This window comes from Aotus nancymaae, unplaced genomic scaffold (genome assembly GCF_030222135.1).
Source record: "Aotus nancymaae isolate 86718 unplaced genomic scaffold, 86718_ANA_hifiasm-v0.15.2.pri h1tg000089l, whole genome shotgun sequence".
NCBI lineage: Eukaryota > Metazoa > Chordata > Mammalia > Primates > Aotidae > Aotus > Aotus nancymaae.
Genome location: NW_026988504.1, coordinates 10380350 through 10596580, shown reverse-complemented (window position 1 = coordinate 10596580; position 216231 = coordinate 10380350). Strand labels below are relative to the sequence as shown.

At 48.0% G+C, this 216231-nt stretch overlaps 1 long non-coding RNA gene across 1 annotated transcript; it reads right to left on the bottom strand.

Moving 5' to 3' along the window:
• Positions 1–18367: 18367 nt before the first annotated feature.
• Positions 18368–198133, bottom strand: LOC105718173 (uncharacterized). The gene is made up of 3 exons (XR_010339778.1): positions 197540–198133; positions 43891–43953; positions 18368–19866 (listed from the first exon to the last, which is right to left on the bottom strand). It is a non-coding gene; the product is annotated as an uncharacterized LOC105718173 (long non-coding RNA).
• Between the last annotated feature and the right edge of the window lie 18098 nt (positions 198134–216231).

Genomic DNA, 216231 nt, shown 5'->3' with positions numbered 1-216231 from the left:
TTCTCATTATGAGGAGAATTAAGTGGAATCGAGGGGAGGTAATTTTGAGCCTTTCACTGTTCTTAGAAAAGCCATTGTTACCGGGAAGCTCCTGCACACCTGGGTAATGACAGTGTCTTTCTGTGCAAAAATTTATTTCCTACAATTTAATATTCCATGGATTCACTGCATGCTAGTAAGTCAGTGGTTGCATATTAGAATCATCTGAGAAGTTTTTAAATCTCATTGCCCAGGCTGCAACCTAGACCAATTAAACCAGAAGTTCTGAGAGTAAGACACCCCCAGGCATCAATATAGTTTAAAGCTCCCTAGATGATTCCAATGTGAAGCCCAACTTGAGACCCACTGGGCTACATAGCTGAAAAGAACAGGGGCGAGTTCTCTTGTTCCTTACTACTCAAGGGGGGGTCCAGGGACCAGCACCATCAGCATCGCCTGTGAGTTTGTGAGACGTGCAGAATGTCAGCCCCACCCCCTACCCCAGACCTGCTGAATGTGAATCTGCCTTTTGACAGAATTCCCAGGGACTGGTGTGCATACCTAGTTTGAGGAATATAATAGGTGCTGAACTTGGCTCATGAGCAGAATCACATGCAAAGTTTAAAAAATTTCCAGACTTCAGGCCAGGCACAGTGGCTCACATCTGTAATCCTGGCATTTTGGGAGGCCAAGGCCAGCAGATCACTTGAGCCCAGGAGTTCAAGACCAGCCAGGGCAATATGGTGAAATCTAGTCTCCAAAAAAAACTTTTTTTAATTAGCCAGGTGTAGTGGCGCATGCCTGTGGTCCCAGCTACTGGGGAGGCTGAGGTGGGAGGATTGCTAGAGCCCAAGAAGTTGAGGCTGCAGCGAGCTGTGATCATGCCACTGCACTCCAGCCTGGGTGACAGAGCAAGATGCTGTCTCAAAAAATAAATAAGACAAAAGAAAAAGTAAAATAAGACAAAATAACTTCTAGACTTCATCACCCAACTCAGTGAATCAAAATGCTTGTTGGGTAGCCCAGGGATTGGTACATTTCCCCAACATTTTATTTGAAAAATTTCAGACATAGAGAAATGTTCTACCCACATACTTACCACCCAGATCCTGACAATCACAGGATTTGCATGTGCTTTATCACATATCTATGCGTTTATCCTCCATTTATCTATCCATCAATCCAACTCATTTTTTCAAGGCATGTCAAGGTAAATTGCAGGCATTAGCACACTTCACCTCTAAACACGTCAGTATGCACATCATTAATTTTTAACAAGGTCTCTAATTGATTCCTGGGCTGTGAACCCAACATCCTACCTTGGGCATTCAGGAGTTATTAATCTAGTGACATTCTCTCTATCCTGAGGGGACAGTAGCTAAGACATAAGAGAACAGTCACTCACCACTCTCTGTGTTCTATTTAGTATTTAGTTAACAATGGCATTAGGTGTCTTTAGCCATGAGTCCAAAACCTTCCCTGGTGTTTTCCCTCCAAAAAATATCTCCAGGCAAAACACTCTGCTGTCTTTCCACATTCCATTTGTAGAGACTAAGCTGAGTCTCCCACCGCTGTCATCAATTCTGCAGTCAACAATCTTAGAGGGGCCTGAGAGATAAGATGCTAGATGTCTTTGCTTTTGGATGTTAGTATATCATTGGTCAGAGTGCAGCAATTTCACCTACACACCTGGTTTTCCCTTCATCTTGGGTTTTCTTTGACAAGCACCTGCCAAATACAAAACTCCAAGCCCTGTCAGGGCTGATGTGAACTCAAAACTAATGAGAGATATTTTTCTGGCTAGGTCAACCCAAAAAGGGGGCTGGCCCTGTGACACAAAGTAGGATCACTCATTCTGATCAACAAGTCAAGATCTCTTGGGAAAGAGGCTTACCCTTCCACTACTGCACCCAGTTTTTTTTTTTTTTTTTTTTGAGAAAGGTTCTTGCTCTGTCTCCCAGGCTGGACTGCAGTGATACAATCATAACTCACTGAAGCCTCAGCCTCCTGAGTAGCTAAGCCTACAGGTGCACACCACCATGCCCAACTAATTTGTTTTCTTAGAGATGGGGTCTCGCTATGTTGCCCAGGCTGGTCACAAACTCCTGGAGTCAAGCGATCCTTCCTCCCTGGCTTCCCAAAGTGCTGGGATTACAGGCCTGAGCCACTGTGCCCAGCCTGCACCCAGCCTTTTAGGAATATTCCAGAATCCCTGAGGTAGGGCTGCCATTAGTACCAATTCAGTCTGTATTCTTCTGCTAGTCCCCAAGGTACCTGGAGAGCCGCTAAGGCTCACGGGATAAATTAATAGGAGTTGCTGCCCCTAAAGAATTGCCTAACCGCTTTCAAATGCTCTCTTCCAACAGTCTAGGAGAGGGCTGTTTCAGAGTCTGAACACACACAAGTGCCAAGTTGCTCTATGTCACAGATAGACATAGCTGGGTCACAAATAGTGTCATATGTCAGCATTTCCACCTACAAACATGAAAGGCACATGGGCTCCTCACTCCCAACGTAGCTCACTGTTTTGCGGACCACCCACTCTCTGTTTGCATGGATCCTCAAACCTTGAAACCTGACACCCTCCTTTCAGAAGCCACCCATGTTTAAACAAATAAATACCCCCAAAGTGACCCACTCCCTGGTGGTATTCAAATAAATGTCCCAGGAAAGAGGATGGGGGGAGGGGGGACCCAGGCCTCCTATGCCACTGGCCTGCCACAGAGCATCCTCAGGCCACTGCTATGTACAGGGTCATGTAGAGGGAGGGCATAGGTGAAGGAAGTGGTTGCTGTCACTGGAATTCAGGAAAGAGGAGGCAGAGAGATGGGTGGTGTCCAACCAAAGATGAAGATCTGTAATCACGCCTGTAATCCCAGCACTTTGGGAGACCGAGGCCGGTGGATCGCTTGAGGTCAGGAGTTTGAGACCACCAGCCTGGCTAACGTGGTGAAACCCTGTCTCTACCAAAAATACAAAAATTAGCCAGGCATGGTGGTAGGCGCCTGTAATCCCAGTTACTCTAGAGGCTGAGGCAGGAGAATTGCTTGAGCCTGGGAGGCAGAGGTTGCAGTGAGCCGAGATTGCACCACTGCACTCCAGCCTGGGTGACAGAGTGAGACTCTGTCTCAAAAAAAAAAAAAAAAAAAAAAATGAAAATCTTTGAAACATGTGCAGAGATTCCCTCTAATTCCCAGTTACTCAACCATAAGCCTTTAAATTCTTCTGGCCAGGGAGGGAGAGCTAAGAACCATTTGGGTGGGTGGAGAGAAATAGGGATCCATTATTTGATGAGTCAGAAATACTTAAACGTAGTTCCGAGACTTGCCTGCAGTGAGAAGGGGAGGGGTGGGGCGCAGTAGGAGAGGAACCCACCAGTCCAACAATCTCCATGTCTCTGACTCAGTGGTGAGAACTGCTGAAATGTCTCGGTTTCATGGAACGTGGACAGCTGGGAATAAAGTCGCTGCTTTGTCGCGAGTCACTTGCTCAATGGGGTTGCTACTATATTATTTAGGATATTCTAAAATCCTAAAAAGGATTTTGAAGCATAAGGAAGAAGATGACAATTGCCTGCTTAAGAGCTGTGGATAGCTTCCTACGAGGCAAGGAGAAGTGTTCTCAGGGGTTGGCCTAGTTGGTTCACAGATGAACTAGATTGTACCAGAAAGCTGGCCCCACTCCCCTAGTGCGTAAGGAAGTGAGGAGGCAAAAGGAGACCACGTTTCAAAAATAAACACAAACCCCAAAATAAACACTGTTAATGGAAGTGACTAATCAAGGGTGTGCTGAACTTGGTGGTTCTTGATAAGATACAGGAAGAAATGCAATTGGAAAAAATAACAGATCCCCCCCTTTTGGTAAATAAAGTGTTGGGGAGAAGGTGGGTTTAAGACACAATTTCTCAACCTTGGCACTACCGACTTGTGGGGCTGGATCCCGACTTTGTTGTGCATTGTAAGATTTTTCTTTTTTTTTTGAGACACGGTCTCACTCTGTCATCCAGCCTGGAGTACAGTGGCATGATCAGAGTTCACTGCAGCCTCAACCTCCCAGGCTCAAGCCATCCTCCCACCTCAACCTTCCAAGTAGCTGAGACTACAGGTACAAGCCACCACACCCAGCTAATTTTTTGTATTTTACATAGAGATGGGGTCTTGCCATGTTGCCCAGGTTGATTTTGAACTCGTGGGCTCAAGTGATTCACCTGCCACAGCCTCCCAAAGCGCTGGGATTACAGGCATGAGCCACTGCACCCAGCTAGTGTAGGAGTTTTAATAGCATCCCTGCCCTTTACCTACTAGATGCCAGTAGGACCCTTGCCCCTAGCTGTGACAAACAAAAATGTCCCCAGACATGCAAACAACCCCTGGATGGGAGTAGGGGGACAAAATCACCCCTGGGTGAGAACCACTGGTTTACAATAGGGGGCACAGCTCCTCTCAGTGAGAGATGGCTTAACATGACTTAGGGCTTGGCCTAAGCAAAATTTGAGGCTAATTCAGCATCTGCGCTGCAGGCCTAGAATTTGTCTTTCTGCAGCACTTCTCACTGTAGCCAGTTTTCCCTCTCCAGGGTCTCTGGCCACTCTGCACTCTTGGCAGTCAGGGAGCAAGCAATGGAAGGATGCCAGAGCCCCCATGCCCATCTCCTGCATGTATGGGTGTGTGGGACAGACCCAGCTCTGTGGGTGCAGGAAGGGTGAATAGAGGTGCCTTCCTGCAGGGATAGTGGAAACAGAGCAGGAAACACTGCCTCATGTGAGGCCACGAGTCTAATATCGTGACCCCTGGGGATGGATTTCAGTCCCCATTCACCCCATCTGGCCTGGCACCTGTGGGCATTACGTAAACCGCAGCCCCGACTGTACGAGGACTCAGCTAGAGTGCACCCTGTGCCGCTGTCCTCATCCTCTCTCTTCATGTCACTAAAGAACAGAAAGCCAGAGAGGCAAAGACAAAGCCTATGGTGTCCAGCTGTTAGGGTCGGGATGGGCTTCCTCTTACTGATGTTAACAAATGGGCATAAACTTAGCAGCTTAAATCAGGACAAACCTGTTATCTTACAATTCTGGAGGTTAGAATTTCAAAATGGCTCTCACTGAGTCGAAATCAAGCCATCAGCAGGGCTGCACTCCTACACAGGTTCTAGAGGACAATCCACGTCCCTGCCTCTTCCAGAGTCTTCTAAAGGCTGCCTGCATTCCTGGCCTCATGGCCCCTTCCACCATCTTCAAAGCCAAGACTGTAGCATCTTCATATCTCTGACTCTCCTGCCTCCCTCTTAAAAGGACTGTTGAAGGGCTTAACTCAGAATGATCTCCCTATCTCAAGAACCTTAACTTGATCACAAGTTCACGGATTCCAGGGAGCAGGCAGGACATGGGTATCTTTGGGGACCATTATTCTGTCTACCACGTGGACAAAGCCAATCCTCAGCTCAGGTTTCCAATACCAAGTCCAGTGGGTTTTCTGCTTGGGATTGAACCAAGAGCGAGACCATATGTACAGGATTGCATAGAAAAGCTGGTATTTTGGGTTTTATGGGAGGGGTCTTCTCAATGGTCCTCCTTAAACCACTCCTATAAGAATCAGAAATAAATACGAGAGCCTTTTTCTCTTTTTTGCAGGGGGTGGGGGGAAGAGTCTCACTCTGTTGCCCAGGCTGGAGTTCAATGTTGCCATCTCAGCTCACTGCAAACCCAACCTCCTGGGCTCAAACAATCATCCCACCTCAGGGTCCCAAGTAGCCTAGACTACAGGCATATGCCACCAAGGCCAGCTAATTTTTGTATTTTTTTTTTTTTTAGTAGAGACGGGTTTTGCTATGTTGCCTGGGCTGGTCTTGAACTCCTGAGCTCAAACGATCCACCTGCCTCAGCCTCCCAAATTACTGTGATTATAGGCCTGAGCCACCATGCCTGGCCCTGAGCCTTCTTACCCCGAAGTCAGAGGCCAAAACCAGGAGACATTTACTAAGCCCGTTGGTCAGTAAAGCAATTGTTGCCAGTCAAGAAGGCCTTTAAGACCCACTGTAATCCAGATGGACTAGCGAAGAACCTCCATGGAGTGAGCTGTAACATGATGGGGTTTTATTCAATGGAGGATTTGTCTGCTGAAAGAGGGAGGAACACTTGACTGAGTCAACTCAATACTTCAACAAATATTCTTTCACACTCTAACGTAGGCACAGGACGCCAGGGAGAAGTAAGACACAGCCCTGGGCCTCACAACCTGGGGCAGTGGGTGTGGCTCTCATTGTCTTCACTTTACAAGAAACAGACTTCAATCACAAGGGCAAGAGCAACAGAGTCAGAATTAAACTCAGACCTGTCTAACCCTACAATCTGACTCTTAACTGCGTCACTATTTGGGATTCCATGGGGCCTATATAAGTGCGTTCTCATGCTGCTGTGAACAAAGATCTGAGACTGGGTAATTTATGAAGAAAAGAGGTTTCATTGACTCGCAGTTCCACATGGCTGGGGAGGCCTCAAGAAACTTACTTCCATAGCAGAGGGCACCTTTTCACAGGGTGGCAGGAGAGAGAATGAGAGCCAGCACGGGAAATCCCAGAGGCTTATAAAACCATCAGATTTCACTAGCACAAGAACAGCATGCGGGAAACCACCCCCATGAACCAATCACTTCCCACCGGGTCCCTCCCATGGGAACTACAATTCAAGATGAGATTTGGGTGGGGACACAACCAAACAATACCAAGACCCATTCTATAAAAGATACGTAGGAAGTGCCTCCCCAGGAGTAGGGGTGATGACTGCTCCCTGGAGAAGGTTAGGGGAGAGTTTATCAGGGAGATAAACACTAGCAATAGCTAACACATGAGCTGGATGTGTGAATCAGGCCCTGTGCGCTGAGAGCTACATGTATTAATGCATACCTCCATCTCACACAGAAAAGAAAACCAGTGAGGTCAGTACTACAATTTTCAAATTATACAGGAGGATGCTGAGAGGCAGAGAGATGAAGTAACCGTCTTAAATCACACAGCCAACACAAGGTGGGGCTGGAATTGAGATGCTATCCCATCTCCTTCCTCTGAGTATTAGAAAGGCATCTAGGAAGGGTCTAATCCCGAGCTGGAAAGGCATCCATGGACCCTCTGTAGGGGCTCAGAAGGGATAGACAGCTGGCCAGCTGGAAAGCAATGTGGTATCTCATGCATTTGAGCATGTACAGGTCACTAACAGCTGTGCACAAAAAGGACCCCAGCAGGAAGCCATCCACTGGCCCCTGGGTCAACACGAGCAGGATCTTATCTGTTAGGAAGGCCATAAAAACAGAGCTTGTTAATGTGCAAGTGCACAGCTCTCTGGCTTCTTCCATTGGTCTCAAAGTTGCCTTGGCCGGGGGGCGGGGGAGGTCACTGACTGTGGTCCATTTTAAGAAGAGACACGCAGGATGCCAACTGGGGTCCGGGAGACAGAACCACCTGTCCCACTGGCTCCAGAGTAAGCCTGACCTAGGGCCAGTGGAAGCCACTCCTCAGACATCAAATTTCTCTTGCAAGACAAAGACTAAAGCAATGAAGAATTTTAAGACACTGTTTCCAGAAATCCTCTGACCACCCACAACTATCTTGGCTTCTAGAGTTTGCAGTGACCTAGTCTGTGTTTAGCAAAGCTATCCCTTTGGTAGAGGAGGGTGAAGATGACCCAAATCCTGTAAGCAAAGCATCAGCCACATCCTATGCTGTCTCCACTGACAAACGCCACTGTGCACCCATGAAGCCTGACCTGCTGTGTCCTGAGTCTCACTCAGCAATGCAGACTATAGTAGCCAGTGTTCACTACACCGGGGCTTTTTATTGGGTGGACTTGCAGAATTTAAAATCTCAGGGGCCTATCTCACCTTGGACAAAATAGTTTCAGATGCTGCTACTTTGCCCCGTTTAAGTTCTGTCCAGAGATGGGCTGCTGAGGAGAGCTGGTGGGGAGTGGGGGGTGGTTTTGTGCAGGGAGAGTCAGGGAAAGGTGAGACCATGAGATCAGCCCACCTGGATCTGTCCTGGTCAAAGCCCTTTCCTTTCCCTCTCTGTCTCCCCAACCCACAATTCAGAAAGCTTCCCCCAGCTGGCCTGGTGAGTTCCTCCCCAGCAATCTGCTTTCTACAAAAAAAAAAAAAAAAGTGTTCTAAATAGAGCGTAACTGAGCATGGGACCGCAGCCCGGATGAGGTCTTCCCCTCCCTGGAGAGCCCAGCGTCCCACATGGAGGCTGGTCCACCCCTAATGCCTCTTACTAAAAGCATTTTTGACCCGGGAGCACCCAACCTTGACTGAGTGCACAAAGCTACCACAATTGAATTTTGCTTCTGCAGCATTTTGCCTGGGCTGCAGCCTTCCTCCCTCCCAGGCATCCCAGATGCCTTTTCTGGCCTCCTCTCCTTGCATCTGCCCTTAGAGGCATCTAGGGGATCCTATTCCAGGTGAGGACTCAGAGCCCTGCTGCAGTCAGAGTTCCCTAATAACGGTCGAGTGAGATTGGTGCTCAGTTAACCTACCGGGACCTCAGCATTGCTAAGACCGAAGTCTGAGAACTAGGGCCGCCAGCTCTCTCTCACGGCATTAGAGTGTTGAGTTATAATTTTTAAGTTAGAGTCTCCTATTGCTCTCAAGGGGGGCTGAGCACCAGTCTGGGGATCGATCCCTAGATATTCCTCCTTGCTTCTGGAAAAGTCTACCCACCAGGTGCAGAGCCAGCAGCAGCTTTTTGAAACCAGCCATGGCACACACATGGTTCTGTGCATTTCACCCATTAACACGCACATCAAGAATCATTCCAATGCCAGCTGGGTTTCTTAATGAGGTTCTTGCAGCCTCTGGAATAAGCATCCTGTCCTTCAGTCCTCAAAAGACAGGGCTCCCAAAGGGGAGAGTGACTGGTTTCTTTTACCACCATGACACCAACTCATAACCTAGGTACCAAGCCTAGGCCAGGTGACAGCCCTGGACCATCTTTGGAAGAAGGGTGGAGGGGTGGCAATCTGGAAGGGAAGAGGTGGGCAAGCAGAGGTGGGGGGACTCAAGGGGAAGTCATGGGTCCCCCCCTCCATCCCTGCTTCCTGGGGCTTCTACTGAGTTAAAGCATAAGGAATCTGAAGCCCTACTGATTCTCTGACCAGTCAATAAGTCAGTACCACCCCGCACTTCATGGCCTCTCTGAGGTCAGCACCTCCAGGAACATCCATTGGCCCAACCATGCAGAGGCAAGGCGTTTAAAAAGTGAAATTAACCGTGGGGTGTACCTCCCTCCTCCACCATCCCAACACAGAAAGAAAACAGAGGGAAGAGAGGAAGGAGGGGACCAAAGGGATAGCTGAAAGTGTGTAAATAGGAATCCTGGATTAGACAACGCATTCATAAACAAGAATGACACTTGTTCAAAGGCGGTTTTCAGGGTTTCATTTTTTGCCTCCTGTCATGCATTTCTGAGCTAGGCAATTCAGTTCCCCTCCATTCCCTTCCTCTCCAGTCTGGTCCAGAGCAAAAAGAAAAATTAAAATGCTGAAAGAAGGTATTTTTCCCCCTCTGGATGAACTGTTTTACAATAAGCTACCTGCTGGGGCCAGGAAACATTAGATCAGTGGCTTTCTGCTCACACGAAACCTCACAAATGGGGTCATGCTGAAGACCACCCCCCACCACAGAGAGATGGTCCCCCGAACACAACCCCTTGGGATCTGCCCCACCTTTTATTGGAAAGCATTTCTCCCTTCTGCTTCACCCGTTTGCCCCTTGGTTCTCAGTCAACCAATGCCCTGAGCTCGCCTGCGTGCTGGAGGGGAGCAGCCCCCAGCCCAGGGCACCTGGGGCACGGTGTCCACAGGCTCATGAGAAGTTGGAAGTGAGGGGTAGTGGGGAAAAGATGAGGGAGGGAAGGAAAGAGCTGTGCCCCGTGCCCCAGTAGGAAACATGTTTCCTTTACTATTAGGTGTGTGATACTCAGAAGAGAGAGGAATGATCAAAATCAAAATAAATAGCCAGCGGAAATAGGCAGCCCCTCCCTGGGAATGGTAATTACACAGGATGGAAGTTTATCCAAACACATGAGGAAAAATGGTTCACGTTGGAGGACAGGGAAAGGAACGTTCCTTACCGGAAAGGAAATTTGTTTATGACATTTTATTTGCTCCTTATTTTTTAATGCGCTTCTGGCCCCACGTCCTGTAAACAGACCAGCTTTTCCATTCTCTGGCAGTGCCAGGACAGCCAAAGACCAAACAGGCGGAGCTGGTGCCAGGATCCCGGTCACTGAGGTCCTACAGTCACAAGAGCCCAGGCCCAGGCCGGCGGGGGAGGGGGATGGGGTCTGAGAGGGGGGCCCTGCTGGCCTCTTCAGTACGCAGGGAAGTGGGTGATTTGAAATCTAGGTGTGGAAATGGGGAGACGGTTCTCTGCCTCGTGGCTCCCCCAAGGCTTGGAAATCAGCCCTCTCTCTGCCCCAGTGGAGGGAGAAACAGGAAGGGCTTCATGAACCCAATGTATATGTCTATGAGTGTTTTGCAGGGTCTCTGCCGTGGGTAGACGAAACTGACAGATCCCGGATAGAACTTGGCTTTTAGGAAAAACGCCTGACTGATGTTAGAGTCACGTGAGACTGATGTGGTGTGCAGAATGGCCAGAAGGAGAGACCACTGAGCGCCTGTGTGTGCAGCTGAGCCCTGTCTCCAGTACTAAACAAAACCACCACAGCCAGCGAGAGTCAGCGACACTTTCCCGCAGCCAGACAAAACAGACACAATGCAGAAGTTCACGTTTGACGTTTCCTCTTCCCATCTGGGCAGAGAGGTCATCTGAGGCAGAGTTACGGCAGAAGGGCCCCGATGGCACCACATTCAGAGTACAGAGAGAGCTCCGATACCACAATGGTTAGGTGTTGTGCTCCTGGCGTCGCCCCAAGAGCTGCACCTGCAATAGCTCAGCCAAACTTTGCAGCCACCCAAGGAGGCAGTTTAAAAGAAGGAAACTGAAGCACAGTGGGGCTAGGTCACTCATTGGAGGTCACACGGCTAGGGGTCAGTGAGGAAGCTCAGGCCCAGGGACTCTGGACTGGAGCCTTTGTCCTCCACCATGACTCCGTCCTGCTTCTCTTTGAGATCCAGTAAGCCTGGGTGGGAATCCTCAAGTCTCTGAGCCTCGTAGTAGAAAAGCTCTAAGCCTGCACACTCAGGCTTGTGACAATGAGGCATCCAGAAGGCCAGACTCACGAGCCTCAATGGCCACCAAAACAGAGGCCAATAAGCTGCACCTCAGCAGCCCCAGGGGATTCAGTTTGCATGGCAGGAGCTGCAACTGCTCCCCAACACTCCTGTTCTCCACCCCATCCTTCCACGGAGCTGGACATTTCCCAGCTCTCTTGCTTCCAGTGAGAGCCTTGGGATCAATTCCTGCCAGTGGAAGGGGAGCAGAAGTGATGGGTGTCCCTTCCAGGCCAAGACAGTCAAATAGGTGCATGTCCTCTCACTGCATTTTCTCTGTGTTCATTGGTAGAAGAGGACGCCTCTGAAGGTAGTGATATTCTAAAACAGAAGGAACCTGAGTCCCTGAATTTCTGCATGAAAAAGAGCCTCCAGACCCCATGACTGCCAAGTCACATTTGACTAATGTGTAAATGAGAAAAACTCATCAGGTGAAGGGACTGATATATGGGGGTGTTTTGTTACAGCAGCCTATGGTGACTGATACTTAGAGAACCACAACACTGCCCTTAGGAACAGAGGCCTGTGGCATACCTCCCTCAGCCTACAAAACCAGGTCTCTATCCTTCTCCCAAAGCCACTGCAAGATTCCAGTGAGAAGCTTTACAAAGAGCTTGAAAACTGGAAAGCTGCATGAAACCACTGAACATCATGATTTCCTGAATGGCCTGATCTTGGCTCATGTCTGAAGCTGTGCCTAGTGACTGCGGTTCACAGATGACATCCTCTTGGTCCAAACTCCTGTTTTACTGGTGAACTAAGAATAGTGCAAACTCTTATGTTACTGGCGTGTATGAATTAAGAATGGGGTGACCTTTCAGTGCCTCTCTTCTCCAAAACAGGAGGCCAAAGCAGGAGGATTGCTTGAGCCCAGGAGTTCAAGATCAGGCTGGGCAAGATGGTGGGACTTACATTTCTGTTCTCTTCTATCCTCCTTTATCCCCTCCCCACCCCCACCCCCGGCAACCCCCCAGGAGGAGAACTCAGGAGTCAAGGGAGACAGACTCTTCCTCCCAGGGCCTGCTTGCCCCTGAGCAGTCCCTTTTCTCCCTTGGCCTTTGGTCCCCAGGTGGTAAGCCCCTTGAACCTACTACATCCAGTTCTTATGGCAAGGGATCTGCCTATCAATATCCAACTTCTCCACCTGTGAGGTTGGCTATTAATGAGCAGGTCCCTTTTGTTTGTATTTTCTGTAGTTCTCACTATCAGACAGAGTGAAATTATTTGGATATTAATGGGCAGATCCATTTTTCTTTCGAAGTTCTCCCTAGTAGACAGGGTGAACGAAACTCTTTAGAAGTTTTCTTTTTTTGTTTCTTTTGTTACGGTTTCTTTTTTTTTTTTTTTTCTTTGCTTCAGGTAAGTGCTCAGTGTGAGAAACTCGTTAAAAATTTTGATCTAAACTTTTGAGTTGATATTTTTATTTTCCACCTTAAAAATGAAACTAGCTCTCGGGGTAACTGGCAAAAATCAGATACACGTCTGTTTTCAAGAAGAGTTTCTACATGGAAAGCAACCAACCAGGCAACAAACCAAATTTCTCTGATGTTCATAAAACACTTTCTTTCTTTATTGATTTTTTGAGTCAGGATTTTGCTCTGTCACCCAGGCTGGAGTGCAGTGACTCAGTCACAGCTCACTGCAGCCTCGACCTCCTCCCAGGCTCAACTGAGTCTCCTGCCTCAGCCTCCCAAGTAGCTGGGACTACAGGCATGCACCACCACACTTGAAGCTATGTTTGTTTTTTTGTTTTGTTTTTTAGTTTTGTTTTGTTTTGAATTTTGTAGGGATAGGGTCTCCCTGTGTTGCTCAGGCTGGTCTGAAACTCCTAGGCTCAAGTGATGCTCCTGTCTTGGCCTCCCAAAGTGGAAAACGCTTTATTGATAACTCCTGAGCAAGTGAAAAACACAAATTTGGTGGTACACACAACAACAGGTTCGTAATAGGAAAAGTCAGCTTAACGTCGTTCTTGTACATCCGACCATGTAAAAGCCACCGTGCTGCAACTTCACGAGCTCTGAATTTGAGCTTGTCTGTGCCCCTGGTTTTGAATCCCAAAGTTCACATAAAAGACGTGGTCAAAGCAATTGATTCCTGTAAAGTCTCTGTTTGCCGATGATTAAATGAGAAGTTCATGACATGCCCATCACAGTGCTTGCCATGTGATCCTGGACATTTGGGAGCATTTCAGGGATAATGTTCAATGAGTAAGGAATGACTCAGTTCCTGTTGTTATAAAAGAGAGAAAAAGAGAGTTGGGAGAGAAGAGGGTATCAAAGTAAGTCCATTATAAGCGCAGTAAATGAGACACTAAAGTGCTGTGGTCAAGAAAGGAAGATTGGCATTTTTTTGAGTACCTATAAGATGTCAGAATATGTGAAGGAGAGGTCACAACTGGTTGAGAGGGAAGGAGAAATCCAGGAAGGCTTCTGAGAGAAGGAAGCATTTGAGATGCACCTCGAAGCATTCGTAGGATTTCAGTAGCCTGGGTGCCCAACGTCTATCCTTTACAAAATAGACTCTTTTTGAAGAATTGCCAAAGGATTAACAATCATGCTGAATTCAATCAAAAACCATTCGTGGGCCAGGCATGGTGGCTCACACCTGTAATCCCACTTTGGGAGGCTGAGGTGGGAGGACTGCTTGAGTGGAGGAGCTCAAGACCAGCCTGGGCAACATAGTGAGACCCCATCTCGAAAAAGAAAAAATCATGACTGGAATGTGCAAGAAACCAAGAAACTTTCTGAAGCAAGCAGTTCTAGAACGTGGGTGGTGAGTGGGAAGTAGTACCCAGGTAGATGAGTAAGATACATCCTGGACAGTCACTAGGGTGGACCAGGAAACGGGCACTTAAGGGTCTGGCATGGAGGAGTGTGTCCTGCTGTGCTGTACCCAACAGTGGTGGCTGTTAGCAAGCACCACCCATGAGACCTTAGCACCCACAAACTGCAGGGCTTTAGAACAGCCTAGATTGTGCTGGGGATGTTTGAAGCCAAGGATAAACAATGCTACATCTAATTTAGTTTCACTGCAGCTCCTACTTGAAAACTGAATAGACTCAGTGTCCATCCAGCCCCTCTTGTGCCAGTATTTCACTCCATAGTGAGTCGCAAGGCCCGCTCAGACCCTAACGGGCACAGCCCCACCTCGAGCACTTCCTCTTTCAGGCTGAAGTCATCTACCATGGGTGGGTATGGAGACTCACATGGGATAGGAAGGTTAAAATTTAGAAATAGGCCTACTCTGTTACTTTCCAGTGCTTGTCATTACGCTCATTTTCATGAGGGACAAGGCCTTTGCTTTACACCTGGGACCTAACATTAAGAGCCCAGGACAGAGGACGGAAGGGACCCACGAGGACCACCTGTTGGGCTCACTCCCCTGAGCCACCACATCCCAGAGATGGTTCTACGAGCAGGATATGTTTTTCACCCTTGCTCTTCTCACCCCTCCAAAACCCAGACCTAAGTTACCGAAAAAGGCGGGACACACTGGGAAGGGGCAGGTGAAAGAGGAAGAAAAGACGGAGACGGAAAACAATTTAAAAAAAAACTAGTAAAACTCGATAACCCCAGGGCCTAGTGATCGGCGCCGCACGGCATACAAAAGCCAAAAGGCAGGTCCCAGGACGGGTCAACTTAAGACTTAATATTTGCCTTTCACTAAGCAAACTAATAAATCCCCTACGGTTTTAGCCACGCAGAGCTCCCAGTTTTTATTTATTGGTCAAAACGGCAGGCAGGGTTTCTTTTTTATTTCCCTCCCAACCACCCTGGGGGTAAATAGCGGTCCCCCTTCCACCCCTTCCTGTCATCAGCCTGTATGTCTATTTACCTTCTCCCTCAACAAACTCACGTTCAGTGCAACTGACAATGCGTGCAAACAGCTTTGAAGTATTCTTTGGTAATGGACTTCCCGGACAGCCGTGTTTCTAACTTGGACAGCCAAAGAGAGAAGGGGTACTACTTGTCAGGAACCAGCGGGGCCAGGCAAGGCTGAGAAGTTGAGGCATGGCAGGAACCTCAGAGGATCAAGACCAATTCCTATCCCTTCTCTGCCCCTTTTATAGATGAGAAAACTAAGACCCAGAAAAAGGCCTGGATTGACTTACATGTGATCCAGACTTAGTTGAAGCGAGGCAGGGCCAGTGTCCAGGTGTCCAGACCCCTCAAATTCAGGGCTGTCTCCAGGCCTCCCTTCACCTGTTCTCCACCAGCCTGGCATATAAGGGTCTTACCCAAGGTCAGTGGCCACTTCCAAGGTCACCCTGAAGTCCTTTAAACGGGAGCCTCCTGAGCAGAGGGAACTGTTTCACCGCAAGAACCTCCTCTCTCTTGTCAACATGACTAATATTTTCCCACATGGGTTTCCAGGGCCATTTGAAGAGGATCAAAGTTCTCCTGTGGATCAAGTTCCAACGCCATGGAAAACCTCACAGGCAAGGCTGAACAAAATTGGGGTGGGGTGGGTGGCAGCGGGGAACTAATTTGAAATTAAGTTATGTTCATAATGAAATTAAGGCAAGATGAAATCACTTTATATTGGACCTTGGACAATGTCTACTGCACTATTCTCACATGAGACCTAAAACCCGAGAAAATCTTTAAGACATGGACTCCTAGAAGGCTGATAGCTTATCCATCAAATATGCCAGCATCGTGAATGTCAGAACTATTAATAGAAGAGGTCCCAGGAGTGTGGCCCGAACCCGTCATTTTATATGGAAGGAAATAAGATGATGAGGGACTTTCTGAGACAAAAACTTAGACCTCTCTGCCTCCCTGCACTGTATTTTCTTTTTTTAACCAGCATAAACATAACTATCTGGATCCAGAAATAGGAGACTGAGAGATATGGCGAGAGGGCAAAATGCATGTAGCACAAAATCTCATTAAGAAATTGACATCGGTGGCCACTCGGCAGTGCATAAACACTCTTTAAAACTCATCTGCTTCCCCATCAGGCTGGGCATCCCTCAGCCTCTCTCATAGTCCTCTCTCCCCTGGGCTGGCTGATCCCTTGCCAGATTTGAAAGGAGATTCCTGCATTAGTCAGAGATAAATCTAGAGAAGAGTGATGCTTTAGACCACTTCAGCCTCTCGAATTCTGTGATTGCATGTGGATGAGGAGGTAAAAAAAGAGAGGGCCAGGCACATTGGCTCACGTACTTCAGGAGGCCAAGGCAGGAGGATTGCTTGAGTCCAGGAGTTCAAGATCAGGCTGGGCAAGACGGTGAGACCCTGTCTGTACAAAAAATGCTGAGATCGTGCCACTGCACTCCAGCCTGGGTGGCAGAGTGAGCTAGAGAGAGAGAAGGTCGGGGGAGAGGGAGAGAGAGGAGATTGTTGCCTTTGACATAAGATCAGGATTTCTTTTGAAACCAAAGGTTGAAAGTGGAACATAAATGAAGGGATCATCTAAAATGCATTCATCTTTTCAAAAAGAAAAATGGCACCCGAGGAGGTGGTGAGCATCTCTCCAATGGTAGTGAGGTAGTGAGTGAGAATCGCTACGGGGGCAAACACCAAGGTGCATGGTACGCCTGCATGTTCATCCCTACCCTAGCGTGTAATTCCCTCCCTGTGGCCTTGCCATGCCGGATGAATGAAATGATCTGAAGGCCCCTATTCCAGCACTGCAAACACTCATGCCTGTCTTTCAGCAGAAAAGATGGAGGTAAGATGCCGTGACAAGCAGCAGCAACTTCAGGATGCCACACAATCCTGAAAACCTGGCTTTTTCCAGCCTGCAAAAGAACCTGTAATTTGCCTTCAAGTTGTTCTTACTTGTTATGAAGACCAAAAAAATTGGGCTGGTGCGACTCTTCCTTCACCCACTCCCCGCCCCCGTGATCACCACCTCCAAGTTCTGCCCCCTCATCCCAGATAAAGTCAGTGTCTAGAAAGGTAAGTATAACCTGGGAGGCCCCACTCCACACTGAGTTGAACTCAAAGGTTATCTAGGAGACTTTAGAGAGAATGTACATACTTAGCCCCAGTTTACACACCCTTGATATTTTAAAAGATTCTAGAGTTCAAAGGAATTTCAGGAAGTCCTCTAGCCAACTCCTTTGCTCCCCAGACAACACCATCCCAAAGATTTTAGTTCTTTATCTCTGTCTAGCAAAGATGCAGATTTGGAGTCTTGGCTCATTATCCTACAGAGAGCGTGCGCGTGTGTGTGTGTGTGTGTGTGCTTGCACATACATTACAGTCTGTCTTCCTCAGTTCCCAGGGGCTGTTGTATTAGTTTTGTTTCCTAATGAACTGTTTCGTTTGTCATGAGAAAGTTAGTTCTTCCTTTCTAAGTAAGGTTGTACTGGAGAGGAATCCCCGATATGTTGAAGGCCTGCCATGCCCACCATCCACAACACTCAGAAGGATGTGGTCTCAGCTGGTTCTTCATATAACCCTACTATCCTGGAAACAATTGATTTGGTTGGCATTGGTACCTGATCCAATGGCATCCGTCTGTGGTTGTCCGAGGGCCAAAGAAGTAACCAGAGGCAAGAGCTCTAAATGCAGATTGGCTAAACCAATCAACAGCATCAGTCTGTTATATAAGTAGCAAAGTAGAGGCTGGGTCGTTGAGTCACCCAGGTGGGTGACCAGTGGTCCTCGTTTGCCCAGGACTATCTCAGGTTTAGCACTGAATGTCCTTCATCCCAAGAAACCCTTTAGTTCTGGGCAAACTGGGACAGTAGGTCACCTTCAGCTCATCACAACAGCAGAGTTCTAGAGTCAGGGGCAGTGAACCCTGCTACTGAACAGAGGACCAAGATGACCATATGTGATTGCTCTTGTTATCCTTGGAAACCAACTAGTGCTACTGCGTCTGCTGAATGACCTTGGGCTTTCTGAAAAGGCTTAGCAAGGCAGTGGCTGGGACTGTTTCCTGTCTACCTTACCATCACTGCGACTCTGGAATAAACCAGCATTTATGATCTCTGTTCCTTGACACCTTTAAGAATCCAAGGAATACATTGCCTGTAACTGTGTGTCAAGGAAGGAAAGAAGGTGAAAGCCCATCAACAGTCTGTAAATTTCAATAGCTCTAAACATCTTCAAGAGATTCTCCTCAATCATTTTGTGATGAATCTGAGATGTCCACAAGCACCCCGTTGCTCTACTTAGAAGAAACCGACGTCACTCAATGGTCGTACAAGCACATCAACTGCAATATATAAAACCTTTAATTCTTTTTGCAAAAACCAAGCCATCTATTCCCCTTGGAGATAATAATAAAGTACAAACAGCTTTGACTCTGCATTTGGACTAGGGTGAACCATGACAGATATTTAGGAAGTGTTTTAAGTCATGCGTATGTTGGCTACAGGGTAAAAGGAACAGAGAAGACTCCAGCTATTGTCAGGCGTGTATGTGTCATCAGCACACACTGAGGAGGAGGGTCCTCAGTCCTCACTAAGCTCCACCACCCCTGGTAGCTGGTTAGTCTGTCATGAAGCATCATGATCTGGCATGGACCCCCAACTGCCACTTGAGAGAAGATCTTCACAGCAGACTGTACATCTGTGTCACAGAAGATGGCTGCAGTGAGCAACACTGTTCACTTTTTGCCTTTCCAAAAGTACACTTGTATGTGATCCAAGCAAAGAAAGCTGAGGATGGAGAACACCAGTCTTCTCCATCAGTTCCCCTGCTGAAGCCATCTCCAACAGCACTAAGGTCTGAGAGCCTGATGAACCTTTGCACTGATCTGTGTATTATTCTGGAAACTGGTGGCCAGATACCAAGCAAATGAGAAGAGTCACTACTCCAAGCCTGCTTGCAATGCACAAAACACTGGCCTCTTTAGATGGAGCAGGAACAAAGATTAAGATCCCATTTGACCTAAGTGTGGTTAACTATTCACTCTGTATCCGGCTGGAAGATAATGGAGAAAACAAGAAGAATTGCTAAGTACAAAGGCACAGCAGACGTGGGAGGCAGGGGGCAAGAAAGGGTGTAGTAGAAAGCCCTTTGGTTGCCTGGGACGGGGTGAGGGAAGAGTCTCATGAGCAGTAGCAGCAGAGGAAACATTTTCCACAAGGAAGAAGGACGAGGTCTGGCATGATGAGGCTTCTCCAACTGTAGGTCACCTCCAGCATTGCATCCCTCTGCTCCTTCAGGTCAGACTATTTCTCAGTGTCAGGGTCTTTGCTTTCTACCCAAATGGCTCCTCAAATACAGAGGTTTCTTTTAAGATTTTTTTTTTTTTTTTGAGACAGGGTCTCGCTCTGTCGCCCAGGCTGGAGTGCAGTGGGGTGATCACAGTTCATTGCAGCCTTGACTTCCCAGATATCAGTCATCCTCTTGCCTCAGCCTCTTGGGTAGCTGGGACTACAGGCACATGCCACCATGCCCTGCTAATTTTTTATTATATATATATTTTTTGAGATGGGGGTCTCCCCCTGTTGCCCAGGCTGGTCTTGAACTCCTGGGCTCAAGCGATCCTACCACTTCAGCCTCCAAGTGTTGGGATTATAGGCATGAGGCACCATGCCCAGCCAAGAATTCTTAATCAAATCTGGAGCTCTTGCCTCTCAAGAGATGGTCTAGCCTTAGCCAGGTCCTTCCAGGGGGTCCAGGTGGCATGCATGGGTTCCTCTAAGCTTCCTGGTGGGAATGTGGATGAGGGAGAGCAGCCCTTGATCAGTCCTCCTTCCCATCCTGTGGACCAAAAAACAGCATGAGAGTTAGATTCTAGCTTCTGCCCTTTCAGAAGCTAGCATCACGTTACTGTCTTTGGTTCATAAGGTTTTTAGCTGTTGAACAGAACATATACTTCAAAAAACAGTATTTTAGTTAAGTAGGGGGAAAAAAGCTTATTTATACCTCTCAAGGAACTATCCATCCACTGAATCATCACCAGGAACCCTCCTACACAAATCCCACCACGATACCCAGAGCTGATTTTTTTAAATGCCATTGAGCACAGCCAGTCCAGAGGAAGTGGAAAATTCTGTGATTTATGGGGCAGGGAGCTCAGGGGTGGTAGATCACCTACTTTATAGCGGAAAGCTGAGACATAGAGGGTGCCGGTGTTCTTGCTACAGAACATCAGGCTCTGGTTTCTAATCCTAATGTTTAGGATTTACTAGGAACTTCTCTCTGCTCCTGAAACACCCTTAACAATGAATTAGGAACTTACCCTGAGTTGATAGCTCAGAGGAAATGGGAAGACACCATTAGATATAATTATTTTTCCCTAATTCTGATAGCAAATAAATTAAGATGGACTTGGACTCACGACACTTTCCTTGATTTTCACCCCCCAACATTACCTTCCATCACTGAGAAGCAAATATATTGAATAGCACCAAAGGCCCTCAGGAGACTACCCTATTTTAAAACTGATGAGTCTCAGCAGTACAAGTGAGGGGCCTTGTATTAGTCTGTTTTCACACTGCTATAAAGAAATGCCTGAGACTGGGTAATTTACAAAGGAGAGAGATTTAATTGACTCTCAGTTCCACATGCAGTGGGAGGCCTCAGGAAAGTTACAATCATGGCAGAAGGCAAAGAGGAAGCAAAGACCTTCCTCACATGGCGGAAGGAGAAGGAAGAGCAAGCAGGGGAAATGCCGGACACATAAAATCATCAGATCTCGAGATAACTCACTCACTATCACGAGAACAGCATGGGGGAACTGCCCCCATGATCTAATCACCTCTCACCAGATTCCTCCCTGCACACCGAGGGATTATGGGGATTAAAACTCAAGATGAGATTTTGGTGGGGACACAAAGCCAAATCTTATCAGGCCCATTCACAGATATAGATAACACAGGCCTTACCAAAGAGGCTGCCCTCTGGGTCTCTGATTCCAGCCATCACTATCAACCTGGGCAACCACAAACCCATGCATTCACAAGTACCATATTGGATTAGATGCTGTGGATATAGAATTCCACCAGACAGGCAAACTACACCCTCACAGGCCATAATGGAGACATAACATGGATCAAAGGTTGCCTTAGGCAAGCATAGGGCCAGAGGACAGCAGGGCCTTGAGGGAAATGCACCAAGGATTCTGGAGGCATTCGGAAACCAACAGGCCCCTTCTGTCCCTCAAAAGACCTGGAGGCCCCGCTCAACCTGGTGCAAAGGGACTCTCCTTCATGAGGGCTCTAGCTGAGGCCCTGGTACGGATGTGTGCAGCGGCCATGAAACCCAGAAAGAAGGGCGCTAGTGGCCAGAGATGAGACAACGACACGGTGGTGTCATTACGTACACATGCGTGCATGCACACACGCACACGCGCACGCACACACACACACACACAGAGGTTTCCATCCAAAGTTCCTAGCTCATAACTCCCATAGCCCTTGTTATAGTCTTTTGCTATAATGTCAGGTGTATTGGACCTCGGGAAACAGAATCCCCCTCCTGCCCTCCTTTCACCTGCCCCAAGGCAGGACTCTAATCTTCCTCACCTTTCTGACTATGGGTCTTGAGCCCCTCCCCAGAGAGTGAACCTGCCCTATACTCTTATACTTTGGAGAAGGAATGCAGACGTCATGAAGCTTCCATAAAACCCCAAGAAGACAAGGTTCTTCAGGGTCCTTCCAGATAGCTGAGCACATGGAGGTTCCCGGAGGGTGAATCATCCAGGGAGAACAGGGAAGCCCTGTGCCCCTTCCCCCACACCTCACCCTATGCATTTCTTAACCTGTATCCTTTTAACAGCCTTTAGATTACACCACTAAATGAGTTTCCCTGAGTTCTGTGAGCTGCTCCAGCAAATTAATAGAACTCAAAGAGAGGAGTCATGGGAACCCCAACTTGAAGCTGGTCTGTGAGAAGTTCCAGAGGCCTGGAATGGCAACTGGCATCTGGGGAAGCGAGGGCAGTCTTGGATGCTGAGTCCTCAATCCATGGGACCTGATGCTATCTCCAGGTAGATGGTATCAGAATTGAATTGGTATCGAGGAGAAACCTGCACACATTCGGTCACCGACATATTCCATGTTGACTGTTGCAGTGTGAGAGCAGAGGAAAAGCATGGTTGGAAAGAGTTTTCCCCACACAGTCACGATGAGAGCCTGGGAGGGACTGACGAGGAGGAAGATGGCTCAAGACATTTCTCTGCAGAGAAACTGGGACAGGAGAGTCTGCATTTTAAAAGAATAAAAAAACAAAAAGACAACCAATGTGCAGACACAGAAGCATCTGTGTGCTCCGGGCAGCTCTCTGATTGGTGGCCGAGAAGGAAGCCAGGAGTCTCTGCCCAGGTGTTGCCAGGGCTCCCTGGACACGCCCTTTCATCTGGACCTGAAAACACCCACACAAACCCAAAGTTCTGCTAACCGTTCTCTGGTTTCCTTTCTCCACCTGGGTAGTAGCGGCCCTCTGAGCTGTCTCTGAGAGAGCCCTTTTCCCCTGGGAGATGCATGCAGTTCGCAAATTAATTGGCAACAGCCGGGTGAATCACACAGGGACTTCCTTCTTGTTGCTAGGCAATTGCATGCACTTGGCAGTGGGACATTAAACACAGAGGGGAATGCTGTGAGGCATTTGCAAAATAAAATAAAAAGCAAAACATACAACACCCCAGACTCTCGTCCCAACAGGGCTGGCCCAGCCAAGGGGGGTGTGGAAGGGGAATGAGGGAATCCACTCAGCGGAGGGAAACGAGGTTAGGCCATAAGCAGATCCTAACTCTCCCTCCTCCCCCCAAATCAAACTCTTCTAGATATGGCATTTGTATTCTACTCAAGACACACCACTATTAGCCCGGAGAAAGACCACGGGAGACACAGGAATTAGAAGGCATCTAGAGATCCTGTTCCCTAGAACTACAGTGAAGCTTTGCAAAGCTCGCTATGGAACCACCAAATCTACTGTTTATGCTTCTCCATCATACATCACTTCACAGGTTAAGTCACCTGACCAAGATGGCACAGACCCCTCTGGGGCAGGATACTTCCCTGCCTTTCCCTCCACCCCCAGGTCCCTTCCACTTGAATGTTTTCATGCCTGTTGCTATGGCCGCTGGGAGCTGATTAGACAAACCCTCCAACACGTCTCCTTGCCCTGCAGACCTTGTTTCTGGCCTCTTTTAAAATCCCCAGACAGAAGTGAAATCTATGTACATTCTGTGTTTGGAAAAAAAAGATGGGGTTAAGAAATGAAAGAACAGAGGCCAGACGCGGTGGCTCACACCTGTAATCCTAGCACTTTGGGAGGCCGAGGTGGGTGGATCACCTGAGGTCGGGAGTTCAAGAAATGAAAGAACAGTAGCAAGAGGGCTCCTGTGGAGGGCTGAATTTTAGCCCTCAAAGATATCCACATCCTGATCCCTGTAAGCTGTGAATGGCACCATCTGTCAAGAGGGCCTGTGCAGATGTGATGAAGGCAAGGAGCTTGAGAAGCCACCTGGACTATCCAGGCAGGCCCTAACTGTGATGACAAGTGTCCTTATAGGAGAGAGGTGGCTGGGCGCAGTGGCTCACGCCTGTAATTCCAGCACTTTGGGAGGCCGAGGCGGGTGGATGACAAGGTCAGGAGTTCGAAACCATCCTGGCCAATATGATGACACTCCATTTCTACAAAAAATACAAAAATTAGCCGGGTGTGGTGGCAGGCACCTGTAGTCCCAGCTACTCAGGCAGCTCAGGCAGGAGAATTGCTTGAACCTGGGAGGCAGAGGTTGCAGTGAGCTCAGATCATACCAGTGCACTCCATCCTGGGAGACAGAGCAAGACTCTGCCTAAAAAAAAAAAAACAGATTGAGGCAGAGGAAGATCTGGATCTGGTCCCAGAGAGATAGTGAGCAGTGTGATAATGGAAGTAACAGGTTGGAAGGATTCAAAAAAGGGGTCAAAAAAACAGATTCTCCCCTAGAACTTCCAGAAGGAAGCCCCGTAGATGCCTGGACTTTTGCTTAGTGAAGCTGGTCTCCAGAACTGCAAAATAATGAATTTGTGTTGTTTTAAGTCACTATGCTTCCCCAAGGCAGGACTAATCTTCCCCACTTTTCTCACTATGGGTCTTAGGACCTTCCCAGAGTGGGACCTGCCCTATACCCTGGGGGAAGGAATGCTGATGTCATGAAGCTTCCATAAAACCCCAAGAGGCCAGGGTTCTTTGGGGAGCTTCCAGACAGCTGAGCACATGGATGTTCCTAGGGAGTGGTGGATCCAGGAAGGGCATGGCAGCTCCGCGTCCCCTTCCCTCACACCTCACCCTGTGCATCTCGTCACCTGTAGCCTTTAGAATAAACCACTAAACGTGTTTCTCTGAGTTCTGTAAGCTGGAGAACCATCTTCTTCCCTGTCAGTCCCTCTGGGCCCTCATCACGACTGTGTAGGGAAAACTGTCTCCAACCACGCTTTTCCTCTGCTCTCACACCACAAGAATCAACACAGAAGTCATCAGTGACCAAATGTGTGGGGTTTTCTCCCCCAGACACCGACCTGCGGACACCTGCTGCGTGTCCTCCATTCAAATCTGATCACTAAGTTTGTGGTCATTTATCACACCAATAAGAAACGAATCCTGTCAATACAGTGTCTGTATTTTCCCAGAGACTTTTGCAGAGAGTATCACAGGAGGGATACGGGTAACAATTAAGGGGATCTGGGCAAAAGGGGTGGGATCTGGAATTTGGCATAGAAAGGTCAAACCAACACCCTGCAGCCTCGGCAAGAAAAGAGCAGGTCTCTGAGAGCATCTGAGGCAAAGTAGCCCCAGCTTTGAAGTGGGCTGTTAAATTAAACCATTTGCTGACTGTAACTTGGGCAGGTGGCTTCATCTCTGAAAGCCTCAGTTTCATCATTGCAAAATAGAGATATTATTAACCACCTTGCAAAGCTCTTAGGATTAAATGAGATAAAATCATGAAAAGCAGCTGTAATATGGTAGATGCCAAATACACCACAACCCTGAGGAAAGAGTAGGTGTGCACAGATGAGCATAAATCTGTTAGTTTCCCACTCCTGTATCTATTCTATCCTTTCCTCTTAGTAATAGAACTCTCATCTGGAGCTCACATATTGTAGCCCAGAGAAAAAAGACTACATTTCCCAGCCTTCCTCACAGTTAGATATGACTATGTGACGAAGATCTGGCCAAGGAGATGTAAGCAGAAGTGTTGCAGGACTTCTGGGGAGGCTGCTTCCAAAGGTGCTGGATGGAGCCCAGTTTTGACTTGCCTGCCTTTACTATCTTCTGCTTTCAATGAGGACATGATGGCTGGTGCTCCAGCAATCATCTTGGACTCTGAGGGACATGGAAAACGGAAGTCCTGCAGTCAGGTGGTCTAACGAGATGACAGGAGCCTGGATGGCTAATAACTCCACAGCTGTCATGTTAGCCTTCAGCGGCCTTCCTCTGGACTTCAATGTGAGAGATAAATGCTCGTCTGTCTTAGTTAGGTCATTGTTGTCTTGGATTTTTTTTTTTAAAAGACGGGAGTCTCGCCCAGGCTGGAGTGCAATGGTGTGATCTCAGCTCACTGCAACCTCTGCCTCCCAGGTTCAAGTGATTCTCCTGCCTCAGCCTCCTGAGTAGCTGGACTTACAGTTATGTGACACCACGCCCGGCTAATGTTTGTATTTTAGTGGAGATGGGGTTTCACCGTGTTGGCCAGGCTGATCTTGAACTCCTGGCCTCAAAGGATCCACCCGCCTCAGCCTCCCAAAGTGCTGGGATTACAGGGGTGAGTCACCGTGCCTGGCCCGTTGTCTTGGATTTTTAGTAATCATCATGGACACAATATATTGCAGATCTAGGCAAGCAGGATTCAGAGTCACTCAAAGACAAACTGCAGCCCTGATCAACAGGCTTGACATCACCTGGGAACTTGTTAGGCATGAGAGTTCCTGAGCTCCACTCCAGATTTACTGAATAAAAACCTCGGAGAGTGCAGCCCAGCAATTTGCTTTAATAAGCTTTCCAGGTGATTTTGATGCAAACTCAAATGTGAGAAGCACAAGTCTAGAGCAAGATTTCTCAACTAGGCACACTCAGGGCTGGAAAATTCTTGGTTGTGGGAGACCGTCCTGTGCACTGTGCAATGTTCGGTGCCATCCCCAGCCTCTACCCACTAGATGCCAGAGTTCCCACAACCTCATGCTAGGTGTGATCATCAAAAATGTCTCAGACATTGGGTATGTCTGGGATGGAGGGACCAGGCAGCAAAATTGTCCCCAGTGTAGAAACACTGTCCCAGAGGAATGGTTCTTTCTTGACCTTGGCTGCTCATTAGAATCACCTGGGAAGCTTTTCAAACTCCCACTCTCTCAGCCTCATCCAAGCCCAGTTAAGGCAGAATCTGTAAGGGCAGGACTGAGGCAGCAGTGAAAGCTCCCCGGCTGAGTCCAGTGATCAGCCAACATTAAGAATCGCTGCTGAGGGGCAGCCAGCCGGAAGAGCAACTGTGTGCTCCGAGCTGGTGAAGGTACTGAACCCAGATCATGAGCAGAATGTAAGAGGTTCCAGAGCAAAAACTGTAATAAGAGTGACTGGGGGAGACTTGGGAACCAATGTCATACCTGCCAGATGGGTGACTAGATGGGGTGGAATTCCTGGCAGCTGTGCCACCTCATTTCCCATAAGAACAGGGTGGACACCTTTCAGCCTCTCACATGAATAACCACACAAAGCCTCAGTTTCCTCCCCTAATAAACACAGCACCCGATAAGCCAGCTCCCACGAGGCGCTAAACACTAGCTCATCTGACAAAAAGAACTGTCTTAAAAAAGGCAACCATGTGACCGTGGACCTCTTTCAAGATCAACCCCATGGGCACAAGGATGCTCTCTGAGCAAGCACAGATTTCACGTACATTTAAGGTAGCCCTGACAATAAGCTTGGCAATGGGTCCATCATGGAGGTGGAGTATAGAAGGAAGAATTAAATGAGAATTAACTGAGAAACCAGCGACAAAGCATGAGGGAGGGATGAATAAGGAGATGCCCTCTCCTTAGGAAGAAAGATTAAGTCCCGTATAAATTCTTTCTCCTACCGGGACTGTCTTTTTTCTTCATTATTTCATTCCCAGCCTGCTCTGCTAAAACGCTGAGCAGAGCTTTTCCTTGTTTCCTTTGGCCTGAATCATTAAGTCCAGGATGTCGGGGAGGGAGGCAAGGGGAGGCGGAGAAGCAGAAGAGAAAAGGAGGAAGCTAACAGGCTCTCATTGTCTCAGGTGTACCAAGTCACTGCAGGACCAGAATCAGCGGCTTCCCTGCACTCCACGTTTTTCAGCCCCACCTGGCTAGCCCAGATGGAAAGATAAAGGAACAGGTACCAGTCTATAAAGCATACAAAAAAAGGCAACTCCCAGTGTGTCTCCCAGAGGCCTTAGGGCCAGCATGTCCATTCTTTCCCAAGGGATTTGCCTTCTATTCTTTGAGTCCTTTAAATGCAGCTGATTGGGACAAGGAAGAAGAAATCCAATTGCTCCATACCAGCAAGACCAGAAAGACAAGGAACTCAGGATTCTGTTCCAGCTTCCTTTTCTGTGCCTAAGGACTTCCAACAGGTCACTGTTTGCAACAAGCGAGTCTGGAGAATATAGGATCTTGTCGCTAACATTGGCCGCTTCCAGTGTCCCACCTTCCTTTTTCTACTTTTTCTTTTTTTGAGGCATCATTTTACTCTTGTCACCCAGGCTGGAGTGCAGTGGCGTGATCTCGGCTCACTGCAACCTCCGCCCCCTGGGTTTAAGTGATTCTCCTGCCTCAGCCTCCTGAATAGCTGGGATTACAGGCACGCACCACCACGCCTGGCTAATTTTTGTATTTTTAGTAGACATGGGGTTTCACCATGTTGGCCAGGCTGGTCTCGAACTCCTGACCTCAGGTGATCCACCCGCTTTAGCTTCCCAGAGTGCTGGGATTACAGCATGAGCCACTGCGCCCGGCCCACCTTCCTTTCTTTACCCTCACCACCCCCTCCTCACAAAGTCAAAGAGATCTCCCATTTGATTCAAGTCCCTGGGTTCCCTCCAGCCTGTAAAGCTCGTGTGCAAATGTCCTGACTCTTACAAACGTGTTAAAAAATAAACCTTAAAAAGCTTCCAGATGTTCTGTTTGTATTGTGGTGCTTCTCTGCACTGGTCTCCAGAGGCTAATACGCGGTGCACAGCATCCTGACTGCCCAGATAAAATATGAGGCAGCCAAGAGGCACAGCCTGGGGTGAGTGGGGATGACCTTCCCCAGGACCACAGCTCACCCAGTTCATCCATTAACTCTTCCATTGCCAAGGGACCACCTTCTACTTCCCCTTTATTCTCCCACTGTAATAGGTGGGACACACACATTCCTGGAGTTTATTGCATGTCGTGCAAAAACCTTCAAACGGCTGCAAAGGAACAAGTCTGATAAGCATTTAGGTTTGGCCTCCTCTGACTGTCCACCTCACCTCACCATTCAACTTCTCATGCCAGCTGCCTTTGGGATGTAGAGCCAGGGACACAACGACACAGGAGTGACCCTCCTACTTAAGATGTAAAGTTACCATTTTCAAGGACATCTTAGGAGCTGGACCAGCCAGAACGAGGGAACAGAGTTCATGAGATGTCGAGGCCCCTCTGGGGCTGGTGGCCTCTGATCTACAGAAAGGTAATTGCCAACGGGCCAGCTTGAACACACACAGCCACACAGGCAACCCAAGGTGCACGCACCTGAGGGCCCACGATTCTTTGCACAGGGTGACGCCTGCTCCCTTTGATGCTTGCCGGATGTGTTCCCATTGGGCAAAAACCAGACCTCAATAAAACCCGGCATTATCAAGAGGCTGGTGGTTTGTGATTGCACCAGCCTGTTATCTCCGAGGCCCTGGGTGGGGCTGCTTTGCGGTTCTCCATTGAAAAGCACTAACTTATAGGTAGATCAAAGAGACCCTCCCGAACCAGCCAACCTGGATCCCTTGTTTGTCCGGGTGGACTGTGCCAAAAGATGGACTTTAAAGATAATAGGTACTCCAGTCCCAGACTCCCTTCTGCCCTCTCCTTATCATGCGATATGTCCCTCAGGGGCCATCCAAAGCCGATCATAGGGCCCTTCCTTCTCTTTCTTCAGATGACCCATTTAACAACAGCAAGTGGGGGATCTGGCCAGACAGAGTCCTGCCCCTGCTGCAACAATGAGGGTCGAGGTCAGGGGAGAGAAACAGTGACTTTGAGACCAGGCAGGAGCTCTTCTCCCCTTTGGGAATCATGCCAGGAAAGATTCCAGACAGAAGGTCACTGATTCCACTCTCCCCTCATGAGGGACAAACTGCCAGGTCTTCCTACCTTGGTCCCTAAAGTTCCCTGTTGGCCTCTACTGTCCACCCAGATGTTTGAAAGCCACCGGTCAGTCTGCAGGGAGGACACAGTGGGACCTCTGAGTTGTTTGGATCTAGGTCACCGAGCAAGACAGCCCATTGATATGGGAGAGAAAGAGCATGCACCACCAGACTGTGGGTGCTGGAAGCCAGATTACCTCCTGATGTGTCCCTGCCCGGTAGCATAGGTTGACCTGGTCAGCTGCAGGCTGCAGTAGCAGCCACATTTTCCTTCCTGCACTGAGGGTACCAAGCTCACTATCTGGCACTTAAGAGGTGAATGAATGAATGAACAAATGGATGAATGAATGAATGAACACATGAATAGATCGCTAGCAACATAAGCTAGTCATCTTAAAGCATGGGAGGCCCTTAGAACATGAACACTCATTCCTACCAATGGGAAAACACTTCAGATAGCACTTCTCAGAGGTCCCACAGCTTAATGATACAAAGTCAGATCAGGGTTCCAGTCCAGGATTAGCCTCTTAGGAGTGGTAGGTTCCTGGGCAAGTTATCTCAATTCTCTTGAACTCATCTGTAAAACACAGATAACTCCTAGGCTCGTTGTGAGGACTGAGTTAAGTACTAAACGCTCAGTTAAGTAATATTTGTTATTACTCTATTTCCCTATGGCATTATGTCCATTTCAAAAATACAGTCAGCACATTTCTGAAGAGGAAGGACATTCAGCCACTTCCGTGGTTCTTTTCCTGCTATAAACCATTCCTAAGAAGTGTAAAATAAAGTCCAGATCCATCTTCCATTACTCCTTTTTTTTTCCATTTAAAATAAGTTAAATTGTTTGTAACATTTAGATTAACCCTTACCTTGCCTCCTTCCATATTCCCTCAACCACCCCTAAAAGTTCTGAGAACTTGTGCCCACGTGCAGGGAGGAGGTAATGAAGGCAGGAGTCATGAGCAGGGCGCTTAAGACACCCTTACCATGAATGATTTAGCTCAGCTACTGATAAAGTCTTGATTCCAAGATAGCTAAGACTAATCCAAACTCTAGCTTTGCTATTGTTTCATGCTTCCTTACACAGATCTCCAACTCCTGTATCTTTCCCTTGTATCTTTCATCTTTCTAATTTGTGTTCTTTCTTCCTTGAACCCCTGGTTTATCTGTCTCTGTCTCACTCTTATTAGAGACACTATACGGCCTTAGAGACGGGATAGTCCAACTCAGCTGCAAACGATGCTGATGGGGGCTCTGTCTGTTCTGCCTGGTCCTGGCCCCACATGGCCTGGCCAGCTTGTGGCACCCGTGCCAAGGTGAGGGGGGGAGCTGGGCCTCAGCACCCTCCCATCATGATGGGGCGAGGCTGTTGCCCAAGGCTGCAGCTGGACTCTCAGAGGCATGGGGAGGTCAGGCAGCAAGTTCACAGAACAGGCCACCCACACGGCACATCAGGGCTGCTGGACTGTCCCCAGGGCCAGAGCTGCGCTGGCCCTTGGCCCTGACTCGGAAGACTCCACCATATGGCCTCCCTCTGGGAGGGTAAGAGGAAGAAAAGAAGTAAACCAGGGGCCAGGAAGAGCCATGCTGCCCTCTGAATGCCAGAGACCCTTCTCGGGCATGGGGATGGGATTGGGTATTAGACTTGCTCCCAGCAGGTCTGAGACGAGAAAGGGGGTGTCCAGTAAATGAAATGGGTAACAGCTGATAGCAACACAAAAGATGAGCAGATGAGATTGGCTCTCCCTTTCTGCTCTTCTCGGGTTCTATCGCTCTCTCACTCTCTCTCCAGCCCCCAAATGTGTTTCCGGAGTTTGATCTGAACTTCAAAAACCCTAAAGTTTGGGAGACTTCACACTTTTCTAATTAAAGACCCAAACTGGATTTTCGTGTTTGCAGACAACTTTGACCAAAAGTGTAGGCAGCAGAGCAAAACAGGAAGAGAATGATCTCTCTCTTGTCTTTTTTTTTTTCTTTTCTCTCTCTGTCTTCCTCCTCCCGCTAAAAAGTACTGGGGGGTATGGGAAGGAAGGAAACAAAACCTCTCTGCAGCTTTGGCCCCTAAGTCCCCTGAGCCCGCCAGCATTCTGTTGACAGCCTTTCTCTTTCCTGCGGTCCTATAGGCACCAGTTCCATCCCTGTTGGGGCAGTGGTGGGGGTGGGGAAAGCTGGGCAAGGCTCTGGGAAAAAAGAGGAAGGAGGCAAAGAGTAGATTCTCTGGCACAGCTGCCAAGAACAGAGCCCGAATGCCTCGTCTCAGCGGAAGGCAACCCTCCCGGGCTCCCGGGCATGCTGGGGCTTGCTGAAAACCAGAGCCCCGGCTGGCAGAGGCAGTGGACAGGGAACCAGAATTCAAAGGGGCGGCCGAAGGAGGGGGGTGTGGGGGAAGAAGGGGAGGTTTCAGTGAATCATATAAATTAGAGACAGAAAGGATGTCAGGCCACCTTCATTTCCTTCCTCTCCTAATGGGAATTATCTCATTAGCCCCAAGCTTCCTACAGGCTAACTTTAAATGATTCCTCTAATGGGGGTTTCAGTGTACACCCTACCTCCCCATCCTATCTGACTCTTAGGAGAGCTAAGAAAGGCTCTTAAAGGAACAGCAACAATAAGATGCCAGTTTTATCTGCTGACCACTGAATATTTCATGCAACCTAAGGATCTACTTTTAGGAATTTATTGTGAGAAAATAGTCATGGATATGGTGATGAAGTGAATAATGGCACAAACTCTTGCTCCCCTCCCCTCCCCTCCCTGAAAAAGACAGCTATGTTCTAATCCCTGCTATGTATGAATGTTACCTTATGTTAGATGGTAAAAGGGACTTGGCAGATGGAATTCAGTTAAAGGTCTTGAGATGGGGAGATTATCTTGGATTATTCAGACAGACCCTAAATGTAGACACAGTGTTCATATAAGAAGGAGGCAGAGAGAGACTTGACTACAGAAAGGAGAACTCCACAAAGGCAGAGACTGAAGCGAAGTGGCTCCAAGCCAAGGAATGCCAGCAGTCATCAGAAGCAAAAAAACAATTCTTCCCTTAAGCCTCGAAAATAAACCTGCCCTGCTGACAATGACTTAGTTTTAGCTTCAGCAGTCTCATGTCAGACTTCCGGCCTCCAGAACTATGAGAGGAAAATCTGTGTTGCTTTAAAACACCAAGTTTGTGATAAGTTACTACATAAGCTCTGGAAAGCTAGTACAGATATAAAGATTTTGCTGCGAGGATTGTCATCAGAGCTTTATTTCACAGCAAAAGGAAAAAAGATGGCCGGGCGCGGTGGCTCATGCCTGTAATCCCAGCACTTTGGGAGGCCGAGGAGGGTGGATCCCGAGGTCAACAGATCGAGACCATCCTGGTCAACATGGTGAAACCCTGTATCTACTAAAAATACAAAAAAAATTAGCTGGGCATGGTGGCGCGTGCCTGTAATCCCAGCTACTCAGGAGGCTGAGGCAGGAGAATTGCCTGAACCCAAGAGGCGGAGGTTGCGGTGAGCCGAGATTGCGCCATTGCACTCCAGCCTGGGTAACAAGAGCGAAACTCCGTCTCAAAAAAAAAAAGGAAAAAAGATGTTGAAAACATAAAAAAAGCTATTCAAAAATAACCATGTCATGGTCCCACAATGAAATACTAAACAATCCTGAAAATACTGAACTATTACTTAATGATAAAAGATTAACATCCTATAACTAAGCATGGTTCCTAAATATTTCCTTTGCTATAATTTTTCTAATGGTAAGCATCTTATAATTATTTCTATCATTGTATAAGTTTCATGTTTGTTTGCAGAGTGGTATGAGTGTTAAGGATGGTTTGATCCCTTTCTACGAATAAAGATGCAGGAACTGGTGGAAATTTAGTAGAGAAGATCAAACAGAGCAGGGGATCCAGAGTTGGCATCCTTCTGGGCTCTGAAAACCCCCAAGGTTCCTGGCAAAAGACTCTCCTCTACACATACCTCATCCTGGTACCATGCAGCATCTGGCCTGCAGACCCTGCCTGTTAACAAATGAACGAGTCCAGTCTCCTTACCATGCAGCCCAATCCACCAACCCCCCACCCTCAAGTCTGTTTCTCCCAGGCTTGAGGTGGGGGGTTGGGGAATTGGGCTGCAAAAATAACCCTCAAAGCATGGTTATTTTTGCCTCTCTACTCTTATCTATCTCTCAAGGTTGGGTGATATAGTAGTTTACTAGGGCTGCCATAACAAGTTAGTACAAACTGATGCCTTAAAACAATAGGAATTTATTTTCTCACAGTTCAGGAGGCCAGAAGGTCAATATCAAGGTACAAAGAGGGTTGATTCCTTCTGGAGGCTCTAGAGGAGAATCTGCCCCCTGCCCCTCTCCTAGCTTCTCCAGGCAATCCTCAGCATTCCTTGACTTGTGGATATATCACTCCAATCTCTACTCCATCTTCATAGTGCCTTCCTCTGTCTTCTTCTCTTCGAAGGATGTGTCATTGGATTTAGGAACTGAATCCAGGATGATGTCATCTCAAGATCCTTAGCTAATTACACGTGCAAAGGCCCTATTTCCAAATAAGGTTAGATTCTGAGGTTCTAGATGGACATGAATTTTGGGAGATCACTACTCAGACTACTTCAGAAAGTCTTCAGTTTCTCTTTCTCTTTGGAGACAGGGTCTCTGTAGCCCTGGCTGGAGTAACATGGCACCATCTTGGCTCACTGCAACCTCCACCACCCAGGCTCCAGTGATCCTCCCACCACAATCCTATACAGAAAATACAAAAATTAGCCACCACACCTGGCTAATTTTTGTAGAGACAGAGTCTCCCTGTGTTACCCAGGCTGGTCTCCAACCCCTGGGCTCAAGTAGTCCACCCGCCTCTGCCTCCCAAAGTGCCAGGATTACAGGTATGAACCACCATAGCTAGCCTCCCCACTTTCTCTATGTCAGTCCATTTTTTTCTCTAAGTTTCAGTAATTCCACAAGGTCTTCTCTGATTCTTCCAGGTCCCATCCCTTCACAGAACTTTTCTGTAGTCTGCATCCCACAATCCAGCCATAATACCATACTCCCATCCCCTGTTCATTGCCTAGGAACTACAGATGGAAGTATCCAAAGGCAGATGGGCGCTCCCCAAATGAATGAACTTCCTATCAACTACAGTTGCCAATGTTAGAGTGAGTGGCCTCAGGAGAAACAAAATTCTCCATCATCCAAGGGTCCAAGCAGAAAGCACCTATCTGCACAGGCTGGGAGGATGCTGTGGGTCTGAATGGGAGATGGAATTAGGTGGTCAAAAAGAGTCTGATTTTATTAAATATGAGAGCAAAGACTGTACTCAAACAACTTAGCACAGTGCTGAGCACTGAAAAGGCACTAAGCAGATGGGTATTGCCCCCCCGGGGATGCTCCCTTAAATCTCAACCTTCCTCCTTTCAATAAATGCATGGAACTCTACAAAGCAAAATAAACCATGAGAAAGAAAATGCTAAGACTGAGACTATTTGTATATTCAACGGCCATTTGCAGACCACCTCTGTGGTATACTGCACTGTGGGACAGAATATGACACTCTTATGTGAGTCTCTCTTCTTTGATGGCAAGGTGACAAGCAGGACATGATGGCATGAGCTTGTAATCCCAGCTACTTAGGTGGCTGAAGTGGGAGGATCATTTGAGCTCAAGAGTTCAAGACCAGCCTGGGCAACATGGCAAAACCCCATCTTCAATTTTTTTAAATTTATTATTTATTTTTAATTCTAAAAAGCCTCCAATGATTTTTTTTTTAATTCTAAAAACCCATCTTCAATTTTAAAAAAAGCAGCAGCAGCAGCAGCAGCAGCAGCAGGTGACAAACCAGGGCAAAACCCATGGCAGGAAATACCTGAATCAGCACCCCCAATGGTTATGTGACCTGAGAAAGGAACTCAGTGCCACCAGAGTGTCTAGATGGGCAGTTGGAGGGTCCCTTGGCAAAACCTAAGAGATAGGGTTCTGGGATCTATTTTTGTGCCTGCCCAACACACCAAGAAAGGGAGAGAAGGCAGAGAGCTGCTGTACGCAGCAGCCAAGGGCAGGCTGTCTGCTCACACTGGAGCCCAGACAAAGCACACCCACCCGGTGGTGATTTATCAGCTGTGGGAGGCCCAAGAAGCTCTTAAGTAGCAGGTGGGTGTCTGTAAAGCCACCCTCCCTGGGGAGCGCAGACCTCAGGCCTTGCTCTGCTGCTAATCACTGTAAGCACCCCGGTGCCTCAACCCCGATCTGGGTGGCCCTTCACCACTCCCAAAGCCCTGTCACATGCTCGGTGATCTCAGCTGGCCTCACATAAACCCTGTCAATAAGCAGGACAGGTGTTGTTATTATTCCCACTTTACAGATGGGGAAACTCTGGGGGAGCAGTTTGACAGCTTGCTCAGGGCCACCCAGGGAGCGCATGTCCCAATTCCTCCCGTAGACTAGGTAGGCAAGTGGCATCCCCACTCCCTCTGTGTTGCCCGCCAGCACCTGAGGCCTTTACAAAGGTGGCAACAAATACCAGGGATGTCTCTTCCCCCTGGGCCATGGGTCCCTCTTTGGACATGGGAGCCCGACTCACTAAAACTCCTGTGTCTTTCTGTTCAATCATCCTCCCTCCTCCTGCTTGACAGTTTGGAAGTGGAGGGGCAGGGCCCTGGCAGGAGTAAGCACAGCTTGTGCCCAGGCTGGGCCTCCCCCAGGAGCAGTAAAACATGCCTTTTGGGATTTGGGAGGAGAAGCTGCCTATTCTGTACTTTTCCAGACGTGGAGAAAGAAAGGAGACTGGAGAGCTGATTTGAACCCCTGGCTCAACTCACAAGCCCCATAGACGTCCTCAGAGATGGGCTCTGTATTTCACTAAGCAGCCCCGGGAAGTGGCTTCAGGGACTTCAGACCAGAATAGAGCAAGAGGAACACTGCCCTTGTTGGGGGCCAGAGGTCAGTGGGGTGTGAGTTAGTGATTCTCAGGCCAAGGGCCTCCACGGGAGGTAGAGCCCTTGGACCCACATAACCCACACTTCCCAAAGGCCTTCCCTGCAGATCTGATGGAGCCGCAGGAACCAGGACTCAGGAGGTGGCACATGCAGAGCCGAGAGGAGAGGGACATGCGGGCGGGGCCAGCCCATCCACAGCCCACTCCTCCTGGAAGCCCAGATTCTGGCTGGCTCCTTGAACCTGATCTTCTAAGCAGGACAAAAAGAAAAAAAAATGTGGCTGTGATTTCTCCTGACCAACCCATTTCTTTTTCCCCCTTCCCCACCCCCTGTGAAATCTGCACCCTCAAGAGGCAGCTGGGGAGCTACAGTGCGACTGAGAGTCCAAGGGGCTCCTCTGCATTTGGGGCCAGACAGAAAGGAGCCCCAGCACGAAGAGGTGAGTGGACAGTTGCAAGCTGTGAAAAGCGAAGCTGCCTCCAGGCATCTAGGCCTGCATTTGGTTCCCATGACACTCTTACTGGCAGCGTTAATAACTAACCACGTCCCAGACAGGTGCTGGCGGCCTAGCCTTAGGAGTTCTTGTTCAGGGTTGGAAATGAGTCACTTCCCTTTTATAGTTTGCTAGCAGACTGAGTCACCCAGGGGCCGACCCTTTCACACAAGTTCTCACACCCTGGCCAACTAATACCCATGTTCATACCCGAGACCTACCCACCTACCAGGTCAGGTGGGCCCAGCAGAGCTGCCCCTCATGGTCTAGGTCAAACAGCACGCATCCCCAGGAGTGACCCAGTCTCTGCCTTCTCCTTTTGTCACCCCACTCTCTCAATGGGGATGGCCCACTCACTGTCCCAAGAGGCAGCTGCTGCCTGGACAGCTGTCTTAGAAGGACAGAGTCTGACAGGTGGGTGCCCATGCTCAAGGCCCAGTTATCCACCTCACCTTGACCTTACCCTAAACATTGCTCTCATACCTCCTCAACCCTCTGTTTGGAAACCAGAAATACCAGAAGTGGAAAGTTCCAGAGCTGATGAACTACAGGACAGAACTGCAATGCAGTAAGTCAGCTTTATCCATCTTGGGAAGAATAGAGGCTGAAGGCAGGTAAACTGAGGCCCATGACTGTTAATACACTTCCCTACTTCAGGTGGGAGGCAGGACAGGTCACCGAGGCCAAGGGTCCGGGCACCCACACTTGTCAGGTGGTTCTGGTGTCACTCTCTCAGGACTAATCTCCCAAAAGTCAACAAATAAATGGCATCGGAGAAAACAAGTGCATATGCATTTTTCAGTAACCCTTCCTTCCCCGATCTCATATGGCATCTCCTAAGTTTGCTAGGAGTGGGCATGCTTGCCCAGACCCAGTGACATCCACTTCACCTTTGACCTTTACCCTAAACCTTGCTCTCATAACTCCTCAACCCAGGGGGTATATTTGGTCCTTTTTAATTAAAAAAAAATAATTTTTCTTAATTAAAAAAGAGAGTGTACTTAAGAGAAAAAGAAATCATGAAACTAAAAAACAGGAGGTTAAAAAAAAAGAAAAACCTCCCCGAAATAGTTCGGGGATTTACTTTTTTTTTTTTTTAATCCTCAGAAAGTCCCTCTTGCTACCTGGTTTCTAAAACAGACAATCAACACAGATGACATCAGATTAAACAGCACTGGGTGTCTCACTGCCAGGGGCTCCAGGCAGGTGTGAGACTGACAGGTTGAGAAAAGATGACACTATTTCTTCCCTTAGAAGACGAAAACCAAGAAGGAGAAATGACAGCAGAGGCTGAGCCCCGGGCGCAGCGGGAAATGTGACACCCTGCCCGCTGTTGGCCTTTTGGGTGAACTCCGCTCGCTCCTCTCCATGGGATGACACTGCAACCAGGAGCTTGTGAGTTTCCCCATCTCTCAGGTATCACAGCCAAATTCAGCCCGGGGCTCAGAAAGTTCAGGCTGTGGCTGTCTCACCTCCATGGAGCCCCCTGGACTTTCCAAGCCTGCATTTTGAACTCTGATGGCTGCGGCCGTGGCTTTCACTTGACCTCTGCAGAGAGAGAGGGGGCTTTCCCTGGGACACACGTCTTGCACATAGCAGCTAAGGGCGCCAGCCAAGCTTCGTCGATAGCACCAAGGATCCAGATGCCAGGAGAGAGACTCCACCCCTAGAGGTGGCTCAAGAGTCCAAGTGAGTCATTAGGTCTGACCAGTGACCATCATGTCCCAGGGTGAAGTGGGAGGCCTGGGGATGGAGCTCGCTGCAGGGACAGGAACCACAGTGACTCACAGTTGGACCCTGAGGGGAAGTTCCATCTGCAAGTCCTCTAAATGGCTCTGGTCCCCGAGTGAGCTCATCCCCACCGCCGCTGACACTCAGAACCAGGACTGGCTTCTTTCTCCCAGGGCTCGGGTTTTTCACTCTCAATTATGGTTATGGCAGAAACCAACAATTGAGCCACAGCACCTCTCCTCTACCCACCACACACACACACATGATGGATGGACCTGGGGAGAGAGTGTGTCCTCCTGGAGCGTCAGAGTTTTCATCTTTAAAAATAGTCCTTCCTCCTAATGATCTCACGCAGGAGCTTTGGGGCTATGTGGTAGGGAATGTGTTCTTTAAAAGGAAGTCTGTGAAATCCACGTAAGGCAGTAACACTGTAATATCACTGTTTCTGACTGTGGCTCCAGGGACCCAGCCATGAGGCTACCCTCTTGCTCCATCTCCCTGGGCCATTGGGCTGGGAGTGGAAGAATGCAAGGCAGTGGGGAAGAAAGTGCCCGCGTTGCCCAGGAGCTTGGCAGGATCTCTCAGAAACACACTCAACCTTGGGAGAAACACCAGGGAAAGACCCTACCACTCCCACTGCCCTTTCCTTTCTCTAAGTGTTTCCAACAGACTGCCCCATGTACACCATTCTAAGGCTTCGTCAGGTAGAAAGGCGTTCTGGTGCAGTCCTCAGATAGCTCTCTGCCATGTGCATGAACAGCCAAGTCTCCCAACAAAGGGCACCAGGCATTCATTCCCTTAGAGGTTCTGTTTTCAGGTCACGTGCAATCACGGGACAGTTGCTAGTCACCACCAAGACGAGGCCGTCCCAGAAGCATTCTAAGAAAGACACGCTGGTTCTGTGAGCTCTGAAGCACCCTTAGCCTGACCTGCCCGGATGATCTTTGTGGCCACAGGACGAGAAAGACAAAAGAGGAAAGACGGCCGACCCATTCATTCCTGCCGTCATCAAGCTATCCTTTCTTGGAGGAAGGAGGAAGACGGGAGGGAACTAAGAGGCTGCAAGAAAACAAGGGGACCCCTCAAAGAGCTTTGGGGAGACCACGAAGAATGATCTCAAGCAGTATTAGCTGCTCCAGGGCACAATAATGTCCCCATCAGGTGTTCCCTGTACTCTGTACCCCTCATGCCCTAACACCATGCAACAGGAGGAAGGGTGCATTTGCTCTTTCTCCTCCTACTCATTTTCCCCATTCCCTTTCATTTCCAATTATTATTTTGCTGTTGAGCCTGCAATGTGCCAGTGCAATTCCTGGTAGCTCTGCAGGCAGTGGGATGAGGACAATGACCCTCAAATGAAGCTGTGACCCCCCAATGCGAGAGGCCATCCTGAATCCGGCCGTCACGGTTGTTAAGAATCGGTCCCTGAGATGAGGCAGATGGCTTTTCAGCTCATCACCACCATCAATGTCATTCTATGGTAGCGTGTGTGTGATATCACAGGGCACATTTGCACGGGACACAAATAGGCATATTCGATGCTCCTCCTGCTTGGATCCTTCCCCTGCCCTCCCTCCTCCTCCTACTGGCCGCCCTGTTGCTCTCAGCTTCCCTGTAAAAAGGCCTTTTTCACACTGAGTCAGATTACAGCATGCTTTGCTCCAAACCCTGCCTGGCTCCCAGGTCCCTCAGAGGGAAGGCCCAAGGCCTCCAGCCCGGACCTGGTCTGACAGTCTCCGCCCTCCTTGGCGTTTAGCTCTCAGTGAGCCCGATTCTCAAGCACACCATGCTGTACTCCCACCTGCTTTGGGCCTCGACGTACCTGCTTCCTCTGTCCCAGAGGCTCTTCCCCAAAACATCCTCCTGCAAGTCTGTGCTCAAACGTCACCTTCTCCATTCAGCCCTGCCACCTGCCCTCCACCGCCCTCCCTGCACTGCACACTGGAGCTGCCTTTCCTGCCTCTGGGTTTGTTTTCTTGCTGCTGTTTGTTTGTTTGTTTTTTGCATAACACTATCACCTCCTTACAGACTAGAAAATTTAGGTTCTTACTATTTTTTATTGTTTAGCCTGCCCCACCTTGACAGCCAATGTGGCTGCAGGACAGAAAAGAGGAATGATGGCTGACTCAACGCTTCTCGTCTTTCCTGGTCCCATGATACGGTTTGGCTGTGTCCCCACCCAAATCTCACCTTGAACTGCAGCTCCTGTAATTCCCACATGTTGTGGGAGAGACTCGGTGGGAGATAATTGAATCATGGGGTGCTTTCCCCCATACTGTTCTCATGGTAGTGTATAAGCCTCACGAGATCCGATGATTTTATCAGGGGAAACCCCTTTTGCTTGGCTCTGATTCTCCCTTGCCTGCCACCACGTAAGACACGCCTTTTGCCTTCCACCATGATTCTGAGGACTCCCCAGTCAAGTGGAACTAGGAGTCCATTAAACCTGTTTTTCTTTATAAATTACCCAGTCTCAGGTATGTCTGTATCAGCAGCATGAAAATGGATGGATAGACCCCACTAGAAGCCAAGCTCCAAGCCAGCAGGATGGAGCCTGTTTTGTCCAGTACCCCTTCTTTGCCCAGAGCAGTCCCAGCAAACAGTGAGTGTCCCATAAATATCTCTTCAGTGAGTGAATGAATGAATGAATGAACCGATGAACAAATGAAGGGTGGAATTCCTGCCACGCAGGGGGAAGGGGTTGTGCATCTCATGGAATGAGCTGGTCTTCAGGGTGGGGTTCCCTGGGAGTGGGGGAGAGGGCTGGCAAAGGCAGAAGGTGCTGCTTCCAGAAAGGCAGTACCTACAGTTTGCCTGGAAATCCCCTTGGCATCACTCATTAACCAACCCCCACCCCAATACACATCCAAACACAAACAGCAGCTGAAGAGTAACTTCAACCATAGACTCTCTTTCCAGGCCCAGGCTCCCACCATTGAGTGCATGTCATCATCTGGACACCTACTGCGTGTTCCTTGGATCCCAGGATGAGCAGTGAAGAAGGGATGGCGGGGGATGAAAGAGATCCCCTCCCCGCTTACCGCATTCTCAAGGCACTGGCTGGGAAGGCAGAGCCAGCACTTGCAGAAGTCCTGAAGGTGAGCTGGTGTGTAGATAAAGGAGCTGCCAGCCCCACAGTCTCATGGCTGTGTGTTTTTGTTTGTGTGTGTGTGTGTGTGTGTTCTTCTTTGAGATGGAATCTCACTCTGTCACCTAGGCTGGAGTGCAATGGCACAGTCTCGGTTCACTGCAACCTCTGCCTCCCAGGTTCAAGTGATTCTCCTGCCTCAGCCTCCTGAGGAGCTGGGACTACAGGCACCTGCCACCATGCCTGGCTAAATTTTTTTGTATTTTTAGTAGAGATGGGATCTCACTGTGTTAGCCAGAATGGTCTCGATCTCCTGACTTCGTGATCCACCTGCCTCGGCCTCCCAAAGTTCTGAGATTACAGGTGTGAGCCACTGCGCCCGGCTGGCTATGGGGTTTTAAACAGATGAGGTAGACAGGGAGGGCGTGTGCTGAGCACAGTGGCAGGGTGCAGTCACGTGCAGTCTTGGGGTGGGATGCGGAGGAGATGAGCTTGGCTGAAAGGATCCAAATGTGAGTGGGAAGTGTTGGGAAGTGAGATGGACCGCCCAGTGAGATCTGGCTATTGGGATAATAAACAGAGCGCCACGATGGGTTTTTTAAAAATAAGAAAATGCCATAGGCAGTGCTGGATTTAAGAAAGAGGCTTAGGGAAGACATGGATAGGATCACTTTGGGGAGAAAAGACTAGGAGTCCAAAGGCTGGGGCCCCTTGTGGGTATCCCAGTTTGTTTTACGAAAGCCAGCACCAGGGGGGTGGCTGGGAGAAGGGAGGGGAAGGATCCAGCAGAAAATTGCTGTGGCATCACTGTCAGGACTTAGTATTCTAGTGGCTGGGGGAGTTGAAACCCATGGCCGCCTTCCTTCAACTTGAGCTGTGCAGAATAAGACAAAGATAAATAAGGGAGGGAACTAACAGGGCATCTATTGTCACCTAGACTTTGGATTTGTGTTATTTCATTCAATTCTCAATCTCCCCTGAGGACAGCGTATTAGCATCTTACAGATGAGGAAACTGAGGCTTTGTACTTTACCCAAGATCGTATCTAGAGTTAGGAAGATCTTAAAACACAGGGAAAAAACCACTGACATTCATGGTGCGTGTAATACATCCCAGGCACTTCACTGCGTATTGTCTCCTTTTACTTCACAACATGGAAGAGATTACATTTATTATCTCCATTTTATAAATGTGGAAAACATAGTCCGGAAAAGTGAAGGTCACCAGCCCTAGGTCACAAAGCAGAGACGCAGTGGAAATGGGATTTGAACCCAGGGCAAGCGGGTCCACACTCTACCACTATACCAGACCAATAGTGACAAATTTACAACATAATCTGTCTAGTTGCAAAAATGTGTTTGCATTGTACAGCACTCCCTCTCCCAGGCTTCATACCAGTAGAGACGATCTGCTGCTTCCAATCAAATAGGACCATGCTCTGAGCTTCCAGCTTCGTACTTATGACTGAGACTTACAGTCAGTGCTGTACTTGCTGTGAATGGTGGAGTCTAGACAGCCCTGGGCAAACCCAGCCCTTGCAGTAGGGGAGCAGCCCCTTGTTCCACATCCTGTTTTATTGGGAGCAGACTTCAGTCGGCAGCATGCCAGAAAGCCCTGATATCCCCTTTAATCCCATGGACAGTCTCTGCGCTCCTGAAGGCCAGCAGGTGCAATCCACCTGTTTCTCTATCTCCAGGACCCTCAGGCTTTGAGTTACCTGCCTCCTGTTCTCCCTGCACACTGCAAGACCTCTGTGCCCTACAGTGGAGTCAGTGTGTTCAGGGCAGGTAGCAGGAGAAGTTGCATGGTGCCCTGGGGAGCTGAGAAAATTCCCTGTCACTCAGAAGAACAATAGATCCCAGCAACAGTCCAGGCCTGGCTCCCTCACTAGTTAACTGTGACCTTGGGCAAGTGACTATACTTCAGCCTCCCACAACAGGACCTCACTCTAGAGTGGGGACAGGTGAAAATAAGTTGATCCAAGTAAAAGCCAGGAGCAGACAGCCTGGCCTAAATTAATTGTGATGACTGTTTGTACGTACTGACCTGTGTCTCTGGGCCTCTCCGATGGCTCACTGAAAGGACCCTGCCTGCCAACTGCTGCTCTGAGCTGGGGGCATTAGGGATATCTGAGCAAAGCGTTGTACCAAAGGAGAATCAAAACCTTGAAGCAAAGAGCCACAGGGACGCAGCTGTACTGTGACTGCTAAGTGCAACTCACCTCTTTCTGGTCCTTTCCTGGTTCAAAGCACCCACCAAGTCAGCCAGAAATCTCTGATTCCACCTAGAAAAATAAGGGAAGGATTACACCAGGAAACAAGATAATGTAACTCATCTCGAAGCTTAAATGTAGACGAAGTGGTTCCTCAGTGCCAGACAGCCCCCAAGAAGCACACAGGAGTTTAATAGCTGTTTATTCTTCCATACAGACTAAAACTACATTCATCAGAAAAAGGGGAGTAATTCATTTCCTATGCTAGTTATGGATACGGCAAACTGAAGAATATTTTCAAAGACAAGCAGTTTATTATGATCACAAACTTGACCTAGAATAAACTAAGATGTAAATAGATATTTACACGGGGGAGTAATTTTTTTTCAAGTTATGAAAAAACTTAAGTTTACAACGGATATTTACTACAAAACAATCTTACACCACAGTGCCAACTTGTTCTGTTTTTATTGGGTCTTTTACTCCTATGATCCTATTTCTGAATTTTCATATGTTCTGATCTTATTATATGTCTGAATTCACCGAATGGGATGACATATGATGAGCATCTAGCCCCATGTCTGGTCCTTATTAAGCACTCAGTAAATATCAGCTATAATATTATTAATTATACATTCCTGTTGTGAGTTTCTCTTTCATTCCACCCATATCATTCCTGAGCAAATGTACACAGATATCAGCATAGTTGCTGTTGCTGCTGTTGCTAAAATAGACATTTAATCCTTAAACCCAACCTCTGTTCAATCTAATTCAGACACCAGGAAGAGTAGTATTTCAAAAGGTGTTTAAAGATAATAGCCCCATTCTAACTTTCCCCATCATTAGGCTCAAAGAAATCACCCTAGACCCTCAGGTTGGCAAATGAAAACAGAGAAGGAAAAAAGGGAAAAAGAATACCATCAGATTTGAAACAGAAAACTTGTAACCTTCACACACAAGAGAAAGGATTGTCTCTGGGTGGTGTTTCTTCTTTTGCTGGGTGCACATTATACATTATCACTCTGGAGGTTTTTGAGTTACTGAGGACAGGACTGGGCTGGTACCCTGAGGCCAATTCCATCAACGAGCACCTACCACCAGATCAGACTGGGGGTCCTCCTGGGCTCCAGCACCCCCACCCCCCACACCAGCAACACATGTGTGCTAGGCCTGGCTCCCACTTCCACGCCCATGAACGTATTCCAGGACCAACCTCAAATGCATAGGCTCTTGACTGCAGGGTAAAGGAGGCTGACAGTTTTAGCCCCAATGAATCATGCAACACTTGGGACCTAACTGGCCGATGCTGGACCTAACCCGAAAATGCTAGAAAACTCACCAAAACGGAGCAAGCAAAACTGCACAAGAGCCACCAAGGCCAACCCCAGCATCTGGAACGGGTTCCTGTTTCTACTTTATACAAAGCAACCCCCATGCACAACCCATTTTCAGTCTGTTATTAGGTGGAAAGCATCCAGTAAGCTCATTCCAGCTAAAGCCCAGCTGCATGGACATAGCTTCAGCGTCACCCCTCCATGGGAGATTTGCATTTTATGCTGACTTAGTCTTAACTCTTCAACCTGTCCCCATGAAGCCTCTGCCCATTTAATAACGGCAGAGATTGAGGAGAAGGGATTGTGGGACAGTGGAGAGCGATCTTCTTGAAATCCTATAGTGGGGACTAGGCCAAAGAGGGGAGGCAGAGGCTTACAGCTGAGGTTCTCAGACATGGTTATTCACGAAAATCCCTGCCCCCTCCCCTGGGCAGCTGGAAAATCATTCTGAAGCCTGACCCCCACCCCCAGAGGTTCTGATTCTTACAAGGTAAGGCCTGGGCACTAGGATTTTTTTTTTTTAAGTTCCCCAGGTAAGTTTAATAAGTAACAGACTCTGAGGATCATCTGGCGATCTTGCTGAAATTTACATTCGGTGGGTCTGGGGTGACAGCCTGAGATTCTGCCTTTCTGAAGTGCTCCTGGGTGAAGTCAGTGCTGGGGGTCCTCAGAACACTCTGAGTTACAAGAACTTAGGTATCCCCTCTTCCCCCTCCTATGCCCCTAAGGAACCTCAGGCAAGCTGACCGCATCCCTCTCTCCAGCCTCGGCTTTCTCCTCTGGAATGGAAAACACCACTTTTCCAGGAGGCCCCAGAGACGTGCCCAGTTGACTTCTAGAGTGCCAGCTGGGTAAGAGACATTACTCATGTCCCAAGAGACAGCTGCCCCCTTTCCCCTTTCCTGTAGTCCTGTTCTAAGCAGTCCTACTTGTAACCTGAAGTGCACCTGGGTCACTGCATCCAACAAAATGGTCTGTTTCTGCTCTGGTCCTTAAAGGGAGTAGGGGTCTCATGCCCACTGGCTTTTTGCACTGGCATGATGACCAGGGCCACCAAGACACAGGGCCGCCCAGGGAGCCTGACTCTGTCCAGGTCCCACTGGCCTTGGCAGCAGCCCTGTGAAGCCCTTCCGTGGCTTCACACACACCTCCCCACCACGTAGCACTGCCCTTACTGTCCTCACCGCGGATGGCGGTGGGACAGGGAGGGGATGGCACTCCCTCGGAAGGAGGCCAACAGCAGCACGCCACGCCCGACTCCAAACCTCTGAGGGAGGCCACAGACTGCAACTGGCTACCCACAGCTTGCCCCCAAGGGTCCCTCCCTACCTCCTGCACCCCCGGCCCCACCCCTCCTTCCTGACATTCCCGGGATGCCTGGAGCCATACACCACCTAGTGGTTCCCAGCTCAATACCAGCAACAAGACACCTCCAACCAAGAGAGAAGAGCCCGCTCCTCCGGGACACCTTGGACTGAGGAACCCAGAAGCAAAAGGCCCAGCAGGTGAGGCCACAAGGAGACATTAGGCTGGAACACGTCCAGTCCCACAAACTCACCACTTTCTCCAAAAAGTGCACCAGGAAGGCAGTAGGCCATGCTGGAAAATGCGGCCACACGCTACAGGAGCAGACCAGGGTGGAGAGGGAAGAATACCCGGAATGGGAAATGTGGATGGATGTCCACATTTTATGAGCTAGAGCGCCCTCTGTGGCCAGAATAAGAGTTGCAGGTTGGGGGAACGCGGACATTCTTGATGGGTCCAAAATCAAAGCAGAGTGATTTCAAGGAAACAGGCCAAGTAGTCAAGAAGCCAAACCACTGGGTCCAATTTCTAGAAACCTACCCAAGGTCAACACATCCACTGGGCCCCTAATACTTTTAGGGGGCCCAAGAAAATGTTCAAATTCCTTTTAAAATCAGAATGAATAAAATGATGGTAATAGGAATGCCTAGATAACAATGAATCCAGCCTGGATTCTAATCATCTGGATTCTATCACTATAGTTGTAAAATACATTTTTTTTTTGAGATGGATTCTCGCTCTGTCACCCAGGTTGGAGTGCAGTGGCATGATTTTGGCTCACTGCAACCTCTGCCTCCCAGGTTCAAGTGATTCTCCTGCCTCAGCCTCCCAAGCAGCTGGGATTATAAGTGTGCGCCACCATGTCTAGCTAATTTTTGTATTTTTAGTAGAGACAGGGTTTCACCACGTTGACGAGGCTGGTCTCGAACTCCTGACCTCATGTGATTCACCTGCCTTGGCCTCCCAAAGTGCAGGTATTACAGGCGTGAGCCACCATGCCCAACCATAAAATACAATTTTTAATGTTTTGTTTTTATGGAGGGAGAGGTCTAAGAACACAAAAGTGCCAAAGATTATGAACATCATCATTTGGTTCTGAATTCACCTTTTTTTTCCAGTTTCCAAATTTCTCAGTCTTTACTGAAACCCCTCGTTGAATGCTCTTTCTGTGAGACCCCCACTAGAGCCAGGGGACCCACCTCCACCTGCTTCCCATAGGTTCATCCTTTTTACTCTGGGTTCTATTGAAAGTTTTCTGTCCCATTCCAGGCAAGTTCATCCAAGGCCCTGGTACCCTGGGCCTGTTTCTGGCCAGGCAGACGCTCCAACAGCTGCCACCCCTGCCTGTGTGAAGTGCAGTCTGGCATGATGGAGCAGCAACTCTGAAGTCCAAACACACACACTCAGCCCCCTGCAGCATAAACACGGAGCATACATTACACCCAGGCCTATAAAGGATAATTATACAATCTGATCTGGCAAATTAGTGCCGCAGAATGTCTAATTCTCACAATGAATTCGAGGGTTGGATCAGCAGGAAAAATTAACCTGGATCTTTATTGGGATTTGCCCCAGGTCAGGATTAGGGTTTATTTATCTCCTTTATTTTCCTGTTGAAGGAGGGTAGACAGGCTTCTCTCCCGCCCGCCCCTCCCCACCGCATCCAGGCTTGGCTTTTAGACAAGCGAGCTGCCCGGTGATCTTTCCCACGCACTACCTAACTCAGCTCAGCTAAAATCAAAGAAAGCACCAACTAGGAGATATGTGTGCTTTTTTTTTTCATAAGGAAGAAAAGTTCAGGCATCCCATATCAAGGGATTCACTGGCTGGAACAGAGTCAATACAAGGTAAACAAAAGAATGAACATTTCCAGATGGCAATGTACCTCCTAATTATTCTGGCCCGGCTCTGAAATGTTTACTTGGAGAGCACTCACATATACACATTTCTCTAAACACCTTTTTCTTTCTTTCTTTCTTTCATTTGTTCTCGCTTTCCACGGAGTCTTTCCAGAGGAGATGGTGATTAACAGGAGTCGGTTCTCATCTCCTATGCTCATTAAACAGCTAGATCACCAAAGAATTGTTACCACAACGCCAAGACATGTTGACACCAAGCAAGGATTATCTTTCATCTAACAAAAACAAACCTGATGGCAGGCCGGCAAGTTTTCTCCTCTCTTTTTCTATCTTTCTGGGGTTTCCCCTGCGAAGATCATTCCCTACCCAAACTCCCAAGTCAGCCCTGCAGTGACCACACACCCAGAGCTTGAAAGACAAGGCCCCGGTCCATAGAGAGAGTTGGCATTCAGACTTTTAGCCTATAGAAAATGTGAGTCTGTCAGAGAACTAAGCCTGTGATGCGCTGAAAGAATAAGGCAAGCTTCCCTGCGTCTAATACCCACGTGATCTACCCACAAAATTCTTAAAAAGTGCCTCTCTAGGAGACTGACCTCCTGGCTGAAAGAGAAACTGTGCTTTTCTAGGCTTACCAGTGAAGGTTACAGTCTTTTGCCCTGGCATGGGCACTAAACTCTTCCACTTTGGGTTAAGGTTTATCATATGTGGGCAACCTCACCTAAAAAACATATATACATGGGTAGAGGTGTGTGTGTGTGTGTGTGCCCATATGCATGCATATGTATATTTTTTCAAGGACAATCACTTTATGGGAAAATAAACCAGTTCTAAACAACTGCCTCTGACTTAAAGCAATGAAAATGTTGTCTTGTGCCTCGCCCAGGGGATTCTAGGTGACCCAGTGAGAGGTGGTGGAGAGAGAGACTGGAACGTACAAACTTATCATCAGCTGGAGTGCAATCTTTGTAGAGTTCTAACCAAATCTCAAACTCCAGTTCCAAACTGGTCAAGACAAGCGTGTACTTTTTGGAAGGAGATGAACACTCACTCCATGCAGACTACATCAAGGAGTCTCGCAAGGAGCTGGGAGACAGCAAAGAAAAATATCCCTCTTCCTGGATGGTGAAGACAGTGATGCAAGCTTCATTCTGAACATCCATCCATTCTAGGTGTGAATAGTGGCCAGGGATGAAGAGTAAGAGAATGCCAAGGAGTCAGTAAAAATGCTGTAGACACGAGGAAAAAAAAATCTCATCATATTATTAAATGATTGAAATTGTATCACACATGTGTGGGTTCTAGAGGCTAAGAGTTGGAGACTAAAAGCTTAATCTAGACATTTTTCTTTTTTTTCAAGACAGAGTTTCGCTCTTGTTGCCCAGGCTGGAATGCAATGGTACAACCTCAGCTAACTGTAACCTCCGTCTCCCAGGTTCAAGTGATTGTCTTGCCTCAGCCACCCAAGTAGCTGGGATTACAGGCATGCACCACCATGCCCAGCTAATTTTTAGTATTTTTAGTAGAGATGGGGTTTCACCATGTTGGCCAAGCCGGTCTCGAACTCGTGATCTCAAGGGATCGACTCGCCTTGGCCTCCCAAAGTGCTGGGAATACAGGCGTGAGACACCACACCCGACTTAGTCTAGACACCTTTGGGGTGTCCGTTTTCTCAACCGAAAAATGGAGATAGCTGGAGTGACTACTTATTGTCCCTTGTAAACCCTCTACAACCATAACTGTTATTTTTTTTTTTGAGGACTATGCTTTTTTCTATATTGCTTATTTCTGTATATATAATTAATTCTAAATTAAACTGTGTATTCAACTGCTTTGCATATTTCCTGGACCATAGTAAGTAAACCATGAATGTTAGCTATTGCTACTACTGTAAAAAAATTAAAGAACTGCATGCTTTATAAAAACAAACTAGGAAGGAGGAAGCGAAAGGTTAATGTTAGTTATCTCTGGGTAGTAAGTTTAAGAGTGTTGTGTTTTCCTATTTTTTCATGTCTAAAGTAAACAGGCAGTGTTTGGTGAAGATAAAAATACCATGGTATTTAAAAGATAATAAAAATAAGATGGACGTTCATTGTTTTGAACTAGAAATAAAACTATTAAATGTACTTAAAAAAAAAACAGTAAAAATAGAAGCTACAGGCTTGTTTGCTAAATCAGAAATGGCTTAGCAGTCAAGGATAAAGAGGACCTCAAAAGGGTACTTATGGGACCAATGGCATGACCCAAAGTGAGACCAAGAGCCAGACACACCCAGATGGTAAGTGCTGCTGTCAATTACACCGATAGGAGGGCAGCTCTTTCCACTGAATGACATAGTCAATATTGGCTTGAACGTGAACCTGACTGAGAACCCTAACCCAGCTGACAGGCTACGTACGGGCCACAGGGTTGAACAGATCTGCTTTGTGGCATGTCCCAAATACCTATGCCATTATAGACAGATGGTTCTCACCACACCTGCCTTTCGGTTCAGTACCTACAGCCCCTTGCACTTCCCCACGCCTGTTACACAAGCCCAGCGGGGAGCAGAGGGCAAGTTCCATGACACAGCCTGCAGAGGCCATGCCAGAAATACGGGGTCTGAGGCTCCACATGAGCCCAGGAAACAAAGAGTAGACTTGATCCTCAGAATCCTTCTGCCAGCTCTCCAGGTCTCCCAGGAAGGTGGGAATGCAGGTGACAAGGGGACCTCATTCAGGTGCCCAGACCTCCAAAGCTCCCCCCTATTTTCTTGGCTCCCCTTCTTTCTCCTAGGTCCAGCACAAAGGGGAACCCAAGGCTCAGTCCTCAGCCCCCCCAATTCCTGTTGCTTCCCCTCTTCCTTGAAGATGTCCCAAACCCCTGTTCCGGACCTCTTTCCTAAGCCCATTTTGCTCCCAGCAACCTGTGCAGACGACCTCAGCAACAGCAGAGCTCTCAGGAGATTGCTAAACTAGAAGGGCTGGACTTTCTGCTCTTGGTGCCTCACCCATCCCTCCAGTCTTTCCCAAACCACCTCTACCTGGAGCTGCTAACAACTGTCCAGCTTTCAGCTCTCTCCCAGACCTTCCTAGAGCAGAGTCACTAACGTGAACTTAAAGATGGAGCCCAACCCACTGTGCTAAAAAAAAAAAAAAAAAAAAACAATCAAAAGTTTATAAGCCCATTGGGGTTTTCTCCTTTAAAACCACATCTTTGCCCCTAGGGATGGATACCCACTGAATACGGTGTCCATACCCATCAGCAAAACAGAGGCCACAGAGCCGGAGCATCCCCTGGCAGAGATCATGATGTCACTGTGGTCAAATGCTGCTCCCAGCCTGTGAAGGCGGAACCACAGAAGGTGTCCTAGGCCCAGGTCCACCAACATCACACCAAGCCTTAGCCCCTATGTCTCGGTTTCACCATGTTTAAATGGAAAATAAAATGCTCAACTCAAAAACACTTTTCCAATGATATTTTAAGGAAAAATGAGATCACAGAAAATTAGGGAGGTAAGTTTAAATGGTGTGACCCCAAGCAACTTTTTTTTTTTTCAAAGAATCTCGAGAGGCTTGTTCACCAGAATGACGGAAGGGGTTGGGGAGAACATTGGGGAGGCCATAAGCCCTAGAGACCACCTGCACAGCAGCAACACTTATGCTAACGTGAAATGCTCACAATATCATGAAAGCCCACACCGACTGCAGACAGCTCTGTCCTCCCTGGTCCTCACGCTCAACAGGACCCTGAGGTCCTTAGGTTTGTAAAGCTGCCGACCGGCAGGTCAACATCTGTCCCTGCCAGAGATACCAAATGTTTCCTAAACCCACCCCAAGCCCAGCTCACTGAGCTATGAATAGTTATTAATGTTAACTCACGGCATTAATTAAAAAACGTTCAGCCAGGCAAATTCTCATACTTTTAAAAAGTCATTTGGGTAATCGCCTTTCCATGCCGCAAACTTTCCAAACGACTGACAGGTTGACATTTCACAATGTTGTTTGTTTTAATCAAGAAGAGGGGAAGCCAGTGCGGTTCCCCAGTTCATTTTTCAGGTGCCTTGATTTATTGATTGGCAAATCCCCACTTAATAGCTGTGCTGCGAGGCTGGGGATGAAGGTGGCTCCCACCACTCTGGGTTAGTGTCTGGGCTGGGGAGGAGGGAAATGGCTGCAGGGGCTTCCTGCTTCTCTTGACTTTTAGCATCCAGCCCCAGGGACCAGGGCCACACTGCATGACTCCCAACCCTTATTTTAGAGGCTCACTCTCCCTACCAGACAAGGGCGATGGTGCCGGTTCAGCAAACTCAAGAATTGGGGGCAGAGTGGACTGAACCTCTGGTGGTTTTCCAGACCTAGTTCTTCAAAGCAGCAGAACCCAGAGTCAGGCCAGTTCTGTGAGTATGAATCCCATCTCCACTGTTTTATCATCTTTGGACAAATGCCTTAACTTCTCTGTGCCTAAGTCTACTCATCTGTCAAAAATGGATAGAATAATAGTATCTACCTATAAGTCCATTCTGAGGGTAAAATCGACTAAAATTTGTAATGCACTTGATATGGTTTGGCTGTGTCCCTGTCCCCACCCAAATCTCAACTTGAATTATATCTCCCGGAATCCCCATGTTGTGGGAGGGACCCAGGGAGAGGTAATTGAATCATGGGAGCCAGTCTTTCCCAAGCGATTCTCCTGATAGGGAATAGGTCTCACGAGATCTGATGGGTTTATCAGGGGTTTCCACTTTTGCTTCCTCCTCATTTTCTCTTGCCACCGCCATGTCAGAAGTGCCTTTCACCTCCATCCATGATTCTGAGGCCTCCCCAGCCATGTGGAACCGTAAGTCCAATTAAACCTCTTTTTCTTCCCAGTCTTGGATATGTCTTTAGCAGCAGCATGAAAACGGACCAATATAGCATTTCAAACAGTATCTGCAGTAAAGTAAATGCTATGTTTGTGTGGGTTTAAAAACCTCCCTCGTCCCTCCCAAACTCTAATCCAGGACCCCAACAGTCAACTGACAACATAGTTGGATGTGCCCTGGCTGATGTGAGCAGGATCAGGCTGGACCTCACCCATTGCTCTGGTGCCCTGCTTCTCCAGGGTGCCACTGACGCCTCTCCGAGGCCCAGTGTGGTCCCAGAGCACACCGCTTGAAAGCCACTGCTTATTCTAAGGACTGAACATCCTCAGCTTTCTACTGGACACACACGCCTGCCCATGGCAAGAAGTCTTTTATGGAAAGCCAAACGCATTCTCCTGGAAAGGCCACACGGGGCACTCCAGGCTCCCTCTCCAGGTATCCCCCAACCCCTTGTGTCTGGCAGCAAATGGCTAATGACAGATGGGCAGCTGGGGGTGGCCTGAGGTTTGCATTTCACTCAGCCCCCAGCGCATCACTGCCAGAAGCACACTGCAGCCAACCAGTCTAATGGAAACAGACAGCAGTGACCACACAGCCCTTAGGGAAGAAGGAGTTTTCTTAAGAAAAAAAAACATCATGAAGCCCTCAAGCAATGTTACAACAACAAAAGACATGACACTGGTGAGCAAAAACCTCACTCTGAAATCACCTGCTCACCATAAGGCATTGCGGTATTGATGGAAAACCTACTACGTGCCAGGTATTAGACCACGCACCAGAAATGCAAACAAGAGAAGGCGGGTCCCAGGCTTTCCAGTGTGGAAATCTACTAGGAAAGATGATACCAACTAGCACTTGTATTTTGTGATGTGGATTATGTATGTCTGTGTATATTATATATAATACAGACATTAATATGTAGAATATGCTCTATGTGCACAGTGAGGCTGGGGGAGAAGGTGGCTCCCACCCTTCTGGGTTATTGGGGCGGGGGCATCTGAGCTGGTGAGGAGGGAAATGGCCACAGGGTCATTTGCCAAAGGGTTAACTTGGAAAGAAAGCTGTTGGGTGTATCTGAGTATGAATGGCACCTCTGGTATTCTCTAGCTGTGCCAACTTGGACACCAAGGTTTTACAGCTTTTTAAGGCATGCACACCACCAGCCAGGCAGATAACAGGTGATCAGTTAATCGCCAAGGACAGGAAATGAGAACACTTGGCAGAGGTGGTATCTGAATGAGGCCATAGGGAGGTAACTTGACAGTGCTCAAAGTCAAAGGGGCAAGTGAGAGGACCTCACAGGAGTCCAGGAATAGTGTGACCTCAGGCCTACACCGACACTGCTTTATCGTCTCCATCGGGAAGATTTCAACCATCGTTCTTCATCCTTCCTGTCTCTCTGGGGTGACGGGAGACACAGGAGAATCCAGTTGGGGGTGTGGTCAAGGGACGGGGAGAGGTTGAAGATCTTCTATTTCAGAAGGAAGGCCAGCTAGGAGGTAAAGGGATGATTCTTGTCCTTGTGGAAGCCATGTATGGGCAATGGTTGAGGGTGTCTTTGGGTTTACCAGAAAATCCTAACAGAAAAGAAATGAAGTACCAGGTAAGAATGTGCAGATATTCTGAAATACTAAACTGAAATCCTAAAGCCCCATAAGCTAACACCTTCTTTGCCAGGCTTGGCTGATTTTGAAGCCTCGTGCTGTGACCAGGAACCTGATGGGAAGGTTGTTAAGCTGGGCTCTTGTAATCCCAAGGCCACCCCAGAACACAGGACCATGGGCCCCTCTTGGAACCAGGCAACCAGGGAACCTAGGCCTGCTCCTCGGGCCTTTCCACTGGCTTCCGTGCTATGGTGGGAATGTGGTTTTCAGAAAGTTACTTAAACCCGAAGTCTGAGATGAGGACAGCGATGGAAGCCTCCGTCATCCCATTCCAGGCTTCCGACAGGAGACCTGTTGGCAGTCCTGTACACGGGCTAGCCCAACAGACATGATTAACCAGGGAGGAAGGCAGGGAAGAAGAAGGTGGGGAGCAAAGCAACAGAGGTCTGACCCTCCTCCCAAACATGTGGTTAAACAGCCTCTAGCGGAGTATCAGTTTGCACACTATGGCGTGCATATAAAGGTGCAAAGAATCAACACATGCCTTGCCTCCAAGGGCTTATAGTCAGATGCAGAAACTCAACATAGCCCAACTCCACAGCACACACATACAGGCTGTAGAATCACGCATGAAACCAAGACACGTGCAAGCAAAGTTTTACCAATGCATGCAAGTCGAGGGTCAAGTTCATAACTGGGGATATGGAGACTGGGAGTGCCAATTGCCTTAAATGCTTCAGAAAAAAAAATAGGAAGAATTTCAAGTTAATGTAGGCATCAGTACAAGCATAGGACTATCGGTTTCCAGTATCATTTACTATACATTCAACTCTATCTGCCAAGCAGTTCAGAGCCCCACATCCTCTGCCTCCAACTCTCATGGCTTCTGGAACTTTCTAGCTGGGTTTGTTTGTTTCTGTTAAGATGGATGCCTCTTGAAGGCATGGTCCAGAACCAACTCATCTTTTTCTGTTGTGAAATGAAAGTAAAACATTTCAGAGTTTCACCTTAAGAAAACCCACTCTGGCCAGGCGCGGTGGCTCATGCCTGTAATCCCAGCACTTTGGGAGGCCAAGGAGGGTGGATCACCTGAGGTCAGGAGTTCAAGACAAGCCTGGCCAACATGGTGAAACCCTGTCTCTAATAAAAATACAAAAAAAAAAAAAAAACTAGTTGGATGTGGTGGTGGGCACCTGTAATCCCAGCTACTCAGGAGGCTGAGGCAGAGGAATCGCTTGAATCTGGGAGACAGAGATTACAGTGAACTGATATTGCACTGTTGCACTCCAGCCTGGGCAACAAGAGTGAAACTCTGTCTCAAGAAAAAAAAAAAAGAAAAGGAAGAAAGAAAGAAAGAAACCCCACTTCCTCAAACATCTTCCATTTAGTATAGGGATAGAGATTATTTCAGTATCTTGTGTGTAGAAAGATGTGGAGGAGTCCAATTCTGCCAGGTTGTTTCCAGTGAATAACAGGCAAAACTTCATATCATGTGGTCAAGAAATTATTGAGAGAACCGAAGCCTGTAACTTTGACAACTAAATGGCTTAGGAGCCTCGGACACACATTCTCCATATTTACATCTTTATACACTGTATACTTGCATAGTTATCTAGGATCAGTGAAATATGGTTGCCCAACTTTGGGGTAAAGGGAAGCCTTAGGGTGGAATCAAAGCCAAGCCTAAAACTCCCAGTCCACGCATTATTGTCTAGACCCCAGGGCCTGCAAGATTCATACTGTCCTCCCAAACAACATCCTGGGCCTCTTGTGGAGACATTCACACCAACTAGGCCCTTCAACCAGAAGACTTTGGCTATCAGAAGATACTCAGAGAAGGTTCCAAAGTTCCCAAACTTCCAGGGATTTGAGAATACATGACCAAAACCAAGCTCTCAGTTTAAAGGGATACTGTGATGGGTGACAAAACATGTGAGCCCTCTGAGCCTGTCTGCAGAAAGCGTCCACTTGACATGGCCACACAATGAGCAGCCTTTGAGGTATCAGGGCCACCTCTCGCCCAGGCAATGGCAGAAGGAACTGGGGACTTATACTAACACGAAACCAGAACCCACTACTTTTAGACACTTCCAAGAAGCAGAAGACTGCAATTTATTGGTTAAGAAAAATATTGCCATAATTATTCATCTCTGCAATAACAGTAACAACCAATAGTGAGAATGCACGATCCTTCTTGCATTTTTCTCTATCTAAAATAAATACACCAATGAAAAATTAAAAATAAATAATGTCAGCCACGGTGGCTCACGCCTGTAATCTCAGCACTTTGGGAGGCAGAGCCGGGGGGATTGCTTGAGGCCAGGAGTTCGAGACCAGCCTGGTCAACATAGAAAGACCCTGTCTCTAGCTTTTTATTTTTTTTTTATAGACAAAGTCTCACTCTGTTGCCAGGCAGAGTATAGTGGCACGATCTCAGCTCACTGCAATCTCCACCTCCCTGCAATCTCTGCCTCCCAGGCTGAAGCGATTCTCCTGACTCAGTCTCCTGAGGAGCTGGGATTACAGGCGCATGCCACCACACACAGCTAATTTTTGTATTTTTAGTAGAGATGGGTTTCACCATGTTAGTCAGGATTGTCTCAATCTCCTAACCTCATGATACGCCTACCTCAGCCTCCCAAAGTGTTGGGATTACAGGCGTGAGCCACTGCGCCTCTATCTTTTGTAAAAATAAAAAAATATATATTTTTAAATTTAAAAATAAAATTTTATTTAAAAATAAAAAATAAACAAATACTCCATAATCCCACAGCTCTGAGCATGCTTTAAGTTTGAGAAGTAAATAATCAGGTTTCAATGTAAAATGACAATCCTCTTTTATCCCCCTTTCCCTAGAAGCAGGCAAGTATAAACCAGAGTCACAGAGACGTAGGAATCTAAAATGCAGAAATACCCAACAGCAGTCGAGGTTGAATTTGCCACACATCTCCCATGCTGGAGGGATTAACTCAAATCCCAATGCTGCATCGATGGTGTGGCTGATGCTGTGCTGGGAGCTAGGGCTTCGCCTCTGCCTGTGCAGTGTGTATTCCAGAGGGACGCAGGTCAAAACAAGTAAACACAAACATTCAGTTATAAATCAGGAAGTTTCTGCAAAGCAGAATGATGGGGGTGGGAACAGCATCACAGCAACTGCGAAGGCCCCTCCAAGTAAATGACATGAAACAGATGCCTGACACAGATACAGTCAGCTGCAGGAATGAAACCCAGGGAGCTGCCTGCTGGCTGCATCCCAGGCAGAACTGGGGTGGACCCCAGCTCCAAAGCCACACTGTAGAGAGTGGAAATTCTGAAAATGTTTTAAAAAAAATAATTAGACTTGGGAGAACACAAGACCCATGAGGGTACAGGCTAGGGAACACTCCTTTTTACAAACTGCAGGCATGACCTTGAGGTAAGGTGAGAAACAGAGAGAACCCTGCAGACCTTGTTCTAGCACCTTCCACCGAGCTCAGTAGCGCAACAGTACATTTTGAAGCAATGGGAAAAATCATGAGATGTTGCCTTTACCGCGTAACTCATCTTGCTAAGGCACCTTTACCCCTGCGGTCTCGAGGGTTCTGGGAAGGCATTGATGAGGACCTCCAGTACGTCCACCCGGCATTTTATCATCCTAAGTGTGAAGCTTGGTTACAGTTTTACAAAATAAAATGAAGCCTTCCTGATTCCTAGTCCCTCGTAGGGATAACCTCCCCAAAGCAAGCCTGGAAAATTCTGGGCTGCCAGGTCACTGGGGTTCAAAGTCCACCTCCTCCCCGCCCCACCCACCCGTGGAAAAGTACTGGCATTTCAGCAGCTGGGTTTCTTCCAGGAGGCCCTGCTGGGGATGCGTCCGTGCCCCCAACCCAAAGCCCACAGGGAGATCTCACCCCACTGGGTTGAACCCCAACCTCCCTCCCTGGCCCCACTGATTTCACACCCTCGAACAATCCTGCCCAAATAACCCAGCAGTTAAGGGTGGCCAGGGGCCAGGAAAAAAGCCCTGAAAAGCAGTGAGCGCCTCAGATCCGAGAGCTCACAGCTTGGCTGGGACACTGCCCGCGGTGGAAAATGCAACGTGAGGCTGGTGCGGTGAGGGCGGTGGGGGAAGGAAGCCCTGACCCCACCCAGCCTGCATCAGAGCAGAGGGTCAAGTCCCAAGAATATCTGGAACGTTCTGGCAAGGGTGGGCAGAGATGGGGGGTGAGGGGGCCGGCGGACGCGCAGCCTCGTGCTTTCCCTGCGATGACATACCTGACTGGCCAGGCACACCTGGACGTCAGGGCAGGCCAAGCTTTCCAACAGTCGTCCACTGTTCCCTGAGTGGAGAGGCCTGGCAGCCATGCTCCTCACAGACAGGGGGGTTTTTCTCCTCCTTGGTGGGCCACGCCTCCCCCGGGCACATATTCCCTCTGTCCGAGGGTTTCGTCCAAGCCCCGGGCTCTGACCACAAAAAGCGCCCTTTTCTTTGGCGGGCTCACCTCAGACGTGAGGTACCAGAGAGCCAAACCGTCTGCTAAAAGGACATCCCCGGCACATTGCTCCCTAGGCAGAGGGTCCGTGGCTGGCGGCCACAAACAGCACATCCTCCCTCCATCCTGGGGCCTTACAGAATTGCCCCTTGGTTCCTGCTGTGTTCAGGGCAGAAGGACAGCAAACTAAAGGAGCTCTTGGCTTGCTCAGGGTGCTCCCGTCTGACCCAAAGCAAACTGGGTAATTCCCTGGTAAAAACCAAGTTGTTGAACACAGAGCTTCAGGTCTCGGCCCATTCAGTGCGGCCGTTCCCACTCTAATGTCTCTGTAAAAATGCAAAAAAAAAAAAAAAAAACCTTCGAAAAACAAAACAAAACAAAAACAAAAACAAATGACGACACCTTCCTCCAGCAGAGAGAGATTTCAGCCTCCACCAAAACACGCAATGTGCTCCTGTGTGTGTGGGGGGGTTCCACCCCAACTATGGATACTAGCTAGAGGGACGCTCTTCATGAGAGTTTAGAGAATTTCTTGTTTAAAAAAAAAAAAAAGTGGGTTTTTTTTTTGGCCATACAAAACCTAGTTGTGAAAGGAAAAGAAAATGCCAGCCCTGTTTGACAGACATCAGATTTATGATCATTTTTTAAGCCTCAAGTACGTCACCAGAATCGGCCCACCCACTGCACTGCCCCGATGGCAAACACGGCCAAGTGCCCATCCTCACTCTTCCCCTATCACACCCGGGCTCCTCCACTTCTGAACAGCCCTTGTTCCCCTCTCCTGGTCTCTGGTGGGTTAAAAAGATGCCTGGCTGTATATATATGGAGAGAGTACACCACGGAGCTCTCTGAGCTAAAACCTCCAAGACAAACACAGCCCGCTCACGCCTTCCCCGTCTGCAAGCGGGCCGCAGATGTTAATAAACATGGTTGGGGTTTACGGTTCGCCCATTGATTCCTCCATCCATTTTACACTCGACAAGTCAGGAGAGCATTTCTCCCACCTTCCCCTAATGTACAAACTCAGTAAAACTGTTGTAAGGCTTGGCAATAAACTTATGAATTTTGGCCTCCAGATGTGGCTGGAAATAAAAGTAAACATAGGGTGTGAGCAACTGTGTTTCAGGTTTGTGTCCTGTGAGGCTGAGTCTGCAAAAACCAGAGCTTGGAGAGACTCATTTGCCCTTTGCAATGAGACACCAGGAGATAGTTTTCCTAAAGGTAAGGATGCTGTTTGAGGCAGGAAAGAGATGTAGAGGTCCACTGGAAAATTTAGGCAAAGGATTGGAGTGTGGAGATTTGGACCCCTCTCCAGAGCACCATTCATAATCCATCCCTCTTGGCCAGGGGTGTCACATTGTATCCGCCAGCAGCTCTGGCTAAGACACAAGCCTATAGGAGGAAAGTGCTCAGATCAGAAAAAAACTGAAAAAAGTCCTATCATGAGATCCATTTCTGGGACCATTCCTACAGAAGCAGGATACAGAGAGATGTTCAGAAAAGAAAGCAAAGGGTCAAGTGTAAACTGATAGGTCTACTTCAAACGTGAACCAATAGGTTTTATTTGATTGTATACGCCAGCAGACTTGTGGGGCTTGAGGGCCTTTCAAATCAGAAGTCTAGCTTATCTATCCATAACAAGAGGAAGGACGGAAAATACCATGCACATCTGAGAAATGTCCTGTGTTATAAGTCGCAATTATAAGATCCATTTTTCATCACACAGATGAAAACTGGATCAGGTAAACTACTGAGCCAATGTCTAGAGACAAATCATTATTAATCTCTTTTCTGAGACTGAACAAAGATGTATTGTGAGGACTACTGTCCCCTTGTTAACACATATGCCCACACTGTCATTTTCCCCCTTGCTAAGAAGTCATTTCTGGGGGGGTGCAGGAATCATCTTCAGTATGTGCAGTTGGTCAAGGCTTCACAAATATTTCCTCTGAATTGTTACCAAGAAAACCTTCACTTTAGAAATTTTTGTTTTATTACTTTGCTAAAGCAAATGCACTCCAAAAAAACGTGGTATTCCACTTCAGTCAAACATGATGCCTAGAGCTCCATCTCTTTTTTTCTTCTAAAGAAAAATCACACACCCAAACTTATAACACAGTACACTTCTCAGATACCCATGGTATTTTCTGTCTTTCTTGCTATGGATAGGTAAGCTGGACATCTGATTTCAAAGGCCCTCAAGCCTCACAAGTCTTTTGACCCATACAATCAAATAAAACCTATTGGTTCACGTTTGAAGTAGACCTATCAGTTTACACTTGACTCTTTGCTTTCTTTTCTGAACATCTCTCTGTATCCTGCTTCTGTAGGAATGGTCCCAGAAATGGATCTCATGATAGGACTTTTTTCAGTTTTTTACTGAGCACTTTCCTCCTGTGGGCTTATGTCCTAGCCAGAGTTGCTGGAGGATACATTGTGACCCCGCCCCCGTCCCCGCCCCCCGACCCCAGCCAAGAGGGATGGATTATGAATGGTGCTCTGGAGAGGGATCCAAATCCATTTTCATGCAGATGAAAACCTGGAAAATTACTGGGAATTGTGGCTTTGGTGGGGGGGTGGGAGTTGTCTTTAGTTATATGCTTGGGACTTAACATGAAAATAAAATGGTTTGGGTTTTACATGTGTGGATTTTATATCTTATTTTGTGTTTTGAATGGAACTTTAAAGGGAATGTTAAACCCTTTCACTTCTAGATAAGAAATCACAGAATCATCAAATTCTGTCCTCAGAAAGATTCACGGAAGGTCAACTTTTAATTCTCTGACTCTGTACTTTGATGTAATTAGGGGCTGCAAGCCCTGCTGCAAGCTGGCTCGGCTTGTAGAACTGAAATGTGCTTTAATATTTTTGGAATTAGGCGATGAGAGGTAAAGACCAGAACATTTTAAGATGTTACATAAAAATCTGGATTTCTGGATGGTCTTGAAAAACGAGAAGATCTGGCAACCCTGCACCTGTGTTCCTACACAGAAACAAATAACTAAAGCTGAGAAGTGGCTGCCTCTTTAAGGAAAGGTATGTGCTCTCCAGTGTACGACAATCCACATCATGCTAAAGCATCAGCCTTATTCATTCATTTGGATCTGCTTCCTGAACCTTATAGACATCTGAGTTTAGAATTCCTGGTTAAAAGAAAAATCATCTCCAGTTGAGGATCCTTGTTTGATCATTCTCATGTGAATATCAAAGACAGACATTAATATGCAACACAGCTTGGTAAAAAGAGGCTCACAGATAAGAGAAAATCTACTATCAATGATTGATACTCTTAGAATTTCCCAGTGCAAATCAGTAGAACTTTCTGGTGCTTTGACATGCCAAAATTCCTAACCATGAAACAATCTGGGTAGATGTAGCTTAGATCTTTGCATTATAGATGTTACTTAAAAATAGCAAGAAGGAACACAAGAAAGTATCCAAGAAACACATCTTACCTCCCAACACATGCACCTTTGAGTTACTATCATATATATGGGTCACAATACTAATGTGTTCTCAAGAAGCTTATACTCTTTCAAGGGGCTTACAATAGAGCAAAGGTGTGCTTCTGTAACAGCATGGGAACCAGTTTGAATGGGTTCCCAGTGGCCAAATCTGGGACAATTTGAGCACAAAAATAATTAAGAAAAGTAGTGATATGTGAACCATTGACTAATTAGAAATTCATGAGCCCATACCAATAATGAACAGACATACAGACAAATAAATAGGGATACAGGAAGGTCTCTTGCTAACTGTGGAATGCTATGAGCCAAACAGTAAATATTGAGGGAGAAATGGAGTTGGAAAATCATTTACAACCATTATGGTGAAGACCTGATCAAGCAAGAATCATCACTGGATGCCACATCTAAAAGGCAATCTTTGAGAATAAGAATCTTTGCATATCCTTAAAGTGTCTCTCCACAGATTGCTTATTAGCTGCAAGGCAGGAAAAACACATTAATTGTACAGTGGAAAAATCGACAACATCTTACCTGGGTAATCAAAACTGACATCACCCATCAGAGAGAGAGGGACATTGGATACCTCCAAATGCAGCATGCTAAGAAAGATAGCACATCATCTACGCAGCATTGTAGCCAAGAATCCATAACTTCAATCTAATCAAAAGCAAACTTCAAATACAAATGGGAATTTTCCATTTAAAAAAAAAATGGAGGAGGGGGAACTACAGTCTTTAAAAATGTCGACGTCACCAAGATCAAAGAAAGGCTGTAGAAATGTTCCAGATTAAGGAGGCTAATGAGATATGACAATTTAAAGCAATATCTGACTCTAGATTGGATTTTTTGTTTTTACTTTAAGTTCTGGGATGAAAGTGCAGGTTTGTTACATAGGTATACATGTGCCATGGTGGTTTGCTGCACCTATCAACCCGTCATCTAGATTTTAAGCCCCACATGCATTAGGTGTTTGTCCTAATGCTGTCCCTCTCCTTGCTCCCCAATCCCTGACAGGCCCCAGTGTGTAACGTTCCCCTCCCTGTGTTCATGTGTTCTCATTGTTCAACTTCCACTTATGGGTGAGAACGTGCAGTGTATGGTTTTCTCTTCCTCTGTTAGTTTGCTGAGGGTGATGGTTTCCAGCTTCACCTATATCCCTGCAAAGGACATGAACTCATTCTTTTTTATGGTTGCATAGTATTCCATGGTGTGTATGTGCCACATTTTCCTTATCCAGTCTAGATTGGATTCTGTACTGAAGGGAAATTGTGTCATAAAGGACAGCATTAGATCAACTAAGAAAACTGGAACCCGGAAGGAGATCAGATAAAAGAATCGTATTAATGTAAATTTATAAAGGTGATAACAGAGTTACGGTTCTATAAGAGAATCTCTCTCTTCTAAGGAAATACACACTGATATGTTCAGGAGTAAAGGCCCATGTTGTATGAGCTTACCCTCAAATAGTTTAGGACAAAACTGCAGAAAGAAATAAAGAAAGAGAAATTGAAAAAGCCAATGGGGTACAATGTTGTTTTTTGTTTTTTATTTTATTTTTATTTTTTATTTTTTGAGACAGAGTATCTCTCTGTCACCCAGGCTGGAGTGCAATGGTGCGATCTCAACTCACTGCAACCTGCGTCTCCCAGGTTGAAGCTATTCTCCTGCCTCAGCCTCCTGAGTAGCTGGGATTACAGGCACACACCACTACACCCAGCTAAGTTTTGTATTTTCAGTAGAGTCAGGGTTTCGCCATGTTGGTCAGGTTGGCCTCGAACTCCTAACCTAGTGATCCACCCACCTCGCCTCCCAAAGGGGTACAATATTAAGAATAGGTAAATCCGGGTAAAGGGGATATGAATGTTCTTTGTGATATTTTGATAATGCTTAAAATTATTTCCAAATTAAAAAAAAAATTTTTTTAAACAAAGAGTGTGCACATGAACGTGTGTGTATAAAAGCAAGACAGCACACGAGCACACATTAAGTACAAATCTGTGGGACAAGCCACTCAGAGGTGAAGGAGGGAGTACCACTGATTGGAAAGGTCAGAAAGGTTGAACGTGGTTCTGAGAGACAGGGAGCTCTTAAGAGTTGAAAGGGTTGAGCTTTCAACTCTAACAACGGGAACCAGCATCCAGCAACTAGAGCCTCCCTGACTGCCGGGGGAGTGGGTGAAATGCACAGAATGGACTCTATATATCAAAAGGGAATTGATTTTAAGGCTGGAGAGATTGGGAGCTAGGGGTGGACCAAGGTGCCAGATCAAGGAGCTTACTTTAAAGATAGAATCCAGTGTGGAAGCAGAAAACCTCTTAGCAGGAGGTGACACAGATTTAATCTACTAGTTATGCATAACCTACAAGTATGCAGGCTAGACTGCAGTGACAGGCAATCGGGAACCACTGCAGAAGTCTGGGTGGGTGGTCACCAAATGTCAGCCATAAATTCCTGAGAGGCCACAGCCCTGACGTTAGGGTCCCACAAAACCTAAGACACACAAAACGTTATTGGAAGATTGAACACGTAATGCCTTACACAAACGTGTTGTGTTTTCCAACTCCTATAGACCACTATTTTCCAGATATCTACTAGATAAAATATTAAATCAACAGTCTATAGGAGCCTGTGAAACAATGGAGTACTAAATGGGTCTTCAGTGTTCAAAAGAGTGAGAAGCTCTGGAGACGAGGTCTCAGCCTCCCGGCCAGGGCATTGCCATGGAGATCTGTCCAGGTAGAACAAGGCGTTTGGTTCACTTAGAACACATCTAAAGATGGCAGCATGTAATATACTCCCAGAAAGTACAGAGAGGAACAAGGTATAGCTCTTATTTTTAAAAAGCCAGTCTTATGGCTCATGCCTGTAATCCCAGCACTTTGGGAGGCCGAGTTGTGCAGATCACTTGAGGCCAAGAGCTTGAGACCAGCCTGGCCAATGTGGTGAAACCCCGTCTCTACTAAAAATAAAAAAATTAGCCATGGATGCACACCTATAATCCCAGCTACCTGAAGGCTGAGACAGGAAAATCGCTTGAGCCCGGGAGGTGGAGATTGCAGTGAGCCAAGATCATGCTACTGAACTCCAGCCTAGGCAACACAATGAGACTCTGTCTCAATAAATAAATAAATAAATAAATAAAAGCTAGTGTTACCGTTCGGCATTTAAATCATGATGACCAGCTAAGAGCCAAAAGGTAAAGGAACAACATAGAGTTTAATGTTGATGTCCAGACACATTATTTTACCCTAACGAGAAACGCAGGAGCCTAGAACAAAGCCCAGCCTGGAAATGAGGACAGGGGTACGGGGATCACAGACTTGAAGTGGACAGACGGGGGGCCACGCAGAGCTGACACTTGGCGAACTCTCGAGGGCTCAGATGCAAGGCTGGGAGTGATTTTTATGAGGGGTGTGGTCAAACCACGGCAGCAGAGTGGACTTCAGAGCAGAGGCCGAGAGCCAAAGCTCATCCCTGTGTAGAGAGCAGGAGGTGGGATCTGCAGGAGCCTGTGGGTGGTCAGTACTAAACCGTCAGGAGCCGAGCAACCACAGCGAAGAAGGACCAAGGAAAGGCAACGAGATCTGACGAGGTTTGCAGGGAACCAAACCACAGGGTCATAAAAGCTGGACTTGGATTTCCAAGGAGGAGGAATGGGTGAGCTGTTAAAACAAGATAGAGGATTCCCAGAAATCCCAACCTCGCTGTATAAGGAAGGAAAATATTAAAGGGCAGTGTCCAAGATAAGTTTAAAGCTAATAAAGGCCCTTATACAGGATCACAGACAGAGTCAGAGGGAAGAGAGGGAGTCATGATTCACGTCGATTCTCAATTGCACCCACAGTTCTTGGGGCTCAGCCGGGGAGAGAATCACAACCCAGGACTTGGGCAAGAACCAAGCAGCAACTGCTTGGGATGCATGCGGTTGGGGAATGTGGACAAATTCAATGTCAGAAATTGCCTGAAAAGGGTCAAGGTGAGGATGAGGCACAAACAAACTGGAGAGGCTGTGCTCCTCAGTGACCTCATCTCTGTTTGTGATTTGGGGAGGAAGGGGTTAAAAGGGACAAGGAAAAGTCAGCACAGAAGTGAGAGGGAGGCAGAGGGAGGCAGGAAGAGCCTGCGCTTCATGGAGAAGGGCAGGGAGGAGGCTACCAGCCAGGTAATGTGCCCTGAGAGGGGTATTTTTATTCCAATCTGAGCCCCATCCCTTGTCCTCACCCCATTCTATCTGCATATCATTTACCTGCAATTAGTTAGAAACCATGGCAACCAGGAAGCCTGAAGAAATGACTGAAATATTAGGAGGATACCAGGCCACCACGAGGCCACACTTCTGTTTTCTGGGGAACTGGATCCCTTGGGAACAAAGGATGAGATGACAGGGAGTCCGCAGCAGTCTGTTCCAACAACCGGATTTGACCTTTATGGGACAAATGAGCTGCCTGTGGTCAAACAGGAGATTGGAGACAACAGAAGCCCAGATTCCCAATGCTGCACCGGCCCTGGGGCTCTTGGAGCCCCTCCCGCCAGCTCTCACAGTCCGTCTGCGCATCCTGCATGTAGGAAGCAATGAAGTTCACGATAAAGGCAGGAGGAACATGGCCTAGATTCTGCTGCTGCTCCTGGGTCTGTCCGAGGGGTTAATTGTTATGCATTCTTTTTCCCATCCATCCCTAGTGCTTTATTTTTTTTAAATTTTACCTTAAGCTCTAGGATACATGTGCAGAACGTGCAGGTTTGTTACATAGGTAGTATCCATGTGCCATGGTGGTTTGTAGCACCTGTCAACCTGTCATCTAGGTCTTAAGCCCGGCATGCATTCAGTATTTGTTCTAATGCTCTCCCTCCCCTTGCCCAACACCCCTCAGTGTGTGATGTTCCCCTCCCTGTGTCCATGTGTTCTCACTGTTCAAATCCCATGAGTGAGAACATGTAGTGTTTGGTTTTCTGTTCCTGTGTTAGTTTGCTGAGAATGATGGCTTCCAGCTTCATCCATGTCCTTGCAAAGGACATGAACTCATTATTTTTATGACTGTCATCCCCAGTGCTTTATAACCCCACCATTGTATCTATGATTGAGCAAGATCCCATAGAAAGGTGCTACAGGCTGAATGTTTGTGACTCTCCCAAAATTCATACATTGAAACCTTAATACCCCAATGTGATGATGTTTGGAGATAGTGCCTTTGGGAGGTAATCAGGTCATAAAGCCCCCATGACGGGATTAGTACCCCTATAAGAAGAGACAAGAGAGAGCTTCTTCTCACTCTCCCACTCTCTCATCCCCAACCCTGACCTTGTGAGTCAAGAAGAAAGCCATCTATAAACCAAGAAAGGGGCCTTCACCAAGAATCTGACCATGTTGGCACTCTGATCTTGGACTTCCCGCCCTCCAAAACTGTGAGACATAAGGATGCTTAACCTGCCCCATCTATGGTAATTTTATTATGGTAGCCCAAGCTATGACAAGAAAGTAGAGGCTTTAGGAAAACGCACGACTGTGAGCTGAGCGTCCACTTCTCCATGGACGAGATTTAGAGCAACTCGGAATGCCCCATGGCTGATGCCAGGCACACAGCGGTGCCACAGAAAATTGGCTCAACCCACACCGGTGGCGTAACCCAGGAGTCTCCAACCCCCCGGGCCACAGACTGATACCGGTCTGTGACCTGCTAGGAACTGGGCTGCACAATAGGTGAGCAGCTGGGGAGCAGTGAAGCCTCAGCTGTATTTCCAGCCACTCCCCAACACTGGCATTACTGCTTCCTGTCAGATCAGTGACGGCAAGAACTTCTCAAAGGCACGAGAACCCTATTGTAAACTACACATTTGAGGGATCGAGGTTGTGTGCCCCTTATGAGAATCTAACACCTGATGATCTGTCACTCTCTCCCATCATCCCCAGATAGGACCATCTAGGTGCAGGAAAACAAGCTCAGGGCTGTCATTGATTCTACATTACGATGAGTTGTATAATTATCTCACTATGTATTGCAATGTAATAGTAATAAAGTGCACAATAAGTGTAATGTGCCTGAATCATCCCCAAACCATCTCCCCAACCCCACCCTACCCCATCCCTGATCCATGAAAAAGCTGTCTTCCATGAAATGGGTCCCTGGTGCCAAAAAGGTTGGGAACCTCTGGTGAAACCAACATAAACAGAAACACACATTCAGGCCCATCTCCCAAGCTCCGGCTTTACGGACACTTTCTGCCTTGATTTACTCAATCCTGCAGTAGACAGCATATGAAAGGCCAGTGCCGAAGGACCCCACCTACTTCCAATGGGCTCAGCTCCCCTGAAGCCACAAGACCCAGAGACACATGGTGTTCCAGGAGCAGATTTAAATGTCGCTTGAATCCTGAGGATTTTACTTTATTATTTTTTTAGCCCCCGGAAAATTATATGAAATGGCTGCTGCCACCCTTGCAGCCTCTGTCTCCCAAGCCCACCACATGGGCTCTCCCCTGACACCTCCCCTTGGCTCCCCTCCTGGCCAAATTCAGAAGTATGATGGGCACAAAGGAAATGCCCCAGCGCCCACAGGCACCCAGAGGCTGAGTGCACCCTGGTGGTCCCGGTCGAAGTGGTCACGGCTCACGGCCAGACACCCTTGGTTCTTACAGCTCTGGCTCTGCCAACCACAGACATCTTCAAACAGAGCCCGTGAAAAGAAACACCGCTTCAGCTTTGCTCCCACCGCCATCCTGGGACCCAGGGTCCACAAGGAAAATATTTTCTTAAAGTAACTCCCTGGTTTGGGGGGGTCTACCTGCCATAGGGGAAATTTTTTAAAAAAAGAAAAGGAAAGCATTAGGACCTTCTGTAAGAGCAGCCCAAGGAGCGGAGGGGAAAAGAAATGTCACCCTTGCTCTCTCCAGACCCGCCTGAATTTGAGGTTTGGCATAAATACCAAGACAGGGCCGGCCAAGAGAAAGGTGTGGCCTGGTGAAGGACATGTCCAGGAGTCCAGCAACTGTAAACTTGAATCCCAACCCTAACCTCACCTCACTCCCAGCCGGGACTGCCAGTGACTCACTCATCTCTCTTGCCTTGGTGGCACCATCCAGTAAAAGACAGGACTTCTGACCTCACTGGGGAGCAGGAAGATTAGCTCATGTTTATAAAGCGCTTTGAAGATGAAAAAGCCTGCGCCTAAAGGGGGCTATTATTATTATAACTACCTGTGAGAAAAGAGAAAAAAGATTCCCATCTAGGTCTAATGATCAGCTCTCATGCAGAGCCAGAGGGGCAGGGAGGCGCTGACTCTTACTAGCAGCTCATACTTGTGCTTCCCAAAGTTTGGGATGGGGAACATCGCGGGGGTGCATGGATTGGTTTTAGGGGTGGACATAAAGCACGAAACAGTGTGTAATCACAGAAGGAGAAAGCAACTCCCTCTTCCATTCTTTTTTTTTTTGAGATGGAGTCTCATTCTGCTGCCCAGGCTAGAGGGCAGTGGCACGACCTCGCTCACTGTAACCTCCGCCTCCCCAGTTCAAGTGATTCTTCTCCCTCAGTCTCCTGAGTAGCTGGAATTACAGGAGCCCACCACCACACCCAGCTAACTTTAGTATTTTTAATAGAAACAGGGTTTCACCATGTCATCCAGGCTGGTCTCGAACTCCTGACCTCAAGTGATCCCCCCACCTCTCAATACTCTTTTAATCCTACGGATTCCATGTCAGGAGAAAGGCTCCATTTGGTGCTGCTAGGTCTGTAACATCTCTTTCTGGTCCAATTTCTCTTCATTATGGAGACAGCGATAACCTCCCTCAAACTCAAAGGCTCTGCAGACAACAGCAGCTACCTAGAAGTTATAAACATTATTTTGATTTCATGGTGCTCATTATTTGTATAATTACTTTGAATCCATGAGAAGTGATACTGATGCGCTACATTTCATTTTAAAATCATGTTTCTTTTTTTTTTTTTCCTAGGTTCAAGTGCTCTCTCCTGTCAACCTCCCAAGTAGCTGGGATTACAGGCACCTGCCACCATACCCAGCTAATTTTCATATTTTTAGTAGAGACGGGGTTTCACTGTGTTGGCCAGGCTGGTCTCGAACTCCTGACCTCGGGTGATCCATCTGTCTCAGCCTCCCAAAGTGCTGGGATTACAGGCATGAGCTACTGCGCCTGGCCAAAATCATGTTTCTTTAAATTATAGTTTCTCAACCTTAGCTCTATTGGCATTTGGAGCCAGATCATTCTTTGTGGTGAGGCTGTCCTGTACCTTACAGGATGCTAACCGCCCTGTCCTGTACCTTACAGGACGCTAAGCATCTCTGGCCTCCTTTTCTCATGAGATGACAGAGCATCCCTCCACCACCCAACTGGGACAATCAACAATGTCCCTAGACATTGCCCAATGCTGCCTGGGGGGTAACCTCCCCCTCACGCACACACACACCTCCTCTGTTAAGAAACACAGCTTTTAGATCAATTCACTTAAAAAATAAAAATAAAAATAAAAAGCTTACATGGGTTTAAATAGTAAGGTTGTACTAAAATGGCCCCAGTTTAGGAAAACCTCTAACAGAGAAGCCGTCCTTCTTGCCCATGCCTGCTCCAGCTCCCAAGTCATGGTCTAACGCCCTGAGGGCAGGAATGTGCTCCGGACCCCTCGCAGCCAAATACCATCATCCCAATGGCTCCATTCACAGTAGGGGTCTGATATGTGCTGACTGATGAGAAGAGTTTGAACCATTTCTGGAAGTCACAAACAAGGGTGTTTAGAAGCAATTTTCATTCCAGGCCCCTTCCCTGGTGTCAGGCCCTGCTTATCAGACCTTGAGATCTCAGTGGACACCTGCTTATCATGGCTGGAACAACTGCCTAGAGGCCAGAGAACAGAGGCTCACGGGGCATCAATGGGAAACAAGGGTGGGCCCATTCAGGAATGTTGTTAGGTCCCAGAAGGGCTTTACAAGAAAGATCTAGTCCTTTCTTCCCCCTTATCAAAGGAGAAACTGAGGCCCGGGAAGAAAGGCTCTATGATGTGTCCCAGGACAGGGTCAGCCTGTAATACAACACGGCCTAGAACTCAAGCCTTCCTTCAGTATTCGTGTTCTCCAACCCCACACTGTGCATGGCAATCCCCAGACTGAAGAGTGCCACTGCCCTAATACTCAAAATAGGAGGCAAAGGCTTATACATGCGCTGCTTTTGATGTTTAAAAATCAACAGCAGCAAAGCTACACAAGTGAAATAATTAAAACCTGCATTGGCAGCCACCCAGTGGGCAGAGGGAGAGCCTGCTCCATCACCTCCTAAAGCCCCCAGCACCCAACGGGTGATGCCTACGAGCAGCCACTATCAGAGGCTCCTTGGCGAGCGTATAGCTGGGTTTTCCATGGGATGTCTTCCTTCCATCTGCCTCTCCTATCTGGCTTTTTTTTTTTTTTTTTTTTCGAGATGGAGTCTTGCTCTGTCGCCCAGGCTGGAGTGCAGTGGCACTATCTCAGCTCACTGCAATCTCTGCCTACCAGGTTCAAGCAATTCTCCTGCCTCAGCCTCCTGAGTAGCTCAAATTACAGGTGTGCTCCACCACGCCTGGCTAATTTTTGTATTTTTAGTGGAGACAGAGTTTCACCATGTTGGTCAGGCTGATCTCGAACTCGCTTACCGTGGCCTCCCAAAGTGCTGGGATTACAGGTGTGAGTCACTGCACCTGGCCTTATCTGGCATTTTCATTCCTCACCTCCTTCTCCCGAGATCACAAGGAAGTTAAATTGCCCAACTTCCTGGTTCATGTAAAGTTAAGACTGTCAATTAAATAGATGCCAGAGAAAATAAAGTCTAGTTTTGAAGATTTGGTATCAGCACTGCTCAGAGTACCTCTCTCTCAGGGACCGGCATCAGGCATCTAAATGAAGTCACAATCACAAAAGGAGATTCTGGGACCTTCAGCAAAACATGCTCCCTGTCCTCCAGCCCTGTCCCCTGGGGTGCCCCTCTGGAGTGGGAGTAGAGGCCCTTTGTGCACTCTGCTCTGTGCACTTCCAAAGACACCCTGGGAATCAGCTTTTATTATTCCCAGGGTTCAGATGACAAACCTGAAGTTCACACATCCCATAAATGACAAGACAGTGGACTGAGACTTTAACCAGATTTGCCCGTTCCAAAGTCCACAGCACTGCCCCTCGACATGCTGCTTCCCTATAAGCAAAGCTAATGTTGCCTGGATATCCTTACTTTGTGAAGCCAAACCCAAGTAGGCTAGAAACAGATATTAACAAGGCAACTTATCATTGCTGTCCTATGGCCCATCAATCAATCAATCAATCAATCAATCCTCACTGAATCTGCCACATAAAATCCCAGAGTTAACCATGCAGGGACCAGCCAGGCATGGGAGCCACAGTCTAACCGAGAGCCCTGCATTCTCGCACAAGCTTAGAGAGATGGCACAGCGCAATGTGCAATTGATTGCCAATGAATGGCACAGTTACTAAATACTATGAAGTTCAGAGAAAAATCCCTGAGGGTTGAAGCTGCTTTGTGGAAGAGCTGAGACTTGGAGCTGGGCCTGGAATGGTGAGAAAGACCAGTCTGCACAGAGGATCCAAGACCACCAGGCGAGAACACAGAACTCTGGGCCCTTGTTCATGTCCTCTGCAGCCCAGACAGAAATGCTGGTCAGGTCTATGCCATCCAGCACGTCTGGGAAGCTCTCAACTGTCTATTCAGCATGACACGTTCCCTCTAAATGCACATATGCACAAAACAACACCAGCACTCATTTCTGCTCAGCTTTAGGACATAAATGGTTGTCTTTTTAATGAACAAATTTTTACTTTGCCCAGAAGAGCTTGACAGGAGGTGGCATTTCGTTACTTAAAAAGAATCCCCAACGTCTCTATTACGGGTCAGCGCTTTGCTGGGCCCTGGGAATAGAGGGAGGAATAAGAAGATCTTGCTCTTAGGAAGCTTCTGGGCTAGACTGGAGGACCTTGAAGGAAGATGAAAAATAAACAAAAATCCTAAAAATCTATACTACGGATAAGTTACAACATCGCAGTTCAGAACAGCACCACTCCCCTCCCCGCTCCTGACACTTTCCACGCCTTTCTGGTGTTCCCAGCGCTCCTGTAAACGTGGCCCCTGGTCACATACCCCTGGTTCATTCATTCACCACGTTTGATGACATAGGCAAACCCCTGAGAATGAATGAACCAAGGTATGACAGGCCCTAAACAAATCCAAGATGAGCCACGTTTGTCACTGAGAGAATCAACAGCCCCAGTGGGAAGAGTGCTTGCTGTACAGTGGGATGGGACGAGGCAGGTTTTATAATCTGATTAACATCGCCTGTCGGCAGATTTCCGCTCCCCTGCTCACCCTAAATCTACAAAGAAGCTCCACTCCTGGAATCCCACATAGGTAAACCCCATGACCCGGGAAGGATGTTTATCGAAGAGTTGTCTCTCATGGGGCCAAGGAGTTTAGGACAACATAGGTGTCCATCACCTGGGGGAATGGACCTGTAAAGACGGACACATGCACTCTGCTCCTGCCTGGATCAGAAGCTGGCAAACTTTCTCTGTCCAGGGCCAAATACTATTTAGGCTTTGTGGGTCAGGAGGCCCCAGTCACAATTCCTCAGCTCTGTCACAACAGTGAGAAAGCAGCCATGGATGACAGGGAAATGATGGGTGTGGCTGGATTCCAATCACACTCTACTTACAAAAGCAAGTGGCCAGCCAGATGTGGCTCAAGGGCTACAGTCTGCTGACCACTCGTCTACAACATTCTTCCACCAAGTATCTGTCCACTCTCTGTTCAAATGTTATCTCCTGAGAAAACCTTTCTTGGCCACACTCTTTATGTTTTTTTTTAAAGCAGGGTCTCACTCTGTTGCCCAGGCAGGAGTGCAGTGGTGCGTTCATGGTGCAGCCTCAACCTCCCCGGGCTCAGATGATCCTCCCACCTCAGCCTCCCAAGTAGCCGAGAGTACAGGCATGCACCACCATCCCTAGCTAATTTTTGTATTTTTTGCAAAGAAAGGGTTTCACCATGTTTGCCAAATTAGTCTCAAACTCTCAAGCTCAAGTGATCTACCCTCCTTGCCTCCCAAAGTGCTGGGATTACAGGTGTGAACCACCGTGCCCAGCCTGCCCACACTCTCAACAGCACCCTCCATCACTCTTTACCCCTCACCCTCTCTTTTATTCCACAGCATTTATCACTTCCAGATCGATTTGTCTACCAGCTTAGAGTTTGCCTTTACTTTAGCAAGGGAGGGCAAAAGTTTTCTTCTGTCTTGTTCAACACTAGTGCCCAGCACCTAGTACATGCTCGGTGAATATCTGTTGGGTGAATGGACAAGCAGCTGCCACATTCATCTGTACATGTCACCCAACAATGTATGTGCCTCATCTTTCAGGGCTAGAGACGTCCTGGAAAGGTCAGCTAGGTTGCCAGACCACCTCTCTGCCCCAAGGGAGGCTGTGGGCAAAACCACCCCACACATCTCAATCTTTCTTCCTTTCTCTCTCTTTCTTCCTTTCTTTTACTTTTTTTCTTTCTCCTTTCTTTCTCAATCTCTCTCCCCCTTTTTCTTCCTTTCTGTCCCTTTCTCCCCCTGCCTGTCTCTCTCTCCCCCCAGCAAAACAGGGCGGTGAGATGCTTATTAGTACCAAGTCCCAGGTCATCACCCTGTGCTGCCATTGAGACAACTCCAGGAGCCAACAGCATTTTCTTTTAGAATCTGCCAATCCCTTCAGAACATTCCACAGAGGACTTTAAAAGAGTATTTAAAAAGAGAGAGAGAGAAAGAGAAATTAAAAAAAAAGTGACTCCTGACAGCCCACCCTGCATCCACCAGAAGCCAGTCCCACTTCTCTCCAGGAGACTGATAAAAGAATTGTTTCTTTTTAGCAGAGAATAATATTCACCTCTCTTCTTCTAGCTATTGTGGGTTTTTCTTCCCTAAATTCCAAAACCAGTCTTTCAGTGCTGACATAGTAAAATCTGCCTTCCTAAAAAACCTCAGGGCTTTTCAAGCAGCCAAAACCCTCAACCACTGCACAGCCCACAAGATTTTGCAGAACAGATTATAATCCCCAGCCTCCCTCTCTTCCTTGTGAATCACAAACCAGCTAAACTCCAGTGACAGGTTATGGAGCTACTGCTCTGAACCCTCCATGGGTAGAAGGGGACCAGACAGGATGGCTGGCTGCAGAAAGAAAATCATCACACCTAATCCATGAAGGAACCAAACTGCAGCTTTTCTCTAAAGCACAAGCTGATGGAACTTTGATGTATGCTGTTCCCCTACCCCTAGGCCACTCTTTTTTTTTTTTTTATGAGACAGAGTTTTGCTCTTGTTACCCAGGCTGGAGTGCAATGGCGCGATCTCGGCTCACCACAACCTCCGCCTCCTGGGTTCAGACAATTCTCCTGCCTCAGCCTCCTGAGTAGCTGGGATTACAGGCACGCGCCACGATGCCCAGCTAATTTTTTTTGTATTTTTAGTAGAGACGGGGTTTCACTGTGTTGACCAGGATGGTCTCGATCTCTTGACCTCGTGATCCACCCGCCTTGGCCTCCCAAAGTGCCGGGATTACAGGTGTGAGCCACCGCGCCCGGCCTGGCCACTCATTTTTTAAAACCTCCTTGCTCTTGTGGACATGATCTATAGCAGGGGTCCCTAACCCCCAGGCCACAGACCCAGCACTGCTCCTTGGTCTGTTAAGAACCAGGCTGCACAGCAGGAGGTGAGTGATTGGTGAGTGAGCAAAGTTTCATCTGTATTTCCAGCCGCTCCCCATTGCTCACGTTACCACCTGAGCTCCGCCTCCTGTCAGATCAGTGACAGCATCAGATTCTCATAGGAGCACAAACCCCACTGTGAACTGCACATGATAGGAATCCAGGTTGTATGCTCCCTATGAGAATCTAATGTCTGATCCTTATGAGAATCTAATGTCTGATCCTTATGAGAGTCTAATGCCTGATGATCTGTCACTGTCTCCCATCACCCCCAGATGGGATGGTCTAGTTGCAGGAAAACAAGCTCAAGACTCCCACTGATTCTACATTATGGTGAACTGTATAATTATTTCATATTACAATGTAATAATAATAGAAATAAAATGCACAATAAATGTAATGTGCTTGAGTCATCTGGAAACTATCCCCACCCCACCCTACCACATCCATTCAAAAGTTATCTTCCAGAAAGCTGGCCCCTGGTGCCAAAAAGGTTGGGGATTACCACTGTATAGAGCCCCAGGTGGCCTCAAAGTCCGTCACCTCTCAGTGTCCCTGGAAGACTTTTCGGCTACACTTTCTGTCCAACCGGTTCTGCCCTTTATTTTTGTTTCAGGGAGGATTATTGCCATGGCAATGTCCAGGTGACAGAGGCAGGAGGGGGAAGAAACCCACCTGTATTCAACCCTTAATCCCTTAAAGCCTGTCAGAAAGCAGCAGCCTTGGAAAATAAGAAGGCTGGCCAGTGTTTCCTATCGATCACAAGACAGAATCAACCAGAAAACAGCTCTCCACGAAGAAACCTTGGTCAGTAAATTGTCCCTTGAGGCTCTGCCAATCTCCCTGCACAGGAGATCTGCCTGACACACATTTGCGTTTTCAGAAAGAGCAGAGCAGAAAGGAAACAGAAAGGGAAGTCTGTGGTGGGGAATAAGGAAAATGGTTTTCCTTTTTCAGGAAGCTCCCCAGGACCAAAGGATCAGCTGGGCACATGCACCTCCTATCTGGGCAGCGCTGGCTATTTCTGTTTGCTGTGCCCACAATGTGGCCATCCTATCGGCACCTCTGCCCAACGGTGGGTAGAGCAAACAACAAAATTCAGTTCCTGGATATTAGCTTAGCGCCCAGTCCACAAATCTCCTCTGCTTCTAAGGAAATGGGAGGCCCTTAAAGCTACGAGCATATACACACATACACACACATACACACACACACATACACATACACACATACACACACACACATACACACACATACACATACACACACACATATACACACATACATACACATACACACACACATACACACACGCAACAGGAGGAAATGAGGAATTCACTGGCAATTTTTGCCATTTATGCTAGGAGGAACATCCCAGATACCCACGGGGACTATCGACAAGTATCCACCCCAAAAAGTAGATTCAATAAAACAATAAGCTTACAAAGATGAACTTGTAACTGTGGTTTATTATTCTTAGAGAAGTCTGTTTTATTTCATTTTTTTGAGACAGGGTTTTCCTGTTTCCCAGGCTGGAGAGCAGTGGTGTGATCACGGCTCACAGCAGCCTCGACCTTCGTGGCTCAAGCGATCCTCCTGTTTCAGCCTCCCAAGTAGCTGGGACCACAGGTATGTGCCACCACATCTAGCTAATTTTCAAATTTTTTGTAGAGATGAGGTCTCACTACATTGCCCAGGCTGGTCTTGAACTCCTGGGCTCAAGTGATCCTCCCACTTCGGCCTTTGAAGTGCTGGGATTATAGGTGTGAGCTACCACACTCAGCCTGTTTTAAATAAGTGTTATATACTAGGTGTTTGCTAGAAAACAGCTATCTAGCAAACATCATGGATCGATGAGCTTCCCCAATTAAACCATGTTACCAGTTCATACGGTATCCACTGACCCTCATTTAAACCTGTTCTCAGCTCCCTGTGTTTTCATTTCATTGTTAAGGAGAATACTCTAGATTATTCCTCTTCTTGGCTCAGTGATCCGCAGAGATACAGTAATTTAAAGGTTTTCACGTCCTTGCCTGGCTTGTCAAGGAAGTAAGCGACAGGCCAAGGGCTTCCCAGGCGAGGAAAAATAATGGTTTTATAAAGCCATGGCTGGTAAGAGCAAAGGGAAAGGCTGTTTCACTTGTATATCTGGTGATTTGGTTTGCCGTGTGCCTATCGGGTTTATAAAACAAAATGCGGCCATGAGAGGCTGTGAGTAGCTCTCTTCCTTCCCCTATGAACTATCCATGTAGTAAGAAGGCCTGATGCACCCATTTAGCTGGGAAATGTTGCCAGAGCTTTAAGGCTGATGCCTGGGAGAAAGTTAGCAGGCGGCAGAGGGCTGGCCTCGCCTTTCTGAATTCAATCAGAGGTGGCCGGCCCCCTCTAACCACATGATCCGAAGGCACATGCCAGATGAGGAGACATCGTAGTGGAACAGGGAATGTTTCATGCAAATCGTGGGTTTGGAGCAGGATTTTGTGGAGGGCGCATCCTTGAGAAAAATGTTGGGATGGCTACGGACTGGTGGGCCATTAGTCACAGAGCCGCCGCCTCCCCCACAAACATGCAGATTAGAGTTCTTACCACCCTGGATGCACAGATCAGCAGTTAATAATGAGGTCTCAGCATGGAGGAGACACATTCTTTCACACACGTGCATACACGCATATGCACACCTGCGCACACATGCACACATACATACGAGCATGCACAAGAAGTCTCAGAGCCCCATCTCCTTTTGGCTGGGACTTTTCATCCTGAGAATCTTGGGTGTTACCCCTGGGAACAAGCTCCTCCGAAGCCACACATGGTTGAAACTCCTCTCCCAGTGACGACGACGTCACGTCTCCCAGGCACTGGCTCCCTTGGGAATGTGTGCATGGCTCCCCCTGGGGCAAAGAACAGCTGCTGGGGTGACTCATACCCTGTGCTCTCAGCCCTGTTGTCCACCGTGCCTCCCGTCCATTACTCAGTCTTCTCCCTGAGCTTGTTCCTACCGCCGCCCCGCAGCCCAGCTCACTACTGCTCCCAGCTTGCTGGGCACTTTGCAGGGATCGGCATTTGCTTAGGGCAGCCTCTTCTCTGTCCCTGCCTTCTCTCCTCCATTAGATCCAAGGCAACACAATTTGCTCTCTGAGGAACTGGGAGTGAGAGCAAAGATCAGGGTGACAGGGCATGGAGAGATAAAGGCAAGAAAAGAATGTTCCCTCCGTTGAAAAACAGCTAGTTCAACTCCAGGGGCACCTCTCTGAAATCATCAGTGAGACCTCACTCTGCTTACTCTCCTTGAAGACAGCCCCCAGGCACTGCTTCTTCTAGGATCTGGGGTTTTGGACACTGAAGGGCCCTGGCTGTCTGAAATCCTTTCTAGAACAAAGTGGAATGAGGCAGAGAATAAACAGACACATACACACGACAGGTGAAATAAAACTTGAGCTTCCTGAGCAATGCTCTGTTTCTTCAAGTGGGCTCCACTTGTGGAAAGGCAGAGGGATGAGGAGGGTGGACGTGTGCCATGCCTCCTCCTTCCACTCCCTACTCTGCACCCTGACCCATTCAACAGCCTAGGGGGTTCCCTGTTTAAGGGAATCTTAGAACACACACCCTCTGCAAATACCTGCAGCCTGTTGAACTGAAACTTAGAGTTACTTCTGAAAAAAATGACATCATCCTCACCACAGGATTCGCAAAAAATCAGCCCCTGTTTCCTTTTTACTTACCTTATTTTAAAATACCAAAGATACTTGCTTTTCCTTCTTTTCCAGCTGTTACTGGGCTGTATTCCAATCAGCATTAAGTCCAGTAATTTTTGTTCTAGGTACCTACTCCCACCCTCCCTGTTTAATAATCGGTCCTCTAGAATAGGGACTGGCAAGCTTTTTTCTGTAAAGGGCCAGAGAATAAACATTTTCAACTTTGTGAGCCATGACATCTCCATTGGAGCTACTCAACTCTGCCATTGCGGCATGAACCACCCAGAGACAATACGCCAATGAACGGGCGTGGCTGAGTCCCAGTAAAATTTATTTACGGACCTGGAAATTTACATTTCATGTAAGTTCCATGTGTCCCAATATATTCCTTTTTTTGATTTTAACTTTTAATGTGAAAACGATTCTTAGCTCACAAGAATCATGAAAATAGGTGGCAGGTTGGTTTTGGCCCATAGGCTGTAGTTAGCCAACCCCTGGTCTAGAATCAAATATTTAAACAGAAACCCTGAGAGAGCACTTTCTTTTGAAAAGAAATACGATAATCATGATAATAACTCCCATGCATTGAGGACTTGTTCCATGAAAGAACTTGACATGGAAAAATAGCTTTTCATTCTCATATTAACATATGAGATAGGTAAATATTTTCTCTTTTTTTTTCTGTAGAGGTAGACACTGAAACTGACGAGAAGACAATTAGCTCACCAAGTTCATTGTAGCAAGGGTTGAAATCTGAAGTGCAATTCCAAGCAGAGACACAGGATGCGCAGGCTCCGCATCCTTTAAAAACAGATTCCCGGCCGGGCGCGGTGGCTCACGCCTGTAATCCCAGCACTTTGGGAGGTGGGTGGATCACGAGGTCAAGAGATTGAGACCATCCTGGCCAACATGGTGAAACCCCGTCTCTACTAAAAAATACAAAAATTAGCTGGACGTGGTGGCGCATGCCTGTAATCCCAGCAACTCAGGAGGCTGAGGCAGGAGAATTGCTTGAACCCAGGAGGCGGAGATTGCAGTGAGCCAAGATTGTGCCACTGCACTGCAGCCTGGTGCCTGGTGACAGAGCAAGACTCTGTCTCAAAAAAAAAAAAAAAAAGATTCCCGTATGTTAAGGAGGTGATGAGAAGGAGGTGTCTGGGAAGCCACCCTTGGGATTTACATCGCTCATTCAGAAAAATCTTCTATCAAGGCTACTAGGAAGGGGTGGTCTTCCTGCACCTATTCCTCCTAAACATTTCACTCAAGTGAAACACAGCTCCGATGGACTCCAGAAACCCTTTAGAACCGGGGAGAGGGATGGGAGTGGATGCATGTGACAAATGGTTAAGGGCCACCTTGTACTGGGGGTCACAGAAGGAACTGTGATTAAGGGGCCAGCTGCAGGGATGTGAGTCTTGCCTCATAATTTTTGGCTCTGGCAGATTCCTGGGCCCTTGTCCCTGTGAGTTCTACCCCAGGACGCCCAGGGCAGGGTTCTGTCCCTACTACTACCTCCATCAGGAGGCCTCCACGTCCAGCAGCTTTCTCTTCCAAATATTCCTTGTTTTTGCCCTTCCTCTAGGCCCAGCCCTCCCCACTGTCAGCCTCCAAGGTCCAGGCTGGAGGCAAAAATGTTCCCAGAGCTGAGTCTGCTGCCACCCAGAGAGAATTCCATTCAAAATGGGGGCCCTGGGAAAGAGAACTGGGTGGCTGCTTTCAGTTCCTTTTAGGCCCGATGCCTGATTTCTTTTCCATTCCAGGCACCACGGCGCATCTGGGTAGAAGAGCACACTCCTTGGCTGCCTCTGGGCCCACCACACCCGGTGGAAAGGCACGGATCCTGGATAGAAACCGACTAAAGCAAGGCAAGGCCGTCTGCTGGAGCTGCCCTCCGCCCTCCAGACATGCACGCTGGAGGCTGAGACAGAGAGAGAGAGAGAGAAAGAGAGAGAGAGAGAGAGAGAGCAGTCCAGGCGGGAGGCAAGCTTCTCATTATGTAAAACACTTGGCTCATTCCGTTTCTTTGCATCCTGCTAGTGATTTTGTATCCGGTTTGGGAATTCCAGGAACATCTGCGATTGTCTTTTGCCCAGCCACACGTGTGCAAGCTGTGGGCTCGATCATGTTCCTACCTGCGGTGTTCTGTCATTAGCCCTGAACTGTGTGTGCTTTCTCTCCTCGGCAGCAAAACATATAAAACCCTGGCCGGTGACCACACCCACAGGACTCCACCTGCCTGCCTCCTCCCACTGAGACCAAAGGCACAGAGACCAAGTCACCTTTCCGACAGTGAGAAATCCAGGGCAAGCAGGGCTTGTCTGAACAGTCCAGGTCCTCTAACCAAACAGACGGCACATTTTTAACACAGCGCTCTCCCCCACCTCTCCCTGTTTGTGTGGCAAGCCCAGGGGAAAGCTGGATGGAAAAGGGGAGGTGCAATGAAGTTCAAGACTCCCAGAAGAGGTGCTCGCTTGCTTCGGTTCTATCTCAGCCAACGCTGATGACCTCCACCCAGATCAGAAAGGAACTCTTTGAACTGTGAGTCACCAAAGCATAAGAAACACTCCCCTCAGAAGCCAGCGACCACCTCTTCTGGGCACTCTGAGCCTCAATCTGCAAACTGGTATAAAAAAGAATGCCTACTTTTGCTGTCTTCTGAACTAAAATCAGCAACACATAGAATAAATTTGAAGACTGAATGGTACACAGTCGGCACTCAACCTGGGTGTTGTGAATATTCATGATCAGTCCTCATCCTCTTTGTAAAACTCTGTCCCTCCTCCCTCCTCCACCACGCTGCACACTCCTGACTTCCTTCCCCAGTCCCTGCTCCCCCAATTGGCCTCCACCCACCTTAGCACTGTAGCACTCTCCAGGACTCCATCTCTCCTTAGCCTCCCAGCTTTCCCACTATGGACCCAGCCCATGGCTCCATCTTTTGCTGAGTGTGGATACGCCCCCAGTCCCCTGGCACAAAGACTTTAGCCATCCCTGGGTCCAGCTTCACCCTTTGCTCCTACCTGTCTTGTAGCACCGCTGACATTGTCCCGTCATTTCTTCATATGCTTGTCTCCCACATGGCCGAGCAGCGAGACTCCACGCATGCATTTATCCCCACAACCTGGTATTACGGGATGTGCGGCAGGAACCTAGTCAACACTGTTTAAATACACAAAGCACCACCCCTGGCCTCTCTACCTCACTCCAAATCCCCTTCTCTAGAGGTCAAGTAGAAGATTTTGCAAGCACAAGACTTAGGCAATTCCAGGAACTCACCAGAACCCCTCCTGTGTTCTCCATCTCAGCTTATTCACTGCACCCAGATCTTAGCACAGGGGAGACACTCAAGAAGTCAGTGCTAAATAATTAGGGAAAGAATGACCACTTGCCTAGCTCAGGCTTACACTGCTGACATCATCCAGGGTGCACCGTCTCTTACCCCACAAGCATTCTGCCCCCATGCTGTCAACTCCACCTCCCCAGTGGCACCTGCTCTCATCCCCGCTTTGTCTCTGACACTGCTGAGGCCTGGACCCTTACTGCTGTCCCTCCAGTCCACCAGCCAGCCCTCACTCACCACCGTCTCTCCGTCCCTAACCTGCTGCGGGAGGACAGGGCCAGGTCAATTTCTAGCTCACAAGCTTCCCAAGCCTCCCACGCTCACAGGCCAGCTATTGAAACTCTGTCCCTTCTTGGCCCCACCCACCATTTCAACCCCATCTCCTCCTTCACCCCCATGGCTCCAGTCCCACCCAGCTACTTACTGGTCCAGAGCCACCTCCGGCCTTCAGCCCAAAGCAGGCTTCCTCCACCTGAACTGGCCATGTCTTCTTCCCCACTACAGCTCAGCCTTAAAAGCCAGCTAGCCAGCCGGGGGCAGTGGCACATGCCTGTAATCCCAGCACTTCAGGAGGCCGAGGCGGGCCGATCACGAGGTCAAGGGATCGAGAGCATCTTGGCCAACACAACGAAACCGCATCTCTGCTAAAAATACAAAAATTAGCTGGGCTTGGTGGTACGTGCCTGTAATCCCAGCTACTCAGGAGGGTGAGGCAGGAGAATCGCTTGAACCTTGGAGGTGTGGGTTGCAGTAACCCGAGATCACATCACATCACCGCACTCTAGCCTGGTGACAGCGAGACTCCATCTCAAAAAAACAAAACCAAAAAGCCAGTGAGCCTTCAGGGCCTCCTCAAAACTCCTCTCTGACAACTCTCCCCCAGACGCTCCAGCCACATTCTCACACTCAAGTTAGCAGGATCATGAGCCCAGAAGACACAAGGCAGATACCCTCCTTTGTGTTATGTTTGCTTGCCACCCCCCTGAAGATAGGGACCAGATCTTACACTTCTGGGCCTGGAAGAAACACCTTCCACAGAGCAGATGCTCATATATTACGAGCATCTATTCACGCATGAGTATATATCAGTGTGCTTTCCTTCTCCTCACACGGTCGCCACTGGAGTAAGCCCCGTGCAATTTACCAGCGACCACCTGGCAAGCCAGAGGGACCCCATTTTGCTCACATCAGGTAAGACTCATCGACCTTAGGGAGCATCTAGTTTGGTGGTTTACAGTGTGTCCTCCGGAGGCTTCCCCTTGGGGGCTTGCAGGAAGGGTAGCAAACCAGAGCATGCCTCTCAGGACCCTCCGTTTCCCTTCAGCTGCCCCATTCAAACATCCTGCATGTTCCATTTTCATGTAAAATTTTGTTGACACAAACGGATGGCTACAATTTGCCACCTCTTTGTGTCAACAAAATCTTACGTGACAATGGTTACGCAACTAGGGGGCTACATTTTTTTTAATTAAACTATTTTTTTTTTTTTTTTTTGAGACTGAGTTTCGCTCTTTGTTACCCAGGCTGGAGTGCAATGGCGCGACCTCGGCTCACCGCAACCTCCGCCTCCTGTGTTCAAGCAATTCTCCTGCCTCAGCCTCCCGAGTAGCTGGGACTACAGGCGTGTGCCACCATGCCCAGCTAATTTTTGTATTTTTAGTAGAGACGGGGTTTCACCATGTTGACCAGGATGGTCTTGATCTCTTGACCTCGTGATTCACCCATCTCGGCCTCCCAAAGTGCTGGGATTATAGGCGTGAGCCACCGCGCCAGGCCTTAAACTATTAATGTACTCCCACCAGTTCACCTTACACAAGAGATGAGAGAGGACCAAAGAGGGAAAACAACTTGTCCAAGGTCACACAGCTAGTAGGGGGCAGATCTCCCTTCAAACTGGCCGATGTACTTGTCCCTGCCAAATAAGGCCACATACCCAGGAGGGGCCCTGCAGCACACAGAAAGGAAGAAGCTGTACACACTGCTGGCTCCCCTCGTTGCAACCACAGGTTCCATCACCTCCCTCAGATCCCTTAATGGATCATTCATAGACCTCCTCGAAGGTAGAGGGGTCTCAAGCTCAGTGGTCCTTAGGAACCAGGAAGCAAACAGGAATGAATGAAGCTGGCTGGGCCTAAGAATTAACTAGAAGGTGAGAGAATCTGTGACGAACCCAAGGAGGTGCTGCTTTGCAGCCCACAAAGTCCACAGCCAAGGGAGAACACTGACGCAGTGTCCTCAACGGGCCCACTTTTTCAATCAAAGCCAGAGATCCAAAACTTCATAGGAAATATTCACCATTTCAAAATTGGCGGCTAACTCTAACCATTTTAGCGCCAGGTATCAGTAGAAAATAAACACACCCATATCCAGGCCTCTGGGCTGGTGGTTTGTGAATTCTGCCCCTGAGGAATGTCTTTCTGGTTGAGAGATCAGTTAACAAGACAGAGATGCAAGGTCTGAGATCCTGAGGTTACGATGACCCTTGGGTCTGAAAGAAGCTTTCTGGCATAAGGTGTCATTTTTTTCTTTTTTTTTGAGACAGAGTCTCACTCTGTCATCCAAGCTGGAGTGCAGCGGTGTGATCATCGCTCACCGCAACCTCCGCCTCCTGGGTTCAAGCGATTCTCCTGCCTCAGCCTCCCGAGTAGCTGGGATTACAGGCACGTGCTACCACGCCCGGTTAATGTTTCATATTTTTAGTAGAGATGGGGTTTCACCGTGTTAGCCAGGAAAGGTCTCGATCTCCTGACCTTGTGATCCACCTGCCACAGCCTCCCCAAGCGCTGGGATTATAGGTGTGAGCCACCGCACCCGGCCAATGTAACTTTTCTAAAACTGAGGTGATTTCAAACAATCTACCAAAATCCAGTTCTTGTATCTATAGTGCCCACGCAGCAGCTTGGGATATAGAGTGTTCTGGGGAGAACAGACAGCAGAAAGAAACCAGTCATGTTTTTCTAATAAAACTCTTAAAGTCCCCTCCTTAAGTAACTCCGGTTCTGATTTTAGAGTAATAATGACGACAATAAATTAAAGAGAGGAGTCCTAGCAGTTTCCAGCCCAAAGTTGTTCTCTGATGGAATATCCTAAAATTCAGACAGACATAAGTAGGAGAAATGACCCTAGTTATCAGGGCCAGCCCATCTCCCACTTCGCTTTGCATCCCGTCCATAAAACAAGATGATTTACAGATACAGAGGGAGGGACCTCTCGCTTCCCCTCTGCAAAATTTATTCCTTTTTAATGGGCTGCCATGCCCTCCTTTCCTTCTAATCTCTTCCTCCCCTTGTTTGCTCGCCCTCTCCTGCCTCTGCCTTCTCCTCCTCCAAGGGAGGAGTCAGCGTGTCCAGGTGGCAGGATGCTACTGGTAGAATAAAATGGTTTAAGAAAAAAAGAAAGAAGTAAAGTTGGCAGAGGGAAGGGAAGCTGCCTTCAGACTGAAGGGGTTGGATTGGCAGATGTGGGATTTCCTAGGCCCCACCTGGCTTTTGTTGAGGAAAGAAACTTATTAAAGTGAATTATCCCACCTCTGGTGAAGAATCAGAATGCAGTGCACAGTGGCTCACGGGGGATGGGAGGATGGTTTCCCAGAAGAAAGACACAAATGATTTCTGCTCCTTGTACACAGCTTTGGGACTAATGGGGACCGGGATCTATAATCAGACACCACTGCCATCACCCCATACGCTTACCCTTTCTTGCTCCCACCTCATCCTTATCTTCTCCAATAAGTGATCACCCTGAGCCCTGGAGGCAAGGGGTTAGAAAGTGAGAAAAGGGCTTGAAAGTTACATGCCTGCCGATGAAGACGCCCGCCTTGGACTGTGAGAAGGTCCCCTCTGGAAGACAGTAAAAAAAAATCCCTCAGAGCAAATAATAAAAAACACTTGTTTGACATATGAAAAAAATGCTCAACATCACTAATGATCAGGAAAATGCAAATCAAACCACAAAGTGATACCTTACTCCTACAAGAATGACCGTAATCAAAAAGCCAAATAATAATAGATGCTAGCACGGATGCAGTGAACAGGGAACACTTCTCCACTGCTGGTGGGAATGTAAGCTAGCACAACCACGATGGAAAACGGAGTGGAGAGTCCTTAAAGAACCAAAAGTAGATCTACCATTTGATCAGCAATCCCACTTCCGCATATCTATTCACAGGAAAAGAAGTCATTATACAAAAAGATACTCGCACATGCATGTTTGCAGCAGCACAATTTGCGATTGCAAAAGCGCAGAGACAACCCAAAGGTTTATCAGTCAACATGTGGATAAAGAAACTTGCCATATATATGTGTATATATGTACATGTGTATATATATGTGCGTATATATGTGTATATATGTGTATGTATATATATATAAAGAAACTTGCCATATATATGTGTATATATGTACACGTGTATATATGTGTGTATATATGTGTATATATGTGTATGTATATATATAAAGAAACTTGCCATATATATGTATATGTGTATGCATGTATATATATGTGCGTATATATGTGTATATATGTATGTGTGTATATATGTGTGCGTATATATGTGTATAGATGTATATGTGTATATATGTGTATGTACATATATACATGTATATATACACATACACATATATACACATATACACACATATATATACACACATACATATATACACATATATATGGCAAGTTTCTTTATATATATATACACATACATATATACATATATATGGCAAGTTTCTTTATATATATACACATATATATAAAGAATGTATATATGTATATAATATATATGTGTATATATGTGTGTATATATACACATATATATATGATGGAATACTACTTGGCCATAAAAAGGAATGAATTAAGGACATTCACAGCAACCTGGAGACCATTATTCAAGGTGAAGGAACTCACGAATGGAAAACCAAACATCGCATGTTCTCACTCATAAGCGGGAGCTAAGCTATGAGGATACAAAGGCATAAGAATGACACAGTGGACTTTGGGGACTCAGGGGAAAAGGGTGGGAAGGGGGTGAGGGATAAAAGACTACAAGTTGGGTGCAGTGTATACTGCTCAGGTGGGGGGTGCACCAAAATCTCACAGATCACCACTAAAGAATTTACCCATGTGACCAAACACTTGTTCCCCAATAACCTGTGGAAATAAAAAATTTAAAACACTTCTTTGTCATACTTCACAAAGCTCCTTCACTGCCATGAGCCCACATCCTTTTCACAGCCTCTTCTAGGGCAGTATGACTTCACTTTATGAATGAAGGACTAGGACCCAGGGAGGTTCAATGGCTTGGGCCAGGTCACATAGCTCTCTAGTGACAGGTCTTCTCGCTCTAAGTCTAGAATCATCCCTACTTGATGACACCTACCCAAATTGCTTGGGGTCAGGAGACCAGGTAAGCAGAGGAGGGGGCAAGAAAGCATAAAAGAGAAAAATGCAATACCCATGGTTAAAATAAAAGATGCAAAGGTCAAATGGAATTTTTGAAAGTCCTTCTCAAACAACATTGAGACAGAAACAGCCAAGCATGTATCCTGCTAAGTCACATTTTTCTTTTCAACAAGAAAGATTTTTTTTTCCCCTCAGAATCCCAAAATTATGTTCTCTCTTCCCTTCAGGCCCCAAAGGCCTTTTAATCTTTACAACAACTCCACAAGGAAGAGAGGGCTGGGGCGGAAGACTGTCAGGCGTGACGGACTCCAGATCGCCCAGAACTTCATCGGAGACCCCTCTGCACAAACTCCCCCGTGGCCAAGTAACCTAGATGGCTCCTCTGGGACTTTGCTCTGAGTGAGACAAGGCAAAGTCAAGATTGTGCAGTCGTCTTCAGGCTCCAGACCCCCAGATGCTCAGAAAGAAGGGTCTCTGTGGACGGGGTCTGTGTGTCACCCCATATGGACTCAGAACACACCCCCCCCACTGCCAGACAGATGCCCGGGGCCATTTGACTGAGTTGGCTGGATGTGAAATGAGGATTTCTCAAGAGTATAACCTGGTGTGAGCTGTGAGAATCTCACAGTACCCGTGAGAGCCTGTATGAAGATAGAATTGAGACCAGGTGGCCCAGCAAAAGGGCTCCACCCACCCTGAGTAAACTTCAAGGCCAACCCACACCTCAGACCTGGTAGACCAGCAGGCTGGTCTCTTTTTTTTTTTTCTATTTCTCCACGGAAACTTCCATGCAAATGTGCTGACTGGCTCTGACTCTACTAAGAGCAATGGGAAATTCCAAATTTTCACGTTTGCCTCTTGAAGTTGCAAGGCAACTAGCTTGCAACATCAGGAAAGGCTGTTTCATTAGACTAGCCTTAGAGATACAAGCACTGGGTCCTAAACTGGACTTTAACCCCAGCTTTGCTCACATAGAGGGGAAAGCTTTAGAGAACACGAAGTGAGACCTTTACTCGGGAAGCACAACCCCTTCCTTAAAAGACTTAAGTTGAGACATTTATCTTGGGAGCTCCCAGCTCCCCTTCCCTCCCTCCTGGGTTGCTCCACCCTCCCTCAGGTTCTCAGCCTGGATCCAGGCCTCAGCCTCAGCTGGCTGCCCACCAGGCCCTGGAAGGTGTTAGCTGATAATCAAGGCAGTCATTTAACCATCTATCTAAGTGTATACAACTTCTCCCAGGGACCTCTGCAGGCTAAGAGAAAGTTCTTTCCGAGAAAAAAAAAAAAAAAACTTGCAGATTCAAAGGAAAGACGCTCTGATGCAGGGTTTCCCCATCTTGGCACGACTGACACTTTAGGGTGGGTCATTCTTTGTTGAGGGGGCCGGCCCTGTGCACTATAGGATGGTGGGCAGCGTCCCTGGCCTCTACCTACTAGATGCCCAGAGCACCCCTCTCCCGGCAAAGCTGGCACAACCAAAAACGTTTCCAGACATTGCCAAACATTCTCTGCAGGCGAAATCACCCCTGGTTGAGACCACTGATCTAATGGCAGAAGTCGGTGCAGAGCTGAGAGCAGAAGGACCCATTTCTGAAGCCCCATCAGATACCACCCGGGCAGCTGCCTGGTCAGGTTTGCCTGCAGGACTCTGATCACAGAGCATTCTGGAAACCTCCAGGTGATGCAACAGAGGGAACAAAACGGCCCTTCTACCTCAGAAGCGAAAGTCAAGACAAAGTTAGGTTTCCAGAGTTCTCAATCCTTGGCGGGGTAGGGTAAGGAGACAGTAGAAGGGAAATCAGGACTCAAACGTTTCAGAGAAACTAAGGGCTACTTCCAAAGTCTTGCCTTTTTTTTTTTTTTTTTTTTTTTTAAGGCAGAGTTTCACTCTTGTTGCCCAGACTGGAGTGCAATGGCGTGATCTCGGCTCACTGCAACCTCCACCTCCCAGGTTCAAGTAATTCTCCTGCCTCAGCCTCCCGAGTAGCTGGGATTGCAGGCGTCCGCCACATGCCTGGCTAATTTTTTGTATTCTTTGTAGAGATGGGTTTTTGCTATATTGGCCAGGCTGATCTTGAACTCCTGACCTCAGGTGATCCACCCGCCTTGGCCTCCCAAAGTGCTGGGATTACAGGTGTGAGCCACCATGCCCAACCAGTCCTTGCCTTTGAAAGGAGATGGCTTGTCTCACTGCTGGTTTGTTTTCTAGTCTTTTATTCACCATGGTTAACTCCCCTTCCCCCAAGGCGTCCGTGGGAAAGAGAAACCTGGAAAGGCGTGGGCTGGTTTGAATTTACCTGGGCAGGTGTCTGTGCAGCCCCTGAAACCATCCTGAAGTTAGAGTCCTGCTGGGACCCTGATTAAGATGCAGAGAAAACCAGAGAGGAGAGGAGAGGAGTGAGGTGGGGGGCTGGGGTGGGCTGATTAATTGAGAAAAACGCAACGATGCCGTGTTTGAATAAGATTGCCCAGTGGAATGCAGAGCCCTTTTTTGTGTGCTCATTCGTTTGAAACAAAAGCGAATAGAGGGAACTACAAAGGGGTCAGCGGGAGGGGAGAGCGGCAGCCAATGGATTCCTGTGAACAGACCCTGTGTGGGGGCGGAGACACTACCTTGGCAGGCACTTGTCAGGGCAGTCACGGGCATTTGCGAATGAAATCTTTTCCACACAAGTCCTTAACTTCAGTTTTGATTCCTATTCTCCAATGAGGACTTCATCTCCAAAATTTAATCACTTCGACTTAAACTCTCCAGACCAGCACCACCCAGGGCAAGCCTCTGGGCAATGAGCCTTGGAAATGTGACTAGTCTAAAACTGAGACGTGCCGTTATGTGTAAAATATATGCCTGATTTTCAAGATAACGTATATTTTCTCGATAATGTGTATGATCTCCATAATACATTTTTTTATATCAATGGGCATGCTAGAATGATAAGATTGGGAATATACTGGGGTAGATATCAAATGTATTACTGAAATTGACTTCATCTGTTTCCTTTGTCCTCCTTTTTTTTTTTTTGAGATGGAGTCTTGCACTGTCCAGGCTGGTGTGCAGTGTTGTGATCTTGGCTCGCTGCAACCTTCGCCTCCCAGGTTCAAGTAATTCTCCTGCCTCAGCCTCCCAACTAGCTAGGATTACAGGCGCCTGCCACCATACCCAACTAATTTTTTGTATTTTTAGTAGAGACAGGGTTTCACTATGTTAGCCAGGCTGGTCTCGAACTCCTGACCTCATGATCTACCCGCCTCGGCCTCCCAAAGGGCTGAAATTACAAGCGTGAGCCACCGCACACGGCCTGTCTTCCTTTCAATGAGGCCACAAGAAAGTCTGAAATCACCTGCGTGGCTTGTGTTTTATTTCTCTTGGACAGCACTGCTGTAGGTGGATGATTCTGGGCAGCTGTTCTCTTCCTTCCGCCCTCCCTCCTGCCCTGCGTTGCAGACCCTCCTCAGATGGTCTGGATGCTTTCCATGAGTATATCCATCTTCATTCGCCAAAGACATTTTAGATGCCTTCTGCACACAAAGTACTACATTGACATCTGTAGGAGACCCCAGAATGAATTAGGCTCTTGGATAGGAGGCCAAGGCTCCGAACAACCTGACAAGACCCCTTAAGAAGCGAGGCTGACACAGCCGGCCCCAGGGCTCCCACCTACAGGGAAATAGCGAAGTCTTCTCCCAGGCCTGGGCTGCCATATTGGACTGGTTCCAACTGAGCAGCCGGGGAAGGTTAGTTTTCATTTCACCTTCCCCACAGAAGTGGCTTTTCTGGTTCTGCTTATCTTCCTGGTGACGCTAACCCTGCCACCTGTTGTCCTTCTACAGATCACAGCTGTCTTTTTCCCTTCTGACATAAGGATTGTATGGCTTTGAGAGCAGAGCCTGTGTTTGAGGAGATGGGGTGTCAGGCCCTGGCCCCCGACCCAGCACCTTCACTGGCCTTCAGCCTTGGTTTGTGGCAGGCCCGAAAGAGAGCAATGTGAAGTGGTTAAGAAGAGCATTCTCCCAGCACTGTGGGAGGCCGAAGCAGGTGGATCACCTGAGGTCCAGAGCTGGAGATCAGCCTGACCAACATAGTAAAACACCATCTCTACTAAAAATGGAATATTAGCTGGGTGTGGTGGTACGTGCCTGTAATCCCAGCTACTCGGGAGGCTGAGGCAGGAGAATTGCTTGAACCCGGGAGGCAGAGGTTGCAGTGAGCCGAGATCATGCCATTGCACTCCAGCCTGGGCAACAGAGCAAGACTCTGTCTGTCACAAAAAAAAAAAAAAAAAAAAGAAGAAGAAGAAAGGGCATTCATTGGCAGGTGCAGTGGCTCATGCCTGTAATCCCAACACTTTGGGAAGCCGAGGCAGGCAGATTGCTTGAGCTCAGGAGTTTGAGACCAGACTGGGACACATAGTGAAACCTCCTCTCTGCCAAAAATACATAAATTTGCTAGGTTTGGTGGCATGTGCCTATAGTCCTAGCTACTCGGGAAGCTGAGATGAGAGGATGGCTTGACCCTGGGAGGCGGAGGTTGCAGTGAGTCGAGATGGCATCATTGTACTCCAGCCTGGGTGACAGAACAACACACTGTCTCAAAAAAAAAAAAATAAAGAAAAAGAAGGGCATTCATCATCCCAACCCACTGCATGGACTTTGAAGAATATTTTTCATCCAAAATGTCCAGGTTAAATGTATCACTGGTTGCTATGATCTAGAAGAGGGGTTCTCAATGAAGCAATTTTGACCCTCCCCCAAGGGGCATTTGGAAGCATCTGGAGACATTTTTGGTTGTCACAATGTGGAGGGGGCATGCTACTGGTATCCAGTGAGTAGAGACCAGGGGTGCTGCTTCACATCCTACAACACACAGGACAGCCCCCCACCAAAGGGAATTATCCAGCACAAAATGTTCATAGTGCCGAGGCTGAGAAACTCCGATCTACAATACAGAGGAGAACAGTATCCTCACAACCCCCACCACCACCAAGCCAGAGCTTGCTCTAATCTCTGGCATCAGGAGTATCCATCCTCCTTCAACACTACCTTCCAACACACCTGGGAGTGGATCCAGGAAAACCTGAAGGATCAGGACAAGAAGAACAACCGGGAGAAGAAAAACAGCACAAACATGATTAAATCAATTAGTCCCGCTAATTACCAAGTGTCTAACTTAGCACCTGGAGCAACAGCTGGGGTTGCACAGAATTGAGCAAACATCATCCCCAACTCAGGCAGACTTTGGGCGTATTGACTTGCTCCTCCCTGCCTTCTTCTGGCAAAAGACTGAGTGAGAAAAGACTAAGCAATGAAGTCTTAGAGCACAATGACTGCCCTCTGGAGGCAGGTTCAAGGCCACAGCCACATCAGGCGCACCTGCCCACCCCACCAAGGACATTCCCAGAAGAGCCAACTGCTCAGGGCAGCAACACCTCCTCTTGAGCTGAGGTCCTGGCTTCCCAAGCTGCTGATGTCTACAAACAACCTCCATGAGGAAGTCCCAGGAGATCTCCCACCTCCATCAGTATTACTCACCCAATGCTTATGACATATCCAAGGAAAATGAGAGTGCCTCTTCTCCCCAGCCTCTGCTTGAACTCTTCTCTACCCTGTTCCTCTGAGTCTGTGTTTTCTCAATTATAAAAAACATGTTATTTGTTCTATGAGGTGCTCTCACAAAGACCCACAGCCCTACATCTTGATGCTATGATTTCCCTCCTGGGACATGACACTAAGGTTGAAGCCCGCTGAGCTGGTAGCCTCACCCAGCCACTCAGTGGCTCCATACCACTACAATGCAGTAACCAGACCCTGTGGCACCACGTGTCTCACAGCTGCTTACTCCGTGTCACCACTGAAATGCAGCTGTCCACAACCACATGGCTGCAGGTAAGGTCCTCCAGGACTCTGCTCAGGGACCATATTTAATTTTGATTTAATACCTGCTATTGAATTTATTCCCCCAGATTCCATATTTTTACCTGTAGCTACCAAAAGATACATCCATGTCCTAATCCCAAGAAACTTTGACTATCTCCTTATGGGAAAAACGGTCTTTGCAAATGAAATTACGGATCTCAAGATGAGATCATCCTGGATTGCCCAGGTAGGCCCTGAATCCAATAAGAGGTGTCCTTTATAAAAGACAGAGAGCAGAAGACATACAGTGGGAAAGGCCATGGGAAGATTGATGTAATGCGACCACAAGCTTAGGAATGCCTGGGGCCTCCAGATGCTGTAAGACGTGGTGGAGGATTCTTCCTTGGAGCCTTTGGCGGGAGCACAGCCTTGCCGACAACCTGATTTTGGACTTCCGGTCTCCAGAACTCTGAGAGAATAAATTCCTGTTTTAAACCATGCAGTTGGTGGTAATTTGTTCCAGCAGCCCTAGGAAGCTAATACACACATGTTCAATCCCACTCCTAGTCAATCACAAGCATTGCCCAGTACATAGCTTGCTTAGCAAAAAACACATGGAACTCGGTGCTTGAGTCAAACATTCATTCGTTCATTCATTCACACTTTCATTTGACATCTACTCTGCCCAAATGTCACTTCTCGCTGGACTCTCCACAACAACCCCACTGAAAATAGCCTTACTCAACCTCCCACATGTCCGTCTGCTGCCTCTTTATCTTGATTTTTTTCTTATCTTTATTGTTCCTCAAGTTATATATTTGTATACTTGGTTGTTCTCTATCTCTCCCATTTGAATATATGTTCCTTAAGGGCAGGGGTGTGTTTGCTTATTTACTGCTAAAACTCCAGCAAGGAGAATGCCTAGCACAGAGCCATTAAAAGTATCTGGTTGGGGGCCAGCCTCGGCAGTTCATGCCTGTAGTCCCAGAACTTTGGGAGGCCAAGGCGGGCAGATCACTGGAGGTCAGAAGTTCGAGACCAGCCTGGCCAACATGGCGAAACCTTGTCTCTACTAAAAATACAAAAACTACCAGGGCATGGTGGCAGGTGCCTGTAACCCCAGCAACTTGGGAGGCTGAGGCAGGAGAATTGCTTGAACCTGGGAAGCGGACATTAAAGTGAGCCAAGATCGTGCCGCTGCACTCCAGCCTGAGTGATAGAGTGAGACTCAGTCTCGATAAATAAATAAAGAAATATCTTGTTGGATGAAGTCATAGTCAGCAAAGATAGTCTAGAACATGCTACTATACCCTAATTCTGGAGCATTTCTGCAAATAAAAAAACCTCCCTGCATCTTTCCTTTGGGTTACCAAGGATTTTCACACTTATCACATTGACCCCCTGAGTGAGAAATCTACCCTGATTTGTGTTTTGGGAAAAAAAAAAAAATGGGAATTTTCTCTGAAGGGAAATTCCTATGCTCATGGTGGATAAATAAAGCACATCGTCTGAAATGCCCCTAAATTTTTAATAAGGGTTTTAACATCGTTGATTGCATCTCCCATTGCTAGCACTTTCTTAAAGAAACACAAATGGGCCGGGCGCAGCAGTTCATGCCTGTAATCCCAGCACTTTGGGAGGCTGAGGTGGGAGGATCATGAGGTCAAGAGATTGAGACCATCCTGGCCAACATGGTGAAACCCCGTCTCTACTAAAAATACAAAAAAATTAGCCGGGCGTGGTGGTACGTGCCTGTGGTTCCAGCTACTTGGGAGGCTGAGGCAGGAGAATTGCTTGAAACTGGAAAACGGAAGTTGCAGTGAGCTGGGATCGTGCCACTGCTCGCCAGCCTGGCAAATAGAGTGAGACTCTGTCTCAAGAAAAAAAAAAAAAACACAAATGAAGAGGCACAGTAGGTGATCATTTGGGGAAGGGGATGGTTCCTCAATATGCAGAGGTCATGCTAACAGAGGAGCAAACTGATGCTCCCCGTGTTGGCCAAGTGGATGGCCAACACCAAGATTTGTAACATCAGCGCCCCCGAGGGTATTCATAACGTTGACGTTACAAACCAGATACAGCAAGACCTCCTCTTTAGGGCCTCCAGATCAAAGAAACCTCTGTGTAAAGGAATGACATTCTTTGGTCAATGGGTAGCTCAGCCCAGATAACCTCAACAGGACCCCCAATAACTGGCTATAGAGCACACTCTGGTCTTTCCAGAAGGTGCACATGGGGCCCTCCCTCTTCACCCTTTCCCAAGCTTTAGATCTGCTAGTAATATCATGGAACTTTTTGAGGTTGGGATAATAAGTAAACAGAAGTCTTTTAAGATTTTGATGCAGGGGACATTAATAGGAGACATAATCCAGAATAACGGGAGAATTTGAAAATGTTAAAGAAACTTGGTCCTTCCAAAGAAAGCCAAAAATATTATTTGTACTTCAGTCTGCATTTGTCTGGAATGCTTAAAAAACTAATTACTATAGTGGCTTCTTCTTTTTTTTGAGCTTTCAGTTAAAAATTGCAGACTCACCATTTTGTTTTCTGGGCCTGGGGACAACATCTGAAAAAAAGCTCTTCCCTCCAGAGATAGAGAAGAGAACAAAGTGAGCCCCTCTCTGCCAGGGAAAGAGTGTTTCCTAAGTGGAGCAAATGAATTTTAACATCTTCTGCTTTAGGTTGAAATGGTACCGCACACACTGAAATCTACTATCTCCTATCACATTTCCCATGGAGAACTTGGCCAACAAAGGAAGTGACATCTCAGGTGTTGGTCTGACAGCCATCCCAATTATAAAAGCCATCTCGGTTATAAAAGACCTGTTATTTGTCCTACGGGGTGCCTTTTGCCCCAGCTGTACACAGAGGGCGACAATGGCATAACATGATGGTGCTGGAGTAGTGACAGCTGGAATGTTGCCATGACAGTCAGAAAAGGTTAAGATGACCAACTAGCATCCCTCCCTGGGCAGGCAGATGAAAAAGAAGAAACTCAGTAAAAACAGAAGTTGGGTCATGTGCTTCTTAACTCTTTACCAGTTCCCAAAAGAGATAGTGTGCCTCCCTTGCTAACAGCAAAAGGAAGAGTAGTAATAGCAGTCATAAAAGGCTTCCATGAAAGGGGCGCCTCCCCTGGACACTCTACAGGTGTCCTTTTACCTTCCCACTCACCAGCGCCAGACTCAGGAGGGGGCATCATAGTCCCTGTTCTTGAGATGAGGACTTTGAGGCTCAGACAAATGGAACAGCCATTTGCAATCAAATTAGTGTTTGGTACTGTTGGGTGTTGTATTCGTTTGTTCTAACATTGCTATAAAGAAATATCTGAGACTGGGTAATTTATAAAGAAAAGGGGTTTAGGCTGAGTGCTGTGGTTTAGGGCTGTAATCGTAACACTTTGGGAGGTAGAGATGAGTGGACCACTTGAGATCAGGAGATCGGGACTAGCCTGGCCAACACGGTGACACCCCATCTCTACTAAAAATGCTTAGCCAGGTGTGGTGGCACATGTCTGTAGCACAGCTAACTCAGGAGGCTGAGGCACAGGAGAATCTCCTGAATCCAGGAGGTGGAGGTTGCAGTGAGTCAAGATCATATCACTGCCTTCCATCCTGGGCAACAGATCGAGACTCCATCAGGGAAAAAGAAGAAGAGGAAGGAGGAGGATGACGAGGAGAAGAAAAAGAAAAAGAAAAAGAAGAGAGGTTTAATTGGCTCACGGTTTCACAGGCTGTACAGGATGCATGATGCTGGCATCTGCTCAGCTTCTGGAGAGGCCTCAGGAAACTTACCATCATGGCAGAAGGCAAAGGGGAAGCAGGCCTGTCTTTCTTACATGGACAGAGCAGAAGGAAGGAAGAGAGAGGAAGGGGGTGGGTGCTACACACTTTTAAACAACCAGATCTCGTGAGAACTATCACGAGAACAGCACTAGAGCAATGGTGTTAAGCCATAAGAAACCACCCCCATGATCCAATCATCTCCCACCAGGCCCCCTCTCCAGAATTGGGGATTATATTTCAACATGCGATTTGAGTGGGGACACAGATCCAAACCCTATCAAGTATCAACTTTGACATCCCAAGATTCTTCAAATATTTATCGTCCCCAGTTATTCTGAAGCTGAAGGCATTCATTCTCAAACATTTTAATCTCACAACCTCTTCTGAGGATCCCACTCATCACCCCACAATTCTCGGCATTGCCAGATCCCATCCCCAATCATGCCTATCCCCTGGAAAAGGACTGATGCAGCCAAATTCCATGCCTTCACCTCCCCCAAGGTTCTCCAAATCCCACACTTTGGCACGAAAATGGTCAATGTTTCTAACCGCCCCAGGGGTACCTCTCTTGCTATCATGATTATACAACCAGAACGTAGCCAAGACCACCATCCAGGAGCCTACCTTGCTGACCCAGGAGTTAGCACCGCTATTTTCATTCCTGGTCAGTGTGTCCAAATATGAAGCCAGGATCAGCAAACTTTTTCTGTGAAAAGCCAGAGAATAAACAGGTTTGGTCTGATCAGCCACATGATCTCCGTCGAAACTACTCAGCTTTGCTGCCGTAACTCAAAAGTAGCCACAGAGAGTATACAAATGAATGGAAGTGGCTGTGTTCTAATAAAAGTTTATTTACAAAAGGCGGCAGGCTGGATTTGGTTCGCGGGCTGTAGTTTGCCAACCCCTGTATTAGACTGTAAGCACTCTGAGGTGAGGAACTCTCATCCTTCAGTTCTCTGAATCTTAGACTTTGTCCAGAGTCCTGCTTAGACAAGGGACTTTGTGAATGTCTGCTGCCCACAAGGAAGTTCCCTGGGGATCCGCATGGGAATGGAGAGTAGTGGGAAGGACAGAGGCTTTAGAATCACGTACACCTGGATCCAAATCCCAGCTCTGCCACACAGCAGTCTTACGTTACGGTTTCATTGTCCTGAACTTGAGTTGTAAAATAAGAAGAGCACTATTAACCCCATAGAATTGTGAGATTCAAATTAGATTAAAGGTTGTTAAACTTAAAAATAAAACATACAAAGAGTGCTGGGAAAGTAGGCTCAAGGTTAACCTATGGCTGGGGAAATTTTGGATAACCTTTTTGAAGCCTGTCCATCTATCTATTTGGGGTATCATCGATCTCTATCAAGGACTATTGAAACAAACATCAAGGACTATTGAAACATACAAATTTCTCCTTATAAAAATTTGTTTCAACAAAATAATCATGGATATATGCATAGGTTTTATTATAAGGATAGCCATTGCAGCAACACTTTTAATTTTTGCTGCTTTCAACAACCCAACTGTCCAACAGCAGGGGATTAGTTAAATTAATTAAAGTACACCATGCAACAGAATATCAGGCAATTGAAAATGCTGTAAGACAGCAGTTCTTACGTATGGTCCCTGGACCCTGAGAGTTTCCTGCAACCTCTTCTGGCAGAAAGGTCAGTCTACAAGATAAACACTACTTTCAAAATAATATCAAGATGCTGAGATCGGGAGTTCGAGACCAGCCTGACCAACATGGCAAAACCCCATCTCTACTAAATTAGCAGGGCATGGTGACACATCACAGGCATTACACATGCCTGTAATCCCAGCTATTCGGGAAGCTGAGGCAAGAGAAGCGCTTGAACCCAGGAGGCAGAGGTTGTACTGAGCAGAGATCACGCACTGCACTCTAGCCTGGGCAACAAGAGTGAAACTCAAAAAAAAAAAAAAAAAAAAAAAAAAACCAGAAAAAGAAAGATGCTATTGTCTTTTTCACTGAGTACATCTGCACCAGTGGTGCAAAAGAAATGGCAGGTATAATTATCAACACTTTATCATAAATGAAGGCAGTGGTGCCAAATTGCTACCACACACTCACAATAAATATATATTTATGCAAATTTTACCTAAGAATATCTTTGGTGATGCAATAAAAATGGTCAATTTTATAAATCTTGACCATTGAGTATGTATCTTATTTCAATGCTCTGTATGACAAAATGGGAAGTGCGCATAAAACGTTCCTGGCACATAGTAGAATATAATGTTAGTCTCAAGAGAAAGCATTTAGGGGAGTGAGCTGCCAGCAAAACTAGCTGCATTTTTCACCGAACACCATTTTTACTTGCAAGAACTGACAGACAAATTCTGGGTATTCACACTTGGATATCTGGCAGACTTTTTCTCAAGATTGAATTAAGAAAGCCTGTCATTTCAAGAGAAATAATAACTGAAGGATGATACACTTTGAGCTTCAATAAAGAATTAGAATTTCTGAAAATCTGTCTTCATCACCAGGAACTTGACAGATTCCCAGTACTGACAGACCTTTCTAACATCAAGGGTGATGTTAAAGAATGTGATTCTTTGACATTGTAAGATGAAATGTGTTTATATTTGGAAGACCTACTAACTTACTGAAATCAACATTTTCCAAATAACTAATAAATGATGTTTCCAGATCTGGCATGGGTAAAAGATCCATTCGAAGTGCAAGGTTAACCAATAAATATTAATGTAACAGAAAAAGAAAGTTCATTAAAGTGGTTTTTTAAGTTTACATTGAAACCACCTTTAAAAAGACTACCACTTGTCAAATTTTTGTGAAATATTTTTGTGAAATGCATAATTATCTGAAAAGGCTATGAATATACTCCTCCTTCTTCCAAATACATGTCTGGTTGAGGCTGGATTTTCTTCACATACTTTACAACAACATATGTCCTTATAGAGTGAATACAGACACAGATTTGAGAATCCAGCTATTTTCTCTTAAACCAGACAGCACACAATTTAGCAAGAGTATAAAAAATCCTACTTTTCTCACTAATTTTTATTTTGGAAAACATAGCTATTTATCATAAAAATATGATAATGGATTTATGCAATGGGTTTATCATTATTTTTAAATAAACATTTTTTTTTAATTTTTCAATTTGAATTTGTAATACAGTAAAAATCAATAGTTCCGACCAACATTAAAAAAACCTCTCTGGGGCTCTCACTAATTTAAAAATGCAAATGAGTCCTGAGACCAAATGTTTCAGAATCACCATTGTAGAAGAATATTTAACAACTAGAGGAAATACCCACAGGATATTGGTAAGTAAGGGAAAGACAGACTGTAAAAGACTATGGCAAATATAGGTGGTTTTATTTTATGTTTTGGGGATGAGGCGTTCCTCTATTTCTAATTTTCTAGAATACACAATGCACAGGTGAATAGTAAAGAAATGCTTTAGAAATTGTTTTAGGTCTCACCCTACTTAGACTCTCTCACAAAGTCCATAGACAGTGCCTAACACATAGTAGGTGTTTATTAGCTCTTCCAGGTGGCCTAAAATAGTTTTTCACACACAGGCAGTGACTAATTGGCTTGGCATTACTGTTTTCTTCCCTGTCATGCTGCAGAGAGGTTTGTTTGCTTAATAAAAAGCCTCATACTTTAAAATATGCATGTATATATATTTTTGAGCATAAAATATGTATATCTTAAAGTATGTAATATATATATCACCTACACAAATATAGCATTTCATCAACCCTTATATTTAATATTATTTTCTGCCATGCAAAGAACAACATTTAGATTACACCTTAAGCTTCAATGTTGAATAACCTTGATCCTAAAATAGAATCTATTTTTTTCTGGGAAGTGGAGGAGCTACTAAATTCTCAAACAACAGCAACGTATGATGATTTAAATTGAAATATTTCTTTTTTAAGCCACAGGAGATGCTGGGAAAGTCATAAAACTCAACCCAGGTTGGTGAGGAGTCCTAACTTCCAAGAGAAGGTTGAGAACAGAAGCTTGGATTTGTTTACTTTCTGTGAACAGGAAAAATAATCACTAATAGCAATGCTCCCATATCATTAGAAGATGCTAAGAAAAGAATAACTTTAAAAAAAAAAAACCTGCCTGGTCTTTGTCACCTTGTTCGTGCTGGGTGGCCTTGAGTAACCAACTCAGATTTCTGTTTCTGCAGCCGTAAAAATAAGCTAATGAGCATTTCCAGGGGGCCAGTGAGCGCCAGAATGCTAAAGAGCAAGGCTGTTGGTTCTGAAGAATTTCTGGAATGGGCATCCTGGCTTTCAGAAGCTCCAGAGACCTCCAGCCTGGCACCTGGGAGGAGTGATTCTGAATCTCTGCTCCCTCCTGCATGGAGAACCTCCAGGAGGCCAGTTTTGAAAACCATTCTTGTTGACATACAGGGCAATCAGTCCTGCTTCCCCCACTTGCCCTGGGGCTCAGCATCACAGCCCCTGAGGCTATTTCCTGGTCAGACCCAAGGCACACACAAGACCCCTTCTGAGGTTTTCCATGCCACCTCTCCGGGCGGCTCTGGCAGGTCGACATTGCTCCCTTAGGCTGCATAATTAGCAGGCTTCGAGTCGCCATGTGGTTGTGGTTGCCCGCCCCAAACACAGCCCCGCAGCCCCCTCCTCACCGGCGCCACCTCCACCGTCAGTCCACATATGTCCCCACCCTTTCTCCCCCTGGGCCCCACTTCACCAATTGTGGGTCCCCACACAGCAGCTCCGGGGCTGCCACCATCCCTCACGCTGACACGTTTCCTAATCCACTGGCAAACACAGTGAGTCCACAGAACACTGCTGTCACCACCTCAGACCCAAACTTAGTCTCAACTCATTTAGAGACTTTGCAAGCTATGATGGGGAAAAGGAAAATGCGGAGAGCTCAAACTAATCCGTGTCTATCATCTAGATCCTGTCCTCTCCATCCCACGCCATCCCCCTGTCCCTCCAACAATCACAAATCCTCACCATTGGAAGGTGAAGTCTCAAGAGGTCATTTCTTATATCCCCCCATCTTTGAGTAGGGCTGTCCTCAAAATACACAAGAAAAATAGCTCTGTCTATGCCTACAGGGCTGATGCCACAGTCTCCTCCTTCATATAAGTGGATGGGCAGTTAACCTACAGGTGAATGCACAGTCAAGTTCATACCCACGCCTTCGACAAGCAACACTAAACATACAACAAAACCCTACGGGTACCTGCCTCCGTTCTAACTGGGGACACTCCCCTAGACCGCACTGACAGCCTCCTCCTCCCCACCCACACCATCACCGTGTCCTCTTCAAGTCGGCCTGGAAAGGGCAGGGGAACACACACAGGAGTTGATGACTTTTCCATTTTTAAAGAATAGGGACAAGTGAAGCACCCTCTTTCCTTGTGTTCGAAAGTATTTGCAGCTTCAGCAGGCAAAGGGATTTTTTTTAATACAGTAAAAAAAAAACTTATATGACTTTAATTAAATGCACTTATTAAAAGGGTGAAATATTTGGAGAGGCTGTTTTTGTGCTGGAGGCACATTTTCCAGCGTGCTGTAGAGCGTCTGCATCCGCCCGCTCTAGGCAATTTTTAATGCACAAATAAATCCGCACCTGACGTGCTGACAGATTATTATGCAGTGTGGCAGCCAACAAAAGTAAACACAGGGGCAAGTTTTAACCTCTTGCAGTCACAGAGCTTTCCCTGCTGGGCCAAGCTCAGGTGTACAGGACTGCTGGCAAAGCCTTTTCTCCCAGTTAGGCATCTTCCTGTCCAGGAGCCGGGCCTTGGAAACAGGAGGCTGCCCTCCCGCCGTCCTGTCTGGAGTGGGGCATAAGCCACAGGACAGGAGACGAAGGGAGGGGACAGGGAGGAACAGCAGCACCACGTCGCGTTCCCCAAGCACCCTGCCTTCCATCCTGTTTATACTGTGGCCATAAGATCCACAGGCTTCTCCCCGCCTTCCATCCTTTCAGCCTGCAGAGTGGGCTGTGCAGATGCAATGCCCAGCCAGGTGTTTCTCCCAGCTCTGCCCAATGTGAAAGAGTCAGGACAGTTACTAGAGAGCTAGAGGATTAGCATACGGTCAAGGCATTCACTGAAACCGAACTACAGAACTGCTCATCTGCTCATCTCCTGTTGCTCGGGTTAGGTAGCGCTTGCAAAGTGACACTCCTGGAAATGTACATATTGCAACAGTCAGAGGCTTTGGTTTTACTTGCCTGGCCTCTGTGACGTAGCTCAGTGGGTTCCTTATCTTGCATTTCATGTTTTAACTCCATGGCTACTAGATTTTTTAAAACCTAGGTTTCCTCATCTGTATAATATGCCTTTGGCTGGGGGAAGCAGAGTCTTGCAATGAAGGCATGTTCTCCTAGTCTATAGGGGTGGAAGTTTACTGATCCATTACTCTTTTACCCTGTTGTGAAGATCAGACAATTGTATTCCGCATCTGTGAATAATGATAGCTATTGTTATTCTAATTTATTTGGTGTTTACTACAATCCATACCTGGTGCTTTAACACATGCTCTCATTTTATCTTCAAATTCTCCAAGGCTCAGATCATTAATCTGTTTATTATCACCACTAATTTGAACACCCACCATGTTGCACAGTGCTCACAGTTATCCAAGCATCATCCATGTTCATTCTCTCAACAGTCCTATCATACTCGGTTTACAGAGGAGGAAAAGGATGCTTAGAGTGTGTTATTTTGCCCAAGGAATCCATTATATGAGCCAAAATAAAAGCACAAATACACACACACACAAACATACACACACACACACATCAACCTTTAACTCACTAGAACATAGATATTGCAAATACAGAGGAGATTAATTAGGATCAATGAAGAAATATTCTTGTTTTTTCTCTATAAATAGCATTGGGGGCCCATATATTTATTTTTAAAACAACAGGAAAAAGTTTGGCATGATGAAATGTTATAAAATAAACAGAAAATTCCTGCTGTGGGTAGAAGGCTGAGGGAGGTGAGCTTCAAGAACCCTGCCAACACATCTCTTCAGTGAACTGACTGCTTTGACACTGGAACCCACCCTCTGCCCCTAGAAGTTGGGGGAGAAGCTTTGGCTCAAGCTTTACATTAGCAGCATCTCCATTCACATTCTACCTCTTCACAACACTTGGATTGAATGTCCTCCTTCATACTGGCTGAGAATTTTGAGGCTGCGGCAAGGAAAGAAGTGAGTTTAGCCTACAGACTCTCTTTGCTGGCATGCTTTCCCTCTGGTCTAGGAAATACCAGCAAAATTCTGATCATCACACTGAATGCTTCTCCCACCAGCACCAAGGAGAACCAGTTAGCCATTACCAGGTAGATCATGTCTCTTGCAGACATTTGTCAGCCTCCTGAGTTTGGGGAATGCCCCACCTCAAGAAACATAGGCTGACACCTGCTACTAAGGCTGACAATGCCAGGTCCTTCCATTCCCAGCCTCCCTTGCATCTAAGGCAAGATCACCAGGCTTAGGTTTCCCAGCCAGTCACAACTACACCCAACTTTGAGCTGGAATCAGCAGAAGACCTGAAAGATCCACTCTAGTGAGGGTGGGGGTAACAGCAGAAAGTATTTGAGTACTTCCTGATTTGAGACTATTACAAAAAGTGCTACTATGAACATTCTAGCTCATAGAACACTGGTGGCAGGAGCTGTGGTGTACAGGAATGCTAGCAAAGCAGTGGTGTCTGTAAGACATGGCCTGCTTGGAGAGACAGTTGTTCCAGTGAAGCCTCCCGCACCCAGTGTCAGTGGTGCAGGCTAAGATGGGTGTGCCCAGCAGTAGGAATGATATCATCATCAGACCAGCTTTTCTGTGATTCAGTCATGTTTTTGGCAGCAGAACCTCCAAACCTGGTTTCCTTACCCTCATGGAGATGCTGAGCTATGCAATCTGCTTTTTTTTTTTTCTTTAAGAGATGGGTCTCACTGTGTTGACCAGGCTGGTCTTGAACTCCTGGCCTCAAGCGATCTTCCCATCTCAGTTTCCCAAAGTGCTGGGATTACAGGTACGAGCCACCACACCCAGCCACAAATCTGCTTTTAATAAACCCCCCTTTGCCTTAAATTAGCCAAAGGTGATTTCTGTTGCTTGCAAACAGGAACCCTGGTGGATATAGGATTCTGTACAAAAACCCTGGCACTGGTGCTTGGAAGTTATACAATACTATGCCTGTTAAGTTGGGTTTCTGTGTTGTTTTGCTTTTATTAATTTTAACTTTTTATTGTATATGTAATAACATATATAATAGAAAAATGCACATTTCATGAGAGTACAGGTCACTGAATTTTCATGAAATAGACACAACCATGTAACAGGTACTCACATCAAGAAACATATCATTACCAATCCACTAGGAAGCCCAACTCCTGCTCACTCTGTCTTCGTCACCAAACAAGGACACTCTCCCGACTTCTAACACCACATATTACCTTTACCTATTTTTTGAACTTTATGTAAATATAGTAATGCAAGTGCATAGTCTTTATGTGGTCTAGCTGTGATCTTTGTTGTCTATTTATCTGTCACTCAACATTATACTTGAGAGACTCCTCTACACTGCTGTGTGTAGTGTAGTTCATTCATTTTCATTGCTGTGTAATATTCTGTTAAAGGAACATACCACAGTTCATTTATCCATTCTACTGTTGGTGTCATTTGGGTACGCTCTAGTTTGGAGCTACCATAAAAAAGTGCTACTATAAACATTCTAGTACATATCTTTTGGTGAAATGTGAACACATTTTTGTTGGGTATACATCAATGCTCATAAAGTAAGCATATGTTCAACTTTGGCAGAGACTGCCATATATATTAGTATAATTTTTTTTTTCTTTGTTTGAGACAGGATCTCACTCTGCCACCCAGGCTGGAACACCGTGGCACCATTATGACTCACCATAGCCTCAACCTCCCAAGCTCAGGCCATCATCCCACCTCAGCCTGCCAAGTTGCTGGGACTCCAGGTGCACATCACCACATCTGGCTCTTTTTCTTTTTGGCAGAGAAAGGGTCTCACTATGTTGTCCCAGCTGGTCTCTAACTCCTGCTCTCAAGTGATCCTCCCACCTTGGCCTCCCGAAGTGCTGGGATTATAGGCATGCATCACTGCACTCGACAACAATTTTTAATTGCACTCTCAAAACAATTTTTACCCCAAAGGTATGACACTGGGAAAGAACGAGAAGTGTAGGGAGATGGATGTAGGTAAAACTTCATATGGAGGCATTTCCTCTTCACTGCAGATGTATTACCATGTATAAAGACCCCAGTGTTTGGCATTTTGCCACTTGGCTTGACCTGGGTTAAATAATTGCTGACGGGTCATTGTGAAAGTCAAGGGCACAGCTGGGACAAGGCATTTGAACTCTTGGCCTTCTGACCCAGCAGCAGAGAATCATACATTTTTGCCAGCACCACTGGCCCCAGGGAACCAGCAGCCAACACTAGCACCTCACCCAGTATCACCACTTTCCCCAGCATCTGAGAGAGGATGGCTTACATCTGGAGCCCAATCATGGGCCTGAATGCCTCCAGAATCAGCAGTCACTTAAATCAGGCCAAGAGGGCCAGGTGTGGAGGGGATGAGGTGGGGAGTGGTGGAGATTTGAATAAATTGAGAGCGAATGTCCAGTCTTAAGGAGACATTTATTACTCAGGTTGTTGATTTTTGCCATATGGGAGAAAAGAAGCCATTATTGCCAGATTTTCTGGCTTTTCAAAGGAAGCTAGAAAACTACTTTAAAAAAAAAAGAGATTGCAATTTGTGTTATTGGCAACAAATTTTAAGAAGTTAAACATGGACTACCATTAGCCAAGTGAAACACATCTATGGATCAGATCTTGCCCAGGAATCAATCACTGGTTGACCGTCTCCAGTCTAGAAGGACTCAGCATTTTAGGCTCAAAGGAGAGGTCTTCTATGACAGCACAGAGCACATATGAAAGAAAGCAACTGAACACCAACTCTGGAGAGCACAGACGCTTGGAGTCTATTCCAAAGCCCCTCTTTCTGACATGGAGAAACTCCCTCCATAACTATGACCCGTTTCCTCAATGATGTCATCATTAAATAAAGAGCCCTTCAGATCATGAACACCTCACACTTGAAGGAAACTGAGCCTTTTGTTTTGTTTTCTTTTGTTTTTCCTTTGCATCTGGCCATTATGTGTCCTATAATGACTGCGGGTCACCGGCTCTGCCCCCAACCCTCATTTCACATGGCAGAATCCATTTGAGTTGATGACACCTAGAGTGGTTAAGCAAAACTTTTAAAACAATTTACCTACCAAGAAGTCATCAATAAGAAGACACCCTCTTCAGCAAATCAGATCTTGTTTCCAATGAGCCCAGTCTCCACACTTGAGTTTTCAACATTCTACTCAGCTAAGCTGGCTGCAATCACATGAATGTCAATGGGCTACTTAGTTCTTCTTTTCTACTTCTTCCCTAACCAGTAACCACAAATACCATTCCTCTGCCTCTGCCCTCCTTCCCTCTACCTGACTGCCCTCAGAATATCACACACACATACACACTACACTACACTCACACATGCACATACACACATCCATTCATCAATTCCAAGATCGAGTCAGTGGGAACAAACATATATGGAAATAGTTTGCATTTACTCTCACTTGCCCTCACCACCCACTTTCTAGTTCCTAGTTGAGCATCAGGCATGTAGTGGGTGTTTGATAAATAGCTCTCCGATGTCGTACAGTTCCTCAGACACATTTGCAAGACCTCATGTGTGCTCTCAGAATCAAGCAGCTGTTCTGGAGTGACATGAGTGCTTACCAAGGATGTAGAGTCTCACCACGCCCTGCAGATAGGTTGAGACAGGTGTTCATCAGACAAGGAAACAGAGGCACAAAAAGTTGCTGGAGCCATCTGAGCAAAGGGCAGTTTGGAGAGGTAAGAGGAAGATCCTGTTGGAGATCCCAAGCCTCTGAAACCCTGGTGTGCCGACCTTTACTGTGGCTACGTCTCATCCAGTGATCATGGCAATTATTCAAAAAAAGTACTAGCCTTAGTGTTCAATAACCATTAGCTACATACCAGACACTTTACATCATGAACAAATTAATTCTTGCAGCAATTCTATAAGGTTCACTGAGGAATCTGAGGATAAAGAGCTTGCCCAAGGAACTTATCAAGTTAATCTCAGAGGTTCTTAAGGGAGGGCTTGGAGAAATAAGGTGAGGGGACATTTTGGGTTGTCATAACACACAAATGGCTGCTGAAATTTAGTAGGCAGAGGGCAGGGAAGCTGGAGAGCTGCACCATGCGGGCCTTTTCCCACCCAAATGCCATCAGCAGCCCCGTTAAGAAACACTGTTGTTTAAACAAGGGCAGAGCCAGAGTCTGCACCTGCCTACAAGCAAGTCTGCCTCAATGGCCCCTGTCCTTCCTTACCATTCCACTCTGAGGCTTCAAAGCCATTAATGTCACATAGGCTACTTCCTGTTAGAACGACTAACTGCCCTTTCAGTAACACCTTATGGAAACTTCAGAATGTAGAGAACTGATCCAGATCTAGAACGAAAATCTGTTCTCTCCCCAACAGAGCAAAATATACTTAAGATGTATCTTCCATATATAAAGCAAAGCACCGAACTTGGTGTTGTGAGAAAGAGCGTGTTTCTTTTTTAAGACAGAGGCATTGCTTCAAAGGCTGCAATTTCACAGAAGAAAGAGGAAAGGAAAAGAATAATGCAGACTGTGAGTAGCACCAGATGCCTAGTAAAGATCATACACGTGGCCAGGCACAGCAGCTCGCACCTGTAATCCCAACACTTTGGGAAGCAGAGGCGGGCGGATCACCTGAGGTCAGAAGTTCAAGACCATCCTGGCTACCATGGTGAAACCGCGCCTCTACTAAAATTACAAAAATTATCTGGGCATGGTGGAGTGTGCCTGTAGGCCCAGGTACTAGGGAGGTTGAGACAGGAGAATCGCTTGAACCCAGGAGGCGGAAGTTGCAGTGAGCCGAGATAGCACCAGCCTGGGCAACAGAGTGAGATTCTTTCTCAAAAAAAAAAAAAAAAAAAGGTCATACATGTTCAAAGATTTCAGCACCATGATGCAAGCGTTCAGAGCAGGCTTCATGCAGAAGGGAGGACTTCAACTGGTTTTCAGAAGATGGAACAGGAAAGGAGAGAAAGAGAGATGATAAAATCAGGTGTGCAGAGGTAAGAAATCAGCTTGCCAAGCTTGAGGGGCACTGAGGGGACCGCCCTGGATAAAACACAGAGTCTGTTTCAGAGCAGATGGGGGTAAACCTAAAAAGGCATTTGCATGGGATTGAGGAAGGATTTCATCTCTATCCAAGGAATTCCGATCTACCTTGTAGGAAGCAGGAATCCCTCATGGGTCGAGCGCAGGAGAAATGAAAGCAGTGTTTTCAGGAGTGAACACACTGCACAAGAGTGGGTGGGGGTGCGTGGTCAGTTAGAAGTTCTCTCAATAAATCCAGCATGAGTAAGAGCCTCCATGAGGTAGGAGCGATGGAAACAGCCACTGAACCCTGCCAATTCCTTCTCAATACCCTTTTTTGTGTTCGATTGGATAGGAACCGTTTTGGGGGCCCAAGAAAAGCGGAAGGGTTGAACCTTACTTCATAATGTAGAGGCTGATAACCAGAAGAATGACGGCCCAACTGCCAATTAAATATTGAGGACAGGGAGTTTAACCACAAAACCTTCAGGAAGAAATGCCCAGGAAATAGTAACTGCTCATGGGAAATCAGTGCCGTGGTCTGCAGACAACCTGGACATTCTCAGACACAAAATGAGACCTCTCCCATCAGCCAGGTTTCAGGAGATGCAACCGCAGCAATTTCATATGGTAATCTGCTATGTTGGTGGCTCCCAATGAAACTCACCTCCTGAGATCTGTACCTTCATTTAATCCCCTACCCTTGAATTTAGGCCAGCCCTTCAACATGCTTCAGTCAACAGAATGTGGCAGAAAGCAAGGATACACCAGCTCTAGGCCTGAGCCTAGTCTGTTCTTACACTGCTAATAAAGACATACCTAAGACTGGGCAATTTGTAAAGGAAATGTTTAATGGACTCACAGTTCCACATCACTGGAGAGGCCTCACAACGATGGCGGAAGATGAAGGAAGTGCCAAGGGGCGTCTTATATGGCGGCAGGCAAGAGAGAGAATGAAAACCAAGTGAAAGGGGTTTTTCCTTATAAAACCATCAGATCTCTGAGACTTATTCATTACCACGAGAACGGTATGGAGGAAGCCGCTCCCATGATTCAATTATTTCCCACTGGGTCCCTCCCATAACATGTGGGTGTTATGGGAGCTACAATTCAAGATGAGATTTGGGTGGGGACACAGCCAAACCGTATCGAGTCTGTCTAGCAGCTATCTAAGAAGTCAAGCTATCCTCTGGGGTAACTTGAGAGACCACGTGGAGAAAGAGAAGCCCAAATGACATGAAAAAAGAGAGAAAGGCCTAGTGTCCTAGCAGCTCAGCAGAGTCCAGTGCCCAACCAGTAGCCACTGACCAGACTAGCAAAATAACCACCCAGCCAGGCCTAGCCCAAATCCCAGAATCATGAACAAATACAACAGTTTCTGTTTTAAGCCACCATGTTTTGGGATGGTTTGTTACTCAGTAACAGATAACTGATACACTTCCAGGAGGCCATGGGTTGTGCTGGAGTGCCCTGGAGGTCCATACCAACAATCAGATCATGCAAAGCTCCTTGGTGACAGGAAGTGTGAACATAAAGAGAAGCCATACAAAGCCACGGCCATCTGCAAGTGCTCCCTCAAGCTACTGGTGCCCAGGCTTGGCACATAGTTGGCACCAAAATAAACATTTGTAAAAAGGATGCAATCGATCTGATTTTAATGGACTCTAGAGAAGCGTGTCCAAAACTTACTTATTCCTGCAAACCTTCCCAGAAACTTATAACCTTCAATGTCAGGAAATGTTCTCATAAATCTGACCATAATCCCTGAGGCTCCTGAAGCTCATTTCCTCTTGTCCAGTATGAATGGATAACAGCTGGTCACTATTCCAGTATTCACCGACACTGCACCTTCCTCAGCCTAGTTGAGCTCTCCTCTCAACGAGAAAGACTACTGCATTTGCCCCCTTGCAAACTTGATTCTTTTCAACCTTTTCTAGAGAAGCGCTATTTCTGTTTAACAAGAACCTCCTGGGGATCATGTTAAAATGCAGATTCTGACTCGGCAGGTCTGGCATGGAGCCAGACATTGGGCCTTCTAACAAGTTCCCAAATGATCCTGGGAAGGACTACACTTTGCACGGCTACCTCGTTTTACAGACGAGACTGAAGTTCAGAGCAAGGAAGCTTCTACCACCAACGTCAGAGCCCTAGGCCTGACTGCACAGACCCCTCTGAGTTATCTGACTGAAAGCAGCGTGGGAAATCATGGCAGGTCTTTCTCAGCTACAGTGGCTCCAGAGCTGCTGCTCCTTTGCCATCTAAAGTCAGGCTGGCTGCCTTGGAACCACCCAAGAAGCTTCTCAAAATGCAGATTCACAGGCTTTCCTGGTGGAGATTGACTCCATAGATCCGGCTTGGGGCCCTGGGAAATTGTGTTTTCAAAAGAGCACCACGGTGATTCTGATGCACAGTGGGTTTGAGATGATTCATCCAGAATACAAAGGAGGCAGTGACCCTATGAGGGGAAGACACAAAAATATTAGCTCACCAGTATTATTAAGGGGGGTCTATGCTCCAGGCACTATTCTGATTTAAATCCATATCATATGATTTAGATTTCACTACCACTCTATCTACTAAGTGCTATCATAAGTCCAAATTTATAAAGGAGAAACTGAGGCACAAAGCAGCTAAATAACGTGGCAAAAGTCACATCCCTACTAAGCGGCTGAGAAAGGGTCAGAAGCCAGTTCATTTAGCTCCAGAATCCACCTGTTAACCACTATGTTCTCGACCTCTTATCTAAAGTGAAGATAAGCTCCCTGGAAAATCCCAAGCGTAAACTGATTGACAGGAACAGTGTTTCTCAAAGCAGAAGCCACATACCAGTCCTGAAGAACACGAATGCACACTGCTTAGTGTGGGGAAAGGGTAGGAGATGATCTCAGCCAAATTTGAGAACAGAGAGCTAAAAACCTCACGTTCTCACTCATGTGGAAGCTAAAAAAGAGGATCTCACAGGAAGTAAAGAGTAGAGGCTAGTCATGGAGGCTCACGCCTGTAATCCCAGCACTTTGGGAGTCCAAAGTGGGTAGATCACGAGATCAGGAGTTCAAGACCATCCTAGCCAACATGGTGAAACCCGGTCTCTACTAAAAATACAAAAAACATAACTGGGCATGGTGGCGTGTGCCTGTAGTCGAAGTTACTCTGGAGGCTAAGGTAGGAGAATAGCTTGAACCTGGGAGGCGGAGGCTGCAGTGAGCCTAGATCGCGCCACTGCACTCCAGTCTGGCTGACAGTGTGAGACTCTGTCTCAAAAAAGAAAAAAAAGAGTAGAATTATTCAAGGCTGGGAAGGGTAGGGGAAAAGAAGGAAAGGGAGAGATTTGTTAAAGGCTACAAAATTACAGACCCATAGGAGAAATATGTTCCAGTGTTCTATAGTACTGCAGGAGGACTATAGTTAACAATGATATATATTTCCAAATAGCTACAAGAGAGGATATTAAATATTCACAACACAGAGAAAGGATAAGGGTTTGAGATGATGGATATGCTAATTACCCTGATCTGATCAATATATATTGTATATACCAAAACATCACTAGGTACTTCATACGTTTATGTACAATTAAGGGCCAGGTGCAGTGGCTCACACCTGCAATCCTAGCACTTTGGGAAGCTGAGGTGGGTGGATCACCTGAGGTCAGGAGTTCAAGAGCAGCCTGGCCAACATGGCAAAACCTCATCTGTACTAAAAATACAAGAAAAAAAAAAATTAGCTGGGTATGGTGGTGTGTACCTGTAATCCCAGCTACTTGGGAGGCTGAGGCAGGAGAATTACTTGAACCCAGGAGGTGGAGGTTGCAGTGAGCCGAGATCGTGCCACTGCACTCCAGCCTGGGTGACAGTGTGAGACTCTGTCTCAAAAAAAAAAAAAGAAAAAGAAAAATAAATAAATAATGTTAAAAGTGGGAAACACTGAGTTAAAGCAATCTAGATGGATTTCTTCCTGGGGCGCTTCTCACGGACTTCACCAGCAAGCATAAGCAAATCGATTTCCAAAGCCAGCGTGGGGGGTGGGGTACATTTTGTAACGTTCTCCAAACTTACTGGCCTGCAGAATCCCTTTGTCCAAAAGCATCTCAAGGCGTGAGGAGGATGCCAGGAAACTAACTGCCTGTAACGTGGGCCCAGCGCAGTGCTTCTCAAACTTTAACGTACACATACAATACCTGGGCCCCTTGTGAAAATGCAGATTCCGATGCCGTAGGTCTGGCTGGGGCCAGAGAGCCTGCGTGTCTAGCAAGCTCTCGAGAGATGCTGCTGTTGCCTCACCTTCAGCATGGCAGGACCCCACAGCACAGCTTGGCCAGCTGTGGCCCCGACACCCCCCCAGCCAAGCCTTCTCCCAGCTCACCACCCCCAGGAGAACAGCCCTTACGTAAACTTCCAGGGGGGTCTGGCCTCTGCTTACCTCCTCAACCCTGGAACTATTCCACAGAGTGTGAGTTTCATGGCAGGCCAGAATTCTTGCAGAGATCTCTCCCTGGGTCTCTACCCCAACCCTTCTCTCTCTGTCTTTCACGCGCCACACCCCTCCCTGCCCTTGCCTCGGAAAGCCCTCATTCTGAAGGTCAGGTCCACTTAGCGGTCAGCCTTGCTCCCCAGCTACCCAAGGTGGCCAGGATCAGCAGCGAGGAAGGGAGAGGAGGTGAAAGGAGGATAAGCAGAGAGCAAGGAGGCCCCGTGAGGTCTTGTGACCGACTGGGCCTCCTGGTGCCGCCGAGGTGGCAGTGCCAATGCGCAGTGCTGAAATACTTGGCCTGTCTCCGGAGCAAACACCCAATCCAAACAGGCCCTAGTGTGTCTCTGAACAGACTGTGTAAATAAGGGGGAGAGGAAAAAAAAACCCAACTGGCCACAGATCCCGCTTTCAAACACGTTGAAACAAAATAATCCCTCTCTCGCTCACTCGCTCACTCCCCACTGCTTGCTCATTTTTTTTTTTTTTTTTTTTTTAATTTCCACTGGTGCCGAGGCCTCAGTGGAGCCTGGCTGGCGGCTTGTTAGAGCCTGCAGCCTACCTGTCCTGCATAGGAATGAAGCCGGGAGGAGTTACATGATATGCCCTCATTGCAGGCCCGGGGACACAGCTACCGCATTCAGAGTCCAGGAAACAGAGCGAAATCTGTTCTCAGAGCGCGGCTGAGCAAGGAGCTACAGCGGGGAATGGATGGAGGGGGACGAAGCTGCATGGAAGACGGTCCAATTAACCTGGCTTTGATCAGGGGGGCCCTGTCCTTAACCCCTAAAAATCACGCCCTGCACCCAAACAGCAGCAACGCCAGAAAACAGGATAAGAACCCCCTTGAAACGGAGCTAGATCTAGAAAGCCCAGCGTTAAGTAGCCAAGTCTGAGTGTCCTCTCTCCAAGGATGGCTCTGAACACCACGTGTGTGTACAGACAAGGGGGTGACTTGCATGTGGTTTGTTTCTGGTTTTGTACTAGGTTCGGAATTTTCTAAGTCAGGGCAGGGCCGGGGCGGGGGGATTGCGCGCATGAGTCATGTGCAGATTGGAACCCATCTACCCCTCCGTCTGCAAGTTAAAACAATTGAGTTGTCCTTCTCAGCGTTTGCCAGTGTCTCTTACTCAATCTTGGATCAAAAGGGCATTGGGGGAGGAGGCTGGGAGAGAAATCCAGACAGTTCTCCGCCTCTGACATCAGGTCCAGCTGTTAGCATTGCGCTGTGGGTCCCTGAACAAGTAGGAAAGTTGGGACTGGTTTGGCCAGGTGGGTGAGGATCCAGTGTTGGGTGATTCTGATCTGAGGAGCCCTCAGAGGTGACACAAATATGAACTGGACATTCTAGGAAGAAAGAGCCGACTGCAGGGTGACCTTTCTGGTTCACATCCTTTTACCATTTCCCTCCTTGTTACTATTCTTAGAAATAAGACTCTGATGCTCTTCTTTATACAGGCTAGTCCCCCGTAGGCATTTCATAGTGATTATTTACAATCCTCCTGACTTTGCTAAGAAGAGATCAGACTTAGTGGGGTTAGTCCTCATAGCCCGAGGCTGGACAGGAAGAGAACTCCACATCCTACGTCCAAGAATATCATCAAATCCTCATGAAGCACCAGTTGTTGTAACATAATTTTAAAAGACTGGTAAGCGCCCGTCTGAGACTAACCAGATCCATGGGTCGAGCCAGTGCCACACCCATTGTGGTCTTTATGCTTCCTTTCCAAATTAAAAAAAAACACACACCTCTTACACATTAATCTCCATTTACCATGGAGTGTCCATGGGGTATACAGTCATGGACTTGGCACCGTATTCAGAGGAGAGCCTAGAAAAATCAGACAAAATGATCTTAGCTGTTAAGGATTTATACCTTTGCTGGAAAAAAAAAAATTTACTCACCAAAGTTCAATGGCTTTTGTTTCTTCAGATTGTACAAGCCTGTAACCAAAAGCTCCCCCTCCTTGAGTGGTCATTACATACCAGGCACCATGCTATGGGGTTTCTAGGCAGGGGCTCTCACTTCCACAACCACCTTGTATGGCGCAAACCACTACTATCCCATTGCACAGATGGGCACATGGAGGCCTAGGGGACAAGCAACATGACCAGGTCCTACAGCTGCCAAGTGACAGCATGCAGACCTTGATTCGGGGTGCACGTCATTCCCTCATGTCTCTTATAGCACTTACCACCTTCCTCCTACCCAGCAGTCAAGCTTGTCTTCACCTTCTGTCTCCATCAGAGCTCCCAAAGTGCTCTGAGCCCCTTCCTTAGCACTGTATGGCCTTGAGACAACGTTCCTTGAATAAATGAATAAATGACTTATAAGACAGAAAAAGGGCAACTCTACTTAACCCTTTGTTCAAGTATTTATTGAGTACCTACTGTATGTCTCTCACTCTGGTGGACATGGGACCCAGGTGATCAATCAGAGGTCATGGCCTCGTGGACCAAGTCTGGTGAGGCTGATCCCAGAGCCACAGAAACAAGCTGTGCCCATACAAATCCCTGCAGAGCACTCACGTGCTCCCTTCAGAACCCAGGGACTGGGGACATGACCGCAAAGTAGGCTCTGCGTGGAGGTGTTTATCCTCTGAGGGGAGAACAGATCCACGGGAGAGAGAAAAACATGGAGTTAAAAATCTCTAATAGTCTAAGGGAAAGGGAGGTTTCTAAAGTCCTCAAGAGGTCAAACTAGCTGGGCACAGTGGCTCACACCTGTAATCCCAGCACTTGGGGAAGCCAAACCTGGACAACATAGGGAAACTCCATCTCTACAAAAAAATAAAATAGCCAGGCATGGTGATGTACGTCTGTGGTCCCAGCTACTCATGAGGATGAGGCAGGAGGATCCTTTGAGCCTGGGAGGTCAGGGCTGCAGTGAGCTATGATTGTACCACTGCACTCCAGCCTGGGTGACAGAGCAAGACCCTGTCACAAAAAAAAAAAAAAGGTCAAACTGAGCTAACTTGGCACAGTACATCCTATTTTACGTGAGAATTCCTCTGCTGCCATTTTATGTGACTCTGGGTCTCAGCAGTGACAGAGGTAACACACATAAAATAAGGTAAAGACACAATGAGATACCACTACATACCCACCAGAATGACTACAATTTTACAAAGTGGCAGCACCTCCTGGAACTCTCAGACATTGCTGGTGAGAGTGTAAACAGGTACAGCCACTTTGGAAAAGGTCTGGCAGTTTCTTATAAAATTAAACATACACCTACTCTATGACCCAGCAATTCTGCTCCGAGTTATTTACCCAAAACACAATAAAACATGTGTCCACCAGAAGTTTTGTCCAAGAATGCTCACAGCAACTGTATTCAAAGCAGCCAGAACCTGGAAACAGGGCAGGCACCGAGCGAGAGGAGAAATGGACACACAGCTGTGGGAGAGTCACACAATGGGACACAGCTGTGCAGCCAGGAGCAGCAAATCTCTGATACAGGCAATACCACGGAGGAATCTCAAAAACAGCATGCTGAATGAAAGAGGAGGTACGCAGAAGAGCACATCATGTGCGACTCCACTTATATGAAGTTCTCCTAGAACAGCAAAATTAGACGAAGCGGAGAAACATCAGAAGAAAAGTTGCTGTGGAGATGTATTAGTCCATTCTCACATGGCTAATAAACACACACCTTAGACTGGGTAATTTATAGAGAAAAAGAGGTTTAATGGACTCATAGTTCCACGTGGCTGGGGAGGCCTCACAGTCATGGTGGAAGGCAAAGGAGGATAAAGGCACCTCTTACATGGCAGCAGGCAAGAAAAGAGCTTGTGCAGGGGAACTCCCATTTATAAAACCATCAGATCTCGTGCGACCTATTCACTACCATGAGAACAGTATGGGGGAAACTGTCTCCATCATTCAATTACCTCCCACAGGGTCCCTCCCACGACACATGGGAATTCTGGGAGCTATATTTCAAAATGAGACTTGGGTGGAGACACGGCCAAGTCACATCATTCTGCCATCACGGGAGGGTCTAAGGGTGAGGGAGGACTGGCAAAGACCACGTAGGTACTTTGTGGGGCGCTGGTATTATCCTGTACCTATGGTATACTTCAGATTTGTTGCAGGACAGTGCATGCAAATTTTACTTTAAAAGAAAAAATGTCTGCAACCAAATATTAAACTCTAGTGAATGCTCTGAACACTGCAGTGTTTGTAGAGAAGAATACTAATGCCTGCCACTTACTTGGAATGGATCAAAGAACATGGGATAGAAAGAGGCCTGAAGACAGGTAAGTGATAAAGCAGGTCAACTGTGGAATACAAAAGTCAACTGTGGGCCGGGCGCGGTGACTCACGTCTATAATCCCAGCACTTTGGGAGGCCAAGGCAGGTGGATCACCTGAGGTCAGGAGTTCGAGACCACCCTGACCAACATGGTGAAACCTCGGCTCTAGTAAAAATACAAAAATTAGCCAGGCATGGTGGCACATGCCTACAATCCCAGCTACTCGGGAGGCTGAGGCAGGAGAATGGCTTGAACCTGGGAGGTGGAGATAGTGAGATAGTGAGCCAAGATCGAACCATTGCACTCCAGCCTGTGGGATAAGAGCGAGACTCTGTCTCAAACCAAAAAAAAAAAAAAGGTCAACTGTAGAATTTACATGATGGGTATATGGGTGATGATGTCAAATTCTTTCCATTTTTCTGTGTATTTGTAAATGTCCATAATAAAATATTGGGGGCAGAAGGAGGAAAGATCATCCCAAGCAGCTTTGTGTGAAAAGAACATAGATGTGCTGAGTTTTCAGAGGGGTTTACACAAATCCTTGTTGTACAAATCAAGGAGAGTCGGGAGAGAGGAAGGGAACAGAGGGCCTTTGGGGTACTCAGGGCTGGATTTAGAGTCACCTGATGTAGAGATGTGCTTGGGGTCTGGGCTAAGACCAAAGTCGGAACAGCCTGGGTCTGCATTCAGTTACCCAGAGCAAGATGCAATTTCCTGCTCCACGAGATTAAGCGCCTCTCGGACTTGAAATACCTCTCACTAAATAGCATTTTGATGAGTTAAGTGTAAATGAATCAGAAACCAATGGATTAAGTTTCTCAGCATACACATGGAATTGACACACACACAAGAATAAAAGAAACAGGGAAGGAGACACCATGGGGCAGGAGGGAAAGGGTCTCTGCTTCAAACTGTGCATAAAACCAAGGTTTTAAAAAATACTTGATTGACTTGCGGATCTCCATCCCAGACACCGAGGGCTTCTGGGCCCAGCTCTTTAATATTCAAATGACTTTGAAAAATATTTCTCCTCCTGGAAAGCAGAAGGGAGAGGAAATGCTTTGAAGCCTTGCTAGTTATTTCATTATTTTTTTCAAAGGTAAGGCAGTATATTTTTATTCAATATTAAATAAACATTTTTTTAATGGTATGTTCAAAGCCTTTAGGCCTCTGCTGTTGGTTTGGGATTTTTTTGTTTTGTCTTATTTTGTGTTCGAAAGGGTGAACGAGGATGACGATTTTTCTTGCCAAATGTTCTGAAATCGCAGAACATTAGACCCAGAAAGAGCAGCCACTCTGCCATCATGGAGGAAGGAGGCTGAGACAGGCTCTAGTGATCTCTCTCAAGAGCTAAGCAGTGACCCAGCTGGGATCACAATGCAGGTGGCCTGGATTCTAAGTCCACGTGCAGAATGTTCTACTCTGTGCAGGAAAGCAACGGACTTTAGCTCTGAGTTAACGATTCCAGGGCTACCCTTCCTACACAAGAGAGCTTACAGAAACGTATTATATCTGTTGCCATCAGGGATGATGACAGTGGCCAACTCCCCAGGGACACTCACGAGACTTCTCAAGTACTCAGTGATTCAGAAGAGAAAGGACATGTGAGGTCAAAGCACCTCTATGTGAGGATGTGGGATGAGAAAACAAACAAGAACACAAACAAACAAAAACCTACGAAGGATTTTCTTTAACTGGCCTAATTTAGACACAACCTATGCAAACGCAATACGCCAAGATTATTTGGGCACAGGGCATGGAACAGTGGGGTGGGAATAGGAAGGGCATAACAATGATTCTCAAATACGCCATGTTTCAGTAACAGCCCATAACAACCCATAATTCAGTGCGTTAACAAACACATAGAATTCACATTCTCGTCTATCACAAAAGTGGTAACCGCTCGCATAAAAGTTGTCAGAAAAGATGTGTTCAGGGTGAGATACATGCTACACCAGAATCTGCTGGGGACAGAGTTCTCCAGGCTCTTCCCCTAAGTGACTGAAGCATTCATTGTTGGTAACACTGAATTGCTTCATTTAATTCTTGCAATGGCCTTATGAGATCAGGGTCATTAAACACATTTTACAGATTTTTTTTTTTTAATGGGCCACAGACAAAGTAACTACCCAAAATCACAGCTGGCAAGTGATGGATTCAAACCCAGGTCTCTTCAATTCCAAAGTCCCTGCTCTAATCATAACCTCTCTTCCATTCCTGACTGTACCCAGAAGGGCAGACTTCAACCCAGAGGCACCCGTGAAGTGTGATGGAGAGATGGGGTCTAGTTTCTTAACAACAAAATTAAGCTTATATGCTACTTTCTTTTTCCAGAACAAATGAGCTTTACTGGCTTTTGTTAAGAAAATTCTCACTGAAAACTACAAAATTAAGATTACCCATAATACCAGCATTCAGAAGTAACCTGCTAATCTTTTGTTTAAAATCCTTCCAAAAGCCTTAAATGTGTTTATATGCCGTTCTGAAAAATTTTTATTGTATAATCATTTTGGATTTACAGAAAATTGACAAAGATAGTACAAAGAGTTCTGTTACCCAGCTTCGCCTAATGTGAACAGTTTACATAACCACAGCACATCTGTCAAAACTAAGCAGTTAACATTGGTACATTACTTTTAACTAAACTACAGATTTTATTCAGAGTACCCCTATTTTTCCACCAATGTCTTTTTCCTGTTCTAGGATACCACACTGTAAGGCACTCATATGGTTTTAAAATTTATTGATTGTACTCAACTATACATCATGGAAAGATTTCTTTATCCACAAATATAAACCTCTAGCACCACTTTCAACTGCTCTCTAATATTCCACACTAGGGATGGAGATCCCCTGCTCTTGAAGGGTATTTCCACAGCTTGTATTTTGCACTATCTCATAAACACAGGATGGGCAAACTTATCAACGGTGTCCTCAGAATATATTTCTAGAAATTTCTAGAAATAAGTTTCTTTTCATTCATTTGGCTATTCTCCTCCAGAAAACCTGAACCCGTTTGCCTTATCACCAATAAATTAGTAGCTCTAAGTTAGATTCATTTTGGACAAGAAATGACTTCCCTGGTAAACTAACTTGTTCACTACCTTAGAAAGAAAAAACCACGGGACTGGAAAGAGTTAAAGGACTTCCAAGAAAGTCATTTTCCCCAAAACCAGACTGATCATTTAGAAGAACCCCCCAGAAGTTAAACTTCCATTCTCCTCAATTCAAGTTTGTCCCACTCTCCTCTCTGGGTCTAACAGCGAAGGAGGTCTTCGGGTTTTTGGCATTTCAATCCTGGAATTACTTTCGGGGTACGGGGAAACCCCCACCGAGTTTAATTTCCTTCTCATCTCTCTGTAGTGTCTATTGAAACTCCCTAAAGGAAAAGCTTTGAGCAGGCTCCTGCAGTAATGCATGCAACAGGAAGGACAAAGGATTTGATAGTCAGCAAAGTCATATGCCTTTTTTTTTTTTAATGGTAAAAGGAATAGGGGGAAGGAGAGAGATTATAAAACTGCTTGCATATCTAGAAATAGTTCAAATTGAGCTTGAACCAGGAACCTGCCCAGCATGCTAACTGTAGCCATGGTGCCTCATCCAAAGGAAGCCCATATTTTATTTTGAGACTCCTGTTCTTTGGTGCAAAACACTTTGTCCCCATGCTTAGAAACACTATAAAACTCTATATATTTAGGATAACTGGGGAAAAAAGGCGGCTTGGAAGTTTTTGCGAAATTGAGCCCTACCCCATGCTGGGGAATTCTTCAGCGCCATTCTGGCTTGCAAAAAGGAAAAAAAAAGAAAGAAAGAAAGAAAGAAAAAACAAGCTACTGGTCAGAGGGAATGCTCTTCCATGCCAGGCTCAGCTTGAATTAATACACAACACAGCCTCTTAAAGAGGGTACTGCTTTAAACTAAGAGTCTCTTCTGAAAATTTAACCAATTTTAAAAGCAACAGGAAGTTGAGAATATTCTGGAAGGAAAAAGGCTGCAACCTGAGACATTTTCTTCACCCCAGTGTTTGCAATCTTGTCGCTCTGATCAAGGCCACACCTTGAAGTCAGGAGGGACGAAGCCTTTGAAGCGAAAGATGCCAGGTTCACATCCCCAAGCAAAACAACACCCAGGATCCATCCCGAGCTTGCTGCCTCCCTGGGGCCTCTGTGGTCTAGCTGAGTGGCTGGTAGAACCCATTTCACTTTGAATTCTGCCCAGAAACCACAGGAGGATCAGTCCACGGAAGAGACAAATCTAATTGGTTACAGGGACTTAGCATCTGCCCAGAAGACATTCATGCCCTTTGTCCTACATGGTTTCCCGGCCACCAGGGAGGAGAGGACTTCAGTCCAGGGACCACATAGAGAACCTGATTACTTTCAGTTACAAGATGAATTTGTTCTGGGGATCTGAAGCACAGCATGGTGACAATAGCTAATAATACAATACGGCCTGCTTGAAATTTGCTGAGAGTAGATTTTAGGTGTCCTCACTCCCAACCCCACACGCACGGTAATTATGTGAGGTGGTGAATGCACTAATTAATTTGATTGTAAAACCCATTTCACAATGTGTATCAAATCATCATGTCACACGCCATGAATATATAAACACAATTTTTATTTGTCAGCTATACCTCAATAAAGCTGCAGAGAACAAAAAAAAAAAGAGAGAGAGAGAGAGAGACACTTTATCTCGTTAGCCGATGGAGTACTGCATTAAGTCCAGGAGGAGCAAGTTACTGCAAAGAGAAACTAAAGCTGAGAAACCAAAGCACTGTTATTTCCGTGTGTACCTTCCAGAGTGAAGCAAGCACATTTCTGCGAACAGGAGCCTTTTTAGGTCTATTTGGAGATCTCTGAAATTTAGGTGATTCAACCTACCAACCTTCAATTGAAACCCAAGCGATTTCAAGATCAGACCATAGGGTTCTGAGTGTGTAGGTGTACATAGCGGGGGCTTTGTCATGAAGCAGAATTTGAGAAACGGGACCACACTGATGTGGGGCTTTATCGAAGCCCCCCGTGCTGTAAGCAATATTCCAGCAGCGTTGTGTGTGTTTGTTTCTTTTCAATTGTGAATAGTTATGCAAGCTCTGTAAGCACAAACTGTAAAAGAAATAGGTTATACGGATAGACCTCCCTACTATAAATAAAACACCACACTGTTGAAATCAAGTAAAGCTCGCAACAAATTAAGCCTGACAGGAATAACCATAGTGTGATTGAGCTACATAGAAATCCAGCATAAAAGACAAACTTCTTAAGGAGGTGACTCAAGCTACACCTCTAGGGGCAGATAGTGGGAGGGGAGAGGGGACCAGGGAAAGTAGGGGAGTCCCTGGAAGTCACTCCACAGGCTGGATCACAGAGGCTTCAGCCAGGGTCCAGAGGCAGGCAGTGTGGATACAGAATGCCACTCTGTGCAGTGTCAGAGGATTAAACAGGATTAAACCTCTATTCTCAGGCCCAGAGGTGGCTTGGGAGCACCTGCTGGAAGGACAAGGTCAAGGTCCACCATGTCCCCTCCTCTTGGTCTCCAAGTCATTGAACTTAGAGGAGCCACTGAGGGACAGCCACACTTTTCCTCCTTTAAAACCCACAAGCTGCCTTGCTGCCTTCACATCACCTGTAACGCCCTCCAATTATATATTTATTTCATTTTAAAGAAAATATCACCCTGGCACAGTGGCTCATGCCTGTAATCCCAGCACTTTTGGGAGGCCAAGGCGGTCAGATCACTTGAAGTCTGGAGTTCGAGACCAGCCTGACCAACATAGTGAAATCCTGTCTCTACTAAAAATACAAAAATTAGCCGGGCATAGTGGTAGGAGCCTGTAATCCCAGCTACCTGGGAGGCTGAGGCAGGAGAATTGCTTGAACCTGGGAGGTGGAGGTCACAGTGAACCCAGACTGAGCCACTGCACTCCAGCCTGGGTGACACAGCAAGACTCCATCTCAATAACAACAACAAAAATATCTGTAAGAAAGCTGGAGTGCTTTCAGTTTCTCACAGCTTGATCGGGTTGGTTCGTCTGGTCTACTTTCCTAGCTGGGACCAATCACAGAAGCACACAGGGTTATTTACTTGAATACCAGCTTCCAGAAAACTCTGCCCCTCCTCCCTTAGGAGGCTCTCAGTTTCCCCTGATGCACAGGCCCGGGGCAGCCACCACATTTCCCATTCCCTAGAGAAGAAAGAACAAAGGGCCACTTTGCAACACAGGACACTTCAGGAGGGAAATCCAGAGGCGGTCTCAACCGCTAAAGTAACACGAGAGCTCGATGCTCCCTAAAGAGCCCAGCAGAGAGGGGCAAGGAGAGCCACCAAAGTGGGTGGGCACCCCATGCAAAGGTTGGTTCACGGTTTGCCCTGGCCCCTCCATCCTCCAACCAGAAGACAGGAGGATTGATTTCACCCCTGAGTCATTCCTGCCAGCCCTCCTTACTGTGCCTACCTGGAGGTAGGCAGTGAGAGGGACAGGATGGGAACGCCTTGGCCCCAGGAGACTCTGGGCAGCGCCCTGGATGGACCACGCAAGCCATCCCGCTGTAGCAAACAGATGGCGTGGGCCACCTGGGAACCACGAAGTGCACCGCTCAGCTCTTGTGCTATGTCTTCGGAGGGATGCCTGTGTTCACAGGGACTTATTCTATACACACCCAGCCTAGCGGCAGCTGGAACCTACCACATGGCAAAAAAGGTTAACCATAAGAGTTTAGAGACATTCATTCATTCACACCTTCAACAGTTTTTTTTTTTTTTTTTTTTGAGACAGGGTCTCATTCTGTCTCTCAGGCTGGAGTGCAATGGCACAATCTTGGTTCACTGCAGCCTTGACCTCCTGGGCTCAAAGAATCCTCCCACCTCGGTCTCTTAAACAGCTGGGACTACAGGTGTGCACCATCATGCTTGCCCAATTTTTTTTTTTTTTTTTTTTTTTTTTGTAGAGATGGAGTCTCCCTATATTTCCCAGGCTGGTCTCAAACTCCTAGGTTCAAGCAATCCTCCCACCTCAGGCTCCCAAAGTGTGGGGATTATAGGCATGAGCCACTATGCCTGGCCACATTCAACAATAAAGAGCCTAATCTGCCAAGTATTGGAGATAAAGTATGCAATAAAACCATCCAGCTCCCCAGTCCAGTAGAAGGGGACCTGATATGGTCTGGCTGTGTCCCCGCCCAAATCTCATCTTGAATTATAGCTCCCATAATCCCCACATGTCATGGGAGGGACCTGGTGGGAGGTAATTGAATCATGGGGACGAGTTTTTCCCATGCTGTTCTCATGATAGTGAGTCTCATGAGATCTGATGGTTTTATGAAGGGCAGTCCACCTGCATGCATTCTCTTGCCTGCCGCCATGTAAGATGTGCCTTTGCTTCTCCTTCACCTTCTGCCATGATTGTGAGGCCTCCCCAGCCAGTGGAATTGTGAGTCTATTAAGCCTCTTTTTCTTTATAAATTACCCAGTCTTGGGTATTTCTTCATAGCAGTATGATAATGGACTAACACAGGACCCACATGAATCAAGCACACACAGCAATGAGTCTATGATTTCAGATTGAGGTGGGCTCCTCCAGGCTTGGGAACCCCATTGTATGAGTCAGCTAACAAAGGATCTTGGCCTAGAAGGGTAGCGATACTTCCTGAAGAAGAAACATTCATCTGCTCTTGACTTTGGGTAGTTTCTTAATCCTTCTAAGCCTCTCTTTCTCATCTGTAAAGTGGGTCAATATATATGTGACTGTGGGTAGGCTTAAATGAGGGAAGGTGTTCAAGGACTTCAGCAAAGTGAAAACTCTCAATACATGTTAACTTGTGTCAGTAGAAGGACCCCTTGGATTGAAGGCATCATGCTTAAGCCCACAGAGCCAGCCCCTGGGCTTCCTTTAGCAATGCTCCAACGCCCACACCCATCTCTTCCCCGGCAGACAGGCCCAGCCTATCCCTGAATCTCAGTAGATTCTGATAGATTCTCTCATCTTTGCCATTCCCCCATTTAGCCTGATTCCAGCAAGAACCTCTAACCTCCCCTGTTATTTCAGTCCTGGGTCTCTTTAAGCAGCCACAGCCAAGCTGTGGGGGACTCATGGTGATTCAGCCCTGGCCCGAGCAAGCTGGATGTGCTATCACTCAGCCAGGATATGGCTAGGATCCCACAGGCTGCTGTGAAGAGACAAAGCTGTTGTCTCCAGCCTTCTAAATCTCCCTTCCTCCTACTGACAGGCACATCACGGGTCCAGCCACCATCCCCAAGGCGGTCACTCAGAGGCTGGCTTCAGTCTCTTAAACAGTTTGAAGTCAAGGCAATCGTCCACCTCGACCCCAGGAGGAAAATGAGGCAGCTGAGCAGTTTCTGCCTGCTCTATTGCTCTCCTGTACGGCAGCCACTGAACACAGACAGAGTATTTACTTGTTTTCTCTTTCTTAGGAGGCAGGACCAGGGAGAGACCCAACAAAGGGAAGGTCTCAAGCCTAGCTCAAATCTCCTGGTCCTGGAACATTCAGGAGCTGCCCCACTTAGATGGTAATTGGCCTATTTCCATTCGGTTTCCAAGCAACGTGACACAAAATCCCCAGGAACCTTATCACAGAGCCAGTGAACTGGAAGGGACTAGAGATCGCTCTGGCCCAAACTCCCTGCGCCAAAGCATGCGGGAGACTCAGACACAAAGGGGAGGAAGGCATAGTCTCTGCCCAGAGCCCACGGTGGCCCCAACAAACTCCTTTTACCACTGAAGAAGAAAAGGAGGTCCTGTCTTTTGGACACAAGACAAGGTCACCTACAGAGGGCCTGAGGCCGAGCAACTCACTCAAGGTTGTTTTCTGCATGACCACCTTCCCTGTGGATCCCTGAGGTGGGCGGTTGAGGGGCTTTCCAGGTAAGAGCCAGGGTCAGCACCAGGAAATGACGACAAGTCTGTCTGAACCTTTTCCTCAGACATACAACTGACCTCCTCCAGCTAAGTGCTGCTCCAGTTAACATCTTCCTAAAACTACAGAGGCAAATATCTAGCAATTGTCATTCCACTCCCACAAAGGAGGAGCAAAAATGTTCCCTTCACTACTTCGATTCTGCCTCCCTTGTACCACTTTCACAGTATGCCTGAATCCGTTTCATCTCAAGGTCCATACATCAAGCACTGACTTCTCAGGTACTCAATTCTGCATGTCTAGATGGAGTCACAACACTCCAAATCTGATTATGAGGCTATTTTAGGAAGAGAGCCTTGCAATAAAATTGAAATCGTAGCCGGGCATGGTGACTCATGCCTATAATCCCAGCACTCTGGGAGGCCAAGACGGGAGGATCACTTGAGGCCAGGAAGTCAAGACCACCATGGGCAACACAGTGAGACCTCTGTCTTTACAAAAAATAAAAAATGAAAAAATTAGCTGGGCATGGTATTACACGCCTGTGGTCTCAGCTACTCGGGGGGTTGAGGCAGGAGGATGGCTTAAACCTGGGAGATCAAGGCTGCAGTGAGCTATGATGGCACCAGTGTACTCCAGTCTAAATGACACAGCAAGACCCTGTCTCAAAAAAAAAAAAAAAAAAAAATGATGTCCATTGAATACTAAAAAAGGGTGAATTTTACTGTATGTAAATTATTCCTCAATTTACTGTATGTAATTTACTGTATGTAAATTAAACCTGACTTTAGGAAGAAAATCCACAGGCTCACCCTTCCTAAAGAAAAAATACCTGTACAATATCAGGGAGAAAAAAAAAAAGAGGAAGGAAATTGACATCCTTTAGCTTGATGGAAGTGTGGTGCTTGCTTTCTTAATTAAAAATAAAAGGCTGCTCCTCTAGGGAACAAAAGTGGGTTCAGCTCCAACAGCCAAGCAAAGCAATGGACTCACCCCACTGAGGATCCCACAGCTGGAAGGTCCCTGACCTACTTCCGTCCAGCTTGTCTGAAAGGCCCACAGGGCGCCAGCCAAGAGTGGGAAGCACAGCCGGGCAGCAGGCGCAGGGCGGTGAGCAGCCCACTCCCTCTCTCGCCCCACAAGACACACACAGGCTGAGGGCAAATGATTCCCAGACAGGGACCTGATGGACAAAGAGGTTACGCAACTCACTAATCACTCAAGACAGCCAAAAACAGAACCTGACATCATGTGCCCATGACCATCCCCACAGCCTGCCTGTGAACTCTGGGAGAAGGTATTCAACAGTGTGTGGAATTACACTGAGCTTGTGTCGGGCCACAAATAAAAATAAAGTCACTTTTTCTCTGACCCTATAAGAAACTGGGCACTCAGGGACACATTAACTCTTTCATGCTCTCTAGAGCCCATCTGGGTCACACTGGATTCATGGGCTGCCCTGTCCCCAAGGCTTGGTGGGACAGAAACATGAGCATGGTAGGAATCATCTTAGACTATAAGAAATTCCATTTTTGGCCAGGCACGGTGGTTCATGCCTGTAATCCCAGCCCTTTGGGAGGCTGAGGCGGGTGGATCACGAGGTTGACAGATCGAGACCATCCTGGCCAATGTGGTCAAACCCCGACTCTGCTACAAATACAAAAATTAGCTGGGCGTGGTGGCATGTCCCTGTAGTCCCAGACACTCAGGAGGCTGAGGCAGGAGAATCGCTTGAACCCGGGAGGCAGAGGTGGAGCAACAAAAAAGGAAAAAAGAAAATAAATGGAGAAATTCTGTTACTGCCTTGCATATAAGCAAGGCTCTCTCCCTATCACAGACCAAACCATGATCTGAGTTTGGAGCCTTCCAGAATCCTGAAAACTAGCAAATGCATCTAATGACAAGATGCACTAAAGCCCTGTGCAGTTCCTAGAAGTTGCCAAAAACTCTAGAATGGCAAAGGTTGATAGGGTGGCAGAAGGATGGGGTACTGCACTGATTACTTTTTGAACCTAGATTTTATTAACTATCACCAATTACCGTATACATCCTAAACATCACACACTACACAAAGTAACTTACAGTTATCAGCCCATTCAATCATGATAGTCCTAAAAGATGGGCACTGCCACTTCTATTTTACAGATGGAAGCACTGAGGACACACAGCTAGGTGATGGCAGAGCTGAGACTCAAACCCCTAACTTTGTCATCCTGACTCTCTGATTACAAGTGAGGAGCTTTTCTACCCAGTGTGCTGAGCCCAAGTGCCCAAAGACAAACTGTTTCCATGAGTTGTCAGATTTCTGACCCAGAGATGGCAGGACAGGAGAATCTGACTGGATCAGGGAGGTGGCAGAGGCCCAGAGAAGAGGGAAGGCCTGGTGGTTTCAGTGAAAGTCAAAATGACCTCCCCAAGTATGCAGCAGAAATTCTCCAGGTACCAGGCCACTGCTGGAGCCATCAGGGGCTCAAGGCTGCCAAGAACAAGGAATTGCTGCCAGAAATAAGTTAATCCCACCCCACAGGTCTCCAGCAGTCGCCCATCGTTCCTCAGATAAACAGTCTCAAAAGTGAAGACAAAAGTGGATCTCCAAAACCTTGAAACTATTATGCTCTGTGAAAGAAGCCAGACACGAAAGGCCACATATTGTGAGGTTCTGCTTATGTAGACTATTCAGAATAGGCAAATCCATAGAGTCAGAAAGTAGACTCGCGTTTGGCAGGGGCTGGAGGGAGGGGAGAACGGAGGATGACTGCCTAATGGGCACAGGCTTTCCTTTTGGGGTGGTGTATGCATACGTCCAGACTCTTCAAAATGTATATATTAAGTAATGTGCAATTTATGCACATCAATTGTCATTCAATAAAGATTTTTAGGCCAGGCACAGTGGCTCACACCTGTAATCCCAGCACTTTGGGAGACCGAGGTGGGTGGATCACAAGGTCAGGAGTTCAAGACCAGCCTGGCCAACATAGTGAAACCCTGTCTCTACTAAAAATACAAAAACTTAGCCGGGAGTGGTGGGGGGTGCCTGTAATCCCAGCTACTCTGAAGGCTGAGGCAGGAGAATCACTTGAACTCAGGAGGCGGAGGTTGCAGTGAGCTGAGGTGGTGTCATTGCACTCCAGCCGGGGCAACAATGCAAGACTCCATCTCAAAAAATATACATCTACTTTTAAAGCAGTTGGAAAAAAGTTCTGAATACAAATAGTGGTGATGGTTGCACAACACAGTACATCTTCATGTCACCAAACCGTATACTTTAAGTTGGTTAAAATGGTAAATTACGTTTTATTGTTATATGGATTTTACCACAGTTTTTTTTTTAAGGTGGAATCTCCAAAGAATCCTAGAACTCATTCAATCAAGCATGAATCCAAAATACAGAGGCGGGGCTCAGTCTCTAAGGACTGTGAGGGCTAGAACTGGACCCTAAGACCCTCAAATTCATAAACTCAGTGTTTAGAGAGAGGGTGGTGCCAGCAAAGAGGGAAGAAAGAAGGCCGGGCAGACAGAACACTGGCTCCTTCTGAAGCGACCTGGGGAGCGGGGTGCAGCCAGGGAGACAGGGCCCCCTCCCGTGCATCCTGCCCCAGCCCCCAGCCCCCCTCGCCTCTTCCCACCTGGCAGTCATCGTGCTTCCTTGAGGGGCTGGGAGCCCGGTGCCCTTGGTCTGCATCATAGAGTCAACAACAACTTATCTGAACTGAGCAAACAAGGCAGCCGTAAGTGGCGGAACTCTGACAATATTTAATGACTCCGGGGGTGGGGAAGCTTTGCAGGAGAAGGAGGGCAGGCCAGGAAAGGAACCAGAGAGCAGGCAGAAAACTCCAGGGGAAATTCCGTCGGGGGGAAGATAAAAGGGGGCTGTAAAGCAATTTTGACAGGTTAACAGACAGGTAATATTCCAACGGTGTTTACTTAACCAGGCTAGCGCTCCATGCAGGGCCGATTAAGCCGCAGCACGAGAGCCTCAGCAGCTAAGGGTTTCACAGAAACAAAGATCTAGTCAGAGAAAACCAAATAACAGCCAGTCAGATGCTGGCAGCCCGGCCTCCAGCTCCCCCAGCTCGGAAGCCACACGGAGATGCTTCCTGGAGACCGATCTGGAGAGATAACTTCCAGCGGGTACCTTGCTGGGCCTCCACCTGGGAATACAGGGCTAGTATCTGACAGCTAAAGAGTGGGGCACGGGCACCGAGGCAAAAAGCCCCCTCTTCCCTCCCACGTTGAGACAGACCAGTCCTGGGAAGACAGCCTTGCTGGTCCCACCCACTGGCCCAGGGGCTGCTGGCTCAGGATCTTTAGCCAGCAATGAAATTCACACCAGTTCCCAAACCCCAATCTACCCACCTAGATGCAAACCCAATGTGCTCTGCCATCCCCTAGCTCTCCTACACTGGGCAAAATTCCTAGCCTCTCTGGGTCTCAACTTCCTCATCTGTAAAATGGGGCAGTAAATTTCACAAGCTTGTTTAATTCATATATTACTGATTATGAATTATCTGTTAATGTAATTGATGTAAGTATTAAAAATGCAGATAGTCCCCGACATACAGTTTTCCTATTTTACGATGGCGTGAAAGCAAAACAAATTCAGCAGAAACCACAGTTCAAGTACCCATACAACCATTCTGTTTTCACTTTCAGGATACTAAAAAAAAAAAAAATTTCAATAAATTATGTGACATATTCAAGATTTTATCATAGGCTGGGCGGTGACTCATGCCTGTAATCCCAGCACTTTGGGAGGCCGAGGCGGGCGGATCACCTGAGGTGAGGAGTTTGAGACTACCCTGGCCAAAATGGTGAAACCCCATCTCTACTAAAAATACAAAAAAAAAAAAAATTACCTGGACATAGTGGCACATGCCTGTAGTCCCAGCTACCTGGGAGGCTGAGGTAGGAGAATCATTTGAACCCAGGACGGGGAGGTTGCAGTGAGCTGAGATCATGCCATTGCACTCCAGCCTGGGTGACAAAAGTGAAACTCTGTCTCAAAAAATAAATAAGATTTTATTATAAAATAGGCTTGTGTTACATGATTTGCCCAACTGTAGATTAAAGTCAGCATTCTGTTCATGTTTAAGGTACGTTAGGCTAAGCTACAGTGTTTGGTAGGTACAATGTCTTAAATGCATTTTTGACTTAAACGGTATTTTCATCTTATGATAGGTATATCAGGACATGATCCCATTGTAGGTGGAGAAGCATCTGTATTTAACAAATAATTATAAGGAATAAATAAAGGAGGGTTGAGCACGATGCCTGGATGCCAGTACGTGCTCATAAACTTTAATTTCCTTATGCAACTGTCTCTACCACTCACACGGCCAGATTCAGAATGCGATCTTCTGAATATAGCAGAACAACCTATTGACAGGAAGATGCTTATTTTTTTATTTTTTTATTTTTTTGAAACAGAGTCTCGCTCTATCTCCCAGGCTGGAGTGCAAATGGCTCATCTCGGCTCACTGCAACCTCCACCTCTCGGGTTCAAGCGATTGTCCTGCCTCAACCTCTTGAGCAGCTGGGATTACAGGGATTTGCCACCATGCCCAGCTAATTTTTGTGTTTTTTAGTAGAGATGGGGTTTTGCCATGTTGGCCAGGCTGGTCTCGAAATCCTGACCTCAGGTGATCCAACCGCCTCAGCCTCCCAAACTGCTGGGATTATAGGCGTGAGCCACCACGCCAGGCAATGCTTAATTTTTTAAATACACGATGGCTATTATAGCTCCACCCATGCTCTCATAGAATGAGAAGGAAACTCTGTTGGGACCAGAAGAGGTGTCAGGCTGGCTTAGGTATCAGGGGAAGCACCCGAGACACTCCAGCTCTCTGAGACCTTGGCGGCCTCGCTAAGCAACTTGATAGGGTTCCATGTTCCTGTATTGCTCGGAGGACGTAAATGTGTTCAAAGCCATGGAACCAGCACACAAGGGGTGCCAAGATTATGACTTCATTTCCTACAGGGTTCCCCGGCCTCTGTTACAGGACACTATTTTGAGGTTGGATTATATATTTTTAGGTTATCTGGAAAATAATTGTGGCTTTAAATAATAAAATTCTGAGTGACATCTGTCAGCCCTGATTACTCTGAGCCTGCTAAGCTGCATTTTCTTTCGTTTTCATTTTTAAAAGTCCAATGAAGTAAGTGTTACCCAGAGAGGTTTGTGAGAGTCTGCAGGGTTGTGTATTAAACACTCTCTTGAAACTGGTCCCAAAGGCTTGTACCAGGGACCTAGCAACAGGCCTGGGTTGGTACACCCAAGAGCTGAGCGGGAAAACACTGCTCAGAGCAGGAAGTGGGACTGAGGCTCCTGCAAGGAATCACAGGGGCATCTGGTCAACCTTCATTTCACCGATGGAGAAGCAGAGGCCCAAGGAGGCTGGAGACTCACCTCGGATGTACAGACAGCCACGGTGAAAGACGGCAAGAGGCAGGTCTCCCCACAGCTTCGTTCAGGATTCTCTGAGTTGCACTGTGAGGCCCATGTCTTCTCATTCTATGAGTAGCACACCAATAAGGTGCGCATCCTACTGACCCAGTCCAGAAATCATCTCACAAAGGGGTTTCTCTACATAAATCTCTGCTCTTCCTCTTTATTTTCAAGATTCAACCATTGTTCCTACTCAGAAAAGTGTGTCTTTTTTTTTTTTTTTTTAAGAGATGGGGTCTAGCCAGGCACGGTGGCTCCCGCCTGTAATCCCAAAACTTTGGAGGGCTAAGGTGGGTAGATTATCTGAGGTCAGGAGTTTGAGACCACCCTGGCCAACATGATGAAACCCCATCTCTACTAAAAATACAAAATTAGCTGGGCTAATTAGTGGTGGTGCATGCCTGTAATCGCAGCTACTCGGGAGGCTGAGGCAGAATTGCTTGAACATAGGAGGTCGAGGTTGCAGTGAGCCAAGATTGTGCCACTGCACTCCAGTCTGGCCAACAAAAGCAAAACTTCATCTCAAAAAAAAGAGAGAGAGAGAGAGAGAGATGGGATCTCACTATGTTGCCCAGGCTGGTCTTGAACTCCTGGCCTCAAGCGATCCTCCCACCTTGGCCTCCCAAAATGCTGGGATTATAGGCACGAGCCACCACACTCAGCCTCGAAATGGATCTTTTATGACTACCTGTCAGTTATCCATCATGTGAGTCTCACCTAGTACAGGACTGGTGGTTTAGGAAATACCTGTGGCTGTCGCAGTTTGGTCCTGCAGGGAAAGTGCCATCTGCAAAATGAACTTGGAATGTCTGGGTTCAGGCAGTCTCTTCCTCAGAAAGCAGGAGCCCCTGGACCATCTACCAAAGGCCATTCTCCCTCCACGCCCTGAGCATCAATAGCTTATTGACGCTCTTCTTCGATAGAGGAAAATATGGACACAAAGGAAGGTTATTTGTGTCCAACACCTTGAGGTCGATGCCTGTGACCTCAAAAACACACCAGAAATTCATCCAGGAGCAATGAAAAGTTGTTATGAATCAAACTCAACGTTTTTTTTCGTAGGTATGATTTACAGACTCCTCCTTTTTCCCACAAATAAGTTTGATCAGCATGCATTTCATGTCTGAATTAGGACCTTAATTCAGGGACCAGCACAGGGGAAGTAGTCAACAAGCACCTGATGAATAGAGGGATGAATCTGGAAGGTCAGCGTTTTAAAAGAAGCTATTCAATGGGTAAATGCATGTAATATAAGCACATACTTTGTTATGTGGGACAAGAGATGGGGGATGAGTTGGGAGTTCCATTCACACCGCTGAGAACCCCATTTTAAAAGTTTCCAGGTTTGGCCAAGGCCGAGCACAGTGTCTCATGCCTGTAAACCCAGCACTTTAGGAGGTCACGGTGGGCAGATCACTTTAGTTCAGGAGTTTGAGACCAGCCTGGGCAACATGGCAAACCCTACAGAAAAATATAAAAATTAGCCAGGCCTGCTGTCCCAGCTACTCAGGAGGCTGAAGTGGCAGGATGGCTTGAGCCCAGGAGGCAGAGGTTGCAATGAGCTGAGAGCGGGCCACTGCACTTCAGTCTGGGAAACAGAGTAAGACCTTGTCTCAAAAAAAATAAAAACAATAAAGATGTTAAAGTGTTTCCAGGCTTTGAACCATCTTTCCTGATAAAGACCTCTGTGATGTGGTGGTGGAGGTGGGGGCGGGTTCTCCACATGTTACCAAGCAGAAAACCAATGAAATGAGACAAGGAGACACTGTCCCAGGTCTGCAGTGAATGAATAGAAAAGCTGAGACTAGCACTCAGTCTGTTTCTCTTACTTGGTATTTTCTATTCTCTTCAGATGGTGTTTTAAAGCCTTAAATCTCTCAAAAAATACATCTTAACACATCACACCGAAAGCCTTCAGATTCTAAGTTAGGAGACAATGAAATCATCCCATATCCCCTCAGCCTTGCCAAGAACTGATGTCTAAACCACGTCACCATTTGTGGCCTTTAAGCTCTGGCTAAACAATCGTAATCACATTTCTGGAAATCTAGGAATGGTGGCTGCCAAAAAGCACTGCAGTATTAGACCACACCTCAAAGCTTTCTGGGCAGTGAACACTAGAAATAAGGAACTTTGCAAGATTATCTGCCTAAAGAATCCACCTTTACCCTGCAGGCTTCCAATTCCCCATCTAAAATACAAACTACACCTCGAAGCCCCCAGACAAGATAACAGCTCCCTGGTCAGGAATATAGGAGGTGCCCAATACAAGGGAAGTACAGAAGACTTAGGGTCTGTGATACACAGGCATTAAAAACTCTCTGCTCTACATGTGGTCCATCCATACAATGGAATATTATTCAGCCTTAAAAAGGATGGAGATTCCGATACATGCTACAATGTGGATGAACCTTGAGGATGTTAGACTAAGTGAAATAAGCCAGTCACAATATCTTTCCTATGAGGAACACAGAACAGTCAGATTCGTAGAGATGAAAAGCAGAATGATGGTTCCAAGGGCTGGGGAGAGAAGAGAATGGGAAATGACTGTTTCATGGGGTACAGTTTCAGTTTTGCAAGACAAAAAAAGTTTTGTGGATGGATGGTGGTGATGGTTGTACATTACAAATGTACTTAATGCCACTGAACTGTACACTTAGACATGGTTAACATGGGGGCCAGGCACGGTGACTCACATCCGTAATCCCAGCACTTGAGGAGGCCTAGGCAGGAGAACTATCTGAGCCCAGGAGTTCAAGACTAGCATGGGCAACATGGCAAGACCCTATCTCGAAAGAAAGAGAAAGAAAGAGAGAAAGAGAGAGAGATGGGGGAGTGAGGGAGGGAGGAAAGGAAGGAAGGAAAGAAGGAAGGAAGGGAAGGCAGGCCAGGTGCGGTGCTCACACCTGTAATCCCAGCACTTTGGAAGGCTGAGGTGAGTGGATCACGAGGTCGGGAGATCGAGACCATCTGGCCAACATGGTGAAACTCTGTCTCTACTAAAAATACAAAAATTAGCCAGGTGTAGTGGCAGCTTCCTGTAGTCTCAGCTACTCAGGAAGGCTGAGGCAGGAGAATCACTTGAACCCAGGAGGCAAAAGTTACAGGGAGCTAAGATCGCGCCACTGCACTCTAGCCTGGGCAATAATGCAAGACTCCATCTCAAAAAAAGAAAAAACAAAGGTTAAAATGGTAAATGTTACGTTATGTATATTTTGCCACAATTAAAAGTAAATAAATATATTTTTAATCCACCTTCTTTCCAATATGGTGAGAGGCAGGAGACTCCTTCAATCGCTATCATTTCAAAGCTATGCTGTCTCTCAAACCATATCCCTAGGAACCCAAACAAAAAGACAAGCAGCCAACATAAAGGGAATTCAGGGGTCCCTGGGGGGGCGCCCCAGCATCCTGGGACTGTACTCCCTCCCGGGGAAGGAAAATAAAATCAGTTCATCAACCAATCAGCTCACTGGAAAGCAGGAAACAGACTCTCTAAAATCAGCCCAGATTGCTACATAGGAATTGTCCAAAGTCCAAAAAGTTGCCACTCTTTAAAGGAGGCAGAGGAGAATACATAAAAACCGAGAAGGTAGAAACAAGCAAGGTGAGGTAGAGAAGGACTCCAGTGCAATCCAGAAGGAGACTTCTAGCCTGAGACCTGGCTACCAGGGGTGGAACTCAGGTAGGAGGTTCTCCAGCATTTTCTTTCCTGCTGAGCAGGTAGGAGCTCTCTCCAGAGGAACACATATCTTTAGCCCCTCTCTGTAAAATTTGCTCCAAGAAAAAGAAAACATGTTTAACCAGAGACACAGGATAGAAAGGGCAGCCGGCTCTTAAAACGTGGGCCATAAATGTGATTGGAGGTTGGTTTTGCCATTAAAGGAAGTAAAATTTATGGTTTGTCAGATAAGTAGAAAGAAAAGCCCTCAGAGTGGAAATCTGGCCAGATAAAAGTCTACAAATGAATAAGAAGTTTTCTTAAAATGCAGCAGTGAGAAAGAGATCTTAGGATCTATCAAGTTGCTTTTTTTTTCTTGAGACAGAGTCTCACTCTGTTGCCCAGGCTTGGAGTGCAGCAGTGCGATCTAGGCTCACTGCAACCTCCGTCTCCCATGTTGAAGCGATTCTCCTGCCTCAGCCTCCCAAGCAGCTTGGATTACAGGCATGTGCCACCACACCCAGCTAATTTTTCTATTTTAGTAGAGAGAGGGTTGGCCAGGTTGGTCTCGAACTCCTGGCCTCAAGTGATCCACCAGCCTCAGGCTCCCAAAGTGCTGGGATCACAGGCGGAAGCCACCATGCCCGCCCAGCATTTTTAACTCAAACCAAACCTTGAAACACCTCCACAAGCAGCTATCCATCCTTTTCTTTTCACGTGAGCTTGTCTTTGACTCTTAGCTGTGAGAGAGTAGACCTTCCCTTTCCTACGTTAACAATCTTTATGTTGTGGTTACCTGGGGGAGGAGGCAGGAGGCAACTACCTACTGACCGGTGAGACAAGATGGCACCTTCCAGACTGATGGCAATGTTCAGTTATATCCTGGTTTGGATGGTGGTTATATGGATGTATACATGTGTAAAAATTCATTGAGCTGTCCCTAAGATTTGTGTACTTCGTATATATGATTCTTCAGCAAAAAGCACGCACACACATACATAGAGAATTTCTCAATTGTCACAGGTTGATTTTGTGCCCAACTGGAGCCAAGATGGTTGTGAAAAGGGGCCGCGATCACAGTTGGCTCATTCGCCTGCACTCCCACCTCCCCTCTGAATCCGCCACAGTTATCTAAGCTGCCTCCACCAACGAACCCTCTGGAGAGAGAAGAATAATGGAAACTCAGTCCAAGGAGCTTATTTCCTGTTCGGAGGGGTTTCACAAGGCAGCAGATTGAAATTAATGACAAAAGTAACTGAGATTCTTGTCAATCAAGCTCTCCCTGAATCAGGCTGAAATCTGTCACTCAAGAGTTTCTTTGAGGGTGTCTCATTCCTACATTATAGAATAAAACGGAACAAACATTCTCTTAACATGGCAGCCTTTCAGACACCAAAACTGGTTGTCATTCTCAGTCACTTCTCATCAGGCTATTCACTCATTCAACATACAAGATTTATCAAAGCTGACAACTACTTCTACATAGTATGGTTCTCAGACCCTCTCACTGTCGTGGCTCCAAATCTGCTCTTTTCTATAAGGGCACTGTAGCATTCGTGAGGACACCACCCTCATGACCCAATCACCTCCCAAAGACCCACCTCCTAATGCCATCACATTAGGGATTAGGTTTTAATGCCTGAGTTTTGAGGGAGGCGATAGCATTCAGACCATAGCATTAAGCAACTGTAAATAACTATTAAAAGCATGAGCAGGCTGGGCACAGTGGCTCACGCCTATAATCCCAGCACTTGAGGAGGCCGAGGTGGACAAATCACGAGGTCAGGAGTTTGAGACCAGCCTGACCAACATGGCGAAAACCCATCTCTACTAAAAATGCAAAAATTAGCTGGGCACGCCTGTGTTTCCAGCTAATCAGGAGGCTGAGGCAGGAGAATCACTTGAACCCGGGAGGTGGAGGTTCCAGCGAGCTGAGATTGCACCACTGCACTCCAGCCCGGTCACATAGTGAGACTCCATCTCAACAACAACAAAAAAAAGTGTGAGCAAGGTAAGCGGATTCCCATTCTCCATCCCATGAATGTCACCGCCATCCCCCTGCCACTCAATTACAAAGTGTCTTCTCAGTCTCGCCCACTCTCCTCCCCTCTTCCCCTAGTCCCCACTGGTCCTGCTCCTTCTTCCTCTAAGGAATTCAACACTTTCATTTATGGCGTCATCATCCATGAGGTGGGTCGCCCCCAGCCCTTGGGTCATGGCAAACTTCTGTCTGACACAGATTCCCAGGTCTGGCTTATGACTGACAGGGTCAGAGTCTGGGATGAGGTTCGAGTTGGTGCTGTGAGTAAGCACTTCAGCCGAGTCTGGGATGAGGTTCAGAGTTGGTGCTGTGAGTAAGCACCTCAGCCGAGTCTGGGATGAGGTTCAGAGTTGGTGCTGTGAGTAAGCACCTCAGCCGCAAGGAGAGGAAACGTGGGCTAGGGCTGGCGCTGCTGTTACAGCCTGTCAGCTCTAACTGGTCAGCTTGACTCGCCATTCCAACCTGGGAGGTGCTCCCACCTCCTCATTCCTCCCACCCCATGCCCACCTCCATGGAAGACACCAGCCTCTTTGCATAATGGGACCACGACGCTGCAAGCTCAGTGCTCCAGGACTTGAGTTCCTACCAAGCTCTCCTCATGAGCACTCCATTTTCTCATCATCTCTGACTGCCCTTCACCACCTACAATGCTGTTCATTCATTCTGTGCCTCTTCAGCTCAGAGACGTTTATCTGGTCTTCTCTGCCGCCTCTTCCCTCCACGCCTCCCTGAATCTCAGCAAAGTTCTTAAATGCTCTCCTGGCTGGCACCATCCCAGACAACTCATGGAGATGCAGCCATCTCAAGTGGCCCCATCCCAGTCTCCTTCCTGTCACCTCCCCATGTTGTCCCTGGCCCTGTGGCTCACCCATATCATCCTTCCTCCCTGGAGACCTGATGCAGTCCACACCACTCACCCATCAGCTGGTGATGCCCTCCTTGTATGCCCATAGCATCCCCGGGGCCATTCCAACTCACACTGCGTGCTGTCTCTCCCAGCGCCACCTACAGGCTTCTACTCTGCCCGCATCGCAACCATCATCCCAATAATAGCTGATACACACTGCGCACACATAACTACCAGACACTGTTCCAAGCATCTAATAATTCTTAACTCATTTAATCCTCTCCAGTATATGTGCTCATTATTTTTAGTCTGCCCATTTTACAGATGAGGAAATTGAGGCACAGAGAGGTTCAATAACTTGCCTAAACTTATATAGCTAACTCTCAAGCCCAACCCCCAACATACACACACACACACCCCCCCCTTGAGGAGTACAGTATAAATGTGTGTGGGGTGTGGGTGTGTGGGTGTGTGGGGGAGGGTATGTGTGTATGTGTGTGTATATGTGTGGGTGTGGGTGTGTAGGTGTGTGTGTGGGTGTGTGGGTGTTTTTGGGTATGTGGGGGGGTGGGGGGTGGTGTAGGGGGTTGGGTGTGGGGGATATGGGGGGTATGGGTATGTGTGGGTGTGTGGGTATGTGTTGGGGCATGTGGATGTGTGTATGTATATGTGTGTGGGGGGTGTGTATCTGTGGGGGGGAGTGTATATGTGTATATGTGGGTATATGTGAGTGGGTGTTTGTGGGTGTTTGTGGGTATGTGGGGGGTGGGGTGCTGGGTGTGTATGGATATGTGTGGGTATGTAGGGAGCATGTGTGGGGGTATGTGTATGTGTGTGTGTGTACGTGTGTGTGGGGTTGTGTGTGTGTAGGTGTGTGTGTACGTATGTGTGGGGCTGTGTGTGTTGGTGTGTGTGTACGTGTGTGGGGGGTTGTGTATGTCTGTGGGGGGGCTGTGTGTGTAGGTGTGTGTACGTGTGTGGGGGCTGTGTGTGTAGGTGTGTGTGTACATGTGTATGGGGCTGTGTGTGTATAGTGTGTGTATGTGGGAGGGCTGTGTGTAGGTGTGTGTGTACGTGTGGGGGGCGGTGTGTGTAGGTGTGTGTAGGTGTGTGTGTACGTGTGTATGGGGCTGTGTGTGTGTAGTGTGTGTATGTGGGAGGGCTGTGTGTAGGTGTGTGTGTATGTGTGTGGGGCTGTGTGTATGTAGGTGTGTGTGTACGTGTGTGGGGGCTGTGTGTATGTGTGTGTAGGTGTGTGTGTACGTGTGTATGGGGCTGTGTGTGTGTAGTGTGTGTATGTGGGAGGGCTGTGTGTAGGTGTGTATGTGTGTGGGGCTGTGTGTATGTAGGTGTGTGTGTACGTGTGTGGGGGGCTGTGTCTGTGTATGTATGTGTGTGTGTGTATGTATGTGTGGGGCTGTGTGTGTGTACTGACTTTTCCAGGTATCTTCTATAATATTTCATTCACTCGATCGGCATTCATTCAGCTGCTCTTTCAGTAGCCACTCCTGTTTGAGGAAGGGAAAGTAACACTGGATAGATGTAGGCTTGCAGTGTGCCATCTTGGGTTATTACCCCCGGCTCTGTTTCAGTCTAGGTGACACTGATGACATTTTCTTTCTCCTGGAAGCATATTGTAACTGGTGATCATGTGACCTACCTCTCAGGTTGCCCTGGTATCACCATACCTGCTCACCAAGCCCACTCCCAAGTCCAACCCCCAACATACACACACACAGGCATTCCGGTAGCCTTAAACACCAACATCATCCATAAGGAAGCTACATAAAATGATCAAGAGTCTGTATTTGATGCCTATACCACATTACCTTGGAACATCAAAATCAGGGTCTATCCTTAAAGTGAGCACAAGGAAAAGACACCCCCTGGGGAAAGGGAAGCCCAGGGGTAGGCCTGGAGCTGGGAGGAGGATATCCCCAGGCCGAACGCCCCGTCTCCCCTGCTCACAAGATGGCATGGTGCAGAAACCCAGAGAGCAAAGGTGCCAGGCTCTTCCCGGAGCTGCTGTTTCTCCTAAAGAGAAACTTGGTCTCTGAAGATCCGCATGCCTCATTTGCTGCACAAAATAGAGTAGCCCTCATGTTTCAGTCTAAGGCATTCATTTGTGGTTTTTATTTATAGCTCTGCATATATTTGTGCACACATAGATACACTAGCCAGGAATTGCAGGTCCAGGTACACACACACACACACACACACACACACACACTCTCTCTCTCTCTCTCCCACTCTCTCTCTCACGGAAAATCAAGATTTATTTGTACATACATACTACCCAGTTAAAGATAAATCCATTCACAGTCCCTAAAAGAAAAAAACCTATTAAGCTTCATTTTCAATTCCAAACCCACTCTAAAAATAAACCGCTCCGTCAACTCAATCGACTTTCGAAGTCACACAAATCAGTGTGGATAGTAAAAATTCTACTCGCTCACTCCCTTTGCTCTTAATTAACCTAAGAATTTGGGAAATGGAAGGAAAACAAGAGAACATCCAGCCTCAAGCATTGGTTCCCAAAGCAGCCTGTCTCTAAAAGTATGAAACTAACTCCCTTGGTCTCTACTCTGTTATTTAGGAATCAGCTGTGGTCTGTGCAGCCTACTAAGAGAAAACTCAGCCACTTGTTAGGCCATGCATCTTGTTCAGGTAACCTCCAGGAGTGGGGATGAGGGACAGAGAAAATATTCCTAGTGACACGATTGATTGAGTGCTGTAGGCCCAGAGGCATAGGAATAGGCCAAGAGATGAACCAGGTTAGACGATCCTTTGTACTCCAAAATACCACCTCCCCACCAGCCAAAAGAAAATCCACAGAAGGCCGGGCGCGGTGGCTCACACTGGAATCCTAGCACTTTGGGAGGCCAAGGTGGGTAGATCATGAGGTCAAGAGATCAAGACCAGCCTGGCCAACATGGTGAAGCCCTGTCTCTACTACAAATACAAAAATTAGCCTGGCATGGTGGCAGGCGCCGGGAGTCCCAGCTACCAGGGAGGCTGAGGCAGGAGAGTCGCTTGAACCCATAAGGCGGAGGTTGCAGCAAGCCGAGATCGAGCCACTGCACTCCAGCCTGGGTGACAGAGAGACTCTGTCTCAAAAAAAAAAAAAAAAAAGAAAGAAAGAAAGAAAGAAAATCCCCATTGATGTGATACTTCAAGTAACTGTCTCTCCACATATTTGTTTCTTTCTTCGTTTGAATGAGCTTCCGGTGCATGCCTCCTGGCTTCTCCCCACTTCCCATCTGTCCTCACAAAAGAAATGCAAGTCCTCTCCTTCCGCCCACATACCCTCTTTATGAAAAAAAATAAAGTCCCTGGCTGGGGCCGTCTGGGGCACATGATCTAAGAACACAGCCTGCAATCCTGTTGCAGGTCGCGGCGCACGCATTATCCACAGGGTGGGAACATTTCTGTTGAGCACGCAGAGGCCAATGGGAGAAAGAGAAAATGGCGTCTGTCTGCCGAGGGCTGATGTCTGTAACCACAGCTTCACAGAGGCGCAGCCAACGCAAGAGCCGTACCCTTTGTAGATTTCTTGAGGGATATTTGGGTTTAGAACAAAAAGGCCGTAAAACGAGTCTGCAAGGCTGTCATTTCATGGTGGAGGAGGTTGCAGGATTCCCAGGAATTCTGAGTATTAATAAAGGAGACGTCCAAGAAATTTCCAGGCTGGGTCACCTCACTTCTGTGTCAAAACCATCCCCAGGCCGGACTTGGTGGCTCACGCCTGTAATCCCAGCACTCTGGGAGGCCGGGGTGGGCGGATCACAAGGTTCAAGACCAGCCTGAATGAAACCCCGTATCTACTGAAAATACAAAAATTAGCCAGGTGTGGTGGTACACATGTGTAGTCCCAGCTACTTGGGAGGCTGAGGCAGGAGAATCACTTGAATCCGGGAGGTGGAGGTTGCACTGAGCTGAGACCACACCATTGCACTCCTGGGTGACAGAGCAAGACTCCGTCTCAAAAAAAAATAAAAATAAAAATAAACTCATCCCCAGGGGGTCGTCTAAAAAAAAACAAAAAATAAAAAAAAACTCATCCCCGGGGGGTGTTTCATGTTAAAACTTGAAGAGCATTTAAAGGAAGACAGTGATGTAGCATCTTGGTTAGAAGTCTTACCCTCAGACTTCCCTTTAAGAATCACCCACCCTGGCCTCCCCGATCCTCAACACTATTGCCAATAAAGTAACCCCTACAGACTTCCATATATGTATACAAATTCCTTCTGAGGGGTCATTAGCCTAAACACAGCATACATAAAAAACACCCAAGGCATGCAAAGTAATTTTAAAAAAACAATGCCCTTCCAACACCAAACACATGGTTATCCATAATAATTCCATGTCTCCAAAACTCAAATTCCAGCCATCAGTTCAGTCCACACTAAATGACAAGCACTCTTGAAACTATCATCAGTTCAAAGTGACAATTATATATGTCCACAGTAATATCCAAACTCCCACCGAAACAATGTTGATGTCAAGTTTTCCTTTGACAATTGTCATCACAGAGTTTCTCATTTTATCATGAAGAAACACGGAATTAAAGATATGAAATGAAAAAAAAAAAACAAAAAGGAACATTCTGGTTGGGGAGAAGAGGGAAGTGACGTGATTGGTAATCAGAAAGATAGTAAGAGCTAACATTTTTTGAGTGCTGCTTCCCGACACTGAGCCATGCATTTTACATGCACTATCCCATATCCCCTTCCCCCATGGCCTGTGAGGGATGGATAAAGAGGCCCATCTTACAGATGAGGAAACTGAGGTTCTTAACAGTAAAGTAATCCCAGTGTCAGCATGGAAGGTGAAATAAAAATGAGACAAGAAACTAAGAGAGACTGATTGCAACAGCCTAAGAAATAAATCGTCTGATCAAAGCTAAGGAAATTGCAGATGATAGGCCTGAAGAGAATTTAAATGCAGGGGTAAGAGAAAGTGGAGAGTTAAGACAATTGTGTTTGGGTTTTTTTGTTTTGGGGGTTTGTTTTTTTTTTTGAGATGGGGTCTCACTCTGTCACCCAGGCTGGAGTGCAGTTTCATGATCTTGGCTCGCTGCAACCTCCACCTTCCAGGTTCAAGTGATTCTCCTGCCTCAGCCTCCAGAGTAGCTGGGATTACAGGTGTGTGTCACCATACCCAGCTAATTTTTGTATTTTTAATAGAGACGGGGTTTCACCACGTTGACCAGGCTGGTCTTGAACTCCTGACCTCAAGTCTTGAACTCCTGCCTTGGCCTTCCAAAGTACTGGGATTACAGGTGTGAGCCACCACGCCCAACCAAGATAATCATGTTTGGACTGCTGTATAGAAATTGGTAACAGGAACATAGGTTTGAAGAAGATGGGTAGTAATTTAGTTTCAGAACCGCTGAGCTTGAAGAATTATGGGCCTGCAGGCGGCGACACCTACAAGGCATTAAATGGTACCTACAAGCCTTTCCCAAACTCATGTACCAATACAGAGTTCATCACTTATCAAAACAACTCCACCTGTAACATTCAAGTTTTAAGCCTCTGGGGAAGTTTTCCTACCAACTGGCGTGAAAGCAAATCCAAAGCATACTTTTGCCTCTGAGATAGAGTGTGACAAAAGCAAGCCCTAAAGTCACCCCAAAACGCAACAGGCTTCTCACCCAATGTCCTGGGACACAGTGCTTAGTTAGGTTCCAATGTCAGGATTTCTCCAATCCCATTCGCATCCCAGACTTTAGCAAGCAGAAAACCTAAACAGCAGAGGCCCAAAACAGCCCTTCCTCCTCAGGAGTGGCCTGAAGGAGGCACTGGACAGGTCTCGCCTGACAAGGCCCAGGCAGCTTTCTCTTGCCTTTGGCCTGGAGAGAAGTGGCTGCAAAGTTATCTGCACAGGAAGAAAACGGTGGGGTCTAAATGCCAATTCAATTTGAATAATTCTACTTAAAGAACCAAAGTCCTCCACAGATACCCACCGTACGGTTTGCTACTGGGTTCTGCACGGAAGCTTTCTGTGGGACCATCTTGAAGCTACTTGTTACCCATCAAATATGTAGCTGGATAGCCCAGAAGAAAAGGGGTCTATTAAAATCCCCCATTTGGGGCCAGGTGCGGTGGCTCAGGCATGAAATCCCAGCACTTTGGGAGGCCGAGGCTGGTGGATCACGAAGTCAAGAGATCGAGACCACCCCGGCCAACATGGTGAAACCCCATCTCTACTAAAAGCACAAAAATTAGCTGGGTGTGGTAGCACTTGCCTGTAGTCCCAGCTCCTCAGGAGACTGAGGCAGGAGAATCACTTGAACCCAGGAGGCAGAGGTTGCAGTGAGCCAAGGTCGTGCCACGGCACTCCAGCCTGGGTGACAGAGTGAGGCTCCATCTCAAAAAAAAAAAAAAAAAATCCACAGTTTTGAAGGGCACTAAAACTCCACGTAGGATGCCTTTTTAGAGCACAAATTCAGTTACATCTCAGGTCAGTGCATGTCCTCACAATGTGCAAACGGTAGGCGGTACCTGCCTAAGACCAGCTGCTCCCGGCCACTCCTGGGAAGCACTGCACGGGGCTTCCCAACTACAGCTGCAGCTGCCCTAATAGAAAGAAGAAGATAAGCCGTTTAGACCCAGCTACCTAACTCTTTGTCTCTCTCCACATCCATCCCCTGCAAAAGTTTATCATGTTGCAAACAGGCAGACACAGCCATGCAGTCCACAGGAACACCTGTGCTTCCTGGCCCTCTTGCACGACAGGGCCACACACCCAGTTCGTTCTGGACAATGGGCTGTCAGCAGTTCTTCCGTCTCTCCCTGCTGCAATGACCCTGAATCACAGGTTCAGATGGAGGTGGCATAAGATGGTGGAGCCACCGTCATTCTAATTTCCCGAAGCACAGCCTCTCTCTCCCACCACCCATATTACGCATGCAACATCAATGAGGAAGCAATCTTTGTTGTAAGCCATTGACATCTGGGGATGTTTGTTACCACAGCATAGCTGAACCTATTCTGACTAATACATCTAAGTCCCTTGAGGGAGATTTCTTTTTTCATTCCTTCTCTCATTAAAATAAGGCTGAAATCTTTTAGCACTCTATTCAAGATCCTTCTTAATTTGTCCTTGACATAAAAAAGCCACAATTCCAGCAGACACCCAACTTCCAAGATTCCTATACAGATCCTTTCAAGCCTCTGTGCCTCTGCACATGCTGTTCCCTCTCCCCATGCTGTTCCCTCTCCCTGGGACGCCCTTCCCCACTCTCCCATCCTGCAACACTCTTTGAACCCTTCATCCTTTAATGGCCATTGAATGTCTCTCACGAAGCCTCCCTCCAAGCCTCAGACAGACTGAGTCACACACCCCTCCGGGTATCCCTAGGAGTATGGGCTTCTCTTCAGCCATGGGTCACATGCTATCATAACTACTTGTTGACAAGTCTGTCTGCCCTCCGTATGGGAACTGCCGATGAGAGCATTCATCTACTTGTATCTGTTACCCCCAGCACAGAGTACAGTACCAGGTTAACAGCATGTGCTCGACAAATATTTGTTGACTAAATGAACAAATGAATACATTTCTCCCATGAAGATCTGCAGATAAAAGGTCTTCAATAAAAACATCGTTCACACACATCAAAACTTATTTCAGATACAGATGTTTACAAGTAGAAGACACACATGTCAACCACGGGGCAGCTGGAGGGGAAAAATATTCATCCCACAATTTACCTAAGCAAATTTCTCCACTGTCCTTTCTGTCCATGCAAGCAAACAACTATTCTGCTTCTCTCTCTCTTTTCGGAAAGTGAATTTTTTAAAAGCTCAGGGAAAGGTGAGGGTGCAGGTCTAACTATGCTTATCTAAGGCTGAGGCTGGAGCCCAGGCAGGCGCACGTCGGTCTTTTGTCCATCCATCCAAGGAAAGATTCCCCAGCTGCTTCCCAATCAGGAGAAGAATCCGCTGTCTGCACGATACGATAGCAACCCAGGCCAAGCCAACAGGGTGGGAGAAGAAGGGCTAAGTGTGTTCGAACCAAGGACAGCGAACTCCCCTTGTTAGTTCCATCCAGAGATGAATGAACAGGAGCATGCACGTGGCTGTCCTCCTGTGGTCAGGGGGTGCTCACCTTGATGCCCTCCTGCCTGGAGATCCTACTGGAGAAGCAGAAACCCCAGAGGGGTCTGACCACAGTGCAGCCTTGTCTGGCTGATTCAACAACTACCAGACAACAGAGGTCAAATCTCAGAAGAAAGCTACGTGCTGCTCCAGCTTCTCTGTCTAGAGAGTTTGTCAACCCCCCCTGGAGAATCCCCAGGCAGCCTCAGGGAGCAGGGCAGGTGGGCTGTCTGTGCCACTCCAATGGGGCATCTTCAGCTGGATCAGGCTCAACAGAGGGCAGAGAGCAAGTCAGTCATTTGGTTTCATTGAGACGTGCCTGTGTGCCATCCCACCCTTCCCCTGGGAGGTGGGTTTTTCGACCTCCAGAGCTTGGTGTCACATGGAACCAGGCAGGAAGGGTACTCACTAGCTGGGGAGGCAGGCAGATCTGGTCAGGTCGTCAGCTTTGCTACTAACAAGCTGTGTGACTTCAGCCAAGTGGCTTAACCTCTCTGAACATGTTTCTTCACTCATAAGATGTAAATGATGCCTCAATTCCAGAACTGTGGAAGGTACTGAACACATATGCCGAATACTCTCTGGGCATCGTAGGTGGGCAATACATGGAAACCAGTGTTTATATTGTGTGTTCCCATGATACACTCCGAGGGCAGAGTCTTCCATGGTTCCCTATGAAGGATTGCTCTCAGCACAGTCTTGTCACAAAGAGAATGATCAGCAAAACCTTGCCCTGTCTGCGGGCAGGATGTACCTAGGATGACACACTTCTGAGCATGCAGAGAGGTCTCAGCACAGGCTCCTGCCTGTGACAGTGTCTCCACTTCATGCAGCCTGTCGATCAGCCTCACCCGAGACAGTCAATGCCCTGAGACGTCAATACATGCCAATGTCCCCCCAGGACCATTTCATCAGCTTCCCCACTTGATGAAATATATCATATCAATATCCCTACAGAGATATTTTTAGAGCTCAAAAAAGGGCCAGCGTCTCCTGTCCTGGCAGTAGATACACGAGCCAGGCACCAGCATCATAAAAATTAGGATACCACCACCACATACGGAGGACAGATCATCTGTGTGGACATCGAGGGAGGACAGGGTCTGCATATGTGAGATTTCCGAGCAACCTCACCTTGGATGGAACATGGCTCATCTCCATCTGCCGGGGGTCACTTCTGGCTTTCATAGGCTATGACTGGTACCCATCTCGACTGGAGGTCTACTCCTTAACAACTTCTGTGTGTGCGTGTGGGTGCGTGCGTGCGTGCGTGCGTGTGTGTGTGAAGTTTTCCAAAACTGTGCTGTCACAGTTTGTCATACAGACTGGAAAGATATCTCCGTGAGCAAATCCAAAGGACAGAGTCCTACAATGAAGTCGGCCAGACCCAAGAGGAAACAGATGACTGACAGCTGACAGCTGTCCATCACAAAGTCCTTCCCTACAGACAGCAGAAAGTAAATGCTGTCACCATAGCAAAATCAGGTCCCAGGTTTGCTGCGCAATGGCCTTCCCGTTGCTGCCACCCGGTAGCAATCCTTCATCACCATCTTCACCCTCTTCAAAATGGAAAGGGCCTGGGGAGCCCTGCTGCTCCCGCTGATGGATGACACTTTCACTGAAACTCATTCTCACCCCAGTGTCACCTAAGCCATTGACTTGCTAAGCCTCACCCCCTGAGTGTCCAGTGAAAGGTTTTTTTCTTCTTTAAAGGAATCTGGGGAACTGAGCAGCATCCAGGCAGAGGCACTTATGTGGGGGCCTCGGAAGTCACCCCAGATCTTTCCTCCTACCCCAGCAGCTGTCTCCTCCTTCTCTCTCCACTCCGCCCCCAGCCCTGCCTTCCTGGGGGGTACTGTCTTCTGTATCACTCCCATCAGAGAGTCACATCCTCTAGCTCCTGTGATCTCCCCACCTCCAGTAGTGAGGATTCTATACATGTGTACACGCATACATGCACACAAAAGCACCCGCAAAATATACATGCATACTTCAAAGAAATGTTTGCTTTTTGTTTTTGGACGGAGCCTCCCTCTGCAGCCCAGGCTGGAGTGCAGTGGTGTGATCTCGGTTCACTGCAACCTCCACCTCCTGGGTTCAAGCAATTCTCCTGTCTCAGTCTCCTATGTAGCTGGGATTACAAGTGCCTCCCACTATGCTCAGCTAATTTTTGTATTTTTATAGGTTTTGCCACGTTGGCTAGACTGGTCTCGAACTTCTGACCTCAAGTGATCCACCCGCCTTGGCCTCCCAAAGTGCTGGGATTACAGGTGTGAGTCACCGAGCCCAGTGTTCTTTATGAGGAGAGACAAGACATGGTAGACACCTTTTTTCTTCGTGTCTCATGACCACAATTACAAAGATTCATTCTTGACTACTCCTTGAATATTCTTTGTTCAAAACTCCAAGGCTATTTCCTCTGCAGTTTCTGAGATGGGAAATCCATCCCATGACTTCAAGAGGAAAAGATCCATGAAGCTCTAAACTGGAGATGCCGAGGCAAGCGCTGGGAGGAACTGCTATTTGACCGGAGGCCCATGGGGCAGGGGAGGGTGATGGAAAGGGTGACGGGGGGCTGGAGAGACAGCCAGTTAGCAAAATGGTTAAGGATTAAGCTCCGGGGTTCAAATTCTTGCTCTGATGCTTGATGTCGGGGTGACTTTGGACAGAGTACGTGACTTCTCTGGGTCTCAGCTTCTTACCGCAAAAATGTAACAACATCTGTGTTGTTGGGTCTTGGGTGGATTAATTGGAATAATCTGGACAGAGCCCTTAGCATGGCATGTCGCTCATAAGGAGTACTTAGCAACTTTCTAGACTTAGACAGAGTCTCGCTCTGTCACCCAGGCTGGAGTGCAGTGGTACAATCTCAGCTCACTGCAACATCCGCCTCCTGGGTTCAGATGATTCTCCTGCCTTAGCTTCCTGAGTAGCTGGGTTAAAGGCACGCGCCACCATACTCAGCTAATTTTTGTATTTTTAGTAGAGTCGGGGTTTCACCATGTTGGTCAGGCTGGTCTCTAACTCCTGACCTTGTGATCCACCCACCTCAGCCTCACAAAGTGTTGAGATTATAGGCGTGAGCCACCACGCTCAGCCAACTTTCTAGCTTTTAAGAAATTATCACCCAATATACAAAAGTCAATACAAAATGGATCCAAAATTTAAGCATAAGAAAAAAGAGAAATTACCCTCCATTATCTCAACTAGACTTCACATCAACCCTATGAACTGGTAGGTATTCACACCATTTTACCGCTAAGAAAACTGAAGCACAGAGTGTCCTGTGCCTCCCCAGAGATCACGAAGCCAGATACGGGCAGAGCCAGGGTTTGAGCCGGGGTGGCTGTGGCTGCACAGCAATGGGCTTGCCGCTCTCTTCCAGGGCCCACCCCCGGCACAGCAGACCTGACCGTCCAGGGCCCACCCCTGTCACAGCAGACCTGACGGTCCGGGGCCCACCCCCGGCACAGCAGACCTGACCATCCAGGGCCCACCCCCAGCACAGCAGACCTGACCGTCCAGGGCTCACCCCTGTCACAGCAGACCTGACGGTCCAGGGCCCACTCTAAGGACAGCGGACCTAACCATCCAGGGCCCACCCCCAGCACAGCAGACCTGACCGTCCAGGGCTCACCCCTGTCACAGCAGACCTGACGGTCCAGGGCCCACTCTAAGGACAGCGGACCTAACCATCCAGGGCCCACCCCCAGCACAGCAGACCTGACCGTCCAGGGCCCACCCCTGTCACAGCAGACCTGACGGTCCGGGGCCCACTCTAAGGACAGTGGACCTGACCATCCAGGGCCCACCCCCAGCACAGCAGACCTGACCGTCCAGGGCCCACCCCTGTCACAGCAGACCTGACAGTCCAGGGCCCACTCTAAGGACAGCGGACCTGACCATCCAGGGCCCACCCCCAGCACAGCAGACCTGACCGTCCAGGCCTTTCCTGGGCTAGCACGGTGTCTGCATAGCTGCAGTGACTACAGTAGCTGTTTCCTTTGTCCTTGTCCCCTGCAGTTTCTTTCTGGAGTCCCAAGAAGCCACACAACCCCTCAGGAGGAGATTAGCAGCAGCAGCAAACAGAAATAAGAGAAAGAAAAGAAAGTTTTCTTTTTCAGGGCTAGAGTTGCCCTGCTGCGCTGGAGAGAAGCCCGGAGGAGGGAACACGAACACCAGCCCCAGCCCGGTTTCTGCTCACTGCCCTTTGCAGCCCTAGGCAGAAGCACAGGCTTGCCAAGCTCTGCACCCTCGGAGCTGCAGGAAGGCAATCAGCTTGGGCAGCCACACGCTCCTGTCCCAAAGGGAGGCCAGACCTAGGAGAAGCAGCCTGACCTGCCCCCTCCACCTCCAAATCCCCCCATCACTTTCACACTCACACACACACATGCATATAAACACACACACGCATATATACACACACACGCACATACACATACACACACATACACATATGTATGTACACATACACACTAACATACATACATGCGCATACACAAATACACACACATGCACATACACATACACAAATACACATTCACATACACACACTCAAATACACACATACAGCCTCTCTCTCTCTCTCACACACACACACACACACACACATACACACACACACACGCCTTTTGCATTTATCCCGGGGTCCTCCAGAGGGACAAGAGCCTGATTCAGTGACCCCTGAGCCCCGCCTCTCAGTCCCCAGACTCTGGGCATCCTGGGAAGCAGATGCCTGGGGCTTCTGGGAGGGGCGCTCAAAGCTCAGAGGCCTGAATTCCCCAGCACCCTGCTCAGGCTCTTTGAGAACCGCTAAGTTGAAGTGAGGGCTGCTCGCTTTGCAAAAGAAATAGGAGCAACTCTGGTCTTCCAGAAAGAGCTCACAATTCTGCCCCCCCGGAAACTACAATGCAGTCATCCTCTCCCAAAGGTCCGAATCCCAGCTTCCGTGAGCCTGTCTCACACAGCAACCTGCCTGGGAGTGACCTGAATGCAAAGCTCCACAAGCGGACCCACTGGGGGGAAACTTCCAGAAACCAGCTTGCCAGGGAAAAACGTTTCCAGTGCGTTCAATTCACAAGCAGGCAACCCAGCTAAAATGAGTCAACTGACCTAATCGGGGAGATGAAAGGGAACACAAATCTGTACCAGGACAATATATCATAGAAAGACGTTAAGATACAAAAGCCATTTCTGGGTGCAAAATCATGGATGCCTTTTTTTTCCGCCTTTGTGTTTTCCAGTATTTTTGCAAAACTGCGCTGCAGAATATTTGGAATCAGATGAAAAGTTCATTTCTGAGAAGCCTCCTTTTCTTCTTTTTTAAATTTTCTTCCTTTGCATTCCCTTTGGCCAGCCCGCTTGAACTCTGCGTTCAAACACCTTTCTCTCCCCAGCAAAAGCTCCAAGAGGAATCTTCTGGAGCGAAGCTGGAACCGCAGGGAAACTTGCAAAGAGGAAGCAGACCAGCCTGGCCGGTGGAGGTTCCATTAAACTGCAATCCTCTAGCAGGCCCCGGGCCTGGTCGGGAGCTATTGGTAAGATGGCAGAAACGGAGCACAGGCCAATAAACAAATCAAAACAAAAACAAGAAGCAAAGAAAGAAAGAAACATGTTTTAAGAAGCAGAAAGTCGTTAGATGGCAAGGGGCCTCTGCCTGGCCGGGCCAGGGAGGAGAAAAAACACCAAGGACCGAAACTTCTTGCACTGGGGAACTGCAAGCAGGAGGCGCTGGCTCGGAGCAGCGGCTTTGTGCCTGGGGCAGAACTGGCCGCGGGGGCTGCGCCCCACCAGCCGCGCGCCGGGCGGGCGGACGCGCCGGGCACAGCCAGGCGCCGGGGGTGACCGCGGCAGCACCGACCCGGCGGCTGGAAGCAGAGGCGCCGCGCCGCCCGCGCCCGCGCCCGGTGGAGCCACAGCGCCATCACGTGGCCGCTCGGCGAACGGCCGCACGCGGGAGCGGCTCAGGGCCCAAGGAAGGAGTCCAGGGTTCCCAGCCTCAACTGTCCTTGGGGAAGGGTCTGGACCTGCCAAGCTGCCACTTCAGGGCCTGAGGCTGGGGCCTGCAGACAGACCCCATCTGTCCAGATGCACTCCACCACCCAGGGCTGCCCCAGAGGACGTTCGGGGATCCTGCCTCCTCCTTTGGAAGGCAGGTTACTTTTGCAATCCCAGGCCCGCTAATCTCTCCTCCAGCAACTTGCTCAAAGTTTAGAAGGTTTGGTTCTCAGAATGAGTGGAACCAGAGCAAAGCGGGCATCTCTCACTGCTCTGGGGCATCCTGCAGGCGATGGCGCAGGTATGAGGCCCAGGTCTGTGAGAGGGCACCATTGGTGCAAACGTCTGGAGAATCTGGGGGGCTCACTGTCCACAGCCCTCTAAGGGCCACAAACCTACAGCACATCTCTCCTGGAAACGGTGCGTGATCCCATGTGCCTCCTGGTCTTTGGGCACAAATCACGGGGTGACTCAAGAAGAGAGCACGTGATATGGTTCGGCTCCTTGTCCCCTCCAAATCTTAGTGAAATGTGACCTCCCATGTTGGAAGTGGGCCTGGTGGGAGGTGTCTGGGTCACGGGGATGATTCTTCATAAATGGCTTGGTGCTAGGTGCACAGTAATGAGTGAGTTCTCACTTGAACAGTTCATGTGAGCCGGGTGCTGTGGCTCACATCTCTAATCCCAGCACTTTGGGAGGCCAAGTCAGGTGGATCCCTGGAGGTCAGCAGTTCAAGACCAGTCTGGCCAACGTGGCGAAACCCCATCGCTATTAAAAATACAAAAAAATTAGCTAGGCGTGGTGGTATGTGCCTGTAGTCCCAGCTACTCGACTCGAGAGGCTGAGGCAGGAGAATCGCTTGAACCTAGGAAGTGGAGGTAGTAGTGAGCCAAGATTGTGCCACTGCACTCCAGCCTGGGTGACAGAGACTTCATCTCAAAAAACAAAAAAAGAGTTCATGTCAGATGTGATTGTTTAAAAGAGCCTGGTTCCTCCCCGCCATCTCCTGCTTTCCCTCTTACCATGTGACATGCTGGTTCCCCTTTACCTTCTGCCATGACTAGAAGCTTCCTGAGGCCTCACCAGAAGCCAAGCAGATGCCAGGGCCATGTTTCCTGTACAGCCTGCAGAACCTGAGCCAAATAAACCTCTTCTCTTTACAAACTACCTGGTCTCAGATAGTCCTTTATAGGAACGCAAACGGACTAACACAGCCCATGATCTCCATCCACGAACCACTGGAGGAACCCTCAGAGCACCAACCAGGAATATACATGTTAATAAGAACACAGTAACAGGAAATTATTAGAAAAGCATAGAGCATTTGCTCTGTGCAAAGCACGGTGCCAATCCTTTCTGTACTATCTTATTTAACCTTTACCACCACCTTAGGACATTAGTTTTTTTAATGATCTTTGGGTTTGTTTCATTTTTCAGAAAAGGAAATAGAAGCACCCAGAGGTTCAATAACTCACCCAAGGGTGCCTGGCCTGGAGTCAGAGCCTGAGAGCCAGCTCCTTCACTTACAGCCTCCTTGATCCCATCTTTCCATCCATCCCCCAACCCCCAGCCATGGTGGATCCAGGTTTTGTGGGACCTGAAACATATATGTTCTCTAGAGGGAGGGGCAGCTTCTTTAAGATCATGGAGTTGTAAGTACACAGTTCAGGCCAGTCCTAAGGGGCTGTGTAGGTGAGGGGCTATGCCTCATCTCCAGGGTAGATCCACCCCCTCCCCTATCTTTAAACAGTCCCCTGCCCAGGAGCTGGCTTTCTGGAAACACTCCTCCGCATTACCCCTCACGGCCATTCCTCTGGCTTCTGCAATTGACTTCCATGCCCAGCTTATCCCTGAAACTGCTTTGACTCAATGTCACTCAATGACACCCCAACTGCCAAGTACAATGAGTGTGCTCTTGGCATTCCCTCCAGGAGGAATTTGCACCCTGACATTCACACTCCTGCAAACCTCTCATCTCCTAGCATCCAGGACGCCACAATCCCCTGGTTTCCCTCCTACCGTCCAACCCCGCTTTTTCTGTGTTCCTCATCAGTGGACCTTCTGTGGCCTGCTCCTAAAAGCCCCAGGTGAGCACAGAACAGGAAAGAGTGCAGCCTCTCAGCCAGCCAGTCCCGAGGTTTAATCCCAGAATCCCGGTTAACAGCCATGTAACCATCGGCAAACAAGTCCCCTCTCGGAGCACATTTTTCTCCTCCGTGTAATTGGGGCTGTACATGGGAAGTTATCCAGAAGATTAAATAAGATCCTGTGCTTAGCGTGTTTAATAGGATGCCAGCCCCAGAGCAGGGTTCCCGGTCGCTGCTGAGGTTTGTCCTGCGCCCTAGGTTAATACTTCAGTATCTGCAGAATCAGATCACCCAGGGGCCCTCTGAGGAACGCATCTTGTCTCAGAGTGCTCTTCCCACCACCGTCAAGCCCGCCTTCCTCCTTTTTTTGCCAGTTTCTGAATGACACCACTGGCACTTCAGCATGGAAACCTCCAAGATTCATTCTGAATCCAGCCTTCCCCACAGGAAGCATGGCCCTGGAATCCATCACCCCCCAAGAGTCTCCCTCTCAAACTGCACCCTCCTCTCCCACATGGGTCCAGGAGTTCCTGATCTCACCCCTGGGCCCATGAAGAGCCTCCTAAATGCTGGGTGTCTCTACTGGCCCCGCCTCCCCACTGCCCCCGACCCATCCTCCTCACTGAAAGTGTGAGCTCCTCAGACGCATCTCAGATTGTGCAGTTTCTCCACTTAAAACCCTGTGATGTCTTCCCCTTTCCATGGGCACGAAGTTCAAACCACGCCACAAAGCTCAGGGTCCTCAGACCCCTGCTGCCCATGTGCCCACCTCATCTCCCCTACAACCCCCTGCAGGATTTGCTCAGATATCCCAAACAATCTGCATTCCCCAAAACATGGCACCCTCTCCCTTCCATGTCCCCTGTACACATGATGTTCCACCACCTGGAACACTCACCCCTTTCTCTGCTAACCACTTTCAATGGCCAGTATAAATATCACCTCCTCTTGGAAGCCCTCCAGGATGCCCCCTCATGGTTTTGGATCAATTCTCTGTGCATCCTGTGAGTTCCTCAGTCACACCACTATTCAAACCCTGACTTTAGTATATATTTTCTTGTCTCCCAGGCTAAGTGGTACACTCTTTGAGAGGGCAGATATCTTGAAAAGCAGTAATGGGCAGTGGTCAAAAGAGTGGAACCAGACACCCTGGGCACAAATCCCAGCCCTGTTCATCCTTCGCCAGCTGTGGGTGAGGTTACAGTACTCGGGGTGTCTCCACTTTCTTATCTGTGCCATGGGATAATGAAGGGATCCCCCTCGGGGGTAGACAGGACAGATGGCTTCGTACAGTGCTGACATGAGCCAGCGCTCACTAAGAGAGGCTGCATGTGAGCCCCAAAAGTAAGTCTCAAAGTCCTCATGGCCACATAAAAAAGCTAAAAAGAAACAGCTGAAATTGATTTAAATCATATAGTCGATTTAACCCAATATATTCCACATCTTCCTCATTTCAACATGTCACCAGTATTTTAAAAATTATTCATGAGCTATTCTGTATTTTTTCATACTGTCTTTGAAACCCAACGTGCGTTCTACACTTGTAATGTATATCCACTCACACCTGCCACCTCACCCAGCCTCATTTTGCTTTTCATCCTTTCATTGGCATGTCACAGCCATGAGCATGACTATGTTTCCCAGGCTGATCTTGAACTCCTGGGCTCAAGCAATCGGACCACCTTGGTCTCCCAAAGTGCTGGGATTACAGGTGTGAGCCACCATGCCTAGCCAGTTTTTTTCTTTATCCATAGTCTGAGCGCCCTGCAGCTGTGGTATAAATTGAAAAATGAAGGCCAGGTGTGGCGGCTCACGCCTGTAATCCCAGCACTTTGGGAGGCCAAGGCAGTCGGATTATGAGGTCAGAAGTTCAAGACCAGCCTAACCAACATGGTGAAACCCCGTCTCTACTAAAGATACAAAAATTAGCCAAGCATGGTAGCATGTGCCTGTAATCCCAGCTACTCAGGAGGCAGAGGCAGGAGACTCACTTGAACCCGGGAGTCAGAGATTTCAGTGAACCAAGATGGTGCCACTGCACTCCAGCCTGGGCAACAGATCGAGACTCCATCTCAAAAAAAAAAAAAAAAGAAAGAAAATGGTGCATAATTGAACATGGCCATGCGAAAGCCATGTTCAACATTCATTCATTCAGTACCTCCTATGAGCCAGGAACTCAAAGAGCTTTCATTTCTCTTAACCAAAAGAAATTACTATTTTTATCTGCTTCAGATTAAACAGAATTTATAGAGCCTGGTGAATATACATTTGGTGTTATGAGGTATTCAATCTTTATAATTGTTTTCTTTCTGATAATGTCTTCACAGAAAGTCATGACTTCCCTACAATGTGATGACCCTGGTATGCCATGGAAACCCCAATAGATTCAATGTTTATGTCTCCCCCAAATTCATGTTGAAATCCTAACCCCCAAGGTGATGTATCAGAAGTGGGCTTTTGGGGGGTGATTAGGTCATGAGAGTGGAGCCCTCATGACTGGGATTAGTGCCCTTATAATAGGGACCCCAGAGAGTTCTCTCGCTCTCCTTCTGCCACATAAGGACACAGTAAGAAGTCGGCAGAGCCCAGAAGAAAGCCCTTACTAGATACAAATCTGTTTGCACCCTGATCTCTGACTTTCAGACTCCAGAGCTGTGAGAAATAGATCTCGTGTGTGTGTGTGTGTGTGTGTGTGTGTGTGTCAGAGTCTGTCACCCAGGCTAAAGTGCAGTGGCGTAATCTTGGCTCACTACAACCTCTGCCTCCCGGGTTCAAGTGATTCTCCTGCCTCAGCCTTCTGTGTAGCTGGGATTACAGACACCCACCACCATGCCTGGCTAATTTTTTTATTTTTAGTAGAGATGGGGTTTCACCATGTTGGCCAGGTTGGTCTTGAACTCCTGACCTCAAGTGATCAGCCCGCCAGGTGTGAACCACCACACCTGGCAAAGGGATAAATTTCTGTCATGTATAAGCCAACCAGTGACTTTGCTATAAAAGCCCAAACAGACCAAGACAGAAATCTTCCTGAGACCCTCCCTGAGGAGGCCAAGGTTGTGGATATTCTTTCTCAGGATTTTGGAATTTGTCAATTTCTAAACTTGCAAGGCTGGAAATACATCATGGCCAAGGATGTATTCACAGAGCTGCATTCTGAGGCTTGCGGACACACGTTTGCCTTTTTGGGCTCCTGCCTTCATAAAAATATTTTTAAATTATGTTTTATGACTGTATTGGTATAAAGACAACATAATGATAATCTGGATTGGATACATTATTATATATTCTTTATTATTATATTCACTTTTTTCTGATTTTAAAGGAAATGAAAACATTTCCACAGGCCCTTAACTGTTATGGGCTTGGACCCTGTACCCTGCCCAGGAAAGACCACTCATGGGTGGGAACATGAGGTTTTCATCTGTAAGGCATGATGTTTATAGAAGGAAGGTAAGTCTTTCAACCTATGTCCTCCTCCTGTTCCACAAAGTGGAAAGCCACAAGCCTACAAAAGCCTTGCAAGTCCCACAGAGGATGCAGCCCTATTCTTCAGGCCAAGACTCTCGGGACAGAGAGCACCCATGCACCCTGCAGTCTCTCTCGGGACAGAGAGCACCCGTGCACCTGCAAGCTCTCTCGGGACAGAGAGCACCCGTGCACCTGCAGGCTGTCTCGGGACAGAGAGCACCCGTGCACCCTGCAGGCTGTCTCGGGACAGAGAGCACCCGTGCACCGTGCAGGCTGTCTCGGGACAGAGAGCACCCGTGCACCTGCAGGCTCTCTCGGGACAGAGAGCACCAGAGCACCCGTACACCCTGCAGGCTCTCTCGGGACAGAGAGCACCGTGCACCCTGCAGGCTGTCTCGGGACAGAGAGCACCCATGCACCTGCAGGCCCGCTCGGGACAGAGAGCACCCGTGCACCCTGCAGGCTGTCTCGGGACAGAGAGCACCCACGCACCCTGCAGGCTGTCTCGGGACAAAGAGCACCATGCACCCTGCAGGCTGTCTTGGGACAGAGAGCACCCGTGCACCGTGCAGGCTGTCTCGGGACAGAGAGCACTCGTGCACCGTGCAGGCTGTCTCGGGACAGAGAGCACCCATGCACCCTGCAGGCTGTTTCGGGACAGAGAGCACCCACGCACCCTGCAGGCTGTCTCGGGACAGAGAGCACCATGCACCCTGCAGGCTGTCTCGGGACAGAGAGCACCAGTGCACCCGTGCACCCTGCAGGCTGTCTTGGGACAGAGAGCACCATGCACCCTGCAGGGTCTCTCGGGACACAGAGCACCGTGCACCCTGCAGGCTCTCTCGGGACAGAGAGCACCGTGCACCCTGCAGGCTGTCTCGAGACAGAGAGCACCCGTGCACCTGCAGGCTGTCTCGGGACAGAAAGCACCATGCACCCTGCAGGCTCTCTCGGGACAGAGAGCACCGTGCACCCTGCAGGCTGTCTCGGGACAGACAGCACCCGTGCACCTGCAGGCTCTCTCGGGACAGACAGCACCCGTGCACCCTGCAGGCTGCAAGCCATCTCCTTGCATTTGGGACTGTCCTGAGGGTGGCGGCTTCATTTTGGTCCCTCCCACCCCTGAGTACTCCCAATTCCTTATGCAAAGCTGACCCTTAACCCACACCCACTCTATTAGTCCATTTTCAGGCAGCTAATAAAGACATACCAGAGACTAGGCAATTTACAGAAGAAAGAGGTTTAATAGACTCACAGCTCCACGTGGCTGGAGAGGCCTCACAATCATTGGGGAAGGTGAAAGGCACATCTCACATGGGGGCAGGTAAGAGAAGAGAACGAGAGCCAAGTGAAAGGGGTTTCCCTTATAAAACGATCAGATCTTGTGAGACTTATTCACTACCATAAGAACAGTATGGGGGAAACCACCCCATGATTCAACTATCACCAACTGGGTCCCTCCCACAACACGAGGGAATTAGGGGAGCTACAATTCCAGATGAGATTTGGGTGGGGACACAGCCAAATCGCATCACCCATTGAATGTAATAATCCTTGAAAATATCTGCCTCCCCCACCAGCAGGAGCTAAGCCTGAGACAGAGGACTCCCTTTTGATTCAACTCTGCCTCCCAAGCCCAGCATATCACTCTAGAGGGGAAATAATACTTACCGAATATTCATGATGACAGCCATCCATTCTAAGTATCTTTACACATGAGGATCCAATGAGCTAACGTAGAGGATTTTAGCACCATGGCCTCAGAGGAGAGCATTTTTATTCAGCCCTCCCCCCACCGCCCCCCACCGCCCCCCACGAAACAGGTGCTATTTTTTCCATTTCATGGATCACTTACATAATTTGCCCAGGGTCACTCAGAAGCACATCTTGCTCAAGCCATGTTTATTATATGGCAAATACTAATCTCTCTTATTTAAAAACGAACAGACCAGGCACAATGGCTCACACTTGTAATCCCAACACTTTGGGAGGCTGAGGCGGATGATCACTTGAGCCTGGAAGGTCGAGGCTGCAGTGAGGTATGACTGCGCCACTGCACTCCAGCCTGGGAGACTAAGCAAGACGATGTCTCAACAAAAAATAAAATAAAACAATATAAATAAATTTAAAACCGTAAAAAGGTGAGCATTCAACGTCCAGTCTGGCTACAAAGCATTCTAGGAATGCAGGCACCAACAGCTATCTATTCAATTGACTCTGGCCTCAAGGAGCGAGGTGGTCCACAGTATGACCTCTAAGCGTCCCCAGACAAGGGTTTAGGGGTGGAGTCCTGGAGTCAGCGGCCTGGGTTTGAATCCCAGCTCCACTACTCACTGGTGCTGTAGCCTTGAGAGCTGATTCAACTTCTCTCTACCTCAATTTCCTCATCTGTAAAAAAGGGATGATATTGCCCACTTTTAACATTGCTGCAAGAATTCAATGAGTGAATACAAATGTAACCGGCAACCTTCTAAAATGACCCCACTGGTCTCCGCCTCCTGACATTCAGATGTAAGGGGGCTGGACTTGGTGACTCTCTTCTAATAAAGGGTACAGAAAGGGAAAAACAGCTAATGGACAGTGAGGAAACCTGGCAGATACCGCCTTCTATGAGTGATCAAGGTCAAGATCACCAGTGATGAGCCCGACTGATGTCAGGTACCCGCTGATTTGATCCAATGAGCACACTTCGCTGCTGTCTCCCCGAAACCCCAGTTTATTATGAGAAAATGTCAGACCAAACCAAAATGGAAGAACATGCTTCAAAATACATCACTAGCACCCTCCAAAGCCATCAACGTCGCTAAGAACAAGAAAAAACTGAGAGAAACATCACAGAGCAGAAAAGACTAAACACAACATGGAATCCAGATTGGATCCTGGAACAGAAAAAGGGCATTAGTGGAAAAACTATCAATAGAGACCAACGCTATGGTTTAGTTAAGAGCGTGGGTCCAATGTTAATATCAAGAGAAACCGGGTGAGAAGTATACAGGATACTCTTATTTTCTGTAAATATATTTTCTATAAACTTTTCCATAAATCCAAAATTATTTCAGAAAGTGGATAATTTGAAGAAATCTTTAATAACGCACCCTGCGCCATACAATGGGATGATGTCACAAAGCTGTATACAGTTTCACGGGCAATAGGCAGCTGGGTCCTGCCCCTAATTTTTAGAATTAGAGCAGCTAACAGGTACCAGGTGCTTTACTGTCACTAATCCACAAACTGCCATGAACGGGTCAGCCTCCCTTGAATGGGAACCCGGCAAAGAGAGAACCTCAGTCACTTGACAGTCACGTGACATTTACATGTGCACCTGATCGGGCGCTGGCTCCAAAGCCCGTGTTCTTTCCCACACACCCCACTGTGTCCCTCCAAGACAGGAACCCTGGAGAACGACCAGCTCTTCCTATCAGAGTCCCCAGTGCCCTGCGAGACACAAGTCCCTCCGGGAGGGGGCCTCTGCCCATGGGTCCATAGTCCAGATGCTGGAGTGAGAGGTTCTTTTGAAAGCCGATACATGGAATAACCACGAGGTGGCGACAGACCCCAGCAATGTCGCGGAGAGACATCCACGGGCCCAGAGGAGCCTCCGGAGCACAGGTGCTGCTGTTCGCCTGACTTCTCCGCTGGGCACAGCTGATTATAAGGAGTTAATGCCTCTGTCCTGGGCACAGCTGATTATAAGGAGTTAATGTCTCTGCCCTGGGCACAGCTGGTTATAAGGAGTGGTTAATGCCTTTGCCCTTGCCACGATTTTTGTGAGGATAGAAGCCAGCGACTTCCCTCAAGCACTGTTAAACTCTGGAGGTCCGTCTGTTAGGAACAACCCAGACTGTGCCTTCGCCCGCCTTTGGCAGAAACCGGCAGAGCTCCTTACATAGAACCACACCCCCAGGCACACACACAACACATGCCCAGACATGCACACAACATACACACACACACCCAGACACACACAGACATATATACCACACACCCACTCACACACCCAGACACAATACCACACACACCGACACGCAAACACAGACACCCATACACACAACACACACCCAGACACACACATATATACCACACACCCACTCGCACACCCAGACACAATACCATACACACCCATACACGCACATAAACACCCAGACACGCACACAACACACACACCCAGACACATACCACACACACCCCAGACAGGCACACAACACACACACACCCAAGCACACATACCACACACACCCAGACACGCACACAACGCACACACCCAGACACATACCACACACTCCCCAGACAGGCACACAACACACACACCCAAGCACACATACCACACAGACCCAGACATGCACACAACACACACACCCAGACACATACCACACACTCCCCAGACAGGCACACAACACACACATACCCAGGCACACATACCACACACACCCAGACATGCACACAACACACACACACAGACACATAACACACACCCAGACATACAACACACACCAGACACATATACCACACACACCACACACCCAGACACATACAACACACACCCAGACATACACACAGACACACCCAAACATGCACACTCACCCACCCACTCACACACACCACACACTCAAACACACATACAACACACACCCAAGCACACAACATACACTCACACCCAGACCACACAGACATGCACACAATACACACACACACACATTCATACACCCACACACCGACACACAACACACCCAGACACACACGCTCACACACACATAACCCAGACACACACAACACACACTCATACACCCACACTCAAACATGCACAAAGACTCAGACATGCACGCACACACACACACACAGGCACAAACCCAGACACAGTCATACATCCACCCAAACATGCACACTCACACCCACACACAGGCACACTCATACACATGTCAAGACACACGCACACACCCACACACTCATAGACAACATACAGACACATCAGATATACACACACACTCAGACACACTCACATACACTCTCTCACACACACACTCCAGGGAGTGATGCTGACATTTCCCCAGGACAGTGGGGGGCTACAGGCCTTGACGAGCATGCTAACAATTTCCAGTGTGGGTAACAGACCTGGGTTCTGGTCTCCCACCTTTTAAACCTCAGGTGCTCCAGCCTGTAATCCCCGCTGACAGGGTCTGAATCCCAGCTCAGTCACTTACCATTTATGTGACCTTGGGCAGGTGTCTTAGCTGTGGTCCTCACTTTCCCCACCTAGGGCCTAGAAACAGGAGCTGGGCTGAGCCCACCAGAATTTTTTAGTGTGTGGCTGAAAGTCACTTACATCAGAGCCTCATAAATGTCTGGCACTTTTTGCTGCTGTTTCTACCCCTTGAGGGAGTGTATTTACACGGCCCGGTCCTCCGTATTCCACAGGATACAGTTCTCGTATATGAAGACAACACGGGCTTACCATGACAGGCCTAGAAGAGCCCCTAATGAACAACTGCCCTTCTACCTACTCAGGCTCCGAAATAAAAGACTAGAGATTCCTCCAGACAGCAGACTCGATTCATGGGAGATGCTCCAACCGGTTTCCAAGAATCCACACACAACCATACACACACCCAGACACATTTATGCACACTCACACAATACGCACGCTGAGAGTATGTGTGTGTATAGCTGGTGTGTGTGTTTCCACCTCTAACCAGTTTCCCAGAATCCACCACAGTGGACCATCTCGTTACCCAGGGAGGACTTGAAGGGCACCCAGACCCCGAAGGATCTGCTGGGAAGTCACGTGGGCAAAGCTGCAATGTTTTCTCTCTCCGTTTCTGAGAGTTTGGTTTTTCTGATGGTCAAAGTGAATGTTCAGGATCAACTGCTTCGAAAACCTTCTCTAGGCTGAAATGCAGCAGCCCAATAATGACAGAGGACTTGGACGCTCCAGCAGAGCATGCTATTCCTGTAGACCCTCACGTGTTTATATAAGACTCAGGTGTTTTCTGGAAACAGCCACGGTGGAGCAGAGCAGGGTGATGGAGTCTCCCAAGGAAGGGTAGCACCCATGAGTCCCCAGATTTTCCCTAGAAGGTGCCAGCCTTTACCACCTGTGCAGAAGAGCTGCCTTCCAGGGGCCTGGCAGGGCAGAACTCTCCACACTGTGCCAGCTCATCGTCACCAAAAGTTCCACTGTCAACATGCCGTTCATGGAGGGGTTCCATCTGTTCTTTCTAGACCAGGGGTCCAGAAAGCAGCGGTTCTAGAGCAAGGGTCCCAGGGGCCTAGAGCAAGGGTCCTCTAGTCAGCAACATCTGCATCACCAGGGAGCTTATGAGAAATGCACATTCTCAGGCCCTGCACCAGAGCAACTGAATCGGGAACACTACAGATGGGGCCAGCCATCTGTGTCCTAGCAGCCCCCCAGGGGCCTCAGATGAGCTCCACTGAAGAACCACGGCCCCAGATACTCCAAAGAGTAGCGTTCATCACACCCAGCAGCGACTGCACTGTTCCGGCCTTCCTCAGAGTCACCTTTATAGACCTGTTCTTGGTTCTTTGGGATTTTTGTTTTTTTGAGATGGAGTCTCCGTCTGTCACTCAGGCTGGAGTGCAATGGCACGATCTCAGCTCACTGCAACCTCCGCTTGCCAGGTTCAAGCGATTCTCCTGCCTCAGCCTCCCAAGTAGCTGGGATTACAGGCACCCACCACCAAGCCCAGCTAATTTTTTGTATTTTTATTAGAGACGGCCATGTTGGCCAGGCTGGTCTCAAATGCCTGACCTCAAGTGATCCGCCCGCCTTGGCCTCTCAAAGTGCTGGGATTCCAGGCATGAGCCAGACAGGTGACTTTTCTAAAGCCATGTCCATGTCTGATTAGGGTGAGGTGTACATGCACCTGCAACAATATAACCTGAACACTAGAGGGCACCAGAGCCCAAGAGTCGGGCAACCCCAGACCTGGCCCAGAGCGGGAATCACCAGGCACAATAAAAGCTCCCCCCAGACCCCATAACCATCCAATCTGGAAGATCTGCAAGATGCAGACCCTCCTCAGCCTCACACCTCCAAACACCCACCTGCCCGTGTTCACCTGCGGGGTGGTCAGGGACACACAGAGCAGGGCTGCAACCCCAGGCCATTCAGTCTGCAAGTGCCCCGAGCCCCCACCGCGTGCCAGGTGCTGCAAGGAGGCTAAAAATGATGGTGCCGCTGCACGTGAGCAGAGCCTATCACTTACCAAACATGTTCATCCACACCCAGACACACACACACGCACACGCCACCTCATTATACCAACCCCAGCACCCAGGTGGTAAGGCCAGCTCCATCAACCCATCCTGCCGATGAGAAAAATGAGTCCCAAGAGTGCACGGTGACTTCTCAGTGCCAGACACCCTGGCTGGTTAGCAGCAGCCCAGCTGGGGAGGTCTCACTCGGCCCAGGGTGCTTTCCCACTCTAGCGCAGTACCTCCCAAAAGGCAAACATGAATCTGTCCTCAGGAGTCCTGCCTGTGATAACCCGGAGCTGGACTAAACCTAGAGTGAGTGCTGCTGACCAAGCTCAGGGCGGGTTTCCAGGAGGCTGAGCTCCCACAGCCACACGGGAAAAGCCACCACCCAGAGGGCTGGAGCCCTTTAGCTTCCTGGCGCCTCCTGCTGGTTCTTCCCATAAATGTCTGTGGCTCATGCTGCATAGTATCTGGTTGCATCTGCTGCTTCGTGGCTCTATAAAAGGCAAGGCGGGAGTGTGCATATGTGTGCACGTAAGTGTGCACGCGTGTATGTGCACGTGTATGTATATGTATGCTCCCACCGCCTAGAGGCACCACAGGCCACGAGAGACCTGCCTGTCCCTCCCTGCACCTCGCTCTGCCCACAGTGGCCAGTTTTCTGTGCCCGTCCCCAGCCCAGCAGTGTCCTTCCCCAGACCCACTGGGAAAATGCAAGGGAGGGACAAGGCACCCTGACAAATGCACAGAGGCTTGCAGGGTGACATCCGGAAGGAGACTCCAGGCATCACACCTGCCCCGGGGCTCACGGGGAGCCTTGGCCCTCCCAGACACCCAACCTGACACCCCGGACACAGCCGTCACACAAAAACGGCGCCACAGGGGCAGCCACCAATTTTTTGTCTATAGTCTTCTCTGGCTTTTTGTCCTAATAAATAATTTCCATCAAAAATCATCCCGTAAAAATGGTTATTTGGCAGAGAACAATCATATGTCAAACTTTCCTACATCTACACGAAGAATGGATCTGTTGAAACCCATTTAAGTCTCAAATGATGCATACAGAATATAAAGAATGAGATTCTTTGCCGCAGAGAAGAACATCCGTCTCATTCTGAAAATCTGGCTGAGCAGGGCCCGTGCTGGAGCAGGGTGTGGGGGAGAGTCCTCTTTCCCACGACCACTCGGCATGGTGGTGGGGAGAGGGGTCTCGGGGCCGAGTTCCTGAGGATGAACTGTAACCATTCTTTGGGGACTTTTTATCTCAGAATTGAGGGCTCAGTCTCAGAGACCAGAGCAGCTTCTGCCACCGGCAGCTGTTTCGGAGGAAGGTCAGGGATGCCCACGAATATGGAACCAACCAGAAGGAGGTTTTTGGGACACACGGATCCGAGACGACACAGCCCCAGGCTGACGTCCCCGTCAGACCATGAGGCACAAACCAGAGCCCGCCATACTCCGAAGGGCCCATGGAAATGTTTTGATTTCTTTTAAAATCAGGAAAAAAAAATAGAACACATGCTTTTAGATAAAAGAAAATGTTTTAATATATCATAATATTTGACATTTTAAACATATATTTTTTTAAGTGGGAAGGGATCCAAGAGGGCAAAGCTGCTCAGAACCTGCAAACGTCAGAATGGCCACAGTGGCCTCTGCGAAGAAGTTTCCAGAACACCTGAGCTAGGACAGCTGAGGCACACTGACAACCGCACCACAGACAGCCCCCAAAGCCAGAAGCCCCTTCTTGTGGGCCCCGAGCGGGGAGCTACTGCACCACCCAGGGCACGACAACATTACCCAATGGGCTTCCTGCTGCCATGAGACTCTAGGAACTGGGTCCACTCAGGAAAGCTTCTCAGCCAACCCCAGGGCCCGGCAGGAGTGGGCGCGGCGCACTGGGTAACAGCAGAGAGCCCGGAAGATGCAACTCCGCCCGTTCTCCTGAGACAAACCCTAGCGCGAGCCTCCGCTGGGTTGCGTTCCGTTTTTACTCACTATGGCAATATGCACGTACCACGCAACTCAACACGTCAGCCCGTTTCAAGTGAACAATTACTACACGTTCACAACGTCATGCAAGCATCACCACGGTCTAGTTCCGGAGCCCTGTCAGCCCCTCCGAAAGGAAACGCCACCGTCCACTCTCTGACCCCAGCCCAGCCCCTGACAACTACCACGCGCCTTCCTGCCTCTGGGGGTTTGCCTATCCTGAACACTTCGCATCGACGGAATCGTGCCACAGGGGCCGTTTGCGTCTGGCTCCTCTCAGCCTCCAGTTTTCCAGGTTCCTCCATGTGGGTGGTGCGTGTCCATGCTTCGTTCCTGTCTGCGGCTGAGTAACACCCCACCGCCTGCTACCTTCCACTGGTTTTTCTCCCCTCAGAGGCGTGAAAGCGCTAGCAAAGAAAAGCTGAAACCTCTGTGACTTACGAGAACCAAATCAGCTCTAAGCACCCACCTAGGTAAGAGATGTGGATCCTGAGAGCCGAGAGAGTAGGCAAGCACTTTTTAAATAATTTATTTATTTTGAGACAGAGTCTCACTCTATCACCCAGGCTGGAGCGCAATCGTGCGATCTCGGCTAGCTGCAACCTCTGCCTCCTGGGTTCAAGCGATTCTCCTGCCTCAACCTCCCAAGTAGCTGGGATGACAGGCACGCATTCATGAACGTTCCCATAAATGTCTGTGGCTCATGCTGCAAGGTATCTGGTTGTATCTGCTGCCTCATGGCTCTATAAAAGGCAAAGTGGGGGTGTGCATATGTGTGCACAGGAGTATGCATGCATATCTGGCTATTTTTTTCATATTTTTAGTAGAGACGGGGTTTCACCATGTTGGCCAGGTTGGTCTCGAATTCCTGATCTCAAGTGATCCTCCTGTCTTGGCCTCCCAAAGTGCTGGGATTACAGGAGGCATGTGCATTTTTTAAGCCACAAAACACAAAGTCAGGTCCACCTGCAAGCTTGCATTCTCTCTGGCTTCAGCCCTAATAGCCTCCCTCTCTTCCATCACTCAGGGCTCCAGGGAGTTGAGTGCTGACCCAGCACTTAGACCAGGGGACCCAGACGCCCCCAGGAAAGCCCGGTCTCTCCTGTCTTGGTAGTAACCTGGTCCCTTTCACCTGCAGCTCCGGCAAACGCCCGTTGCTGGGCGCTTCCTCCTCCTTCATGAGAAAGGGTGATAAACTGAGGTAAACAACCCCCCAAGGGCAGCAGTGAGAGAAGAAGGAAAGGCTAAGATTCAGATGGGAGAGGACAGACAGGGAGGTTGGGAGCAGATGACCCACTTGGACCCACTCCCCAGTACCCAAGAAGCAGAGTTTAAGGACAGCTTTAATAAGGAGAGCTTATCTTTGAAGCTCAGGGGGATGGATGGAGGAAGAGTGTGAGACCCACTGTGAGAGCAGCAAGCTGGCACCTCCCTCACCATGGCTGAAGCCGCTGCCCACTGACCCATCCAATAGACGCCCTTCGCTCCCCAGCCTCAACACCCCTGGCTGAGAGGACCCAGAATGGGCAGCACAGCGGTGGGTTTTTTTCCCTCTCCCAATCTCCCTGGGGCTCAAGGAATGGAATAAGTGTTATGACTGCCAGATCACAGACTCAAGGCAGTTGAGATGTTCCTTTAAAAAGAAAGGCATGAAAGTAGAGATGTTTATTGCAACCTGTGGTGAAAGACTGGAACCCAAAGGCCAAGATTTGGGGACTGGTTAAGAAAACAATGGCCCACAGACTCACTGGCCCTCAGGCACCATTGAAGATGATCATCGATGTCGGCTGCGACATAGAAAAGAAAGAAGGAAGACGCGTAGAACCCCCTGGGAATGGGTCCATCCTGCCAACGTGGTAGGAACATCTGGTCCAGACCTTCCAGAAGACGGGCTCATTTATTTCATCTCTAGGCCTCTGTCAACTTTTCCAATTTTCTACCAGTGTTTCAACATCAAGATCCACCATCACAGCCCGAGCATCATGCATTTGCAATCTGTGCCCCTCCCCGACACTTCCCACCCCCTTCTCTCCCTTTACAGAAGCTATTACTTAGAAGAGCTCTCTTGGGCCAGGCGCGGTGGCTCATGCCTGTAATCCCAGCACTTTGGGAGGCCAAAATGGGCAAATCAATTGAGGTCAGGAGTTCGAAACCAGCCTGGCCAACATGGTGAAACCCCCATCTCTACTAAAAATACAAAAGATTAGCTGGGCGTGGTGGCAGGTGCCTGTAATCCCAGTTACTCAGGAGGCTGAGGCAGGAGAATCGCTCGAGCCTGGGAAGCGGAAGTTGCGGTGAGCCGAGATTGTGCCATTGCACTCCAGTCTGGTCGATAGAGCGAGACTCCATCTCAAAAAAAAAAAAAAAAAAAAAAGAGCTCTTGGAATAAGAGCTGGGCCATCCCAGCACACGTGTGTTCGTGTGCACACACCCGCACACACAAACACTCTGCTGCTCCACTTAGCCATTCTCAAGTCAGGGCAATTGGCAGCTCTTGAGGCCAGGCCATCAGCATGGGGAGGACAATGTGGCTTTTCTCTTTTTCAAGGACTGTTTGCTTAACACTGAGACTGCCTGAGCCTGAGCAAGGTCACGAAAGAAGGATGGCTTCTCAGCTCTGTGTTTGGAAGTAATCCCAATGCAGACTGCTCCCTGGGTTCCGACGTTCCTTGTGTCCAGTGGTCGTCCCGGGATGGAAAGGTGGGGCAGAGAAGAGGAAGATGGACCAGAGCCAGGCATCGCTGGGGATGGAGGACAGCGTGCAAAGAGGGTGCCCCAGGGCCACTGGGCAAGCTAGAGATTCGTTTCTCCTTTGAGTGTCTCTCAAAAATTCTTCACTCGAACTCGAGCCTGAAGTCCACTTAAGGGAACAAATCATCTGTAAGCAGCAGCCGCGCCAGACCCAGAGCAGAACGGAAGAGTCTTCCAGGATTTCCAGGATGTGGAGTTTGAGAGCAGAGGAAGAGAAGAGATCAGAGGCCGGGAGTTCGCCAGCACAGCCTCGGTTCCTCACACCAGGACGGTTTCCAGGCCAAGCCCTGCTGCCCTATTTGTCAGGAACGCCAGCCACCCGTGAGACTCATTGGCTGAAGAATTCACTCGCTATCCCACTGCCTGGTATGGCTCTTGTCCTGTTACTAAAACCCCCAGTTTGGCCAAAAGATAAAATGGAAGGGAAAAAGAATTGTCATGGCATTTCTTACATAATAACATTAAAGTAAAAGTCAACATTCTCCTAAAATCCTCAATGTGATCTTAAGCAAATTCTGTTCGCTTTGCAGCATATTGTACAGGCATTAAAAATCAACAGAAGACAAGGACAGAGGCATGTGGAAAAACAAAAGCAAAAGGTTAAGTGAAAAGGTGGGAATCAAACCGCATGCTCTAAGATCATGACTCAGCAACAGAACTCAAATACAGGCCAGGGATAAAAGAGCTCGTCAAATGTGTGAACGCACCACAGGCAGGTGGGAGTCTAGTGAGACTTTTTTCAATGCAAAGTTGTTTGGAATAACAAACACGCCTCCAATAGTATCATAAAATCGAAAGAGAAACTTCCCAGAGGACCTCGGCGGATGGAGCCGAGAACATCGTTGTGTCTCCATGTTCGAGGGTCCAGCCTGCTTAGCCAAAGCCCCATTGTCAAATCAACCTAGAGTGTGGAATCAGCATCTCCCGCCATCTTCCTCCTCGCCCTGACCGTGGGTTATGAGCAGACACAGCCCCTGCAGCCTCCTGGTGGGCAATCTGAACACTGCCTGCCCCAGAGCTCAGGCTTTCCACCTTCTCTGGCCACACCGTGGTGGCCAGAGTCCTGCACTGTCTGCCCCCAGCAACCCTTGTGCGCTCTTCCATCCAAGCCTTCGTCCTCTCTTCCAAGGCTCCCCTCCTCCCTCCCCACAGCCTGTCCTGCAAGATTCCATGTCCACCTTCTTGATCATCCCATGTACCACCATGGTCTCCCCTATCTGAGAGCTGTGGTCCATTCATTCCGTTCTTGTTAGTGAATCATTGGATTGTTTATCTCACGCCTTCCCTCCGGACTCCTGGCTGTGAGCCCCTGGATGCCTGGGGCTGCGTCTATTTCACTTTCTCCTCCTCTGCCTACATCAGATCTTCAATATGGGTTTGCTGAATGAATAAGTGGCTTCTCCCTTCCTGTCTCCTTTGACTGAGGTTGGATGGTCAGGAGGAAGCCTCAAAATAAGATTTAATGCATATCTTATTTTCATAATCAACAGCCTAAAAAATCAACTGGGGAAGACAAAATCAGCCATGGCATGGGGAGCTTGGGGATGGGAGGGAACTTCCCAACACCCCCCGACCCCAGAACCCATCAAGAGGGGCGGTGTGGGTAGGAACAATGAGATGGGAGATTCCAGTCCTTCCTGGCTGGGAGGAGAGCTGGACCACGTTCCAATCTTCCACTTACTTTAATTGCCAGGAAACAACCCTTCTCTGTCTGTCATTATGACTTAATTAAGCTACAACAGCCGGAAGGAGGAGGCCAGGTCCTTCAAAACTGGCAGGCAGGGTGAAAAGCCTGGTCAGGGGTCTGGGCAGGAAGGGCTGAAGACCCCCCAAGGGCAGCCCCCCACCCCACAGGAGCTTCACCTTCCTTTCTGGTTAACCCATTCACCACCAAGACTGCAACAGTCTGGATGCACAGAGGCTCCATGAAAAAGTTGGTGATGGTCACTTTCTCAGGAGCATTATACTAAGCAAAAAAAGCCAGAAGCAAAAGATTATACATATGATTCCATTTCCATAGAATCTCCAGAGAGGGCACATTTATAGAGACAGAAAGCAGATCAGGCCAGGCGTGGTGGCTCACGCAGTAATCCCAGCACTTTGAGAGGCTGAGGCAGGTGGATCATCTGAGGTCAGAAGTTCAAGACTAGCCTGGGCTAATTTTTAGTAGAGACGGGGTTTCACCATGTTGCCTGGGCTGATCTTGAACTTCTGAGTGTCACAGAGCCTGGTGCACAGCAGGTGCTCAGTCACCCTTAGGTGATGGCCTCCCTGGGGAGGAGGAGTCATGTGTGGGCGGGCAGGAGGAGGAGGAAGAGCGTTCAGGATGGAGAATGTGCTAACAAAAAGCAAAGTGTGCATCGCAGAAGGAGCACTAACCGCAGAGGGGCCTGAAGAGTCCGCCTGGCAGACGGTGTTTTCATCACCCTAACAAAACCTCCCGGCTGGGTGCGGTGGCTCATGCCTGTAATCCCAGCACTTTGGGAGAGGCCAGGAGTTCGAGACCAGCCTGGCCAACAGGGCAAAACCCCGTCTCTACTAAAAATACAAAAACTTAACTGGGTGTGGTGGCAGGTGCCTGTAATCCCAGCTACTCAGGAGGCTGAGGCAGGAGAATTGCTTGAGTCAGGGAGGTGGAGGCTGCAGTGAGTCAAGATCACAACACTGCACTCTGGCCTGGGTGACAATTGCGAAATTCCGCCTCAAAAAAAAAGAAAAGAGAAGCTCCCGGACTCTACAGCTCACAACGGCAAGCCTAGTCCGGGCAACATTCTCCTTCCTCCCTCCTCAGCTGGGTCCCCCTCGGAAACAACGAGAGAGGCCCCAGCGAAGGGGCCAGACCCCCAACAGTTCATAGGGAACATGAGGGCCATTTCCTTCAGGGAAGAAGAAGGTCCCAGCGGCATCTGTCTTAGCCTAAGTGGGCTGTCTTCATGAGCCTGATGTTGAAAATAAACGTCCAAGCTCATCATACATGAAAAATGAGGTAGGGGAAAAAAGAAAAAGGAGAATCGCATCAGCCTGCGGTGCAAGGCCCAGGAGGAGGGGCTGGCGGGTGGCCAGAGTCAACATGGCCAGCTGGGGAGGGAGGCCTCGGGGCCTGAGCCCCAGGGGGAGAGGGCGGAAGCAGCGGCCCACAGAGCCCCCTCCCCACACCAGGAAGAACAGCCCCTTCCACCACCGCCCTCTGGGCTGAGAAATGAGGATGGATCTGCTGACGTCTCCAGGGTCTCCTGCAAATGCAAAAAAATGCAACTCGGATGGTCCAGAAACTCTGGGAGGACGACTCACTTACGCGTCGCAGGGACCACAGCGCTTGAGTCCCAGGCAGCAGAGTTGAGGCAGCCAAGCCGGCCCGAGGGTGACCTTCAGTCAAGTCATTTGACTCTGCGGGCCTCCCCTCTGCCCCTGTGAAACAGGATCCCAACAGCGACCCCCGGCAGGGACAGAACGCCTGCAAGACCATGGAACACGGGGCACAGAGTGGCCCTGCAAGGTCACGGGCAACGTGGCCTGGTGCTGAGAGCACAGCCGGGAGCCAAGGGCTTGGGTTTAGGGCTGAGTGGCCCCATTTAATAGCGGCGTGCTCTCTGACAGGTCATTTGCCCTCTCTGTCTCAGTTTCCTCATCTGTAAATTAGAGATAATAATAATGCCTACCTCTTAGGGTCCTTGTGAGGAACAAATGAGTGGTGTGGCGCCGGGCGCGGTGGCTCACCCCTGTAATCCCAGCACTTTGGGAGACCGAGGCAGGTGGATCACCTGAGGCCAGGAGTTCGAGACCAGCCTGGCCAATATGGTGAAACCCCGTCTCCACTAAAAATACCAAAACTAGCTGGGCATGGTGGCAAGTACCTGTAATCCCAGCTACTCGGGAGGCTGAGGCATGAGAATCATTTCAACCCAGGAGGCGGAGGTTGTAGTGAGCCGAGATTGCGCCAGTGCACTCCAGCCTGGGTGACAGGGTGAGACTCAGTCTCAAAAAACAAAACAAAACAAAACAAAACAGTGTTGTGTGTGTGCATGTGTGTCTGTGTCCACGTACATGTGAATATGTACGTGAGCCGTGTGTTGGTGGGATGGTGCTTGGAACACAGAATGGGCTATTGTGTCAGCAATACTGTGATTAGCAAATACTACTACGAGTGCTTAGAGTTCACTTTCAGCTGTAGCCTAGGTCATAACCTCCTGAATAACACAGAGCTACTTTCTCAGAACGTGTATCCACCTCTCTCCCATCAAAGGCAGCCTGAAGGGGCTAAAAAGAAGTAAAAGGCTAAACAGGCCCTGGGATTGTCCTGTGTGTTTCTGACCACACAGGTTCGGAGTGGTCGGAGCTGAGCAGCCACACCCGGCACCCACATTGTCCGATGGCTCCGCTGGCAGGCTCACCCGGCACAGGACCTCCTACAGCAGTCAGGGCGCTGTCCCGGATAGAGAACCTCACCAAGGGGTGGGCACCATCCTCCCTGAACCGCTGTGACCAGCGTATATCACATGAGCAAGGAAAAATTCACCAAGGATGCCAGGCTTGGGCCAATGAGGGCAGTGCTTTTGCCACAAAGAGCTGAGTGGGCTGGACGCAGTGGCTCACACCTGGAATCCCAGCACTTTGGGAGGCCAAGGCGGGTGGATCACGAGGTCAGGAGTTCGAGACCACCCTGGCCAACACGGCAAAACCCCGTCTCTCCTAAAAATACAAAAACATAGCTGGGCGTGGTGGTGGGCTCCTGTAATCCCAGCACTTTGAGAGGCCAAGGCAGATGGATCACGAGGTCAGGAGTTGGAGACCAGCCTGGTCAACATGGCCAAACCCTGTCTCTACTAAGAATACAAAAAATTAGCCGAATGTGGTGGTGGACACCTGTACTCCCAGTTACTCAGGAGGCTGAGGCAGGTGAATCACTTGAATCTGGGAGGTGGAGGTTGCAGTGAGCCGAGGTCATACCATTGTACTCCAGCCTGGGCGACAAGAGCGAAACTCATCTCAAAAAAAAAAAGAGGGAGAGAGACAAGTGGTAGGAACCAATAGGCACATTCCGTGTTCAAAGCTCCATCCCAGCAGGCACAGCAAGCACACACGCATCTATAAGCCTTCTGGTAAAAAGAAGTAAAAGTGAGTCCCCGGATTTGGGAGATGCACATCCAGAGGACAGCAGGGGCAAAACGAACACGTGGGGTGTTTTTCAGGAGGTGGTCTCGGAAGGTTTCAGGAAGGAAGCGCTCCGGCAGGAAGGTGTCTGCCTCCTCACGCAGCCTCCACACACGTGCAGGGTCCGTGGTGACCAGGGGAAGGGCTCCAGGGCACCGCACCCCATGAATGCCTTCCCCCCAGATCTCATGGGGCCTGACTCCAGGCTCTGGGGGCTTCTCTGCCCCAGGACCATATATATCATCCAGGCAGGCTGAGCAGGAAGCAAAACCATAGTCCACCAGGAGCCCCACATCAGAACAGACCCCTCCATCATCCGCCCCCCAACCCCTGGGAGGCTCCACCCTCAAGGAACAGGGCTGATAAGGAAGTGGCTCCTCTAAACCTTCAATCTGCCCCAGAAATGCCACGCAGCCAGATCAGCCACCCTAGAAACTTCCATCAGCCTCAGTTTCTTGGTCTTCTCAAGCCCTGTTTCGGGGCCCAGGTTCCTAGAGCAGAGGCAGCAAATCTCCCAGAGTCTGCCTCAAATGCCTCCCCTTCCCCTGACCTCTCTAAACAAAGGTGCTTTTTTCCCCAGCTCCTCGGGGTCACCACATTTTCGTCAGACCTGTGCTTGTTTTCTTTCCACTCGGACCCATCGTGGCCTCCCCCCACCCCCAGGCACCACCATACCCAGGAGACAAACCCTGTATTGTTTTCATAGACCTAATAAATGACATCGCGCCCCACCTCCTGCCACTAACTCACTAGCTCTCCCAGCTCCCCCGCCTCATCTACAGTCTCCCTTGTGCTCAGCGGGCCCCCTCCCCTATGAGAGAACAGGCAAGAGAGAAACCTGTCTGTCTGAAGGGGCCTCCCCCTCCACAAGTTATCGGGTGAAGATTCCATCCAGAGAGAGGCAGTGTCGTCACTGGCCAATTTAAACAGTCCCAACCTCTTCCTCTGGCTCAGGTCTGGAACTGAAGGGAACATACCAAGGCGGTAATTAACAGTGCCGATGATAGAAGGATGTTCAGTAAGTGTTTGAAAATACATTTCATCAACCAAGGTTTCTCCTCGCCCCTTGAAAAAGTCAACGATGAAAGGGGTAGAAAAAGGAGTCACCATTTATGCCTCGTGTTCCATTATTGGAGCGCTAGGCATGTGGGTGTTATTTATATCCTGCTGCTCAAGGTCATCACCAAGATCCGATGTTTCAAATTCAAAAAATGGCTACCTCAGGCATAAATGGTTTAAGCCAGGAAAGACTGAATTTTTCCCCACTGGTCAAATTGATGAGGTTCTTCGGATGTGCTCTGGGAGGGGATCGCTGGCGCCTGAGGAAGGCTGGCCACCCGTAAGAAGGGCTTGCTCTGCTGAAGTGTTTGGATGTGGGACGCAGATGCAGTCGTGTGTGGGAGTAATAAGAGACGCGTGTCATCCTGTCCACACAGGGACTCGTGGATTGCTCTGACCTTGCAGAGCTCGTGAATCTGCAAAACAATCCCCAGAGCCTCTAGCTTTTGTCAGGGGTGAAAGAAACCAGAAATAGACAGCAGCCACCAATCTCTGCGCCAACCAACTGCTCCAAACCCAGACCTCACCTTCAGCACCACCGCTCACCAGCCACCCCTTGGGGCTGATGTAGGAGGCAAGCAGCCACCTCTGGGCATCGTGACTTCTGAACCCAGCCTGACTCTGCCTGTCCCTGGCTTCCCTCAGCAGCAGGCTCTCCAGGTTTTCTCTGCCACCACTGCGAGAGTCCCATCCTCCTCCAGGCAGGGGCATAGAGACAGGATGACTTATAACCAGCGGGGTAATGAGCTGAGCCACAGGGAGGTGCGAATGAAGAACCAGAAGACAAGTCCACGTGCCTCCCCACACCCTCATGAGGCCACGTGAATGTACGGCCCACAGCGTGTTGTTGCTCATTTACAGAGCCAGACGGAACCTCAGAATACTCATCCCTGGTATTTTGCCTATGAAATAAGCAAAGACACAGAGAAGTAGAGAAACTCGCTTGAGATCATCAGGCAGGTGCAGTGGCTCATGCCTATAATCCCAAGAGGCTGAGGTGGGAGGATCACCTGAGCCCACAAGTTTGAGGCCAGCCTGGGCAGCAGAGAAAGACCCCATCTCTACAAAATTTAAAAATGATTCAGGCACGGTGGTGCATGCCTATGGTCCCAGCTACTTGGGAGGCTGAGGTGGGAGGATCAGTTGAGTCCAGAAAGTCGAGGCTGCAGTGAGTCAAGATCGTACCACTGCACTCCAGCCTGAGCAACCGATTGAGACCCTGTCCGTAAAATAAATTAATTCTTAATAAGTAAGTAAGTAATCATTCATCTGGGAAATAACAAGCTATGACTGAGACCCAAATTCCTTGACCCTGGATCCAACGTCCTCTCATCCTCCTCCTGTGGATCACCAATCTATTGCTGACGGGACTGAATCTCTTAGAATGCAGTAAGTGAGTCCTAAACACTCACCTGTAGGAAATGAGGGTTCTCAGTATGGAAAGGCAAGGACATGGCCAGCACACACCTGTAGAGGCAGCCACGTGCCAGGAGTGGCTGGGATTGGAGGGGCTGGAGGGCGAACTGGTGGTGAGAAGCCTCCCTATCCTTCCCATCTGCTCGTGACCCCATCGGGTGGACACTGCCTGCTCTAAGTGTCCATGGGGATTATTCTGGATCCTATGCTTGGCAGGGACCTCGATAGAGTCATTCTCATTCTCTCCGTCCAGTCCAGGAGCCACCCTCTAACTGTCGGAGACGGGGCTGTTGCTGTTTCTCTAACAAGTCTAGCATCACCACCCCCGATCCCACGTTCCCATCCCCTTTGCTCTCCACCGCCGCCACCACACCAAGACATCGAGACCTCTGGCTTTTCTCTTTCGCTCTGCCCTGTCCCCTAGAACCTTCCGGCAAACCCCCCTTTGTGCCATGTCACTGTGCCTGCAGCCGCATGTAATTGTGGAATGAAACACGCCTGATTTCTCACTCAGCCCTCGTTAAGTTACATCCTGAATCCCCAAACCACTCTCCCTCGCACCTCTCCTGCTGCACCAGGTGCCTGCACGGGCAGGGAGGCATCTTTTCTCACTAGAGCACTGTGCTTCAGAGACTGGGTCCCCTTCCTCCTGCAGGTGGTCCATCTACAGAGCCCAGAAGCTTCCTGCTTCTGCAGGAGGTAAAGCTGCACCAACACCTCTCCTCCAGCACTCTGTACCGTTTTAGGATGAATCTCACCACCCCTGGGATGCTCCCGGTTCACACTCTAGGCAGGGCCTTAGTGGAAGGACCTCAAGTCCTCCAATGGGATAAGAGGGGCTCGGCCAGACAGGGAAAGGCCCAGATCCTCCTGCCCATAGAGGGAGTCCATGCCCCTGGCAGCCCGCGCAGCTGTGCCCTGTGAACAAGGACTCTGAAGTCAGCCATAAAGCTCACCTGGGAAGGCCCTTCTCACCTGCCACAGTACAGACCCTCCCTTCTCCAAGTCCCTTACCCTCGGAACTGGGGTAGGAAGAGCTGGGCTGCACAGAGAGGGAGCCCAGGGGCCAGTCCCTGTCTAATCTCCTCCCCCAGCACACACACAGATCACTCCCCATGGCCCAACACTCTGCCGGGGAGAAAGAAAATGGGAGAAGGGTCAGGAATTGGAGGCTAGAAGCCGCATCAGGACTCCTCTCTCTAGGATACCAGCAGGGAAGCTTCCCCCTTGAACACAGCTCCAGCCAAGTTTCTAAAACTTGCTTGCTTCCCTAAGCAGCCAGGCAGCTCCCTTCCAGCCCAGAGCAAAGAGCTGTACAGACTCCGGCCTCCCTCTGCCATCTCCTCCCCAGAGATGAGCGCTGAGCCCTCCAAAGACACACAAGCAGAAGGGACAGAGGCCAGCAGGAGCACACACCTTCCCTCATGGAACCTGGGTGGCAGAGCCCCAGCAGCGCCCAGGAGAAAGGCAGGGGTGCCAGGACAAAACCCTAACCAGCTGCCGGAAGGCAAGGGCCTGGCAACGTCCTTCGTCTTGCTGTGACCTCGACCCCTCAACCCAGCCCACCCCCTTTAGCGACTCCCGGCCCCCTGGCCGGGCCTCCAGCTCTGTGGCAGGCAGGACCTTTAGAATCAGACACCCCAGGGCTGGAAATTCAAGCCTCCCACCTCCAGGAGACATTAGGTAAGTCACTTTCCCTCTCTGAGCCTTGCATTCCAGGTCTGTAAGATGAGCCCATTGACCTCCTCAAAGACCTAACAGGATTAAGTGAGATGTGGACACACCTCACTGCGCTCAGCGACAAACATTCATCCCATCCCTCCTCCCACCACGGGCCAATCACAGGCCATCTCTGGTTTACTTGCCCGTGTGGCAACTCAGGCCGTTCACAGTAAAGGCCTCTCCAGGCAGTGAGGATGACATTCACGTGCAGAGGCAGAAGGGTCCCCGCACACCCCCCTCCAAAGGGGCACACACACAGATGGCCAAATGCAGCCCATGAAGCAGAGCCACTCAAAGTCCCTTAGACTAAGAATCATCTAAAACACACACGTGGTTGGAGACCAGAGAGTGGACCCTCGTTCACAGAGCGGGTGAGATTTTCCCTATCCAAATAGGTGGTAGAAAAAAAAATACCAGGGACTTCTCTCTGGCAAACTTGTCATAGAGCATCTCCGTGGCCAGCAGAGGAGAGAGGAGGTCATTTGGGACCATTTACTCATGTGAGAGTCACTGTCACATGCTAAGATTTCCCCTGAAAATAAAATGATAAGATAATAACTCATAATGCTCTCCCCAAATCAGTCCCACACAGACCCCCCTCCTCTGTTTGCTCAGACCCCCGCTCTCCAGCACAAAGTCTTTATTGGTCTCTCTGCAGGGGTGAAAATAAAGGGGGTTTTGTTCTTCTCCTCCCCCCTCCCCCCTCCCCCCGCAGGGCTGAGTGAGTTTATCTGACACTGCAGCAGTCTTTGTAAACTGAGTGTCCCAGGATAAACGCTCCCTTAAGAGTCGCTTGGCCTGGGACAGAGGGACCCTCTCCAGAGGAGAATGGCGAGCTTGTTCCGATGGTCTTTTAATATGGGGGGCGGGGTGTCACCAAGGACAGGCCTCCAGCACACTCTCACAGAAGGGTCTCTGTCCTGAGGCCACAGTGGAGGGAATTCTTAAAACACAGATGCTGAAAGGGGGAAGGAATTTTTTTTTTCCTAAGGGGAGGGGAGGGAGAGGAGGGTGAGAAGGAGAAGGGGGAGTGGCGAGGACTCCTCATTCCCCGGAACAATTCCAGTTATAACAAGGCATCTCTATGCCTTAACAGCAAGTGAATGACAAGCCGGTCAGCAGCCCCGCAGAGCAGAATTCTCCTCCCATCCGGATCTCCCACCAGCGTGTGTTTTTGCAGCTCCCGAATCTAGGAGGAGTGCCCACCAGCACGCAGAAAAGAATCTCACTTTTACCTAAGTGAAGGGCCTCTGTCACAGCATCCTAAAAGAGCAAATCCTTTGAAGGCAGTTTGAGTCCAGCTGTCCCCTCTGGAAAGGGGTAAGCAGAGTGCCCCAAAGCCCTTATATACATAAAATAATCTTAGATCAGAGGGAGAAAAAGGGTCATTTACTCTTCTAATTTATTTGGGTGCAAGGTCACAACAAAATAGATATTCCGAGCTATAGCTATCACAAACGACGCTCTCTAGAGACTGCCCAGCAAGTCTGTTTTCTATTTTGATTGCATTTAAGTTGAACTGAGTTCTTCTCCACGACGTTGAGTGGTGTTGCAGAAAGACCTGGAAGCCGTGTGTCCACTGAGAACAAGCTGGCATCTCTCCTTACCTACCTTGTTCAAGGTCACCTGCGGAAAAAGAGCAAACAAAACAAAAAGACACCCTCCCTGCTAAAAGCAATCAAGAAATCACACAGTTCTGAGATACACAGAAAGGAAACTGAGGCCCCAATTTGTGGTGTAATAAGCCCAAAGCCATGAGGCAAATTAGGAGGCCAAGACTATGGGAAAAAACAGGACCCCTGGGGACAGAAAACCACCCACAGGGGATAGAAGCGTGCAATTCTCAGGACCACTCCAAGCAAAGACCAAGACCACCTTCTGAAAGCTGCTTTGACAAGGCCGTATGTTCAGGCTACTAAGCCAGACCCACTGACCAGACACCACTGTCACCACAGCCACATCGAATGGCAGGTCAGTGTGGGCCTTCAACCCGCCAAGTCGCTGGGTATACGCAGTTGACCCTTGAAAAAGGTTTGAACCGCGTGAGGTCTACTGACACGTGGTTCTTCTTCTGCCTCTGCCTCCCACGAGACAGCAAGGCCAACCCCTCCTCTTCCTCCCTCCAAGCCTACTCACTAAAAAGACAACGAGGAGGGAGACCTTTGCGATGACCCACTTCCACTTAATGAATAGTAAATACATTTTCTCTTCTGTATGATTTTCTTAATATCATTTTCTTTTCTCTACCTCACTTTATTGTAAGAGTGCAGTATATAATACATATATACCATATCAATATGTAATACCTCTAACATAACGAATAGATGTTAATCAACTGTTTATGTCATTGGTAAGGCTTCCAGTCAACAGGAGGCTATTAGGAGTCAAGTTTTAGGGAAGTCCAAAGTTACATGTGGATTTTCAACTGCACAGAGGGCCAGCTCCCCTAACCCTTGCATTGTTCAAGGGTCCACTGTCGTAAGCCTTTACTGGAGTCAGCATCAGGGCAGGTGCTGTGAAATCGGAGTGCACGGCTATAACTATACCGAAGACAGAAGATCCATATATGTGAAACCATCACGGCAGTATATGATATTATAGGTGTCAGTATGATGAAAGTTTAAGGAAGAGAAAAATGGGATGAAAAGCAAAAGTTTGCAAAAACAGAGTTAGCATCCTGCCCATTGATGAGTTTATTCAGGCATAACCTGGGCAACCAGTGGACATGAATATTGGATCCTACGTCCCCTGCAAGTATGAGGATCCCTAACCACGCATTGAGAGAGTAAGGAAAGGAGAGGAGGAGGACACAGTCCAGGGTGAAAGAAGCACCCATTAGGTCACAGGGAAAAACCAGCTGAAACAAGAGCCCATTCCAGACCCAGGGAGGGAGCGCTGAGGAGGCACGTCCTCGCTCCCACTCCTCCCCGCCGCTGTGCCCCCACTGTGCTCCTGTCTGCCCACTCAAGCTAACAGAGATGCCTGGGCTGGTTAGTCATCAGATTTGCATTGCACAGCAGAGTAGACACACGCTTTCACATAGGTCATCTCACTTAAGCCAATGGAAACCGTAGCCCAGGTTCTATGCTTCTGAGAAAAAAAAAGTCAAAAGGGAAATTGGGCCTTCCTCAATTCAATCCAGCCACTTCAGAGCAGAGATGCCACCACAGCCTAAGCAGATAGAACCAAGGAGCCAGTCCATGTCTTTAAGATGGACACAAGCTTTAAGCCAAGAAGGGGAGGGAAGTATGTGGAAGGAGGAATCAAAGACTCTGTTCACCTAGTCCAGCGAATGAGACCTGTACCAGCTCCCATCCTCCCATCCCCCCAACCTCAAGGTCACACAGGGACTTCATTCTCTACCTTCCCAATCATGTCAATTAAGAGGTTCTTTGTGCAAAGGACGGAGTGCATGGCAGCTGACGGGCATGCAGCTCAGATGGGGCAAGGCTTTCTCAGGGCCCCCACACCATTGGAAGGCGATGTAGGTACAGCCCGGGGCAGCACTCCTGCTTTCCAGGCATAATATCCGAAAAGTGAGCCTACCAACGGTCTGCCCTGAAAACTCAAATTTGAGCTCCAGGAATAAGGTATGCACAGCAATGTCCTGGTAACCAAAAGTTCCCGCCCTCAAACTTAACACTTCCAGTGAATACCTTGATAACGGATCCGTCTCCTTTTCTGCTGTCCCACTGTGCAGCCAATCTCAAACAAACACCTTCTTCCTCAAGGATGCTGGGACACCCCTTCCCACTCCCCCACCACTGGAATCATCCCTCTAAATACCGACAATCCCAGGTGGAAAATGTGACGGAAATTCGACTAAGCATGACCTGGCCTCAGCATCCTTCACGGGATTTCAACAACAGGGGAATCCGTGATGCTGATGCATGCTTTGAACACACAGGTCTCCTAAGCAAATACCATCAGGACAATACTGTGGGCAAAATTACTGGTTTTAAGGACAAACAGACCTACATCTGGACCCTGGCCCTCCTGCTTGCCAGTCAGGAAATGATGTGCCATCACTTCCAGCTCTCTAAACCAGATTTTACCTCTGCAGAGAGAAACCTGAGGACAGCCAGAGAGTAGAGGCAGAACTGGAGGAAAAGCCCAGAACCTGGGGAGCACTTAATGAGAGTTTCTCATCACAGAAAACTCTAGTTAACCAACCTCTCAATTGGTCTTAGTATTAATTACCTTAACATTGACTCTACTGCCCCATCTGGAGAGAAGGGAGTCGTGTATTTCCAGCTACACTCCTGAAAGGATGCAGGTCTCACCTCTATAAGCAGAGGGAAGGAGAAGCACTGTTTTAAAGCTGTCAGTGGATTACTAGGAGGAAGAAGTGAAGGATGAATCATAGCTACAGATGCATTATGAGGACAGGCATGGTGGCTCACGCCTATGACCCCAGCACTTTGGGAGGTGGAGGTAGGAGGATTGCTTAAGCCCAGGAGTTCATGAAGCAGCCTGGGTAACAGAGTGAGACCTTGTCTCTATAAAAAAATAAAAAATAAAAAAATTAGCCAGGTGTGGTAGTGTATGCCTGTAGTCCCAGCCACTTGGGAGGCTGAGAAAGGAAGATCACTCGAGCCCCGGAGGTTGGGGCTGCAGTGAGCCATGATCAAGCCACTGCACACCAGCCTGGGTGACAGAGTAAGACCCTGTCTCAAAATAAATAAATAAACAATGTGAAAACCATTTGATCTGTGACTTCTAGTGCTTTCCAAGAGAAATGGGATCCAGCTTGCAGCTAAAGACTGTATGGATGCAGTCACGTGCCCAACTGGAAGCTGATCAAGTTCTAGCTCTGCCTCAGATCAGCAGGGTAACTTTGAACAAGTAACATAAGCTCTGGGAGCCTCAGTGTCCTCGTCTGTTAAATGGGCCAACAGTAACTACACTTCCACGGGACGGACGGCACCTTTAATACATGATAATCACCCTCTCTCTTCCCACTTCATCACCTACCAAAAAAGGCTATTCATACTCAAGCTTTAGATAGAAAAAAATCTGTCACCATGACAATAATAATTTTTTCCTAACAATGGCAAACGAGGACAGCTGGGAGCACCTGCCAGGGCCGCATGGCTTCCTTTCAAAGCTCACACAACCCATGAGCGTGAGTCACTGCTCCTCAAACAAAGCCTACCTGTGTAACGTGCAAACAAAGTAAGCAAAACAGAGTCTCCCACCCTGAGCTCAACAGCCTGCAGATCAAAGCTGTCTCTCGAACATGGAGCACCCAGAAAATCTGCTTCCAAGTTGGCACATGAATGTGTGAACACAATGGAGCCCTCTGCATAAATCCACTTGTGTGGCTGCGTCTGGACGAGCTCTCTGTCTGGCCTCCCTGGGTTCTCAGTCTTCCCCACGGGGCTGCCAAACGCAGAGGCCCGGTGAGAAGTCTGCACAAATCCATCGCCCCTAGCTCACATCATCAGGCTTTTCATAGCAAGAGAAGAACAGAACTTGCCTCCCAAGGGAGACTGGGAGCAACACCATTAGTCTAGAGATGCTCAGAACTAGGGCAAGTGTTTCCCTTTCTTTGGTGAAATCTCAGGCAACAGGTGCCATTCCAAGCGTCCAGTTTTTACTCCAGTAACAACTCTTCGTGCGGGTCAACGAGAACCCAGTTACGGGTGATCAACTGCAAATCTAGATTTAGCAACCCAGGAGCCAAACTGCCAGCTCCCTGATGAAACAAGATGATGTCCCATGCGAAAACAGACTCTCAGGTTCAGAGATTCAGAGGAGGAAAGGACTTTTGAGGTCCCCTTTATTTGTCAACTTCTACTAAGCATTAACATGCCCCCAGCACCCTCCTAAGATACCAGTTATACCCAGGTAAACAAAACCAATTCACTGCCCCCAAAAGCACACATCCTGGTTTATTATCCCAGGAGTCCAGTTCATTCATAGTAACAATTGGTGGTATCGCCTGCATGTACCGGTGCTCCCCAAGGACCCTAATATCCATTTGCAGAATCTTGGTGTATCTGGGGAGGGAAGCTGTCTTCTGGCAACAGAACCAAGCACGTGATCAGGGGAGAGCCAATCAGTGTGTCCCCCACCATCACCAGCCACCAGCTCCCAGTCACATGTGTGGATCCAGGGGTGAGCGTGGCTGCAGGGTCAGCACTCAGGAAGGCCATCACAAAGCCATTCTCTCCCTCTGGATCTGTAGAGGCAGGAGGCCTGCCCAGATGAGGAAAGTAAACTTGAGAATGAAATTGTATAAGGAAGGGGAGAAAATGAAAAGACAGGGAGACCGAGCCAACAAATCACCCCAAAAGCACACCCCCCACACTTCTCAGTTATGTGAACAACCAAAACATTCATTGTTTTAAACTGGATACAGTTGTTTCTCTGTAACCTCCAACTAAAAGTGACCAACCTAAAAATACTCTTCCTTTTGTGGATGAGGAATTGGGCCCAAAGACAGAGGCCCAGGGACCTGAGCAAAGTCATATAAACACTTGGCACTGGGGCAGGACAGGGGCCCAGTGATGGACCTGGGCCAAGACCTGATTTTGAACTATACCTCCATCCTCCAAAGCTATGAGGCCTTCGGGGTATTCCTTCACGGCTCTAAGCCTCAAATGCTGGAGATCATAACATCCCAGGGCTCTGAGGATTAAGGGAAGTAAAGACTCTGGTAGCACGTTCTCTGAGCCTGCTACAAAGCTGCCTCTCTTTCTGGACATTGCCCTGCTGACAGGCAGCAGTGGCTGGTTGGAAACTGATATGGTTTGTCTGTGTCCCCACCCAAATCTCATCTTGAATCATAGCTCCCACAATTCCCACGTGTCATGGGAGGGACCAAGTGAAAGGTAATTGAGTCATGGGAGTGGGTCTTTCCCATGGTGTCCTCATGATGATAGTGAATAAGCCTTATGAGATCTGACGGTTTTATAAAGGGGAGTTCCCCTGCACAAGTTCTCTCTTCCCTACCACCATGTAAGATGTGACTTGCTCCTCATTTCCTTCTGCCATGATTGTGAGGCCTCCCCAGCCACGTGAAACTGTGAGTCAATTAAACCTCTTTTCTTTATAAATTACCCAGTCTCAGGTATGTCTTTATCAGCAGCGTGAGAATGGACTAACACTGGGATTGTATCTGTTGAATCCTGATACAGGATGGGTACAAGAAATTGGGCCACTGGGCCGGGTCATTATTGGGGGACAAGCAACATCACCCAATGGCCAGTTTGACTGGTGAATCTTGAATGCAGCCACACGGGCATCTTCCCCCCAAGTCAGTGCCTGACGAACAGAAGCCCAGGATGATAAAGGCCCAGAGAAAGATTTGAGAAACCATTCAGGTTCAATCGCAGCGGTGCGAGCAGGGGAGGGGGACAGCGGAAAAAGAGGAAGGCGAAGGTGACGAGGAAAGCAATCCCAGGAAAAGCCAAACAGCCCAACAGTGAGGGTGGAATGAGAAGCCCAGACCACCTCAGCTCCTTGCTTAACCGCATTCCTGGTTTCCACTTAGAAATTTAATTAAAAACCCAAACACCTGAATTTCCCGCTGGCTTGCCAGTGGCCACAGATTCCCTGAGGTTCAGAAAAAACCTCCCTCAGCTTAGTCCTGGGTCCTCTAAAGAAGTCTGGTCTGAAGCCAAAGGAGGGGGAGTCACAGTCAGGAGTCATGGAGAAGAGGTCACAGTCAGGGGTTATGGAGAGGGGGTCATGGGGAGGCACCCCCACTCTTCCAAGAGAGAAGAAAGCCTCCAGGCAGGGGAGACCCTGTTCTATCACCCCAGCTTCAGGAACAACAGCTTTGCTTCTTGATGTTTAATTCTTTTTTCATTCTTTGTTTAGAGACAGGGTCTTGCTCTGTCACCCAGGCTGGAGTGCAGTAGGATAATCATAGCTCACTGCAGCCTTGGCCTAGGGCTCCAGCAATCCTCCCACCTTGGCCTCCCAAAGTGCTGGGATTACAGGAGCGAGCCACCATACCCAGCCACTGCTTAATTTTAAAAACAAAAAGAAATATCACCGTGAAAAAATAAACATGGAAAAGAGCCACATTTATGGTGGCTCCGAGGCGACAAGGCCACTTTCCTGCTCCATGCAGGGAAGGTACAGAGGCTGCGAGCGGGTAGAGACCCGCAGGGGGAGCCCCGCAGAGGCTGGGATCAAACACTGTCCACCATCTGTCCCCCAGGGCCAACAAAATCACTTACTGCAAACGCCTAATCCCCCTGGCAGCTGGACATGCACATGTGGCATGTGGGAGCCAATCACAAACCAGAACCGACAGCAGCCTTGGGAGCTCAGACTCAGCCTGGGGAATTACACCACAGAAGGGAGGTGATCATCTTCACCCAGCCACACACCCCAGTTCCCCTCGGGAGCTGCCACCAAACTCTGACATCCTCCATCATGCTCAAAAGGCACTTTTTTTTTTTTTTTGAGACGTAACTTCGCTCTTGTTGCCCAGGCTGGAATGCAGTGGTGTGATCTTGGCTCACCGCAACCTCCACCTTCCAGGTTCAGGTGATTCTCCTGCCTCAGCCTCCCAAGTAGCTGGGATTACAGGCATGCGCCACCACGCCCAGCTAATTTTGTATTTCTAGTAGAGATGAAGTTTCTTCATGTTTGTCAGGCTGGTTCAAACGTTTTAAGTGGCTCAAACTGTGCAGAAAAGTGTTCTCTACTTTAAAAAAAAATGCCCACTTCCAGCAAACTTTATATATGAAACTGTGACCCCGCAGGGCAAGCAGCAGAGAATTCACTCTACAATTTTCCTAAACAGTGAGTCCAATCTGTATCCTCCGGACCCTCCGTCTCCACACCAACACTTCCAAAACACTCCCTTTTCACAATGTGTGCCAGATTAGGAGTTAGAGGGTAAGGGTTCATCTGCAGGGTATCCATCATTTCACTGGCTGGTGCTTTAACGCCCCTCCTGTAAAACACGACACCTGATCATTTCACCAGGTTGAAGATATTATCAGACGGGATGTGGGCACAAAAGCAATTGGAAAACTCCGGTTCAAACAATCAGGGCCTACGGAACGTGCAAAGTCATCAAACCTCCTCATTTAGAAAAAATGCTTGCAGCAGATTCAGAGCTGAGCACTACCCCCACCAGCCTGGCTGCTCCTCGCTTTCCCGAGCACTTCACACACATTAGGATGGCTATTCTCAAAAAAAAAAAAAAAGAGAAAAGAAAAGAATAAAAAAAACAAGTGTTGGCAAGAAAATGGAACCTCTGTGTACCCTTGGTGGGGATGTGAAATGGCATAGATGCTATAAAAGACAGTAGGGCGGGTTGGGCACGGTGGCTCACACCTATAATCCCAGCACCTTGAGAGGCTGAGGCTGGTGGATCGCTTGAGCTCAGGAGTTCAAGACCAGTCTAGGAAACATGGTGAAACCTCATCTCTACAAAAAATATAAAAATTAGCTGGGCATGGTGGTGGGTGCCTGTAATCCCAGCTACTGAGGAGGCTGAAGCAGGAGGATGCTTAAACCCAGGAGATGGAGGTTACAGTGAGGTAAGATCACACCACTGCACTCCAGCCTGGGCAACATAGCAAGACTCTACCTCAAAAAAGTAAAAATGGTTAAAAGTTTTCAAGTAGTTAGGTGAAGAAGGCATAACTGCAGAAACCATCATTGTCACTTACAGCTCAATGAGGTTTTACTCACACAGTGAAATTCTCCCAAAGGCCAGCATCTCAGACACCTTCCTTTCACTTTGTGAAGCACCCCCACTTCCACACAGGCTGCTAAATCTCCAAGTCAGCTCTCAATGGGCCCCAAAGACCATTAGAGCTCAATGCTGAAGAACCCAAGAGGCTATGCCAATGCCTTAAAAAGCATCCAGTAGGCACTCAATATTTGCAGAATTAAGGTGAGAGGAAGTCTATAGGTGAATGACTGGAAATACATCCATCATTACAGAAGGAATACTCCGTGGCTTGTTCAAAAAGCATGCCCTGAAATCCCGACTCAATCATCAGAAGGGACTGCTGGTGGGGGGGCAGGCATGGTCTTTCCTGGTCAACAACTCAACACCAACAAGAAGTAAATTGCTAAAGTAAAATGACCACTTTTGAAGCAAAGGAAATAAGTCTGTAAACCATTAAAACTAGACCCTAACAGTCGGCATCTTCCAAACCATGGGGAAGCCTCACAGACCTGGGAGTTGGAAGGTCTGGTTGATTTCTGGAGCTCCAGAACTGCAGTCCCTTGATCATACCCCCAGATGAAACCACATCTGTTTAATCACACACAAAGGCACCTGGTTTCCAGACGTCCATGCAAAAACCTGTACCAACAAACCAGATACGGGAGGAGGTGATGATGATTCACGTTACAGAAAGAATTCTTGGGCAGAAACTTGCCACTTCAGCATTCTTCTAGGTTGCACGATTCCTTGGGGCCTTTTGGATATCATGTGATTAGCCAAGATTGGTTTTGTGTAGATGTTTATCCAGGCACAGGCCTCATCTGTAGAGCAGGAGCACCCAGCTGACTTTGAACAGGGTGTCCTTCACCAGTGGCATAGTTGAAAGGTAAGAAATTCACCCAGGATCATTCCTGTTCTTTTGTGAAGTGAGCTGGGTGCATCTATCATGTAAACAGGGGATGCTAACTTGGCGTGGAGGACCCCAACCAGCTCCACGATGACAGTGACATCGTCTAGAACAATGGTGGCCAGAGACAGAAGTGGCAGTGGTCTGTGTGAGCACACAAACACATGCACTAGGATGCTGCCCGGTCAGGGACACATTCCAAGCTCCCAAGGACCTTGCCTACATGAGGGGAGAAGATGCCCAAAACTGTAGTTCCTTTATCATTCACCCAAATGCAGCCACTCCTGTCTTAACCAAGTAGAAAGGGCATCTGATTTCAAGGCTTCTATGTAAAAAACTGTACCAACAAACCGAATATGTACATGCAGGGGCCCAGACCAGTGGAGGTAAACCAGAAAAGCTTCCTAGAGGAGGAGGAAAAAAAAAAAAGCACTGTGGTTGGGTAAGCATCAGTGGGAAAAGGCTCAGTTAAGGCTTTATCTGGCCAAGCAGTCAACTTCCTGTTTCTTTAAAGTGTCTGTGTCAGAATGGCCTGAGTAGCTTGTTGAAAATGCAGCCCCCCCAAGCATTAAAGGTGAGGGGAGAGACGGGGGTGGCTGCTAAGAATATTCATTTTTAGCCGGGCACGGTGGCTCACGCCTGTAATCCCAGCACTTTGGGAGGCTGAGGCGGGCAGATCATGAGGTCAGGAGTACGAGACCAGCCTGGCCAACATGGTGAAACCCCATCTCTACTCAAAATACAAAACAATTAGCCAGGCATGGTGGTACATGCCTGTAATTCTAGCTACTTGGGAGGCTGAGGCAGGAGAATCTCTTGAACCAGAAAGGCAGACATTGATTGCAGTGAGCCAAAATCACGCCATTGCTCTCTAGCCTGGGAGACGAGCAAAACTCTGTCTCTCTCTCTCTTTCTCTCTCATTCTCTCTCTCTCTCTCTCTCTCTCTCACACACACACACACACACACACACACACACACAAAAGAATATTCATTTTTAACAAGCAATTCATTCTTACGCAAACCAGAATTTGAACACCAGGGGACAGGTGGGGCAGTCCCAAAGTGAACAGTCTGCACGGCCCTGGAGTGGATCCTGGGACAAGCTGCAGCTTCTGAGAAGGGAGGACCCACCAGGAGACACTGAGGACGGGGACGGGCAGGTGTAGACAGAGGCGCCTTCCAGAAAGTTTAGTCCCGACACCCCCAACCCCTCTCCCCGCAAGACTTCCTGTTATGATCCTCACTGGAGCTGGCTAGTTACAGAAAACGTCTGTGCCAGTTCACAGAGAGAGAAAGACATGAATATTCTTCCGTTTACAAGCTATAAAGCTACAGCAGGAAAGTTGGGAGTATTTCAAAAAGGAAAAGAAAAATCAAGTCTAGGCAGCCAGACCCTAACAGTAACACAGAAACCCTATCTGGGCAACAGAAGTCTGTTTTGTTGGGATTTCAGTAACCTCAAAACTTTCTTACCCCAAACAAACATCGCCTTTGCTCAATGCAGGCAACCACTCCAAGTCAGAAAAGACACAGTGATACTCAAAGCAGACGGACTCAATTCACGTGTGCATTACTGGCTGACCATGCAGTCTCTCTATTGTAAGGCAAGAAGAAGGGCCTCTTTCTTGGGTTTCTTCAAATTCACATAAGTGGACTCTTAGGCAAAGAACCTGGGTTAGCCTCCATCCACATCAGCCACCTCCAAAAACCCTCTCGGGCAGGCTCTGCTCACCCCAAATCTCTCGGAAGAAAGTCCCCTACAGAAAAGGAGAATCACTTCCTAGCCCAAAATTGCTTAACAATACCCTAAATCCATTCTGAGTTCAGAGCAGAAATCTGTGTTCCTTCCAATCTGCCCAGATCACCAGGAAATGCTGTACCTGCTGGGTCTGCACGCTTAGCTCCTGACACACCTGCTACTCCAGTCGGCATGAGTCACCCGCGCAGGCATTGCACGGTGTACTTGTCAACCGTGGATTCGGCGGCTCAGCAGCTTGCTCTCACGCACACCGGATGGCGGCCGTCTACCCCCTAGAAGACGTGTCAGGGCAGACTGGGTAATAACCCATTTTCACTCAATGACACACTGCCACTGTAGGTGTGGGAAGAGGAAAGGAGGGAGGGGGTACACAGAGATGCTTTCCCCACATATAGGCAGGCTCCCATAAGCCCTGGATGCCTGATACGTCTCTGCTATGGTCAGTAGAGGAAGGGGAAATTCACCTGGGAGGAAAATGGAAATCACGTCCCAATTTCACACCTCCTCCTGAACAGAGATTGTCTTCTGTACCCCTCGGTTCCCACTTTTTACAAGTCCCATTACAGGATCCCAAACTGGACCCTGGGCCAGAAAAAGGACATGAGTGGGACAAATGGAGAAATTTGAATGAAGCCTGTAGATTTGTGAAAAGTACTGTGTCAATGTCAACGTCCCAGGTCTGATCATTGCACCATGGATATGTCAGATGTTAACATTTGGGGAAGTGGGGTAAAGGAGATAGTGGAACTCCCTAGGCATTATTTTTTTGCAACTCCTATGAATCTACATTTACATCAAAATCAAAAGTTTTAATATTTTTTAAAAGACAGCATGTTAAATCTAGCAGCCTGATATATCTTACTTTACGGTATTGCTAAAAAATTTACATCATAATCCCAACAGCAAATTTTAAGTTAATTCTCATACCAATGCTGATCAACTCTTTGATACAAAGAGAAAACAAACACTTCATTCGCTCACAGCCATTCACTCTGTGTCCCTCATGCAGAAACAGAGTTATTTCTTTGGTTTAGACATGACTAACTTAAAGCAAATGTAGCAATTTCTGAGAATTTTCCAAAGGAAATAATATGAAATGTGGACAAATCTTTGCTTACAAAAGATGCTTACTATATTACTTCCAAGGGTAAAAATTTGTAAACAACTTAGTGTCCAACAATAGGGAAATTGTCAAGCAAAGGATGAGTCAATGTCTGCAGCAGAATACAGCATCATGCAGTGATGACGTGGGGGAATGTTCAAATAAAATTACACGAAAAAGGGGCAGGGGAAAAAGCTCTAGGTATATATTGCAGGATTTCACCAGTGAGGAAATATATCAAATTGCCTGCATTACTGTGTGAACTGGATGTTTTTTCCTGCTTTAGGGACTTTTGCATAGTTTTCCATAAAAGAAAGAGAGCATGGATTACTTTTTAAAATCAGACAGGAAGGAGAGGTGGTGGGGCTGGTTATCAGTTGGTCTGACAGTTTCAACCTTTCCTCTCACGGAGTCAGTGTGAGCACAGAACTGGGGTGGGGTCAGGGGGTGGGGAAGGGCCGCAGGGAAGGTGCTGTGCCAACCTGGGCAGTTCCAGGACCTGCATGTGGCCAGGGGCACCGAGGGCCCCAGCTTCCGGGGCAGGGGGTCGTGCCGCTAAGCACTGCCTTTTCTTCTACCTTCTCTTGCTCCTGGAGCAGGTGCTTACTGGAGACACTGGGACCCTGAGCATTGACCAAGAATGATCCCTCACAGCCTCTAGATTTCTATGCAGAAGGAACTGCTGGGTGAGAAATGGTTCACAGACAGGTTCTAAATGAGAACCTACAGGCTACAGGAGAGGGTTGAGGGGCGGAGGAGGGAATCCCACATCTTCGAAAGCATCCCCAGGAAACCTGGATAAGTCCTGGAGTTGAGGACAAATGACAAGGAGGGAGAAGGAAAAGGAGGAAGGACCCTGGTTAATCTGCACGCCAAGGGCGGAGTCGCTCATTCATTCATTCAACAAACATCTATTCAGGGCCTACTCAGTGACAGGCACTGCGCTGCCCCCAAACAGGGCAGACACACACACACACACACACACACACACACACACACACACAACGGAGGAGGAAGCTATGGATACAGAAGCGGTTTGCTTTCAGTTCCAGACTCAAGACTTAAGCCCTCTCCCCACCCTGGCCAAGAAACCACTTCCATTAGCAAGTTGCGCCAGAAAGGGGAGGTGGCGGGTGGGCACACTGGACTGAATTCCTGCCACCTCCCACCCATTCAGAAAGCCCGTCCACACCCTGGCCAAACGCATCCCCGCGTCCGCCCGGCGGGTGGCCCAGTCCCTGCCGGAAAGCCGCTCGCCAAACGCCCCCGCCCACCCCCAGCCCCAACAGTGAGAGGGGCTTCGCTGCGTCGCGTTCTCCAAGCGCTGCGCCCCAGTAGCGTCCCCGATCGCCAGTGGGCGGACGCCAGGAGCTCGCGGAGGCGGCACCGCTCCCGAAGTAACGGAGCCCCGAGGGCGACCAGGCGTTAAGGCGAGTAGAAGGGGCCGAGCGGGTGCGCCGAGGACGCGGGGGCGTCTCCCCCAGCGGAGGCTCGGTCCCTCCAGGTAGCCAAGGCTTGGCAGCGCTGGAGGCTGAAGGACGACGACCGAGAACGCCCAGGATGGGGTGGTCGCTGAACACCGTGTCCCAGGCGACTCCGCTCCTCCTGGGGCAGAGGGATGACTAAAATGACCTCCAAGAAGATGTCAATTCCAAGAACAAAAATTCCAACCCAGAATCTCCAGCCCTTCGGAAAACGACGCGGAGGAAAAAAGGAAAGAAAGAAAAGAAAGTCAAATCAGATCCCTTCCCCGAACCGCAGGGAAACTTACCTCCAGCTTGGCGCCCCAGCTGTTAAGTAGAACGAGTCAGTCCACGGATAGAGAGGAGGTCGTGAGTCTTCCGAGCCCAGCTGATACACACCAAGTAATCCACGTTAAGGGGTCCGCAGCCCCCCACCCCATTTCCCACTTTCCATCCGAGGCCAGAGCGCCGCCAGCCCCTGTTCTCTGCGCTCCAGACTCGCTGAGGCCGCGGGCGGGGGTCCCCAAGCGGTCGCATTCCAGTCCCCCGGGGTGGGCGCGCGACGCTGGCGGGGACCGGGCGCCCCGGGAACCCCGTGAGCGCATCCCGCCTCCTCGCGCCGGGACAGCACCAGCCTGGACGCCGCTCCTCGCCTTTCTTCCCCGCGCATCACCTGTGCGAACCAAAGATCCCCGCCAGGAAAACCCCTCTGCCAAGCCGGAAAGCGCCGAAGGCAGAGCGTCTCTCACACTTGGGTTTGCAGGTTCACAAGGCCCAGGAGGCTTACGGTGGGCGCCTGCGTAGTCGAAGGTCCTTGGGGAGAAGCTTAGAGCAGCAAAGGCCAGCTGCGGTGGCCGCATTCCCCAGTGTCAACGCCACACTGCGCGCCGCCTGCATGCTCTGCAGTCGGCTGGGCCATTCGGTCCTTAAATACGAAGTGGACCCGCGAAGGGGCGGGGCGGAGCGGGGGTGGGCGGGGAGGGGGCGGGGAGCCGAACGGCTTCCTGGGAGTCGTAGTTCTGCTACGTAGTCCTGTCGCAGTCCGGACAAAAGCTGAACAAGGATGGCAACGGTCAGGGTTTGCCCACCACAGCTGTCCTCCTTTGCGCCCTTCCTTCACAGACAGAGCTGGGATTCCCGTCCTATTGTCAATGCCGCTAGGTCTATTCTGGCCTTTCTGCATAAGGCGGGTCACACCGGCCCCGAATGCCGCCCAGGATGACAAACCTTGGTAGCCCTGGAGTCAGACCACCCCAGCTGGGGCCCAGTTCTGAGGGCGAGAGGTCCGGAACCAATCCCCCATGGATACTAAAGATCAACTGTACATAATTTTAAGATTATTTTTAAATTAGCAAGTCAAAACCCCTCAGACAGAATGTTTTAAACAAGTCAAATGATATCCTATATCTGGTTTTGCAACACTCTTTTCTGAGAGTTATATGTTGTGCAGAATTTTCATAAATCTAGCAGTTCAAGGGAGATATAGCATTAGGGAATGATTGGACACAAAGGAAATTTTAAACGAAGTTCACAGCTGGCCTGATGTCCCACATTGAGCGAATGCCTGGGATCACAGGATATGCATATTGGCTGGTTAAAATATACACATACGCTTGATATCGACATCCAAAACTATCAAAGGGAAGTTTGCACAAGAAGCAAACCAAAAGCACTGTGGCATGTTTGAGAGGCGAGAGGTTATGCCAGTGGGATCTAATTATAAATCCCAGGCTGCTGAGGTTTTCGTGCTTGACACAGAGATTAAAATAACTCAAAAACAAGCAGTCACAGATTTCAGCCAAAAACACTCTATTCTTTCTTGGAATGGTTGCTCCAGAGCTACCAAGAAATTTCAGAAGGTGTGAGCCAGTCCATTCAATATCCAAACAATTTGGAAGAGTGAGTCCTCACGCATATAATCACCTGAGGGGATGTCAGAGCTCAGACCTTTCTTTCCATGTCACGAAATGATCCAGTTTTTTTCTCCATCCTCTTCTTCTCCCCTCAATAATAAATGATAAAAAAGCATTCATTGAGCATTTACTAAATGTTCGGCTCTATGGCAAGCACTTATAAACATTTAATGCTCACTGAAACCCTAAGAGATAGCAAATATGATTATTGCTGTGTTACGGATGAGACAGCTGAGGCACAGAGTAACTTGTACAGGGCCACACAGCCCTTTCTGCCATCTTCCTCCCTCCCTCATCCTAGCTTCATCAAATGGACTCACCCCTCTTTGCCTCCAGGGGACATCTCATGTCTTCAGTTCCTACATTCTGACTGTTACTTACCTCTACCATGCCATTAAAAGTGTCCTCGTGTCTGGGGGTGGTGGCTCACGCCTGTAATTCCAGCAATTTGGGAGGCCAAGGCATGTGGATCACTTGAGGTCAGGAGTTCGAGACAAGCCTGGCCAACATGATGAAACCCCATCTCTACGAAAAATACAAAAAATTAGCCAGGCATGGTGGTGCACGTCTGTAGTCCCAGCTATTTGGGAGGCTGAGGCAGGAAAATGGCTTGAACCCAGGAGGCAGAGGTTGCAGTGAGTCGAGATCGCACCATTGCACTCCAGCCTGGGCAACAGAGCAAGCCCCCATCTCAAAAAAAAAAAAAAAGTGTCTTCTCCAAGGCCCCAGGGACCTGCTTAACCACCCAATCCAGGGTGCTGGTTCTAGCCTTCTTAGTTTTGCCCTCTCTGCAGTTTCTTTTCCTCAAATCCCCTTTTCCCTTGGCTTTTGCCATCATGTGCCAGGCATGAGGTCTCTGCTCACTGACTATGCTCCCTTCCTGCCCCTACCTGTAGGATGTGTCCCAGGCTCCAGTCCTGAGCTGTCCCTGGTCTCCTTTCTTCAGTACCTCGCTCCCTCTCATACCCAATCCTGTCAATGAGGTTGTTGACTCGATCGTGAGTCTGCCTTTCTGCCTGCCCATTAGACATGTCTATTATCAGCTCAACCCCAGGCTGTCTAAGAACAAGCATCTATAACCGCCCACTGATGACATCACCCAATGGCCCCTTGCTGCCAAATTGTCCTGCAGCCATAGTGGACAATTCCAGCAAGTGGCCACCTCCCACCTCAGCCACCTGTGACTCTTGGTTTTTTTCTTCCTTTTCTTTTTCTTGCTGTTCTTTGGGCTTGTTTAGCTCTTTGCAGAAGCATCTCAGAAATGCCAGGGGTTTACCCTCTCTAAGGACAACCCTCAAGGAAGGGAATCATTGGATAAATAGTCCATCTTTTTCATCCTTTGATTAGACAATTTTTTTTTTTTGAGACAGGGTCTCTGTCACCCATCACCCAGGCTGGAGTGCAGTGGTGCAATCTTAGCTCACCGAAGCCCTGAATTTCTGGGCTCAATGATCCTCCCACCTCAGCCTCCCAAGTAGTGGGACTAGGGACTACAGGCACATGCCACCACACTTGGCTAACTTCAAAGTTTTTCTTGTAGAGATAAAGTCTTGCCATGTTGCCCAGGTTGGTCTCCAAATCCTGGCTTCAGAAGATCCTCCTGCCCCAGCCTCCCAAAGTGTTGGGATTACAGGTGTGAGTCACTGCACCTGGCCTGATTTGGCAATTCTGAAGTTTATTTTATCGAGTTGCTTGGAGGATCCTCGGTGAGATTCAGCCCTGTACGCGCACAGCATAACCTCCCGTCAGCCACCGCGCATTGACTCTTCTCCCTCCCAGTTTACTCTCTTTGTGCTTCCAAAGATAAACTCACAAACCCAGTTATACATAGATGCTTCTCTGCCTCGAGAAGAATCCAAAATAAGGTACCAAGCACAAATCGTTTTTTCTTTCTGGATTCTTTGCTGAGGCCTGTGATTTTTCTAAGTCTCCCAGACATCAGGGTTCAAAGCTTAGACACATTTTCTATTCTTTTGCTCTGTCCCCTTCACCCCTCTGAGTGTTTGTGACTCATGGCTTTCAAATGTTTAATATTTCCATTATTCCATTCTTCCCAGCCTAGTTCAGGTCCTTATAACCTCCCACTGTGATGACCCTACCACCATAATCATTGCTCACACCATCTCATCTGCCAGAAATGCTCTTCGGACATCACTAGGCTTGTCCTTGCAGAGTGCCTCTTCTGTGCCCTGCTTTGTGTCAGGCACATACTCCAGGCTCCCGGGATGACCTTCCCTCCCACCCCACCCCCGTGACGTCTGTCTTCTCATAACTACCCGTACGTTATCATGCACTCCATTCATCTGACATTGAGATATCCTGCCTCTCATCAGTGGTTATTAAGATGTGTACATTTCTGGCTCCTCCCATAAATGTTAAGTGTTCCGGGATCAAGGAGTATATCACATGTTTCTTGCTTGCTTTTGTTGTTTTTAATCCTCTCAACAGGGGGCTCAGTCAACATTCTTAGCTGGTTTAATTCGGTTGATAATGTTAAACTGCCAGCAAAGGAAATGCAGGTCAACAGTGGATAAATGGACTCCTTCCCTAAACTGCGCTGAAGCAATTTCCAGATGTCTCACCTGCAAAGCCCCGACCAAAAGCTGCCCAAGCCGGTAGAATTCATTACCCTGCACCTACGTGCCAACATCATTCTACCAGTCAATATTATTGATGGTTTGTGATATAAAAAGGATAGTGTCTGTCCTAGAGGCGCTATGAAGAATGTGAATTGATAGCTTTCTGTCTCTAGATTGAACAATGGTGACCATTCATTCATTTGTTCAACAAACATCTACTGAGCACCTGGTAAGCTCCAGGTACTGTGCTAAGCAATGGGGATATCATAACAAAGGTGAGAGCCAAAGTCCCTTTTTTTGTGGGGAGATGGAATTAATACATGAACAACTAAATTAAATGATTGCAGAGTGTGATAAGAAGAAGGGAAAACATAAACCTACGCTGTAATTGAGGGAAAAGAGGCTTCTTGGAGAAGGGATAAGTTATGAAACTGATCAAAACTAGATCATCCATCACTGGTACATACATACCCATAACCCATACAAGTGATGGAGAGGCAGGTGACGTCAAAGGAAAATCTGGCCAGACGTGGTGGTTCACGCCTGTAATCCCAGCACTTTGGAAGGCCGAGGTGGGCAGATCACTTAAGTCTGGGCATTTGAGACCAGCCTGGGTAACGTGGCAAAACCATGTCTACAAAAAAATACAAAAATTAGCTGGGCATGGTGGCATGTGCTTGTAGTCCCAGCTACTTGGGAGGCTGAGGTGGGAGGATTGCTTGGGCCCAGGAGGTCGAGGCTGTAGTGAGCCATGACTGTGTCACTACACTCCGGCCTGGGTGACAAAGAGAGACACTATATCAAAAACAGAACAAAAGAAAAGGAAAATCCACAGGTTGTGCCTTGGAATCACTGGAATTCAAAGCTTGTTCAGCAGATGGCAGGGTGGACAAGTGGTCTAGTCAGGTTGACTTTGGCTTTGAAAGCAGACAGAGAAGTTCAGTGGAAGGGTGATGGGGAGGTGACTGAGTCAAAGGCTGGAGTGTGGAAAAGAAGGACATTCCAGGGGCATGATGGAGAGAAAAGCAAAGCTACGCTCTCTTCTGCAAGGGGACAGTCAGAACAAATGCAACACAGCCTCACATCCAGGGGAAACATGAATAAAGTGGCTTCAGAAAGACCCAGACACCCGGAAGTGCCAGCACCAGGTGACAGAGGGATGGGATCCGTCCAGAACACACCTTCTCCCTGTGTCAGAACCAGCAAAAGCAAATAGAGCAACACAGAAAAGGGACCTGGTATGTGGGGGTTCAGAGCATGACTTCCCCAAGGCTGCTCCAGGGAGTTAACTGGAAGCACTACCCAGATTTTACAAGAAGGTTTGTCATGCAAATATTCTCAAAGACATCCTTTCAGGCACTCACCTCAATGCCCTCCCTTTCCCCTGGGTCTTGCCTTCCTTTCCAGGGAGCAGGTCACCAGGCAGGCGCAGGAGATGTGATTGAGCTGTTCTGGGAAATACCTCAGCCCCACCCCACTCCTACTATCCCCTGTAAGGAGGAGGCACAGGCAGGCACTGCCCTCGAAACACTGAAGCTTTGTTTGCTGGAGGTTCTGAAATCAGCCTCCCCACGTACCTCACCCAACACCAAGGGTTCTGTCTCCACCTCCTCCTCCACCGAGGACTTTGCGGGGCTAGAAGGAGAATGGGGGAGCGTGGCAGAAAGGATGGGTAGCTAGTGAAGTTCCACATGCATATTCAGGCCTGTTCAAACCCAGTGAGACGTGAGTTCAGAACTGATCACACTTACCCATCTCACAGATGAGAAAATCGGCTTAGAGCGACTGAAGAACTTGACCCAGGTCACATGGTGGGTAGATGCGGAACAGGCTTTGAACTTCGGTAATTCCAAGGGCATAGGCTGTGCATTTTTCCTGTAACATCACCTGTCTCCTTGCCATAGGGCTAGAGAGATGGCTCTCTGTTGAAGAAATCCCAGGTGGAAAGAAAGAGGAGACTCAGATTCAAGTTCAGCGTCACCCTATAATTAGAGTGTGGGTTTCCTGTGGGAAAATGAGGGGTTGGCCCCATGTACAAGTCTCCGATGAGGTCATATGCCGTAAGTCTTTTCCATGGGTTCTGTAGAAAAAAACACAGCTGATGAAAAAAAATAACAAACCACCACATTGTTATTCATTTATTCATTCACTCGTTCAATTAAATATTTATTGAGAGGCTTCTAGGTGTCAGGCCCAGGGCAGGGAGAAATAACAACGATCTGATCCTTCAGCCTAGAAGTGAAAGGCACATTCTTAGGAAATCTATTCAACACTTCATTTCACAGAGGAAGAAAGTAAAACCCAGAGAGGGAAAGCAACTCATCCAAGGTCACACAGCGAGGCAGCAGCAACCAGCAAGACCTAGGGTAGCCTGCCTGTCAGTGGGCCTATCAGCAGCCCAGAATATCCCAGAAGGTAGGACACGCCATTCAGTTCAACCTAATACACCTGTTCTAAATCAACTAAGTCAGGAAGCCAAAATCCGCCTATGGGGTCCCACTTCAAGTCGCCCTGAGAAGAGGAATCAGCTACTGATCTTTTGGCAGAAGTCAGCCACTCTGCAGGAGATTTCTATAGAGATGACTACACCAATGAGCTGCCGCAGCCCTGAACAGTGAGCCCAGGTCCTAAGCGCAGCATCAGAGATAACACGCCTCCCTCCACACTAAGTCCCGCCAATATTCATCCAGCGTCTAAAGTTCTGGTGCCAGAAGCTGTACCCCAACAGATCTTCAAGCTAATCTGTCTTTGCCCAGGTGAAATTTTGCAACCAAAGAAAATAAGACTTTAGTTGGACTACCCAGGAATAGGACCTGATGGCTATCCCAGGGACTAACCCTCTCACCCTGCAGATCACTGCCTGACCCCTCCACCTGGCTGAGATGTCCCTGGGTAGAGGGCTCCTCTGGTAGAGAAGCACAGAAGGTTACGGGAAGCAGGAAATGTCAGGGCCACAGCAGGTGCTAGAAGAGTCGCCTTCTGTCGTCCTTGAAAGCTGAGGTTAAGCCACATCCGATGACCTCAGAGGACACGTCAGGTGAGCACAGGACTGTCGCATGGCAGAAACCCGGCCACCTGCCAGGGTGAGGCCAGCACCCTTGGGGAGCCACTATAAACATCTGTCCCTTGGCATCATGCAACTTACCAGAGACAAGGCTTAAACACAAGCCTTCATTTTCTCATTAATAAAGCTAGTGGTTTCCCTCGGAGAGACTGCTGCTAGCCACTAAATAAACCAGGAAGCAAACTCTCTGGAAAGGCAAATAGTTTTTCCAGCCAATCCTGATGCATCTCAGCAAAGAAGTGGTCCTCGATGTCTCTAAAGCCTTTTGTCTTGAACAACTGGCAGTGGAGCTCAAGGACCCGGGGCTCCACACCTAAGAAGTTTTGTCTCTAAGCAGCCACGGCTGGAAAGCACAGGCTGTTTTCTTCTCCCAGCACCAGCAGGCTCTGAGAAAGATGGAGACTGCATGAGATCTAGAAAGGTTGAGTAAAAAGACACAAGGAGAGGCCGGGCGCGGTGGCTCACCCCTGTAATCCTAGCACTTTGGGAGGCCGAGGCAGGTGGATCACCTGAGGTCAAGAGATCAAGACCATCCTGGCCAACACGGTAAACCCGTCTCTACTAAAAATACAAAAATAAGCCGGGTGTGGTGGCGGGCACCTGTAATCCCAGCTACATGGGAGACTGAGACAGGAGAATCACTTGAGCCTGGGAAGTGGAGGTTGTAGTGAGCTGAGATCGCGCCACTGTACTCCAGCCTGGGTGACAGAGTGAGACTCTGTCTCAAAATAAATAAATAAACAAAGACACAGGAAGGGAGAAAAGGAGGCAGAAAAGCCATTTCTGCTTCTCAAGTGTACCAATGGGCAGAAACTTCCACCCTCCTGCCCGGGAGCTTTGCGTGCCTGGCTCACTCCTACCACTCAGTTCTCTGGCCAATGTCACCTTCCTAGAAAAAACTCCTCCCACCATGCTGTAAAAGGCGCCTCCCACTTCCCTGTCACCTTCCCCTCTTGTAGAGGAGAAACAAGAGAAGAGCCCCCCCACTAAGTATGGGAAGAGATCTCCACTGAAGAGAGAAAGAAACCCCCACTGAAGAGGGGAAGAACCCTCACTGACTATGGGAAGAGCCCCCCACGACTATGGAAGAGCCCCCCACTGACCATGGGAAGAGCCCCCCACTGACTATGGGAAGAACCCCTCCCCACCCCAACCAGGTATGGGAAGCGATCTCCACTGAAGAGAGGAGGAGACCCCCACTGAGTATAGAAGGGCCCCTCACTGATTATAAGAGCCCCCATTGAATAGGTGAAGAAGCCCCCACTGAGTCTAGAAAGAGCCCCCCCACTGACCATGGGAAGGGCCCCCAACACAGTCATACTCCCGACCACTTTCCCCACCTTGTCCTCAGAACACACCACCGACTGGTGGGCAAGAGCCACGGGCCCAGGTTTCTGGAGTCAGAGCCGCTAATTCATCTGAAGTTTGTAAGGATCGGACACTGAGTCTCAGAAGTCCTGCTCTACAGATCCTAACCTGGCCTCAGAAGACTGTCCCTAGAGCTGGACTGAACGTGGGAACAGAGAGCTCAGGTGAGTCCACCTGGTCCCAGGCCAATCAAGTTCTCCAGCCTAGCTCTGATCATTAAAAATCACACACAGGAGCTGCACCTGCCTGACTGCTGTGCCCATGTCTGTTGCCTTAAGATCAGGCAGAGACATCCTTAAACCCTTTCTATGTGTTTATTTTGATCTATCCCCCATTAGAATGTGACCACCAGAGTCTCTGCTTTTGCTCGCCTCTGTATCCTTAGTCTTAGAAGGATCCCCAGCATCTAGTGGGTGATTATCAGATATATATAATCTGATAATAATAGGGACAATAGAGAAAACAGATAATCATTATTGAGGGTCTACTATATGCTAGGCATGTGACAGATGTCTCACCTGATCCCCTCAACACCCTTTAAGGACGATTGTAATTAAGCCCATTTTGCAGATCAGGAAACTGGGAGTCAGAGACAGAGATTGAACTTTCCAGCATGACATTAATGAGGAGCGTCATGCCAGGGCCTGACGTGCAGGGGGCCTTTCATTCCATGGTTTTACCACTCAAAACCACACTGGGAGTTCAACATTACCAACAGCTACCATATCAAATGAAAAGAACAACTCTTTAATTACTTTGACAAGTTGACTTTTAAACTCCCTATTTTAAAAAAGTATTTTCTTCTTGAGTCAAGAAGAAATAGAATATCTAAACAGACCCATACCAAGTAAAAAGAGACTGAATTAGTTAAAACAAAACAAAACCACATTAAGGGGAGCCTAGGACCAGATGGCTTCATGGATGAGTGCTGCCAAACATTTAAAGAGGAATTAACTATAATTCCTTACAAGCTCTTCCAAAAGAAGCAGGAGGAGGAGGAAGAGGAGGAGGAGGAGGTGGAGGAGGAGGAGGAGGAGGAGGAGGAGGACTTCCCAATTCATTCTATGAGGCCAGTATTATTACTTTGATACTATAACAAGACAAAGACACCACAAGAAAAGAAAAATATAGACCAATATTCTTAGGAATAGATGCAAAAATCCCCAATAAAATACTGTCAAACTAAATCCAACAACATATAAAAAGAGCAGATACCACGACCAAGTGAAATTTATCTCAGGAATGCAAAGATGGTTTAACATGGAAAAAATCAATCAGTATAGCACATCATATTAATCAAATAAAGGACAAAAATCACATGATCATCTCCATTGACACAGAAAACACATTTGGCAAAATTCAATACCTTTTCATTATAAAACACCCAACAAACTAGAAATAGAAGGGGATTTCCTCAACCTGACCTAGGGCATCTATGAAAAACCTACAATTAACATCATGCTTAGTGGTGAAAGACTGAATGGTTTCTTGTCAGGAATATGACAAGTGTGTCCACTCTTACCACTTCTATTCAACATTGTAGTGAAGGTTCAAGCCAGAGCAATTAGGCAAACAGTTTAAATAAAGGCATCTAGATTGGGGGGATAAGAAGAAGCAAAACAATCTCTATTTGAAGATGACATGATAACAACAAACGTTAGTGAGCATGTGGAGAAATTGGAACCCTCATCCTTTGCTGGTGGAAATGTAAAATGCTGCAGCCACTTTGGAAAACAGTCCGGTGATCCTCAGATGATTAAATATAGCGTTACCACATGACACAATAATTTTATTCCTAGGTATATAGTCAAGAGAACTGAAAACATATGTCCATACTAAACTTGAAGACAAATATTCATAGCAACATTAATCATAATAGCCAAAAAGTAGAAACGACTCAAATGCTCATGAACAGCTGAATGAGTAATTTTTATCTATCCATACAATGGAATATTATTCAGCCATGAAAAAAATGAAATATGGATACATGCTGCAACACAGATGCACCTTGAAGATAAGAAGCCAGACACAAAACCCACTAACTGTATGATTCCATTGATGGGAAATGTCCAGAATTGGCACATCCCTAAAGACAGAAATAGATCAATGGTTGCCAGGGCCTGGGGAAGGGGAGGAATGAGAAATGACTGCTTATGGCTATGGGGTATCTTTTGGGGGTGATGGAAATATTCTGGAATTAGATAGTCGTGATCAGTGTATGACTCTTCTGAGTTGTGCATTTTAAAGGGCTAACTTCATGGAATGTGAATAATATCCCAATAAAGCTGTTATTTAAGAAAATGAGACCAGACGCAGTGGGTCGCGCCTGTAATTCCAGTGCTTTGGGAGGCTAAGATGGGAGAATCACTTGAACCTGGGAGGCGGAGATTGCAGTGATCTAGCTCACTCCAGCTTGGGAGACAGAGCAAGACTCCATCTCAAAAAAAAAAAAAAAGAAAGAAAATGATATGAGGTGTCCTCAGCAAAGACACATCTCTATAAAGTATAATCAAGATGAGTAACATATGATACAAGTAGCGACAAAAAATTAAAGGGAGAAGGGAAGAGCAAGCTACTCGTGAGCAATGAGGAGAAACACTCTCCACGTGATGGCCTGGCCTCATGCTGGCGTTCCAGCTGAACCTGACGAATAAAGGCACATTTGAAAAACACTGTCATTTTAATGTTTCCCAATATGGCAATGCAATACTACCAATCTCACTGAAAACAGTTGGAATGTAATACGTAATGGCAAATGGTGAGATCTAGAAATGTTTAATACAAGCCAGGGAAATAAGAAGGGACCGTCTGCTCTCCATTCTCAGCCATCTGAGTCACTCAGTTGAAGTGCATTTCTGTGTATGCATTTGATTTCATGTTAATCACCACTGCATTTCTAGCTCACCATGTGGCTTTCGGCCAGGCATTCACAATTCACCTACAAAACGAAAGGGTGGGGCAACATTCTTTTCTGTTCTAAAATCTATGACTTGACTTGGTTCAACCGGAACATCTGAAGCATGGAAATCTCTCTTTGTGTCCTTGAAGGGTTTACATTTCTTTTAATGGCCACAAATTAGAAGCAAGAAATAATGGGTCATTGTTATTATTAAATAGTATTTATTTCAAACCCAAACATTACTTTGCATTGGATACTAAAATAAGCAGCAGAAATATACAATAAGAGGAAATGTCATGTCCTTCAATCTTTGCTCAAATGTCCCCCGTCTCTTTTGCATTTTTTGAGATAGGGTCTTGCTCTGTTGCCCAACCTGTGAAGACCAGTGAGGCTCACCACAGCCCCAACCTCCTGGTCTCAAGGGATCCTCCCGCCCCAGTCTCCTAAGTAGTTGGTTCTACAGGTGTGCATCACCATGCCTGGCTAATTTTAAAATTTTTTGTAGAGATGGGGGTCTTGCTCTGTTGCCTAGGCTTGTCTTGAACTCCTGGCCTCAAACAGTCCTCTTGCTTCGACTTCCCAAAATGCTGGGTGAGCCCCTGTGCCTGGCCAAATGTCTCCTTTTTAAAGAGCTCTCAGCCTCTGTTTAAAATTGCAACCCAATGGCCATGCCTCCCTCTAGCACTGGAGATTTTCTCACCTCTGCTCTCCTTTTCTTTTTCTGTAGCACTTATCAACTTCCAGTAGATAATAGAATTTACTAATTTAACACAACTATCATTTATCGCCTTTAGGAGCAGATTTCTCTGATGTAGCCTATGCATCCAGCACTGTGCAGAAGAGAATTCTGAGCAGAATTGGGCCTTTTCCAGTATATTGAGACTTCTTCCAAAACTTAAGAAAATGTTTAGCTGGAAGATAATCTGTAAGTATCAGTCTGTTTTAAATTACGCACATGCACACCATGCATGATGGCTTTCCCATCTCAGTAGTTGCCGTGACTCTGTTTATCATATCCATCAACAATCAGAAAATAATGATTTGTTCCTACATCAGCACTGCAGTTCCTCAATTTATATATTTGTTTATTAAACTGAGAGCTTCTGTCTATTAAATTGTGACTATGTCAAATAGCGTTTGTTGAGCTGAGAGTCTCTTTATGCTGGTAAGTTTGTTTCTAAAAAATAATTGCTGTTTTAGAATGGCTGGAGTCCACATTGTTCCCACTGGTACCCCTCTTCCTTTGAGAACAACACCTCCCACCTCATCCCACGGCTCTGGCAGGAGCCGCCCTATTCGTACATGGCCTTCGTCCTCCCCTTGGCTACCATTGACAGGTCCAAAGATGGCATCTGACTTTAGCTGATCCAATCAGAGTCCTGCCTTGAGATCTAGCTAACTAGAACTGAGTGAAAGAAACATTCCCTCGGTGAAAGCTACAAGATGTAAAAGTCAAGGGCTGGTCAGTGCTCGTGTTTCCTCCCAAATGAAGAAAGCAGACCTGCAAAGAGAGAGAAGAAAGCTGCATGCAGAGAAAACGCATTTCACACGTGCCCCGAAGACGGACTATATTCTTTCTGTCCTTCCTCTTGATATTTCATTATTTCTTTGTTGTTGTTGCTGTTTTCACAGAATCCTTCCAAAAAAATACCTTGGAATCCATGCTAGTCCCACTTGGGGTCTACCCCTTGCAGTTCCCAATCCATGCATTAAGAGGTCACGATAAAGACTGTCATAGTTGGCCGGGCACTGTGGCCCACACCTGTAATCCCAGCACTTCGGGAGGCTGAGGCAGGTGGATCACCTGAGGTCAGCCTCGCCAATGTAGTGAAATCCTGTCAATACTAAAAATAAAAAAATTAACTGGGCATGGTGGTGGGTGCCTGTAATTCCAGCTACTTGGGAGGCTGAGGCAGGAGAATTGCTCGAACACAGGAGGCGGAGGTTGCAGTGAGCCGAGGTCACACTCCATTGCCCTCCAGCCTGGGTGACAAGAGTGAAACTCAGTCTCAAAAAGCAAAAAACAAAGAGAGTCACAGCAACTACTGAGATGGGAAAACCGTCATGCATGGTGTGCATGCATGTGGTTTAAAATGGACTGATACTTACAGATTACCTTCCAGCTAAACGCTTTCTTAGGTTTTGGAAGAAGTCTCAATACACTGGAACAAAAGCCTCAATTCTCCTGCTCAGAATTCTCTGCTGCTCAGATAATGGCGGTTCATCTGGAGGTAGCTCACCAGGGCAAAGAGCCCACTTCTGCCACTGCCAAAGGAAAGATGGTGAAACCTGCTCAAAAAGAGGAGCTTCAATTGGAGCAACGCACCTTGGCACCAAAAGAAAGATGTGAAGTCCCCTGGGGAAGTCAGAAGCCGACAAAGAATGACAGAGAAAAAGCCAGAAATGTTAAAAAGAAAGAGACCAACAACTGGCACATTAATCGTCAGAATGATAGAAGAAACCTAGAAAATTTGCGAACTGCTTCAGTTTATACAATTGTAATAATTATTTGTGCATTCCATTTTTATAAGGCCTCTGTTTGATCAGAAATACCATGCATGAAAGAAGAGAAAAAGGATTTGTTCTATGTGTCTTTTTTCTTTTTTTTTTTTTGAGACAGAGTCTCACTCTGTTGCCCAGTCTGGAGCGCAGTGGCGCAATCTCGGCTCACTGCAACCTCCACCTCCCGGGTTGAAGCAATTCTCCTGCCTCAGCCTCCTGAGTAGCTGAGACCACAGGCATGCGCCACCACATTCAGCTAATTTTTGTATTTTTAGCAGAGCCAAGGTTTCACCATATTGGCCAGGCTTGTCTCGAACTCCTGACCTCAAGTGATTTGCCCACCTTGGCCTCCCAAAGTGCTGGGATTATAGGCGTGAGCCACCGTGCCCGACCCTGTGTGACTTTAGACTCCAGTTCGTGGATACATCAGGATACAAATGGCACATCCAATATGGGGGACTGAGAAGTTTCCGACAGAGATGATGTGTTATGGGATGGGCAGGGTTCAGGGCAGCCAACAGGAGAGACTGCAGGTTCACAGGGACAGCAATAGTGGGAAGGCACGACCCCCACCCCTGAAGTCAGAAGGTGCAAGGGGAGCAGAACGTTTCCAGAATCCAGAGACAGCAGCTACGGAGAAAGAACAGCCTGCCAGAAACTGAGGCTACTTTCCTTCCACCCTCTAATCTCCTGCTCCACTTGTTGAACTCAGCTGAAATCCAGTGGCCAAGGGAGCCTGCTGATACCATCCCTACAGAACAGCTCTTGGGGCACAGATCAGGGGTGAAATGGAAACAAGACCCGGACAGGCAGTGGAAGGAGATCCAGCTCACATTTCAAGGATGTTTCCACCCTCATGCCAGCATTAGACGGGGATGCTAGGGAGAGACAGTACCCTTGACATCCCCCTCAGCTCGAGACCTCTGTTGCCACTTGGCTCTGGAACATCTGTCCCTTGAGACCTCTCAGATTTAGCATATCCAAACCAGACCACTGATCTTGCTGCTCAGTTCTGAGCCTTCCTTGGCCCTCCTGGTGTGTCATGCTATTTTTCAAGGTTTCTCTTCCTGGCCACCCAGGCTTAAAGACTCAGGGCTACCTCCACTGTGCCCTCTTGGACATGCAGACAGTTGCTACACCCTCCTTCCACAATCCTACGCTCCACCATTCACCCGTCCTGTCTTTTCTCATTTTCTTCCATCTAAACTGGTGGCATCTATTTCTAACTGTCATCACTAATCTCTTCCCCTTTAAATGTACCCTACACAGCACAGCCTGATTAATCTTTCTAAACCTCACCATGGATCGTGATTCATCTGCCCATATCTCAACCAACCCAGCCCTTCCTTGTTCCCCAAATATGCCCCATGCTTGCCTACCTTCATTTCTTGGCTAAAACCTTTCCTTTGCCTGGAGGAGGGGCTGGCCTTCATCTCTTTTGCTCCTGAAGCCAAGCTTTCTTTCATGCTCCCAAAATATTTTAATCTTCCCTCCTCCCCTCTCTCAAGATATTCTGCTTGTACCGTTCTTATGGCACGTATCCGATCTTATCTTATATTACCGTAATACAGGGACATGGGTTCTTTCATATTACCGTAATACAGGGACATGGGTTCTTTCGTATTTTCCTTGGAGCCAGAGTCATGCCCTGTTCATTTCTGTAGTTGCCCCTGAGACCTAGCCAAACAGCTGGCACATAGTAGGTGCTAAATCCCCATGCAGTGAATGAATGGATGTAACTTTCACGGGAGATCTTCCAAAGGCCGTGTGTACAATGTATTTCTTGGCCTGTCTCTCTTGTCTACATAATCATACCAACCAAAGAAGGCCCCAGTGAGCCCCATGTTGATTGTGGGGCATATGACTAATCCCGTAATATACTTGGACTGCTTTATGAAAGCACTTTTCCAACAGCTTTATAGCATATCTAGGCCACAAGGTTGGGAAGAGATACCTAGAGATTTATTGGATCATTAAATGAACTAGGGAACAATAGGCATTGTGTTAATTTGCACACACAGTGAGAGAGATCCAAGACACCTAAATCATCCCCATGGTAAAAATCAGCCCTCAGGCCCCATGTAATCTGCAACTCACCCAAAAGTACCCCACGAGGTACGCATGAGCCTCTACTCAGGCTCATGGAAACGGCAACAAAAGTCTTAAAGTCTAAGTCCACCACAAAGATCTGATCAGTGTGGGTGGGGGAGGATGGGGGGTGGGAGAGAAGAGAGGAATTGTCAAAAGCGCAGTGATTTAGTGTCTGTGTCTTTCTTCCCCTCTCCCTCCCTCCCTCCCATCACCCTGCCTCCCGCACAAGGAACTATTGAGAAGGCACAGAACAAACGTTCCCTTATGCAGCTCCCACGACGACTCCCGGTTTGTCGGAGACAGCTGCCTGTAGCACGCTATGGTTACTCATTACCCGGGTTCCCAGGCAGGAAAAGGAGCAAACTTAATAGACCCGAACTAACCCTGAGCTCAGATACTCCAGCCGTAAATAAATAAATAAGTCAGGTGTACCAGGGGAAGGGGAGGGAAGTGAAGGGGGGATGGCTGGGGAGGGGTCGGCAGTGCAAGTGAACTAGGGAAGAAAATAAAAAAACCCAAGAGTTTCGGAAAGGGGAGGGGAAGGATGGAGGGAGGGAGGAAAAGTCCTTTCCCCCTTTGGAGGAAGGACAGAGGGTGTTTGTGCTGCTTGCTTGTCCCCGCCTGCAGAGGGGACGAGAGGCTCTCAGTTGGCCATCTGGGGACCTTGCAGAAAACTAGAACTTTGAGGGGAAAGGAAAGAAAATCCTGTTTCTCCAGTGTGAGATGTGGCTGGGGTTTTGCTTTCCTCCTGACTCACAGAGTACATGGTTTAGCTCACAGCCATGGAAGCGCCCACTGAACAGATGGGAAGGGCAGCGATGCAGAGAGAAGCAAAGGGACTAAGGGGCAGAGGGACTGTTGGCAGGACCCAGTTGTGCCCCAAAACTTTAAAGTCATTTCTGTGAGTGGTCCTCAACCCACACACGTTTGCACCACCCCCTACTCTGGAGACACTGGGCAACGTCCAGAGAGATTTTTCATCATCACAACTGGGAAGTCAGAGTGGTACTGGCATCTAGTTGGCAGAGGCCAGGATGCTACCTCACTACCCTACAAGGCACAGGACAAAGCCCTGTAATAAAGAATGATCCAGGCCGGGTGTGATGGCTCATGCCTATAATTTCAGCACATTGGGAGGCTGAGCTGGGTGGATCACCTGAGGTCAGAAGTTCAAGACCAGCCTGACCAACATGGTGAAACCCCATCTCTACTAAAATTACAAAATTAGCCAGGTGTGGGGGCAGGTGTCTGTAATCACAGCCACTGGTGAGGCTGAGGCAGGAGAATCACTTGAACCCAGGAAGCAGAGATTGCAGTGAGCCGAGATCGCACCATTGCACTCCAGCCTGGGCAACAGAGCAAGACTCAGTCTCAAAAAATAATAATAATACAAATAATAATAAAGAATGATCCAGCCTCAAAAGTCACAGTGCTGAGACTGAGAAATCCTGCTCAAGATCTACATCTCAGAACCCAGCCTTCGGCCCAGGCCACCTCTAATTCTGCAGAGGCATCTGTCAGTCCAAAACAGGTCCATAAATTCACTCCTTCTTCCAGGATGAAGGATGGAGGAAAATCATAAAATGGCACATGCAATGATGCATTGATGATCTCCTTCCTGCTAACCCTGTGGCCAAGAACACAAAGCAAACACGACCCCCGACAGAGAAGGCAGAGGAGGAGCACATCAGTCAGACCAGCATTCCCTAGGCCCCGCCTGATCATTGAATAGGCTTAAGGGGGTGTGGCATCTTTCGCCTGGTCTTAGAATTTCTGCCAGCCTTGGCATGCTGGGGGCTTGGGAGGTTGCATTTTGGGTTTTGTTTTATGGCTTACTCTGGGCCTTAATGTAATAAAGTCAATGAGAGCAGGGACAGTCCCTAGTCACCACCTTAGGACCACGGCAAAATTTAATGACCTTTTTCAGGAATTTAAAGTACTCACAGAAGGGCCTTCTGCAAAAGTGAAGCATGACCCAGTGAGTGTAGCCCAGTGCAGTTAGGGTGGAGAACTTCAAGCCCAGCATGGGATTGTTTTTCAGGGGGATGTGGCAGCCAGGAGTTTCTGGGTCCCGCACGACCCTCAAAGTATTCCCAGGAATGCCATTAGTCTTTCCACAGCTGTCCAGGGGCAGAGAATCCACCGAGGGTCAGTGATTCTGTTATGGTCATGCCAGTACCTTAAAGGTATGTGGTGGGGGGCTCTGGAGGAGTTGGGGAGGAATTCTATCTGTAGCGTGTGCATGTGTATGCTGTACATGTGCACATATGTAATGTGTGTGTGCATGTGTGTGATGTGCAATGCTTGTGCATATGTGGGTGCTTGTACCTGTATGTGATGTATATTCATGGCATGTGTGCATATATATAACGTGTGTGCACACACATGTGTGTGTATGGCCACACCAATTGCTCAGAGCCAGAACAAGAAGACCAAGGAAGATTCCAGAGATAAGCCTGTCCTACACCTCTGATTGATGGGCGTCTTTGAAGAGACAGGCTACCATCTAGGGGCTTTGAGAGGAAGTTATGCAAGTTCAATTCCTGTTTCTGCTACTTCGGAGCTACATGATCTTGGGCAAGAT